Genomic DNA, 288,358 nt, shown 5'->3' with positions numbered 1-288,358 from the left:
GTGCAGTACTGGCTTGTGTTTCAGAAGCGATGGCACGATGTGTAGCGATGAGCTTCATTATCGCCTCATCGCAGTCATTCGTAATGTGCTGTTTGTGTCTACCTTCGTTTGAGCTGTTTTGCGGGCTGCGATGCGCATTGGTGACCGCGAACACGTACAGAACGTTCGAGCGCTAGGGTTCTTACTTTTACGAAGCGTAAGTGTACTGTGATATGTACGTGCAATGTGTCGCAGTGGTGCTAGGTGTATAAGTGTTCGTATTATGCAATATGCATATGTTCTCAAGTGAACAGTGCATAAGCTTTGCGGGCGAGTTTTGGTTCCGGCCCTTTCTGCCTCGTTCACGTATCTTGTGTGTTTTTCAGAAGTTATTTCTGTGCTACGAAGGTGTTTGTAATCGGTGAGGGCAATATCAGGAACAGCTTAAAAGTCACATGAGTACATGCGCGCTGTCGTGAAATGTGGACGCGCGTGTGCACTGTTCTCATGAACGCAAATTTCGGGCACTCTTCATTTTTGTCATGTGGACATTAGTGTAAACAGCGGAAATCCTGAGGCGTATTTCTAGATTAAGCAAAGTATACATTCTTATACTGAGAGATGTGAGCGCCTTGCATGTGCAAGAAATTCAGCTGCTTGTTTCTTGTTAGTGTCTGAGTACACACTGTTAGTGCCAACACCAGTGACACAGCATGATAAGCATATAATGTGTGAAAACTAGATACTTCATTTTGATTCTTGACAATTTGCATTTTTTGATAGCAAAGCATCAAGATTACAACACAACTGGTATGGTCAATATATAATTCGAGGATTGTAGCAGAAGAACTTAAAGAATGCGGACACAGAAGGAACGACTATAGTCGGATACAACTTTAGAAAAAATAGGAGGCCCCGCCCAGATGACCAAAGCGCGATGTCCGATTGCCTCCGTGACTAAAATAATTCCACTAAAAAAATTGTGCTCCTGAAACGCGCAGTTTTAGGTATAAATAAAGACTTCTGTATTTTGATAACTGGTTTAGTAGAGCTCTCATGTGCTACAGCACATGCCGGATCGCGACCGAAAAATAACCCCTTGCCATCCACAACGCTGCCCGTCGTCTGCTCTTTAGCTTCATTGCAAGTGACAAAAGTAGAAAGAGCAGCTTTGGCTTTTGCGCTTCTTTACATGTACACGGCACATTTACTACTCTTGTTCCGAGCTTGAAATGAATCAGTTGCTATTGAACAAGTACTTATATAAAGCAATGCATTTATCGCAACCATTACAAACTCAAGATGCTCCGTGTCAGCGAAAGCACAGTGTTCAAGGTGAGGAGGGAGGTCAAAGCTTCGCATATTTCGGGTGGCAAACTGTTGACGCCCTCGCGAAAGCACCCACAAAATGCGGAGAAAAGAAGACGCAGCACAAAGTATGACACGTTGTGCGCACCGAGGTCGTGTGCACAATTTATTTCGCCGCAACGAGATACCGACGGTCGAGAAGATCACTAACGAGTTCTCGAAGCGTATATGGTGTTATGTTTTTGCCCTGGGATTTGTCTGACGGAAGGCCAGTGCTATGGTGTGCAACATTCATCCCCGCATGGTCCCTGCTTCGGGTACACGACTACGTGCACGGCTCGGGTATCCCGCAACTGCACGGCGTCCACGACGGAAGCGGCCACCGGATCACGGACTGCTATTCGGCCCCTCCCCGTGCCGGCAGCAATGCAACCCCCTCCCGCCTTTGTTCGGTAGCGCCCGCACCACGAACAACTCCCACTGTGTTTGGGACGGTTTCCAAAGGAGGGCTGTGTTTCGACCCTGTGCCTTACAGTTGGTTCCCTTTGTCCTATGCGGGCCATAAAACTTCCCTGGCGCACCATTCTGATTGACCGCCAGATCGGCCTGACGCCACAGCGCGGTTTGAGAAAGTGCCGGCCACCGAGAGCGGCGTTAGGACCACGGAGGCTACCCAGACCCTCTCTCTCTCTTGACCTTGTTTCGTCCTTAGGGACTGTCTGGGGAATCTGTGGACTGAGGGGTGTTATTTAAGCAGCTTGCAGCTGCTCTGTTGGTCTCTCTCCTGATAACGACGACAACATGTAAACATTGTATAAAGAATTCTTCACCGAGAAAGCTCTCCTCATCTCTGACTCTGCGTGAAGTGGGGTCCAGACCTCCTGCCAGCCTCACACACCTCGACACACGCAACAATGGATCTCCCATCACTGAAGCGGTGTACTGTGCGTCGCCTGCTTGTCGAGATCTAATTCAAGCACGAGAAGAGGAGCCGCAATTCGCTGCTGATCGACCGGGATGACATTGCTGAATGGCGGAATCTCTACCTTCGTGACGTGGAGCGCTATGGGCAGAAGGCCGAAAGATCTTTTTCCTGGATGAGACACGGGTGACGGCGGTACACACTGGGTCGATCGTGTGGACAGACATCATGGTGCAGAAGCGCGGACACCTATACGCTCGAGCAAATGGCCTGTCGACGGGTCTACAAGAACCTTCTGGAAAAGGCCTGTGCCTGATTGTGACGCACATTGGCAGCGAGGATGGCTTCGTCGACGGCAGCTTAGATATATTCCGAGGCCATAAAAACAAGCGACTACCACGAAGAAATGGACAGCAATCACTTCGAGGGATGGTTTAATGACGTTTTGCAGAAGTTGCCTGCTGGTAGCGTCATTGTTTTGGGCAATGCACCTTACCATTCCCAGCGAGAAGAGAAATAGCCGACAACAGCTTGGAAGAAAGAAAAAATACAGGAGTGACTCAAAAGCAAGAACATCACCCACAGCGAAAGGGTGGTTAAAAAGCAGCTGCTTGAGTTGGTAGCATCTGTAAAGCCACGCTTCCTGAGCTACATCGTAGACAATGCAGCTGAAAGAGCCGGCTGCATTGTACTCAGGCTCCCACTGTACCACTGCGAATTAAATCCTATCGAGCTCGTGTGGGCAAAGGTAAAAAATGGCATAGCTGCGGACAACAGAGACGTCAAGCTATACACGGTCTTATACGTCTTGAGGGAAAAAATTAAGCACATAATGGTGGAAGACTGGAGGAAGAAACTTCACCATGTCATGGACCTGGAGGCAAATGCAGGCTTGATACGTCTGGAAGTGACCACATCCAACCCATCATCATCCAACTGGGTGAAGATGACAGTGAAGAAAGCGACTCCGACTGCGAGCTGTCCGGCATTGAGCCACTGGATGAAGCATAACAGCTTCTTATTAACGAAAGAACAGCCCTTATTAAGGCTACCAAAATATTGTCGGTGGGTTCGCAGCAGCTAAGCATTCTCCCGTGACCTCTCAAATAAATAAGCAGTTCATTTGATGACATATTCCTTTTAATGGAAGCCCAATTCTGAAAAAGCAACGGCCTGCACAGATCGTGCTCAATATAAGTATTGGCACGGAAACGTGCTGAAATGCTGGAAAATCAGAATGCAAATACACTTGTTAACCCTGAATAACTGTGCGGCCCAAAATGCTCATTCGGGCAGCCACTGTCCAGCTTCACACGAAAAAGCAGTAGTCAACGTGAAAGTGACAGCCACACCAATGCGCACACCAAAGTACATTTGCTTTGCGTGCAGTTTCGCTGGCCCTACTCTTATTTCCAGCCTGTTGAGATGAATAATGCCAATGTCAGAAGGCCCAAAATACTCTATTGGGCAGCCACCTACGAGCATTATGGGCCCTGTGATGAGATAACAGTCGTCAGGGCATGCTTGAAAGGCACCTTTAGCATCTGCACTTCAAAGCGCAGCCATGTCGTAGCCATTGTAGGTGAAACAGTAGCAATCAACGCGAAATTGTCCGCCACTTTTAGCCATTTGCATGCAAAAGCACACTCATGTGGTCGCATTCTTTATCTTGGTTATATGGCTCAGACAAGTAATGTGGACAAGAGAACAATTATCAAACATCATTAGCTTAGTTAGGCCCCTAATACTCATTATGGTAACTATTAATATTAGTAGTCGAGGGCACGCTTGAAAGGCACCATTAGCAGTTTGCACGTCAAAGCACAGTCAAGCTGTCGCCACTGTTAGTGAAACGGCAGCAATCAACGCGAAAATGACAGCCACTGTTGGCAGCTTGCATGCAAACACGCATTAATGTGGTGGTATTGTTTATTTTGGCTACCTGGCCCAGGCAAGTAATGCGAATAAGAGAACAATTATCAAACATTATTATCTTAGTTAGGCCCCTAATACTCATTATGGTAACTATTAATATTAGTAGTCGAGGGCACTCTTGAAAGGCACTATTAGCAGTTTGCACGTCAAAGCACAGTCAAGCTGTCGCCACTGTTGGTGCAACGGCAGCAATCAACGCGAAAATGACAGCCACTGTTGGCAGCTTGCATGCAAACACACGTTAATGTGGTGGCATTCCTTATTTTGGTTATCTGGCCCAGGCAAGTAATGCGAATAAGAGAACAATTATCAAACATCATTAGCTTAGTTAGGCCCAAAATACTCAGTCGTGTACCTATTAATAGCAGTAGTTGAGGGCACGCTTGAAAGGCACCATTTGCAGTCTGCACATCAAATCACAGTCATGCCGCAGCCATTGTTGTATTTGTTTATCTGACCGGGCAAGTAACACCAATGTTAGCACAATTATTCACCCTAAATAGCTCTGCTAGCATTGTTTGTACTAAAATATGCTGAGTGAAGTTGAATGTGTTTTATTGAGGTAATTATTTAATTCACAAGCCATCGGCACAGCGATGGACAGCCAGGTTCAGACAATGACATATATGAAGTAATAAATGGTGAAAGTTGCAAAAGCTCTCGGTGCACTGCTTTGCCGGGCTCCATTCACTGGAAGATGTCTTTGCAACGATGAAAGCATCAGACAGGAAATGATACCCCACTGCACAATGTTATTCATGTCGAATATTTTTACCATCATATGTGATGGGCAGCGAAACCGTCTGTTTACTAAGACTGAATGCATGAAAAATGCAACAGCATAGCAAGGTGTTGTTTTGCAATATGCAGCCTTTCATGTGCACTTCTGGCGAGCTGCCACATGCACTGATGCATAAACATGAACAGAAGTAAGAGGCAAAGTTACTGTGCAACCCACATGACGCTTTTAAGAAAATGTATCTCTAAACCTTTCTGTTTTCATAGGCGATCAAAATTTGTTTTGAGCAAATTGGTTAATCACATTGCAGCAACAACACAAGAAGCAACGACAGAAAACACAGCGAGTAGGCAGATTGAGAAGACGAGGTAGACCAGTGAGACAGGTTTTAATGAGATGGAAGAGGCCAGCCCTACAGTGTACAGGAGTTAGTGCTTTGAATGAGATTGGTTAATGAAAATGTGTAAAGACTTTGCGAAAAAAAACTAGCAAAAACAAATGCTAATATAAAATAAAAGGACAGAAATAAGATTAAGCGCAAACACGCATGGTAGCAGGCACTTATTCACGCACAAACGCGAAAGCTAAGAAAAACTCAAATTTAAAGAAATGTGGGAAATTTTAAAAAATTGACAAACGCAAGAAAACATGCACACATTTACGAACAGACGCGGGTAGAGGTATTATAGGAGTGGGTTCACAAGCTGCTGTGCCTACCTTCTCGTACCTTTTTTTTACCGCTATCTTAACACTGTCTTGGGAATTTTTAATCGCAACATATCACGAGAATCGAAAAGCAGCGCGAAGCTATTTTGTGGGAAACCATATCGAGCGCTGGCAACGCAACTTGTGCGTGACTGTGCCACAGCATGCATTCTACAGCTTGCGTGCACGGTGAGCACTGGTGGAAAGCAATCAATCGACGGTGCTACACAATGCTCGAACACCACCGTTAGACGCTCGGCTATCTCACTGCTGACAATGATCGTTCATGCTAAGTTGATGGCGAGAAATCTTTGCGTTGGAGGCTTCTTTTGCAAATATTTTCTGTTGAGACGCTCGTAAGTTTGTTTCATGCGTGCACATTTTTCTCATTTCTCCTGAGAATGGTTTTGCTCCATCGCTTCACCCCGTCCGACGAGAAACACAGACACTACATGAACACGCACGCTGCTGACAGTAGGCACCAGACTTTGGCAAACTTTTCTCGTCGTAACTCATAATTTCATGAAGTACAAGTCCTTAAAAGGAACGACGATAGGTTAACTCAGGAGATTCTTGAGGCATTCGAGATAAGTAAAACAGGAGCGTAATGTGTAAGCACACTGTCATTGGCCTTGACAAGAAAGGAAGTCACCTTTTTGAGACAGCCTCAGATGTATAAGAGAAGAGATATGGCGATGAAATCAATAATAGTGGGAATTTCAATCAAGAAATCAGTTGACAGTGCAGCTGCGTACTCGTCTAGTCGTTCCTTCTGTGTCCATGTTCCTTAAGTTCTACTGCTACAATCCTCGAAGAATAACCAAGTAGCCCAGTTAAACACCCTTTTGTCAATATATGATATTCTGTTGGCAGCTGGAACATCTAGTGTGTATGTAACTGTTGAAACCATTATTTTAAGCTGTTGATATTGCATAAGGATGTGTGAATATTTGCAACTTTGTAATTATGCATCAAATAGTGTCCTGTTCGATTCGGTGGTCACTTTTTGTAACAGTGAATATTTTTTTCATACGTATCGGGCATTTCAAAATGCCAACTGCACCCACATAAACACTAAATTGCAGAAAAGTACGGTAAATTTTCACCATGACAGGCATGCTATAGCCATAAAACATAACTTGCGTAGAGGAGCAGGCTAGGTCACTCAGGCAACCACACTTTACAGGCTCTACAGTGATCATTTGCATCCTCTGAAGAGCCCTGTGCATGCGAATAAAGTACTTGTTTGCTCGTAGGCTCAGTTTGTGTTTTTCAAATACAATACTTAGTAACGTACTATACTGTTACAGAAACTTGCTAGCTTCAAAAATACAGGGATATAAACATCAGTTTATGTTAATTGTGATAATGGCTATTCATTTTTAGAAAAGTATTCGATCCAATTTGCTTCTTGCACTGTACTATTCGGTCCTGAAAATCCTTATTTGCTCACCTCTAATATTGCATTATTTTTGTGCTGTCTTTCACATGTGCATTGCAAACAAGACTCACATAGATGTGCACTCAGAGCATATTACATATAATTAAAGAAAATTTCCCAGTGGGCTAGTTGGTTCGACATAACGCTGTTGCGCAAAGTGACGAAGGGACAGGACTTAAGAGAGAAAAACAATGCACGACACCCGAGTGCAAACTAACAACTGTTTTATTTTTCGGAAAATGAGACCTTCATATAGCCTAGTTGCATGTTCAGGGATGTTCTTCCCAGTCTAACCACGCCATCTATTATCATTCATTAAGCTAATCTCTTTGCTGAGTGATATAGATGGCACATGGGGTCATCTTGATGTTGTAGGCTTCCATGACTTCTTTTTCTTTGGTTACTACATTTCAGCAAGATCCCCATCCTGTGGGAGATACGGCATGAAGCGCAATGTATGGCCAGGTCTCTGGGTGCTCTTATGCCTCTCAATATAGGTATTGTATCAAAGCAGATTCCTTGCTTTGTACACGTTTGTTTCCAGAGCTGTCTCTGCACATTTTACACTTTATGAAGAGGGGATACTAGGAAACAGCTTATAAGTTATATCATTGCTCCACGCATTGCAATTATTCATTTTGTGCTAGGTGTCGTGCTGTAATGTAAGTTACGCAAATGCTCCTTATGCAATCTTTTGCACATGTGGCGACACAGCAAAACACCTTCTCTGCCACTGCCCAACTGTTGCATATCTGTACACGTGTACATGTGTGATAGTGTTTCCCTTTCTGTCATGCGGGCCATATTGCGATCACACCACCCTTGCTCACTATGTGTATATAATCGTTGGCCGCCATAACCAGAAGCTTTGTTTACATGCATGCGACAGCAGAGCTTTGCTTCACCTGTACACTTTCCCTCCATTTACCTCGCAGCCACCTTAATAAACAGCAAGTATGAACGCTCTCATAAATGTTCACTTGCGCCACAGCATCTGCTCGGCATCTACTTGCTGGAATGAAAGCAGTTTAGGAAATAATCTAAAGCTCTATTTTACTGACTGCAGCATTTATCATGGGTGCGAAGAGGGTGTTGCGACAGAAAGCCTGTGGTGCAAATTCAAGGAAATGTACTAGGATGCTGATCAGAAGTTTTATAGGTGTATAGTGCAAAACCACATTTACATACAGGAATGACATGACACTGGTCATAACTTAAAGCAACGGTTCATGGGGCCCACATATATGGGCACATAAACGTGATTCTCAATGCAAGTTTGACTTGATGTGATAGTCACTTTTCAGATAGAAGTGACATGATGACATACTGGTAATCAATGCCTGTTATTTCTTTGTTCCCACAATGATCAGTTGTATAATACTTGTTCTCAGATACAATAACGCATCTCTGAATCATAGATATCACATCCCATCTGCCCTATGCAACTTTGCCTCATGAAATAGGAAACTCGTTGATATAATCAGTTACGGATTATGCCAAAGTGTTATGCTGTTTCTTGCAGCTTTGTCTTTCATGAGTATTTGTGTAATGTGAAAAATAGTAGCCTGATGTTCTAAATGTTACGTATGCTATATGACAATACTATTCTTTTTCCCTGATCAGAGGAGGCTTTTGTGTCAATATATAAATTGGAAGCTTTTTAACAACGAATATGTGACAAGTACTTGCATGTGAACAAGCGTATGCAGCCTTCCAAAGACAAGCACGGTAACGAATGTATCTTTTAGCCGTATTGGCACAAAACTTTCCCATAGGCTTTTTTTTGCCTAAAGCCAACCACCCATCTCGATCTAGCAGATTTATCTTTTATGAGACAAGTCTGTGCTGTTTTCCTTGCAACAAGTTCTTTTACATGTGTCTGCAAAACATTGGCCCTTCATTATGTTTGTTTTTTCTACAACTTTCATGTTTTTTTTGAAACAATTTATTTTGCATTTTTGGAAGCTCTTCATACAGCAGCCATTATTTCTTGGAAAGCTTCTTTGCAACGAGGCTCTAAAGTTGTTGATACACCATTCAAGTATTTTTTTTTATATAACATTAGTAGCCTTGCATTTAAAACTTATCCTTTGTCCCCAATAGTTAGCTCTAGTTCGCACTAGTTGGTTAAGATGTAGTAACTAAATATATGGAAATAAATATTGCTACTACAAGTACTCACGTCGTCGTGTCACTATTCAATATTAGACATTTACTATTTTTGTTCAATTTCTGTTTGAAAAAAATTAACACTCGCCCACCTCACAATGCTCGAAGATGCGCCCAAGCCATATTTGTGATGTAAAAAGGAGGTGAGGCGTGCAGACAGGACACAAGAGTAGAGAAGTGGACTTCTCTACTCTTGTTTCCTGTCTGCACGCCTCACTTCTTTTTTGCATAATGAATCCTTACCGACTAGCTCAGCTTTGTCGTTCTAAGCCATATTTGTGCTTTCTGAAGTCTTACTTTGCTTTAATAATAGTGGCAAAAAGCAGCTTTTCAGAGAGAACTTGATTTTGTTGTTCTGTGTTTTCTGTTCTTCTGCCATAAGTATAGTGAACTGATAACTATATCGCATACACACAGCCTCTCAATGGAACAGACATTTATTTGATACACATGAATTTGCACCCTGTTCATCTAGATTTCCAAATTATGCTGATTGTGGCCAGACTCTAGTACGTACAGAAGCATGTCTATGAAGTGGTGTGAGGGTACATGTGCAGTGCTACTGTGAAGCTAGTTATAGTTTTCACAGCAATGCACCAAGTAAGGTTGTTGCTTAATTGTTATAAAGAAAGACAGCATCAGCTAGGCTGTAAGGGCGACAAAAATGATTTGTGCAATTCACCAAACATAGAAACAGATATTAATATGACTATAATGCCATGTGCTAGTTAGTATATCAAGTGAATAAGAGAGTGATGTAAGGGCTGTTTGGTTAATCTGGTTTATTTGTCGGGTTAAAACACAGGTTGTGAAGGTAACTTCAACATGTCGAGGTTGTCAACATGTCTAGTAATTATTTACGAAATTGGTGAGGTGGCAGTGAGACTCCCTGGGAAAGCAATACCTCAGTTGTACTAATGGTATGGCTTGATTATATAATTTCATCATTGCTTGTTTAGAAATATGACAGTGGGTTAGAACCTATGAAATGGCACAACAGCAAGGCTGAACATCCATCCTAACTTCTCAGAGGCTTAAAGAATGATAAACAGTTATGCTTTAGAGCATATTTTGGTAACAAATATATGCCATCTTCATTTCAGTGGAATGGAAAGAGGTGATTGAGCACAGCCATGCTATTGTAGCATGCATGAAGGAATACAGGAGAGCCTGGGGGCTAGTATATGTTAATAGAGTGAACAAGTAGCTGTGACTGGCAAGATTATTTTACTCCACAGAAGATGCTGCAGTAAGGTTCATGCAACTGTAAGCAATACGAGAATGAGTGAAAGATTACTTGTAATATATAGATTTGTATGGCAGATGAGAATGTGCACCCAATTTGCCACTACGCATTTTTTCTATTTTATGTTCAGCACAGAGTGAGTCACTATGGCTTCTTAACTGGAGATTTCTGCGTTCCATTTCACAGTGTTTATGGGGCTGCCTGCATTCATTTGACTACTTATGAAGTGATTGGATAATAGAACATGCCCACATTACAGATTTACATAGAACATAATATGAATTCATCATAAAGCTCCACCCAAAAAACTGTCTGTCGGTTATGAAAGCAAAACATGGCAACAAACATTCCCTTACTTTCTTGTGCTGCTGCACACATGCTGCAAATTAACTAATGTCTACAATGCAGACATTCTGTTCTTTCATTAGTTGTAGGTGCAAGTTGCTCTGACACAATCAACATGCATTCATTGCCTACAAGCTACAGCATATTATTATTGGTGTTACAGCAGGCATGGCAAATGTTCTCCCCTACTTGTGTCTTGTGCACCATATGAGCCAGCATTTCATTTCATTGTCATGTACCTGTTTAAGCTGTTACTGATTCAGAAAGGCAAATATAAAATGACTTACTACGTCAACCATTTCACATGCAAGATCACTGCACTCATTGCAAAGCTTATTGGAGCTTAGATCAGGGGGATGCAATCGTTGAGGCTCGAAGTACTAGGGGGCCTCAATGCTTGCGTCCCCTTAATCTAGATCTCTATATTCGCTTGATAATCTTGCTTTGCTTTGAGGTGAAGTACACATACTGTGCACCTGTTTGTTAGCCTACGCACTTCTCTTTCTTTTTAATGTGGCTGTGCATTAGCTAGCTAGGTTGTCACTACATGAATGAGATTAGGGCCATGCCCAACGCTATCAAATAACATTACTTTGCTATAGCTCACCGACTGTGCAAGCTTCTTTTTTATCTAGGGAAAAGAATAAAAAGAGAATGCATGCAAAAATGATGTTGACAGCAGCAAACGGTCTCAAGGCAGTCATCCTTGATTGTCGCCATTGCTGAGAGAGCAAGCATGCTTGTATTCACTTTGACCACAGGCTGTACATTGTTTAAATGCTGATAGAGGTATGGATAAATAGTGAACGGGCAGCAGGTTGGCCACTCAGGCCTTTATGCATGGGCATTGCTGCCTTGTGTGCCCTGTAAACCTCTGTCATCTCTTAAGGCATGAATGACATAACACTACTTCTATTGGCAGGGACATTTTTAGCACCAACAAGAAATGTAAACATTAGGTGAATTCACGCCTATATGGGGTGTCTTTTCAGCAATATGAATTAATATTTGTTTTCATGCAAGCATTCTTCTGTTGAAAACATATCTGACAAGCATCTCTGGCTGAAGAAGTAACTGTGATATGTACATATCACTTTTATGTATGTCATAATTGTAATCAATTGCTCAAGACGTACTGATGGCTAGTTGTTTAGTCATGACTTAACATGGCAGTGCAATTTGAAATAATGACGTAACATAGAATGAACAAATGCTAGCTCTGTGCGCTCCTGTACGTTCATTCGGTGTTACATCATTGTTCAGAAGTGCGATGCCATATTACATCATGTAAGCAATTGTAGGCTCACTATTAACTTGACAGCTACTAAAGAGACCTCAGCAGCAAAGTGAAACTAAATCAACAAGCCACTGTTGATGATTCACATGCGTGCTCGGTGACGAAGTGGCTTGTCAATCAACACAGCGGTATTCCGTGATAATAGAACCATCTGTATAGGAGTATGTTAATAGATAATGCTGCGGCGCTTCAGCGTGCTACGCTGTTGCTGTGACAGATCCCTTGCTCATTGGCTTAGATACACCTGTGTGTTCGTGTATGCGCGTTCTTCCAAGCTGTTACGTACAGGGTCTGGCCCCATCCGTGAAAGGAATGCACATTGGTTGGTGGCAGAAAACAGACCGAGTTTATTTTCTACAAGAGATGCAGATGAGAGCCGCATGTGTTTGACGGGGCAAACTCTCGGTCCCTGTCTAGTGGCCGAGACGCTGGGGGTGATGGAGAATCCTTGGAACTCGACTCGGGGCGGGGTCGCTTCCTGTTTCGTCTGCACTGGTGCCTTGTCCAGCCGAGGAGTGGTGGTGCATCGCTTGTACACATTTTCCTCCCTTCTCAGATGGAGTCGCCGTGGTGATCCTGAGGGTGTCGTTCCCACTGCAGGCATGGCTCTGCAGTTGTGTTTGGCACGGTCTCAGGGGCAGTGCCAATCTCTGGTTTGGTCACCGATGATTGCGAAGGCTTCAGCATTCCAGAGAGAGTGGCCTCTGATGACGTGGAGTTATCTGCTTTTATCCCAAGCATAAATGGGAGCGGGACACTGCTTGCGGTTAGTGTACAGCCCTTATCCTGTGTCACCAAATCTTCTGTTGGGTATCTCAAAACACCGGGCTTGATGTGGTCGCATTGTCGTCGCACTAACCTGTTGGGGCCTTTAATGAGCCACGATCTGTGGCCTAGCTTTTCCAAAACCGTTCCCTCTGTCCAGATTGGATTCCCTCCAAAGTTTCGAAAGAAAACTGCTTGTCCGACAGCGAGTACTCTCGACTTTGCATCCCTGTTGCAGTTGGTATGGATTTTGTTCGCTTTTGCTTGGGGCTGGATGCAAGTGAGAGCTGTATCCAGCTCACGCCCAAACCCAAGTGCAGCTGGCATTTCACCCTTTGATGTGCAGATGGTGGTGTGTTGCTCTAGAAAAAGTGGGCCAGCCTACACACGAATGTTCCGTCCTTGTTTTTGGCTAATGCTCATTTTGTTTCGAAAGCCATCCTTTCTGCTTGGCCATTTGTTGTAGGATGGTACGGTGTGCTTGTTACATGGGTCACCTCATTCTTCTTTAGGAAGCTCTCAACTTCTACTGAAACGAAGGATGGCCCGTTATCAGTCACAAGCTTTTTTGGGAGCCCAAAAGCTGCAAAAAGGTTCCAGAGTTCCTCAATCAATGTGGCAGACTGTGTAATTATGCATGGAGCACACTTCCAACAATTTACTGTATGTGTCCACAACAATTAGCGAGCATTCTGCCTTCTATGGGACCAACGAAGTCTGCATGAGCTGTGTCCCAAGGCGTTCTGGTGCGTTCCTATTTGGGCACTGGTGCACTGGCTGGTGCCCTTTGGTGTTGACAACAAGTTGCACAGTTTCTAGTGAGCCGTTCGATATCTGCGTCAAATGCATGCCTAACAAAAGTACCTTCGTGCACATGCCTTCATGACCACAATTATATGGTGGTTTGCAGGTGCGAGTTGAAGAAGGTAGTTTCTCGCCTTTGTTTTGGAGTTACCATCCAGGAGCCTCTAACAAGGCACCCTTCCTGCGCTGAAAGCTCAGTCTCCAGTTTCCGGCACGATGAAAACTGCTCTTTTGGCAGTTTATGAACTTCACCGTTTGAAACAGCCTCCAGCACTTGGGACAGGACTCATTCGAGTCATTCGTGCTTGTTGATGCGGTGAAAGCTCGAAGCTGAGCATGGTAGCCAACATGAGCACGTCTCTTGGGGGATAAGGTTCAACTTGTGCCGGTAGTGGAAGTCAGCTTAGAGTGTCCGCATTTTGGTGCAGTAGGCCAGGCCTGTACAGCAACTTGTAATCGTACTTTGCTAGTTTAAGGCACCATCGCGTAATCCTTGATGAAAAGACCCGGGGCGCTCGCTTTGTTTCACTCACGATTCCAATCAATGCCTGGCGATCTGTTATGGTCACATGCCGGCCAGCTATGTACTTATGAAAATGACTGATGCTGTAGATTACTGCTGCACTTTCTTTGTTGAGCTGGAAGTAGCTCTTTTTGGCACTTCCCAGTGTTCATGAACTGAATGCAATGGGCGCCTCTCGGCAAATAGCATCTTCCCGAGCGAGGACGGCATCAAAGCCGTACGGCGATGCGTCCACAGACAAAAGAAGGGGCTTCGTCCCGTCGTAGTGAGTGAGTACTGTAGATGCACGAATCATCTCCTTAAGTGCCTCGAAATTGACTTGATGCTTGCTCTTCCATTTCCAGGGCGTGTTTTTCTCTAGGAGCCTATACAATTCCACCACGATCATTGCTCTGTTCTCCAAAATGCAGTCGTCTGTAATTTCTAGTGCTGGCTCTCCAACGTGGTTGATCCCCTTCACCTGAATTTGAAGTGCCAAAAACCAATCTCTTCCTAGGAGGTTGCACCCAGTGCCCTTCATAACCAACAATGGCAGCAGATAGTCCTTTGATCTCAACATCACATGAACTTGTGCGGAGCCCAGGATGTGTAATTGTTTACCTGACCATGAGCACAAATCGAGCGGCTCGCATAAAAGCCACGGAGTGTTTTTCTTCCGCCTTCTGTAGGCCGTGTCCTCGCTTATCAGGGAGCATGCCGTACCTGTGTCCACCTCAAACTGGACTGGCTTTCCCTCCACTATCAAGTCCACGAGGAACTTGGGGCAGTGTGTACTATCTGTGTGCAGCTTGCAGCAGGATTTGCTGACAGGTGGTGGTTTGACACTGTGTGCCCGTAGCTGCTAGTTGTCGGAGCGTGGTTCCGTGTTTTTCTTTTTCTTTGAGATGCAGGCATGCTCGACATGACCTTCCTTGGAGCAGAAACGGCACTCGGCTGTCTTGAATTTGCATGTTTCAGGGTCGTGCAAGCCGTACGTCGCATCGATAACAATGTCGCGCTGATGTATGCTTGCCCCCTGGCTTGATTTGCGACGTCCTGTTAATTTCCCCCGAGTTTGCCACTCCTTTGATATCTCGCTGATGCCTTGACGCACTTTCCGCTGACAAGGTAAGTCCACAGTGCATTGAAATGTCAGGCTTTTTCTGCGAACAGTCTCGGCGAAAGATTTTCGTCCCAGACGCCAAGGACGAACCTGTCGCAGCATCACATCTTGGGACGGCATAGTTGGATTCGCCGCAGAAGCGGTCGTTTGGGTGTCAGGTGACGTCGTCGATACTGTAGCCGAAGGCAGCGCTCCGAAGTTGCAGTCGGCTGTCAAGGTTCCAAGGTGGCCGTTGGTCGGGTCTTTGAAACACGTACCGGCTCTAACGCGCGGATGTCCTGGTGTCGAAGTGCCGCCTAAGAAGTGTCACTAAATCATTTAAGTTGACTTCGGCGCTATCAGCGCGCACACGGTGTTCGAAAGTGTCGGCTCCACAAAGCGTGAGAAGTGCCCGCTTCTTCGCTGACGTCGCTCGCCACGAAGTAAAAGTCGAGGCGCTGGACCCACGATTCCCATGATTTGCCCGAGAAAGGCTCGACAGCGCCGTGCATTCGTCCTGTAGCCATGGCCTTAACTTCGAAAACTTATAGATCCGCTTCGCAACTCCTGCCTCATCGCCAGTGTTACGTACGGGGTCTGGCCCCATCCGTGAAAGGAGTGCGCATCGGTTGGTGGCAGAAAACAGACTGCGTTTATTTTCTTCAAAAGACGCAGGCGAGAGCTGCATTTGTTCGAGAGGGCAAACTCTCGGTCCCTGTCCAGTAGCCGAGACGCTGAGGGCGACGGAGGATTCTCAGAACTCCACTCGGGATGGGGTCACTTCCCGTTTCTCCGCGCTGGTGCTTCGTCCAGCCGAGGAGCGATGGTGCGTCGCTTGTCCACAACACAAGCTTTCGCTAGCACAGCTATAAAAAGTGCGCCAGTGCGCCGTACACAACCGAGCACATAGTGACGTATGTTGTCGCAACATTACGCGGTAGCAGTAAACAAATAACAAAAAGGCGGCACAGGTAAGACGACTGCACAGTGTTCCAAAGGTGGGTCACCACGTCAATGCCACACATGCAGCAATGAATGTGACAGTGCAGGAGTCGCGTTCTCACCATGATGCGGAAACTTCAACTTACATCGACAAAAATATGCTAGTGTCGTCTGCTGTTGGCGATAGGATGGATGGATGGATGGATGGATGGATGGATGGATGGATGGATGGATGGATGGATGGATGGCGGCTATACCCTTCGTAACGGGCGGCGGCTGGCGCCACCTAGCCTTTTGTCCCCCCCTCCTATTTTATTATTATTCTTTTTTTTCCCAACCTAGTTTTTACTCCCCTCCCCCCCCCCCAAGATAACTATCTAAAACAGTAGAGGAAACATTTTGTCCCCGATTTATGTTATTATCTATCCCTTGACTTCCTCCACCAATCCTCTAGCCTCCCCCTCGTTACTGCCACTCTTTTCTCATCTATTTGCCCTCGTTCCCCGGGAAAACCTAATGCCCCTTCCATATCTGCCTCTGTTCCCTCTGCCTGGGTCGGGCGAAGGGCTGTGCATCTCAGCACTATATGTTCAGTGGTCTCCATTTCTGCTCCGCAAGCTGCGCACCGAAGGTCCACGTCTTCAAATTTATCCCTGTATGTTTTCGTCCTCAAAACCCCCGTCCTAGCCTCGAATAATAGTGAGCTGCCCCGCGAGTTATCAAATAAGAGCTCTCTCTTAATCTCCTGTTTTTGTGACCTATACATTGATAGCGATGGCTTTCCGAGCATTCTTTCTTCCCACATTTTTCTTTCCGTCTCCTTCACCTCCTTTCCCACACTAGAACCACTTTGGATCCCCTCCCTCGGCTGTAGGTATCTATTCCTCAGCTTCCTCGTTCGGAGTGTCCACTTTGTGTTCAAACTTTTCATGTACAGATATTTGTACACTTTTCCTGCCCACCTTTTTTCCTCCAGTGCTGAGAGTCTCTGTTCAAATTTTATTTTACTTATTGCCTCTCTACCTTCAAATGACGTCCATCCCATGTCCCCCTGCACTCCCTCATTAGGGGTGTTCCCGTGTGCTCCTAAGGCCAACCTGCCTACACTTCTCTGTCTCGTTTCCATGCATGCCTGAACTTCCGATTTCATGCACAGTACTGAATTTCCGAATGTGAGGCCAGGTACCATAACCCCTTTCCATACGCCCCTAACCACCTCGTACCTATTATAGTTCCAAAGTGCCTTGTGTTTCATTACAGCCGAGTTCCTTTTCACTTTTTCAATCATGATTTTTTCCTGTTCTTCCAAGTACTTTTTGCCCTCGTTTAGCCATATGCCCAAATACTTGTATTTTTGAACATGATCAATCTTAGTGCTTTGTATTTCCAATGGCTCCCCCCTTTCTGCATTGTATACTATTACCCCAGACTTCTCTCTACTGAATTGGAGTCCCAATTTTTCTCCCTCCTCTCCACATATGCTCATTAGTTCCTGTAGTCCTTCTCGGGTGTCAGCAAGCAGTACTATATCATCTGCATACATCAGTCCGGCTAGTACTTGAACTACCTTCTGCCCTTCCAGCATATAGCTTATGTCGGTTCCTATTGTGCTCTGTTCTAGTCTCTTTTCCATTTGGCTCATGTAGATCATAAAAAGCAGAGGTGACAATGGACAGCCCTGTCTGAGACCACTTCTTATTTTAGCTGGCTTTGTAGTTTCCTCCTCCCATGTTATCTCTACCTCATTATCTGTATAAACTTGTTGTAGGAACTCTATCATCTTTCTCTCTAGACCATATTCCCTCAACTGGCTCCATAACTTTTCTCGGTTTACATTATCATAAGCTCCTCTAATGTCTAAAAAGGCTATCCATAGTGGTTTCTGCCTGGCTGTCGCTATCTCTATGCACTGTGTTATAACAAATAAATTATCATCTAGCCTTCTGTTCCTTCTAAATCCATTCTGCAGTTCTCCCAAGATCTCTTCTCGTTCTGCCCATTCCTCCATTCTCTCCTTCGCCATCTGCATTGCTACTCTGTATATGACTGATGTGATAGTTATTGGCCTGTAGGATTTAATGTTGTCCTTGCTTCCCTTACCTTTGTAAACTAATAACATTCTGCTTGTTTTCCAGTCCTGTGGAACATCTCCCCCTACTACTATTTGTTCAATAAGTTGTCGTAATTTTAGTTTACTTTTCTGGCCTAATATGCTTATCAATTTCATAGGTATGCCGTCAGGTCCTGTCGCTGTTCCCACTGGGACCTTGTGTTCAATTCTGTCCCATTCCTTACTTGTCATCCTTCTGTACTCCTCCTCTAATTCTGTCCTGCTGTTGTCATTATTCTCCATTTCGTTACCCACTGGCTCTGCAAATGCTGCCTCTATTGTTAACCTAATATATTCCTGAGCTTCCTCTCCCTCTACCTTTGTTCCATCTGGCGTGGTCAGTGAGTGCTGAACCACCTCTGTCTTCTTATTCTGTTGCCTAATGTGTTCCCAAAATTTCTTAGAGGCATTCCTGTCTTTTTTTCGTATCTCTAACATCCACTGTACCCCAACTTTTGCTATCTTGGCTTGAATTAATGCCATTGCTTCTCTTTTCATTGTAAGGTATTCCTCCCATTTAGTCTCCACCTCTTCTGGTGTGGCTCCCCTTTTCTTCGCTGCTCTGTGTTTTCTGCACGCTTCTTTGCGTTGCTCTACGGCTTCCTTAACTTCTCGGTCCCACCAGCTTTTCGGTTTATATTTACCCTGCTTACTTCCTAGTTTCCTAATCTGTCCCTTCTCTAGCTCTCGTTTAAAAATACCTATTAACTCGTCGTATGTCCATGCCCTTTGTGGTTGCTTGGATACCATGCTTTCAATGTTTTTCGCCACTTCTTGTAGCTGCCTGTCATTCAATTTGCTCATACCTTTCCTTTCTTTAGTTTCTACCAGTGGTACTGTCCTTCCAAAACTGATTTTGATTCGTTTGTGATCACTCCCCAGGCTTTTTGTACCTTCCTCATCAATTTCCATACATCCCAACCGTTCATACAGCTTGTGGGACATTAGGCAGTAGTCGATTGTCGAGTGGGTGTTATTTCTTTCCCATGTTATTTTCCCATCACATTTAATTTCAGTATTAACTATCACAAAATCATGAGCCTCACAAAAATCTACTAACATCTGCCCTGTTGCATCTGTCGCCCCGTCAAAGTATTCCAAATGTGCATTCATGTCCCCTAGGATGATTATCTCCCGTTTCATAGCTACCTCCCTGATGTCCTTGGCCATACATTTGAAATGTTCTGCATTCTCCTCTTTCGACCCATTCCCCGTTTTCAGATACACAACTCCCAGGATTGTCTCAACATTCCCTACGGTGCCCTTGAGCCACATGTGCTCACTGCAGCTCTCTCTTACCCTTTCCCAGTCCTGTCCCTTCACTAGCGCCCCAAGGCCTCCTCCTCTGCGTTCTTCCCTTTTTCTGTTGCAACCAACCCAGGTGTATCCCGCAATGAATGGTGGCTCTTCCTCATCTCTTAAATGGGTTTCGGCAACTCCATATACCTGAAAATTTTCCGTTTGTAACTGTTCTTCTATTTCGTCCCACTTAATCCGATTTCTTCCCCCTTGCATGTTGATGAACCCCACATTTACTGCCTTCTTCCTCTTCCTCCTCCTCCTCCGTGCTCCTGTCCTGCCCCCCCTCCCCTGTCCTTCATCTTTTAGGTTTTGGCTTGCAGGGTCGCCCTGCGCACCTGCAAAAAAGCCTGAGCCCTACGACCCACCCTCGTTCCTACCTGCCATCCCGCTGGTGTAGTGTAGTGGATGCCATCCGGGCCGAAAGGGGGGAAGTTTTTCCCTCCAATCATTCGGTTCACCTCCACCACATCACACTTCAGGGCTCGCCCCAACTCCCTAATCACTACATTCGCCGCCACTACCTGCTCTTCAATGAAAGGGCCCTGTCCCCTGATCTCTGGGACAGTACACAGGGCAATGTGCACCGCCTCAGAGGCCGCCCTTAATTTTGCGACTCCCTCTTGAATCTGCCTGCCCAGCATTCGCCCCCTATTCTGTAGGACGTCATTCACCCCAGCGTGCAAAATTACTAGGTTTCTTCCCTCACTGTTTTCCTTCAGTCTGCTTTTGGCTCTCTCCGCCACAGCTTCGAATCGAGCCCCCGGCATACGCTCAACCTTCACTCTTCTGTCATACTGTACTGTTCTGAGGAGTGCTGTTTGTATTCGCGATACGTTGGAGCTTCCAACGACCCAGACCTTTCGGTCTTCAAGCAAATCTTGCCTCCCTCCTGTCTCTGTCGGCTGGGTCTTCCCTGCCTCCTCGCCTTCTCTGCCTCCTGTCGTCTCATCCCTCTGCACCTGTGTCGCCCGTGGTCCCCACGTCAACGTGACCGCCCCCGATTCTGCTCCACTGGGCGATCCTCCTGCTACCTTTTCCTTCCGTTCCTGCTGTGTCTCCCTCTCCGCTTCTCTCGCTCTCATCTCTTTCAATTGTTTCTCCAATTGCTGCCTTTTCTCTCGCTCCTCACTCCATTTCCGTTCTGCAGCCTCCATTCTTGAGGCCCACTCCCTCTCGACCCTTTCCTCAAACTCTGCGCGTTTCGTTTTTTCTTTCTCCAGTTCCTCCTTTGTCCTCGCCATTTCACTCTTTAGCTGCTTCTCCAAATTCTCAATCATCTTACACAGCCTGCACACGAAGCCATTCCCTTCCGCCTCCGCCACGGTTTTGAATGTCGTTTCATCCAAATAACACCATCGTTCACACCTCTCACACTGGACGAGGTCCCCACCTTCCTCTTTGGCTTTTCTAGCCGGCCGTCCCATGGAATCTCTTGTCCTACTGTTATTTAACCGTGTAAAAACGAGGGAAAAAATTAACTATAATAAAGACCACTGGGAATCTCTAGAAGAATAAAGGGAGCTAGTAAAATAACCAAATCAATAACCAAAGGGAAAAAAAAAGGACAACACACACACACACACAAAAAGCACACTTTTAGCCCTAACTATTAACCCTTTAGTCCTAACTGTTATGTGTTGGCCACGACCTACTTTATCGCCCTGTTCTCCTGGCTTCGCAGTGCTCCAATTCTCTGCAACCTACGTTACTATGCTGGCCCTATCTTCATTTAGATTTGCCGCCGCTGCGATTAGAAATAAAAATAGAAATAGAACTTAGCTGTCGGCATCCGTCCGTCCGTCTGGATGCCGTATGGATGTCGTATGGCATCCGACTTTGCCGACTTTGAACAGTGTTGCTCTGCGCACTGCCGAATGTTTGCCAGCTTTCAACAGACGTCGCGTCCCCAAACCGAAGTGCGGATGCAGGCGCATTCGAACCGCTCGAGCTAAATAATATAAAAATAACTAATACTACAGCAAACGCAATAACAATATCTTGGCACGATGCGAAATATTGCTGGTCGCCAGCACTCGAGGCTGCCAACTCGCTGATGCATGTTGCCAGTTGCTGGTTACCTATTTCGACAACCAGAGGGCGCATGCGAACCGCAACGCATCATGCGGTTTCAGCGTAAATGCAATTTTGTGACCGATCGCGACGACCGCCCGTTTTTCACGATCCGCATGTATGCGGTGCGGCGTGCGGCGATGGGCGGTTTGAGCGTAAATCGGCCGGTTTAACATCCAAAAGCAACACCTAGGGCACCGCAATTGACGACTCCGCGTTATCTGTCACCTCCTAGCGTTCTATTACAGTCACGTGAACATAAGTATGCCGTCGCTCTTATATTGCGCTTCTATCAGAAGGCTGTGACCGCAAATGGAGCAGTAGTCGAATGGCAGGAGAACATGTGCATCAAAACGTCAAATAACTCTAACGCCGTCTCGACGGCATCATATGTGGTTCCTTAATTTCAGTGATTCTCATGCTCCACACGATAACCTGTAGAAAAGTCCCTGAAATCAGAGGAGACTTCACACTCATGCAGTAAGTGCGGCGGAAATATACCGTTTCTTTTTTGCTGTCTCCTATAATTCTTTCCAAGTTTATTTATGCACTGGCAAGCATTAGGATTTTTGAGCCGGTATGCAACGTTCAGGAGCTACTAGCTCACTCGGATATGCAATTAATGGACGCTGAAAAAATTACGACGCCAATGTAGACAGAGAGATTGGAGAGAAAAAAAGGGACAGGGAGGTTAACGACACCCACGTCCGGTTTGTTACCCTGCGCTTAGCAAAAGGCATTAGGGGCGAAATGAGAGAGAGAGAGAACCAGCTGCGCGCACACGTGAAGATACGAGAAGCAAGTGTGTAAACGGTCTCCCACCCGCGTACACGGTCACTGTAAAAAAGATCGCTTCCAGAAACGGTCTACATGTCCAGCCTGAGGCTCTCCGGAGAAGTTCAAGCTCAAAGTTCCACCAGAGATAACAAAGTCGCAGTTTCGCCCGGAAGGCGAAGTATCAATTCCGATAGCAAATTAATAGGCAAATTACTAGACAACGTAAGCATAGTCGTTTTATCGGCCGTATTGGAAACAATCGCTTACTAACTGAATTAACAAGCACGGTGTCAACGCGCACAGGCAAGCATGGACACATCACACTCGGATGAGCGCGCGGATAGTAGCTGTCAAAACGCTGGCGTCAGCAAGCGCGGCCGCAGCAGCGAGCCAAGTGACCCGCGGGCTGTCTATCGCTTTAACGCGAACAGCAGCGAGAACACAGCACGCAGCAAGTTACTTTTGCGTCCACTTTTGCCGCCGGTGGGATTCGAGCCCACAACATCCACATTGCGAGTGCGTTGCACTATCAAATGTGCTACCGCGAAGGCTGCCAATCGGTTCACTAACCTAGGCGTTCTTGATCACTAGATCCAGCTCTAGGAGTGTTATGCAGCGCCAGTCAGAGCCATGGTGGGGGGATGCCCAGGTTAGTGGACGGATTCGTGGCCTCCGAGATTGCTCGCTGGCAGGTTTTGCTCCGGCCGTTCCATTCAATGCGTTGCGCGCGCACCCTGCCGCCCCTGGATGACGCTGACGGAGTCGATGACGAAGTCGTCCACCCCCTTCAACAAGCAATGCGCTAGTCCTGTCCATTTCCTGCTTAGGACGTCATTTAGGCCACCTGCTACTATGACAAGGTTGCGCACGTGGGCATTTTCCGCGAGTTTTGCTTTTGCTCGCTCCATGACAGAACCCAGCGTCCGCCTCGGAGATGTCCCGACCGCCACTCTTTTATCGCCTTTCACTCTCTACACAATTGCTTTTGAGCACCTATCCAGGTTTGAGTCTCCGGCGATAATCACCATTTCACTCTCTCCTACCTCTCCCTGCTTCCCTGTGTCCTTTTCCGAGTGATTCGGCCTTGACAAGGCGCATTCATCCATGCGCTCCTGCTTTTTTCTGCTTAGCGGCCTCAAGGTAGGTGCCGCTCTTTCCAGCGAACTCCTCACCCCGTTGCCGGCATTCCACGTATTTTGCTGACACTCCCTCTCCTGTCACGTCAGGGGACTGCGTTCCATTGTCACGACCTTTTTTTTTCACAATGACGTCCCTGTTCAGCTTTTCCTCGGCTGCGTCAAGTCTTTTTTCCACTACCTTCCGTGCATCACGCCCCCTATTTAGCTCATTTTTGAGCTCTTCAACCTGTTTGACAAACTCTTCCTGGAAACCCTCCATTACCTTCAGCCTCGCATCGACATCACTGTGTGTGCCGATTGACTCGGTTCCCTCTCCCTTCTCATCCGTCCCCTCATCTGCCTTGAGGGACTGCCTGCTTTCCCGGCTTTCTTGCCATGTATTGCGCGGTCTTTTCTAATGAAAGTACTATAATACTATAATAATGCCGAACCCGTGCCTTCTAGCCAAAACCGATACGCACAGGATCTAAATCCTCAAAATGTCGCAAAGTAATTCAAAAGCAATCAATGCCGCACAGACTTAAGGTATGACACGCTTTCGCATGTGTTCAGCCACATGGCCACGCTCTCACTTTCCTACCAACACACACAGTAAAACCACTGATAGCTATTAGTCTTGCACTTCCAAGGTACTATTTAAAGGATATAACGACTTAACGTCCCACCCGGTTGCCCGTGTTGAAGCACGTGGCGCGAAAGGACGCTCTGAGTATCCTGCAATACCAAGTGTACAAGAAACTCACCCGCGCACAGAAAAAAGAGGGACAAAAAAACTACCCAATTTTTATTTAAAGGCTAAAAAAATCGGCAAATCATAAAGAGAAGCACGCTCTAAGCATGCACAAAAACTTATGATGTCGTCGCCGCCGCGGAGCCATAAAAGGCACGTCCATCCGCAACGAAAGCCCAAGCTGAAAAGAGGGCCAACTACCTTGAAGACACCACACTAAAAAATCAGGAGCGCAGGGGTCAATGCCCCATGTCAAATCCGAATCACGCTGAAAAGGACAAAGGCAAGCAGAGAGACGTAGGAGAGAGTGAAATGGTGATCATCGCCGGTCAACTCAAACCTGCCTAGCTGCTCAGAAGCAATTGTGGAGAGTTCGAAAGGCAATAAAAGGGTGGTAGTAGGGACATTATGAGGGCGGACACTGGGTTCTGTCATGGAGCGAGCAAAAACAAAGCTCGCGGAAAATGCCCACTTGCGCAATCTTGTCAGAGTAGCAGGTGGGTTAAATGACGTCCTAAACAAGAAAGGGACAGGACTAGCCCATCGCTTGGCGAGGGGGGTAGACGATTTGCGCGAGCTCTCCCCTCAAGTGGAGATCGTGGTGTGCACAGATCCTGAGGGGCCTGTACGAGGAAAGAGGGTGGAAAGAAAACTTGGCTCGACGTAACGTATTTGTGGGCCGGAAATGATTGCACAGAAAAGAATCAAGACGCAGTGGAATTCCTAAGTGCTGATATTAAGGGTTTCGGGAATGACACCGAAATTATGCTATTATGTTACATGAACGCCCACGTACTAGATCTAGATGACTATATCGACAACAGCAGGAGGTCAATGCTAAATCTTTGTGAGCACCATAACCTTGTTATCTTGAATGCAGGGCATAAGTATGAACGACAGATTACGTGGGAAGTGGGAAACCGGCAAACGACCATTGATTACTGTCTGATGACAGAAGGAATTCATGATAAGTTCAGAGAAATGGTCATTGATGAGGAAGGTTGTAGCAGCATAGGGAGGGACCATAAACGCCTCATTTTGAATATTGGATATGTAGTTGGGAAAGAAAGGAAGGAGTGCAAAATCGCCAGTCCAAATTTGAGCGCTGAACAAATAACAAATACAGTCACATTACTCGAGGAAGAACTTGGGAAATGGTCAAGTAAAAAGGGGGAATATCGTGAGCTTCTAAGTGTAATAAAAACAGAAATACTTAATGAGAAACAGCACGGTCGTTGGAAAGTAAAAAAGAAACCGAAAGGCTGGTGGAACAGGGAGATACGAGAAGCCATCTCCGAACGTTAGAAAGCATTCCGAGAGCACACGCAGGCAAAGAAGGCGCAGTTGCCGCAGGATGAAGTGGCCAGTAAATGGAAAATATAGAGGGAGAAAAGAATCTATGGTTCAAGTACTGGTGCATGGAAAGATAAAAGGTGAAAGGGAACGTTGGTTGTCAGAAATACGTGAGAAAAAGAAGCCCGCACCTAGAATATTTCGGAAACACATAAAACTATCAGGCAGGAAATCAATAAGCAAACAACATATTCTAGACGAAGATGGAAACAAATTGAAAGGGGAAGTGGCGTTAAAACAAATCCAAAAAATAACTGCTCAATCTTTCCAAGGCAATAACAAGGTTTTATTTGAAGAAAAAAATGAGCAAGAAACAGACCCAGGTGGAAAAGGAGCTGGTCCTGACAAATTCCAGCTGGAAGAAAGCCGAAAAGAAAACTCCTATGTGCAGAGCCACAGGGCTAGACGAAGTTCCCGTTAGGCTGATTAATGCACTAGCACCAAAAAGTGAGGGACCTGTGGTGAAGACAGTACAAACACTTGAAAAGATAGACGAATGCCAGACAGTTTGCGACAAAGTAGAATGAATTTCATTTATAAAGGTAACGGGGAGAAAGATAGAATTCACTCGTATAGACCGTTGACCATTACGTCGTAACATACAGGTTAGCAATGCAGGCAATGAAGATAAAGCTGCAGGATTGGGCAGAGAATAATTGCATTTTGGAAGAACATCAGAATGGCTTCAGAATAGGTAGGTGTTGAGATGATAACTTATTTGTTCTTAGTCAGTGTATTGAAGTATCAAGAGTAGAAAGCAGAACGTTATATGTGGCCTTTTTAGACATTAAAAGAGCCTATGTACAACGTAGACCGCAACACCTTGTAGGATATTCTGGAAGGGAAAGGCTTAGGTGACGATTGTCCGCGGCTTTTGAGAAAGATTCACTTAGGAAATAGTGTTTGCGTTGAATGGGAAGGGATGAGGTGAGAGTAGAAAGTTGATATTAACAAGCGACTGAGGCAGGGGTGACCTTTATCCCCACTGCTGTCTATGGTGTACATAGGGAGGATGGAAACTGCGCTAGAAGAAAGTAATATCGGGTTAAATCTCTTACAGAAACTGGCGGGTGCAGTAGTAGAGCAGCAGCTTGCAGTTTTGTTTTGTTCTAGTTAAGTTTGCGGCGAAGCTCGCCTCCTGAAATCATGAGTTCGCCGCACTGAAATATTGCTATCTCGGCTGTTAACGAGCCGATTTGCAAACAATTTGCGGTAGAACGCTCCCTCCAGGACGCGTAACAACTTCCAGCGTATAACCAAAATGTGCTTTAGGGCCTGGTGAGGCGCCCTTTAAGACAAGTTGATCCCCGGCATGGGCGACCCCGGCTTGAATAGAGGTTCAGTTCGAGCTGCCAGTTCTTCAGCCATCTATTGACAACGTTCGTCGATGCCAAGACGGTCGACGTGCGCACGCCGGGCGTCGGTAACTGTGTCGCTCGCACGGCACGCACCAATTGCTCACCGCGCGAGAGACCCAGCGTCAGGACCACAATCGAAAAAAATCGCCTCTTTTGCTCCTCTCACCACCGCCACGAGGGAAACCACTGGGAAAGAAGCGCTCGAAACCAAGCATATCGACCGCATCACGGCCTTTCTAAGAGCTTCTTCGACAATAAAAGAGAAAAAAACTGCCACTCTAACTGCCACCAGAATGTCCGCTTTGCCATTCAGAAAGCATACGTGTTAGTAAATGGGACGCCGAGCAACAGACGATACAACCACAGCGGTAGAAGTAGTTGTATATCCGGAGGCGATGAGTATAATGTTCGCAAGAATGCCAACGTTATATGAATTCATATGAAGGTAGACGTTAAAGAATATAAAATTCAACTGTTCCTTTCAGTATTTCATAAGATATTTGCCAAGGTAATTTGCAACATATTAACTAACCGCCACAACAGCTTGATTCGGGCGAGTTTTTTCATACTTATTCGCGTAGGTACAGCCCAACGATTTTTGGCAAGAAAAAAAAAAGCAGAGACAGGAAAAAACGCTAACTTTCAACTGAGTTTTTAGAAGAATTTCCGGACGCTTTTATGCAGGGGAGGAACCGGGCGCATGTGGAACAACACGTATGCGATTATACACGATAACAGTGTTGACCGAGGAATGAAAGCTTTCTATCAGATAGGGGAAGTCAAGGTGTACTAGTGCACCGATCCGCGGCAAAAAGCTTCTGAAATTTCTTTCTTGATCGTTTCACTTTTCTTTCAGAAACATTGCCTTGTGGAATAATGGCTCGCATGTGCACTCTTTGCAATGCACAGCCATATGGCGACCATACCCACTTTTTTACGTGGTAGGCATGCTGTCTGTCTCTGTTATTAAATCCCCCCATTGGCCTGCTTGACCTACATATATATCTTTCTACATCCATCGGTTTCTCGTAGACGACTTCTGATTGGCAATCAGTAAATCTGCTTCCATGACCAACGTCGCACTGTCGAATAGTTTTGTTGCTATTCTTATTTAGAACACACACTTTTGAAGGTTTACGAAGGGCGGTAAACAACAAATTGATTTCTTATCTGGTCACTATTTTCTTCAAATTATGAGAAAGCTTATTAACGCGCGGAATAACATGCAATGGTCTTTCACCCCTTTTTTTCCATTTATGACCAGTTTTTCTACATTTCACCTTCTTAAGAAGGGTTTCACAAACGGGAGCGATAGCACTGTTAAGGTAGTCAGCAGCTTTCAGTTTTTCCGTCTGGTTTCCTAAATTGATTTCTGCCTTGTGCTCACATGATTTGTTAAGGGCAACATGAATGCAGGTGGTGGCAATGCCTGTTTTTATTAACTCTGAATGGCCACTATCAAAATGGAGGACACTCTTATGCTCCTAGGCTGATAGCACCAACAAGTATGTTCATTAAAAGAAAAAGAAAGAATGATGCCTAATTACTAAATTCATTTGTCTCTAGGTAACTCAAATGGGAATTTGAATCCCCCGGAATGTTCTTTAAAGACGTGGAGCACGTCCGAAACCTTGTTTTTTTAAGACATTTTTTTAAGACATTAAAACATAGTTGCCCCCCTTCCTCGAGAATCGAAAGATTATTTATTTATTTATTTATTTATTTATTTATTTATTTATTTATTTATTTATTTATTTTCGCATGCTCCAGCCCAGTCTGGGCCTATAGCAGGAGTGGATAGTAAAAAAACTTACGAAAGGAATAAATACAACAAGCAACAAAGACATATAGCGACAAGATGATGAAGAAATGGTGGTCACTGACCAAGTCAAGGTGAAAATAACACAGAGACGTTTCGGGACCCGTAGTCACCCGTCAGTGACCGCAATTTCTTCACCATCTTTATACCTGACCAGACGAACTCTCGTCGAACTCTTGACGACTATATAGCAACAAGAGTTAAGCGCAGTGTTCAGGAAGCACAGACAAGAACTCGTTTCGTGGGAGAGAACTGTTGGCACCTGGTAGTGAATTCCAAGTTTCAAGTGTTCAAGGGATAAAGCTGTATTTGAAATTATTAGTTCGCGCATAAAGGGCTGTAATTTTAAGCGCACGATGCCTCCTACTAGAAAACAATTTACCAGAGGCGATATTACGGCAGAGGCGACGGGGAAGAATGAATAAGGCCGTGGAATTTTAAAAGAATTAACATGTCACTGTTCGAGGAGAGATGTTAGATTAAGTGAGGAGATGGCAGACGACGGTAAGAACTGGTGGCCATAACAATAGTAGATAAATCTAAGTGCTTTCCTTTGAATGGCCTCAAATCCGTCTAGTTCGTACTGCTTCAAAACAATACTACCATACTCAATTATATGGTGGACAATAGTTCCATATAATAGTAATTTAGTGCCGCACGGAAAATTAAGGAGCGTACGACCCAAACAGCCGAGTTCTTGTAGAGGTTTAGTCGTAATGGAATCAATATACGTATATGCTTTGACCAGGACACGTTAGTGGTGAAAGGGAGACCTAGTTACTTATATTCGGAAAAGCGTTCAATGGAATTATCACTATATTCGTGGCTGAAAAAGAACGGGCAAGCTTTAATAGAGAAGAACATAAGACAGTCTTACGCAAGTTAATATTCATTTGCCACACCATTAGGAAAATCTGACAAATGATTCGTCAAGGTGAATATCATCAAGGGGAGATGATATTGTGTCGTTTAATACGCAGTCGTCTGCATGAATTCGGATTTTGGATTATATCTCACGCGGTAAATCAGTGTAGTAATAAATAAAGGAACCGATCCTTGAGGGACGCCTGATGGCGCATGCACCACTAAGGAATTGATCGAGTTAAAGCTAATTGAGAGCGATGAGAGAGAGAGAGAGAAAATAATGCAGAGAAAGGCAGGGAGGTTAACCAGAGGTAGTTGCGGTTGGCCACCCTGTGCAGGGGGAAGGGTTAAGGGGGATAAAAAGAGAAACAGAGTGGAAGGGGGAGATAGAAAGAAAGGGAGACAAGCACGAACAAAGCGCGCACACTAAAGAGCGGTAGGGGGCGGCATTCTTAGAGTCTGTCGTGAAGCCCCGTGGGCCGCAAGAACCTTAATAGCGCGAGTAAGGCCTTCAACGCGGATGTTATTTCGGAGGATTGGCCTAAAGCTTTTAGTTCTGAAAGTGGACGATTGTCCAACTGGTCCAGTACTCTGCACATCACTTGTCTCTCAGCACTGTATCGCGGGCAGACACAGATAATGTGTGCGAGCGTCTCGTCGATGTTACATGTGTCGCACGTGGGGCTGTTGGCCATTCCTATGAGGAAAGCATATGAGTTCGTAAAGGCAACGCCTAGCCACAGACGGTAGAGCATGGTCTGTCCACGTCGTGGTAATCCAGGCTAGAGGTGCATCCGTATGTCCGGAGACAACGAACGCAACCGACACATGGTGAAAACATTTGAGTCCCACAGGGGCAAGGTACACTCACGGGACATCAATCGCAGCTCAGCCGCAGCGTCTGTTCGCGAAAGCGGAATGAAGACTCGTTGACCACTTTCATGTACAGGTCGGGCGGCTTCGTCGGCGTGGTCATTCGATGAGACAAAAAGCTCTCTATCTAGTTTACTAAATGAGGATAGTTAAGAATGGCATTTAGATTGTAAAGTAGTTTTGGATGAAGTACGACATCGAAAGGCTTTGGAAAAGTCTATGAAAGTAGCGTCAATTTGAAATCCCCTTAACCAGATTAGAAGCTACGTCATGCGTAAACTTGACAAGTTGTGTTATTGTGCTGAATCCACGTCTGAATCCATGCTGTACATTAGAGGGAATGTTATTTGATTCAAGAAATTCTATAATGTATTTGTAATTAGATGCTCTAGTATTTTGCATGAACATGGAGTTAGAGATATAGGCAGATAGTTAGAAATATGTTGCTAACTTCCTAACTTAGGTAACCGGAGCACCTTAGCCATCTTCCATGATGACGGCGCTATGCCATGACTTAGTGTGAAGTTAGTGTGAAGTTGAGTTGGATAGCGTGAAGTCCATACGGCACACCGAACCGATTCCAGTAATACCGAATTTTATCAATAAAGACATGATCATAGCACTAAAGAGAAGATCATAACCGAAGGCCTCCCAGAGCTTTTTTCGAACAGATAGCACATTTGAAGACAGCTCATCGGTGAAGTTCAAATCGGAATATTGTAATTTTGAGGCTTTTTTGAATATCTCAAGCTTATCCTGGAAATTTAAATCTTCATCATGACTGGGTGCCTATGGCCTTCCTGAGGCCGACCAAGCCTGTTACGCCACACAATTGACGGACATTGCCTCATCAGTGGCTCAGAAAACAGCCGTGAAATATTAGCTAATGATGTTTCGTGAGTTTCTCCAGTCCGTTCATCAAAACATTGTAGAAGTATATTGTTTCGACGGGAACCGTTTTGTAATTCATCACTCTTGGAAAGTAGCCATGTCACAGTAGTCGAAAGCGAAGCCACCTCAGCTGTGGTTTGGTGCATAGGTCAGTGGCCGCCACGGCGTTAGCCGCTGCGGTCATGCATTTGTCTTAGTCTTCGAGAAGTGAAGAACCAGATTTGTTTATTTAACGGAGGCAAGCTTTGATTTTACCATTTTACGTGAAAACCTGACTGCGGCTGTTAATTCCTGAATTTTATTTTGCACCTCACCGGACACAGGGCTAGAGACCGGGAATGATTATTCGAGAGTACCTATACGGCTTTCGAAACCGTCGAAACGGGAGTCAAAGGACGTCTTAAGATCAGCAATGCCTTGCGAAATTCGGTTTTGGCCAGCGTGAACCTGAGCAAGCATATCACCAACACTGTGCTGGGGGTGCTCAAAGTGTGAGTGCCAGCAACCGCTTGTGGCGACCTATGAAGGGTAGGGGTGGATGCGGGCCATGTGTTTAGCTCCGTGATGGTTTGAGGGCTCTTTCTAGGAGGCCCCGGGTTCGTCTCAACATCACCGCTCAACAAGGCGATGCTAGCACGATGCACAAGCTCCGCCGAAATATACGCAAAAAATAGCTGCAGAATTGTGGACAATGCAACAGCCACAAAAAGAGTCGTGAGATCGAATGCAGTAAGCATTATTAAAGTGACATACCTGCACAAAGAGCAGAATGCGTCTTAGCATGGTTGCGACGTTGCTGTCGCTTTGCCTACTGAAGAAAGCGGCCAGCGGTGCTGCTCTGATAGTCTCAGGCACTGACGTCATAGCCTTGGATACCAACAGCATTATTGAGATAACGATACAGTCGACAAACTTGCATACATTCAAAGCTTGCAGAAATGCTTTTGTCGATAACAGATATAAAAAGATGTCACAGAGCAGGAGGGCTAAAGATGAAGCCATACATATGCTGGTTCGTTAAATTAAATATTGCGCATCGTGTTTGATGGCAGTCTAATTGAGATAGAATTCTAAAAGCGTAATTATTGGCTTCAGTAAGTTGGCTTCAGGAAGTATTACTCTGCAGTGGATCTCATCAATATCAACGAGGTAATTGAGAAACCTATATAGCTTTCATAGATGATGAAAATCCATTTTATTCATTAGAGACACCAGAAATCATACAGACTTTCCATATTTGAAGAGTACAGGAAGCTTAGGAAGTTTAAGTGAAAATCATAGCAAATGTAAGCAAATATTCTATAGCTAGCTTATTGCTTCTCAATAAATTGGGGAAATACCTATCAAGAATGCGGTCAGGCAAGAAGAAACAAATTTCTCCAATGATATAGTCACTGCAAGCTTAGAAGTATCCAAGTTGTTACACTGGGAAGTACCTGGGCTGAGGGTCAGTGCACAATGTCTCATCATGATACGGTTTGCAGATGATACGGTTCTGTTGAGCAACGCTGAAGATAAATTGCAACAAACTGAAGAGTACATTAGCCAAGAAATTGCTAGATTGAGGTTCAAGATTGTTGTTCAGAAGACAATGGTAATATTCATAGCATGGCAAGAGAACAAGAATTCGCGATTGGTAACATGTCTCTATAATCGGCTCAAGAGTATACGTTTATCTAGCCATGTCACGCACAAGAAACCATGAATACTAGAAGTTTGAAATGAAAATAAAAATGCGTTGGATCATCGATAATAGGCATTACACAATTGTGACCGGTAGATTGGGGAAATCCTTGAATATAAAAGTGTACAAGTATTGAATTCTACTCTTTAGGGCATTAGCAAAGCAAGAAGAAATCAGTGCGCGTTTCACCAATTTGAAGCTGGCTCATCCAAAAAGAAGTACGGGTTTTGCCGCTCGACTCATACTTAAAATCTTGCAAGCACAAGGTGCAAGCCAGTCTACTAGAAAACGCTAAACGACTTGTCGAGGCCGGCCATCCTGCTCCGTTACTGACTTCAATGCCGGAAGTTTTGCTGAAACAGTACATGCTGGGAGTACGCAATGGAAGGGTACGTTTCGAAAAACAAAAATAAAATGTAGTAATTGTACCTATACTTGCCTCGCATTTCTCATCACCTTGGAAATTATTAGAACTGGTGTCCAGGAACTGTTCTCTGCTCTTGAGCGCCTGCAGTTTCTTTGCAGGTGCCTAAACAAAAAGAAAAGGCGGCGGTGGTCGCCTTTTCTGCGCAGCACCGCAGATGTTTTCTTGATTGCAGAGAAAATGTAGCTGATTCTGTTCCGCTCTCAGGTGGTAGAGAATATATAGGTCGAACTGGCAAGTGCCCATGTGAAAGATTAAAAGAGCACTATTATTACGTCAAGTCAGCCATTTACGGGCATTTTGGAGAACATTGCTTAAATCGTGGAACGGGACCGCACCTCAAGAGTATGAAAGTGTTTAGTCATTCCTGTGACAATATAACTAGGTCAATAGCCGAATTAGCAAATATACATGAACTCTATGGCGCACATGTAAGCGTGGCGTCCCTGACGATGACTAAAAAAAGAAGAAGTTTCTTGGTGTGTATTTCGAGGAATAAGCCGTGCCGATTAAGCAGCCTGCATCGACGCGTTGTATCTGTTTCTCTGTTTTCGGGTGTCGTGTGTTTGCTATATATTTTATACACTTCCGAAAAAAAAGTCGCAAGTCGGTACAGGGGTGTATCACCTTGTTTCGTCCTCGTCAGATCGGGCTGTTATTCGTTCACTTAAGATAAACATTTCATCTTCACAACTTCCTCTGTACGTTGCGCAACAGAATAATACAACAGTTCGCGAGTGTCCTTTTCCTAGCCAGAAACAATGATTTACATTTTGTAGCGCTCAAATTGGACTTGTGGCTGCCAAATGTTTCTATTCTTTTATAAAATTTACGAAATGCCTGCTGGCATTCCAGCGACGGACCCCGGCAGATTTCCAAAAAGACTGGGATTGAGTCCATAAAAGCATGTAGAAATATTAGAAGCTTATTGGCATAATTTGTGTTGTAATAAATTCCACCTCCTGCCAGAACGAAAACGGCGATTACGGCTGACAGCCAGACGAGAGCGTACGCGTCGACCATGAGTAGAATATAAGCATGCTGTTTATTGCATGTATTCCTGAGGAAAGATTCGAGAGTTTTTTTGGGGCAGGACGGATTTTGTCTTTTCGTGAAAAACACCTTTACTGCTTCCGGAAAAAGCTTGTGCATTCACTTTCGGAAGTGGTTGCAGTTTCACCCGCTATCGTGCGTTGATCACATATTGTTAGTGTTCGTCGAAAAACATTCAGCCATTGTTCGTCACTATTTTCGCTTGCAGCCGTGCCCACTGCAGGCGCGATTGCTCATGCAGCCCGACAGGCGTTTCTGTCCTTAAACATTACTGTGAGCAAAGATGACGCCTAACAAGAACTCCCCCCGCTGCTTTATTCACCGTGTAACCAGCCTAAAATGAGGGGACCCAGGAAGGTCCAGCTGAGTAACTTTGAAGACTATGTATATGTATTTTGTGTCCCCTTTAGAAACCAGCACCCTGCGTACAAATATATTAAAAATGCACTGGTAAAAACATTATTATGGTTGTGATGTACTGTACAATCAAGCAATACGTCATTGTAAGCAAAGACAGCAAGTGACGAGAAAGTAATGGCTTAGCATACCAAAGAAGCATTTTAAGAAAAAAATGTTTTATTCTCAAAATTAGGATGTCGCACTAAGTAAAACTAATAACATGTTAGTTAATAATATTGAAGCTCTGTCTATCCTGATGTTGGCTAAACTTATCAACTCCAGTGAAACCACCGATACCTTCTGCATAAAAAAATGTAGCAGACGTAAACGTCACTCAAAGATAGTGGCTACACGAAGAATTCCACCGGCTATAAAGCCAGGCGCTTCAATATAATTCCACGAATACTTTAGAGATCTGTCTCTATCAATAGAACGGCTGATGGCGAAGAGCTTGGTGAGTCACCCGATAATAGAGGCAGCTCAGGATTTTCACTCTAGTGAATCCTTCTCGAGCGGTAACTGAAGTGCACGACTTGAAATATTTTGTTTCTCTCGAAAGCCCACTGGCCCATATTGCATTCGCCTGCCCCCAAAGTTGGAAGGATATGAAAATTACATTTATATCTTTAGGGAAAAGGCTGGATGCCTGGAAAGCGCGTCCTGAAAGCGCAACTTTGTCGCCCAATATTGTGGACGAGTCCTGCCGCTCGAGAATCCTGTTCACACTAACTACGCCTACGAAGGAGGAAGTTGCAACGCTGCACCGTAGGACAAGCTGAGAACGACGTAGATGCTGTTTACTCACTGTCCATGTCCGCTGCCGATTGGGAAACACCAGCGTCCGCGTTTCGGCTTGAGGCACTTACTCGTGTGCAGATGTCTCCTTGCTTAACAGATTCTTTCTCTAAATCCCTTACATTTTCTTCAGAAATCAAAGGCACATCAGTAACTGTGGCTTCCCGTAGTGTGAGCGGTACCTGCGGTTCACTGACAGTGGCTAACGCTGAAAGGTAAGCTACTGCCTTGCTCCCAACTTCTGCACAGTACGTGTTACCGTCGACAACTGACGCACTGTCAACATTAGGTATGCCTGTTGGAAGACATATGCTCATGTCGTTGACAGCAGATGACGTTAGACTCGTGCCACTTGATTCTTCCGTCGCCGCAGCCATTGTGCCATGGGTACTGAGGCCTTCTACCTTAGGAGCCGACTTTTCGCCTCCGTATGCTTCAGAATGAAGCAAGGCAGTTGAGGAGAAGGGAGTGCCTGACGCCACACAAGTTGCTTTCGTGGATTTCTTGTGGAAATGCTCGGGGTGGTCTAGACAAATTGCTTCAAACTTGGGCCCGTCTCCTCCAATGTCAGTGCTTTCGCCTGCGGATTGGCACGAAAGAACTCTGCTCAGGCAATGTCCAACCGATTCGCTCTTGCAGGGAACATGAACGCATCTCGTTCTCTCCATTGTAAGCTTCTCTTCAGCTTTTCCCACTTTACCGACGTCACATTCCTCATTAGGAGTGGAGCCACGCCTGAAGGTCGCTGTAGGCAGTGTTCCGGGTTCAGGTGTCCGAGGTGCTTTTCGCTTGCTTCCACTTAGCTCAACGGCTGAAGTGCCGCCAGCTGTCTGTACTACGGTCCCATCTCCGCGCTTAGCTCTGCATTTTCCTCTGTCAGACGGGCTACGTGCGCTTTGCGCTGTGCTACATCTGTAATGTGCCTCTCCGTCTTTCTTCTGGTGCACAAGTTCTAGAGCTTCGATGGCAGCTGGTAGGGGGCCTGCTTTACACTCAGCTCGGTGTTCCACGACCTGCCATTGGGGCAACGTCCTTTCGCATCTGCAACACTTCGTCTCGCCGTTGAAGCAGCGTTCCAAGAAGTGATGCTTCAGAACTGAAAGGCGTCCCTCAAACTGGCATCCGAAATTGGCGTTCAAGCAGCGCACTGTATAATCAGCCAAGTCCAATTCGTTGAAGCACAATGAGGTGGCATCCTCGAAGCAGATCCGCTTGCTGTGGATGGGACAAGCGAGGCCCAAGCCTTCTATTCTAATTCTGCACATGGGGCAGATAACATGCGAGCAGAGGGTCAGCTTTACAGTGCTGGAGAGAACGCCGCAGACGCTGCACACGTTCCTGGCGGGGTAGCGACCGACAAAGTGCAAAGGTCTCCAGTCGAGAAACTCACCGAATCCATGGAGCCGAAAAACAAAAGTTTGCTTCAATTCACGGCGGGCCAGTTTGCGACCAGGGAGAAAGACGACCAACTGACAAAGTACGCAAAGCATGAATTTACTCAGGAAAAGCCTTCACCACATGCGCAGATATGGAGGTCACATGACAGACGCCAGCTCACTGTCGTCTTGTTTCTTGTTTATCTGATTTTTAAACCATAACTTTCTGTTTACAAACGAATGTGTCAGAGGTTCCTCCAGTTGTTGTACAGAAAGTTATCAACTTTGTCTACAGCCTGACAATCGCGACGAAATCAGTGCTCTCCATTTCTCTTTCGTCAATTTCAGAGCTTTGCCAGTTTGTCATCTATGGCAATGGTTGATGAAGTGAGAGCTAGATGGGCGCACTGTTTAAGCAAGCATTTCTTTGAGACAAATTTACAGAATTCTCATTGTGTGCAATTATGCAGAGCTCACTATTACAATATTCCTAAGCATCTGCAGCTTTTGCATCTGCGCGCACAGACAGAGATTGCTTCTCATAAATGGGGAGGTTGGTGTCATGAAATTGTGGTGGGAGGGCGCAATACTTCAAATAAAGGTGCAGTTTACTTCAAATGCGTAATAGGGCACTCATAAGCGATTCTAATACGTACTTTCAAAAAATGAAGCGCTAACAGTGAAAGCACACTAAGAAGGAACAAAGACAGGACAAGGCGCTACTTGCAACTGTTTATTAATGTCAAAGGCGGCTGGTTATATAGTCATAGTAGAGTGTTCTATTAAACGTGCAAACCGTTTTGTGAAGTGTTAAGAAGCTGTCGTATACCGCATACCGCTGAAGTGTGGGAAAGAGTATATCGGCCAAACCGGCCGTTGTATAAATGAGGCCTGCGGGAGCATAAGCTTTCATTGAAAAATGGATAAGGCTCAAACTTGCTGCTTCATTGCAAGGCCTGCGGAAATGAGAATAAGCAACAATAATGATACAACAATCATGGTTAGAAGCAAAGATTCTGCGGCGCGTGAATTGATGCAGGCCAAACAGAACAAGATAAGAAGGGATGCCTGTGTCAGCACCCTATCTACGAATACTTACACAAATGAAAGCATGTTTTAGATAAGTTTTAGATTTTCATTAATCTTAATTCTCTTCATATACATCTACAGTGGTTTCGCGCGTGCGCATTCACACAATCAGTGCTCCCTCTTTTTTTCTTCCCCCTCTTCCCATGGCTATATATTCAGGCGCCTTTGACTTCAACAAACAGTTGCAAATAGCGCCTTGTCCTGTCTTTGTTCCTTCTTAATGTGCTGTCACTGTTGTCGCTTCACCTTTTGAAAGCTACGTACCAACTAGCCTCAAAACGTGTTTTACTGCTCATATGAACAATAACAAGGTCATTAGTGAGTGAGTGAGTGAGTGAGTGAGTGAGTGAGTGAGTGAGTGAGTGAGTGAGTGAGTGAGTGAGTGAGTGAGTGAGTGAGTGAGTGAGTGAGTGAGTGAGTGAGTGAGTGAGTGAGTGAGTGAGTGAGTGAGTGAGTGAGTGAGTGAGTGAGTGAGTGAGTGAGTGAGTGAGTGAGTGAGTGAGTGAGTGAGTGAGTGAGTGAGTGAGTGAGTGAGTGAGTGAGTGAGTGAGTGAGTGAGTGAGTGAGTGAGTGAGTGAGTGAGTGAGTGAGTGAGTGAGTGAGTGAGTGAGTGAGTGAGTGAGTGAGTGAGTGAGTGAAGAAACTTAATTTCAGGTCCGTCGAGGACCACGTCGCGAACCCGGCTAGTCTCACGTCGGGACCGGCAGCTCTAGCCCACCGGCCCGGTCGCGGGCACGCCGGACAGCCAGGATTTGCTTTTCTAGAGCGGGGCTACACAGAAGCGAGCCCCACTCTTCTTTGATGAACTTGGGGTATGTCGAACCGCACTCCCAGAGCATGTGCGCTAGAGTGGAGGTCTGCTCGCAGGACGGGCAGGCGTAGTCGCGATACACGTCGGGGTAAGCCTCGTGGAGTACGGACAGACACGGAAATGTGCTGGTCTGTAGAAGTCTAAGCGAGACGGCTTGCGCCCTATTCAACTTGGGGTGAGGGGGTGGAAAGACCCTTCTAGACATGTAGAAGAATTTATTAACCTCGTTGTGAGTAGCGGGAGGGTCCCTGTGGCCGTAGGGAGGTGGGCAGTCGGCGTATCTTACAGAGGAAGCGCGGTCGGTAAGGTCACGCGCAGCCTCGTGAGCAGACTCATTGAGGTTCGGGGGAGCACCCTCAACCGACCCTACGTGAGCGGGAAACCAGTGGATTGAATGATGCGTGAGAGCATATGGACTCGAGCAGCTAAGAAGGCGAGAAGCTTGCTTGGTGATGCAACCCTTTTGAAAAACCGTAACTGCCGTTTTAAAATCGCTATAAATCTATAGATATAGGACAGGACCCACAACCGTCTAACAGGGCGAGGGCGATCGCGTTTTGCTCGGTCACTCCGGGATCTGAAGTGCGAATGGAGGCGCTACTGGAAATCTTGCCGCTGTAGTCGGCCACAACGACGGCAAAGGTCTTCCCGTCGCTGTACTCCGCGGCATCGACGAAGCTTGCTCTAATGTCTCTTTGCTTGATCTGTTTGAGGATGGCTGCTGCTCCGGCCTTGCGTCTGCCCTCGTTGTGGACAGACTAGACGTTTCGGGGTACAGGGGCCACTTCGGACTTGTCTCGAATGCACCTAGGGATCGGGGAACTGACCATCAAGAATCCCGCAGGGTGGTAACCCAGCTCTTCGAGGATGTGTTTACCTGCCGCTGTGGTGCTCAGGCGCCCGCGTTCTTGGGCTTCGGCAATCTTCGGCACAGCGGAGGCAGCACGGACAATCGACATAATCGCTGCACCTGCTATCTTTGCAGCTACCTTGGAATCTTCCCTGGCGAAGCGACTGTATCGTCAAGCGGCGGCTGCTACTGTTGCTGCAGGAAAGGAACGCCGGTGACAGCGCAAGCAAGTTACCGGCATCACATCCGCCAGGGGAAGGAAGCTTAAAAGCCGGTGGTGCTCCAGGACTACGGTCACTTGGCACAGCGGAGGCAGCACGGACAATCGACATAATCGCTGCACCTGCTATCTTTGCAGGTTGGCATTTTTCGTACAGTAATTCTTTCAACGCAAAATATTTCTGTTACGCTGCCTTGACTGCTGCCAAGTTCCTAGCATTTTTTTTCTCTTAACCATTTACCTGTGTTGTACCATGGCTGATGCTGCTCGGTTCCAGGAGGAGCTAAGAAAGGAAATGAATGACTTTAAGGCAAGGTTGGAGCGTGAATTACGCAAAGAAATCCGCGAACTTAAGTCAAGTTTCGAATTCTTCAACTTGGAATTTGAGAAAGTAAAGAAGGAACGTGACGAGCTTGTGCAAGAAAACAGATCTCTCAAAAAGACTAATGAAAAGCTTGTTTTGGACTGCGAGGCCCTTGAGGGGCGGGCGTTTCAGCTTGAGCAACGCATGACTGCCTCCGAGCAGTACTCCAGAAAATGTAACCTCGAGGTGAAGGGTTTGCCTTTCACTCAGGGTGAAAGCATTCCTGACACCCTGAGTCAGATTGGTAGACTTGTTGGTGAGCCCATTTCGGAGTCAGATATTGACGTCTGCCACCGTGTTCAAGCGAAAAACTCGAATGTTGCTCCTAACATTGTTGTCCAGTTTAAATGTCGATCTAAGCGTGACACTGTGCTCGAGAAGGCAAGAAAGCTGAAACTTTCGACGCGTGACTTTGGCCATAAGTCTAGCGAACCTGTGTTCATAAACGAGCACCTTTGCCCTGCTATGAAACAGTTGCTCGGAATGGCAATCGCGCAAAAAAAGGCGAAAAACTGGCGCTTTGCTTGGACACGTGGTGGCAAGGTCTATGCGCGAAAAGAGGAAAAATCTCCTGTCTTGCACATCCGTAGTGCGCATGACGTAGAAAAGATTGCGTAAACTGCTTCGGTTTTCGCGAGCCTAAGCAGTCTATCTTGAATGATGAACAAGTCACCGCGAGATGTCAACAACATAATTCAAATCAACTCAGATGTATGCTTTTCTTGCCTGCACCTTAACATTCGTTCAGCTAGACACAAAGAAGATGAGTTATCAGTATTTCTAGACGAATTTAGTTTCCAGTTCGACGCTATCATGTTGACTGAAACATGGTATACATGTGGCGAAGAAATTTACAAGCCGGACGGATATCAGAGCTTCTTTGTAAATCGATCCTGTAGGAGGGGGGGTGGGCTTGCTATCTTGGTTAAAAATAAGTTCGACTGTGAAGTTCTTTCGGAATTTTCATTTATATGCAACGAAGTTGAATGTTTAACTTTGTTATCACAAAATTATATTTATTCCGTAGCGTACCGACCCCCTAATGCTGACATAAGTACCTTTATTGAATTTCTAGACCGCCTCTTCAGCTACGTAAGCGACAACAAGTTCAATTTAATTCTTGGGGGCGATTTTAACATTGATCTCCTGAAACGATCTCCTGCGCAGGAAGCTCTTTTACTAACTGTAGAATCGAGTGGTAATTGCATACTGACTCAGACGGCTACACGCGTTACGATGCAGACAGCCACACTTATTGATGTATTTATCTCGAACCTAAATACTGGTAGCTTACTTTCAGGTGTATTACACAGTTCTATTAGCGACCATTATCCCATTTATGTGCTCCTGAAATGTGCCGCAAATAAACAACACAACCTATCAGCGCAGAATACTGTGCAAAATATTACTCCGTACACCCTCGCGTCCTTTTTTTCTATTCTTTCAAATCAAAACTGGGATGATGTCTTTTCTTCTGAGACTGTAGATGCGGCGTATGAGGCATTCATCACCTGTTTTAAACGCCTATACCATGATTATTTCCCTGAGAAAACTGTAAAAAAGTCCACTAGAAGTCGTAAGCCATGGATAAATCGAGATTGCCTTAGAATGATTAAAAAGAAAGACCAGTTATACAAGAAATTTATGAGGACCAAGTCTCTTGCTGATCTAGACAAGTTTAAACAATACCGCAATAAAGTAACGTCTTTTCTCAGAAACGAAAAAAGAAACTTTCTGTACAATGAGTTTGACAAGGAGTTCTGTGATGGTAGCGCACAAGTTTGGAAAAAAGTTAATAAATTATTAAACCGAGCACAGTCTACGTCAGTAGTTACAGAGCTTTGGTTTGAAGGTGAACGTATTGAGGGTGTTGCACTTGCAGATAAATTTAATACATTTTACAAAGATATTGTAAATACCGGTCTGAGTTCAGATTTCGCTTGCAACACTATACGACGGAATAGCAATAGTATATTTTTGGAACCTACGGATGACACTGAAGTGTGCAGTACTTTTACTTCCTTTAAGAACAACAGGTCTTGTGATATAGATGGCATTCAAATCTCACCTGTAAAATTTGTCCTCACTCTAATAGCACCAGTGTTAACTTATATTTATAACCTTGCCTTATCAAGCGGGTCCTTTCCAAAGCAGATGCAGAAATCTAAGGTAACAGTAATTTATAAAAGCGGTGATAAAAATAGCATGTCAAGTTACCGACCGATTTCCATTTTACCGCTTTTTTCGAAAGGGTTGGAGAAAATCATTGAAAAACGGTTAATGAAATTTTGCAATAGGTTTAAATTGTTATCAACAGCACAACATGGCTTTTTACGAGGTAAATCTACCGAATCAGCTTTATTGTCTCAAAAAGAAATGATTCTTAATGCTTTTGAAAATAAAGAATTGTGCATCGGCATCTTCATAGATTTCTCAAAGGCTTTCGATCGCCTTAATCATAATACCTTACTTCAAAAATTAGACCTTTATGGCATACGTGGCACTCCACTTGAACTACTGAAATCGTACTTGTGTCATCGTGTACAATGCGTTAAAATAGGGCCACATATATCTTCATTTCAAACTATTACAGCTGGTGTCCCACAGGGTAGTATTTTAGGACCTCTACTTTTTATTTTATATATAAATGACCTTGTTTTGACTATTAGCCAGCCGAAATTTGTAATTTATGCTGACGATGCAAGTTTATTTTTCACAGGTAGTTCCATACAATCTCTGATTTCTGTTACTAACAATGCTCTTGATAAACTTAAGGAATGGTCTGAAGCAAACTCTTTACTCATAAACACGAAAAAAACTAAAGCGGTTCTATTCAGTACAAGACAGTTTCCCACTCAACCTGATATACATATATACATAGGCGATTCACGTGTCCAGTTTGTAGACACTGTCAAGATTTTAGGGGTAATTTTTAGCAAGACCATGAGCTGGGACGCTGAAGTTCAGTTCATTATGAGTAAACTGGCAACGTGCACCGGAATTCTCGCAAAATTTCGGCATTTTCTGCCCGAACGCATAAAATTAATTATTTACAATGCGCTGTTTGTACCCCACCTAAATTATTGTTTTTTGGTTTGGGGTAATACCACTAAAACAAATATTAATAAAATATGTATGCTTCAAAAGAAAGCTGTACGCTACATTGCAAACGTAGACTACCTTGCTCACACTCGGGAACTGTTTGCTCGTTACCAAATTTTGCCGATTAATTCCGTGTACGAATATTACTTAGCATTAAAATATAAGCGTTGTATCCAAAATAATCAGCTTAGTTTTCTTGAATTACCCTGTCTCAGTCAAAATCTTTCAGAATACTCCTTTCGCAAAAAAGAAATTTGGCACATTCCCTTCTCCCGTACAATGTACGGGCAACAGATGCTCCGACATAGCCTGCCCACTGTTTTGAATAAATTACTGTCAAGGGGTATAATTCCTGAAACATGTTCACTTGTTGACATGAGAAGTGCATTAATTCACTAATATCTTCTTTTTGAAAGCCGCGTTCATGTATTCTTTTTTTTCGTATCTTGCTGCGATGTATCCTGTGTAATTTTATCTTGCTGCTATGCATTTCTGTGTGTGTGTGTTTTTTTTTTACTATTATGCTGTGATTTTTCTGTTGATGCTTTGTTCAAACTCACGCATATACGAGATATTTTTGCCCTTGTTAAATAGCCAGAGTGTTACTATGACTTTTACACTTTGCGTTTTCGCTGTGTGCCTTGTACAGGGGGGCTCGGGCGTCCCTCAAGTGATTGAGTTCACTTTTTGTCCGGGCCTACCCGCATCGTTGATTTTTTTGGCGATGTAAATAAACTTCAACTTCAACTTCAACTTCAACTCGTCGGTGGTGTTTTGCACCCCCAGCTTGAGGAGATCCTCGGTATTGATCCTGATGGGTAACCCGAGAGCCCTCTTTACTACTTTGCGGATGTGAGCGTTGAGCTTGTCTCGCTCCGCTCTGAGCTAGTTGTGCATAGAAATCGTGTACGTGAAGTGGCATAGTACGAAGGCATTGATCAACCTGAGGAGATTGTTTTCCTTCATGCCACGGTGCCGGTTCGCAATTCTGCGAACGAGGCGGAAAGCGTTGTTCATCTTTGCGATGATCTTGCGAAGAGCCGTTCCGTTCCTGCCGTTAAATTCGACAAACAAGCCGAGGACCCGAATAACGTCGACCTTGGGTATCACCCCCCCTCCCCCGTCACAAGTGCGAAGACGGTCGCTGCTTTCGGAGACTAGCTTTCAATTTTCGGGTCTGCCTACCTTCTCTTTTCCGTAAAGCAGAAGCTCCGACTTGGCGGGGAAGCATCCAAGTCCGTTGGGAGGAGATACTCCTCGATCACATTGATCGCCTCCTGCATGGCTTCTTCGGCTCTGCCCTCGCAGCCGCCGGAGCACCATAAGGTGATGTCATCGGCGTATATTGTGTGCTTGACGTCCTCGACGCGTGCCAACCTCTCGGAAGGACCAATCATACAGATGATAAACAGTGGGGGGGAGACGACGGCGTCCTGAGAAGCACCCCGCCCTCCGAGGAGCACATCGTCAGAGTGGAAGTCCCCAATGCGAAGCTTGGTCTTCCTGTCCATTAGAAAAGAAAAGACGTAGTTGTGGGATCTGGAACCGAGACACAGGTCTGAAATGGTATTTACGATGAAGGTGTGGAGCACGTTCTCGAAAGTCTTCTCGAGGTCCAGACAGAGCAGAGCCTTGACGTCTCTTGAACGGCCATCCACAATCTGATGCTTCATTAGCTCCATGCCATCCTGCGTCCAGAGTCCGGTGCGAAAGTCGATCATGTTGGACGTGTAAACCTCGTTGTCTTCGAGGTACCCGTTGAGCCTGTTGAGGATGACGCGCTCCATGACTTTGCCGACGCAGGTCGTTAGAGAAATCGGCCTTAGGTTCTCTATGTTCGGGGCCTTGCTGGGCTTGGGAATGAGCACCGTGCAGGATATCTTCTATTCTGCAGGAATAAAGCCGTTCTTCCAGGATTCGTTGATCTTGTTGGTCAGAAAGACGATCGACGTGTCGTCGAGGTTTCTCAACATTCTGTTGGTGACTCCGTCCGGACCCGGCACAGACTTGCGGTTGAGCGCGAAGATGGTCTGTCGGAATTCGGAAACGGAGAAGTCTTGTCCAGCTTGGAGCGTGGTAGTCCGGGAGTTGGGTCGCCAGATCTCCCTCGCGACGGACGGGCAGATACTTCTGTATGAGTTTTGAGACGAGTTCATCGACCATGTGAGACCTGTTGGCTTCGTGAAGGGCCCGGGCCAACCTATGCCTCTGGTTTGACTTCGAGCCACTTTCGTCGAGAAGGTGCTTCAGCATACTCCAGGATTTCCCGTAGCGCATCTGTCAGTCGATAGATTTGCAGTGCTCCCCCCACTGCTGCTCGTATAGCGCCTTGCAGAGGTCATCGATGACCTCATTTAGCTCCGAGATCTTCTTTGGGATTCTGCGAGTGAGCCTTTGGCCCTTCCATCGTCGGAGCAGGGCGTTTCTAGCCTCGATCAGGTGGGCGAGTCTGCTGTCTATCCGCTCGAAGTCGAGATCGGTGTTCACTTTCTTGGTGGCCGCGGAAGCGTCGTGCTGGACGCCTTCGCACCATCCTTCGAGAGTGGCGGGTGCCCTGGCTCTGCCGGGTTTTTCGCGAATCATGCTAAAATGGTCCAAATAGATGAACGTGAATTCCCTGACCCTACTCCGAGACACATTGAAGTTGGTCTCGAGAATTCCCAGCCCACGTCCTCAACGTTCGTGACGAAGGCGAGGTCGGGTGTCGAGTCCCGGGTGACGGGGTTGCTGATGCGCGTAGGAAAATCCTTGTCAGTGGCCAGAGCGAGGTCCATCTCGTTGGCGTCTTGCCACAGGTTGCGCCCCTTGGTAGTGTCGTAGACATAACCACAGAGGCCGTACGGTGCGTTGAAGTCGCGGACGACGACCAAGGGTCGAGGGCCGGCCAAGTCGGTCGTTTTCTTAAGGATGGTCTTGAACTGCTGGCGCGAGTCCATGGGGTTGCTGTAGATAATGAGGAACCAGACCAAATGTTTCTGTTCTTACAGTATGCTTTCACTGACTTCCGCAGCATGCCTAATATGTGTTTCTTTTTATTTTCCATTTAGGCTCCTATATAAATGGCCCATGCTTATTCTGAGATTCGCAAAATTGTCACACGCCCATTAGCATATACTCAATAGCCAAATCAAAGAAAATCAAGTAAATAAAAGAATGTCATGAATATGATGTTCTATTTCACTAAGGGGTCGGTGACCTTTACAGATACATATGAGCTGAAGATATATGTTCAAATTTTACGTTAGATTATGTTACGAATCAGAACGATAGGTTACCAAAGTAAGCGGAACTCACTCAGACTCACTAACAAATTATCTTTTTTGCTTAGGACTAACTCTACTTAGCCGGGCTCCCTCAGACTCAGACTGACAGATCGTTCTGAGTCTCACTGAGTCGACTCAGATTGATCGAATGAACGACTGATTGCCTTTTATTTAACCCGCCGTGGTTGCTCAGTTGCTATAGTGTTGGGCTGCTGAGCACGAGGTCGCGGAATCGAATCCCGGCCACGGCGGCCGCATTTCAATGGGGGCGAAATGCGAAAACACCCGTGTGCTTAGATTTAGGTGCACGTTAAAGAACCCCAGGTGGTCGAAATTTCCGAAGTCGCCCACTACAGCGTGCCTCATAATCAGAAAGTGGCTTTGGCACGTAAAACCCCATAATTAGCATTATTTTTATTGATCTATTTGTTTGTTTGTTACTAAATGTTTGTAAACACTAAGTGGATCCATAACCCTAGGCTAGTTAGAAGCCAAAATATTTTGCAATGGAAGTTCGGACAGGCTAAACATCATTGCACAATATCAAATATACGATCATCATCATCAGGCAATTTTTTATGTCCACTGCAGGACCAAAGCCTCTCCCTGCGATCTACAATTACACCTGTTCTGTGCCAACCTATTCCGAATTGCGCCTGCGAATTTCCTAATTTCATCACCCCACCTAGTTTTCTGCCGTCCTTGACTGCGCTTCCCTTCTCTTGGCACCCATTCTGTAACCTAAATGGTGCGCCGGTTATCCATCCTACGCATTACATCGCCTGCACAGCTCCATTTTTTGCTCTTAATGTCAATTAAAACATTGGCTATTCTCATGTACTCTCTGATCCACACCGCTCTCTTCCTGTCTCTTAAAGCTATATACGCCTAACATTTTTCGTTCCATCGCTCCTTGCGCGGTACTTAGCTTGTTCTCAAGCTGCTTTGTAACTCTCCAAGTTTCCGCCCCATATGTTAGCACCGGTAAAATGCAGTGATTGCACACCAATCTTTTGCGCCGAATGCACTCCAAGCCATTTTTATTCTTCTGTAAATTTTCTTCTCTTGTTCATAGTGCCTCTAAGTAATTCACCTAGGTAGACGTATTCCTTCGCAGTCTCTAGAGGTGACTGGCGATTCTTGACTGGTGAACTCTTGTTCCCTTGCCAGGCTATTGAACATTATTCTTGTCTTCTGCATATTAATCTTCACCCTCACTCTTACACGTACTTTATTAAAGTCCTCGTTCGTTTGTTCTGATTAGCCCCAGTGTTGCTGAACAGGACCACGTCCTCTGCAAACCGTACGTTGCTGAGATATTCACCGTTGATTCTCACTCCTAAGCCTTTCTAGTTTGATACTTGCTTGAGCACTTCTTCCAAGCATGCAGTGAATAGCATTGGAGAGATTCTGTCTGCTTGCCTGACCCCTTGCTTCATATGTATCTAGCTACTTTTCTAGTGGAAAATTAAGGTAGTTATGGAATCTCTGTAGATATTCCCCAAGATATTCACGTATGCCTCCTATACTCCTTGATTACGTAGTGCCTCTGTGACTGCTGGTATCTCTACTGAATCAAATGCATTCTTATAATTTATGAAAGCCCTATAGATCGGTTGATTGTACTGAGCAGATTTCTCGATTACCTGATTGATAACATGGATGTGATCCCTTGTAGAGTATCCCTTCCTGAAGCCGGCCTGTTCTCTTGGATGAGTGAAGTCAAGTGTTGCGCTTATATTATTCGAAATTGCATGGTGACTATTTCATACAATGCTGAAAATGAGTTAAGATGGCTATAATTTTTTTCAATTCTTAATGTCTCCCTTTTAGTGGATTAGTATAATTTGAGCATTCTTCCAGTTCTCTGGAATACTTGAAGTCGTGAGCCATGGCGTATAAAGGGCCGCAAGCTTTTCAAACATGATTTCTCCCTCGTCTTTGATTAAATCGACTGTTATTCCATCTTTTCCTGTTGCGTTTCTCCGGGTCATGTCTTGCAAGGCCATTCTAACTTCATCGCTAGATATAGAAGGAGCCTATGTGTGCTGTTCATTATTACTTCGAATGAAGGTGGCGTGGTTACTCTGGATAAGATACAGTATATACAGGGCGTCCCAGCTGACCTTAGCGAAAGTTCTAAAATATGCGAATGACACGTAGCTGGGCAGAACCAAAGCAATGTTGTTTGCTGCCGCTTGTAGATACTCTATTATCTTTTTAATTCCGCCTAATTAGATAATTAGCTTTAATTATTTCGTGAACTTCTCAAATATTATGCTTATATGATAAGTAACAATGAGAAAATTGTACAGCGACATGCAAAACTCCAGCTACAGCTTTCTGTTGCTCAGTGCGTGCTACATAAGTGTTTTTTCGAGCGTGAAAGAAGGCCGCAATTGCCACGAGAGTGGCACCTCGAGGCAGTTTGCGTGCCTTTTATGTAGCGCTTATGTAGCACGCTTATGTAGCACGTATTGAGGAACAGAAAGCTGTATCAGAAGTTTTTCATGTCGCTGTAAAATTTTCTCATTGATACTTTTCACCTAATTATAATATTTGAGAAGATTATTATTTAATTTAGAATAATTGCCTAATTAGGCGGAATGAAAAAAAAAAGGTATCGTATCTCCAGGCGACGGCGGACAACGTCCTCAGTCATCATTTTCACAGGAGCACGAGACACGTGCTGCACGTCACCCGACCACGCTAGCATCAGTCTTTTAAAACCTAGCGAAGGGCAGAGGCATGCTTTGTACTTCCCATTTAATGGGGATGGATAAAAGCAGACAAAAAGCCAGCTGAGTACCTGAAACGTGTCTCTTTAAAACCGCAATCACACACACGAAGTCTGTCGTCTCCACTGTATCCTGACCACGTAGCTGCAAGCAACACGTTGTTGTATAGCTTTTAGAGCAACCTGCAGTCATATTTGGTAAGTACAGTCGCTTCGCCTAAATATACTTACAGGCTGCTAAAATTGTATCAACACGTGGTAACAAAGTGATTTCGTACACGCGAATCTCGTGAAAGGTGACGTATGCATTGATAACCAATGCATCGGCACAGCGTGATGCTACGTAACTATAGATATTCATTTCGTCGTCAATTTCATACGTTCAATGATCCCCTCCTGACTACCATGTTTTCATTTGTTACCGCTGCGACAAAACGTAACAAGCTCACCTCAAGCAGCATGTTGCCGCGAAAGCTGATGCACGCTGTGGAGCCCGACTAGGAAAGAACGGAGCAAAGAACGTTCTCCCCTGCCGTACCTAGGTAAAGCCACATATTTAAGGAGCGAAATTCCCCAGATTTTCTCCCTCGCAACTGCTTGTCCTCGCGCGTGCGCACAAACACCGGGTAACTATGAAAAAGAACATCGTGTTGCACTGTCTTCCATTCCGACTCTTGCATCATCACCCTTTGATCGAGGTAGTTGTGGGGGGGGGGGGGGGGGGTGCATTGATTAGCACACTGGACTTGCTGGTTTGACCGCACCTGTTCATAGCTTGTTTGTGCCAGTTACGGTGCGGTGCCACGCCGTACGGGAAGGCAGGCCTCACGAGCATGCTCGTACAGATTTACACATGCCGCGTGCGCTACTTGTGCCTCGGTGTTTTCTGGTTTGATTGCTGCACTGGAAGTTAAGCTGTGTGACGCAAGAGTGTACCGTCGACGCAGGATATGGCGCTGGTGCGTGCCGAACCCTCGTAGCAACTACAACAGGATCGAACTAGGATATTTTTTTTCCTTTCGAAATGACCGCATAGCCAAGTGGCAAAGGCCAATCCTACTAGATGACACAGACATTCGTACGGTGCACCATCGCATGCTATGTCATCGCAGTTTTCTCGCTATTTATTGTCATCTTTCTCACAAGGTGCGCACCTATTGAGATTGCTCCAGTAGCGGGACCGTGCCGTGAACGATGTCGATATTTCTATTCTGCTGCGTCTTCAAATTATTATTTGGGTGCTACTCGTATCAGTGAACTTGAAAATGTGAGGTCACGAAATATAATGATTGAAATCGGGAAAAGCAGCCTGCAGAGTCATCAGCTGTTCGGTCTTTAAAAAAAATGACTATTTTTTCCACAGTAAGAAAAGAGTTCATGCGATCCATCCCCTCTGTTACATGCCACGGCTGGAAATGTCTTATTTCCGGCTTAGCTACTTCACAATTTCTTCGTACTGCACTTAGTTCAGAATATACAAAACACGTGGAGGTTGACAGCTTGGTACGTGTCAAATGACTTTCAACCAATCTTTAAGGACAGTTTGTCATGGCGCAATGAAAAGCTCCCCCTGGGTAGTATTTACATCTGCAGCGGTTACTTCCAAAAGAGCTTGAATATTTTGTCAGCAGAATTTCTCGATCTCAGCAGCCTAAAAGAAGAAACAGACCCTGCTTCAGCAATGCTCAGATGTGAGAACAATGCCCATAGCCCGCCTCGCAAATTGTTAACGCCACCCATCGTTCTGCTTTCATGAGAGTCAGTGCAAGTGTGGTTAACCACGCAGCTGGCAGTGCTTCCACGCCCGTGGTTGAATGATTATTTAATTCGTGACTTTCCGATGGCACGCTTAAAGAGCAAGGAAAAAATTGTTAAATTTTGCTGGACGAAGAACGGCAGGATTTTTCCAAAGAAATCCGAAGGGGCGTCGCTGGCCAGAGTAGTTACGAAATCTGATCTTGATAAAATTGTTTGAGTACGAACTGTTGCGGTTTTCTTGTCACTGCTAACTTTTCTGAAGCTCAGAAATCTTTATCTGAGCTGCGGGGAAATGCTTTGCGTATAAGTCATGTCGGTATACGCGGCGTTAAGAAACATTGCGACCAGTTCATCGCTTCAACTTCATGTGTCCGCTCTTTTTTTGTATTTTATTCTGCCAGATTATCAAATCATACACACGTTTTGTAGGAAAAGGGGGAGGCATCGCTGTTCTTAATAAAAATAAGTGGTCAGTTTCGGAACCAACTGTTGCCTTCTTTCACGCTGCGCTTCCCTTGAGCACTCCCGAGCTACCGCTTACCATTTTCGCAGTCTATCGCTCCCGCGCTTCTACACGCGGTTGTTTCTGTCCAACCTAGATTCTACTTTATTTTTTTATTTAAAGATACCTTACAGGCCCCTAGAGGCATTGTGTAAGCTTGAAGAATACACTCAAAGATTATACAATAATTAGAATACATATGTGAATATATATACAAAAAATACAGTGTAAGAGATGGACAAACCGAATGCTTTCCAACGGGAGAGGTCAGTGAACAAGTACCTTTCACAAAGTAAAATATAATCAGTAGAATTACAGAGCAAACAGGACATATTTGTCTCCAACAAAACAGTAGTTAACGAAAAGTAGCAAAATAGCACCATTGGTAGTTTAGCTCCGATACATCCGGCAGATCAGGCTGCCGGATGTACCGGAAATTTAATCCACGTTAACGTACTAAAAACGCAACTCGTCTGCTTTAAAAAAAATTGTGGGGTTTTACGTGCCAAAACCACCTTCTGATTATGAGGCACGCCGTAGTGGAGGACTCCGGAAATTTCGACCACCTGGGGTTCTTTAACGTGCACCTAAGTATAAGTACACGGGCGCTTCCGCATTTCACCCCCACCGAAATGCGGCCGCCGTGGCCGGGATTCGATCCCGCGACCTCGTGCTCAGCAGCCCAACACCATAGCCACTGAGCAACCACGGCGGGTATCGTCTGCTTTCGAAGCCATTTAAAGAGAGTACACCCGATTAAGGAAACAATATTGCTACACGCGTGTGGTATTTGATTGACTGAACGAGGCGCGTGGGCACCAGCAGTCGTGAAAACAGGAGGAAGAAGGAACTGGGCTCGCGCTGTGAATCTAACCGGTTAGCGCTGCAACCGCTGTTGTAAATATAACCTGTAAATAATTGCTCCTCTTACTGACTCGTCCTTCGCGCAGCATTGTGGTGGAGGTGAAACGTTCCCCGTCTCTGCCACGGAGCTCTGAAGCGGCCGCACGGTCGTCTTCTCAGCCATGGAACCACCCCGTCGCCACCTACACCTGCGGCGCCAACCACAACGTACGCTAGGGTTCCTAGTCTCCGTGATCCTTGGATATTCTCCCCCCAAAACGACGTATGTAAAAATACTGAAAGATATCTATAGCGGCTCCACAGTTACCGTACTCCTCCATAAAGAAAGCAACAAAATCCCAATAAAGAAAGGCGTCAGACAGGGAGATACGATCTCTCCAATGCTTTTCACCGCGTGTTTACAGGAGGTATTCAGAGACCTGGATTGGGAAGAATTGGGGATAAACGTTAATGGAGAATACCTTAGTAACTCGCGATTCGCTGATGGTATTGCCTTGCTTAGTAACTCGGAGGACCAATTGCAATGCATGCTCACTGACCTGGAGAGGCAAAGCAGAAGAGTGGGTCTAAAAATTAATCTGCAGAAAACTAAAGTAATGTTTGACAGTCTCGGAAGAGAACAGCAATTTAAAATAGGCAGCGAGGCACTGGAAGTAGTAAGGGAATACATCTACTCAGGGCAGGTAATGCCCGCGGATCCGGATCATGAGACTGATATATTCAGAAGAATAAGAATGGGCTTGGGTGCGTTTGGCAGGCATTCTCAGGTCATGAACAGCAGGTTGTCATTATCCCTCAAGAGAAAAGTGTATAACAGCTGTGTCTTACCAGTACTCACGTACTTACAAAAAGGGTTCTACTTAAATTGAGGACGACGCAACGACCTATGGAAGAAAGAATGATGGGTGTAACGTTAAGGTGGGCAGGTATAAGAAAAGAGCAGATTGGGTGAGGGAACAAACGCGAGTTAATGTCATCTTAGTTGAAATCGTGAAAAATAAATTGGCATGCATGGGCAGGTCATGTAATGAGGAGGGAAGATAACCGATGGTCATTAAGGCTTACGGACTGGATTCCAAGAGAAGGGAAGCGTAGCAGAGGGCGACAGAAAGTTAGGTGGGCGGATGAGATTAAGAAGTTTGCAGGGACAACATGACCACAATTAGCACATGAGCGGGGTAGTTGGAGAGGTATGGGAGAGGCCTTTGCCCTGCAGTTGGCGTGGCCAGGATGATGATGATAATGATGATGATGATGTAACTCCCCGTTGCGTTAGACCAAAACGGCGTTATCAACTACCTCGCTGTGCAAGAAAATACCGCAAAGGAATGCGCGAATACTATTTTCCGGCATTTTTTAATTCTTTACCTTGTAACGTGCTGCAGTCCACATCAAAATATAAGCTCAAGAAAGAACTAAAACGTGTGGATTTGAGCGGTTATTACACATAACGAAATAGATCTCACTTACATCCTTCTGTATTACGCCTATAGAGCGGCTTTGGTTAAAAATGCAATCAGAAAGTGTGTTTCTGCAAAGGTTTCATTACAGCATTTGTAGTTCTTTAACTGATTTTGTTGTTTAGAATCATGCGCTCATTTTTTGTTGTGCAACGCAAACTAATCGTGCGGCACGGTGATAATCGTACGCGCCAGATGTGCTTCTAAAACATAAATGTGCGCATATTTGTACATGTATTATAGATGCGTATAATGTGCGTATCGATGTATATATACACATTTATTCGCTTTTGATATTCTATTTTTAAGTTGTTTATTTCTTTTCCACTGGTGCTATTGTACTATCTTGTATGCTGCCTATCTGCGGTGCCAGTCAAACCCAATCTGGCTTTGGCAGGCCTGATGAATGTAGTATGTTTTTCAGCAATAATAATAATAATTATTATTATTATTATTATTATTATTATTATTATTATTATTATTATTATTATTATTATTATTATTATTATTATTATTATTATTATTATTATTATTATTATTATTATTATTTGAGCATAATAGTAGGAGGCGTCTTGCGCCCACATCGTGTTTTTTGCAGTCTTAAATTTGTGTTTGAATGTGTGCGCTTTATTCTATTAATATAGTATCTTCCAGTTTTCTGTATGCAGTTTATTTAGTAATGTGTTTAATAATGTAAAACATACCTGTAAAACTAATTTTATAGCTTGCACGATGTTTATAGTCTATGCCTTCTTGTTCTCAGATTTTTTTAGGTTGCGTTATGAAACTACTCAATTGTTGTTATTGTAAACGTCCACTGCTTTGCACCGAATGAATTGAGCCAAACGTCTGAGACACGAACAGTCTCACATCCATAAAAAAGTTTTCTGTTAATTCTCATACGGTATTATCGTGATTTTGATGTAATAAAGTTTGTTTCTATCACGTCCAGCACACTGCAGGCATGGCATTTTATATTTGTCTAGCTATATATGAATACTCTCAAGTACAGGTACAGTATATTTCCTCTGTAACTGTTGGTAAACGATAATTTACTCCTAATGAAAGTGTCAGTATTGCATACTCACAGGCCAAAGGCGCAGCTCCCGAATATCTGACGTGAGCGACCTTATTGTTTAATTTGTAAACAAGGCGCAAGTACGGAATTAGAAAAAACTCAACTGCCACTCAGTCCACGCGAAGCTTCCGCTCCTCGAAGTTGCGAACGACTGCATCCTTCTCCGTCGGGCAAGGTCTGCGACGTCACGCGGGGAGTGCACAGGCCTTAACTTGTTCTAAGCTGCTTTAGTGCAATCCATCGAGCTCAGAGACTTACATGGTATGAGTCGGACCTCGCGCAGGTAAGGCACCTTCATAATAATAGAAATCAATCTCGGAGGCCGTGTTCTCACGCATTGCGATGGCCCAAAAGCAACCGCTGACGTCATGGCCGCCAGGTTTTCGAAGCTGCATATTCTCGCACCGCAGCTTTGCGCGCCACCGGCGTAAAACGATGAAACGTAAGAGCTTCTCCTCCATTACTGGTTTTTTATTACGGTGGCAGCGCTGTAACGGGATGCTTACGTAACTGTCCTAATCCGCCTCTACACGGCGCCGCACTCCTAAGCTCTCAGAGCGCAGCTCGACGCCCGTTGCTGCGGCGAGCGCCGGACGCGGTGTCCCTCGTAACCGAGCAAGCGAACCCAGCCAAGGATGGCAGAGTGAACGCGGAAGGCAGCAGGAGATGAAAGACGGCGATAGCGAGCAAAGCGCGAAGAGGAAGACGGAGGAGCGCATGGCGGAAGCGTGAGAAGCGCGGTGCCATGCAGTGGCGTAGCAACAGGGGGGGCCGGGGGGTGCAAGGGGCCAGGGTGGGGGGGGGGGGGGGTCATATACGTCTGAAGACACCCCTTTCTCCACCGGATACACCCCCCGGGGGGGGGCGGGGGGTGACAGAAGACCTATGGGCTCCGGGTGCCGGACTAGAGTTACTGTATATGCTACCACAGGTAGCAGAGTTGCGCGTAGGTCCGCCATCTCTATGCCGGACGACCTAGCTACGCCACTGGTGTCATGCAAGACGGGCTCTGCGGCTACGATGGCTACGAGATGGCGCCATAGTAGCGCGCGTTGTCTGTTCACCCATGGCGCCGCCGATCCCATATGTGGAAACAAAGCGCTGCATAAGCGGAGGTCCACATTCGGCGGCCGCTGTAAATCGCCCCCACGTGTCACCCACGCGCTGCCTCTCGCGATCTGCCCATTAGCGAGGTAGTTGCGCCACACCTCGCTCCGTTTGCGAATTGCCGCACGACACAGATTGTCCGCGCAAGCCAATACATCACGAAATGAAAAGACGTACAGAGGTGCGCTTAAATTTCGCATTAAGGAGTATCGTAATCGTTGGCGAATTTTTTATTCCTTTCCGCCTCCCAGTTTTTTTTTTTTTGTCCGGTGTAGTCCGCAATACCAAGCACTCTCGAATAATCTGGAATGTTACAGCGCAAAAAATTTTTGTTTTAATGCGCCAGTTCTTGGCCTATCACCAACTCTGGGTACGTGCCATATCCAGCGAGTGGAACCATTCTTTCTTTTGGGGCCACTTCACTGAGATGCAGCCATAGAGCTGCTTTTCTTGCAGTTTACAATTTTATTAGACAGACAAAACGCTTACATTGCCGAATTTCAAAAATCACCAATTACTGCTAATATTTCATTTCTTTATTTAAGGGGCTATAGTCGGGCAAATCGACCAAAAAACAGATTTTTTGATTTCATCAATAAAAAATAATACGCACTGTGGGGAGCAAAACAGTGCAGCGGCGAGCGCGTAGGAGCGCTCTAAGCCATTTAAAAATGGCGCCAAAAAGCGCGTCGCCTGGTATTTAAACGGGACAGACGCGAGGGTTTGTTTACATGTTGTTTTCCGTCATTTATTCAATGTTTACTTAATTATGTTTACTTCATGTTTACGTTTACGTAAACATGAAGAAAGGCTTTGGGGAAGACACCAAAAAAGCCAGAAAATTTCTGTACTATGCTGGTGCATGTTGAACGGTTGTAGTGAAGGTGCAAACATAAAAATGCGTTTTTCTCAAAATCACTTTTTTCAAAATTTTCGGAACTTGATGTACCTTTTCTGGAAAACTACTCAGCCCATTACGCTGAAATTTTTCCAGAATACACTCACATCCCTTGCAAGTAATCCGAACCTAAATGTGTGAAAAAATCACTCAGTTATAACTAAAAAACAAAATATTATTAGAAAGACCCTCCACAGTACGAGACGTGTGACGGCAATAATTTTTTCTTGTGACGTAAATGTAGCAAAGCATTTTTTTAAAGGTTCCAGTTAAACCCACTATTATGCAGAATTAATGTGCGAAATTTCACGGTAATTCTGTTTTTTGTTTCTGAGAAAAGGTACATTTTATTTTCCATCATAGCTTAAAGTTTGGTTCTCCACTACACAAAAAATAAAACAGGCCTGCAGTAAAAAATTACACCAATTAAGGTCAACGCTATTGCTATTGAGCGTGCAGAATTTCACGCTAATATATAGAACAGTTGTTGAGATATAAAGCTGAAACCAAGATAGTTCATGCACCCTACCATACCCCCTTAACTTACGTTATCAAAATTCTTAACAATATTTTCATTGAACTCCTAAATTATAGTTCACTAGTCCTCCGGTGTTCCAATGCAGTTTTGCTTTAACTCCAACCGTACGGAAAACCGCCTGCTTCTCGGCCACTGCCCCACAGTGGGTATCTGCCAGTGTTTGCGGGACGAAAGAGGCTCGGGACATGGCAGGCGTGCTGCTGCTGCTGCTGCTGTTGACGTGCGGCTGTGGCGGCAGCGGGCCTTCCCCGCTTTCTGTGCGTCCGCTGCGCACGGACACGCAGCGGTGGGCGCCGGGCAGCGCCGTGCGGCTCCCGTACGTGGTGCGCACCTCCGCGGACGCCAACGTCACGTGCACTCGGGACGGCCGCACAGTGAGCCGGTTCGTGGTGCGCGCAGCCCGCGCCGTGCGCACCGTCCAGCACGCGCTGCTCATCCCGAACGCCGGCCCCGAGCACGCCGGCCGCTACGCCTGCTGGGCGAGGACGCACCGCCACGCTGGCTCGGTGGCCTGGCAGGTGAGTGGGCCGACCAGTGCGAAGGCGCTCGCGAGTAAAATCTTGGCCAACGTGCCTATCGAGCGCAACGCTGGAAAAGTGACTGGGAGCTGGTTTGAGCGTGGCGAGATAGGAACGAATCGAATCACATTCCTACTTTGCCAGCAGCCATGAGTTCCATGAGTCGTGAGGACGATGGTGACGTCTCATGGTTGGGCAAATGAACAGCGCTTTTGAACCGGACAGGGTGAAACGAGATACAGCCTGCTAATTTTGGCCCGACGGACCCAAATAAGCGTATGGTGATGTTTCTTTGTCACGGAAAGAATGTCGATAAGAGGTGGTTAGGGCACAGTGAAGTAGGCCATAGGCTTCTCAGCCCTTTCTGTCCACACTGTCACGTGCGTATCCTGTGGAATAGGTAAAAAATAGTCGAACACCCAGCGGCATAAAAATGGGTAGTCCGAGTGTAAGAAATATAATGAAAGCAAAGATGCTGTTATATATAATGCTGTAGTTTATACAGAGGTTTGTGTGCTTTAGATATGTCAATCAGCCCAAATCATACGTGCAAATTTTATGTCGTTCCCTATTGTCTCATTGCAGAGCAACAGAGGTGCGCTCGCTGTAACAACCATGCCAGTTATATATAGTTATATATAACTGGCAGTTATATATAGTTATATTAAATATAGTTCCTTTATATTTTAAAATTGTTGGCTACCAAAGCTAAGCTGTCCGGAGCCAGGGATTCTTAGCACCCTCTGCTGCGTAACAGCTCTAACCGCCGCCGTGGTCAGTTGCGGACAGGCCGTCATTGGGATCTGAACCTGGCAACATTTAATGTTAGAACGTTATCTAGTGAGGCGAGTCTAGCAGTGTTATTGGAGGAATTAGAGGGTAGTAAATGGGATATAGTAGGGCTCAGTGAGGTTAGGAGGACAAAATAAGCATATACAGTGCTTAAAAGCGGGCACGTGCTGTGCTACCGGGGATTAGCGGAGAGACGAGAACTAGGAGTCGGATTCCTGATTAATAAGAATATAGCTGGTAACATACAGGAATTCTATAGCATTAACGAGAGGGTGGCAGGTCTTGTTGTGAAACTTAATAAGAGGTACAAATTGAAGGTAGTACAGGTATAGGCCCCTACATCCAGTCATGATGACCAGGAAGTCGGAAGCTTTTATGAAGACGCGGAATCGGCGATGGGTAAAGTCAAAACAAACTACACTACTGATGGGCGACTTCAATGCCAGGTTAGTGAAGAAGCAGGCTGGAGACAAGTCAGCGGGGGAATATGACATAGGCTCTAGGAATAGCAGGGGAGAGTTATTAGTAGAATTTGCAGAACAGGATAATATGCGGATAATGAATACCATCTTCCGCAAGCGGGTCAGCCGAAAGTGGACGTGGAGGAGCCCAAATGGCGAGACTAGAAATGAAATAGACTTCATACTCTGCGCTAACCCTGGCATCATACACGATGTGGACGTGCTCGGCAAGGTGCGCTGCAGTGACCATAGGATGGTAAGAACTCGAATTAGCCTTGACATGAGGAGGGAACGGAAGAAACGGGTACATAAGAAGCCAATCAATGAGTTAGCGGTAAGAGGGAAACTAGGGGAACTCCGGATCAAGCTACAGAACAGGTATTTGGCCTTAACTCAGGGAGAGGACCTTAGTGTTGAAGCAATGAACGACAATCTTATGGGCATCATTAAGGAGTGGGCAATGGAAGTCGGTGGTAACTCCGTTAGACAGCATATCAGTAGCTATCGCAGGAGACGAAAGATCTGATAAAGAAACGCCAATGTATGAAAGCCTCTAACCCTACAGCTAGAATATAACTGGCAGAACTTTCGAAGTTAATCAACAAGCATAAGACAGCTGACAGAAGGAACTATAATATGGACAGAATTGAACATGCTCTCAGGAACGGAGGAAGCCTAAAAGCAGTGAAGAAACTAGGAATTGGCAAGAATCAGATGTATGCGTTAAGAGACAAAGCCGGCAATATCATTACTAATATGGATGAGATAGTTCAAGTGGCTGAGGAGTTCTATAGAGATTTATACAGTACCAGTAGCACCCACGACGATAAAGTGAGAGAGAATAGTCGAGAGGAATTTGAAATCCCACAAGTAACGCCGGAAGAAGTAAAGAACGCCTTGGGAGCTATGCAAAGGGGGAAGGCAGCTGGGGAGGATCAGGTAACAGCAGATTTGTTGAAGCAAGGTGGACAGATTGTTCTAGAAAAACTGGCCAGCCTGTATACGCAATGCTTCATGACCTCGAGCGTACCGGAATCTTGGAAGAACGCTAAGATAATCCTAATCCATAAGAAAGGGGACGCCAAAGACTTGAAGAATTATAGACCAATCAGCTTACTGTCCGTTGCCTAGAAAGTATTTACGAAGGTAATCGCAAATAGAATCAGGAACACCTTAGACTTCTGTCAACCAAAGGACCAGGCAGGATTCCGTAAAGGCTACTCAACAATAGACCATAATCACACTATCAATCAGGTGATAGAGAAATGTGCGGAATATAACCAACCTTTATATATAGCTTTCATTGATTACGAAAAAGCGTTTGATTCTGTCGGAACCTAAGCAGTCATGGATGCAATACGGAATCAGGGTGTAGATGAGCCATATGTAAATATACTGAAAGATATCTATAGCGGCTCCGCAGCCACCGTAGTCCTCCATAAAGAAAGCAACAAAATCCCAATAAAGAAAGGCGTCATACAGGGAGATGCGATCTCTCCAATGCTATTAACAGCGTGTTTACCAAGGGATTCAGTGACCGGCATTGGGAAGAATTGGGGATAAGAGTTAATGAATAATACCTTAGTAACTTTCGATTCACTGATGATATTGCCTTGCTTAGTAACTCAGGAGACCAATTTCAATGCATGCTCAATGACCTGGAGAGGCAAAGCAGAAGGGTGGGTCTGAAAAATAATCTGCAGAAAACTAAAGCAATGTTTAACAGTCTCGGAAGAGAACAGCAGTTTACGCTAGGTAGCGAGGCACTGGAAGTGGTAAGGGAATACATCTACTTAGGGCAGGTAGTGACGGCGGATCCGGATCATGAGATGGAAATAATCAGAAGAATAAGAATGGGCTGGGGTGCGTTTGGCAGGCATTCTCAAATCATGAACAGCAGGTTGCCACTATCCCTCAATAGAAAAGTGTTTAACAGCTGTATCTTAGCAGTACCAGAGTCCTTCCATGTCCTTCCATGTTTTTCTGGTCACGAAACTCCGCCGTCACGCTATGGGAGAGGTTCATATGCTGCCCAAAGGTGCCGCGACGCGGTGCCACTGTGCCACAGAGGGCATCGTTCGCGTACCGAAATGCCTGCGTAGTGCGAGGCGAGCTGACTGATCGGGTGGGTTCTGTGCATGTGCTGTGCTATTTTTCAAGTGTTGGGCTGTTTGGTTGAAGTGGTGGGGTGGGACAACGATGCCGAACACGTGTTGCGTGCCTGGGTGCCGTTCCGGCTACAAGGGCACGACCGAAAAGGTGTCGTTGTTCTGTTTACCTAATAACGAGGAGCAGCGCGAGAAATGGAAGCGGGCCATACCGCGGCAGGAAAGTGGCGGTTTTAATTTCGAATCGAAGTATACACGTGTGTGCGCGAAACACTTTGACGCCTCGGACATCGTCACTGCGTAAAATTTCAACATCAACGGCGACGACGTGTCCCTCGAGCGTGAGAAGCCGACGCTGAAGACTAACGCCGTTCCAAGGATTTTTGAAGGCCTTCCAGCGTACCTGACGAAGGCCAAACCTCGGTCCCGCTCATCGACAGTTCGACCCTCACGCAAACGACCTCGTGAGTTGTCGGGTGCGGTTGAAGAGCGCCGATCATCGCCGACGCCGTGTTCAGACTGGACCGATGCTGCATCCGGGAATGACGGTATGTTAGTCCTGTTTACGTCCGCGCCATCAGGTGTGGCTTACTCTTTTGCTTTATGATTGCACCCATAAATTGCTGACTTCTTGCCGTCAGTTTGAAGGGCATCAGAGCCTGCAAAATGTCAAACTACAGAACTTCGTTCTCTTTTTTGTACAGACTTGGCGCTCAGTGACCCGGTGGAAAACCGCCACACGGACTCGGCTTCTCAGACAGACCGCGTGATTGGCTGTGCCAGCTGTGCTGAAGTGCAGACGTTGAGGCGCCAGCTTCGAGCCGCGAAACAGCAGCTTCAACAATGCCAAGGAAAACTTGCCAAATTCCGATTGCAGTCTGCCAAGTACAAACGGCAACAGCAGAACCTTCAAAGCCTTTCAGATTGCGAGAAATTGATTATTGATCAGTGTGTGATGAAGGCGAGCGCAAAGTCTACTCGAGCTGTCCGGTAAGTTCGAAGCACTGCATCACATATATAGTATACGTGAATGTGGTGGAATCTTCGTGCGCTAATTTGAGGTACATAGAGGAATGTCCATGTCTATCATAGGACAGTGGAAGCTACGTATTTGATGTGTTTTGAACGAATGTTGGTCGCCTTCAAATGCAAATCAATGCACAAGACCACTCAGAAATGATACCAATTTTTGTGCTTGATTCCACCCATTCTGCATTGATTCCACAGTATCGAACCATGTAGCAACAATTTTTGTCTATGGTAAATGTAGAATTCTTGACTGCTGGGAGCGGCTTACTCACACCATCATAGCACTGTGATCTTGCTGTTTCCATCTTTCTCAGCACCTTAATGTTATTCTCTGGAGCATGTTTATTAGCAGATGCTGAATGATTGTTATTATGCACTGGGGACTATTACACATTTTAGTTAGAACTTGGGAATGCATGCACACATATTTGCTTGATTATTCGTTGTTCCATATTGACAATGCACCACAGCTCTGTGTTATTCATAGTGGTCTGCTCTCTTTTAGAGAATGTTTGCCTGCACGTTGACATGGTTTGCATGATATGCACAGTGCATTATGCATGTTCACATCACCTCTTGGCATACAGATAGCCTTGGTTCACAGCAGTGTGTTTATGCTTGGTAGCATCAGGAATGACTCTGATAGCATGCTTGAGCATGTGAATGAAATTTTCACCCTTTCCTCGCCAGGTATAAGAAAGACTGGCTGTATGACTGCCTTCTCTTGAAGATTAAATCGACCTCTGTATACACATATCTTCAAGAGAATAACTTCCTGCCCCTGCCGAACCCACGCACACTGTACGGCTACATGAAGAATTTGAAAGCTGATTTTGGGTTTGATGCACACATATTCACTATGCTGAAGGAAAAGCTGCTGACTTCCCCTGGAAGAGAAAGACGAGGTTGGAAAGCGCATCTCTTAAACTGCATGTTGTGCTTGCGCCTTTCTCAAATGATTCAAACGACAATTTTTTTTTTCAGGTGTGCTCATGTTCGACGAAATGAGTGTCAGGAAAAGCCTGCACGTCAGAGAGTCTGACATGAAAGTGCTTGGAAGAGTTGACTTTGGTGACCACACCAGGCCAGGAGACCATGAAAAAAATGGTGATCACATGTTGGTCTTCCTGTTTCGACCCTTCTTGCATGGATGGTCACAAACTGTGGGAACTTTCTGCGCATCGAGCTCCACCCCTGGATCAGTACTTGCGAAGCTTTTACTGCAGTGTATTGTACACTTGTCAAATTCTGAAGCGGTTATTGATGCAGTGACATGTGATAATTCGACAACCAATCGGTCAGCCTTGAGGTCCCTAGGTAAGTATTTAATAACATACGACTTGTGCTGCAGGCCAGCCAGGCAGACTTAATTTTATTAGTCGCACATTTCTTTGCAGGCATTCGTGGCGGCATCAGAGACAAACAGGTGTCATTTCAGCACCCATGTGAGCCCTCTAGGATGATTTATGCTGTCATTGACCCACCACACATATTTAAGTGTATTAGAAACAACCTGCTGAAAGTTGGGAAGTTTCTGGTAAGTAAAGAATTTTTGTTCCTGTTAGATACACGCTCGTATGGTTTTATCAGAAGTAATTTTTCCTTTTTCCTACAGCTGCCACGAGGTCAGGAAGTATTTCATCATCATTATGCAGAACTCCTACAATATGAAGAGCAGCAATCTGCACTGCGTGCTGTGCCAAAGCTCACAAAGGCACATATATACCCAAATGCTTTCCAGAAAATGAGCGTCAAACTTGCTGTTCAGGTAAGGTACCTTATGTTCAGGTGCTATTAGGACATACAAAAATTGCTTTTGCACATTACCCACAAAGAACTGTGACAAGAAAAATTTCTTATTTCCAGTTATTCAGTGAATCCACAGCTACACCGATGAAATTCTACAGTGAGCAGGAAGCATGCACAAAGCTCCATGGGTCTGCAGCAACATATGAATTCACCAGGAGGATGAACAAATTATTTGGCTGCTTGAACTCTCGGAGGCCTGAGCATGTGCAGTACAATGAAGGTGAACATGTTGCTGTAAGAATTACTCTTTTGGCCTCACACATATCTCTGACTTCTTGCTAAATACTTTATTACTTTACAGACACTGAAAGAGAGCGTTGCATGGCTCGACAGCTGCTGCAACTACATAGAAAGTCTGCCGAAGCAGAGGCAAATTTGCTTGTTGAGCAAGCCGACATGCGAGGCTCTAAGAGTAACCCTGCTCAGTACCATATCTCTTGTTGAGAACCTTCTTAAAGCAGGTTTTCGCTATGTACTAGTGGGAAAGTTTGGACAAGACCCATTAGATGTAAACAAGTTCATCTTCCCGCATGCAACTAGGTAAATAACAAAGCATTTTTCGTTTCAGAGATTTTTTGGCATTGTCAGACATGTTGCCGGTGATGGAGGACAGCCAACAGTCCAGCAATTTCTATTTATATATAGGATGCTTTCTGTGAAGAATCTTGTCCAGCCGCCCAAGCGATCCTCAGTAGCTGGAGATGGTCCACAACTGCTCCTCAAGCTGCAAGATTTATTCAACAAAGAAAAACCTACTGGGGCCTGTCATGTGAGCAACAATATATTTGGAGCAATGTTTCCTAAACAGAATGAAATCAAGCAGGCCTTTTTATTTCCTTAACTAAGTGTACATGTCAAAGTTCTTGTTTTGCATAGAATTATGTGCAAGTCCGTTCATTTCTGGCCACATTAAGCTGTATGGGCATCGCATGTATGGCAGGACACTGCAATGCATGCATATCAAGAATGGATGCTTTTGCAGCTGTTGATTTAGAAAAGCCATGCCGATTTTTGATAAAGGCTAGTTGTAATTGTCATGGTAAAGCTGTATAACACTACAAGGCATCCAGTAAATTTGTTGCATTGTGTGCGGGCTGTTGAGCACACCAACAATATGGTATTTGCATTTCAGGCTGATTGTTTGGCTATTCTTCTGGATGAAGTCCTCTTGGAACCTGCAGAAACGGCGGAGGAGGCTTCAGTTCTCTGCCATCAGCAGTCCCCAAAAGAATGCATAATGGATTACCTTGCTGGCTATGTCGCAAAACAGTTTTCTTCATTGAGCTGCTCGAGCTGTGTAAGAACAATGAGACGTTTTGAACAAGCGGCAACTGGCCTGATTCTTGCCAAATCCAAAGGTGGTCTACAAGTGCCTTCCAGCCAGCTAGTCGCTCTCCTCCAAATTGTGGAAGATCATATGGAAGTGTGCACAGCTGACAAAATTGCCTGTTCTGATGTGTACGTTAATATTGTGGAGAATGTTTTGACGGACAGTCGTACTGCTACAGCCGCTGTCGGCTGCAAATCACACTTTGTAAGCACCACTGCAGAAGTAGTTCAGTTTTTTCTTAAGACCCGCTTGCATTTTTTCACGAGAGAAAAAAACAAGCAAATGCAAGCAAAGGGGCGAGTTAAAGGGACGCAGTAGGTATCACGATTATCGTGTAAAGGTGACCACTTACAAAAAATTGCAATGCTGATGATGAAGGAGAATAAGGTTGTTGTGAGATCTGATCAGGGCATTGATGACAAAACACATTTGCTTTATGCTTTGTTGCAACCTCAATTTGTGTTATAACAGGATAGAGTAGTTCACAGCAATAGCGCCCTTACCCCGACCATCTTTGAAAGGTATAGCATTAGAATTCCTTTAAATGAAAGTGTTAAAACAGAATAATATGCATTGTTTTATTTTCCATTGTCCTTTAGTCTTGGCTATTGATGGGCTACAATCCTTCAATTGCACGTACTTTTAAGTCAATAAGCTGCTATGAATAAGAAGGTTATTAGCACACTGTTAGCTACATTTGTATTGTGATTTGCTGAGCAACTTTTGTGTGCATGTTTATCTAACAGGTGAAGAAGTAGAAAGGTGGTATCTCTAACAAGCCATTTAAAAAAAATTGCTGTATTTCTGATGTGGCTACTTGTGTTCGTTTGAGAGTTCTTTGGCCGTGTGTTATGAAATGCTTATGCTTTACACTTTCTTGTTTATAGAAACAATCGACTATGCATTCTGTACTTATTGCCATTCGTTTGCTGGTGTTTGTTTCCTGCCTCCCAATGCATACCTCTCACGTTTGATCTTATTTATTTATGCGTATCATATCAGTGTCATGCTTTTAACAAACTTCTTGCATTGTGAATGGTGGACCATTTATGACCGGACGCCTCTGTGCTATCTGTATTTCGCTCCGCTTATTTTACATGATAAATAAATGATCGTGCTTGTATTTTGTTTTTGCACCAACACGTTTTATTTCTTTTCTTAATCGAATTATAAAGTGTTTTTTTTTCATTTTTCGACCATGTTAAGAATATCAGGACCGGTGATTGCAACATTTTAACATATTGTAAATAGTTGCGAATTAAGAACCAAAATACCTAGTCTCGTTGTTTCTGCGTCGAAACCACGAGCAGCGTGAATAAGTGCTGGGCTTACCAACGCTTCTAAAAGACTGCTTGCTAAGGCAATTGCCTAATTACAGCTAGTTTCAACTGTGCAGGTCCTAACACTTCAGGTTCGCCTTAATCCGTTGTTAAAAGCCGCACCGAAGACATTTAGTAGCGAAGTTCGTCTTGCATTAATTCTACCTAAATCTTATTCAGAAATGGCATCGCTTTGCAAGAAATCTTAAGCGCATGGAGCAGCTCAATTTCTTTTTCTTTGTCATTAAGTATTCTACAGTAGCAGCCCTTTGCAATAACAATTTCATTCTTTGGATCTCCTTATAAGATACTGCCCACAGTCAGAGTCCTTCTCTGCCACAGTTTAACAGAAACTGAACACCTGTGCTCGGCGAACAATCTGGCGCTATGCACAACGGAGAATTGGCACTTACTCATCTGGTGATAAGTGGGCCCACTGGCGTTTTGTTGCGAATGCGCGGTGTTTAATTTGAGGCAAATATTAAAAAGCGGAGCCCACCGAAGCGTTGAGGCGAACGGCGATGACGAAGAAATCCGGACCGAGACCGCCCGGCCGTGTACAGCGGACGCACTTCGACGGGGGCGAAATGCAAAACACCCGTTTACTTAAATTTAGGTGAATTTTAAGGGATCCCAGGTGGTCAAAACTAATCCCGAGACCCCCAACTACGGCGTGCCTCATAATCGTATCGCGGTTCTGGCTCTTAAAATTCCAGATCTTTCTTTTTTTTTCGGTCTGAGACCGCCGCAAGCTCCATGTTATGAGCGGCTTTTTTTTTCGTCCCGTGCGCTCATATCATCGCAGAAGACACGCTCAGGCAGTAATTTAATTATATTCAATGTTAAAAATAGTTACGTGAAACTAAAGCGATCGTTGAGGAAGTTGAGAAAGCTAGAATACCGAGGCTGCCCCACACACAGCCACAGCGGTAGCGGCGTTCGCATGCCCGGATGGATGGATGTTATGAGCGTCCCCTTTGGAACGGGGCGGTGTGTTGCGCCACCAAGCCCTTCCTACTATACTGCCTAATATTCTACCTAGGTTAAACAATGAGAAAAGAAAAAAAACACTATGAACTACTCCGCCCAAATTTTCTGATCCCCTATTGCGAACTGTGCTTTTGTACGTCTCCGTCTTTTGTCGTTTCCCTACTTTTCTTCCACCAATCCTCCAGTCGCCTCTTACTAATGTCTATTGAGGACACGTTTGCTTTACCACTGCTCCCTCTGAACCCAAGGGCTTCAAGGAGGCCAGTGGTGCCTAAATCGACCGCTGGGTAGACGTCTTCACATTCTAATAAAACATGCTCCGTAGTTTCCCTAGCTTTACCACAGCAAGCACATGCTTCTTCTTCCTTCTTATATCTCGCTTTATAGGTGCGTGTTCTAAGGCATCCTGATGTCGCTTCGAAAAGTAATGAGCTTCCCTTTGAGTTATCATAAATGGTTTCTATCCTGATTTCGTTTTTTCCTCTTAAGTAGTTACTCATGGCAGGTTTCTTTTCTATTGCCGCCACCCATGAGATTAATTCAGCTTCTCTGACTTTCCGCTTGACCTTTGTTGTGTTGTCCACCCTACAGGCCGCATACTTGCTGGTAAGCTTCCTAGTTGTTTTCCTCCACTGTGAATCAATGTTTCTGCTGTACAGATACCTGAACACTCTCCCAGCCCATTTACTTTCCTCCATATTCCTCAGCCGTTCTTCATACTCAATTTTACTGCAAGCTTCCCTCACTTCAAAACTAGTCCAGCCCATATCCCCTTGCACCGCTTCATTTGTAGTCTTCCCGTGAGCGCCCAATGCGAGGCGACCCACTGACCTTTGGTTCCCGTCGAGTCCTGATTGTACCCCTGATTTATAGCAAACAACCGCATTTCCAAAAGTAAGTCCTGGAACCATTACACCTTTCCACATATTTCGGAGGACCTCGTACCTACTGTATCCCCATAGCGCTCTGGGCTTCATTATGGCTGCATTTCTCTTCCCCTTTACTGTTATGGTTTTTTCCTGTATTTCCATATATCCATTGCCTTCGTTTATCCATATACCAAGGTATGTATATTCTGTTACCCGAGGTATTTCTTGGCCCTGTATCTCCACTGTCTGTTCACTGTTTTCATTGAATACCATAACACCTGATTTTCTAACACTAAACATCAAGCCTAAATTGTTACCTTCCTATCCAAAGATATTAGCCAGACGTTGCAAATCACTTTGCTTGTTAGCTAGCAACACAATGTCGTCCGCATAAAATAAACCTGGGAGTTGCTGCTCTACTACTGTACCCGCATGTTTGTATGAGAGATTAAAACCGATATTACTTCCTTCTAGCGCCCTCTCCATCCTCACCATGTACATCATAAACAACAGCGGGGATAAAGGGCACCCCTGCATCAATACCTTGTTGATATGAACTTTCTCCTCGCTCTTCATCCCTTCCCATTCAACGCAAACGGTATTTTCTAGGTAAATCTCTCTCAAAAGCTGAATACAATTGTTACCTAAGCCTTCCCCTTCCAGGATATCCCACAATATGTTGCGGTCCACGTTGTCGTAGGCTCCTGTAATGTCTAAAAAGGCCACATACAACGGTCTGCTTTCTGCTTTTGATATTTCAATACACTGAGTAAGAACAAACAAGTTGTCATGCCCTCTCATGCACGGTTGCGCCTCTAGCGGCGGGCGCTGGCGCTATATGAAACTGAGGCGGCAGTTTCGTGACCAGAAAAAACATGGAAGGACTCTGGCAGTACTCACGTATGGGGCAGAAACCTGGAGGCTTACGAGAAAGATTCTACTTAAATTGTGGACGACGCAACAAGCTATGGAAAGAAGAATGATGGCCGTAACGTTAAGGGATAAGAAAAGAGCAGATTGGATGAGGGAACAAACGCGAGTTACTGATATCTTAGTTGAAATCAAGAAAAATGAATGGGCATGGGCAGGACATGTAATGAAGAGGGAAGATAACCGATGGTCATTAAGGGTTACGGACTGCATTCCAAGGGAAGGGAAGCGTAGCAGGGGGCGGCAGAAAGTTAGGTGGGCGGATGACATTAAGAAGTTTGCAGGGACAACATGGCCACAATTAGTACAAGACCGGGGTAGTTGGAGAAGTATGGGAGAGGTCTGTGCCCTGCAGTGGGCGTAACCAGGATGATGATGATGATGATGATGATGATGATGATGACGACGACGACGTGCCAGAACCACGACCTCATTGTGAGGCATGCCGTAGTGGTGGACTCAGGAGATTTGAGTCACCTGGGGAACTTTAAGGTGCATCTAAATGTAAGTACATGGGTGTTTTCGCATTTCGCCGCCATTGAAATGTGGCCGCCATGGCCGGGATTCACTCCCAAGACCTCGTACTCGGAAAAAAAAAGTAAATGGTAGTCTGGAAATATGTACAGTAGGAATATCAGGGAAACCTGTAAGTTTTATGCACTATTTCACCCTAAGAGGTGGAATTCCACCCTTTGTGTGCTTCATAAGTACCTCTGTGAGCTAATTTATTATGTGCAGGTTTTACGTGGTAACTTATCAATTATGAATCAAATCGGTACCGTCACTTACAGCACTGTGGTGGCCAACATTCAGTGAATTATTAGTCGTATAATCGGCGAGAAATTTACACGTTTAAGTCACACAGAAAATGTATGCAAGGGAACCTTCGCTTTATGTAAACGATCAGTCTGGAAGCGGAAAAAATAACGTTTCCTTATTGTCAGCAGAACTAATGTGCCACTCCAGGCTTATTTCGTCGAATTGGGCCTCTTTTCCTAAAACATACAGCCACCATATATTTGTAGTGTTGATGATAGATTGGGCCACACCTCTAAATATCCGGGAGTCTTATTCGTTGGTTACTTTGGCAGCACGGGAATCTTCGTCTTGTATCTAGCGCTACGTTTGATAGAGAAATCGCGAAAGCTGAGGCACTTTTCAAATATACTTTTTGGAGCAGAGCTGTATATGGCTAGGGTACCATAGAATTAGTGTCCATACAGAAGACTATCATTATCACTCATATCCCCGTAAGCAAGCAAAAGATGCAACAGCTCACAGCCCCTTAAGGCAGAGGCCACAAGCACTCGGCAAAGGGAAGCGAACAGCGCTGACATTATTTCTAATCAGGCATACAACATAAAGAACAGCATGTCTAAAACTGTCATCATCAATGGCTCATAACCAACTAGGCAGTGGCTCATATCCCCGTAAGCAGGCAAAAAATGCAATGGCTCACAGCCCCGTAAGGTCCATGGCTATTCACTTTGCGTGGCTTACTTTCGACGACACAACTCCTGGTGGTCGTTGTCAGTGCTTTCAATGCGGATGCGTCGGGACCAAAGAGGCTTACGCGTTTCGTGTTGGATAGATTCAGCTTGAGATTTCATACCGATCTGGCGCAAGCGACCAGGCCAGACGGAATGATCTTGATTTATTGTTAGATTTTTAAAGCGAAGCAGTTCGCCGGGATTTGGCATTCGTTTGTCACGCAATAAACGGAGCCAATGCAAAGTGTAATAGCACGTACTTGGCCTATCCTGGTGATGTAGTAAAAGGTGGGCCGATCTCTGACACATTTTACTCCTTGGGCCAACCTTCAGTTAACTATAACGTCAAACTCTTGCCTTTACTTCGAGTTGTTGATAAGTTGTGATAAGTCGTGATAAGTTGTTGATAAGTGATGTCATCTGCTAGCCGCGTGGCCGCGGAAAGGCGGTTATGGCGGGTTCGAGTTCCGGACCAGGACAAATTTTTTTTCAACTGCGAGGCCTTTCTTTCGAGGAACCCTTGTGAGTTTTCGTTATAGCAATGCTACGATTGGGTGGATGCCTCATTTTCCCTTCATTAATTACTTCTCTCCACCTTGCGGGTTTCCGCAGAAGTATTACGTCAAAATCCAGTGTATGATATGCATACCTTGCAAGAGTTTTAGGGTACATTGTCACGAGAGCCAATATCCCGAATGTACAATAATCAACGACGTGATCTCGAAAATGCAATCGCATTGGAATCGTTGGAGTGGTGCATGCAGGTATAGCTTTGTTGTATTTTGGCTTCTTGCTCAACATAGCCCCTTCTGCGTCAATAGTCAGTCCTCTGCGACACGCGTTTCGATTATTGATTCTATTCAATGTTCTTGTGGAAACACCTGCGTAGATCAAATTGACTGCGCAGTTAAGAAATTTCCGCTTTAAGGCTGCATCTTGTGTCAGTAACTGGCCCCTCCAGACCCATAGAACTTCTTGTTTTAGGGAATAGGCACACCCTAGTGAATTGTCCTGTTGAAATTAAACCTTTTTTACCCAACGGTTTGCGAGAACTGCACCCTACATTTCCCTTTTGCAGATATATTATGCTCATACTCCTTCAGTCATTTGGATGCATGCCACTGGAGGCAGCGTCCATCACAGGAATCGCAAGATGATTTGTGGGAGGTTTGTAAAAAAGAAAAAAAACTACAAAATTCACAGTGCGCCGCCTCGATGCCCACTCCGGTTTGACAGGTTGGCAGACGGAGGTTTTACGTCTCAGCCATTCAGCCGCAGAGAATACTGCGCACGGGAGGCACGGTCGCACCGAAGTAACTGCTATGATGCGTTAACTAAATAGCTAATCTTTATACCAGCATTAAGCTGAAAGAAGTTAAACGACGCCAGTAACAAAGTCTGAAAAGCAGGACACGAAAGAAAAGAAAATTGTCCTTTCCTCTCTCTTTTACGTCCATCCGCAGAATGATATGTTCTTATCAGCATAGATTGCTACACGTGCCTGGGAATGTTTACTCAAATCGATACCGTATGGAATTGTGCAACACATACAATGCATAATATTGCGCCGCTGATTATACACCGGAAAGAACAACGGCTCTAGAGCGTATGGACTGAATGACGCGCGATGGTTGTCTAACGCTTGGCAGTTGATCCATAAATTCGCAGAAAGATGACAGATTTTAAACGAAGCCCGTGGTAAAAAGTGAGTGGCAGAAAATGAAGAAGGTCCGCGCGTCACATACGTTAAATTGGATGGAGGCTTAAGCCCACGCACTCACGGGACATTCATTAGATTACCTGACATTTCCATTCCAATGCGTTGTTAGTTACCGTTACTTCTTTTCTCCCATTAAACGTCGTGGGTTCAAGCGCCTTCGCCTCAATTAACGCAGGAGGGAGTGGGTTCGACTCTCGAGCTTCACGATGTCAGTTGAAATCGAACTTGGCGATACGGCCGGTTTGCTCCAAGGGCGATCGATTGCCACCAAAGGTCGTGGGTTCCAGTACCTTAGTTAACTCTACCTCAATTAAGTGTGCGTTAATTCGTTTCACCTTAACACCAAAAATATTGGGTTCTACTCTCGACTTTCACGATGTCGCCATATCTCAAGTGCGTTCGACTTTCACCGAATTTCATGGGTATGAATGCCTTAATTGATTATATCCTAAATAATTGTTCGTTAATTATTCTTGCCTTAATTAGCATCACACCAAGTGGATTCAATTCCGCCAGAAGTCGAGAGTTCGACTCCCACCAATGGTCATGGGTCTTAATGAAATTCGCCTTAATTATCAAAGGTAGTGGGTTGGACTGCCGCCAATGGTCGAGGGTACGGCTGTGTAAGAATTTTGATGCCATAACGCCGGAAGGCGCGATGCCGGACATCGTATTTTTGGACCCGTGAGCCGTCCGAGATGCCGTGTCTTTCCACTTTACCAGCGGAGAGGTCATGCATAAGAAGCAGCAGGACCACATGCATAGCATACTGTAATCTATATTGGGCGCAAGAATATAGTGGGACACCGTCTTCCCGTAGTGACTCGCTGAAGCGGTATAAGGATAAATCTGCGTGCTCCTCATGGCCTGGTTACCGGCGCTTAAGTAAAGCTCCGTGTAAACAACCTTCTGGGCATTTCTGCGATTTCCTTAAACATAAGGGAGGTTGGTTGAATGGTTCCGCGTAAATAGCAAATAGCAAGCATTTTACACGTGCTCTCTTCACAAAATACAATGCACAGTCACTGTACATAGCCATCGCATTAGAGTTCTTCGAGTAGGTTCTTTTAACGCGATTAGCATTCATTGCCTACTCCAGCCATTTTGAGTCTGTCTATCTATCTATCTATCTATCTATCTATCTATCTATCTATCTATCTATCTATCTATCTATCTATCTATCTATCTATCTATCTATCTATCTATCTATCTATCTATCTATCTATCTATCTTCATACGCTGGCCCAGTGGCCCACGTTGTCTAATAGCTTTGGCCACTAAGTAGTTGTCATGCCATCGTGGTGGTGGCATCGTCGTGATTGCAGCTTCGTCATCCGACTCTCGTCAAGCCATCGTCCTCACCGTCATTGACGTCATACAGTCGTCACGCATTCATTGCCACACCAGCGTCGTGATGCCATCGTGGTCACTATGTCATCGTTCACTAGCTCAGTTATATCTGACCCTCGTCATGCAGTAGTCATCACGCCATCGTCGTGACGAAGTGGTCGACATGCCACTGTCACCATGCCGTCATTGTCACAAGGTTTCTTTGCCACCGCCATCGCTTCAATAACGGTATCCCATTGCCTTCATGCTGTTGTCGTCATTCCGCATTCGTCGTTCCATCGAAGTCAACCCCTTTATTATTTTATCGTGAGTATGATGCCGTGACTCAATCGTGATTACGCCCCCGTTGTCGTTGTCATTGCGCTATCGTGCATCTATTGTGATACCACCGTGGTTATCGTGTCGTGGCGGAGTAATGGTCGTCCCTCCAGCTTCGTCATCCGACTCTCCTCATGCTGTCGTCGTCATGCCATCCCCGTCATACAGGGTTCGTGAAACGTCGTCGTCACGCATGGAGGAAAGAAACAAAATGTCCTGACATTGCGTTTTCGAAGCCCAAAATGCAGCCATGTTGGTGTGGCACTTCCCTTTGCACCACCGATCGGCTCGCCAGAGCAGGTAGGCGCGAGCGTTGAACTTGCATTGCTACGAGCCGCCAGAAGTGTGTGCTGCCGTCGGAATAAAGCCTACAAAACTAGTGTGGCTGATGTAGTGAAGCAGGCACGCTCCTGTGCTTTTCCGTGGCACGTTGAAGACGACAAAGACGCGCGCCTCCATTTCATGAGTATCTCAGTTGCTTGCTGACACTCACACTCATGGATCCTAAACGCAACTTCCAAGCTTACGCAACACACTGCGAAGTCAACTTGTCTCACAAACAGTATGTGCTGCGAGAAAGACGTGGACGGAAAAAGCTTATGCCACTTTTCAGATGCCTAGTACAGCAGCGAGAGCTTCAGGAGTGCGGTTGTTATGGCAACGTTGAGCACCTTTGTATGGCAAAACACCTTTGTGTAAAACACGTTTTACAGCATGAACTCTCCAATTGATGCGGGCTGGCCGGGTCTCTCCTATGCTTTCCTGCCTCCACGTTGTCACGTCATTGTCCTCACATGGTTGTCCTACCATCTTCATCATAGCGTCGTCGTCACACAGTCGTCATAATATCTTTGTTGTCATACCGTCACTGTCATACCGTCGATCCGTTGACGTCATTCCTGTCACGTCATTCGAGCACGCTGTCGTCATTCAATTGTGATTGCACCGGCGTCGCTACGCCTTCCTCGTCATTGCGTTATCGTCAGAAAGTCGTTATTATGCATCCGTTTTCGTACCATCATCGTTATCTTGACTTCGTCAATGCGGTTGTGTGTCCATGTGTGTCCCAGGACTTATGCCTCTCGAAGTATAAGCGGTCTGTTTTGATGTATTCAACAATCTCTCAAGGCGTTCGACCAAACATAAAGCTTTCTGTGAGAATTACAAGCGATTGTTCAGGAGAAAAATTGATTGTTTAAGTTTTGCTGGTATTGATGTGCAGTGAATTCCGATCATTTCATGTTTTCAGCACTTGAAGGCATTCATTGCTGTCCACCTGGAGTCTTTGAATGTTGGAGTAGCAAAGTAGAAGCGGTATGTCATCCGCGTAGTCTGTATAATTTGCTCTATTGCTGAAGTAATGGGGGCGGCGTCAATGTATAAAATAGCACGAGAAGTTCCATGATACAGCTCTGTATAACAGTAACATTTATGGATTTACGAAAGGATAGGTTGCATCTCATAGAAACACGTTTCTGGTATTTAAACAGGAACTTACAAGTCGGAACGGGGATCCTCTTATCCTGTACAATGCTCGACTTTTAGCAATGAAGTCTAATAATTCAAACTGCCAAATACTTTTGGAACATCACAAGTGATCCAAAAAATTATCACCTGGGTTACAGCAACATGCATACCACCTTCATAACGTCAAAATGGCATCTAGAAATCTTAACATAGTTCTTTCATGAATGGAACATCGCATAACATCAGTACATGTAGCAATAATACAGCCATCTACACCAAAAAAAGTTCCGCGCCGGCCGATTTCTGCAGTGCGTGCGATTCGCGTAACATTAACGCAGCCTATACAAATTCTCTTTTTTTTTTAAATCGATAAGGTGTTTGTGTCTTTCACCGTGCGTTCTCGGTCACTCACTGGTATTATGTGATATCGCGAGCAGGTACACTTCAGGATAATTAGGGCAGCTTCAGCACCCCTCCCCCTTTAAGTTTTTCTTTCTGCTCTCCGTGAACGCTTTTCTTGTGAACCTCTATTTACTAATACAATTCAACGAACACCTTTGAACACATTTGTAGTAGTGTAAAATTATGCAGTAGCGCTTTTCAACATTCTGACTGCAGAGTAGAATATATCCTCAATCCTGATATCCTCATATTCAGAATCAATTTATTCATGACGCGAACGGGGACAATTGCATGATAAGTATATACAGAAGGAGGTCCTGTAGTTAGAAACTGAAATGGGACAAATTATATTGCAATAAAGTCGCAGTTTCGCCCGAAAGGCGAAGAAGCATTGATCGCGATAGCAAATTAGTAGATAGCTATACTAAGTAAGGGTAGTACTTTTATCGGCCGTATGAACTTGTAAACGTTCGCTTATTAACTAAATTAACAAGCACGGTGTCACGCGCGCACAGGAAAATATGAATACATCTCGCTCGATGACCGCGGAAACTCACACTACCAAAACGCTGGAGTGACGAATCGCTGCAGCAGCAGCGAGCCAATGGACCTCCATGCATGTCTCGCGTCAACGCCAACGAAACGTCGAAAGCGCAGTGCATACGAAGCTGAGGCACGCGCGCCGTAAGCAGCAGGCGCCGGAGAAGGAAGGGCCGCCCCACTTGCGTCGCTCGCGCACGCGGGCCGCGTCACACGCTTTCGCTCGCACATACGGCAGAGGACTTTTTGCGGAACCGATATGGAGTGCTCGTAGAATTGCTACCGCAATAAAAGAATCGAACAAATTATAAAAGGTGGTAAGCATTTTTTACACGAATTATACTATCGACGATTTGGTCTTTATATTAACAAAAATATTCTAGACCAAGAAGCACGGTGTCTTGCGTCGTATGTTGCTGCTCCGAAAGAAAAATTGGGCCGAAACTATCGACGAATTACGGTTGTCGGTGGCCAAGCACTTCTATAAACCTTTCCGTTTTATTAAAGGAATGATGCGCGTGAAGGCATGTGCTTGTGGCAGTAAGGTTATTCATAGGTAGCGTTCGTTCCACTGCGTAGTTTTGTAGAGGACAGAGCTGTTATGAAGCACATCTGTTGCGGCAGTAGAGGTGGCTGTACATGCCTCAACGGCATCAGCGCTGGTGTGGTCTCTCACTGCCCTCTCCTGCAGCCACCCGATGCCGCCTGGGGTAGAACCGGGCAAGCTGGTGGAGTACGAAGACTAGCGCGACGAGGAGATCACTGCTTGAACTGACACTACAGCCAAGCAATAACTGAGTTGAGACTGACAAAGTTATTTTAAAGCTCTAGATTCGGTAACTTCACTGGTAATAGATTCAATATTAGAAAAAAAATGAAGGCCAAAGCTTCAGTGCTTGAATTTGCGCCGCAACCCCAGCACCGACATTTTGCTGACCCCAGAGATTTCAAAGTATTTTCACGAAATGGGGCATTTACGGCTCAGTAAAATGTCTTGAAACTTCATAAGTCCAGGGGCCCTATAACGTAATACTATTCCAATCTGTTTATATTTGAATCTCGTGACGTCAAATTTACGTAACCAGCAACGCAAGCATGCAGGGGACGGTAAACCGCAGGGTTGTTTGAAAAGTCCGGTCAAAGGAGGCCCTCGTTTATAGGAAGACGCTTATTTTGCTTTCAAAGCGAATGGCATTGCCTACATTGAGCAATTTTTCTTATCTAAATGGCTCGCACGAGGCGAGGAGCAGGCTCAAGTGGAGAGGGTTCCGAAGGGGCCGAGCCAGCGCAGTGAAAGCAGATAACCGGATTTATTTATTTATTTGTACATAATGCAACCTCAATGAGGCTATTGCAGGAGTGGGATGAACAACAAACATACAGACATTTATAAATAAAGGGCCGTATAACGTTAAACTATTCCAATATGCTTTTATTCAAATCTCCTGACGTCAAATTTGCGTAACCGCCTACGCAAGCGTCGGGCGGTCACCCGCAGGGTTGTCGGAACAAACCACTCAAATGCTCCCCTCGTTCACAGGAGGTCACTTTTGTTTGCTTGAAAAACGAGTGACATTGCCACCACTGAGCTGGCTAACAAAAGGCGAGGAGCACGCTCAAATGGGGAGGGATTCGATGGGACCAAGCCACTGCAGTGAATATCGATAACCCGATGAAGAGGGTGGTGCCGGCGTCCGCGGTCGGTCCGCTTTCTCGCACTTAGCTTTCGGTGGCTCGTCGACTATCGCGGTGGCGTTCAACGGAAGGTTAAGAATGCCTCTAAAATGGACCCTCAGCAAAGAAGATTTGGCAGAACGAGGTCGTCAACGTGCCGAAAGTTCTCGAATACGTTACCCGGCCACGCAAAAAGTTTTATTACACGCAAATAAACCCATGCTCTCCGGCAGGGGCGAGTAGCTAGTGCCGTAGCGACCGACGGCAGCCATCTTTTATTCCTTTCGGAACGGGGCAGCCTGCGGCTATTAAGAAGAAAATTCAGTTTTGTTCGTCATATTAATGCATCTTTAACGCATGCACGTCACTTTGACGCGGTAAGTCCTTGCGGTTTTGTGACGTCGCATGACAGGCAGGTGAAGTAGGTGTAGCCCGAAATCTTTTGACCAATAGCCGAGTGCTAATGGCAAACAGGCGTCGAATCAGAAATAACTACTTTTGTTTTGTTCGGTCAAATTATGCATAATCAGTGAGTACACGTCATATCAGATGAGGAGCTATCACGGTTTTCGTGACGTTGCGTGGCAGACAGGTGAAGTGGGGGTGGTCCAAAAAAATGGCTGTGGCTTAGGTAAGGTTAAGCCCAGGATGCGAAGCATACTAGCCTTTATTTTAGTTGTTGAACCACTGTTTAGCCTGGTGAACTGCTGTTGCTTGGCTATATTTGGTTCGGCTAGACGAAGAAACAACTCATGCATTACTGCTTCGCCTTCAACAGTGGAACGCGATAGCGTTCCTGTCGACCCGCCAAGGGGTGTAAGACAATGGGCTACAGGGCAGCGACTACGCGCCCCGCATTGGACGCGTTGAGCGTCGAGCAAAGCAGCGTTCGGCGCGGCAACGAAATGTGCGCCTGAGCAAGAGACGCACGCCTTAGAAACAGCTCGTTTCTAAGGCAACACCGCATTCACTAGAGGCGCTTTTGTACCGCTTTGAAGCATCGTACTCGTGGCTCAGTGGTAGCGTCTCTGTCCCACACTCCGGAGACCCTGGTTCGATTCCCACCCAGCCCGTCTTGCAAGAGTTGAGCCAAAGCCACTTCTCCTCTGTCGTGACGTCACGGTGTCACGTGGTTTCAAGGCGACACCGCCGCGCCTGAGGAGCTGGGTTGAGCTCTCGTAATATGCTTCGCATAAAAGTTTTAGACCAGTCGCGGTTGGCTGATTACAGAATTGGAATGGAAAAGTTTGGAATAGGTTTACGTTAGAGCGCCCAAGCTTGCGTGAATTTTTTCAGTGGTAGTTCCCCGGTAATGAATTCGACTTCAGCGGTGGTCCGGCGTCGGCGATTGATCCGTTTTCTCTCGCTTGGCTTGCGGTCTGGTCGAAAATCGCGGCGGCGTGCAGCGGAAGGTTAAAAATGCCGCGGATCGTCGGCAAACAGAGTTGGCAGAGCATTTGCGCAAGTGTGCAGAAGGGCTCGATGACGTTACACTGCCACGCAAAGGTATACGCAATTAAACCCATGGTCCCTGGAAGCTCCGACTTGCCAGTGCCAGAGCGATCGACGGGCAGCCATGTTCTATTCCTTTTGGAACGGTGCGCTGCCCAGCTATTAAAAAAAAAAAGAGTTTTGTGCGGCATATTAATGAGTCTTTGACGCCGTGCGTTTTCGCGGTTTTACGACGCCGTGTGACCGACAGGCCCGCGACACGCGGAATGCACCCGCCGTGGTTGCTTAGTGGCTATGGCGTTGGACCGCTGAGCGCGAGGTTGCGGGATCGAATCCCGGCCACGGCAACCGAATTTCGATGGGGGCGAAAACACCCGTGCCCTTAGATTTTGGTGCACGTTAAAGAACCTCAGGTGGTCCAAATTTCCGGAGTCTTCCACTCGACGTGCTTCATAATCAGATAATTAAATAACCCGATAATAACCCGATAAACCCTATCACCAATAACCCGATAATTTAATTTTAATCACGCATAGTCAGTGTGCACAAATCATATAAAAAGGCGTTTTCGCCCCTTTTTGTGACTTCGCGTGGCAGACAGATGAAGTCGGCGTGGTCCGAAAATTTTTTGGCCAATCGTGGATGGATGATTGCAGAAGTGGAATAGAAAAGTTTAGAATAGCTTTACGTTATAGCGCACCAGCCTTTGGCTTTTTCAGAACATGATGTGGTCCACTTTTACCAATAAAACATCGAGTAGGCGCCAGCAGGCGCCGTTAATATCTGTGACGCCACAATGAGCGAGTGAGGAAACTTGAAGGCGGCATCGCTCCCTGTCTGTTGTTTCCGTATCTTTCCTGACTTACCAAGACCCTTCTCACTTAGGTAGGAGTGCCTTTTTCGGTATTAAAATGGGTAATTTACCAATAGAGCTGAAATGTGTTTCCCTTTAGTGTCTGTTCACAATTAGGGAGTAGGAAGGTGCAACGAATGCTCTGTCCCTTCCTGCTCCCTCCGACAAGCCCAGGAAGCGTCGACCCGGAGCATGGTAGAGGCCGGACTATAAGGGATGGCTTTCCTGAGGACTGAAGCATCCGAACCTTCAGGGGCGCCAAAGCTCTGGCCCGACCATAGCGCTTGGTTGTTTAGTTAACGATGCCATGATGAACTAAAGGCAAAGGAAGGTCGCACTGTAAGCGTCGGGCGCCTTAACGGCAGTCCGCAGTGGGTGGAGGAGTGCAATGGGAACAAGAGAGGGTAACAGAGAGGGCAGAGTGCAGATGCAGGCTGTTTACGTATACACAGCAGAAAGATCAGTGTAACCCATAATTCGCTCGTGGAGGGATTTCTTCGATAGGGCTTGCCACCCAGCCTCGCTCTCCGGCACCGGTAGGTCCCGTATGCACGGTAACGTTTAACAAAGGGGCACATTCTTACAAATTTGTGCACTTATAAATAGAAATGACATAGTAACTTTTACTCAAGTAAATAAAATTGTAACGTTACTCAACTAACGTTTAATACAGGGGCATATTCTCACAATTTCTTGCGCGTCAAAATTAAGAGTATACAAAAACCTTTAGTATAGGAACACGTTGTGTTTTGTATTGTAATCTTTCGTATAGGCATACAGTCTTGCAACTCTTCACCAGCTCGTCATTCTGCGCATATACATTAATATAGGACAGCTGACTCTTCAGCCACCCGTCAAACTTCACCGCAATGAACTAGCCTAACTCACTGAGCAGCACTTTATGAAAATTCTGTTTCAACAGGTAGGCGGAGTTTCAACAACGTTCAATTAGCAACGTCAGGAGGATACTCTCCTGAAAATATGGGCATTTAAGGCACGTATAGTCGTTACTACGACAAAGTGCCGCAAAAGCGTTTGTTATCAGAAAAAAGTATCCTTTCGACGTAGGTAACGGAACGTTCTTGTGGCTGACCTTCTGAAATACCATTTTCTGAAAGTGCTGCTTAATGGGTTACGTTAGTGCACTGCAGGGAAGTTCAATGGATGGCTGAAGAGCCATGTACAAAATTCATGGACATGCGCAGGCTGACGCGCTTGTGAAGACGTGCAAGACTCTATGCCTATACAAGAAATCACACAAAAAAGTTCATAAATAGCCGGAGGGGCTACGTGCAAGATTCTTGGACATGACCTTGCCTAACATTAGTAAATATGCAGGTCTTAAGACAAAATGACATTTTATTGCTTTAAAAGCTTCATAGCGGCAACAGAAATCAGAATTTGTGCGATAGACAATAGAATCGTTTCGGGACAAAATTTTACTAAATAGCTTTCTTTCATTTCTTTTTTTTTCAGTCCTGAAAGCATACCAATTTCCCATAAATTGTATCTGGCACGACTTCCCAGAAATTGGAAGCCGGCATCTGCAATGAAGTGCATTACTGTTTTAGTTATTGTTTGTGCACGCTCTGCAGCAACAGTCTGTACATAATCATTTCAACTGGAACAGCAATACATTTTATGGCATGTTTGCAGTATGTGTTCTTGAGGATATTCAGCGGCAGAATGCTTCCAGCAACCAGATATCGAGTGCTGATTGAAGGGCTCTGCCGTTAACCACAATTGATTATTTACACGATAATCAGTCCAGTATTGGTAATGTTCATACTAACCACTATGGCAGAAATTCTGTTGCGATTGCTAGAAACTTGTTCAGCAGAAATCAACATTTCAACTCAAATTCTTAAATTTTAGTATTGAAACACCGTCCGGACCGCAGCGCATAAATCACCTCTGCCGACTTGCTATTTTTTTCAGCACAAGTTATTTACACAAGGCAGCTTGCAGCAATTAGTATGCAGATTTCACGCTAATTTTAGCCAGATTTTAAAAGTATGCCGATGCATTCTAAGACGACGCAACCAAATGCATGTTGCTCACTTTTGTAAGCAATGTGTCAGGCTATTTTTCTATTTTGCTTAATTAAATAATTAGAAAAAATGGCTTAACCAACTTCTGAAGCAACTAATCTAGGGGAAGAATTCCAATTAGAAAGTCGCAGAGCGGTTTGCAAAACGTCCGAATAAACCGTTTCTCTCTTTCTATCTATTAAGTATTGGTGTTTTTGAGCTTACTGCGGATGCCCGCGAAATACAAAAAAAAAAAGCCCTACGTGACATGCCCGCTTGCGCGTCGTGATTGCACTGCTCCCAGGCGTTCCGCGCACAAGCGAACATAGGATTTAGCACGGTGTGTTGGCTCCGTCTGCTTATCGCTAGCATGAACCACGACCCACTGAACTGCAGACCTGCACAGATCTCCCTGCTCCTGCACGCGCCTAGTTCGCCACTTTTGTCGCTAGGGACAGAGAGCGTACGAGCAGAGTGGCGCTGGTTGTCCGCTTTCGTCCGCTTCTGGGATCTGTTCAGCGCTCGTGCTGCCATTTCGGCAGGCACAGAGCGCTTGTGTTGGTGTTGAAATAGCAAATTCACAAATGTAAAAAGAAAACAAATATTTGCTAATGATGATTTGCGTTTGAATAGTGAAGTTAGAGGAGGAGGAGCGGTGCAATAAAGGTAGGTGGCAGCTGCAATACAAAACAGCATCAATTTCCCTTTCCTAAGCTCCGTAACAGACTGGAGGAATTGTTTTAAAAGATTCATAGTATAAGCTAGCTTTTTGAGTTGATTACAGATAGCTTCATGTCGTGGATGACATTAGGATTTACTGCTGTACGTGGGCAATAGTGAAAGGTAGATGATTTGGTAAAAGTATTCACAAGTAGGTCCTGCGCCCGATATGTGCAATATATTGATCGAGTCTGTTTTAAGGAAAACTGAGCATAGCTTGTTTTTAATGTTCGATGTCTAGCTCAGTAGAAAGCTTGCAAAATCGATCCCAGTGCTTTAAAACGTGCTGACTGCAGGTCTTCTGTCACGCCACTCTCTTCAAGCTGCGAAGCTAGCTAGCCTTTACTGCGTGGTACAGCGGCAGCAAAACGGTGGCGCGAAAGATACGTACGCAGTGAAGCTGTATACGTAATTCGCTTTTTGAACTCACGACGAATTCACGGACAACTTTTAAGAGTTAAATGAGTGCTAATCGTTCTGTCGTCGAACTTTACGGTGGTTTCCAGTTTCTAAAGAGCGCAGAATCGAACTTTACAATGTATACAATGAAACTGATGTGTAATTTACGAACTCTACAAACAATGCGACTTAATGTGAAAGATCTGTGTGGTTTGCTACTTCGTGAAAAGAGGCAATGTGAACGGAACGCTATTTTACAGAGCAGCGCGCTGCACGCACCAACATTTTCCAGGTTCGGACAGTCAACTTTTGGAGCCAAGTGACCGATCAAAGCCTTGTCACATCACTGTCACTGTGTTAGCGAAAATCATCAACTAGGCATGCAGTTCGTCGCAACACAACAGCCGCCGTACTAATTCCAACGCCGCACCAGTGAACCGTAGAGTAGCAGACAAACAGGTTATAAAAGCGACACCAACGGTGGAACGAGAGTGGGCGCCAGTGGCTCCCATCGAAGCCGGACATCTGTGCAGTCCCCACACGAACCGCCGCGAGGGGAGCGCTTCGCTGGCGTCCTGCTAAGCGGCGGCACGCCCTGCCGCTTTGTACGCGGACAGCTTGAGAGTGCAGCGTTGCTCTCTTTGACTTCTTCACGGCCATAAAGCAATAATGAAAAAATCTTCTAGCACAGCGCTGCGTGGCAGCACAAATTTATTGCTACAGCAGCACCAAATAGACGTAAATGCTGAAGGTTCGTGTATAATATGTATAAATACGAATACACATAAGTTTTAGACTATCATAAGGAAGACGATCTCAGCCCTGTTGAGAGCACAGTCATGCCTGTTTCCGGCGAGTATGTTGCTTGCTAATTATACAATCTCCTTGCTGGGCAGTGGAGCCCACAAGAACAGAATAGTAATCTAATAATAATAAGTCGCACTGCAAACGGCTATAAACATGTAATGAAAGAGGCAGAAATAAACCACAAACAGATGAAATATTACCACAGAACATATAATTAAACCCGCAAGAGTTGAGTATGCTCTACAAGGAAATTTCGGTAAAAATAAAGATTTAGGTTTTTATTTAAACAATTTTAATCAATTCAAACTAATTAATGCAAAATAATTCCCAAGTCAGTTCGCACTCCACTCCAGTACAAGAGAAACACCGCAAGAATGTGACAGTGTAACAGCAAAAACGCGATATCAAGTGATTGCAAACTTGATTGCAGAAATTATTATTCTCTTAATTAGGAGAGTTAACAAATAATTTGTAAACATGTGACCATATCAGTGCAAAACACCAGTTCCGTGCACGAGGTCTAATGGTGTGCGTACGCACACGAGTGCAACATATACTCGAGCTTTAAGAATAACCAACACGGTGACAGATAGACATAAAAAATGGCTGTGGCTTAGCTAAGGTTAAGCCCAGGATGCGAAGCATACTAGCCTTTATTTTAGTTGTTGAACCACTGTTTAGCCTGGTGAGCTGCTGTTGCTTGGCTATATTTGGTTCGGCTAGACGAAGAAACTCATGCGTTACTCTGCTTCGCCTTCAAGAGTGGAACGCGACAGCGTTCCCGTCGACCCGCCAAGGGGTGTAAGACAATGGGCTACTGCGCAGCGACTACGCGCCCCGCATTGGACGCGGTGAGCGTCGAGCAACGCAGCGTTCGGCGCGGCAACGAAATGTGCGCCTGAGCAAGCGACGCACGCCTGAGCCTTAGAAACAGCTCGTTTCTAAGGCAACACCGCATTCACTAGAGGCGCTTTTGTACCGCTTTGAAGCATCGTACTCGTGGCTCAGTGGTAGCGTCTCCATCTCACACTCCGGAGACCCTGGTTCGATTCCCACCCAGCCCATCTTGCAAGAGTTGAGCCAAAGCCACCTAGAAAATCAGTCTCTGTAGCACGCCGCAACCTTCGCTTCTCATTCCAACGAGCAGCTCTGTCTCCAGGAGGCATCTCACCTCGTGAGTGTCCAGCAGAGGCAAGCGCAGCTGCTTATATACCGCCGCGACGCCGCGAGCGACGGCGCGAGTTGGAGCCCCGTCGGCCCCGTTTCTCCTCTGTCGTGACGTCACGGTGTCACGTGGTATTGAAGGCGACACCGCCGCGCCTGAGGAGCTGGGTTGAGGTCTCGTAATATGCTTCGCATAAAAAACTGTGTTTATGAAGCAAGCAAGTAGTTCGATTCAATAAAACTGAGTAGCGTTGCATGAGCTTTATTATACGACACGCAAATAAATAATTGAACAAGAAGCATTGCTTACCCAGGTGACATTTATCGCTGTCTTCGGTATTCGTTACAGCAGCCACAACACGAGCGATGCTCGTCACGTAAGCGAAGCACGCTGGCCATCCGCGCATGTCACACGTGTCGCTGCTCCACGGCGGCAGTGCTTCTTTTTAGCGCACCTCGAGGAGTCTTTTCTGCTTCTTTTTTTCCGAGTCGCTTGTGACAACGCATCGCAAGCGACTCAGACACACAACACGCTCGGGAGGCGCACGCCACGAAATCAGAGAGCGTAACAACGTGGTTAAGGCGACGAAACAAAGCGCAGCACGACAGTTACCACAAAGTCCGCACCCACAACGCTCTCCCCGGCATGCTTCTCGAGAGCTACACAACGTAGTGGAGATATGACTGCGCTCATATTTGGCTATTTGACGTTTGATTATGGCATCCATCTATAGAGCGCAACTAAAACGATAATGAAAGTATCGTTCCGTCAAAGTGTCACATAGCTGTAAATAAGGATTCTAATCAGGTTACAAATGGAGATTATACATACATAAAGAGGGAGGTGCCATAGTCAACAGACTGTACAGTAGACCTCCCATTACAAATGAGTAGGATATATAAATACAAAGCAGCCATATGCAAACCCAAAAGACACCATATTAAGTTAGTCACTAGCTTACGCTGTAGAATATTTAATGACACAAAGCACTTATTAATATAATGATAACGATCAAATTGTTATATTGAGTGCAAAAATTTACGAAGGTTTGATTTGAATGTGTAAAAATGAAAGAATATCTTAATATGACACGGTAATGAGTTCCAAACTAGTGTGGCTGAAAAATTAGTAGTAAATTTACCATAATTAGTTCTAGGTTTTGGTAGTAAACAGCTGTTGGTAGAAGCGAAACGGGTAAACGTAGAATATGGATACTGGCTGGTAGTAACTATAAGGAACGGGAGCTTTCCGTTAACAGATTTATAAACAAGTATTCCCAGTGAGTATTTATTTAGTTTCTGTAACGATAAAATGCCGTTCGATCTGAGCAATGGAGATGCTTCCGATGTGTAGCTGCTACGTGTAATGATGCGAATTGCTTGATTTTGGGTATGCTGTAGTGGAGATAAATGTGTGGGATACGTGTTTGCCCATGATGATATGCAATAGTTAATATGCATGTGAATAAAAGCGTAGTAGAGGGAGATGAGTGTCTTCATATTAAAGAAATTGCGAACTTTAATTAATATTCTACTTCCATATGCTGCCTTCTTTGTTAAGGATAAAACATACTCGTAAAATTTTAGGTGTTTATCTAATATGACGCCAAGAAACAGTGCACAATCAGTAGGATAAAGTACACTGGAGGCAAAGGTTAGCGATGGATTCACTGATATCCTATAGTTTACAGATGTTACTGTTCGTTTGTATTTGTATGTTTTCTCTCTGCTCATTTGGCCAGCCGCAATTGTGGCCTCAAACCGTGAGCGCTCGTTCATCTCTCTACGAGACCTTACCCGCTGTTATGTGAATGTAACGGCGTCTTTCTCACGTATTAGTGAGCGGGAAAAAGTGGTGCGTGTCTGGCGTTCTCTATAAGGAACCCGACATTTGCTGCAGTTTAGGAACCACCCCCTCTTATGCGTTATAAAGGCAAAAAAAAACGAAAAAAAAACAGCGGCATATTACATTTTGTTGCAGTGTACAACGCATTTTTCTCCCCTACAGAATTAGGTCTGCCCGACGCTTTTATTCTGTCCGTCGTACAGCTTTTACAGTAATCCAGCGTGCACCCTTCGGTGTGCGTCCTGCTGTGTAAGGGTGTCGTTGTCCAGGAGAGGATATAACAAACGCGACTAAAGGAAGCATTGTGACACAAGGAAATAAAGAATCGGTACAAATATATATTCAATTGCCATAATGCATCTGCGTTTAGTTTTTCTGGTGGTAGATTTTATACCACAGCCTAAAATGCCTGCATTTGTAGCGGGGGGCTTTCCACCACACCGAACCGTATGTATAATTTATGCAACAGCATCATTAATTCTCCACTATATTCTCCGATGTACGTTAAACGTTTCTGTGTCTTGCGTTTACATTATAACGGCACATATGGAGTATAAATCATTGACCACTGAATTGCTGCTGGTTGACTTGAGCATGCGCTCGTGTAAGATTTAAACTTTTCTTTTTTTATATTGCGAAAACAAACAATCCGACTGGTACCAATAACATCTTCATATAGTCCATCCAGCCTCCGTCCCGCAGCGGCACACCATATTTTACACGTTAGCCATCGCTGAAAACACCATATCAGGATCGCGATGCCACACAATAATCAGCAAACTTCCAATCCCTACAATAGGTACCCTGAGCCACTATTTAAAACTTTTTTTTTATAAGTTACAATCTAAAGGTTACAAAACATTTGGCATTGCAGTAACCTTCAAAATAGCTGGTTCGACACCCTCCAGCCGCGACGGAACAGCACAAACATCGAGTCGGCTCAGCAACCCGTATGCTGCAGGTTGCTCGCAACTAAACCACCTAAACGTCCCGGCGTGCCGTAATAGCCGGGCCGTGCGAGCCAGCGCACGGCGCGGCTCGCACTGTTCGTCGGCTGCCCATGTGTGGCGCCTCGAAGCAAACACTCCAGGGTCTCGACCTCACCGCAGTCGTATGCATGCAGTGGTGGCGTTGGTGTTGCGCTGCTAAGCCCGAGGGCTGCAAGGTGACAGGAGCCACGCCACGAAGGTGCCTCCACATAACTGCTATCGCAATAAAGCAATGAAACAAAATGCAACTAAGCAAAGCATCAACATGCGTAAGAAAGGCCCGTAGGTTTAATGATTGCAAAATTCGTTTCCGCTTCGCGCAGCCATACCTCCACAAAAACACTTTCTAACACGAGAAGCGTGAATTGTGCATAAATGTGCAGGTGCAGCCAGTGACTAGCAGCGCATGCCTCTGGAGCAGCTCGTGCGTGGAGAAGGCGGGTGCGCCATGTGAGGCTTGCGATTGCGCCGCGACGGGGCAGTTTTACGGCAAGAACCGCCTGTACGGCTGCCACACCAAGCGCAGCTTCGGCATCAGCCTCAGGCTCAAGGAGACGCCGCAGGCGACCTTCCTCGTCTTCAACACCCGGCGCCAGGCGTCGATCTTCTACGAGCTGACCACGTACGGCGACACACAGGTCACGTGGACGGTCGAGGGCCTACTGCTTCACTCGCACACGACGCTCTACGACAGCAGAGAGAGTTACGTCACATTTTGGGAGCGCATTGTGTTCCGCGTTCCCAATGACACCGACTACGACCGTTTCCTGAACGGCTTCCTGATGGCGCACGTGCGCGGCACCAAGGAGTCGGCGTCGCTTGCCCTTCGTGTCCGAATGACGCGCGTGCACCAGGGGATGGTGTGCGCCAACGACAGCGACTGCGCCCCGATCGGCGGCACGTGCAAGCTTGACACCGTGAAGCAGTTCACGGTGCCGCAAAAATGCAGGTGCGACCAGGGCGCGGGTCCCCGGTGGACTGGTTCGTCTATGCAGGGTCACTGCAGCAAACCGTGCTCTTCGGACCGGGACTGCAAAGAGCTCGGCAGCGCCACGTGCAGCCAAGCGATAGCGACGCGCGCTAGGTGCGTCTGCAAGCAGGGCTTCCACCTGCACCGCAACACGTGCGTGGCCTCCGAGTGCGCCAGCTGGGACGACTGCCAGGGTCTCTACGGGCCGTCGGAATGCGTGGGCGAGCATTGCGAGTGTTTCGCCGGCTACGTGTACCGCGATGGCGTGTGCGCACCCCTGGCCTGCCTGGACAACTCCGACTGCGAGGACGGAGGCCGCCGGCTACGCTGCCTGGGTGGCCGCTGCATCTGCCACCACGAGTTCGACGTGCACCACGCGAGCCAGTGCGCCAAGAGCAGCGTGGGCCAGTGCCACGGAGGCGCCTGCCGCATCGAGGGCGCCGAGTGCCGCCAGCGGGACCAGGTGTGCATATGCGAGAAGGGCTACCGCGCAGTCAACCTGCCGGCGGGCCGCGCCTGCCTCAGGGTGTCGTGCCACACGAGCGAAGACTGCCGCGACATCGCGCTCGCAGCGTGCAAGAACGGCATGTGCACGTGCCACGACAACGAGCCGCCCCGCAGCAAGACCTGCTCTGGCTCGTCGGCGCTCACGTCCGCCGAGCTGCTGCTTCCCTTGAAGCTCGTGGCCACTGCGGTCGGCATGGCCGCGTTCCTCGTGGCACTCATGTGCATCACGTTCACGTGCATGAAGTCCAAGGAGGACTACGTGTCGACGCTCGAGGACGACCAGCCCGTCGAGGACGAGGGCGCGCTCATGGCCGCCAAGCGCGCCCTGGACGCGGTCCAGGAGCAGGACCGCGCGGCGGCCGCCGCCCGACCGCCGGCCGAGGAGCCGTTCGGGCGCGTCTTCCTGCGCTCCTTCTTCCCGCACCTGTCGGACGCGCTGTTCGGCCTGCCGGGCGAGGAGGGACACATCTCCTTCGGCAACACCACCGTCTCGGAGAACACCATCGACATTTGACTGCGGTTACCGGACGGTGTTTAACACAACGCTTCCGGTTAATTGTCGCGTTCATACATCGTTATTTTAGTGACTTGGAATTATTTTAGCGACTCGATTTATTTGATCAATGTTTTCATCTCCATCCCATGTGCATGTGTTTTGTAAGGATTTCATTCTTACGGTGCAGAATTGTTTAGTTCTTGCATTCTTGTAATACAGTGAGCTAGCCGCTGACGAAGCTCTAAGTACGCGTTTAATCGTGTTTCACGTGTGCCCCGGATAAAACAGCTCTGCATTGAGCGATTGTATGCGAAAAAGCCGTCTTTGTTTAATTTTATTTTAATTTATTAAAGTACAGCAGCACAGACTTAGGCGCATTACGCATAGGTTCAAGCTATCACATATTCTCGTTTGGCTTCATGTTACGATTCGTCTATTTATTTTCAAGTTACTGCTACTCTCGACAGAAACCTTAGGCAGAAGGGCGAAATGCATTGCATGAGACAGGTACACGTATACAAAGCGAATTCGCATTGGATTGCAAAGGCGCATTTGCACAATGAAGACGCGGCAGATGCCCGTGACAGCCATAACGGTGGCTACCAAGAACAAAGTATGATAGTTGCATTCGCTTTTAGAACATGCGGTCGGAACCAATCGGTAGATACTGACGATACCTGGGATGCGGCGGCAGTCTGACACCACGCATGCGCGACACCAAGGGCGCGATAACGTAAAACTACTCCGTTCTGTATTCCAATCGCCTGACATCGAACACACGTAACCGCTGACGCAAGAATTGGGCGGTGATCCGCAACGTTGTTTGAACCGTCCAATCGAAAGCTCACCTCGATTATAGGATGTGGCCTTTCATTGGTTTCAAAGCGAATATTATTGTGTACCTTTACTAGTCTGTCGTATCTAATTTGCTCACAAGAGGCGAGAAACCACAGAAGAGTAGAGAGTATGGTGAGGCTGAGCTAGCGCAGTGAAAGTAAGGAAAACACGGGGAAAGCTGGAGATGGAAATTCCAGACCATGAGCGAAACGAGAACAAGGTATAAGGAGAAGCCCACGTTTCGACTAGTTGGCTTGTATTTTTATATGCTTTCCTCGACACAGTATACAGGGTGTTCAAAATTAAGCTTTACGGCTTTCTTAAAGTCAGGCATTGGGAGGCACACGATCGAAGACCACCTGTGCAAATACGTCAGCTATCGCAGGAGACGAAAGATCAGATTAAGAAACGCCAATGTATGAAAGCCTCTAACCCTACAGCTGGAATAGAACTGGCAGAACTTTCCAAGTTAATCGACAAGCGCAAGATAGCTGACATGAGGAGGTATAATATTCATAGAATTGAGCATGCTCTCAGGAACAGAGGAAGCCTAAAATCAGTGAAGAAGAAAATAGGAATAGGCAAGAATCAGATGTACGCGTTAACAAACAGACAAAGCCGGCAATATCATTACTAATATGGATAAGATAGTTCAAGTGGCTGAGGAGTTCTATAGAGATTTATACAGTACCAGTGGCACCCAGGGCAGTAATGGAAGAGGGAATAGTCTATAGGAGTTTGACATTCCACAAGTAACGCCGGAAGAAGTAAAGAAAGCCTTGGGAGCTATGCAAAGGGCGAAGGCAGCTAGGGAGGATCAGGTAATGGCAGATTCGTTGAAGGATGGTGGGCAGATTGTTCTAGAAAAACTGGCCACCCTGTATACGCAATGCCTCATGACCTGGAGCGTACCGGAATATTAGAACAACGCCAACATGATCTTAATCCATAAGAAAGGCGACGCCAAAGACTTGAAAAATTATAGACCGATCAGCTTACTGTCCGTTGCCTACAAAGTATTTACTAAGGTCATCGCAAATAGAATCAGGAACACCTTCGACTCCTGTCAACCAAAGGACGCATCAGAAATACAGCCTTGTATTTCCTAAAGGTTACTCAACAATAAACCATATTCACACTATCAATCAGGTGATAGAGAAATGTGCGGAATATAACCAACCCTTATATATAGCTTTCATTGATTACGAGAAAGCGTTTGATTCAGTCGAAACCTCAGCAGTCATGCACGCATTACGGCATCAGGGTGCAGACGAGCCGTATGTAAAACTATTGAAAGATATCCATAGCGGCTCCACAGCCACTGTAGTCCTCCATAAAGAAGGCAACACAATCCCAATGAAGAAAGGCGTCAGGCAGGGAGATACGATCTCTCCAGTGCTATTCACAGTGTGTTTACAGGAAGTATTCAGAGACCTGGATAGGGAAGGATTGGGGATAAGAATTAATGGAGAATACCTTAGTAACTTGCGATTCGCTGACGTTCCTCTAGCTGTTCCTCTAGCCCGGACGCGTTATCACCAGTTTCAACCCCCGTGCATCGCTTTAGTCGTCGACTGCTAGGCCTTGCCCCGGAGTTCTCCCCCCTTAAGCCACCCCTGTCCAGGAGCTCCACACATCTCGCGATGGCCGAAACCAGCCCAACGCAAGCACCCCAAAGCAGCCGGTTTTCCAGTCCACAGCAAGTAACCGTTCTGCATCCTCTGGTTCCCGATCGCTATCGCGGAGCACTCTTCGAAGACGTTGAAGACTGGCTTGACAAATATGAACGCGTCGCACAGATTAATCAGTGGACTGAGCAGCAAAAGCTCTCTCACGTCTATTTCGCCCTTGACGACAGCGGCCGTACTTGGTACGAAAACCGCGAAGCTAGCCTAACGACATGGAATGACTTTCGTCAGAAAATCACAGATACTTTTGCGAGTGCCGACCGACGCGATCGTGCCCAACATATGATGGAGCTACGCGTGCAACAACCTAATGAGTCGGTAACCATGTTCGCCGAGGACATGGCCCGCCTCTTTCGCAGAGCCGACCCGAACATGACTGACGAAAGAAAGTTGCGCTATCTCATGCGAGGTGTAAAAGAGCAGTTGTTCGCGGGACTTGCGCGGAATCCACCAGTCACCGTCGTTGACTTTATCAAAGAGGCTACGGCTATTGAGCGGGCCCTTCATCAGAGATTCAGACAGTACGATCGACTGGCCACCAGCACCACCACAATCAATGCCGCCACAGTGACTGGCGAGTATCAGAACCCCTTGCGGGAATCAATCAGAGAACTCGATCGTCAGAGAAGAAATTCAAAAGATTCTGACACCGACAGTGGATAGACCCGTAGCGTCAATCGCCCGAGTGGTGCGTGAAGAAATCAGGCAGGTGTTACCGGCAGCCGATCTGCAAATCACCAGCGTCCCATGACCTACGCAGCCGCTGTCCGATGTCCACCACCCGTTACAACCACACCGCCAGCCTCCGACAGTCGCTCCTTGGTCGCCGCCGCAGGAGGAGGCTTCGAGGCGCGCCCCCGTCACGCAGCTACAGTCATACCACCAGCCGCAGACGGGACGGCCGCAATTTCGGAGAACCGACGCATGGCGCACCGTCGATAGGCGCCCGCTCTGTTTTCACTGCGGAGGCGTCGGCCACATTTCGCGTCATTGCTGGCATCGCGACACATCATTTCGACCTTTTCGTCCGTGGTCCTATGGTCGACGTGCAACTGACGACTCCATGCTACGCCACGACGAAACTGCTTTTCAGGTACCTCCAATAGCGCACCCGAATGACGAAGCTAGCTGTGCCGCATGCTCAGTCCGATTTCGGCCGTCGGTCGCGATCTCCAACCCCTCTACGCCAGATGCCTTCCCCTGCTGGACGTACTTTTGCTGACCTCCAAGGACGAAGGTCGCCCAGCCCACGCCGGGGAAACTGAAGGCGGCGACCTCTGGGGGTAAGGCTGCAGGCCCACCGCAAGACAATAAAAAGCCCCCGACACCCTCGCCGCAGAACGACGTGAAGCCGATAAACCCCGACACCGAAGAAATTGTGAGCGTCGACATTGATGGTGGATGGACAGCCGGTGACAGCGTTAGTCGACACTGGTGCCGACTTCTCTATAATGAGTCAGGAACTCGTCCTCAGTCTGAAGAAAGTAAAGACGCCATGGACGGGACCCCACATAAGGACGGCAGGCGGGCAATTACTGATGCCTATTGGAAGATGTACTGCTAGAATTAGCATCCGGGATTCTTCCTTCGTGGCCACTTTCATCGTTCTTCCTGTGTGCTGTAAGGATTTGATTATTGGAATAGATTTCCTGAAAGAATACGGCGCCGTAATTAACATTCCCGACCGCATGGTGGCGTTGTATAAGAGCCCTGTTTAGTCCATTGCTTATCGCCGCAACGCAACTCTTTTCGTCTAGCGGAAGACGACGTCGTCATCCCACCTCGATCATGCACCCTTGTTACGGTAGCATGTGACACACCGTTTCATTGCGAGGGAGTTGCCGACCAAGTAACCACGTTGTTGCTTACTCACGGTATCTCGGTCGCACGAGGAATCGTAAATGTCACCGACGGGCGCACTAACTTGTTACTAACCAATTTTAGCACAGAGCGACGGTACCTTCCAAAGGGCACGGCTATGGCTTATTTTGATGGTGTTGCGGATGTTCGAGGCTGCTGTTCGCAACTCGAAGAAGCACCTACGTAAGGCCCAGCTTCTGCACTCGACGTCAGCACTGCTTTGTCGCAGCATGAACGAGAGCGGCTTCTGACGCTTTTGTCGAAGTTCAATGACTGCTTTGCGTCGACGTCCAGCGTCGGACGGACGCCTCTAACGAAGCATCGGATAATTACAGAAGATACGGCAAGACCAATTGACCAAAATCCTTATCATGTGGCTCCCAGAGAACGTGAAGCCATACAACAACAAGTGACAAAAATGCTGGAAGACAACGTGATTCAACCATCAACGAGTCCCTGGGCATCCCTTGTAGTTGTAGTTAAGAAAAAAGACGGCAGCTTGCGTTTCTGCGGGGACTACCAAAAACTAAATCAAGTTACAAAGAAAGACGTGTATCCGCTTCCCCGTATAGATGATTTACTCGACAGGCTTCGTCACGCGCGTTACTTCTGTTCAATGGGCTTTAAAAGAGGATATAGGCAAATCGAGGTAGATCCGAGAAACCGTGAAACTGCTTTTGTGACGCCAGACGGCCTATACGAATTTAAAGTCTTGCCTTTCGGCGTGTGCTCTGCCGCTGCTACATTCCAACGCCTCATGGATACTGTGCTTTCGGGTCTGAAGTGGAAAACCTGCTTAGTGTACCTGGACGACGTCATCGTGTTCTCCGCAACTTTTGAAGAAGACCTCCAACGGCTTGATGCGGTTCAGCAGTCCATCCGGTCCGCCGGCCTCACCCTGAAGCCGGAGAAGTGCCACTTTGGCTTTGAGGAACTACAGTTTCTCGGTCACGTCGTCAGCCACGCAGGTGTTCGCCCAGATCCTGAGAAAATTGCGGCCGTAGCACAGTTGCCAGTACCAACCGATAAAAAGGCTGTCAGGCGCTTTCTGGGCCTCTGTGCCTATTACCGGCGGTTTATTGCGGACTTTGCTCGCATTGCGTCACCGTTAACTCGCCTGACGAGAGACGACGTTGCTTTTGATGGGGCGACGAAGAGCAAGGTACATTCACTGACTTGCGGGAACGTCTCCAGACACCTCCAGTGGTTGCTCACTTTGATGAGACCGCTCCTACATTGCTCCACACTGACGCCAGCAATGTTGGCTTGCGAGCTGTTCTTGTGCAGTGGCAGGAGGGCACAGAAAGAGCACTTGCCTATGCAAGCAGAACACTCTCACGCACAGAGGCCAATTACTCCACAACTGAGAAGGAATGCCTCGCCGTAGTATGGCTGTTATGAAATTTCGCCCATATTTGTATGGCCGCCACTTCACAGTTATTAGCGACCACCTTTCACTGTATTGGTTGACAAACCTTAAAGACCCTTCGGGACGACTTTTGCGTTGGAGCCTACGGCTGCAAGAGTTCGACATGACTGTCAAGTACAAGTCGGGGAAACGACATACGGATGCTGACTGCCTGTCTCGATCGCCGATTGAGTCGTCCGCTCTACCCGAAGAAGACTCGTCATTTCTTTGTGTTCTGGACACATCCACCATCGCCCAACAACAACGGGACGACCCTGAGTTGCTTGAGCTCATCAGTTACTTAGAGGGCCGATCTGCGAAACCGCCTAGAGTTTTCGCAAGAGGCCTGTTGTCGTTTTGTTTGCGGGCCAAAGTCCTCTACAAAAGAAACTTTTCTTCGACCTGGTCCCCCTATCTGCTCGTCACTCCTGCAGCTCTTCATACGGAAGTACTTCAAGCCTGTCACAACGAGGTGACTTCTGGTCACTTAGGCTACACGAGAACGTGGGCCAGAGTGAAGCAGAGGTACTACTGGCCGAGACTTAACACCACCGTGAAACATCACGTCCGCACTTGCCTCGACTGCCAGAGGCGCAAGTCGCCTCCGTCGAAACCAGCCGGCTTCCTGCAACCCGTCCAGGTTCCTCGAAGACCATTTGACCAAATCGGAATGGATACATTGGGCCCACTTCCTACTTCTACTGCAGGGAATCGCTTTGTTATAGTAGCGACCGACTATCTCACTCGTTACGCTGAAACAAAGGCAATCCAGAGAAGCACAGTGGCAGAGGTGGCGCGCTTTTTTATTGAGCACATTGTCTTGTGACACGGCGCACCAACCGTCGTAGTAACAGACCGAGGAACCGCATTTACGGCTGCGCTTTTAGATCACGTCTTGCTGCTAAGTGGAACGGCGCATCGGAAATCAACCGCCTACCATCCACAAACCAACGGATTAACAGAACGCCAAAACAAAACAATTGAAGACATGCTCTCCGTGTACGTGGATGTTGAACATGAAAATTGGGACGACATCCTACCGTATAGTACCTTTGCATATAACACCGCGAAACAAGAGACGACGCGCATGACTTCGTTCACCCTTGTTCATGGGCGGGATGTACAAACGATATTGGATGCTATGCTTCCACATGACTTTGACGACACTGATACGGGCGCCGCTGAGTTTACGCAACGCGCAGAAGGGGCTCGGCAACTCGCGCGCTTGCGGATCTGCGAGCAGAAAGACTACGACGCAGGGCGCTATGACCTTCACCGTCGAATAGTAATCTATGACGTCGGCGACAGAGTGTGGGTTTGGACACCCATACGAAAACGAGGCCTCTCCGAGAAGCTGTTAAGGCGATACTTCGGACCATATCGAGTATTGCGCCGACTCAGTGACGTCACGTACGAGGTCGTCCCCGATAGCCCCTATTGTACGCGGGGCCGCACGCACCGTCCTGAACTTGTGCACGTTGTCCGCATGAAGCCGTATGTGAGCGAATAACTATGCGAGGTACCCTTAATTACGCAAGTGACACTTCTGGTCTAGCATCGGGACGATGCTCTCTTAGAGAGGGACAAATGACGCGTGCATCTATTCTTCTATGCAGACGACAACGAAGATAGGGACATTAACGGATTTCGTCTAGTGGGTGAGTGAGATTCGGAGAGATTGAAGAAGACGTGGCTCTGGCCTGTTTTGTATTTGAACAAGTTGTCCTGCGGCTCTTGAACGTCTCCCTGTCTACTGTCCGCGTTGTACTGCGACAATATTGCCTTGCTTAGTAACTCAGGGGACCAATTGCAATGCGTGCTCACTGACTTGGAAAGACAAAGCCGAAGGGTGGGCTGACCTGGAGAGACAAAGCAGAAGGGTGGGTCTAAAAATTAATGTGCAGAAAACGAAAGTATAATGTTTAACAGTCTCGGAAGAGAACAGCAATTTATGATAGGGAGCGAGGAACTGGAAGTGGTAAGGGAATACATCTACTTAGGACAGGTAGTGACCGCGGATCCGGATCATTAGACTGAAATAATCAGAAGAATAAGAATGGGCTGGGGTGCATTTGGCAGGCATTCTAAGATCATGAACAGCAGGTTGCCATTATCCCTCAGGAGAAAAGTGTATAACAGATGTGTCTTACCACTACTCACGTACGGGGCAGAAACCTGGAGGCTTACGAAAAGAGTTCTACTTAAATTGAGGATGACGCAACGAGCTACGGAAAGAAGAATGATGGGTGTAACGTTAAGGGATAAGAGCAGATTGGGTGAGGGAACAAACGCGAGTTGATGACATCTTAGTTGAAATCAAGAAAAAGAAATGGGCATGGGCAGGACATGTAATGAGAAGGGAAGATAAGCGATGGTCATTAAGGGTTACGGACTGGTTTCCAAGGGAAGGGTAGCATAGCAGGGGGCGGCAGAAAGTTAGGTGGGCGGATGAGATTAAGAAGTTTGCTGGGACAACGTGGCCACAATTAGTACATGACCGGGGTAGTTGGAAAAGTATGGGAGAAGGCTTTGCCCAGCAGTGGGCGTAACCAGGCTGATGATGATGATCTATCAGTCGGGAAAAATCTAGTACGCAATTAGTACATCGCTGAAAATACCGCAGTTAGATGTCCCTTCAAATGCCTCATTGATACTTTGATAATTAGGGTAGTACGTCTCAAGTTAGATAATTACAATTACCTAATTAAATATCAGTAACAAAAAAGTTACTGGCACCTACTTCGCCGTAAATAATATGCACTAGATTTACTCCGAGTAATGCATTGCTCTTTTTTAAATCTGAGCGCATGATAGTTAATTGTACACCCTGCATATATTTATGACCTTTGCATGCAATGACGATGCTTCCATGCCTAACGAAGGTTGTAAATTATTAGAAATGTTTTCTTTTCGTGAGTCGTTAGCATTGCTTACAGGAAAAAGAAGCAATATTGAGGTACACAACATTCCCGTGCATTTCACACGCCATTGATAATAGACTCTGCCCAAGGGGTCACTGAAGCCTATAAGTTTTTTTCACTGTCAAAACACGCAAAGCAATTTCAAGCGTGGTGAACATACAGCAACATATTCATTCTCCAGGCCTAGACTATCAATACCTTCGCAAATAATTGTCATTTGGCTACCTCCATCTCTTTCAAAAATATAACAAACTTCGTCCTGTGCATATATTTAGATATCTTGTGTATGTGCATGGTGTTTACAGTGGAAATTTAAGACAATGTTGAAGTGAGAAAATACGGATGAGGCAGCCGCCGCTACTGCTTGTGATGTGCGTGTCCTTCTATTGTAAGGATTTGCAGAAATAGAGCGAAAGTATGAAGTAAAAGCCGTGCATTTCCGCGCCAGCAATGATGCAGAAGCTATTAGCCCTAGTAAAATTTGAAGTGAAAAGGTCGAGTAAAGTAAAAGGAATACTAAAACGATGTGGGTGACAAAGCTCTGGTAAAGACACTTTAGGTGTGTGTGTGTGTTGGGGGGGAGGGGGCTTCGGTATCACCCGGGGGGGTCTTCCCGTAGTCGGCGCCTATGCGTTGAAGTATTGCGCATGCAACTTAGAGTTCGTAGGCTGTCAGATGAACTGATGCGAAGTCCAGGTATACTGACCCGAGCGGGTTAGGAGTGCAGCGAGTTCACGAAAAGAAGGAGCCATCTTTCTGCTACTCTACAATGAATTTGATTGAAGGCTCAACACGATTTAAGCAGTAAAGGAAACGTTGCACGTCATTCTTTTCTATTACGCAGCAGTAGTTGTCACCGACCTGAAAAAAGAAGGTCCTGGCTGAGGTGATGACTCCAGGTCCTCGGTTTCGATAGCCTCCATTGTCAAGGTTGCAGTCTGGGCTGAAATGGGCGCTTTCGTTGTACAGGAAACAGGGCATCCATACGGCTCTCAAGTCATTTTGCTTTCACCATGCTCAGTAACTTGTTCCTTTTCTAACAACCCTCCTTTCCTAGCACTCCTATCAATAAATAAATAATAAATAAATAAATAAATAAATAAATAAATAAATGAACATATAGTTTTAATACTGTACCAGGCGGTCTACCATCGAACTCTCGACTGCTCGAATTGCAGTATGACTACCATAATGTCAGTTTGCTGAAAGCTCCGGCTTTCCAGGAGGGCCTTCATGGCTTGCGGATTGTCGAAGGTCAAATTGCTTTCAATAAACTGCCTCTCCTGCGTCCAGGGGCGATCAAATGTAGTCAAGCCACTAGAAAAGTACACTCTGCCGTCTGACCTCTCGGCTTCCTTACACCCAGGTTTTACCCAACCATATTAAAGACAGAAGCGAAGGCAGTTCATGACTGAAAATCACTATGGTCACTTCTTTTCAGACTTGGACATGGTACTGACAAAAAGTAAAGAATTACAATTATTTAATTCAAAATGCAATTGATTACAGTAACCAATTACTACCTCTAGAAAGAAATTTAGCAATTACTAAAATACAACAGATTACTTTTAGGCTACACTTCCCCCTTAAACTTTATTAACATTGCACATGTAGAGTATATACAGAGCATGCTGGCTTGTCTATCCAGTGCATCCTCTTCAGTGCTTTACACTTCCGTTTGTCTTCGCTGATTTTATAAACTTTCGTCGGTAATCTTCCTTTGCTTTCTTGTGAAGACACTGTTAGCGATAGAGAAAACTCACTCTATGTGCAAGACAGAATCGAACACAAATCAAATACTGCTAAAAGCGAACGTAATGTCGAATAGTTGTAGCATAGTTTCCAAATGATGAAGCCTTTTTCACCATTAATCTAAACAAGTTGGCATTCTAGTATAATTAAACCTCGATATAACGAATTTGGTAATATCGGCCATTTGCTTCGTTACATCAAAATTTCGTTGCACTGGAATTCGACCTTTCATGCGAATAAGTGCATCACCGATCGATTTTTCTTACACGGAAAGGGGCCGCAGAATTTTCTAATTGTCGGGCAATCAAAAAACTCCAATTTGAATGAGAAAAGAATTCATTTTGATAAATTTGGGAGTCGGCGACGGATCATACGGTTTCATGCCACGTACATCGACGATGTCTTCTCGGCGGTACTAATTAAGCGAAGCCATCCACGCTTTCGCGTGCACTCCACCTCCGCGGCCGATGGCGTCGCCCGCACTGTGAAGACGCCATCGGGAAAAGCGCTGGCAGCAGGTAGAGAATGCTTCGTCCGCCTCTGGCTGCAACGGGTCACCGATACTCGAGATTACACAACCTCCAATACTAAACACGCGGTAAGACAGATTACATGGTGCCACGCTGTCTCGGCAAGCCCACTTTTTGCACACGCGGCAGGTTACCTCCGAAGCAGGGCGCGTGGCTGCGTGTATGCGCCCAGCCGCGCTTACCGCCATGCGCCGCCCCCTCGCGCGCGCTCGCTCCCCTGCCCCGCTTTGCTCGAGCGAAACTCGCGAAGCATGAACGAATGTTTGATGGCGCAAGGGCCAGGTGGAACGCGTGAAGCCACCATTCTTTCCTGTCTCACCTAAAGTGCGCGACCTTGCCGCCTTTACACGGAACGCCGGTTTCACTTCAGCTGTCGCTCTTGCCGCGCGGCGTGCGATTCGAGAGGCAAGCAGCCGCTCGTAATTCAATCATTTGACCATCTGCGTCTGTGGCATTTATTGTCTCGGCATTTTTTTGCAGCGACAGTGAAATATCCTTACATTGAACTCGCATAAACACACTTCGTTAAAATGAAGTTCTAAATACATGATGTGCTATGACAAGGGGCAATGAAAAAGTAAATGCTTCATTATATAAATAATTTCATTATGTTCGAGTTTGTTACATCAAGGTTTGCCTGTATTTACATTAGCAAGCTTCTGTCACTAGCGTGGTACATCGTGAAGTACTGTTTCTTAAAATCCCAAATTGAGCATTATGAACAAATAAGCACCTTGTTCCCACACACAGCACTTTACAGCGAGTGCGAATGATATTGGTTTAGCCGGAAAAGTATGAATGACTGTGTTTTATATCTGCTGTGGTCACCGCGATGAAATTTGCCACACTTTTGCACCAGTATGAGAATTGGCCACCCTCAGTCGATCTAAAATATTTGAGAACTATTTAAAAATATTTATTTATTGATAGAACCACTTAGTTTGAAAGATCAAATTGAGTTTCACAATATTTGGTTTGTTATTTGAAGTTTTGAACATTTTCACACCCCTAGAGGGAAGGACGGTGTTGTAACATACAAACACGTTTCACACAAGATTTTGGTTACTCAATGTCGAGATGCGTCAATGCTTGCATTGGCCCTCTACAATGCGCCATGCTTCATTGTTGCTGGAGCTCGGAGAAGTCGCTCCCGGAAGGGGTAATGAAAAGCTGAAATTGTCCATAGGAGATTTTTTTACGCACACTTTGCAGTCTCGATGCCATGAGCAGCAGCCTGAATTCTTTTTTGCGAACTAATGGGATGAGAAATAAAGAGTCCTAAAATGATGCATCTTGCGATCCACAGCAGTTGTTTTTGAAGTAGCACATACTACAGCCACAGAGATGCTATGGCTTCGAAGTGAAGCAAGTTAGGCCTAGCGGCATCTAGAGCACCTAATTGGGCAGCATTGAACTGCTTGCATGGTCAACCCGAAAACTCTTCATTAACTGGCATTACAGCGTTGCAGGAAGCTCGTCACTAGTGTGTTCGTTCCTTAAAGGGACAGACAACTGCTCAGAACATGAATCGAGATAACCCCGCTGATGGAATGATTCCCTATCATAGTGGCTAAAATGAGCCATGCTTTTCTCATTACACATGGATTTATGTTAATTCATTCCTAAAAGTCCCTAAAAATGACCTCTGGCGCCCCACACAGAAAAAACAAAGCTGCATAATAAGTCCACCATGTGACCTTGTACTAGTGTGCGTGGTTTCCTGGTCTTTTTATTAGCACTGAAATGCAGTATACTTTTTATTGTTTTTCCCGACTTGCAGTGTGCTTATACATGAGCCTTCGTTTCTAGTGAGCAGAAAAGTGGCACTGCCTTCCTCTTTGTTTTCGATGAGTTGGCTTGGCTCGTCTATCGACGGAACGACGACGGCCAGCAATGACGTAGGCATGTACCTGGGGAAAAACACCGTACTAATATAAGAAATGTCTGTACAACAACGCAAGCTCATTGCACCAGCTTCTTATTTTCAAAAGTGGTTGAAAAGGTCAAAATGTAAGTGGTTAACCACAGTTACACTGACTCCTGTGAACGCAGAACGATGGGCAGCTTTCACAATTTGCAAGGTGGGCTATCGTCATGGCTCACACTTCCCAGCGTTTACTTTTTCAGAGGTTGCTCAGATCGAAAAATTCTGCTTACTAAATATTCACACGCTTTTGGAAGCAACCACTGCAGGTGTAAACAATACCAAGGGCGAGCTTTGTGTAGTGCAATAAAAAACTAAGTCCTTGAAAATCAATTGTCAGTCCCTTTAAGAAAAGGTGTACCGTATTTACTCGCATAATGATCGCACTTGCGTAATGATCGCACCCCTGAATTTTGTCGTCAAAATTAGTTCTTTTTTATTTCCTGTGTAATGATCGCACCCCGAACTCGCCGTAGCAATATGTCGTGTGCCAAGTCTAGCTAATAATGATCGCGCTATCTGTCGAATGCTACGCGAATGACTCTTCAAGACAAACCAAGCGGTCTGCACGCACCAACCATTCTCAAGCAGATGCCCCATTTCATTCCTGTCATCACTTTCCGCACTTCCACGACAAAAAAAGAAAAAAAAGAAGGCTACAACCAAACTTTATTATGTGTAGGCTTTATAATGGCTGTGGTCAACAACAACAACAACAACAAAAAGGTGCCTTTCAATTCTTCTCATCTGCACTTGTGGGCATGCAACAAATCGTGAGCGGGCAGGATAGCAGCCACGTTTACACTGATACGTTAGAAGTGTACCCTATTCATACGCCGACACTTGTAACACGGCTAAGATATTCACCCACCCTTAGCAGAAATGTGCCGTATTAGGATAGTAGTGAAGACAAATGCCGCAATTTCCGCAGCAAGCCCCCCATGTGTTCCTGTCACTGGTAGCTAAGCGCGCCCATGTTTCTGTACCCTCAAAGTGGACATGGCTAGGTTATTGCCGCAAGCTTGCCGATATTAACGGTATTATTCATTACTGATATGGAAGAAACTGCTTCAATGCATGTACTGTACTCACGAGAAGAATAAAAATTGCGTTCGGTGCATTTGGCTTGCTCTGCCGGCCGCCATCTTTGTATTGGTGTCCCGCATTACATACAGGGGCAACCGCCTATTTGTTGACCTGGCCTCCTTGAAACCCTTGGGTTCAGAGAAGGCAGTGGTAAAGCAAACATGTCCGCCATTGACATTAGTAAGAGGCGATTGGAGGATTGGTGGAAGTAGGGAAACGACAAAAGACGGAGACGTATAAAAGCACAGTTCGCAATAGGGGATGGAAAATTTGGGCATGGTAGTTCATAGTGTTTTTTTTTCTTTTTTCATTGTTTAACCTAGGTAGGATATTAGGCAGTATAGTAGCCAGAGCTTGGTGGCGCAACCCACCGCCCCGTTCCAAAGGGGACGCTCATATAACATCCATCCATCCAACCTGTTGTCATCCCGCAGCAAATGCGAGATGAAAAAAAAAAAAAATTCTTTGGGAAATTTAACCCGCATTGTAATGATCGCACCCCTGGATTCGCGTCAATTTTTTTTTTTACAAGGAAGTGCAATCATTATGCAAGTAAATACGGTATTTTTGTACATTCCACAAGTAGCCAGAAATGGTTGCGTGCAGTGCACTGTCCGACTCGTGCATCGCAGCAGCAACGTACACTGTATTTACGTTGTCCAGACAAAATTTTCCAAGAATTTGTCCGGTGTAGCGGATAGTACGCTAGGGTCGGTCCATTAAAAGTGAATTTCATTGCATGAATAATACAGGCAGACCAAACAAAGCGAGATGGTGTGTCACATCCGAAAGTATGTTTTATACGGATCCGTTGTAACAGGCGTGGACTGTTCTTGATCTATTAGAAAACCAGCAAAAATGCAATTGATTACAAGTAGTTTTTTATGTAAGTCTGCTTTTTTTTAATGGAATAATAATTTGGTGATGATGACTGCAGTGACTCGAGGAAGATGCCTCTTCTTTTTCTGAACAAAATTTAACATGCAAGTCAGTGAACACAAAAAAAAAGGAAGAGATAGTGTGCAAAAAATGCAAGTGCACTTCTTTACTGGCAACCATGAAGCAGGCAAGGCATATTCTTGAACAGATTTCCAATGCTGAAAAGAGAAAGGAGGAGGATTGTAACTGAAATATCATCATCAAGAGCTACACCTACAGTCACATGCAATACGAGCTGCAACATGATGCATGTGTTCAACAAGGCCCCAAGACTGCATGACAGTGCGAACGCCAGAAAAAATGGTATAATAAATACCAGTAATTGTGATGGTGTTTAGTTCTCCAATTACTTTTATGTTGGAGCTGCCGTGCTGTTATGAACACGAGAGCACTGTTTTACAGCTCACACTACATATGACCGTACATGCCAAAAGATTACATGTCAATATCAAATTTCCTTTTAGAAATAATATTGTTTAAAAGATGTTGCACAGACATTGAGAGACTGATGATTATACACACAATGCATAATTCATTATGCACACAAGGTGTAACACTAGGGTCACCAAGGTGTTTTTAGGTAGCATCTGCACAGCACTTGACCGAGGACCACTAAAACGGAGAATTATCAGCCGAAAGACATTGAGCGTGAACTGTAGGTTAAGATCCACCTCTTCCACAATGCAAAGAGTGAAATCTGATAGACTGCAGTGTGTAACGATGATATTTAGAAGCCGACTTCTGGGTCTTGCAGTGCCAGTTCATGGCCAGGCAGCCCATTTTCATTTTTTGTTCTTTTAGACCATAATTTTTTATATTGAGCACATTTAATTTCCGAGAGCAGCGATGTGAAACAGTAGATTGTGCTTCTATACCTGAACTGCTTTACGAGTTGCAGCTTGGAGTCCACATTCGTGGGCAGAACAAAACTCTGAAAACTTCCAGATTCGTAGTATTATGTCCTGCTGCCATATATTTTTGATGATCCTGAAGATGCAAGACATGCACAAAGCAAAGCTTTCAACGTAACTACCCAACAACTGAAGCAGAAATGTAGCACAAGCTATATCGCTGGCACAAATGAATGAGCAGTCTTTACAAGCAGCCAGAAAAATCACGAAGCCTTCAGTTTTACTATACTGGCCCCACTGCGGTGGCTCTCTTGCATGAAACATGTGAAATTAGCAATAGCCTCTGCGTAATATTTTTTTTTTTTGCTTGTCAAAATGTCCAGGATGGGTGACCATGATCACTAAGCCCAGTGCGGGATAAGACATCAATAAGCCCTCTAAGAGTAAGCCAAACTGAACATAACGATTAGATATTTTGCTTGCCAAGGACATTGGTAGGCCACCATTCATGTTTACAAGTGTTTGCCAACCATTTTCAAACCTATTTTTATTCTTCGGCAGATTCAATTGCAATCACTCATGACTACTTGCTCAAATATAGAGTATTCACCACTGGGAGAAACGAAACAGTACATTGCACAACGTAGAAGCTGTTGCTAATCTCAAATTCACCCAGTAGAACTGAATAGTGATCGGTCGAATAATTCGATTCGTGAATCGAATATCTACAAACCGATTTTTTGTACATTTGTACCTTCCATATGGAGACCCACACAGTGCCACATGTCGCATGTGCTATGGAGTCCCTCGTGCTCGATGCTGCCCAAGCGAGCGTATCACTTCGTTTTTGGTGAAAAAGAAATGCCCCGGCTGACGCAATAGCGGACTATCACTGCGAGCACCCGAACGCGGCAATTCGCAAAGGCGTCGCACCTCCTCTGTCTGTACAAGATTCGTTCGGGTCATCAGGACTGATCGAAATGATAACAAGATGCGGTTACAAGGAACAACAACAATGGCAACGCGTATTTCGTAAAATGTGATAGCATGTGCGAAGATCGGGCCGATTAGCTGCCGATAGGTATGCGGATCGTGCTGAATATACGGTGACAAACTTCACGCTGCTTCAACAGCTGTCAATCTAGCCTGCACGCGTAATCTCAGGAGCTAACACAGGTGATGCGCCACCCGCACGAACATAGCAGCAAGGATTTCTCCATGGCTTGTGGCCCGTTACCATATTGGCCAGCTCTTAATTTGCGGTGAACACTGCCTATGCCATTAGGCCTAATTGGCAGTATCACCGGGCATCCGCAATTAAAATTATGGTTTGGTGCTGAATCGACTCAGCTGTATTTGCAGGAGCCGCACAACACTTGGTACGGCGACAAACCAACTCCCAAACAGAAGCGCTTAACAGAAGTTGTTCGCGGCTGCTACATTTGCAACACACAGTACAGCGGCCCCTTGTTCCCAACACCATTCGCAGATGGACATCGGTGTTTTGATGTGGCTTCACGCAACCTGTCTCAAGACTAGCTGTGGATTTAAAAGGCGGGCCGAAAGTGCCATGACCTGGTTGCTTGCATTTGCACGGACGGCGGATGAACAAGGAGTGTGAGGGGAGGAGGGGCTGTTGCACAGACTTGGCGAGACCCTCTAGATTTCGGAATCTTTGACAGGTGGCAGTTCTCGTACTGGCCCTGACAATAAAACTACGCGGTCGGTGATTGTTCTTAACCATTGGTACTACTACGCACGGAACGGTGATCGAGTCATGTGACGTGTGGTCATTTCGTTCGTTGCGCAGATTGCCCTTACAATCACCCAATTGCCAGAAAGTTGGGCCAGCTCTTCTGTATTTTAGAGAAAAACAGGAAAGCAATATTTTTCTGCAATAAATAAAAGATTGCTGCCAAATACAGGTCCACAATTAAACTGAGGACTTCACTGGTATTCAGTACAAATGAACGTCTCGAATTCATTCTTAAAAAAAAAAAAACGCAGTTGATTGTATTCAGCAGAAGTTCTATTGATAAAAAATTACACGCTGAACCTTCTGTGGGAGTTAGCTAAATGATGCGTAAGCATTTGCTACGCATCACCTACTGTTTTGTCGTCATATGCTGCTGTTTGGTATAATTGCGAGAAATACCGCGAAACAATCCTGAAACAAAGAAGCATGGTTGCAACACCAAAATAATAACTGAGATGAGCATAAGACGATGACGAACACTTGAGCAGTAGCAATGTTCACTAATGTTATTTAAGGGTGCATTTGGATGATGCCACTGCTTTGTGGAAGATGAGCACTGCGTGCCATAGTATGTGACATAATTGGACAGTGCCACATTTGCTAGACATCAAACGTAGGCGTGGTCAATGGCACTGCCTGCTCTCGATGCAAACCATTATCAGCTGTACTCGGGCAGCAGCTGCGTATGACGCGGAAGTACAGGGCCTATCTTGAAAGCGATCTGCGATGGGGACAGAGTGCGTCGAATGCTGTTAGCTTCGTCTGTGCTGTGTTCTCGCCGCTTGGTTCGCGTTGAAGTGAGGGGCAGCACGAAGGTCAATTCACTCACTGCTGTGGGCCCCGTCGTGAAAGCGATCGTCTTATGTGACGGACACATGGATGGGTGTCCTTATTCGGTAGGCACAGAAATGCTTACACATAAAAAAAAAAAGAAATTTTCCAGACCTTTAGATACTAGACGAACTATAATTGGTGCTGGCGTACTAATTTGATGTTCCTTTAAATAAAAGTAAACTGCACCGTATACCTTGATTTCTATGTACCTAAGCTACTGATAGCATGTTGTATTGTTCTTATACAATGCTAGGAGACTCCCAAACATACCGTATTTACACGATTGTAAGTCGACTCCAATGTAAGTCGACCCCCCCCCATATCACGTGACAGGAAGAAAAAAAAAAAGAGAAGGGAGAGCATACTCGAGGGCGCATTCGAAAATGAAAATTTATTAGTAGCTGACATGGTCACTGGACTACAGTTGAACACGGATCTATCGAACTCAAAGGGGATCGCGAATTAATTCAATATATCAAAAATTCGATGTAAAAAATACAGGCCCAGAGACTTTACCTGTGGCAGACGATGACCCACCAATCGGCGCATTCAAGAATGACAACTATTTCCGCACACACGACGCAATGTAATGCTTTATTTGCGTGAAAAAAAATCGCTTATGTTGGTCTGCTTCTTCGCCTTGCAAATGAAATTAACCCTTTAAGGCGCCTTGTACACAATTGTGTACATTGTATTTCTGGTGTTTTTTTTCACGTTTAGGGCGCGCAATTTTTTCTTAGGTTGGCTTTAGCGCATTCCCAAACTTTAAACTGACAACCATGTGCATTTTGGGCGCCGTTTGTCGCATTTCGGTGAAGACACGGAGGAAGGAAACTAAGGAGAGGCCCTGACATCACTCTTTGTGAAGCAAAAGTGAAGCCAGAAGTTGGCGTTGCTCATGGTGATGCTCCGCCTTTTGGGCCACCCTCCTCTCTTGTTTACATCTGTCACAAAACCACGCCGTGCTGCGCGTGGTATCGCGCGCGCTCGCGCAACATCCGGCAGAGCACGGTGCAGGTAACACAGCGCAACAAGACACGGTGACTAACGCAAACCCGCCCACACAGCGCCTTTGCGACGGCTCGAAACCTACCAGAGCAACACGTGTGAGCGCCGCTCAAAACCATAACAATGCCGCCATTGTGGCCCAAAAGGCGTGGCCATACAGCAAAAAAAATTAAAAAGCAGCAAAAAAATGAGAACCTACTACGTCATTTCCGCCACACTTTTCTCCTAGCGCACGGAGGGGGTAGGGCCTCTCCTTAGTTTCCTTCCTCCTTGGGTGAAGATGTTCATATCAAAACAAGAAATGGCGGACGCTGGAGCAGCGAAGAGCGGTGAGTCAAGTTCTTATTTTTTAGAGCCGCTTTTTTTTTATTGTGGCAAGCTAAAAAAATTAGACGTGCTTGTTCATCATATGAAGTACCAAGGAGTGATAATTTTATCCATTCTGAGGAGATGACCGAACGCTAACGCTCGCACGCGCATGTGTACACGATTGTGTACAAAGCGCCGTGGTCGCTGCAGAAATGAAGAACGCTGAGAGTTGCTTTGATTTTCTTTCCAGGTTTTTTGGCCATTCGTCGTTCTTCTTTCTACAGTGCAAACAAGCATAAGAAAACCCAAAAGACAGCTGAAAGGCTTTTGGAGCTCATTGCTGATAAATGTTTCAGACATCGGGGAAAGTGACGAAGAAGAAGCCACGTGAGAAGCGACCGACGCCTGCGTTGCAGCTGCGTTCACCAACCTCACAGAAGAGGAAGATGCTGCTGTAGGGGAAACGCAAGCTGAAGAAGTGGACACTGAGAGTGCTTTTTCCTTTTGTGAACCTGGGTGCCTGCAATTATTTGCTGGACTACCACCGCGACAATCAAACGCTGCCTAAAGCTAAACTCCTATATTTGATGAATTTTCGCTTGCAAGCTGCCGAAGCATTAGTTAAGTCAGTACTACCTGAGAAAAAGCGTGGAAGGCCTTCTCTTGCAGAGATCCAAGCACCACAACCAAAGATAGGGCAAAAAAGCAAGAATATCGCTTCCTTGCACCGACGCGCACTACGACTCCTTTGACCATTGGCCCGAATCCCGCGACCAGAAGGTGCGAATTAGGTGCAAGCTCGAGAAGTGCACACGAGGCGCCCGGATATTCTGCATGAAATGCGCCATGCCACTGTGCCTGACGAAAGAGAGACATTGCTTCCTCGCATTCCACAAGTCAATTTTGTGACCACCGAGGCGCTGTGTACACAATTGTGTACGATGTTGCAAATAATAAAGTTTCATGATAACTTTCAAGAATTCGATGGTTTTGTGTTTCTTAGGTCCCAAAAAGAATGTTTATATATAAAAAGATTTTTTTCTATGCATAATTGCAAGTGGCGCCTGAAAGGGTTAAAGACGCCAACCTCGATCTTATCGAGGCTGTTCAGGTGCGAAAGCCCGGTTCCTTCCATGTCGCCGCAACAACGGCGAATCAAGCTGAACGCTGCCGCCACTTCAGCGGTGGAGTACGAGCGTGTAGCCGCGCCCTCGTCCGGATGATCTTTGTCGCCACTCGAGCTGTCAGCCTGGGTCCCTCCGACTGCAGCTACAATATCCTCGTCGGCGAGGCTCGCAACAGCCTGAACATTGCTGTCAACGTTCACATAATCGTCAGCAGACACTTCGGCTGGAACGGCAGCCGGGAAAAGGGAGGACAACTCGCGAAACGCGTCGTCCATGCACTCGTTGTCGCCGTCGCCATCTTCGCAGATTTCAGGAAGTTTGGCTGTCACGAGGCCTGCCTTCCGGAAGCAGTTGGCCACAGTATCCTGCTTCACGTCTCTCCAGGCGCCCGTCATCATTTGAATGGCCCCCAGCAGGTCAACCTTAAGCTCGGTGCCCATGCGGAGGTTCACCAAAAGCCTATCAATGAGTTTCCTCCTGTAGCCGACTTTGAACGACTTAATGATGCCCTGGTCGAGCGGCTGCAACTTTGCTGTCGTGTTCGCCGGCAGAAACTTGAGCGCGATGTTTTCGACATCGCAGGTGGTGTGATGGGCCGAGCAGTTATCGACGAGGAGGCAAGCGTGACGCCCCGACTTGCCCAGTTCGGCGTCCCACGCTTGCAGCCATTCTGTGAACAGCTGACGTGTCATCCACGCCTTCGTATTGAAGGCGTAGCGAACGGGCAACTGCTTACAGTTTTTGAAGCAGCGCGGTGCCCTTGCTTTGTCAATCACAAAGGGCTGGAGCTTTTGAGAGCCATTCATGTAAGCAGCGAGCAGAACACTCACGCGGACTTTGCTTATCTTGTCCCCGTGACACATGCTGCCCCGGACGTCGAGCGTCTTGCTGGGCAGCATCTGCCAAAACAACCCGGTCTCGTCGGCGTTGAAGATTTCCGCGGATGAAAACTTCGCGCAAATTTCCGGCCATTCCATCAAAATCCACTGCTGGATATCCTGGTTGATGATGGCTCCACTTTCCCCAGAAATGGTTTTGCCAACTATCTTATGGCGGTTCTTGCGCCTTCTTGAGCTTTGTCGCAAAGTCCAGGTTCTTGCGCTTCTTGACGCTGCTTGTGCTTGCTGCGGCCATTGCTTCCGCGTCAGCTCACCACGATCCAGTCAGACGTGTCGTGAGACGCACGCAAAACAATAATGAACACGAAACACAAGAACGCCCACAAAACACACGAATTCACTTGCGCAGCCACCGCCAACAAAGCGCTCGCGACGGCCACCTCCGAGGGCGACAGCGACGTACGAAAGGCACGAGCTGTGGTTGGCTGAGCAAAACTCGTGAAAATGCAACAAGAAAAAAAAAAGGCAAAAGGAGGAGAGAGAACCGCCGCCTTCATTCCTGGCTACCTTTTCCGAGCCGATCACTATGGTTACGCGGGGGAAGGATGAGAGACATTGAGAGAGAGAAAAATAAAAGCAGTTCCGCAAGCAGGGTGTTGCCGCAAGTCGGAGAGCGTGCGCAGCGTGAATACCGTCCGAGCCTTCCTCCCTATCGCTCTCACATTTTCCGAGCCTTTCAGGGGAGGCGCGGAGCACGCGGGTGCAGCGAGTGCCGAGATCGCGCGGCGTTCTGTATATCCAATGGCGGGTAAAAATATCGTTTGATATAAACGTACGAATTTCTATACTTTTACACAGAATTTTCAAGGGGATAATTTACGAGTTCGATACAGACAATAATTCGATATATGTGGGTTCGATATATCTGTGTTCGACGTACTCGTTTTCACTAGTGCTGCCATCGTCATCACTGCTGCAGTCCCACAGCGCGTCGTCGTCCAGCGAAATTTCACATTTGGCTAACGACCGCACCACGACATCTTGTGGAACAGCAGCCCATGCCGAATGCACCCAACCACATGCAGCCGTCAGGGAGGCTCTTTTGACAGGTCCGGTTGGCGTAATTTTACGGTCTACTGCCATCAGCCACTCGTTGTACTCACGGCGGAGCAGGTCCTTAAAAGGCGAAGATCCGGGCTTGTTTCATGACCATGTCGCACTTCACTGGCAGGGACCGATCACGCATTTCAGCGACGTACGACACAAGCTTAGCCTACAACTCCGGAAAGCGTCCAGACTTTGGCACGTGGGAAATTCCTCACTTGCCGTCACAGGTGAAAATTTAGCTTCGCTGCAGTCACCACTCTCGCACCACCCGTTCAGAAACATAGAACTTGTGGCCCGCTGCTCAGTGATTTGTTTCTTCGGTGTAAAGGGTGGCAGCCCTCTTGAACGCAGCTGTGAATGAGTGCCAAATGATTAGCGGGCCTGGAGCACTCATGACAACTGAGGAAGCATAGAAGTAGCACGTAGCTGGCAGTCAAGTGGAATGCGTCAAAGCAATGCCTTTCATCAAACTATAGAGAAAGCTAAGTGCAACAGAGAAAGAGAAACCCGCGAGCGGTGTCTGCTCTTCCCCGAACTACCGATACTCCCCGTAAGCACCGCCATTCTGAGGGTGCCGCTGTGAATGGAACAGCGGCGCTTCCATCAACTATCGACACCCCCCCAAGAGTGTTGTGTGCACTGTAAAACTATCAAAAATGTTGAAAAACCCTTCCAAAAACGAACAAATACACGGGATATCGAAAAGCTACGGGTAGGGCCATAGAGCAAACATAAAATCGTAACTACATTGTAGTTCCCGTTGGTCTCGCTTTCTTGGCGGTGCCATGTTTTGGTTTCGATTGTAAGCCAACCTTCCCACTTCAGATTTTCAAATTTAGAAAAAGTGGTCGACTTACAATCATGTAAACACGGTATGCAGCACCGCGTTTTCTCGCTCAAAATTTGTAAGCATTAAATTTTGTAAAAAGAAAACTGATATTCCATATTTGGCTTTCTTGATGTGATTCAATGTTCTATTTGAAATCTATCATTCATTATTCTGAAACCGCTATTGAAAAAGGCAGTGGGCCTAGCCTGCTGCCTGTTTGGGAGTCACCTAGCATTGTACAACAACAATACAACATGCTATCAGTAGCTTAGGTAGATAGAAATCAAGGTATACGTTTGTGTAAATTGAGTAGTGTGGGGGGGCAACGAGTGCACACGTGTGTATGACAACAGCAGCACAACGACATATGCCTACCAGATATAAATTAGGCTGCACTGGCCAGCGGCAACTCGAGGCCATGGTGGAAGATGTGGAACAACGTCTTTACCAGTGGCGTCGCGTACAGTGTGAACTTTCAGGCAGGTTTTCTCTGCCACCAGCAAGCTGAATTCCTTATGTAGGAGGGCGACCAATTAGGATGACCTCCCGCCAAACCAAGGATGCTCAAAGAAGCATCAGGCGCCATTAACTAACTGCCTCATGAGGGTTGTCTGTGACATCCCCTTAGCTGTAGCTAATCCTACGAGGGGCAGACCATGTGTTGCCTCAATAATAGCCTCGAGGAGCATGCAAACAATGTAAGAGCGAAGTATGGCAGCAGCCTGGCTTTGCATTGCTGGTCATGTGGGTGCACCCCGAAATTCAAGGAAGTCACCATCATTCAGAGGCACGTAGATCAATGCACACACGAGAATAGTGAGGCCTCTGTCAAGTGCGGCCCTCTTTACATCAGCATGGCAGCCATGCAATTACCAGACAAGGAAATTGCGTATCTGCAAGAATAACAACCTCTAACCCCATGTAATCAGAATCCCCCAGTCATTCTTGTGATTATTTTGTGATATGCACGTGTGTGTCTTGATTTGTTTTGTTTTTCTCTGGCTAATCTTTTGCCTTCGTGCAGTAAACTTTAGCTAGAAGTCAGCACCTGTGTCTTGCGTTACCTTAATCTTAGCCCCGTTTTTTCGTTGTTTTTAAAATAATACGTCATCATACCAACTAGCCTGGCTAACCACCACAGTGAAATACCCAGTGTCCCAGCATGCCTGTTCGGGCATGTACCAAGCAGCACGTACTCAGTGTCCCTAGTTGTCTGCACGACAAGACCACTAAGGCCAGTGCCTGCTAAGTGGAAGGGGGGGGGGAGGCAAATTGCTTTAAACATATCGCTCTTTCTGTTCGACACAGTGGCCTATAAGTAGCACTTGGTTGTGTAGGCAGAGTCTGAATTATGAACCGTAAGATGTCTAATGTCTATGCTATCTTTACATATTAAATCTGTGGGGACAGTGGAAGAGCCGCAAGGCTGTTCGAATTATCAGCCGGCAATTGTAAATGCAAGCTTCAAGGCCACCTCATGTAGTACAGCGTACAAGCACAGAAGCTGCTCATAGACAATACCTACACAAACATACCAAATGTGCAGAGATCCAGCGGTGCCACTTCAGATGATGTCGGCTGGCACGTGAATGCATGTGTGGCCCACGGGCCACTCTGAGGCACCTCGTTGCAGATGGCTGTTGGCAACCAACTACGTCAAAGGCAAAAGGCAAGTCATTCTTCTGCACTATACTACACATGAGTAATTGGCTAAAACTGACTCAATTAACGAGATGAAGGGGAAACCAAGGGGCCCTATTTTTGTCAGTCACAACCATATTTAAAAAAAAATTATTGGGTTTTACGTGCCAAAACCACTTTCTGATTACGAGGCACGCCCTAGTGGAGGACTCCGGAAATTTTGACCACCTGGGGTTCTTTAACGTGCACCTAAATCTAAGTACACGGGTGTTTTCGCATTTCGCCCCCATCGAAATGCGGCCGCCGTGGCCGGGATTCGATCCCGCGACCTTGTGCTCAGCAGCCCAACACCATAGCCACTGAGCAACTACGGCGTGTACAACCATATAAGGCAAACAGATAATGAAGCCAGGGAAAGCACAGGGGAAATTGTCTGTAGTTTTAAACTTAAGTGTAGAAATGGTAAGTAAAAGGGACACTAAAGGCAAATAATAAGTCAAGCTAAAGTGATAGATTAGTGCTTGGGAATCTGAAAGGCGTCAATATTATCGCAAACAGGGCCTTAGTAATCGAGAAGCTGAGGTAAATGCAGGACATGATGTCTAGAATACAAAGAAAGTTGATTACGGCATTCAGTTACTGATCAGAGCCTGTCAATTCTTTAACCATGCTATACTTGTCTCGCTATATTATGCTTTTATACATTCTCACATTAACTACTCATTAATATGTTGGGTAAATACATATTATACTCAACTCAGTTCACTTCACTTCAAACTTTACACAACCAAACAATCAGAATAGTCACCTCTAGTCCATATAATACTAACGCTCTCCTATAGCTACACTGTAATAACATTCTCTCTGTCAAAGAAACTGTGTTGTATAATTTGGGTACACTTATTTTCAAGTTCTGAATAATCAAGCTTCTGCATGTATAATTCCTTAAACATGCCTGATAAACGCTAATGTTACTGGATTTGCTTTAAACCATAATTTCATTTTACCTCAGGTGCGCACCAACTATGGCAAAAAATCAGTTAATTTTTCAGCTTTTTCATTTTGGAATTCCATACCCCTTTGCGTCAAGACTTCGCATTCAACATCCATATTTAAAAGACATCTGAAGAATTTTCTTCTAACAGAAACTATTTAACATTACCTTTTTTTCACCCCTATTATTTCAATTATTCCGCTGCTCCAGAAGCTTTCTTTTTTATTAATGGTCATGTATATTTTGATGTCTTTCTTTTTGTTGCTTGTATTGTTGCATGTTTAAGTGAACTCTATCGTTCATTACTGTCAATTTCATTTAGTTCATTTAGTTTTACTGCATATTTTACTCGCGATTGTATAATTTCTTTCGTTAGATTTTTTGTAACGCCTAACTGCACAAGGATATCTAGTTTTGTATTCTCCTTTACTTACTTTCTTCCATGTTTCATTATATACGATTTTAATGTGGTGCTCCTCGTTGCTTTAGAAAAAGCATACTTATAAAAACAGGAGGTCCCGATACAGTCATTGACTTTGGGACCTCCTTCTGTATATTACTCTTTATTTATAACCCGTAATCGCTAAAGAATAAAAAGAAAGAGACTACACAGGGATATTGAAGCACTTGGCAGATGACGAAAGCACCCCTCAGTTAAATTCTGTCACTAGTACTCAACCACTCGTTGCAAAAAACATAATTGTATTGTATTAGAAGATGAAATAAAATGCTAGTTGTCCAGTTCTATTTCATTTTTAGAAAAAGAACTAATTGAAATTACTTTTGACAACAACAAGGGCAGTGGAAAGCTTCGCCTTCACTGGCTCTGCGTCATGATGGCACGTCATGTCGTCGACTTCCAGTTCTCTAGGAGCAAGCGCGCGAAGCCTCTCCAAACTCTCCGCCAGCTGCTTGGCAGTCAACCCAAGCGAGAGCTATCGAAGCAGCGTACGTTGCGAGCATTCTGTCGCAGCACTGAACGTGTCTGGTATTCCTGTAACCACAGGCAAGCTGGGCGTTTCGACAGAACGGTGCAAGCATAAACTCAAGCTGATGAAGGAACCTTAGTGTAGACATACGTGAGCTGCCTGATCCGTCTCCACGGTCCAGCCACCCATTGGCGCAGAGCTGAACCAGCCAAACAAAGAGCTAATATTGCTCTAACCAAGTGTAAAACATTTTAAACATTTACAAAAACAATGTGTTAATGATCACACTGCAAAAATTTCATACCGTCAGCAAAGAATACATTTCATTACTGCTACTGTGTGGTTGTGCTCTGTGCCACCAGGTGGCTGCACCGTGCAGACCATTCACATTTGCACTTCTGCTCATCCCGTGAAACGACATGGTCAAACGGCCAGGCCCTGTCCACTTGCGCTTGCGTTTACCCTAATACCGGATTCGCGACACGCTACTGTGTTAGTATTCTTCCGGTGTGAAGCTACGGCCGCAAACGCGCCGATCAGATAGCGCAAGTACGATGCACTGCAGCCAGTCCACTCGTCTGCTGCCTTGCAGAGGGACACGATATCGCAGCTTGTTGCAGCGACTGTCGCAGCCAGTCACTAAGTTTGCAGCCCACTACGCAACAAAATCGAATTGTAGTGCTCGCGAAAAGACCGACACCGACTCTAACCACAGAGCTCTCGTCAAAATGGAGCATGTTGTAACACAAGCAGACGACGCTTGCTGTGTGCCGGAAGCGCTTAAGTGTAGTGAGAAATTGTTCTTCTGCACTCTCTTTCTGTTACTTTTTTTTATAGAAACAAATTAACTAACACTACAACTACATATTACAAACATCTTTTGTCCACCATAAAGGTGGAAAAATTATTGATGATGCGCCCTGGGCAACCAATCGGATAGCTCGCCCTACTGACGTCAATTGGCTGATTTACGCCATATGGGTAAGGTCGGCTGAAAATTCCTCGGAGCAGTGCGCTGCAATCTGCAGCGATGTACATTTTTAAAGCCTTTTATTAAATTACGCACTTCACGCGGAGCACTTAGATGCATCAATTAATGATCAGAAGGACCTACCCTAGCAAATGAGTACATTTGTACAAAATCGTCAAAATCGCTTCGGCGGCGGCGGCGGCGGCGGCGGCGGCGGCAGCGGCAGCAGCAGCAGCAGCAGCAGCAGCAGCAGCAGCAGCAGCAGCAGCAGCAGCAGCAGCAGCAGCAGCAGCAGCAGCAGCAGCAGCAGCCTGGTTACGCCCACTGCAGGGCAAAGGCCTCTTCCATACTTCTCCAACAACCCCGGTCATGTACTAATTGTGGCCATTCCGTCCCTGCAAACTTCTTAATCTCATCCGCCCACCTAACTTTCTGTCGCCCCCTGCTACGCTTCCCTTCCCTTGGGATCCAGTCCGTAACTCTTCATTACATGTCCTGACCATGCCCATTTCTTTTTCTTGATTTCAACTAAGGTGTCATTAACTCGCGTTTGTTCCCTTACCCAATCTGCTCTTTTCTTATCCCTTAACGTTACACCTATCATTCTTCTTTCCATAGCTCGTTGCGTCGTCCTCAATTTGAGTAAAACCCTTTTCGTAAGCCTCCAGGTTTCTGCCCCGTAGGTGAGTACTGGTAAGACACAGCTATTATACACTTTTCTCTTGAGGGATAATGGCAACCTGCTGTTCATGATCTGAGAATGCCTACCAAACGCACCCCAGGCCATTCTTATTCTTCTCATTATTTCTTTCTCATGATCCGGATCCGCCGTCAATACCTGCCCTAAGTAGATGCATTCCCTTGCGACTTCCAGCGCCTTGCTGCCTATTGTAAATTGCTGTTCTCTTCCGAGACTGTTAAACATCACTTTAGTTTTTCTGCAGATTAATTTTTAGACCCACTCTTCTGCTTTGCCTCTCCAGGTCAGTTAGCATGCATTGCAATTGGTCCCCTCAGTTACTAAGCAAGGCAATATCATCAGCGAATCGCAAGTTACTAAGGTATTCTCCATTAACGTTTATCCCCAATTCTTCCCAATCCAGGTCTCTGAATACCTCCTGTAAACACGCTGTGAATGGCATTGGAGAGATCGTATCTCCCTGCCTGACGCCTTTCTTTATTGGGATTTTGTTGCTTTCTTTATGGAGGACTACGGTGGCTGTGGAGCCGCTATAGATATCTTTCAGTATTTTTACATACGGCTCGTCTACACCCCGATTCCGTAATGCCTCCATGACTGCTGAGGTTTCGACAGAATCAAACTCTTTCTCATAATCAATGAAAGCTATATATAAGGGTTGGTTATATTCCGCACATTTCTCTATCACCTGACTGATAGTGTGAATATGATCTATTGTTGAGTAGCCTTTACAGAATCCTGCCTGGTTCTTTGCTTGACAGAAGTCTAATGTGTTCCTGATTCTTTTTGCGATTACCTTAGTAAATAGTTTGTAGGCAACGGACAGTAAGCTGATCGGTCTATAATTTTTCAAGTCTTTGGCATTCCCTTTCTTATGGATTAGGATAATGTTAGCGTTCTTCCAAGATTCCGGTACGCTCGAGGTCATGAGGCATTGCGTATACAGGGTGGCCAGTTTCTTCTAGAACAATCTGCCCACCATCCTTCAACAAAGCTGCTGTTACCTGATCCTCCCCAGCTGCCTTCCCCCTTTGTATATCTCCCAAGGCTTTCTTTACTTCTTCCGGCGTTACTTGTGGGATGTCCAATTCTTCTAGACTATTCCTTCTTGGATTATCACCGTGGGTGCCACTGGTACTGTATAAATCTCTATAGAACTCCTCAGCCACTTGAACTATTTCATCCATATTAGCAATGATATTGCCGGCTTTGTCTCTTAACGCATACATCTGACTCTTGCCCATTCCTAGTTTCTTCTTTACTGCTTTTAGGCTTCCTCCGTTCCTGAGAGCATGTTCAATTCTATCCACATTATACTTCCTTACGTCAGCTGTCTTGCGACTGTTGTTTAACTTGGAAAGTTCTGCCAGTTCTATTCTAGCTGCAGGGTTAGAGGCTTTCATACATTGGCGTTTCTTGATCAGATCTTGCGTCTCCTGCGATAGCTTAATGGCATCCTGTCTAACAGAGTTACCACCGACTTCTATTGATGCTCATAATGATGCCCAAAGATTGTCGTTCATTGCTTCAGCACTAAGGTCCTCTTCCTGTGTTAAAGCCGAATACCTGTTCTGTAGCTTGATCGTGAATTCCTCTAGTTTCCCTCTTACCGCTAACTCATTGGTTGGCTTCTTATGTATCAGTTTCTTCCGTTCCCTGCCTAAGTCTAGGCTAATTCGAGTTCATACCATCCTATCGTCACAGTAGCGCACCTTGCCGAGCACGTCCACATCTTGTATGATGCCAGGGTTAGCGCAGAGTATAAGGTCTATTTCCTTTCTAGTCTCGCCATTCGGGCTCCTCCACGTCCACTTTCAGCTATCCCGCTTGCGGAACAAGGTATTCATTATCTGCATATTATTCTGTTCTGCAAACTCTACTAATAACTCTCCCCTGCTATTCCTACAGCCCATGTTATATTCCCCCACTGCCTTGTCTCCAGCCTGCTTCTTGCCTGCCCTGGCATTGAAGTCGCCCATCAGTATAGGGTATTTTGTTTTGATTTTAGCCATTGCCGATTCCATGTCTTCATAGAAGCTTTCGGCTTCCTGGTCATCATGACTAGATGTAGGGGCGTAGACCTCTACGACCTTCATCTTGTACCTCTTATTAAGTTTCACAACAAGACCTGCCACCCTCTCGTTAATGCTACAGAATTCCTGTATGTTACCAACTATATTCTTATTAATCAGGAATCCGACTCGTAGTTCTCGTCTCTCCGCTAAGCCCCGGGAGCACAGTACGTGCCCGCTTTTTAGCACTGTATATGCTTCTTTTGTCCTCCTAACTTCACTGAGCCCTATTATATCTCATTTACTGCCCTCTAATTCCTCCAATAGCACTGCTAGACTTGCCTCACTAGATAACGTTCTAGCATTAAACGTTGCCAGGTTGAGAGTCCAATGGCGGCCTGTTCGGAACCAAGGATTCTTAGCACCCTCTGCTGCGTCGCAGGTCTGACTGCCGCCATGGTCAGTTGCTTCACAGCTGCGGGGGCTGAGGGCCGAGGTTTTATTGTTGTATTCAGATAGGAGGTCGTGACCAAGTACTAATTATAACCGATGGGAATAATCTGACTGCCAATGAAGTGTTGCAACCACAACTGACATTGTTCGCACAACATATTACCTGGCATGTGTTACTGCACTTTGTTATCTTATTATTCTATTGTATATTTTATTTCTACTGTTTGACATCTTGTTCAAATGTTGTATTCTTAATGCTGGCTGCAGAGCTTCAACCTGCACCCTTATTTCTTCTTGCGTATGTTATGCCTGTTTTGTGAAACTGCTTAGTTCTTTCTCCTGCGATAATTCCGGTATTGCGATTGGAGTACTATCAATAAATAAATAAACAATGGGCCACCAAAGCGATGCCCTGGCAGAGCTTGTCTGTCACTTGCCGCCCGTGACCTTTCTTTGCAGTTATAGCAGTGCCATTCTTGAACGCTGACGGCCGTGGCTTGTTAACAGCATGCGATCGGAGCACGCAGGAAGCAGAGTTAAACAGTTAAACGAGTCTACATAATCAGAAGCCGGATGGAGGAAGGTGACGGGGAGGAGAACTGGCCTCCCTGCCATTATAGTTATCTCAGAACAGCTATGCCACCCCGCCATTTCAATATTTTTTTCATGCAACCCAGTTACGACAATTATCAGTTATAACAATGGAATTTTTGTGGCTCTTGAATGTTGTTATTAGTGGGTTCGACTGTATTACAATGATAAGCTCTGTAAATGTATGAAAAACGATGTTCATCCCCAGTGAAGATGGCAAGGCAATTGCTCACCAAAGGTCGGTGAATGATTGCCTTGCCAACGTCAGGGTGATAACTCGTCCGTTTTCATACCGCACCCCTGCGACAATTGTTTTTCCCTTTAAACTATATGCGTACGAATAATTGCGATTTAGCTTACTTTTTATGTGCACACACTTTATGATCATTGTAATTCCTCTTTGTTCGTCTTACTAATCATTACGTTGTATTTGCTCCTGCACATTTTCAGCTGTCATGAGAAAAATGAACTGCGTTCGATATAGATAATAGGTGCTTGTGGCATTGTTAACATGTCTATATTTTATTAATTTTGAGCACATTGCAGAGGTGGTTGCGCAAAGAGTTTTTGTCAGTTTGTAAAGTTATGTATAGTGTTCTACTGACTTCCTAGTCTTATGTATAGTGCTTGAATTTGTTAGACAAAGGGGTTCATATTGTACTTCATGACAGCCATGTGCAACCCATAAAATCGATTTTTTGCGTTTCCTAGTCGAATTATACATTTCGCATTATACGCATTCATGATGCATTCGTGCCTTTATTCACAGAAACTTAGGTACACATTTTCATATTGCACGAATCTTGCCATCGAATCCCTGTTTAAATATTGTGCAGTTCAACTTTTTTCAATACTGATACCCCCTGGATTAGTGCCAGCACCGTACTCCAGGTCACAACTGAAACTATGAATTTTAATTCAGAATTTAAATTGTCAGAATTTAAAACTCTATTGCTTTCACCTTTTTAGAGCGTGTTTGTTATGTTCTTTCTTTTTTTCTATGTTACCAAGCGTATATCATTTAATTATTTCAATCCGCAGTGTGTTTTGTATTGTTATTACTTGTGGAAATATTTCATTACTTTTCATATACTGTATAACTGCAATGTTTTATGACCACTATATAAATATAATTTATATAGCCCTTGATGTGTCACCCTATGCAGACATATTGTACCTAAGGGGGTGACGTTACCTCAAGTCGTGTCTGTGCGACTTTTTCCCCTCATACACCTCCATTAACCACTCATCTGTACGTGTGTGTATGTGTAAATAGAAATCAATAAATTAAATCAAATTCAGCTCTTTTGTTATGGGCCAGCAGATTGTTCTGTTTGTTCCTACTCAAACGCGAATTGTAGTCACAACTGCCGCTTCATCGCACGAGGAAAATGCGAGGTTTCAAATTTTCTCCCAAGTCCAGTGTGCCTCCAAATGGTAGCATTTCATAACTCAGTGTCGAGCTGCTTTCAAGTAAACAATACAAAACAGAGAGAAAGAGACAGCGGGAGAAAAATAACAAGTTTGAAGAATCAAGCTTTGGGAAGAACTCCCTATTCCAAAATGCCTTGAGCTCAGGCCGTCTCTTGGGCACTCGATCATGACCAGCCGAAGCTGATCCTCGAGGTTCAAACTGGCAATATTTTACCCAACCCTTATAGAAAGATGCCTTGGGTAAACCAAGGCATGAACTAAAGTTAGCTCAGAAAGCGGCTCAGTAAATACCGATAACGACATGAGTAAACCAGAAAAGCAACCTTTCAGCTCACTGTAACAATAAGTGGTGTCCAAATTCACGTCTGAGTGGCAGCTCTCACTAGCATTCTTTACGAAGATCTTGAGGCCAGTGTTACGCTGGTTGCATGCGCCGAAAGTAATTTTGGAGCCGAAAATACGCCGTGGGATTTGGACACCACCTAAAAGACACCTGCAGAACCTCATCAAACATTTTGGCTGTGATTTTGGCTACTTTTTGCAAATGAAAAATTTGGGTCTGGATATTTTTTGGCTACGTCTTGAGGTAATCTGGCTATTCTTTGTTGGGGCCATCTGGCAACCCTGACAGTCAGCTACTGAACACTGTTGCACGTCAGGCATAGCGACAGCAGTACACTTCATGTTTTTCCGTGCGCAATGTTTCTTTCAATATGCCACAAAGACATCCGTGCGCCTCCTTAAATGCGGCGCAAGAGGCGTCGTAATTCCAGTTGGCACATTCAGAATAGCATGGCATTTGAGAGACTGCTGACAAGCGTGGCAGGACCTTTACAAAAAAGTTCCATTTCAGATTGGCACCCATGGATACACTAGCCATGTCACCTGACTGATAGAAGCAACTGATGCACACTGAAGTTCAAGCGTGGAGTGCAATCAGTGTATTGCACCAACACTGCAGCCAAACAATGAAATAGGAGCCTTCACTACCTTGACGAACGTGCGCACGCAAGATGGCTACAGCAATGCTCTGTATGTGGCTCAGGTTGTCATGGGTCCACATGCAGTCGTGATGTAGACCTGGTGTCAATGGCACTGCGACTTGCCTAATGAAACTAAAACCTCTGGTTGCACACAGTTTAGATAGTTATTCACCTCGAATACTTGCAAATAACGGAAATATTAAATTTGCGTCAAAGCGAATTCAAATAGTGTAATGTTTGTTCAAATATTCGAAGCACTAGAATATTTGCACAAGCCTACTTTCTTTCTTTCCTTTTTGCAAAGACTAAATAGGTGTTATGAAATGTCAAGTGTTGTCTGTTATTTAATTAAGCTTCATGAACCAAATTATCACGCATCACTTTTCATAAAAACACTAAAAAGATAACACTGGTACACCTGTGGTACACCTGTCGCCGTCCGACTTTTGGGGACTTTTTGCCACGACCGCAGGTCCAAAACGGCACAAATCGAAGCCACCACCATTGCCATTTTGATTATCGCACCGCCTCGAGTCGGCGCTCTCGCAAGCAGATCCACTGGCAGCCGCAACCACACCACGGCAACGCTTGGCCTAGCTACTTCGACGTTTGCCGTCAAGCTGTTTGCTGTTCGGTGCCATGTCTTTCACTGAACAGTAAGCCACTGTTAGCAATGGCGCTGTTCCGCCTGTGTAATCCTGGCCAATGTCTTCAGAGCATGGAAAGCATGGCGAATTGCATAATGCATGTTCCCGAAAGTCAACTTCGCCCCAATACAGTAGTCCTTAGCGGTGAAGCATACAAAAAGTTCGAAGGGGCAATTGTCACTGGACACGTTTCCTTTTATTATGCACGCGTGCACCCGCCGCCTCATATCGCAGTACGAGCACCGATACGCCTAATGACTGACTGTAATTTGTAAATACGTGTGAATAAATCTTGTGGAACTTCCCACTCATGTGTTAGCTCAGTGCATACGTGCCACTGCAGGTAAGTCCTCCATTAAATTAGGTTCCTTTAAATCTAACTTCATTTAATAGGAAAAAATTTTCCGGCCCCTTCGAGTTCGAATTATCGAGATTCGACTGTACCATATGGTAATGTTTCTTACAGTACAGATCTACATGCATCTTGCTCTATAGAAGATTATGGTATGATAATGCACGACAGTGAAACGTCATTACTACAAACACCACATTAACAAACTTATCAGATTAAAGAACTATTCAGAAATCTTCTGCCGACTTCTTATGGTGTGTCCCTCCCCCCCACCAATGTAAGAATATTTCAGTACTATGAACTTCAGAATACGGAACTATTCAGAATAATGATCGTTGTTCAGTTCCCCTGTCCCGTTAACATCGCGTCAGTACTACGAACTAATATTACGAAATTTGGAGACTCTTAGATTTCCACGTATCCTTCACGACAGCCAAAACAGTAGGCTAGCAGACGACAAGGTGCAGAAAAGGTTTATTCGATTCAGCCAAATTTCTTTGCACCCAGATTCCCTCTACATGCAGCGGTGCACCCTCGTGCTCGACTGAACGGGGGTGCAAGGCAAGGTGCCGCCGGGCTGCAGTGCACCACTGAACCCTGCAGCGAGTGGGTGCAGCCTGGCACACCGTAACTGGCTCTACCATCACGTTTTCATTTGTGGTGCCGCGCACCTCTGCTGAATCAAACAAACTTAACACCGCAGCGCACGGGTTTGGAAAAGCTGAGACAGCGCTCAATGAAAAAATGCGGAAGATAATTTATTAAAATGTATTGCAGAAGTGACGACGCATTGGGTCTTTTTTTCTTTATTTCGCGTGATTTCCTGCAATTTTCTTTCAAGTGACCCAGTTGTAACAATGAAATATTTTTAACCCTTGTCATTTATGAGCAGGTTTGACTGCACCAGGGAAGTGGAGGTGGCCTGATAATCGAGGCGTTTGCAAAACTGCAATGAGTCACCAATACCAACTGTTCTCATGCTTCCAAAATTCCCGATAACCTGTGGCGCTCTGCCAGCTGAAGCGACGCTTAACACAACTGATGCACAGGCCACTCACATCATTGATGAAGAGCGAGAGGCTCTGGTAGTAACCACGGCACTCCCACGTCTCGTTGTGCGTGCCAGACTCAAACGTCACCAGCCGCTTCATTGGACTAGAGCAGCTCTGCAAAATAAAAACCACACATACTCAAGTGTCTCGGGAACCTTCGGCGGCAACGCTGCAATGCACTCGCAACAGCCACTGGCGGCGGTCGGTCGCCAGTCGCAGCTAGTGACCAAGGAGCGATTCATGGCAACTTTTGAAGCCATCTTTCTTCATTCTTGAATCAAATCTGCTAAAAGTTGGCATGCTTGTTTGGTTTCAGTTCTCAAATCTAAAAATGCAATTACATTTTCTGTAGGCACACTACTTCATTAGACAAGTTTTTTAAAATTCCCCTTTGTTTTTAAAACAATGGACAGAAAAGGCAAGGGACCATGGAAAAAAAAAATACAAATTGCACATGGATCAATACTAGAAAGCATTATACACGCAATAATAGAATAACCTTTATGACTGGTTTATTATATCCGATCTTACATCCGATCTTACAGTTGAAACTAGCCGCAACGAAATCCCGAGGCAAGGAAATATTTTCAAATCCCCAGCAAATGTCCATGTGATGCTCATATGCCCATTAATGCCCATGCCCATACCTTGCAACAACAAACCTTTTTCTTGACAGCAAGCTTATATCACCAGCATTATCTGAAAAGGCAGTGTATCTAGTATCTAGTACTCACATAAGGCTAACAGTGTCCTAAAACTGCTCAAATGCATTGATTGTGCCTTTAAATTGCGTAAGCTACCACCACAGCACGCTTGCATGGCAGCCAACATTTTTCTTTACAAAAAAAAAGAAAGCAGCAGTGGAGCAGTTGGACTTGGTAACAGGTGACAGCGATGATGACAGCGTGGTTTAACCTTTCAAACTGGTGAGTACTGCGTAGTGTCCTGACCCAAAATATAATAAAAAAAAGAAAAAAAGAAAAAGAAAGCATAATAAGGTGGAGGCAACCTCGCAGCAGGCATGTTTACATCCTGTGTGCCATCACCGCGTGGGCTAATACGGAGTGGAACTACTTGCGTGCCTTGCTGATCCATAATCGCTGATTGGCCAAATCCATGTACACACGTAAAGGCGCCAATTACACTTTATCGGGCTTTGGGTTTTGTGTATTGCGCACATGATCGCGTGTGCGCAGTGTGGTCGGTGTGTGGTTGGTGCTAGTGTGCGTCAGCTGTGTATGTGTGGTGGTGGGACCGTCGTCAACCTGCCAAGACACCGCCTCCAGCAACCAAAAAGCGGAAATTTTTGATGCTACAACAAAGGTCGCCGTTATTGCACAGGTTGAAAAGGGCAGGATGATGATGGAGATCGCTGATGAATTTGAAATTCTGTGCAGCGCCCTGTCTACAATTTTGAAAAACAAGGCTTCCATTCTCGGACATCATGCAAACGCAAAGAACAAAACGGTGATGACTGTGGCATTCCCGGACTTCGACAAGGCGGTGCTTGGTTGGTTTTGTGAACACCGTGCCAATGAAGTGCCACTGTCCAGCCGAGCAATTCAACAGAAGGCGCTATACTTTGCGTGCGTGCTCAGGCATAACAATTTTAAGGCAAGGCCTGGCTGGTTGAGCCATCTTAAAGCCCGCCAAGACATAGTGGCCAAAGTTATTTTTGGGGAGGCAGCAATCATTGACCCAGTGACATCGTCATGGCTGCTGACCAACAAAGAAGTGCCAGACCAGTAAACGCTCTCCAACATCTAAATGATAATGAGAAAGGCTTATTGTTCAAGATGCTTCCGCCTAGCTTGTTCGCACGGATGAAAACGTTATGCACGAGGAGATGACCGATGAGCCCATCACAGGTAACGCGTATGGAAGTGAGGACCACCAAGGATCAAAACATCAAGAGAATGTTTGCTCTTACTTTTGTACTATTGGATTTCCCCTAGCTTTTATGTTAATACTTATTGCTCACGTATCCCTTTTATAGCATGCTGCAATCCATGCTTGATATGCATAGTATAAGGTGGCTCCCCTGACAGCTTTATAACTATGGGACCACCGAATGTAATAACATCACTAATGCTGTTATCATGTATGCAAGGAAATGTGAATAAACTTGAACTTGAACTAGAAGATGACGAACTTGCGGATGTGTTAAGACACCTTCAACGCTTTTTGATGGACATGACGACAATGGACTACTTTCTGCAGTGTGAAGGCAGAGCTGTGAAGCTGCTGCAAGATAAGGCTCAGTGAAGTAAGCTTACATACTTTTGGCAATAAATTTTGTTTTGCAAGCCATTTCCCTCACTTTTCGGTCTCAATCTTGCGCCAATGAAATTTCTGCGAAAGAGCAATTTTTCGCATTCCCTGGCGATATCGCATAGCACGTTTCGACTGTATAGCGCACCGGACTCCAGTGTTTTGAACATGACCATGCAGTGGTTGCCCATAAGACAAATTTTAAAAAACTGTAAAACAAAGATTTTTTAACATCTGCTCCCTGTACTGTGTCACCCAAACATTCATTTGCAACATTCACTTCATTCTGCAAAAATAATTATTCTTCTATCTCCGATAGGTACTGATGTATCACAGTAAAAGGTTTGCTCAGTAAGCAAAATTAGTACAGTACACTTCTGTTCGACTCCAGTTAATTCAATTTTTCGGTTAATTCCATCGTGACCCGAGGTCTCAGCCGGTGCCGATGCACTTCTGCAGGCCCAAATCTTCATTATTTCCATTCTAAAATTAGCTTTTGCTGGATAATTTGAACATGACCAGGCAGCATGCAGGCGCCTAACACCTATGGCGACTCCTTAAGCAGCAAAGTCTGTTTCGGCGGAACTTGGGGACAGCAAACGCGTTGAACGCACGTCATCTTCTGTTGAAGACACCTATTTTCAGCCTATCGTAGAAAAATTTTCAAGCAATAACCGTAGCTCACAATGTCCGGTTACAATATTTACCCACATTTAATGCGCACCTCCATCTTTTCTTTTTTAAAGAAAATCAGCCCATAAATTGCCTGTACAGTGCAATCGGACACGAAACTGAAACCGCATTCACGAGATTCGTACGCTTACCACATAACACAAATGTACTGCGACAAAGCTGACTTTAGGAAATCCGCCACCATGTTGCAACACATATTAGACTCTTGCCTATTTTTCTTGCTAAAATATTGGGTATGCATTAGATTTCTACAATGTTTAGGAGCTTTAATGTCCTTTCTATGTTAGCTTTCTACTTTGTACACATAGGAAGTGAGCGCTGGATAATTCGTTGGTTGTTGGGTCAGTAATTTGAGGTCGAATAACTGGAATGCGACTCTATATTGAGAACTACAGTTACACTACAGCTACCTTCCATTTTATTGTTTAATAACTTCCTAGGCAATCTTTCAGGGCCAATGTTCAGTATATCGCCAAACTGCAATCGTATCACACCCTTTCCAGCCGCTACATACCATGTGAACAAGAAAAGGCGTGAGGCATGCGTGATCAACAGCAGTAGGTGCCCACCATGGCAGCTTGCTCATTGTACTCACCCGCCTGTGTCCCGTCAAAACACCAGCATACACTCAGTTTCCTTTCGCGCTACCAGCAAATCTCCTGGCGGGGCGTTGCACGTTATATTGAACATTCACAGCTATTGCCACCAATCTTACTGCGATAAATACAGTCAAACCTCAATATATCGAACCCGGATATATCGAATTATTGCAATGGTCAAACACTTTCTGTATCACCTGCCTGGAAAATCTCATGCATTTCGCATTTTTGATTTCGAACGGGGTCGGACGTAAAATGGCTTCGTCGATCTCCCCTCCCCAGGCCACATGCACTCTGTTGACAGGCGGCGAGCTTTCCTGCGATACCCTCGAAGATGGCTATGGCGTGGTGGGCGTTCCCGACTGCTGTGCACCATAGCTGCACACATCGAAAGCACCGAGGGCGCCATTTGCTTGTGCTGCTAATATTGTACAATTTTATTCTTTTGGTTTATTCTTTTGATATATGTGTGCCGCTAACATTGTATAAATTTTATTCTCTTGGTTATGTAACAATGTAAATTCACTCCTGCTTGGGCCAAGCAATGGCCTGTAGTATTCTGAAATAAATAAATAAATAAATAAATAAATAAATAAATAAATAAATAAATAAATTTGAACGTAGCGGCGCACACAAGCGGTGGCTTGGCTAGTTCGACGACATCAACGAAGTATTGCATTTGGAGCCCTGACTCCTCCTCGGTGCTGCGCTGTGCGCTTACCGCGCGTCGCGAGGAATGGCGGTTTGCATCCACGAAGAAGTGTGACAGCGCGTGCTCACTGGGCACGCTCAGACGCCTTGGTAGGCGCCACTTCATACTGTGTTATCAACAGTGTTTCAAAATGCTTCGATTGACGGACGTGGAGATCGCAGCGGAAGTAGCGACAAATTTGAAGGCGTTGCCGAAGTTGATCCTGCAAGCGTTGATGATGTCCAGCTCCCAACTTGTACTAAGGCTGTAGCTGCTTTGGCCCTTCTTCGCCACTACTACAGCAGAATAGAAGGCACTGGCCTATCACTTGTGAATCGTTTAGACTATGTTAAGGATGCCACGGTTAAGCACATGGCTGCTAATAAAAAGCAGGCTACACCGCTGCAGTACTTTCAGCTAAAGAAATAAATACCTTGTGTGAAGCTTCAAATGAGCATTCACTGCACCACAATTGGGGCGCGATCGGGGATCTTTGTTTCGAGTGCGCGTTCGATAGCGCCGTTCGCAATTGCCTTAGATTGTACAAGTTTTTGACGCATTTTTTACATTATTTTATATATCGAATTCTGGCTATATTGAACTATTTCACGATCTCCGCGCTGTTCGATATATTGAGGTTCGAATCTTCACTTATCTGTTTCACAGCATGCGTGACATAGTGCTGTTGGAAGCATACTGCATGCTTTTAATAGGCGATGAACCAAACATGCCCAACAGCTCGATTTCCTTTCCCATCGCACTCTTGAAACACCACAAAATAGGAAAATGACAAAGTGCCTCTCGGGCTGCTTGAATCTCACCAGTCTTGTACAGGTCGGCGTCTTGTGCCGCAACAATTCTCGCCACGTTACCATGTCTAAACTTGCCACCAATAATAATAATAATATTTGGGGTTTTACGTGCCAAAACCACTTTCTGATTATGAGGCACGCCGTAGTGGAGGACTCCGGAAATTTTGACTACCTGGGGTTCTTTAACGTGCACCTAAATCTAAGCACACAGGTGTTTTCGCATTTCGCCCCCATCGAAATGCGGCCGCCGTGGCCGGGATTCGATCCCGTGACCTCGTGCTCAGCAGCCCAACACCATAGCCACTGAGCAACCACGGCGGGTGTCTTGCCACCAAGTTACCCCCCACCTGAAGGAGCTGCTGATCCAGGTCGAATTTGAAGTGCCTGAATGTAAGCTTGCCAAAGCCGCAAGGACGACAAAGCATGTCTCGGGCCGCTTGTGCCCAACTAGCTTGAGGCGTGTCAGTGTTTGGTGCTGCTACGATTTGTGCAGATGTGAACTACAGTTGAGTCTGCAAAATTTTTTAGCGGCTTCGCGTTATAAATTTTTGGTTAATACATTTATGATAAATTATTTTCCGAAATGTATGAATTAGGTTCTACTTTACACCATGAATTTGCGAGAGATTTTTGCAAAACCCTCGTAATGGTTAAAAAATTTGACACAATCTCTGAAGTAAAATCACACATTTGTCCACTTCATAGCCTATAACAAAAGCAGGTTACGAAACTGCAATATCAGTTTTTAGCAGACTTATCAATTTATAAGCTTTGCACTTAAAGCATTTTGTACGTTACAACTGTCCTGGTCATCTTTCAGGACCTTTGAGACCCTAAATTGACATTACGCTTACTAAAGCTGGTGGAATGGAGCCTTCTCTCTTAATTGCAACAAACTCAGCAGTTCATTGAGCAGTTGCCTAATGGAAGTTTCTAGTCTCACACATATTTTAATGAGTAGCAAGTTGAAGTTGTTTCCTCGCAAAGCAGTACCGTGTTGAAAGCAAGCAGGGACAGGCGGAGCCAGTGCGACTGCAGTTACCTGGTAAAGCCGCTGTGTCATTGAAGGTGGGATCAGGGCATCTGACAGGCCACACACAAACAGTATGGGCACCGTCACCTTAGGCACCTTGTCAATGGACCGAAACTGCAATGCAAAAGTAAAACATCCATTCTGTACAGGCCATATCAATGCCACCCACATGCTAATATCACGTGAAAAATGTGCATCGATGTAAAAAAGAGACTAGCACTCTACTGTGTGCATGTTTCGTGCCCTGTAAACATTACGGCGATTCTTCTTATAACTTGCCAGACATGATGGCACATGATATTTTGAGTCCGTTGTGATGACATACCCTGCCATCATGACATCATGCTGTCAAACTCCCTTGTACCCTGCTAAGTCGCTATAATTTTCTGACTGGCCATCCCTTGCCTTGATGCTGCATGTCAAGATACATGTTTTGAAAAACAGCACACTCCAAACCTCACCGGCGACACTTTGTAAATTTCAATATGTGCCGTAATGTAATTGACGAAGAATATAATTAGTGAGTCTTTATTAATTAGTGGCATATGTGTTTCAAATTTTCGTGCATGCCTGCCACTCTCAACCATCCAGCTTGGGGTTGCCTGCAACCTGCAATCTTTGGTATAAAATTGTAGAAAACTTAAAAGTGGTCACCCCGTATGGAACAACGTGCCACACCCCTGCAAGAGTGCTTCTCCAAGTGTGTACGCAATCACATCTCGGGTCGTCTGAAATATTTAATGCTGACGAATTTGAAATGGCACTGTTTTGGCAGATGCTGTAAAACAATAAAACAGGGAATCTGAAGGGCAGTACGTGCCAGGGCAGAAAAATGAGCAGGGTGTGTGTCTCAGTTTTGCTCACTGTGCGTGGACGGCTTGCACATACTGTGGCCGTTCATTACAGGCATGAGGAGATCTCCGGGCTGCTGCAAGAACTTCACAGGCCTCCCAGTCCAATACGCATCCCACAAGAAAGAAGCGTAGATTGCAGTAAATTTTTCGAGTGAGTGGCACCGACACGAGATACTGAATTGAAGATGGACTACTGGGTTCATCTTGCACACAGGGAATTTCTGTGAATGGCACTTTATGGTTTTGTGAGAGGCCAAAACAAATGCGAACCAAACCCTACCAAGAACGAAATTTAGCACTACGTTTTTGGTGCAACAAAACTAACGTCTGCGTAGTGTTGGCAGTCACCGACGCAGTGGCCAGAGGGCAAGGGCCGAAAACAAAGGAACCGCGAGGCGTCGGAGCACGTAACAGCACGTAAGAAGAGACGGACGGACTTAGCATGGATGAGAGCTAAGGACGACTGGTTCAAACAAGTTGGTTGCAAAACCAAAATCCAACACAACAGTCTGCCTCGTTGGCTTGTTGTTGAGGTATGACGATTGGTTGTTTAAACGCTGTATTGTAACAGGCATGTGGCTTGGCACGTTCCCGCTCAATTCGCAGCATGAGAGGTACAAGTGTGCTGATGGGGGCCATGGCGCATATCCGTACAGGCTGGTTTGCTTCTGCCCTGCATTGAATTCTGCCTTACTCTGAATAAAAACGAGCAAACAGCTCTTCTGTCAGTCTGATGCACCATGGTCTCGTGTCTGGGCAATGCTGGCTTTTAGGGTTAGCTTTGCGACTCCACAGCGCGAGCGACTTTTCGCATGCAAAAAGTAAGTAATCTTTTGTGAGTACAACACAGTTTTAGAGAAGCAAATTTGTGAATTCCCACGTTTCACAATCCCAGGAAACTGTCCAGGACGTGCGGATGTTCCAGATAAGCTTCAGACAGGCCTATTTTATATTCTAAATTATCAGTATATGAAACTATTTCCCAATGCACTTCGAGTTTGATATATCTGGGATCAACTGCACTTTCATTCATTTTGTGCAGACCCGACTGCAATATTTTTTTTCCTAATGCCAATGTGCATGCTTAAGATGAATAATGGTAAAATATTTGGCTGTAACACCTGGAACTGGGTACCTTTTTCCACCCACCTGGTTCTTGTAGCAGAAGTCGGGCAGCCATCGCAGCAGACGCCACCCAAAGAGCACGCGTGCCATATCGGGGATGGAGGAGAATGTGTTCTCCACAATGACACCCAGCAGGTGCTGGGCCTGGTCGGGGCGTGAGGCTAGGTCCAGTGCCACGGCTCCCCCCAGCGAGCGACCAAACACCAGCAGCCGCGTCTGGTCCAGCCCTGGGTGTGAGAGCAGGAACTCCAGGCCTGCCTGCGCATCCAGGTACAGCCCTGCATGCACCAAGCCCATGAACCAGTTCTTGAAGGGACACTAATAGAAAAATGATTTCCCCTGTATGTAATAAAGTACTCTTCCGTTATGCCAGAAACGCCACACTCACTGCAACAGCCAGAAAAGGTGGAATAAAGAAAGGCAGAATTTTCCACACCTGCTCACTGTGACGTTATAGATTTTGATGATACGACCTCATTAATAGCTTATTGGTAAAGATGGAATATACATTGCATTCTAAAAGACCCAAAGATTGAACTTGACAAGTAGTTCTGAGAAACTTTTATTGAGCCAATGCAACTCTAAGGGTATCGTTAGTAGTGTCGACAGAGTAACAGCCTCGACCAGTTCTCGGCAAACGAAGTCACAAACAAGTGGCGAGCATGTGCCGAAGATGCTACACGCAGGCACACATCAGTTCGGCTTATCTACCCGATACATCTTCGTTTCTTGGAATAAAACTAAACAACTTGAATGTTTTAACTAAGAACAAAACCTCTCAAAAGAATACACAGCACCGATCACCGATAAAAGTTTGTGTACGCAGTTCAGAAGGTTTAGAGCTCACAGAACTTTCACGAAATTGTCGTCATATCTCAAACGCTGTGGTTGCCTTCTTCGCGCTGGTATCTTCTTGGCTCTCGTGTCGGTGGTGTAGTGGCGGGAGAGCTTTCATTGTTTGGTTGGACTTGGCAAGGGGACTCGTTCTCGTGGCTGTCGTCTGGTATGTAGTCATCACTAGGCGCAGTGCTGAAAGGCTCAGCCGTAGCCATGAGATGTTGTCGGTTGCGTCGCAAAACGCTGCAGTCTTCGGTGGCGACCTGGTATGACCTTGGTTGGGTAGTTGCGTTAAGAATCTTTCCTTTCGGTGACCACGAGTCTCCTCATACTCTGACAACCTGGCTGTTTTGTAGTGGTGCAAGACTGCATCTTGCGGGTAGGTACCGTCCATGTTTCTTTACGGACTGTCTGTGAGCTTCGTTGAAGTCTGGGAGAGTTGTCCAAAGTCATCTGCCCTGAAGTAACCGTCTTCTAGCGGACTGCTCCTGTAAGCGAGCAATCCAAGCCACAAATTATCGTTCATCTCTGACATCTTCTTTAAAATTCTCTTTACTATTTGAACACCTTTTTCCACGAGGCCATTCAAGCGAGGAAACCGTGGGCTGGACGTAATGTGTTTAAAATCGTACTTCTTGGCAAACAGTGCAAACTGATGACTCGCAAACTGCGGACCATACCGTGCAAACACTGCACTGAGCCTTCTCACAGCTGTGGCCGTCGTTGTGTCACTTAGAAGTTCCACCTCCGGAAAGTTGGATAACGTGTCACAAACACACAGGTACGATTTTCTAGCTCACTGAAAAATGTTGACACCCACTCGGTACCATGCATATTCAGGCACAGGGCGGTCCATGAGCGGTACACTTTGCTGCCGGTATGCATACTTCTGACAGACTGCGTACCTCTTGATCTGTGCTTCAATGTCAGCATCAAGACCAGGCCAAAACAGCAAATTACGCGCTCGAGATTTGCATTTATTTATTCCCAAGTGGCCTTCGTGAATTCTTCAAAGTAGCTCAGGGCACATGCTTGATGGAATCACCACTTTGCATCCCTTAAGGAACACACCACTCAAGACAACCAATTCACTTTCGAAGGATTTTAGTGTCCCAGGGACTGGGACCGCTTTACAAGCAATGAATGACTTGACTCAAGTAGTCGTCCTTGCTAGTTTCTTCTGCCAACCGCCTCAGAGTTTCCTCGCTGACAAGTGATGACAAAACACTTACCGCGTGAACTTCCATGTCATCGTCGATGTCTTCTTCTGGGTTTTCGACCGACGCTCGAGACAGCATGTCAGTGACCACCAAATGTTTTCCTGGAACAAATTGGAGTTTGTAGTGGTATTTAAGCAAACGAAGAAAAAATCACTGCAGTCTGGATGGCATTTCTCCAATTGGCTTCTCCGAGATTGCTATTATGGGTAGGTGGTCTCTCTCGAGGACAACGTTACGTCAGCACACAAAATGGTGAAACTTTTCGCGCCCGAAGACAACAGCCATAACCTCTTTTTCTGTCTGTGAATATCTACGTTGCCCTTCGGTTAAGACGTGTGAGGCATAAGCGATGGGCTTCCAAGAACCCTCATAAAGCTGCCAGAGAGCCGAGCCTATTCCATTTTGCGAAGCATCAGATGTTATCTTTGTAATCCCTTGAGGATCGAAAATCGCCAGCACAGGATCTTTGCTCAGACTGTCACAAATCATTTTCCATTCTTTAGCGTGGTTTTCCGTCCACTCAAAGGTACGGTCTTTCTTTGTCAAGTCGCGAAGCAGTTTCATTTGGTCTGCAATTGGTGGCAGGAACTTCGACAAATACAGTTTACGACACAGAGCATGCGCTGCACTGCTTGCTTGTCAGTCGGCGGGGGCACACTTAGCAGACAGCTGACCAGGGTAGGATTTGGGCGTATGCCGCCTGCCGCAATAACACCGCCAAGAAAAAAAACCTTGCGCACGGCAATGCTGCACTTGTCTGCATTAAACGTTAGGCCAGCTTTCTGTGCTGCTTCTAGTACCGCTCGTAACCTCTCATCGTGCTCTTGTCTTATTATTTATTTATTTATTTATTTATTTGTTTGTTTATTTATTTAATACATACTGCTAGCCTTATATATAAGGCTGTAGCAGGGTCGGCACACAAATACAACTGTGAAAGTGGTATCAAGCATGGTTAACAGTTTCTGTTAATAACAATTTCAAATACTGCTGACAAAGAATAAAGGCAGTACAGACACTTTCCTGCAAGTCCTGTCAATGTATGCAATTCGTATATACAAAGGTATTAATAGCACTATAAACATATTTAAAAAAAAAGAAAATTTACCACGAACAATTACTGACATGAAAAACACCAATACATATATTTAATTTTTCAAGCTAGGGCACTAGAGAAATATAATTGGTTAGTCTTGAGACAAACATATCAGTTTAACTACTACCAACGATGGGTTCAGGTACTGCATTCCATTCTGTTATTGTCCGTGGGAAAAATGAGAACTTAAATGTATCATTGTGGAATCCATACCCTTTCAAGTGTGTACTATGTTTTGTTCTAGTGGGCCTGCTGTCTGAGAATGATAGGAGTTGTCGGCTATTGTGGCACCCCACTCGATGACGCCATCAATGTACACTTGCACTCTTGGCAGTGTCTCGGATATTTCGCTAAGAGCCTTTTGAAAAACTTCTGGGGCGGAGGCTACACCGAAGGGCAGCCTTAAAAAGCGGTAACGACCAAAGGGAGTCGTGAACGTACAAACTGTTGACGTTTCATCATGCAGCGGTATCTGGTGAAACCCCGAGCTGGCATCAAGCCACGTAAAAAAATGTGCTCCAGCTAGTTCCGATTCGATAGCTTCTCGACGCGGCATCTCATAGTGCTCGTGCTTGAGGCTGTCATTAATTTTCCTCGGGTCCATGCATGATCGTGGTTCTCTGTCCTTTTTTCTGAAAATAACTAGAGGACTCACCCAGTCTGTCGGCTGGTCTTGCTGGGCTATAATGCCGGCTTTGACCATACGGGCAAGTTCTTCGCGCAGAGGCTTTTTCAAGGAAAGGGGCACACTGTGGGCTGTCTGAACAACTGGCACCGCACCTTCTCGAAGAACTATGTGGTATGGTCGCTTGATACATCCAGTCCCAGAAAAAAAGGTGTCGAAACTGTTGGACAACTGTCTCGCTGCTGCTTATTCCGATATCGTTTACGGTGCGCAAGAACAGTCCAAGCAATTTGCTGGCTCGCAGTCTAAGTATGGCATGTCGGTTCTTCTTCACGACGAAGAAATTAATCGTTGCCGTCTTGCTTCCGATGGCGACCGTGGTAGTCATGAATCCGATATGCTTGATGATTCCTCCATGGTGAGATTGTAGGATACAGTTGCTTCTAGCCAAGGATACCCTCGGCTGCAGCTTTTGTAGGCAGAGAATGGCATGAGGTTGGCTGGCGATCCTATGTCAACTTTGAAGTCTTGTGCCATGTCTGCAACTTGCACTCTGACCACCCAGTCACGGTCACAAAATCTTCCAACGCTGTTGACAGATACATCAAGGATGTCAAATTCTGCTTCGCTATCTTCGGTGCTCCTCACTTCCCGAACTTCTCTATTCACCTTGCAACGGACAACGAAATGATTCTGACCTTGTAATTTTCTGCACACTTTGCCAAATGCAGGGCAGCTTCGCAGACCGTATGCACGTCCACACCTGCGGCACTTGAACATTGCAGGCTGCTCATCGCACTGCTGCTGCTTCGTATGGAGCCATAGTTTGACAGTGTCAATCTGTCCCTGTTCTCAAGACCAGATTTTGCTTTGCACAGCAGTAATTTCCACAGCCTTGCGGACTTCTTCCGCTTTAGCCAAGGTCAGTTTCTTATCCTGCAGCAGCTTTTGCCTTACTTTGTCATCATTTGTACCAAAGACTATTTGGACACGTATGAACGACTCTGCCATGGTGCCAAAATTGCAGGAACGAGACATCTTCCTGAGCTCTCTGACAAACTGTTCGACCGGCTCAAATTGAGCTTGGATGCGTTGCCTAAACAGGTAGCACTCGTGCGCTTCATTCAGCTATTCTTCACAGTAGGTGTCGAACTTGGCGATGACAGTTGCGTAACTTTCCCGGCTCTCATCATCCCCGAAGGTAAAGTTGTAAATTTCCGGTGTGTCGCCGCCTGCCACGGTTAGCAGTAAAGTAATCTTTGGGGCATCTGGTTGAGGCTTCTTGTCAGGCTCGGAGGCAACCAAAAAAAATTCAAACTTCTGTTTGAAAAGCTTCCATTGCTTACTGATTTCGCCGGTGCAGTGTTGCGGTTCCGGTGGCTTCACAATTCCATGCTTCTTTACTGTGCCCGAGCACTATGGTCGTGACTTCTGACACCATGCATCGTTAGTAGTGTCGACAGAGTAACAGCCTGGACCAATTCTCAGCAAACAAAGACACCCAAGTGTTTATTCATGCTTGTTTTATACCCAGTACTGGAAAGGGCACAAAAGTGGCGAGCATGCGCCGAAGATGCTACACACAGGCACGTATCACTTCAGCTTATGTACCTGATACACTAAGATGGAAAAATGCTTAAAAATTTGTGACATCACACTTGACATACCAGCACAGAAAAAGAAAGGAAACAAAAAAAAATAAGGACTGTACTTGGACCTTCAATTTCTCTTCTAATCATCAAAGCAGCAAAAGTACTGATTATAGAGCTTTCAAAGAATACCTTATCTGTCTAAACTGATTTAGTGTTTTTTTCTAGTGTCCCTTTAATGCCCCAAGGGCCCTTGTTAATGCGACAACACTAAGGGCCCCGTGTTGCAGAAAATCCGGTGTCGTCGTAGATGTCGGCGCCAGTGTCTGCAGCCGAGAAATTAATCCCGAGCCCTGCATATTCTATATGATCGTATAATATCACTAAAGTTGCTTATACCTAGTCTTACATTCTTTACAAGCTTATTCTTTGGAATTTTGAGAATGGCAGCCCACAAACAAATGTCATGAAACAAAACACCGACAGCGCCTGCCTTTTATGTTAAAGGGGCACTAAAGGTTAATATTAAGTCAATGTGGACTGTTGAAATATCATCCCAGAAACCTCGAAACGCTTGTTTCATACAAAGAAGAGACTTATATAAAAAGAAAATGCGTTCTGAAGCGTCCGCGTACCTCTAGCGCAGTTCAAATTGCCCGCCCTCCAATGAAGGAGTGGTGACGTCATGGTCTCATAGTGACATTGCGCCGTCGGTGAGTAAAACGGCGTCCGCAGACGACGCTACGGCTTTTGTGCACAAAATGCAAACGCGCGGCCAGAAACAGAGCCAAGACAGAGCCGACAGCAGCGCAAAAGCGGAACTGTGGTGGCTAGTGGAAGGGAAAGTGCGCGATAAGCTGGTTCTTTATTTTATGACGCCAACTTTGACGCTCATTGCAATGGACGACCCTGACAATGACACACTGGCTCGCGATGCTGGGCACGGCTTCAGCCATGTAAGCACTGATGAATGTGACCTGCTGCTGAGGACTCATGCTGCCGGCATGGTTGCGTACTACTACGACGGCAACTTTATGTCATGGCCGTACATATTCGCACATATTTAGCTTTTCCTTTGTGAAAATCAAATGCCGCACTCACCGCCCCGCCTTACAGCTGCAGTTGTTCTTGCACTTCGGAGAATGCAGGCAAGACCGACGGAACAGCGCTACGAGAAAGCATTGCTTTGAAACGCATTCCACACAACTTCAGTAAGTCGGCGTTGAACTCGTAATCCTCTGGACGAAAGTGCAGCGAGCACACTATGCAATTTTTCGGCTCTTTGCCAACACGCTGTAGCACAGGTATGACACTTAAACACTTCGAACGGAGAGGTTTGATCGTTGGCACACAGTGATAAGTAACGTTGGATTTGCCGCTGCAACTGCGCTTGGCCAAGTTCTGAGGACCGTTCGCGCATCCCATGGCATCACACCGACGTGGCATTCTCGCTGCTTCTTCCAAATGCAAGTTTCAAGAGCAAGCAGAACCAGTACAGCATGACGCGATAATGAAACAACTGAAACTCCAAAGGGCGCGCGGCGCAGAGTTGAGCGCGCAGAGTCGAGCGAAAACGAAACTTTTCGACCACTCATACTACTGAGGGCTCACGTCAAAATGTTATTTTTTCTAAGAATCTAATAGAAGTAGACAAGTAGCATTTTCTTCCGTCTTATAACCTAATGAAATGATCTTTTTAATATGAGTACAGTGGAATCTCGATGATACGATCACGGCTAATACGAATTTCTGGGTGATACGAATTCTTCTGTGGTCCCGGTCGAGCCCCATTACTTTCCAACGTGCTAGAGAACGGTTGTTACGAATCCATTTTCGATCCGCATCGGTTGATACGAATATTACCGAAGACACTTTGGAAATTTGAAAGTGTGTTTGGCGAAGGCCAGACGCTGCTGCCGTCTGCGCTCCGCTTCCCTGGCTTTACTGTTCGGTGAAATGGCCAGTCGCTGCTGCCGTCTGCGCTCCAATTCATTCGCTTTGGTGTTCGGCGATATCGCCTGTCGCTGCTGCCGCTTGCGTTCTGCTTCCCTGCCTTTAGTACCCGGCGATGAGTCGCTGTTGGCGTTTCCGTTCTGCCTACCTTGCTTTTGCATCTGGTGACATGTTCATTCGTCGCACGCGCATTCGCTCCTTGTTCTTCTGGCGTTTGATGTTGGGGGAATCCGGCGTCCGCTGCCGCTTCTAGAACCGCTTGGCGCGCAATCACTGCGTCGCTTCGCAGCTACGGGTCGCACTCGACTGCAACGAGACGTCTGACGAAGAAGCGGCGGTGCAGCTGCCACCGCCGACGCCCGCGTGCTCATTCTACCGCTACTGTGTGACGTCACAGTTGCTATGCGCAGCTGCGTCCCCGACCGGCGCGCTGGTTGCTAAGGAGGGGAGGAGGTTGCGCCGCTGCGCGGAGAAGAGGCCACAGTTGGCACCATTCCAGCGCACGGACGGACGTGACCGCGAGCCCCACCGACGGCAGTGAAAGAGAACAGCGCACAGTTACGTGATTTCTCCCTCTCTCTTTTGGTGCGGAGGCGCGGTCGTGGTGCCGGACAGCGCGGAGGCCTCGACAGGGCGCGAAAAGTTTGAAGCGGTGGCACTTTTGTTGCTTTTCCTCCTTTTCCGTGTGCCATCGGACGGAGTGGATGCTGTGCTTCTAGCCGCGTTCTTGTCTTTGACGTGGGCGATGGCGAAGGACCACCACCGGCGGCTGAAACGCTGCATGCGCTCGAAGTTCTGAGGCGTGCTATGGCCGCGAATGAAATCAGCGACGACACGTGGATGCGTTTTTATGGATTTGAACAAAGTCTGCTAATTGACCTGACAAAGAAAAAGAAGCAGAAGGACATCGGAGACTCTTCCTTCAAGAAATAAATGCTTTTTACATACGTGTGCCTGAGTGAATTCACCTCTCACTCTTTAATTTAGCTAGATTTAACTGTTTGGATGATACGAATTTCGGCTAATACGAATATTTTTCGTGACCCCGTGAGATTCGTATCATCGAGATTCCACTGTAGTTGAGTACTAGTGACATAAATTATGAAGAGGAGTGCCTTCGTCATCGGGCTAGTACCGGAATGTCGCTAGGGGGTCTCAAATCGTGTCATGCATTTACCTCAATTTCTCGGTTACTAAAGCTCTGTTCGCAATTATATTGACGCCTTAGACGTTCTAGAGCCTTGCTTTATCACTTTAACTTGACTTCATAGTAAACTTTAGCGTCCCTTTAAGTCTTCTCAGATTGAAATATCAGAAATGCAAAACAACAACAAAATAGTAAGTTTGTCTTGAGAGGACCTGGGCTGGCGTGGCCCTGACACCTGTGGCCAAGAGTGACAAACCTACTTGACAGTCGTAGAAATTTCTTATAAACGGCAAATATACTTACGTTTCCTTGGCCTTTCAACATAGAGTATCTGCTACTGTAAACTCTAGAGAACAAGCACAGACATGCCAGCTCAAATGTCTTCCTTGCTGCTCCAAGCTGACACAATGTGGCATGGGAATTTCTCGGTATAAAGCAACTGTTTGACAGCACTGACCTTCCTCACTGGGAGTGCCCTCGCTGCGACCGTAGCCCCGGTACTCGAGCAGCAGAATATTGCATCCACAGCGGTGGAAGAGGCCACCTACATTCGGCAGCCTGCAGCAATGTCACATCACCAATTGGCTTCTCAAAACACAAACAGCAGTACAGAGGTCAAAAGAATTGGGCAAAACTGGTGCTGTATTTGCAGTTAAATGCTTTATTCCATTAAAGAGCCAGCATGTGCAAATATATTCTATATTTTCCCATATCTCGTCAAACACTACACTATTCAGCATTTGCTTTGTTTCAAATTTCTGTATGGGTGGTGTCGAAATCCATGCTCCGAGTAACAAAGGCTAATTTCGAAGGCTATGGCTTTGCTGACTGCACTCAACAAGACGCCATTCACAGCATGTTTTAAATATTACCCATTCAAAACTTTTAAACTATTCAATATAAACAAATTCAAAAACATAAGTGATCAAAAGTTGCAGTTTTGGTGAGCAAGTCGCATTGCTATTGACACGGCTGAAAGAAATGAAGGCAACGATGAGTCTGTGGGTTGACCCTAGCAAGGCTGGGCTCGGTCGCTCGGGTCACAAATGTGTGGGAGGTGGCGTGAAGTGGTAGCCGGCGTGGCCACGATTTATTTAGGCCGGCCAGCCACGGTGCAGCAGGATCTCAGAAGCAGCTGACAGAGCGGCCGCTCAGGTCGAGCACGCTAGCATTTTCTATTCTCGTGCTCTCTGCACGCGAGCCCACCTTCTTCTTCGTCCACCTTGGAGGCGTTAGTCACACTGCTACAAGTTCCTCTACAATCACGAGGCAATTTTTCGGTGCAGGAGAACAGCACGCAATGACAAGTCGAACTAGAAATGCTGCTAGATTTTTCTGACATGCCCAATAATTAGGAGATCTCCCCAGCTATGAAAGCAGTCTTTTCCTACATGCCCATGTAGAGAGAGTGGCAGGGCGCCACTCTCTCTACTGAACCAATATAAAATAGGGCTGTGCTAATGCTCGAATACTCGATTTTTCAAATATTGGTACCGTCGGCGAATGACACGGCTGTGCTTGCTGCCTTGACATGTGCATCGTTCTTACGAAGCGCAATCTCTATCGGTACAAAGGTTCATCTAGGTTGAGGATACCGATTGAAACATGCGAGCAGACAGACAAACTAGGCATGCATGCTTGCAGTAGTTGCAGGCTGGTTGACTGCAAACCCGAACACCACTTCGACGGCGATCAATCTAACCCACGCACGTGCTTTTGCGACCGACCACCAATGGGCCACCTACAGGAACAAATTAGCGACGAGCTTTCCGTGACAGTTTGCAGTCCATTATCATTATGTCCAGTGGCAAACTTTCATCAAGGCCGCACCATTGGCCACACTGCCTAGCCTGTTAGGCCTAATTGGAGCTGCGCTGTTGGGTGTCGGCAACTGAGGTTATGGTTACCAGATCAACGCAGATCTATTCACAGTGGGTAGTTACATGGCCCTCCGAAAGCTGATAAACAGCTTCACCAACAAAAGCGAGTGCATGGGATGACCGCTACATGTTCACAGCTGCCATTTTTGCAACATACCATGCAGTGGCTCCTCGTTCCGAACGCTGTTCGTAGGTGCACAATGGTCTCTTTTCATAGCTTTAAGTGACCCGCCACAAGACTAGCTTAGGATTTACTTACTGGCTCTAAAATATCCTGCAAAAGGGCGGTGATTCTCGGCTACAGATGCATTATACAGACTGCAGACAAAAAAGGTGGGGCATGTTGTGCCAACTTGCTGAGGGTCTGCCAATTTCAGAACTTTTTACCGTCGGCACCAACCATGGTCGACACGTGTGGTGTCAATGACTGCGCGGAACAGTGCCAAGTGACGTGATGCACATTCCCTGCTTTTGTCTGTAATGCAGATTGGTCTTGTAACGAGCTGACAAATGACCCACAAAAACCACCTGCCATAAAGATGGTAAAACCCTCCTGTTTTGAGGAAAAAACTGGAAAGCAGCACTTTGTAAACAATAGAAGATTGCCTTGAAACACAGCATGGTCCACTATTAAACTGAAAATCCCATTGGAATTTAGGACAACTTCACTGTTTTTTCAGCTTCAGAAGCAAAAAAGCACTTGGTCCTGTTTCCCAGACATTCCGTCAATAAAATATATTTTCCAGACCTTCACATGCGAACTGAGTTATCAGTGCTGGCATACTAATTTGGTGAGCCCTTTATTAAGAGTAGAGCAAACTATGCATCTTGATTCATAGATACCCAAGTTAATGATAGATAGCAGGATTGTTAAGTAATATGATTAGCCTCCTCAGCATGCACAAAATCTGGAAGCAATTTAAATGTTTTCATTAAATTTTCTGATATTATATATTCAATTGGATATTTGACTTTTTCCTTAATTTGATGTGGTATTCAATTCGAAATCTACTATTCGGTACTTCTACAACCCTAATATAAAATGACAACTGAAGTTTTGGACGTCAGCCACTTGCATAACGTTGAAGATGTTTGGGAGCGTTCAGGTTGGCCCGCACTCAATGATGTTGGTGGCAAAGTACCACTCTCAAACAGCCACTGGGAAATGACCTTTGCCAACTTCCGAAAAAACTGTAACTTTGGTTGCCGCAACCCATAAAGCAGTGCTGGTTAGGCATAACAAGTTCGAATATTCAAAACTTTCAAATAACGAATCAAAAAGTATCCTATTTGAGTCTGTCTTAAAATTGAATAGACGCTATACGTAAGTGCCAATATTTTTCTTATACTTTTTTAATATTTTCAAACGAGACTGCACTCAACTAAATATAAAGTGGGAGAAGAAGTATAGTAAACTTTCAACAATGCTGGCATAGTACAGTAAAACCTCATTAAACTGTAACTGCTTAAACAGTAGTTTCCTTTTAAAAGTAGTAAAGTCAAATACCCGACTCAATGGCCATTGAACACAATGCATTTTGTATGCGCATAAACTGTGCCAACTTATTGCGTATGTATCGGTTAACACGTAGTGTATGCACTTTTCGTAGTGCAATCGCAGCGGTAGGTTCGTGAGGCAGAAGAACGGGCCTCAGAGATCAGAATGGCCTCCAAGTGCAAACGCAGAAGGTACTCGGAAGCGTGGAGCAACATTAATACCAACCTCATTTCAGCGTTGACCAAGAGTGTTGTGGCTGGCTAGTGGTGGCCTGTGTTGTCGTGTCATGCAAGCTGGGACTCACGTCATGGCGAAGCTCAGACAAAAACTGGGTGCTCAGCATAAAAGACAAATTGGACATCATTTGTGCAATCGAACGTGTCCCGAAGTCGGTGCTGGCACACGAGAGGGATCTACCGCTGACTATGGTTTGGGGCATTTGGAATGCGAAGGAGAAGACGATCGGCAGTGCTGCTAGGACCACGAAAAGATGTCGGCTATGAGGTTCAACTTTTTGCCATTGTTGCCTCTGTTATGGCCGAAGTGTCGCCTCATGACAGTGATGAGGACGACACACAAAGTGACAGCATGGGTGATTCAGGCCCGTCAATGGCAGAAGCTGTGTGTTACATAAGCCTAATGCGGGTGTTTGCTGAGAAGAGGGGCTAGCAGAAAAGCCGGCTTGCAGCTTAAGGAAGCTTGAGGCTGCTGTCGTTGCTGCTAGGCCGTGGTGGCATCAAACGGAAATAACAGGCTTTTGTCACGCGAAATGAATAAATACTGCATGTTTTCTACACTTTCATTGCACTCTCTCAAGAGTTCCAGTTTTGACAGGTAAGTGGGCGATCTCACGCTACTTTGGTTAAGTACTACAGCTGTTTAGTACATACATTTTCAGAGCTCTGGCCAACTACAATTTAACGAGGTTGCACTGTATAGACATAATATACAAGAGCTTGCATAGTGGAGCAGGCTGCGTCACTCACGTGGCCATACTTTAAAGGCACTACAGCGATCATTCGCACTCTCTGAAGGGCCCCGTGCATGTGAAGAAACTGCTCGTTTGCTCCTAATGCTCCATTTGTGCTTTAATAAACAATGCTTCATAACATACTATGTAATCAAAGAAACTTGCTAACCTTAAGAATACTGGAATGTGAGCATCGTTTTATATTAATTGTGATAATGGCTATTCAATATTCGAAATGTATTCAATGTTCTATTCGATTTGCCTCTGGGACTACTTGATTCGTATTCAATTCAGTCTCATAAGTCCCTATTCAATGCACACTAATAATAACAACCAACACCATGCAGCTGTGACAACAAATCTGTAACCGACTGGCACTGTGGCAGGTGGCAAACCATTGCGAGAATTTGTCACTATGCCGATATGTTTGTACGAGTGGCTTATCGACGATGGAGCCCAAGGCCATGTGCACGGGCTAGACCAGGGTTCTCCAAACTATGGCCTTCGGCGCCCTTTTGGCCAGCCCACTGGCAGCAGCAGCCAAACCGATAATGGTGGGACTATGTTCCGCTGCAATGCCACCCCTCTGCCTGGATGCACGGTTCTCCACAAAACCGTGTGCTATCGCACTTCTTTCTTGGAGCCGGCTACACTGCAGCTATGGATCTCGCCACGACAGCACCTCATCTGAGGTAGCGCTGATGAATCAGGAGCCTCAAGCGACCATCACATGTGGAGCATGCGACTCTGATTAGCCAGAAGATGTGACAAAGCTTTGTTGACTTCACCCAGGCACGGCATGCTCAGAGAGCTTTCGCCAGCTTATCACCCGTGTCTTTAGTATAAGTTCCTTTCTTCAATCCATAGAGTGCATGGCACAATAACAGGCAAATACATCCTTAAAGAATTTAAAAAGATGGTACGCATACAGTTTGTAGTAGGGCAAACTAAAATCTGTTACAATTGATGGGGGGAAAAGATGCCCGGATTTAAAAAATCACTCTTGGCATGTGCTGTGTCCTGAAACCTGTTGTTTCAGCTTCTAATGTTATGAGGTCGCATGGGCTCAATCATTGCCAGTTCCGTAAATTTCTAAAGGCAACGGAATCCAAGCTCATAGACATAACACATCACACGGTAATTCGGTGGCCGAGCTGCAGAAAATTTTTCTTTAAGCTTAAGGAGGAAAAAGAATTTCTTGCACAGCAGGATCATCCCGAGTCACTACTGTCCAGTCGCGGGTGTGTCTGGAAATTGGCCTTTCACGTCGACCTAATGGACCACAGAATAAGCTCACTGACGAGCTGCAAGGAGACGCACACCTCAATCGTGACCTGTACAAGGACTAAGAAGGCTTCAGGCCAAAACTGCGGTTCTTCAAGTTTGTTGCAAGTGCAAAATCAAAAGTGTGTGATCTGCTGCTTCTGTTCAAGGATTAGTGCAGACACAGCCTTTTCCCTTCATATGCACAAAGTATCCTGGACTACGACGCTCCGCCTACTGAATGTCACCGTTCATTTTGGAAGTTCACGTAGATGCCACCACTACCAATTTTGTTGGCTATGATACGCCAAACTCGGAGGTTACCCCTCAACTTAACATTAAGTCCACGGAGTCCCATCCATTTGCTGTGCTACAGTGTACGAGACAGCTAAGCGTGGCTCGGTATTCTTGCACCAAGTGGCAAGTAGCACATTTCTTTTCACAGTTATCTCTACAGCAACCACTCAATTTCCGAGGGTCAAAAGAAACAATCTTTATTTTGCTCGTGTGAGTATGCCAGCAGTACCCACATTGGCTAAGTGATGGATGCCACACTGTGGACTTGCGTTGAGAGGATTCCTAACATATTGAGCTTCAGCCACGGTGGCAACACACCTCGAAGGTGTGCAATTTGAGAAGCAGACGACCTGTTCCAGTTGGATGTTGGCGCTCGGGCTGGCTCGCCACGTGCCTGGAGCCACGTCGCCAGGCGCACACAGTTGTCCTCAGCGAGCCGCAGTAAGTGGGCTTGTCGCAGCCCACCACAGCAGCCGTGGTGCACTTCGTAGCAGATGCAGCTACATGCAACTGTGCGCAACGCTTGCTATGTGCACATCAGGGCTGGAGTGCGTGCTCGTGCTAATGTGCTTCAGTCTGGCCATGACAGATGGTGTCTTTCTCCTGCACCAGCTTGGCCGACGGATGGTAGCCACATGCACACTGCACATTTTGAAGCGCTGTCAATAGCTCAATATGAAGTGATATCTGCCAGGGCATCTAGCCAGGAGTCTCCCTGAGTTGGCACATACTAGCAAGTGTACATGTGGTGTGACCTTATGTTTCTCGTGGTTCACGGCTAGCTTTAGCGTTAAAAATTTAAACGAGTGAAACCCAACAGCTGTCATACCGATAAGCAGGGTGGAAAAAGTTTAGTTTCTATGCAGGTGGCTGCAGCCGTGCGTGAGCAGACAGTAGTCGGCTTCAGGGACTCGTCATATCGAAATTCGAAACACACATTCTGGCTTGCTTTAGCCTGCTTATTAAACTACGTCTATAAATAGACACAGTACAAGTAAAAAAAAGTGCACTGATCAAAACACGATATTTGATTGACATTAGCTATGAGAGAATATCAGTTGTCTACAGGAATCTTGCATTTGAAGATGTATGCAAGCCACCGGTAGCTTCAAAGCGGGTGAGGAGGCAGCCTCATTCAAAAAGAGTGTGTTTGAGAAAAAGGTGACTTCACGCTTTACTTGGGAGCGCCATGTGCCGTGCACGACTTGCAATTTGGCCGAGATGTTCACAACAGCGTGTGCTATCCGAAGACTATGCCTTTTCACCAAGCTCAAGGGGTGATTCCAGGCCCCTTTGGGTAAGGTATACAGTACGGCATCGATTACGGTTCATACACAGTATACTGCAACATATAGCAAGTAAGGTTGCATGGCTGCAATAACAGCGAACAGAGAGAAATTTTTAAAAATATGAGGTGGTTCGCATAAGATTTACAAGTCTGATTTTACTAAAAGTTCTTATTCCAACCTACATGAGTCCCCTTTTCTGCCAACTATTAAAATGCGCACTATGCCCGGATAAAAAGTTATGTAGATCCCACGCACCGTTCAAATCAATGTAAGCGAAGCTCTCTGTGCTATTTGTGTTGATTGATGATAAATGGCGGTGATGTTTACAGTGAATGTATCAGTTCATCAGCATTGAGTGCAATACGAGTGGTGAGTTGATCTCAAATGTTACTTGTGTACGCACCTTCTGTTGTCTACATAGTACACAGAACACACAGCGAAACATGTTTGCTTCAGGCATTATTGTACGCCATTGCCTATAGCCTACGAGAAGATCAGTACTGTCATTGCCTTACAAAGCATATCGCACCTTGACAGAAGTGTTAAACTATAATTAAATTATGGCGCTTTATGTCCCAAATCCACAATCTGATTATGAGGCACACGGCAGTGGGGGAGTCCAGATTAATTTCGACCGCCTGTGATTTTTTAACGTGCACCTAATTAGAAGTGTACGAGCATTTTTGCATTTTGCCCCTGTCAAAATGTGGCCACTGCCGCCAGGATCAATCCCATGACCTCTAGCAACACGATAACTAGAAAGCTACTGCGACAGGTACAGAAGTGCTGATATGATGGACAGCCACTTGCTTCTGTTGTGTTGTCTAGATGGCGCAATGCTTAAAAGCAGCTTTGCATCTGCTTGCCCTACTTCAGCTAACCCACTTTACAAGTCTGTGCAGTGTTCATTTTTTAGGAATAGCAGAAACGTACCCTATCATACCTTAAATCGAAATTTATCCAGTTAGTCTGCAACCGCTGCTGTGTCTAGCAGTAGCATTTCCTTGCCTTCTTACGTCACCTTTTCTCTCTCCCACGCTTGCTAAAGAAGTGAAAAGTGGCAAGGCCGTTGTTCCCTCCCATCTTGCGACTGCGTCGGTTCTACTCACTTTCTGCCTCCTCTACCACACCTTCACTCCCCTTTGGACTGTTGTAGGTGAGTACAAAAGCAAGTGCTACAACTCCAGCAATGTAATTGGAAAAAGAGGGGTGGGATCTCACGGATATTTACAGTACATTGAATTGAATTCTGGAGTCTTACATGCAAAAAGCACGATTTGATAATGAGATACACCTAGTAGGGGACTCTATATTAAGTTTGACCATCAGGGGATCTTATCTTTAACATGCTTGGGACCCATGGATGTTTTTGCATTTCGCCCCTATCGAAATGCAGCTGCTGTGGCCGCCGGGATTTAATACCGCAACCTTGTACTTAGCAGCGAAATACCATGGCCGCTAAGTCACTGTGGCAAGTAATTGCAGCACTCTAGAGGGCATTGGGGCAACATTATGGAAAGGTCCAAACATGTTTCTAGCATCGCCTGTCCTCTCTGCCGTTCTCCTGCCATGTACAAGGGTTGTCCAACTCAATCTGGGACTTTTTTTTTTTCTTTCCAGGTTTAAATGGAAACCTAGGCTGGAGGTTTTGTACGCAGTAGAAACTGGCACCTCTGTCCTGTTACTGGTAGACGGCGCTCATTTCACGCCCTTCTGGCTAGACTGTTTTCAAGATGGCGGACAAGAGTGTGAACGTCTACGTGGAACAGCGTGTTGCGATGAAGTTTTTAGTGAACGAGGGCAAAAAACCTGCTGAAATTTAGAAGCGCAGACTGCTGAGCCAGTTGGTGCTTCATGTAGTGTCATTGAGCAGAAATATGGGCGGGAAGAAACTGAGTGGACAGGACAGACACTCACTCACAACTGAAGTTTAACGAAAGGTTTTCCAGGGAGCGAAGGGCAGTGCATATGCAATCAAAAGGCTGATACAAAGCTCAAGCACACATCAAAGATTGTGGTTGCACTCCGCTATTTAGAAATGCATCCATTTTAAACATGTCCAATGACAGACTGGCGAGAGAAATTATTGAGGGTGGCCAGATGTACGCACAATCTGCCACGTGTGTCAGTGTCCCGTCAGTTGCCTTGACGGATAAAGAAATTAGATATCTCCTTGGGCATTAGAATTTTTGCATGTGATTAAGCTTGAGCTTTGTATTAGCCTTTCGACTGCGCATGTGCTGCCCTCCGCTCCCTGGAAAACCTTTCATTAAACTTCAGTTGTAAGTGAGCGTCTGTCCTGGCCACTCCGTTTCTTCCTGCCCGTATTTCCGCTCAACGACAATGCTGAAATTTACAGAGGACTTCAGGCTCAGTACAGTGATGAGACACTCAGTCGCAGTAAGACATTTGAATGGTGTAAGGGTTTCAAAGATGGCCGTATCTCTATTACTGACGACCCTGGCCATGGTGGATCACAGCCCACAGTAATCATTCCGGATAACATTCAGAGCTTGAAGCAGCTGATCGTGGACAATTGTGGCATAACCTGTTGCGAAATTGTAAGGGTGTGTAATCTGTTGTTGGGAACAGTGAACACACTCATTCAGGATCATTTGTTGTTCCGAAAAGTGAGTGCACACTGGGTCCCAAAGGTTGCAATGTGGGCTTGTATGTAGTGCATCTTGAAGGGGTGTACGGTAGCATGACAAAAGAAGACACACAGGGACACACAGGGTATGGTTGTCCCTGTGCGTCTTCTTTTGTGCCGTCTTTTAATCGCGTTACCGCACACCCATTCTAGATGGGTCCCAAAGCAGCTGTCTGCTTTTGACAGCCAATGAAGACTTGAAGTCTGTAGAGAACTGAAGGAACGCTATGAAAGGGAAGGCCAGGATTCTCTGAATCGCATCATGACATGTGCCGAAACGTGGGTTCACCATTTCACCCCAGAATCCAAAAGACCATCAATGCAGTGGAAGCATACGGAATCACCACCTCCCAAGAAATTTCGAACAGTTGCGTCTGCAGGTAAAGTGATGGCAAGTGTATTTCGGTATAAACAGAGAATTATTCACATTGATTTTTTACCTCACAATGTCACTATCAACAGGGAGTACTATTGCCATGTTCTGCGTGATGTGCACAAGAGTTTACGGAAGGAACATCTGGGTTTGTTAACAAAGGGTGTGGTCTTTTTGCAAGACAATGCACGACCGTATACCGCTCAACGTGCATTCCAAACAATCCAGGAACTTGACTGGGAGATATTACAACACCACCCCCTATAGTCCAGACTTAGCACCAAGTGATTTCCACCTGTTTGTGCCCCTGAAGGAATTCTTTGGAAGAAAACATTTCAACACTGATGATGAAGCAAAGAATGGTGTCCTACAATAGTTCCGTCGTAATAACAAATCTTTCTATGCCAAAGCATTCCAGGCTTTAGTTAAATGCTTAGATAAGTGTATAACTGTAGCTGGAGGTTATGTGGAAAAATAAATCCACTTTTCACACTTTGAAATTTGTTTTTCTATTTGTTTTTAAAAAAAAGACCCGGATTGACTTGAATGACCCTCGTACATAAATGTTGATGTGCTATGATAGACAGCAGCAGCAGCAGTGGAAAAGTCAAAGAAAGATAAAAAAAAGATTTACATTAAGATGTGCCATACACAGGACACAGAGCAAGATGAAACAACATGAGCCTCTTATGTGCTGTGTATTGCGTGATTTTATTCATGAAAATGCAAGGCCAACCGCCCTACACTTTCACACTACTCAAACGTGAACACTATGCACAAAAGTCACCAAGGTACTGTATAACATAAAACTTACTTCATTGTGATTTTATTCCTATCTTCTGACATCAGATTTACCTAACAGCTTACGCAAGCATCAGGCAGTGAGCTGCAGCATTGTTTCAACAAGCCAATCAAACGATCTCCTTTATTATAGGAGGTGTGGAGGAAGATTTATAGTGCGTTGTCCTCTCCAGCGGTTTCTAGTCGGTCGTCCTCTTCAGCACTTTTCCTCGTGAATTCCACTCATCCTGGGAGTCCGTGCCCTGCTCTAACGGTCGGTCCCAAACGTCAGTGTCTAATAAAGGCCTTTACAAGTGGTGGAGGGTGCTTTGGCCTACAACGTCCATCTTGGACCCAGCAAATGCCTCCTCCGTCCATCATGTGCACTGGTGTGCTTCACCACAGGAACGCCGCTTTGAGCAGAGTGGACGACACTGACGCCGAGGACTGGCTGACAACATATGAGAGGGTAAGTGTTCACAACAACTGGGAGGACCCCGTGAAACTGAGCAACATGCTCTTCTATCTTGCGGGTGTGGACAGTTTCTGGTACGACAACCATGAGTCTGGCTTTCCGACTTGGCCCTCATTCAAGACCTCTTTAGTGGCTGCGTCTAGTTGCCCGGCTGTGCGCAAGCTGTGTGTGGAATTGCGTTTGTGCGAACTTGCACAGGAACCAGGCGAATCATTTACCAGCTACACTGAGGATGTTCTGAACTTGTGTAAGAGAGTCAATGCGATTATGTCAAAGTCCAACAAAATCCGACATATCACAAAAGCGAAAGAGGTTGATGCTTTCAGCATGATTCTTGCAAAGAATCCTCAGTCTGTGACCGACAATGTCACTCTATGCCAAAGCTATAAGGAGCTACGCAGGCAGCACTCGTTGACACGTTGCCCTTCACCGCGCAACGAACACATTACTGGTCTGGCTACCATCTCCGACCAGTCAGTGCTGCTTGCAGAAATGAAAGTGTTTGTCCGGGAGTCAGTTGCACATGCCAGCTCTCAAATACCTTTGCTCAGCCACAACGTATACAACAGCCTGCCTCAAATTTTATGCCTCCGCTCCACCATGCGATCGCGCAGGAAATCGCCGGGGTCTTACCAGATCAGCATCATTTTCCTGCAGTTGCTCCACTAAGCCACGCTGAAGTCATTGTGCGGACCCAATTACTCTCTCCAAGTATGCCTCTCCATTACGCCAACGTCATGCCTAGGCCCCAACTGCAGCCCCCACTGCAGTTATATCACCAGCCGCCCTGTACTACATGTCCTGTGACATGGAAGGGACATGCCCCAGTGAACCAGTGGTGTACTCCTTACAACCAGCCCATCTGCATTGCGTGCGGCTACGCTGGTCACGTCGCACATTTTTGTAATCGTGTGCAGCCACCTAGCGCCGCGCCACCCGTGACCAGCCACCCAAGCCATTCATATAACGACCCCTCGTCGGCTACGTCACCGACTTTGCGGCCGACGCTAACTACCCGCCATTCGCAGTCTCCTTGCCATTGCTCTCTGTCATCGATGTGACCTCGCCCCGTCACTCGGGATGAGGAAAACTAATTGTCGCAGTCCAACAGGCAAGGGCTGTGACCCCGTCAAAATGTGAAAGTCCTCAATGCAGTCCCTCGAACGTAATCGACGTGTTTGTTGATGGTGCTCGTGCACCTGCACTCGTAGACACAGAAGCCGCCGTAAGCTAATCTTTGCCATATACTTTGGAAAGTCATGACACCCCTTTTTGGGCTGTCCCTCTGCACAGCCAAAGCTCAGAATATTCATACAGGCTGGGATTTTCTCTCCCACCACAATGCCGTGATTTATTGCGCCCACACTGAAATAGAACTCGGTGCTGTTGTCAGACTTGATGCTGGCTGACAGTGCTTCGAATTCGAACAAGCTACTTGTCCAAGACAACACCACAGTCTCCCTGAACTCGTCAGTGGTTGTGTCTGTCTATTGCAGCAGCCCCTCTGACACCACTGCACTACTTTCTCCATCCGACCGCTTTTGCACCAGATAAGGTATCCTGCTACCTTTTGCGACTGTAGAAGTCACTGAGGGATCCAGCGCTATCTTTGTTAGCAACCCATCCCCATGCACTGTGATGCTGCTGCGAGGAAAATGTCTAGGTAGCACCGAAGCCATTGAAGCCACGCAAGTTATTGCCATGCCCAAAGACATGCACTGCGCCGCTTACACTATGCTCAGTGCTATTTCTACATTTGCTCTGTCACCCTGCGATGTATCTGGCTTCTCCATTGCTGATAACCTTACGCCGGCACAACGTTCCCAGCTTCTGTACCTGTTAGAAGAATTCCGTTGATCTTTTGAAGTCGGGCAACCTTCCCCGAGCCAGATGTACGCTGTTTCGCATCGTATTGATACTGGCTCCCAACCGCCACTGCGGCAATTCCCACATCGCGTGTCTCCCGCAGAACATTGTGTCATTAATGAGCAATACGACGGCATGCTTCAAAGCGAAGTGATTCGACCTTCAAACAGTCTATGTGCATCACCTGTTGTCCTTGTTCGGAAAAAAGACAGTTCTGTATGATTTTGTGTGGACCTTCGGTGCCTCGACAACATTACTCGCACGGATATTTACCTGTTACCATGAATTGACGCCATTGACAGCCTACAAGGAGCAGAACTCTTTTCTTGTCTCGGTCTGCACTCGGGGTATTGGCAGGTACCCATGGCAGACGACAATCGACCGAAGACAGCTTTTCCCACGTCCGACGGCTTGTGTGAATTTTACGTCATGCCATTTGGATATTGTAATGTGCCCACAACTTTTGAGCTAATGATGGATACTGTTCTGCACAACAACTTGAAATGGCATACATGCTTGTGCTACCTTGACGACGTTGTTTTCACTCCGGACTTCCCCATGCACCTTCAACACCTCCGGTGTGTTCTGACATGCTCGTGAAAAGCTGGCCTACAACTAAATTTAAAAAAGTGCCGATCTGCAGCGCAGCAGCCGATGATACTTGGTTATATCGTCTCCAATGATGGAATTCTGCCCAATTCAGCCAAACTTCGGGACGCTTCATCCGAATTTTCGCCACCAACACATCGCCCCTGATGAAGCTCCTTGGAAGCAGCGGGCCCCTCACTTCGTGGTCGTCAGAATCCGACGAAGCGTTTGCAAATCTGTGCTGTTTGCCGACGTCGCCTCCAATTTTGCTTCACTGTGACCCGACGGCCCCTACGGAAGTGCAAACTGATGCCAGCGGTGTTGGCCTCGGCACAGCCCTTGCACAGCGCAAATGGTTTTCTGAATACGCTGTGGTTTATGCAAGTTGCACCCTTACAAAAGCCGAGAGTAACTACACCGTGACGGAAAAAGAATGTTTTACAATCATTTGGGCTCTTACCAAGTTCTGGCCATATTTGTATGGCCGCCCATTTGACTTTGTCATGGACCACCATGCATTTTGTTGGCTGTCGTCACTAAAGGACCCCTCAGGCCACCTTTCCTATTGGGCACTTCACCTGCAGGACAACATTCGCATGCTCTAACGCAGCGGCCGCCAGCACTCCTATGCCGTTGCGATCTCGCTTACTGACGACAATGCCCGGTGCTCCGTATCCCAGCTTGCTGTTTCTTCCATCAACCTTTGCACCATCACTTCTGAACAGCGCAAGGACCACTGGATCGCCTCGCTTATAGGCTTGTTCTCTTATCCATTCACACAACCAACTACTCGCGAGTTACGTAGTCAACCTGACCACTGCGTCATTCGTGACGACCTACACCACCGACGCATTACACCACCGATGCCTGCTAGTGGTCGCTAGTAGTACACCACAGTCTGTGTTCTGAAATACAGTCAAACCTCGATATATTGAACACAGATATATGGAATTCCTGCATATATCGAACATTTTCTATATCACCTAGAAAATCTCACGTATTTAAAATTTTTATTTCGAACGAGGTCGGACATAAAATGGATATATCAAACTCTGCCACCCTACACCACGTGCACTCTGTTGACAGGCGGTGAGCTTTCACGCGAAACTCTCGAAAATAGCAGTGGCGTGATGGGCGTTCTAGACTGCGATCATGCCAATCATGCATTTGAACGTAGCGGCGTACACACGAGGCGGTTTGGCTAGTTCAACCATGTCAACGACGCATTGCATTTGCCGCACTGATTCCTCTTCGATGCCACACTCTGTGCCTTCTGCGCCTCGCGAGGACTGGCAGTTGGCATCCGCAAGGACGTGCGACAGCATGCGCTCACTGGCTCACTCCTAGACATCTTGGCAGACGCCACTTCATACTTTGTTATTTACAGTGTTTCAAAATGCTTCGATTGACGGACGTGGCGACTGCAGCAGAAATAGCTGCCAAACGAAGATGCTGCCAAGCTTGGTCACACAAGCGTTGATGTTGTGCCGCCCAAGACTTCAACTGGGGCTGTAGCTGTTTTGGCCCTTCTATGCCGCTGCCGCCTCGTCTGCCCTTGTCCTTTTGGACAAGAGCAGGCTTTGACTATTCTGAAAAAAATTTACTTTTGTTCAGCATATTAATGCATCCTTAGTGAGTACAAGTCACTGTGACATGTACACAGGTGGTTTGATGTGGTTATATTTTTTTACCTCGCGTGACGGACAGATGAAGTAGAGGTAGGCTGAAAAAGGTGTAAAATTACAAAGAATGAATTTGCTTTAGTTTGGCCTAATCATGCATAATCAGCATGCACACATCATATCAGATAGGGCACTTTCTCAGTTTTTGTGACACTGCAAGACAGACAGGCAAAGTTGGGTAAGCCAGAAAAGTTTTTCACCAATCGTGGAAGGCAAGTGGCAGAAATGGAATAAAAACAGATAGAGATAGATTTAAGTTACAGCACCCAAGGATTTGCAGGAATACTGGTATTGCAGTAACGATACACCTGCAAAACAAAGGGCCAGACCACTTCAACGTCCTGTAAAATCTACCTGGTAAAGATAGATTGACTGAGCAAACAAGAAAACTGCATGCTACCAAAAAATCTGCACAGGTTTCCTTGCTACCAAGCGTGTTTATTATCATTTCAAATCGTGTACCACCACAAACTTGGCAGTACAAGCAAAATTAAAGTGCTAGAACAGTTATTTCGCTCTTTTTCAGGATGTTCTGCAAGAATGTCAATGCATTTAATTAAAATAAATCCCTTGAAGAAAGCATTGCAATTGATTGGAATAATGTTTTTATTTGTGCTGTTACTTATGTTTATGAATTTATTTTCAGTAATATTTATTTAATTCTTTAATATTCGGCCCTCACCTAACTACTGGTCGTCAAACCAGCCCTCTGGCCAAAAAAGTTTGAAGACCCCTGGGCTAGGCTATAGACTGCTTGTGGAATAATGAAGAAATATGAAATATTAAACACAAAGGACTTCATGGAGGATGACGTATTTTTGGCTGTAGTAATAAATTGTCCATCGTCATCTTAAAGTGAAGACAATGGACACTAAGTGTGATAAATTTCCATTCTGCCACGGTAAGCACTGCATATTTCATCTTTTTTTTCAGTGCCACAATTAGAGGAATGCTACATTTTGCATGTTATAAAATCTGGTGTTCATCAGACTTGGATGAACATTGCTTTCTTCTCTGAAGCCATAAAGACTAGGTTCCAAATGAAGAGCAACAGTTAGAACTGATTCAATATGAAACAGCAAACGAGCAAAAGGGGGGAGGGAGGCAAAGTAGCTCATTTGCCGCCCCTCTTTGAAAGCAGGCACTGGTACTTTTGGCTGCACAATGGAAAGTCCATTAAAACTACAGCTGAAACTAAATTTTCTTTCTTGGTATAGTGACCACACAAGTAATGCTTCTTTTTTACTATGCATGTCCCTGCTTGGACAACGACAATTGTCCATTGTGCCTTCTTGGGATGCCCTATAACAGATGACGCACTCGAGATCCAGCCCTATGGCGAACACCGGACAACAAGCCCATGGGCTTCCATTGTAGCAGGGTGCGGCACATACCTCGCTATTGCTGTTATCGTCAGCCCTCGTTTTCATGCTACACGTTCTACTACTGCTACAATGGTTCACCATGCGCGATTGACAGGTAGGTCCCTGTCCGTTAAATATAAATATAACTGACAGAAGCATTTCCAGGCTATTTCACTTATTGTAATAGTAATTCGCAACATATATAGACGCACACACAAACACACATAGAGCAAGAGGTCAGATCGACTGCGGTTTGCCCCTCCACTCTACAGAAATAGTTGGTATGCCACTGCACACAGGTATGCATGTGCTTTTTTTTTACACCACTGTCCAGTTTGCGCTATCGTAGCCCTTATGGAATACAGTTGCCTTCCGTTAATTCGACCATGACAGAACAGGTGAAATTGATTGAATTAAACAAGATCCAGAATGTTAAAACCTCCCTGAAATCACTTGGCAGCATTTGCCCGATTCTAACATGACCCTGAATCAAACCTGTGCCCACTTTCTATGTGTCGAAAGCAGTAAAAGAACATTACTTCTAAACAAAATAGACATCTAATGTGCACCAAATTTTTCAGCAAAGAAAAACATGTGCATTGCACAGCAAATTTCTTAAAATCAGCGTTGATGCGCTGTTCTTAGCTTCGTCGCAACACATTCATGTTGTGTGGCAAAGCATACGAACACAGACGGTTTTGATTTCGTGTCCGACTGCAGCGTACAGGCAATTTTAGGGCCAATGTTATTTTTTTTCAAAGCTGCACGTTAGAATCTGATAAATAGCAAATCAGGCATTGTGAGCTATGGTTATTGCTCGAAAATCTTTCTAAGGCAGCCTTAAAAAAGGCATTTCCAACTTCAGATCACGTGTGTTCCACACAATGACTGTCCCCTAGCTCTACCGAGAGAGTTGCTGCCACTAAAGGGGTCACTATTCAGGTTAGGGGTTAGGTTCGTGCATGCTGATTGGTGAAGTTTGAATTATTTGGCGAAAGCCAATTTTAGGATTTAAAGAACAAATGTTTGGGCCCACAGGAATGCATAACCGCAGTGACTTTCAGTCAAGATCGAAACCGAAAAATATAGTTAAATGGAGTCTCATTAAATGAAGTTGACTGCACCAACATGACCAAACTGCCACTCTGGTGAACTGCCAGTATCTACAAACACGCACAATCCAGCTGTAACAGCAATGGAGGTGTTGCAACCTTTTTCAGGGCAAAGTTGCAAGATCACAGCCAAAAACACTCCAATTTTAACAAAACGTCACTATGTGATAATTGTAAGTTCTCAGAATTTTGTCTTTCTTATGTTTCTATGGTTCCTAGATGTCTCCCTTACTATGTTTTTTAACTATAGCTTTAAATTACCTACCTTCTGTAACAAGTCAATTGTCAGAATGTGAAAATAAAAAACAACCCTGCATTTCCCAACATGGCATCACACTTCATGTTTCTGCTTCACTTGGGAAAGAAGCCCTGATACACCCAGATGGCTGACTCATAAGCGCTGCAATATGTCTTTAGAAGGAGTGACAAACTGATGCACAGAGTTAAGGCTGACGCATTGAACTTTGGCTCAACAAGTATCTCGAGAAGCTTTACAAGGGCGAATTTATTTCTTTTTTACGTTGCTGAAAAAAGTCACAAGGACTCAAAAATTACATATTTGCTGTTAACTCCTCCTGTACTGATGATAAATATATTACCAAAATTTTCACCAATATAGCCAATAATGAGTTATCAGAAGAAAAATACATACCTCGTAGTGATAGCCAATAATAAGTACATCAGTTAGCTTGCTTTTAGTTGCACTTTGAAGCACTAGACACTAGCACTTGTCAGTATTATTATTAGTATACGGCAGCACAAAGCACGATGAGGACAAAGAAGTAAATGGGGCAGGCACTACTTCCTTGCGTTTTGTGCTACCCTACTCGTAACGAATCATTATCGACTAGCCCAGCTGTCTATTCTATTGTCATTACTAGTTGCATTGTGTACAGCTTTTGTCTTAAACGTGAACTGCTTAAATGCATGCATCTGAAACATAGATGCCTGTGTGTCAAATGTCCAGAAAATTTCATAGAATATTCATCATTTACTGTGGCACAGAGCTAAGGTGAATACAACTGGGGCAAAATCTAGCGCCTTTTTCACCCAGTTACGAACACCGAGGAGCAGAGCAGAGTGGACCACTAACCTGTGCCCAATGTTCCCTGCATTGCCGTGCAGATACAAAAGGGTGGGTGCCTGGCTGAACAGCTCGGGTGGCTGCTTGATGAGCCAGGCGTGCAGCGTGACCCCGTCGTGTGTCTTGAGTTGCAGGCTCTCAGCCGGCAGGCCCAGCATGCTTGGCGAGGGTACGTACAGGCGCGAATGGGCTGGCTGCTCCGGGTGGTACAGCAGCCAATCGCCCACCTGGTACACCAGCCCTGTCAATCATTGAAGCAGTAGCCATGATGCAGAAACTTTTTCCATAGTTGCAGAAACACACGCTTCTCGCAGATTAAAGGGGTCCTGAGCCACCCCTCGGGCTTGGTGAAGAAACAGTCCATGGACAGCACATGTGAACATCTCAGCCAAATTTTGCAGTTGTGCGGGGCGCATGAAGCTCACAAGCGGAGTACAAAGTCACCTTTTTCTTAGATGCTCCCTGTTGAACAGAAGCTTGCTCCTTAGTCATTTCTGCACAATTTATTTTGTAATACATGTATAGCAGATTTCCATACATGGATACTATTGGCCAATAGCTGACGTCAATCAAGAAGGATGTTTGCATTAGTGCACTTGATCTTCCTACTGATATTGTGTACATTTACTGACGCAGCTTAACAAACAGATTGCAGAAAACGAAAATCTGTTTTTGAATTTCTATAATTACGTACTTCCTATGAAGCCTACCATCGTCTGCTCATGCTCGGTCGCCTGAGTGGTAATTTAACTTTGGCAAGCCTGCTTATCGGTGTCATAGCTGTCAGGTCTCGCTAACTTTAACTAGTGCTAAACACTCAATTAGCCTGAAACATGTGAAACTTAAGGTCAAACCATATACACACTTGTCAGTGTGCGCTCGCTCCTGGCCACTCCTGGTTAGATGCCTTGGCAGACTCTGCTTTGTCCAACTTGACACATCCAACTTGAGCGAGTTGGATGTGTCTACCATCCGTTGGTCAAGCTGGCGGAGGACAGAGCCAGTCTGCAACTCGCAGCACAGCTAAATTGGAGCACATGAGCGCAAGCGTGCACTCAGGCCAGGTCGTGCACTAACCAAATGCTGCACATATGCACTACAGTTGCATGTAGCTGCAGTTTGCTAGGTAGTGTAGATGCTGCGGCAGGGTGCTGCGACGAGTCTGCTGACTGAGTGCATTGCGGCTCGCTGAGGAAAACTGCGTTGGGCACATCGTAAGTGGCAAATTCGGAAGTAGTGATGTCTATGTGAACGTACAAAACCAAATCTGAACTGTGCGCCATGGTGACGTTCAGTAGGCGGAGCGATGTGGGCATGTCCTAGCCTATGCCCTAACCTTCACAGTGTGAGACACTGAAGAAGGAGCGGAACCACTGCATAGGGGACCATTTGATTGCCAATAACTCCACATCTGCTGATTGCCTCGAAGTACTTCTTGTGGCAAAGTATTTCTGAAATAGTCCATTTTAATTTCAAATTTATTTCTAGACTTCCATAAAAAGCGGATGAGGACCCCTTTAAGGAATGAAATCTTGAGAAATAGACCTCTTGTATGTTAGTTTAATACTGAGATTGGTCTTGAAATTCTCGACCTGATGCCATCAACATTACTGCAATGTCCTGAGAGTTGTGAATTTTATGATCCAATGAATAAGCTATTTTAATGGTTTCTGAAAACAATGGAAGATGCTCATGAGTGCATCTGATTTGATAATTGGGTTGGACTATAGTATCAAGTGCAACTTAATTTTCCCCACACCAGCATCAGAGCATACAGTTAATTTCAGATCGACCTTCGACTGAAAGTTGACTAGTTGCCTAATCTCTAATATTTTCAACACCACCTGTGCAATGCCCTTATTCATTACTGTACAACATAACACCACACTGTACCAGAACTGTACAAAGAACGTGGAGGCTCCAGCACCAGTTGAACACGCACTAGTCCACCTTGCTTGCACAGCAAAGCTGGCTGAGTGCAATAATCAAGTATGAGGAGGCTTCTGTATGCTCTCTGGCATGGCATATTGCTTCGCAAGCACAAAGAATGCAGTAAAAAACAAAACCAGTAGGCTGCTACATTGAGTAAAAACAAATGCCCCCTGTAAAATAAAAACTCACCAATTTTCACTTTCTAAACTAATGCTTTCCCACATAGCATGGGTGCCACTGTTACTAGTATTGACAACAACAAATCGTAATTTTAACGCGATAGCGTTAAGAGCCCCGCGTAACAGAAAATCAGGTGTCGGTGGTGTCTGTCCGTCAGGAAAAATCATCCTGAACCACAACCACACAGGCCCTTTGCGCGGTGCATAGGCGTTACTAAGTGAATTGCTCAAAGTGTATTTGAAAATTGATAAAGTCTGACTTGCACACAACCTATGGAAATGATAGCATCAGATTGTACTTTCAATATATGAGAAAATAACCCGAGTACAAAAGAAAACATAATTGTGTTACGCAGAAACGCAAACCCCTTGTTCCTTGCTCACACTGCTCATCACTGCCACCGGGATCGGCGCACCATTGTTTTCTATCGAGCCCCGCACCGCAGAATGTCAGGTGCAGGTGTCGATGGGGCCCGATAACGCGATCACGCTTCACACTTAAAAGTGAAGCTTAAGCGACCTCCAAGTTTTTTTTTTCTTCTCGATCTGACTTACAAAAGTTGGGATCAAAGAACCAGGTGCATATTTTGTATATTACAAGTTTTTTTTACTCACAGTACCTATACTAAAAATAGCAAGTTGTTACTTTTCATTCGTTTTTCTTGGGGTGTTTGTAACTTTCACATAGGAACTCAAAAATTCTCTGAGCAATTATTATTGCTATTCACCTATTCAAAACACCAGTGATCAGGCTGCGACTACCACGTCTTTTAAAAAAACGTCGCATGAAAGCACTGAACCTGAGCACATTTTTACTGCTAATGAAGAGTCGGGGCAGTCTACAGATGAAGACTTGCCAACAGTTTCTACTATGATGTGAAACAGTGTCAACGTTCAGCTGTTTCTTGTCAGTTTTCTTGATTTCCATTCTTGCATTTATCAAGCAAGATCACTGACTCGAACGACTCATTAATATATTGCTTTCTTACATCTTTGCATAGTTTCAGTACCACCTTTACAACAATCCGTCACATGATGGAATTTTGGCCAACAATATAACACGACAGCACAAAAGAAGCCTGTAGTACTGGACGTGAAATACACACAGTGCATTTAATTTATTATAACCAGAGGCAAATTTCAAAAACTAGGAGACTGCATTTTGAGACCCACATATCTACAGTGCACAGTGAACAGATCAGCTCTCTAGTTTAGACTGTTGAATCCAATTGGTTCCTCAGTCTGAGAATACATCCTGTTGACGCCTCGAATGCCCCGATAAATTTCGAAAAAGTTGTAAGAGTGCGCGCCTCTTTTTACGACTTGCACATTTTGTACAATTTTTTCAAAACATTTGTTGGAAACATTTTGGCAATTTTTAAAAGAATTTGCAAAAAATCACGATGAGTGAACTTGTCATGGGCACCAGGGGACAGTCGTTGCAATGAATTCTCTCATCATCGGCAGCTAAGGGGTTAAAATATTCTGGTGTGCTGTAGCAGCTCATAGTAGCTTGCACAGAGAACAAGATATTCTTTCATGTAACAGAAATGATGCACAACGGCAACGAATGCAAACATGCAGAACTGAATTCTGCTACACAGAAAAGGGAACACATTGAACGAGACATGCACCACAAAAAAAGTCCTACAAAACAATATTCCAGCCAGATTACATATGCCTGGAGAAGTGACAAAGCTAATGCAGCAGCAGCTAATAATGGGGCATGGTGTTCTGGTTGAAGTTAATTCAAACTTGACACTGAGTAAATCAAAACGTGGAGCACATTAACATGCAACTACAGAAGAGATACAGCTGGGTATATCAAATTTTACCAACTAATTTTTGTTATAGTGACTCAAAGGTGAAGAATGCAGTGGCAAGGGTCACACAAAAGGAACATATATGGGGGCGTTATCTTTACAAAAATCATACAGCATTTCTGAAAACCATCTGCGGCAGATAGCACAATTGTAATCCTTGAACTGGATTACTTAACGAGGCCGACATTAGTTCTATGCAAAATCAAAATGCGTGATCTACAAAAAATTTTACTAATTAAATGTTCTTTTCATTATTTATGGCACATATTGCAATTTGAATTATAGCCGGAGAGTTTGCAAGAACAAATTATGAAAATGGTTAATGGTAATCCCTTGGCAATGCCACTCAGCTTACGTCACAACCTTAGAGTCTGAAATTTCGCATAGCTTTTTAATTTGACTTCAGCCTATGGACAAGACGTATTACTTTTTCAATAATATGTAGTGACAATGACAATGCCAAATGATTACCTCTTAGATACTGCTGTACCATGCATATAAAAGGTAATTCAAACAATTGGCTGCTACAATGTCAGTGGCCATGAAGACCTGCTGCACTTATTGAAGTAATTTGACCGAGTGCTACCGAGATGAAAATTGCCACATAAAGGCGAAATGCCTTTGCATTACTTCCTGGTACAATACAGTTGCAAACCAGACTGCAGCCACTCCGACACCTGCTGCCATTCTTTTCATTGTACACAAATCAAGATCCGTAGTAGCCACTTATTGTGTCACCACTAGGTGATTGCAAGAAGCTCCACAGATGCTAGCTGCAACTACAGGTGGCACAGTGACCTTTCTTTGCTCGACCGTAGCCCTGGCTTGGCATTCAGTTTCTTCAGTTGCTGATTGCTGGCACCAGTAGCTGTTGAGCCTCTCCTAGTCGCCTGCTGGTGGCGTCGTCAGCAGTCACAGAGAGCAGGTCATGTGCTTGTGCATTCTTCCATAAATGTGATGCGACTACATGTCATGGGTTTTTATTACACAAGGAAAACCTTAAGTGTGGTTCAGACGCCGCCTAATATCTGCAGCCTCAACGTTTCTTCTATCATTTCAGCTTAATTCTTCTCCTACATAGCAAGCATAGTTGCAGAGAAAAGCCACACTACCACGGCTGACCATGGAGAGATAGAGGGTTTCTGCTTGCGTAAGCGAGAAGCAAGGCAAGCATACCGACATCTACCTTTGTTCAGTTTTATTGTTTTACGCTTAATGCTCTAGGGGAAATGCCAAGACAACTTCTACAGTAAAAAAAAAATTTGAAGACATACTTGTCACTAGAATCAAACTGAATTATATTCTGTGGTCAAAGCCAGAAGCTGGAATCTAGCAAATGCCATAATGGAAGCTAATCTTCAGCAATGAAACTGGCAAAAACATTATTGCACCATAAGGTAGCTAGGAAGATCAAAATATCACTGAATTGATGAAGAGCGAAGTCAGACACTGTCCATGTGCTATATTACCATGCACAACCTTACTCTCATTTACCACCCTTCTGGAGACACGTAAATGAACATTAAGGAAAGAAAAATGCAGTTTGCTGTGTGTCTTGCTTTCTCGTCCTCATTAGTTGTGCTGTTATTCGTTCACCATGAATCAGAACCAATCAGCCTACAAACAAGCCTTAACAAAATGCAGTTGTAACCTTCACAGCGTTACCAAGATGTTATTAATAGACATTCAAGGGCATCACACATGTAGTAGCTTTAATGGTATTTGTGTAAACTCATGTCGTGTTATTATGCATAATGTTGGGTGCAATGTAACGCCATTGATCAAGTGGTGCTTTGGCTGTAACGCTGAACATGAGTGAAGCAAGGAATTGGAATGCTTGATGTTCATTCATCTTAGAATATCTTGAGTGAAGGTCAAAAGGGTGCAAGTTTGGGTGAGTTGGTATGTCACGACTTCTTTAGGCTTGTAGCGCAGCTCAGAACGAGCAAAAAAGGAAAGATAGCATCTAGACAGTGTCTAGCGCTCACCCTGTTCTCCATTCCTTGTCATTACCCCTTCCACGTTCTTTTTTTGCTCATTCTGAGCTGCACTACAAGCCTAAAAAATGTGGAGTGAAACTTACTAGTGCTGCTAACGCTCAAGGACTCTCCACACAGGATGAGACGGTGTAAACTTTCTACTGGTTCTGTATCTGCATATGCTCGATTGACTGCAGCCGAAATAAGGACAACATTTTATTGAAAATAAACCGCTTGGTTGTTAGCACCTTTCCGTACAGTCAATTGAGCATGTGTGGATGCAGAACCAGTTGGTAGTTTACACCTTCTCATACCGTCTGGTGTGCCCTCGTGTGTTAGCAGATGTACTCAGAGCATATACTGATGTTTCGGCGCCTGTATGGATGCCTTGACCACTCAGTTTCACCCAGCGCAATATGAACCAAAAAAAAAGAAGGCAATATGTTAATACTGCTTTCTTGAAAGCGATGCACAGAGTGCTGGGTATATACCTCACACCGGCGCGCTATCGCCACAACAGCAAGGCGCAGCGGCCAGAAATATCGGCACTCCAGCTTCGACCGTCGATAACATTGTCTACGGCGTGAGGCACGAACTCAACGGGAGGCGCACTTTGCGCTCCCGTTGTCTGGTGCAACATCTTCTTGGTGCAGCGCGATCGCGGTTCAGATTTTGGCTAAGATCAAAGATGCACATCGCAGGTGGTCCACTGCTGTAATAGCAGCAGCAGGACGCGAGGTCCGTCGGCGCCCAAGGAAAGTGCGCCTATCGGAGGCGGCGGGGAAGGCGTGCGCATTTCCCGCAGCGAAGACAGGTTGCAGCCAGCCTTCGCCCTCTCCACCGCGACGCAAGGACACGCTGATCAGCGGACGCTCCCGCCTCGCGTGGTGGCCGGCAGCACGTTCGGTTCCTCCGCATTGGGCCAACGCGACTTCACACGGTGAGTACGAGTCTCCTCTGTTTGGGCGTGCATACCTCAAACTTCGATATAACGCCATGTGACCTGAAAGTTGTACGAGGAAAATGACACGACGCGAGGTAGACAACCGCCAAGGCAATGCTTTTGCACACCCCCACAATCAACGACCGGCGCTCAGGCGCCCGAGCACCGCCTGCGGGCCCATGTCGAGGTCGAGAACGGTAAAATAAAGCCATCGCTGTCAACGCATGCCCAACGACGGGGCGGCGTACCTGTAATTGCGAAGACTAGCAGGAGCAGCGCTAGGATGCTGCTGCAATACCAGTAGATGACGAATATTGTGACGAACGAGACTCCACACACCATCCAGCACTTCCTAAGCACGAAAAGCACAACCCGGCTGACGATACGGATGGTCGCAAAGTCCGGGTTGCTCTCGGGGCTCTTGGCCGCGTTCTTTTGGGGCCGTACGGAGTCCGGCGGTCGCATGGTGTCGGCCGCCAAGTAGGCACTGTCCGATGGCGATCCATTGCCCTGCGGAGGGTGTATCTTAACCATCGGCGGGCTGGGCGCTCATGACAGCCTCTGGATCAGTCCCATCGAATTTAATTTCCCGATACAATGAATCGCTGCGTCAGAAACCGAAAGGAAAATCTAGGGACCCCGCTCTGCTTCCAGCCGCGTCACTGTGCAAATAATATTGCTCCGCCAGGGATGGCGGCGCTGGCATCGCACTATTTCCATGACGCATTTTTTTTTTTGTGTGTGTGTGTGTGTGTGTGTCCTTGGTGCGTCATGCCGTTTATTGCCGTTGATACGACATGTGCTCTCTCTGGTTTGGCGTTGGTTCATGTAATACCATAATACAGACATACAATGCCTCAATATAGAAGTCAACAATCCGCGCCTTAGCACAAGGTGGACAAGGCTAGAGTGAACTATGGTCGAGTGGGAGTACACTTTAGTGGACCGAACGGCGCTCTCTTGCTGAGGCGCCGCGTGTGTAAAAATTTTGCGAGGGCGCTGCGAGTGGACTGGATTGGGGCGGAGACGCGCTTCGCCGCATATTCAACGTAATTTCGCTGCGGGCGCTGAGATCGAATTCGCGTACGCCCTTATAATGGTGCTTTATTTCATCAGCAAAATTTTTATTGACACATTTTCCTACGTATACATATTTGAGCCATGGGATATACAACATCACGTCTTCAACTTTGCTGTCGTTGTCGAGTTCGTCGTCTGCTAGCGAGCGCGCGGACGCTGGCGGACTGCCCAGTTTTTTTCGCAGATAGTCAATTTTCTATGGTTTGACTTGCTTTGCTGTGCCCGCGACTCTTATCGGCCGTTGCCAATGGTAGTTTTAGCTAGGTGAACTGCTCTTTTTATTACTGTTTTGTAAAAGTAACACGTAATTTTCCTACAGAAGCCGCCTATCAACAACATTTAGCTACGAAGGAAAGTTTTATTCATATCGTGTTCTTCTTGTAGGTGCAATATTGATCAGGGACAATGATCAACTAAAACAGTATTGTAGTGAAATAACCCAGGTTTATCGACGGCGTGGCGCGAAGGGATGCAGATGACCAATGCACTTCTAAGTAAATCTAGGGGTACATAGACATATCCAAGAGAAGGCATACATCCAAGAGAACCCCATTGACGACCTCAGAAGTCTCATAATGAATCTACAGAGCCAGATGCAAAGTCAAATGCAACAGATGCAAAGCGAGATACAGCAAACACAACAAAAATTTGCCCTGCAAGAGCAGAGTTTCCGAAATTACGTAAAGAATCAGAATACGCAAAGAACCACCAACGACGCCAGAGACAGACTATACAACGAACGTAGGGTTCTGCGCAGAAACCCCCAACGCAACCAACAATAATCGGACATGGCAGAACGGAAACAACAACACTTAGAAATCTGGCAATGGAACTGCAGGGGGCACAAGCGCAAGCAGGGCCTCCTACAGCAATTCATATACACCAGAGGAACCCCACCAGATGTAATCATGTGGCAAGAAACAAACAGCACCCCAACGCTCAGGGGCTACACATGTCAAGAGAGCGGCCGCACCGCGACCCTCATAAGCAAACAAATAGTAGCCATAGCACACAAAGAGATAGAGGATACCCAAATAGAGCACGTAATCACGGAGATAATTCCCAAAAAGAAAAGAAAAGCCAAGAGCACCTACATCGTAAATCTATATAGCCCACCCAGACAAACAAAGGGGAACTTTATTAGGCTCTTTGCGGAGGCGAAAAAGTTAGCGGGGCAGAATACTCTAATCATTGCGGGCGACTTTAACGCCAAGAGTCCGAGATGGGGCTATACTGACGAGGCCAAAAAGGGGCGCGGCATCTGCACGGCGGCAGAGAACGTAGGGTGCGAGCTGCTAACCGACGAGAACCAACCGATGAGGCAGGGGAATAGCGTCAGTCCAGACACGAGTCTCGACCTAACCTGTATCAGGGGCGCCAAACAAGCGGAGTGGGAAAACCTGCTCGAGAACCTTGGGAGCGACCATCACATAATAAGGATCAGCACGGTGGCGGACAACGTCCGGAGGAAGATTGGCACGGCTCGGCTGACGGACTGGGACGCCTTTAGAGCGCACTGGAAGCAGATCGAAGGCAGCATCGTTTCGGCGGAAGAGTGGAGCCAACAACTCAGGCGAATCCAAGACCACGAAGGAAGTAGACAGGACGGAACAGACGCCGGAGGTGGACAAGCGGCTCCTCAGGCTATGGGAGGCGAGACGCGGGCTCACCAAGAGGTGGAAGAGACAGAAACTCAACAGAAAGCTAAAAAAGAAAATTGCGGACATCACCAAGAAAACGGAGGAGTACGCGACGCAGCTGGCCAGACAGGGGTGGCAGCAATTTAGCAATTCGCTAAATGGCACCCTCAGTACGGCCAGAACGCGGCAGATCCTCAAGGCCCTCATGGACCGGAGCAAAAACAAATCCGAAGGCAGCAAGTCGATACAGAGGCTAGTCCACCAGTACGAAGGCACGGACGAACAACTCCTTGAGGAAGTCCGGGTCAAATGCTACGGCAAAGAACAGGTCTAGAGCTACAAGGAAGAATACCGCGGCGAAGAAAACCCTACCATGGACCGACCCATCATGAGAGAAGAGGTCGTCGAGGCGATAAGATCGGCCACCAAGAACACGGCGGCGGGGGCGGACAAAATCCGGAACTCGCTAATCAGAAATGTCGGCGACGAGGCCATCGGCCAACCGACGGCCTACCTCAACAAGCTCTGGCAAGAAGGAAGAGTTCCGGCGGAGTGGAAACACGCCGTCGTCGTAATGATTCAGAAGCCAGGGAAGAAACTCCAAATAGAAAATCTCAGGCCGATATCCCTAACGTCGTGCCTGGGCAAGCTGTACGAGAAAGTGATCACGAAGAGAATCCAGTCGCACTTGGAAAACGAGCGATGGTACCTGGACAGCATGTACGGTTTCAGAGCCAACCTCTCAACGCAAGACGTGCTGCTCCAACTGAAGGAGGAAGTGCTCGAGACGATGCCGAAAACGGGCGAAAACGTCGTCATGGCCCTGGACATAAAGGGGGCCTTCGACAACGTGAGCCACGCGGCCATCATGGAGGGCATCAACAACACCAACTGCGGGAAGAGAGTGCACGATTACGTCAGGGACTTCCTGAGCAACAGAACGGCGACGGTGGGGCTGGGCGAGCTGAGAAGCAACGTCTTCCCCCACGCCGCGCAAGGGCACACCCCAAGGATCCGTCATATCGCCCGTCCTCTTCAACGTGGCAATGATTGGCCTGGCAAGGAAACTTAAGGAGATCCGAGGCATCCAGCACGCGATATACGCCGACGACGTCACAATCTGGGTCACCCAAGGATCCCTCGGAGAGAAGCAAGAAAAACTGCAGGAAGCGGCGATCTGCGTGGAAAACTACACCAGAGAAAGGGGACTGCGATGCTCCACGGAGAAGTCGGAGCTCCTCAGGGTCGGCAAGCACCCAATGCAAGCGACACTGGAGGTGACCGTCGAGGGACACAACATCCCGGAGAAGAACATGATTAGGATCCTGGGCATGTGGCTACAAGGCAGCCGGAAGTGCAGCCACACCATTAGCCTGCTGAGCAAGGCGGCGGAACAGGTGGGCCGCATGGTCAATAGGGTATCCCAAAAGAGATACGGAATGAAAGAAGACGACACTCTCAAGCTAGTCAACAACCTAATTGTCAGCCGAGTCACGTACTCCCTGCCGTACCACGTGACGACCAAGGCAGAAAGAGAGCAAGCAGACACCATCCTCAGGAAGGCGTACAAGACGGCTCTGCGTCTACCGAGAAACGCGTCGAACAAGAAGTTGTTCCAGCTGGGCGTCAGCAACACCTTCAGCGAGCTCGCCGAGGCTCTGCTGGGTACGCAAACCGCGAGACTCAGAGGCAACCCTACGGGACGAGCGCTCCTGAGGAGGTTGGGTCGGGATACGAGCGGGCTGACAGACAGATACGCGGACGTACCGGACCACCTCAGAAAAACCATTAATGTGGGACCACTGCCAAAAAATATGGATCCCAACTTACACGAAAACAGGCGAAAAGCTAGGGCCGAATATGTTGAGAGAACGCTAGCCCAGCTAGACAATACAGTATACATGGACGCCGCCGTATATCCACACGGAAGAGAACGCGTGGCCGTGACGGTAGTGGTTAATAGGGAAGGAAACCCGATCACGTATGCCACGGCAAAGGTCGCTGGCACAGCGGAGGCCGAGGAGATTGCCGTAGCGCTGGCGGCAGCGGAAGGTTATAGAACAGGCCGATCTCTCAACATACTGACGGACTCAAAAGAGGTGTGCAGGAACTACACGAGAGGCAGAATCAGCAAAACTGCCCTCAGAATACTCAGCGGAGCCACCTCCGCCGAGAAGGAAAAGCCCCGGCACAAACTAATCTGGATCCCGGGTCACGTAGGCATAGTGGGGACGAAAGGGCAGACAGCCTAGCTCGAGGTGAAGCGTTCCGAGCTGGGTGGTCGAATGCCCCGGAGACCCACCTACAGGCTTGCGAGGGGGGATACGCAGAGACCCTGAACTTACATAGAGGAACTAGAATTAGATATCCGCCACCACACAAAGACCTCTCAAAGGAGGAAGCGACCAGCTGGCGCAGACTACAGACAAACTCCTTCCCCAACTTACACGTGGTCAATAAGATATTTCCGACACAATACAGGGCCACCTGCCCTTGGTGCGGTGCCAAACCTACACTCTACCACATCACCTGAGAGTGCGAACGCAACAAAGCATTCCACAAACACGAACACCCGAGTGCGGAGCAATGGGAGAGTCGGCTCACCAGCAGCGAGCTCACGGCCCAAAGGGCCCTAGTGCAGCACGCGAGCGATGCAGCGCGACTCAGTGGAGCCTTGGAATAGGGGCCCACCCTTGCTGACGAGAAGTCTCAAGTCGCCAGCGCCAAGAAGATGAAGACGACGGAGACCTTGTAACCGCGAAACTCTTGAAAGACTCAAAAGTTTTCGCTCACTCACTCACTCGCAGATAGTCTGTGCAGTACAATTTTCTATGGTTTGACTTGCTTTGCTATGCCCGCGACTCTTATCGGCCGGTGTCAATGGTAGTTTTAGCTAGGTGAACTGCTCTTTTTATTACTGTTTTGTAAAAGTAACACGTAATTTTTGCTACAGAAGCCGCCTATCAACAACATTTAGCTACGAAGGAAAGTTTTATTCATATCGTGTTCTTCTTGTAGGTGCAATATTGATCAGGGACAATGATCAAATAAAACAATATTGTAGTGAAATAACCCAGGTTTATCGACGGCTTGCCGCGAAGGGATGCAGATGAGCAATGCACTTCTAAGTAAATCTAGGGGTACATAGACATATCCAAGAGAAGACATACATCCAAGAGAAAAATTGTCAAATATTCTAAATGCACTGATTGAAAAAGTGAAAACTCCCGACCGCAATAAGCGTGTTTCTTTTAAAAGCTGCACCAGCCACGGGTGAACCAATCGACTTTCCGAGAAAAGGAAACTACTCGGGGTATCTACTCGAGAAAAGGAGAAAAGGTAACTACTCGGGGTAGGACAAGCATCATCCCTTATATTCACACAGTCTCACACAATCTTAAGAAAATCGCCCAGCTAGCGAATGTTGGTGTAGTGTTTTCTGCCTCTAACTAGCCGATGAGGATTTGCAAGCTCACTAATCCGAATAAAGTAGCTCCTCTTTCCTGTGATAAGAACCACAAAAATAAGTTCGTTAATTGCGCACATTGTGCTGTTTATTGTTTTCCACTCAAGTGTGGAAAACGTTACGTTGGTGAAACTGGCCGATGTCTGAATGACAGGCTGCGCGAACATGGTTACCATGCCAAGAATTGTATTACAGCTGGGGTGTCTTAAAGGAATGGGTCATTCTAGGTTGCAGTCGTAATCAGCTCACAAGAGAAATCATCGAAGCAAACGTTATCATTGGTCTGGGCCATGCATGTGTAGGCTCACCTTCATTATCATTATCAAGCAATGAATTGGCGTATCTCCGACTGCAGCCACAGGCTGTCTGAATATGTTGCCACTTTGTTACTATCGCTTTTGTTGCTTGGTTTCTTTGTAATCTCTTGATGTCACATGGTTTGCCGTGTGTATAAGTAGTCTTGTGCCACGAAATAAACCATCAGTTGGAAGTTAGCGCTCATTCTGTTTTCCGTTCCCTTTGATTACCCTTACCTCCTTCCTTTTTTGCTCTCTTTGATCTGCGCTACAAGCCTAAAACAATCAAGGCAATTATTGTATTTAACGACATTAAATTATTTATGAAATATAACATAAGCGCAACTTGTTTTTCTCAGAAATCAGACTCGAGAATAACTTCTTTCGTTTACACCCGTGAAAAAAGTCGATGGAAGCAGCTGTCTCCTTTTTTTTTGTATTTCTTTAAGGTAAAGAAATTTCTGGCGTTTTACGTCAGGCGATATGAGTATGAAGCACCCTGTTCAGTTCGCACCACATGGCGTTTTTAACGCGCGTCTAAACAGATGTACACACGTGTTTTATTTTTTATCTTTTCCTTAGTTCCCGTCGAATTCCGCGACCTGGTTTGAACCCGCGAGCTCGAGTTTAGCAGCGCAATGCCACATCTACTATGTAGGCACTAAATAGGCTACCGCGCCGCTTTTTTTTTTTTGTTAAGCATAGATTGGACAAAAAAATTCACACGGCTTACGGGCCAAAGCTTAGATATATAATGGCTATCTAAAACTGTGTTCGGCGCCCGAGGTCCGACCGCATTAATGGAACCCGTACCAATTACTCCGCATCCTGTTAGGCGAGGAAGACCGGAACATGAATGGAATGTTGCACTGGGGGCAAGCTTCATTTTCTATGAGAATGCTTCCCATAAATCTGCGTACAGGGCGCCGGATGGTGCAGGTATGTTTTATTTGTTTCAAGCGGCAAGCAGGAAGCTTACACATGTGTTTTTCCTTCTGCGTTTCGCAAGACCTACTGATGGAAAACTACATGCGCAAAAATACACACGAGAAATGCATGCTGCTTGAGGAACAAGAAAAAAGAAAAAAAAAAGGCAACCATTCCACTCTGTGAAGATGGAATGGCAGCGAAAGCTGTCGACAGTCAAAGCTCTCAAACGAAAAGCAAAGTGTTTTCGCTGCCGTTCCGTCTTCACAGAGTGGAATGGTCGTCATTTTTTGTGTGGGTGTGTGTTGCGAGCCTGGCGTCGTTGCTAGTTCGGAGGTGCCCGGGCTCGTGATTGTCGTTCAGCATTGCGGGAACGTTGTTCGTCGGTGGTCGTTTCGCGCCGGCGCCGTTTTAATTCTCGTTCCTCTTCCCTCCGGCGCCCCTCGTACGCATGTTGTTCTTCGGGTGTACGAATTATGCGTGTCCGCCCCATTGACAACGCAGCTGTGTTTAGCGCCGACACCTCTCCTGCTCGTATACTGCGATAGCCTTGACGTCACGCGTTCGCGGCGAGCGTTCTAATCCGTTCCGCATTTTGACATCTGCGCCGCCGCACATGCACATGCACATGCACATGGGTTTGTTAGAAATCGCCAAGTCCATTTTTGTTGCCGGACGCCGAAGAAAAACTATGCTCTTGTATACCCTTGGGCCTGGGAACTCTTTGGGTCCCACGTGTGACAAGGGTAGTTCAAGGGCGCACTAAAGGTCCCTGAGCCCAGAGGGGTATGTGCCATTCAGCTTGGACCCTTTCTGTACGTCACCAGGGCCGCTATTTTGTAGCGATGCCTTATGCCTTATTCTATGCTATTCTTATCATCCACCACACACGGCCGCCTGATCCCGTTGATAATGTGGGCAGACCGTCGCTCTGACCACTGGCCAAGCGCGAAAATCCTGAAAAAGCATAGAATCGGAAAAGGCATCGCTACAAAATACCGGCCCAGGATCGGCGCACATGATGACGTAGTTCTGTTGACGGACGCCAAAAAACTACGGAACGTTAGTCATATGCAGGTTTCACTGTATATTTGTTCTTCAAAGGGAACCGAGTCGCAGTAACATAGTAGAGTGGAGGCCGACACTGCAGCCGCAATGCACGTACGATCACCGAGCGGCATTAAAAACAATAGAGAGTTTTAGAAGAGGGGCCCCAAACGTTTTGGGGCCCCAAAGAAATAGCGTCGAAACCACTGCGCATGCGCGAGACGCAAACTGTGTTTGGGTTTTGCGTTGGGAATGCTATTTCAGCGATTTAGCGAGAGCCCAAATAGCGGCCCCAAACGCTTTTCGTCAGCAAACATGGCGGCACCCATCGAAGCGACGGCTCTAACCTAGCACCAAACTGGGTTCGATTCGTGGTAACGCGTCAAGTTCGCAAGCTAGGAGTGACTGCGGTTATCGTTTTCTCTCAACCAGCGTGTGTTATGAAGATTGGTTCATTAGACGTCGCTGATTCCGAATTCGATTGTGGATTTTATGGCTCGTAGGCCTAACACGGCTAAGCTTGGCTGGTGAAAGCACGTACACTCTAAAAACAGTTGCACCCTTTGGTGTGTATATCTGCCACACAACAACAATCGTCATCTGTCTTGTCCGCATTTCCTTTTTTTTAACGCGGCGAGCCCGGTACTTTCCAGTAACGAACGGCATGCGCGTTATCAGCATGACATGGCATTCCCAACATGAAAGTAGCGGGTGCGACGTTTTCAAGAAAGGAAATGCGGGCAATTAAGACAGATGACGATTATCGTTGTGTGGAAAATATACACTCCAAAAGGTGTAAACTTTTCTTGGAGTGTAAAGTTGGTTTACTCAAAACTAAGCGCAACTAATTGTTTCCTGCTTACAGAATAACCTCTAAATTATAATTAAACGCCAATACACGCACATCGAAATTACTATTCCTATCATGAAATGGTATATTTTATTTTATTACTTCTAGTAGCTTTTCTTTGACGCCGTAGTGGCGCTGTCAGTGCAAGACGCTATCCGCAGACGCAAAGCCCTACTCTAAAACTCTTCACTCCTGCGTGCCCCAACGCTAAAACCCGCAAACCTCCTTGGGGCCCCAAACTGTTCGGGCCCCTATTCTAAAGCTCTCTAGTAAAATGAAATAAAGAGGAGAAAGAAAGGAATCTATTCCTAAGGCATAAATGCATGTCGTATCCAATTATAAACACCTTTTGAGCGGTCTAAACGCATATCCCAGCGCGCAGTGTAGCACGAATGGCCCTTCCGAGGAGTGTCGCACGCAGTCCCCGACGGCGCGACCTTGATGCGGCCCAGTCCACTTATACACTTCGATCGCAGTGCCGCCACAGTATTTTTCGTTGTCGCGCGCCTTACTGCAAAGTATGATGTAAGATTATATTCTTGCACCGTGCTGCAACGCATGCACCGCCCCAGCCACTCGTCCCACTTAACCGTATTCTCATCATCATCATCATCATCAGACTGTTTTATGTCCACTGCAGGACGAAGGCCTCTCCCTGCGATCTCCAATTACCCCTGTCTTGCGCCAACCGATTCCAACTAGCGCGCGCGAATTTCCCAATTTCATCGCTCCACCTAGTCTTCTGCCGTCCTCGACTGCGTTTCCCTTCTCTTGGTACCCATTCTGTAACCCTAATGGTCCAATGGTTATATAACCGGCGCATTACATGACCTGCCCAGCAAATTTTTTTTCTCTTGATGTCAATTAGAATATCGTCTATATCCGTTTGCTCTCTGATCCAAACCTTTCTCTTTCTGTTTCTTAACGTTATGCCCATCGAGCTTTGTTCCATCGCTCTTTGCGCTGTCCTTAACTTGTTCTCAGCCTTCTTTGTCAGTCTCCGAGTCTCTGCCCCATAAGTAATCACTGGTAAAATGCACTGATTGTTAACCTTTATTTTCAATGATAATATGGTAAGCTCTCAGTAAGGCATAAGGCAGACAAAGTCTGCCGTATGCGATCTAACCCATTTCTATTCTTTTATGAATTTCCTTCTCATGATCAGGGTTCCCTGTGATTAATTAACCTCGGTAAACGTACTCCTCCACAGACTCATGAGGCTAACTCGCGATCCGGAAATCTTGTTCCTTTGCCCGGTTATTTATCATATTAATCTTCAACCCCACTCTTACACTCTCTCTGTTAAGGTCCTCAATCATTTATTGTAACTCGTCAACATTGTTGCTGAATAGAACAATGTCATCAGCAAACCGAAGTTTCCCGAGATATTTTCCGTCAATCCTTCCTAACCTAAGCCTTTCTAGTTTAATAGCTTGAATACTTCTTATAAGCACGCAGTGAATAGCATTGGAGAGATTGTGTCTCCCTGTCTGACCCCTTTATAGGTATATTCCTGCTTTTCTTGTGTAGAATTAAGGTAGCTGTAGAAACTCTGTAGATATTTTCCAAGGTATTTACGTAAGCGTTCTGTACGCCTTGATTACGTAATGCCTCTATGACTGCTGGTATCTCTACTGAATCAAATGCCTTTTCGATCTATGAAAGCCATATAGAGAGGCTTATTGTACTGTGCGGATTTCCTGATAACCGGATTAATGACATGCATGTGATCCATTGTCGAGTATCCCTTCCCGAAGCCAGCCCGTTCCCTTGGTTGACTAAAGTCCAGTGTTACCCTTATTGTATTAGACATTATTTTGGTAAATATTTTATATAATTCTGGTAGTAAGCTAATGGGCCTGTAATTTTTCAGTTCTTTAACGTCTCCCTTTTTGTGGATTAGTATAACGTTGGCATTCTTCTAGTTTTCTGGGACCCTTGCAGTCCACAGACACTTCGTATAGAGAGCCGACAGTTTTCCTAGCATTATGTCTCCTCCATCTTTGATTAAATCGACTGTTATTCCATCTTCTTGTAGTGGGGCCACAACAAGAAGATGGAATAACAGTCAATTTAATCAAAGATGGAGGAGACATAATGCTAGGAAAACAAGTAGTGAGACGTGTCCGCGTCGGCTCCCGCTTTATGGGCAGTTTTGACCAGATTTTTCTCTCTTTGGTGCCTAATTCTGTGCTCAGCGGATCCGCGAAGTTACACGGTATACCGGGATATAGGACCTTCTTCAGTGAGTGGACTGTACTCGATTTTACGGCCTTTCTAGTCTAGACTACGCCGCCGGAGGTGTTAACCCTTATCGCCGAGCCCGCCGTGCTCGTGGGCCGCGCCGGTTCCCCGGCCGCTTGACGCTTTTGTCATGATGGAATACGCTGTGGAAGGCAAAGATATTGCTCCGGAAAACGTCTCGGAGGATGCTGGCTGGAAAATTTACGCCCAGAGGAATTCTACGACCAAGCCAAGGCCATCATACGGCGGCAACGCTGTTAGCCCTAACGGCGGGTCGGGACCCAAGAACGGCAAAGTGATTCCAAACTCGCCTGCTAGCGTCAAGAAGGGTATCATCCTTCGTGGTAAAATGCCTCCGCTGCTGAAAAATTATATCAAGATTATCGTCAGGATTAGGGGAGGTCTGAATATTGCTAAAATTGGTGCGGCCACGGTGGCTGATGCAATCGCGGCTGCTGCTTGCATAGACGAGGTACAGCGAGAAGCGGACACAATCTGCCCCAATTATCAGCAGAATATTGTGGTGGTTAGCACGCCGGAAGAAGAAAATGCTGTGAAGTACGTGAGGATAAAGGATTTATGCGTTGCAGGGCACATGCATGAAGCTGCGGCATATCGTGCGGCGCCGCATGAAACGTGCAAGGGAATCATAAGAAATGTTCCTCTCAGCGAGGGACCCGAAGCGCTCAGTCGCAAGATTGTCAACCCGCGTAATCCCCTGGCCCTGGCGGCAAAACGCATCAAGGAGTCGGGTACGGTCATCATCGCCTTCGATGGATACAAGGTGCCCAACTACGTTCGTTATGGTAACGCGCTGGTTAGGTGCACGCTTTACCGCAAGCAGATTGATGTTTGTTATGCTTGTGGAAAGCTGGGGCATCGCGCTGACGTCTGCCCCTCGCCGGAAGAAGTGGTTTGCAGGGGCTGCGGTTCAACCAATCCCAGTGAGGCCCACCGGTGTACGCCCAAGTGTGAACTGTGTGGGGGAGAGCATATAACGGCTGCCAAGGAGTGCCAGCAGCGGTTCCGTACCCCATATGTGGTCCGGCGCCGTCGTTTTGAGCGGGATATGGCGGACATCAAGGCGGAGGATGAAGAGAAGGGAGGCTTCAGGTACGACGACAGCCAGTTCCCGACGTTGGGGAAGACGCTAGGGAGCGGGCAAGGAGAAGATCGTGGGCTTCGACGTTCAAGATCAAGATCAAGGAGACCAGGTAGAGCATCTCGCAGCCGCTCCGGTGGCCGGTCTGGGAGCAGATCGGCGTCTAAGGTGCGCTTCGGACTGGACGGACAGTTGAGACTGAGACTGCGCGTGGCCCCAATGGGACGTCGGGACAGGGTGTGCGCAAGAGTGGTGTGCTGCAGGGTCTACAAGGCAAGGGACCCAATGGAGCGGCAAGTGGCACTACCTGGACGGAGCGCACAAGTGCTCGAACGGAGATGCCTAGTTTGGTAAAGCCAGAGCAAAGCAAGAATGAGGCGAGATTCAGGAGGCTAGAAGAGGAAAACGCAGAATTGAGAGAAATGGTGAAGCTGCTTAGGGCAGAAATCTCGGCCCTTAAGGGTTTGGCAGGACCTGCACCGGCAGAGAGGGCAATGCCTGAGCCCATAGAGAGCATGGATTTCGCTGATGTAGGTGAGGCTAGTGGGTCGCACCCCTCAAAGAGGAAGGCGATGACTCATGAGGCGGAGCCCGCGTCGAGGAAGTTGAGATCTGAGGTGAAGGAGATGCTGTCGAGTGTTGTAGATAGTGTTAAGCAGGTCAATGATGGTCTGGCGCAGCCGAATACGCGACTCACAGAGTCGCTCGGCTCGATTGATGGGAGGTTCAAGGAGCTGCAATGTAGAATAGAGGCGTTCGAAAACAAATCCAGTCTGAGTGCCTCTCCCCTTCTTAGGTGCGGATCTCAGTCGGCTGGTTCCTCGACAGGGAAGTCTCAGGTTCAGCAAGATGGCTCGCAGCAAATGCTTCAACATGGCGCGACAAAATGAGGCTTTTTGTGTGTGGCAATGGAACTGTAGGGGGTATGCTCGTAAACGGGCGCCTCTACAGCAGTATATTCGCGCGTGTAAGGGTAGGCCGCAGGCTATTCTACTGCAGGAGACAATGACGGAAGAAGTTTCTCTGACGGGCTACCGAACCGTCTTCGGCGGATCCAAAGCTCGGGGGACCTGCATTCTGTTGGATAGCAAACGGGCGCATGCGATCCATGATCTTATGGTACCTTTAAGATCCCTGGAATATGTCATGATTGAGGTGATTCCTAACCGGGTGAACAAGAAAAGCGTGTTTATTCTGAACGTGTATAGTGCCCCGAGGGACAGGATGCAGAGATTCAAGCTGCTTCTGCAGAAGGCTTCTCAGCTTGCCGGGGACCATCCGCTGATCGTGGCTGGGGATTTTAATGCTCCGTATCACGTGTGAGGTTACAAGCATGACACAGTAAAAGGGAGAGACCTTTGGCAGAACGCTGCGGAGTATGACCTTACGCTGGTCACTGACCCTGCTTTTCCGACACGTATAGGGACGTCGACGTGTAGGGATACTACCCCAGACCTCTGCTTTGTAAAGAACGCAGCCAAGCCTAGTTGGTGCAATCTTGCCGAATCACCTAGGTAGTGATCATTTTATTAACCAAGTCGTTTTTGAGGTTGAGGGCAGGCGCCATAGGGCGTTAACGTTTATAGACTGGGATAAGTTTCGGATGATCCGGGAGGACAGAGGAGAAAGGGGGAAGGAATTCGAAGGCCTGTACCGGCCGTCTCTAGAGGATTGGGTCACCCAGGTGAGGGAGGATGTAAAGGAGGCTACGAAGGAGATCACTACGGATTTGGAGGTGGATAGTGTTGATAGCAGGCTGCCCATCTGATTGAAGCCAAGCGGTCTATGGGGCTCTTGCATTGCCCAGGGGGCGCTGCGAAAAAGGTGCTAAAAAGCGCCTTCTGTGCTAAAATGGGTCGTACCAAGCTCGGTCGTCTGCTTCGGAAAGCACGTTTACAATATATGGACCCGCCACTTTCGGTTGTGTTGTTTCACGGCCTGCAGCGAATATCGGGCGCCGAAGATTTTTTCAGGGGTGGCACGCTGCGTAAAGGCAAGAAATTATGCAGTGCCGAATACGTGTACGCCGTTCAAGAATTAGGCGGCGAAGTTTTAGCAGCGTGTCAATCGAAAGTGAAGCGAGTCGCGTACGAAGTGGAACTTCAGGTAAGGTTTGCACGCTAGCTGCTAGATTCAGGCGCACAAACGCGAGGAAATTCTTGCTATAAATGAATCCACAGCAGCGATAAGCAGGCATCATGTGTACGGAACTGCTCGAGCACACGACGGTACGGGCCGCGATGTACGAACTGCTCGAGCGCACGATCGTACGCGCCGCGACGGCAGCGGTCTTTCGACATGCCGCGAAACGGCGGGCCTCCTGCAATCTTTGTTGACTGCATGCCGCTAAACAAGTAGTTATGCCTGCGTTGTAGTAGCGGCCATCTGTCTCTTTTAGTAACTGGTAATAACTGATGCAATGCATATGAGCTCGCACGTACGTGCGAATCGCGCTGCAGCGCGAGCTCGTGCGCTGCTCGCTTGATGTAGGTTTTAATGACAGCGCTCGAACATCGATGTGCTGCAATCAATACTGCCTTGCTGCGCTGCCTCAACGTGCTGGCTTGAGATCAAGGATGAGCGCATTTAACTCTCTTAACCTGTGCTGCTCGTAGTGGAGTAGTGAATTGTGATCGAATGAGCCCGACCATTTGTGCTCATTTGCACACACCTGGTCACTTCACCACTTCGCATCGGTTGAATTGTTAATTGTCGCTGTGGCCGGGTCTCGAATCGTGAATTACCAGCCATGCCTGCTGCTATGTCGGTCTGCTGTCGGGACTGTAGGTGCAAAAGACCGAACATTAGGGGTGCGATCTTGTACGCGTTCCAATATAGAACGGAGGCGGTCCGTTCCACCGAGCCGCACACGGTTGGTCAGTTTGAACGGTGAAGAACGCCATGACGTCAATTGTGAAGCGATATCTGCTGTCAATCATTCCGTGTTGTCTGCTATCGGACGAACGCAACGGAACGGACCGCCGATTTCGCGACGGAAAGAACGGACCGCCTCCGTTCGAGTTTGGAACGCGTACAAGATCGCACCCTAGAACGCAGATAATCCAGCAAGCTTCAAGACAGGCGAAGCAGTAGGCATGGCGCGAAGTTTCGCTTACTCAGCGCGACGAACTGCAGCTATGCAGTGCACCCGACGCTCCACTTCGTGAGGCCTTGAAGGAAAACGGCAGAATCTGATGTTGGGATTCAGGCATTCTTGTTCATGGCAGCCCACGACGCAGAAGTAATGACGGTGACGCCTTTTCGAGGCTGCGCTAGGTCTCTCCGGATCGGCGTCACCGATTCCTTCTGCTCCTAGCATTACGTCCCACGGCATACGGAGAGTCCGTTTTCGTTGAACTATAGGCTGCGGCGAGCTCGCAGCGTGGTCGGCGTAGTCTGTGAGAAGTGACGAGCCTTTTCGCATTCGCAACAGGGCATAAAAAAGTGCGAATCGACGCAAAACTCGGCCTAGAAACGTGCTTCGCCACAGCCAGGGTTCAATACGACCCAAGCTGGTACGACCCAGATGTCGTTTCCCGCGCCGCCACCAGGCGCCGCTACTATACCTCAAACTCCAGCGCAAGACGCCCATGCTGGCTGGGTGGAAGAAGCAGAGGCTTAATCGCAGGCTGCGTAAAAAGATTTCCGAGCTGAATAAGCTGATTGAGGAACACTGTAAGCTTTTGTCTAGGCAACAGTGGGATGAGGTATGCAACTCGGTGGACGAGCAGGTGCGCAACGGCAGGTCATGGGGCTTGCTTAAGCATTTGCTGAACGACTCCAATGCGAGGGTTAGTCAGGGGCACGTCCTTGCTAGAGCTGTACACGAAGCAGTGGGGTCTGCCTCGGAGGAAGAGCTGGTTGAAAAGCTGGCCAACAAATACCTTCCTGTTGCGGACCCAGATGCTTTTCTGACGGAGCAGGCCTACACGGGAGAGGACAACTTTTCCCTAGATGAGGACTGTTCTGTGGAAGAGGTACGCACGGTTTTGCATAACCTTAAGGGCACATTCACACCGGCGACTTGAGGAGGTCGCGCGACCAAGTTGGTCGCTTTGCGACCAGTCGCAAATGGTCGCAAACGGTCGCCTTTCTTGAAAAGCGACCATTTTGGGCGAGTCACTCTCTGCGCGATTTTTCAGTCGCGCGACCGTGGTCGCAAAACTGATAAACCAATCAGCGGCGCACCGGAAGTGGTCTTTCGTGTGTCTACATCCGGCCTCCTCCGGCGTCGCATTCAAATTCCGCGTAGATTCCGAGAGTTCTCGCTGAGAACGATAATCTCCGGGATTGCGACTTGCGGGTCGCGCTCAGCCGGACTTGCCGGTGTGAACATCAGTCGCCTTCGGTCGCTTTTTGATTGCGAGTCGCGAATGGTCGCGCGGCCTCCTCAAGTCGCCGGTGTGAATGAGCCCTAAGAGCAAGTCGGCTCCCGGAGCGGACGGGATTTCGAACAAGCTTTTGAAAAATCTGGACGATAGGTCAATCAAGTACCTTACCGGGGAGGTTAACGCTATGTGGAGAGACGGGGTGGTTCCGGAGCAGTGGAAGACAGCTCTCACGGTGCTGATTCCCAAGGCTGGCAAAGTCCCGAGCATCGATAACTTAAAGGGCCCCTGAAACGGTTCGGACAAATTTTGTAGGCGCGTAGGGTACAGCTTAAGTAGAACATTCGCACCACAATTTAAGTGAAGCGTTACGTATTAATGGAGCCGCAAGCGATTAGAAGTTACCCCATAGAATAAAGAACAACTTTAGAGAAGGGAAACTGTACCTTTGGCAGTGGTTCGAAAATAAGCAGCGGCAGCGCATGGAACTAACTTTCGGGGACGCCAGATGACGTTGCTCAATCCGGAAGCGGAAGTGCAAACTTTTTTTTTTTAGCGCAAAATTCAATATGGCCGTTTTTTGCCGGTCGCGTACGCTGGTACGTGCCGTGCTTGCCCTGCAGGCTATGCGGCATGCCTCAATGCCTTCGCTGCCGCTTAGCTGGTGCGTTCTAATTGCCAAGAGCCTCTACTGACGCCCATACAAACAAGCCACAAGTGAGTGAACAGAACGCGCGACTTTATTGGCAGAAGACAAGCAGTGTACATCCTCGTGCAATAGCAGAAATAAATTTTGCATGTCGAGATACGCTGGAATCATTGACGCGAGCTCGTAAACGGCTCACCGTCGTCGTCGCACGTGGTGGTCAGGTTAACGAGCAAGAACCAGCAGCGGAAACATATTGGACAGAGTGTGCCACTTATTTGCAGCGACAGTCGCCGTTAAAAATGCCCAAAATGCATTGCGAAGCAATCGGGAGACGCAGGCATCTGCTGCCGCAGCCTACACAGCGACATGGGCTACCCCAGATTTTAGCCGTTCACTCCTTTCCAACCTGCACGTTTCTTTTCTTTCGGGGGCCGCTAATGTGTGGCTCACACTTGGTGTCTCACATTGTCTCGCTATGGACAAGTCGCTTTCGTGGGCATCGCCTCCATCAGCTACTTTTGCGGGCCTTTCCACCCATGTAGCTATCAACTTCATACGCATCGGACTATGTAAGCACGTATGCTGGTCTCCGTTCATGCCTAATCGCGGCCGAGAAAGGCCAGAGGCACAATATGCCCATTGCTGCAGCAGGAAAGCGCGAACGGGGAGCACGAATCACGGTGCATGAAAATTTGGAGTCTATGCCGCTGTGCAGGCTGCAGGAGCGAATGCTTACTTCGAGAGACTGCTTCCCAGTGCAACCGACCAGGCCGCAATATTCTAAAAACATAACACTGCGACCATAATCAAGTGACATAACAGCAAAATTAAACAGCAATCAGTCACCGCATGAGGTTCAGACAATACATCATACATTGGCGACGAACCATATGGCAACAGTGAGCATTCACATACACGGGTCTCTTAGGGTACATTGAGCTGCCTACCTACAGGCGTAGTGCCCGACTTCGTCGCACGTGGTGGTCTACTAACGAGCAACAACCAGCAGCAGAAACAGATTGGACAGAGTGTCCCACCTGTTTGCGGCGACAGTCGCTGTTAAAGATGAGCAACTTGCAGTGCAAAGCAGTCGGGTGACGCAGGCATCTGCTGCCGCAGCCTACACAGCGACATGGACTACCCATCATTTTAGCATTGACTCCTTTCCAGCCTGCATGTTTCTTTTCTTTTGGAGGCCGCTAATGTGTGGCTCACACTTGGTGTCCCACATTGTCTCAATATGGACAAGTCGCTTTCGTGGGCATCACCTTCATCAGCCACTTTTGCGGGCCTTTCCACCCAACTTCATACAGGTCCGACCATGTAAGCACTTATGCTGGTCTCCGTTCATGCCTAATCGCGGCCGAGAAAGGCCAGAGGCACAATTTGCCCATGGCTGCAGCAGGAAAGGGTGAACGGGGAGCACGAATCACGGTGTGCGTAAATTGGGAGTCTATGTCGCTGTGCAGACTGCAGGATCAAATTCTTACTTCGAGAGGCTGCTTCCCAGTGCAACCGACCAGGCCGCAATATTCGAAAAACATAACACTGCGACCATAATCAAGTGACATAACAGCAAAATTAAACAGCAATCAGTCACCGCATGAGGTTCAGACAATACATCATACATTGGCGACGAACCATATGGCAACAGTGAGCATTCACATACACGGGTCTCTTAGGGTACATTGAGCTGCCTACCTACAGGCGTAGTGCCCGACTTCGTCGCACGTGGTGGTCTACTAACGAGCAACAACCAGCAGCAGAAACAGATTGGACAGAGTGTCCCACCTGTTTGCGGCGACAGTCGCTGTTAAAGATGAGCAATTTGCAGTGCAAAGCAGTCGGGTGACGCAGGCATCTGCTGCCGCAGCCTACACAGTGACATGGACTACCCATCATTTTAGCATTGACACCTTTCCAGCCTGCATGTTTCTTTCTTTTGGAGGCCGCTAATGTGTGGCTCACACTTGGTGTCCCACATTGTCTCAATATGGACAAGTCGCTTTCGTGGGCATCACCTTCATCAGCCACTTTTGCGGGCCTTTCCACCCAACTTCATACAGGTCCGACCATGTAAGCACTTATGCTGGTCTCCGTTCATGCCTAATCGCGGCCGAGAAAGGCCAGAGGCACAGTTTGCCCATGGCTGCAGCAGGAAAGGGTGAACGGAGAGCACGAATCACGGTGTGCGTAAATTGGGAGCCTATGTCGCTGTGCAGACTGCAGGATCAAATTCTTACTTCGAGAGGCTGCTTCCCAGTGCAACCGACCAGGCAGCAATATTCGAAAAACATAAAACTGCGACCGTAACCAAGTGACATAACAGCAAAATTAAACAGCAATCAGTCACCACATGAGGTTCAGACAATACATCATACATTGGCGACGAACCATATGGCAACAGTGAGCATTCACATACACGGGTCTCTTAGGGTACATTGAGCTGCCTACCTACAGGCGTAGTGCCCGACTTCGTCGCACGTGGTGGTCTACTAACGAGCAACAACCAGCAGCAGAAACAGATTGGACAGAGTGTCCCACCTGTTTGCGGCGACAGTCGCTGTTAAAGATGAGCAACTTGCAGTGCAAAGCAGTCGGGTGACGCAGGCATCTGCTGCCGCAGCCTACACAGCGACATGGACTACCCATCATTTTAGCATTGACTCCTTTCCAGCCTGCATGTTTCTTTTCTTTTGGAGGCCGCTAATGTGTGGCTCACACTTGGTGTCCCACATTGTCTCAATATGGACAAGTCGCTTTCGTGGGCATCACCTTCATCGGCCACTTTTGCGGGCCTTTCCACCCAACTTCATACACGTCCGACCATGTAAGCACTTATGCTGGTCTCCGTTCATGCCTAATCGCGGCCGAGAAAGGCCAGAGGCACAGTTTGCCCATGGCTGCAGCAGGAAAGGGTGAACGGAGAGCACGAATCACGGTGTGCGTAAATTGGGAGCCTATGTCGCTGTGCAGACTGCAGGATCAAATTCTTACTTCGAGAGGCTGCTTCCCAGTGCAACCGACCAGGCAGCAATATTCGAAAAACATAAAACTGCGACCGTAACCAAGTGACATAACAGCAAAATTAAACGGCAATCAGTCACCGCTTGAGGTTGACAATACATTATACATTGGCTACGAACCATCTTACAGGCATAATGCTTGCCTTTGTCACATGTGGTGGTCTGGTAACGAGCGACAACCTGCGGTACAAACAGATTGGACAGAGCCTTGCACCTGTTTGAACCAACAGTTGCCGTTGAAGATGAGCAACTTCCATTGCGAAGCAATCAGGTGACGCAGGCATCTGCTGCCGCAACCAACACAGCGACATGGACTACCCGGCATTTTAGCGTTAACTCCTTTCCAACCTGCACATTTATTTTCTTTCGGGGGCCGCTATGTGTGGCTCACACTTTGTGTCCCACTTTGTCGCAATGTGGACAAGTCGCTTTTGTGGGCATCACCTTCGGCAGCCATTCTTGCGGGCCTTTCCACCCATACGGCTATCAACTTCATACACTTGGAACCATGTAAGCACACATGCTGGTCTCCGTTTTGAGCAAATCATGGCCGAGGTAGGCCACAAGCACAATTTGCCCATGGCTGCAGCAGGCCAGAACGAACGGGGCGCACCAGTTACGGTGTGTGTATACTGGGAGTCTATGTCGCTTTGCGGACTGCAGGAGCAAATGCTTACCTCGAGGGACTGCTTACCAATGCAACTGACCAGGCCCCCACATCTGTAACACAGTTACCACAACCAAGTGTGGCAGCAAAACCAGATTCTGCAATCAATCACTTCACTGTAGCTTGCACAAAGACCCAGGCTATCAAGGAAGAGGAGCAATCATCAACGAGACTAGGAATATGGAAAATGAGAAAGCTTGCATTCAAGAGAGAAGCCACTCTGCTCTGCAAGCATTGAAGGCTAAAAACACCAAGAAAAGTAAAATGGTGCATAGCACATGTGCATAGGTTAATGCAAGACGCATGCCGATGCTGCATCAGCTATTTCAGGAGAGTAATTGCGCATGACAACATACACTAGAAGATACTGCTACAGATATGTTAGGCTGCTAGACAGTGACTGGTATTAAGTATCAGCGAAATATCCAAATATAAAGGTTGACCTTTATATTTGGATGAGGATGAATAACCTCTAACAAAAATGGGCAATGAGAAAGCTTGCATTTATAGAAGAAAAATTACACTTCGCACAAACGGAATTAACATGGCTTGGAAGCTGATTAAGGACGAACTGATGAAACTCAATCTTTTGGCCAGCGTCGTCCGTGCTTGGTCAGATGTTGCAGGTGCATCTGAAGACGAAGAATTTCTAGAAAGTCCTTTTTGAGTTACTTGGATGACTCAGCCAAATGTCCGTGCTGGTGGAATGGTGGCTGAAGCTCTTTGCAGTCTTAACACAGTCCTTTGCAGACTTGATATCTCATCCATATTCTTGTGCATGTGCTTCTTTGTTCTTGGTGTAAAAGCCTTGCAAATTCGGCTCCAGCCCCTTCCTGTTGGTGCAGATAGGAGCTCCTGTGATGACCAAGATGTGCTTGGCATAGACTCTGTTGGGGCAAAACGGTGACACGTGAGATATAGCACAGATTAGCCAAATTTATGTGGGTTTTATATGTTCGAACCAATTATACTGAACCATATATATGAACAAACATTCATATCTGCTGCAAACGGCAAGCCAATACAGCATAGATCAAACATATTTATTTCTGAACCATATGTTGTTTACCTTGTAGTAGTAGCCAATGTCCACACAATGACCTTGTCGTAGCAGGCAGCAGCTTCTGTTTAGTGCGTGGAGTGTGCTGCTTTATACTGGTGCCGTCCTCATTACTGCATGTCTGGAACAGAAATTTTGACTGAATCAGAAATTGAAAAAGCAAAGTTTTGCAATATGAAATGCAAAAAGGTGTGACATATATGTTGTAATGATTTGCGACTACAGAACACATGCAAATGTACACTGTCTATTCTAGGGTGCTTAAGCAGCATGTTAAATAAATATTGCTATTGCCCATAAAATTGATGTCTGCCTAACTACAATGCATGTCAACAGCGCAAGTACTATTAAGATCACAAATGAGAACATTTGTGGGTTCATTTATGCTCTAGAAGTGATCACACTGCTAGTTACTCAAGCAAATGCATGAAAGTCATGAAGCTATTAGAACTGATGCATTATTTTTCTCCACGAACGTGATGCACCGCTTCACTACTGCAAAAATAAATGCCCTACGGTAAACCAATCTGAACAGCAAGAACATTTGGAACCAACAAGTACGAAATATGGGTATCATGCTTGCAACTGTTTAATACATTAAATTCTGTACTTTCACTTCATTTTACCAAAGGATTATTCGGTTTTGTGGACGAAAGACGTTGCCGGCCGACTCGAAAAAAAGTTTAATCTGTATATTGATAAGGCTACTCAGTCACCTACAACCACGGCTACAATAACATGAAAAATGAGACGCGCGTTCCGATATCGCTCTTTCTTTCCTGGTTGTGTGTGTAAACCAAACGACAGCCTCGCAAGTAAAGGTTTATTTAGGAAACAGCAACTGAGATCCTCACTGCCCATATGTAATGCAGGATCTAGTTCGTTAACTTGTGCCCGCCTGGAAGGTAATGAGACAGATATTATATAACGATTGAAGCAGCGGTGTTAAACGACTCACCGTTATTGCCGTTGTCAGCCGCAGCAAAATCCAGCTCCCGTTTCGATGCAGACCTGTTCCGAATGGCTCACGACCGAAACCCAACTGCCGGGCTTACATGTCCGCTTGCAAACACGTAACTTCACCCCAAGTTACATAGAAGCGCAAGAAACTAGTTTTAGAAACAAAGAAGCAACCAGTCTTGAGTGTACGAACGAATGAATCCGTGCCGCCGTGCACTCGGAAATACCGGTAAAAATTTTAAATCCAGGCCAGAGGTCACGTGAAAGATCGATGATGCTGAGCGCTATTTGCGTTCATAATGGCGAAGAAACAATAAACTTACTAACAAAGAGTACAATATCTAATTAGCAATGATAATTTTGCCCTGTTTTTATGTAAAAGAAAATGCTTCGGTAATTGTAAGAGAAAGTTTGTAAGATAAAATTGCGCTTATTACGACGCCTCTACCGGGAAATGTTGGAACTAACGAACGAATCCCGAGGTGATGCTACTAGGTCGGCTTTGTTAGCAGCGGCGCGCGGTCGATTTTTTCGCCCTCTGTGGCCATTAGTTGAACTTGAGAGTGTACGGGGCCTGGTTACCCTCCTCCCTAGCTATGCTTTTCCTCCTCAACTCGCTCGCCGAGCGAGCGTCGCTAAGCTCCGCCTTCACTGGTTCAGCGTCACGATGCGACGTCACATCGCTCACTTCCGGTTGTTTAGGAGCACGCCCCCTCCCTCGCGAGACCTCTCCGCTAGCCGCTTTTCCGTCGACCGAGAGCTATCGAAGCAGCGTGCGTTGCGAGCATTCTGTCGTAGCGCCGAACGTGTCCGGTGCTCCGCTAAAAACAGACAAGCTGGCCATTTCGGCAAATGACTGGAGGCATAAACTCAAGCTGATGAAGGAACTTTAGCGTAGACGTACGTGAGCAGCCTGATCGGTCTGCTCGGTCCAGACACTTGCTGGCGCAGCGCTTAACTAGTCAAACAAAGCGCTAATATTGCTCTAACCAAGTGTAAAGCATTTTAAACATTTATAAATCAACGTGTTGATGATTACACTCCTGCGAAAAATACACACCAGCAGCAAAGAATACACTTCGTTGCTGCTACTGTGTATGGTTGAGCTCTGTGCCACCAGGTGGCTGCACCGTGCAGACCATTCACATTTGCTCTTCTGCTCATCTCGTGGCTCATCCCGGCACAGTCAAGCGGCCAGACCCTGTCCCCTTGCGCTTGCGTTTGCCCTAATACTGGACTCGCGGTTTGCAGGTCGCTAGGTTTGCAGTCCACAAGGCCACAAAGTCGAGTCATAGTGCTCGCGAAAAGACTGAGACCGACTCTGACCGCGGAGCTCTCGTCGAAATGGAGTACGTTGTAACACAAGCAGACGACACTTGCTGTGTGCCGGAAGTGCTGCAGTGTACTAAAAGACTATTCTTGTGTATTCTCTTTAAGTTATTTTCTTTCTACAAAAACAAAGTAACTAACATTCCAGCTATTACGAGCATCATTTGTTCACCATAAAGTTGGAAAAATTATCGACCACGCGCCCTGGTCAGTTAATCAGATAGCTCGCCCATGTGACGTAATATGGGTTATTTTCATCATATGGGTAGGGGCGGCTTAAAATTCCGCCGAGCAGTGCGCTGCGATCGGCAGCGATGTGTATTTTTAAAACCTTATAATAAATTACACGCTTTACGCAGAGCACTTAGATGCATCAATTAATGATCAGAAGAACCTACTCTAACGACTCAGTACGTTTGTAGAAAATCGCCAAAATCGTGTCAGGGTCCCTTTAAGGCCTATTTCGCTCACATCGTGTGTGGGCAAGGTAGCCGAGCATGCGGTGCTTAATCGGCTTACAAGGTACCTTGAGGAGAACCAGGTCTACCCCCACACTGATTGGTTTTAGGGCCGGGCTGTCGACTCAAGACGCAATGAATCTCATCAAGCATCAGGTCATTGATGGAGATGGAAGGGGCGTTAAGGCCATCCTAGGGCTGGACCTGGAGAAGGCTTTTGACAACGTTCGGCACTCTTATATTCTTAAGTCCATTTCGGATCTTGGCCTCGGCGCGCGCTTTCACGGCTATGTCAGGTCCTTCCTGTCAGGCAGGAAGGCTACCTTGAAGGTTGCGGAGCTGGAGTCAAAGATGTTCAATCTTGGAGACAGGGGCACTCCTCAAGGGGCCGTCATCTCGCCCACATTGTTCAATCTGGCCATGGTCGGATTGAACAAGAAGCTCTTGGAGATTGAGGGGATTAGGCACACCATGTATGCAGATGATGTGACCATATGGTGTCCCGGTGGTAGTGAGGGCTATACCGAAAGTGTTCTGCAGGAGGCAGTAGATGTAATTGAGAATTATTTGGACCCGACGGGGTTAAGGTGCTCCCCTTCCAAGTCGGAGCTGCTGCTGTACAGTCCCACTAGAAGGGGACGCAAGCCAAGGGGATCGATCCCCGTGGACCAGCTGAGCATTCAGCTTCGTACAAGAAATGGCGATCTCATACCTAGGGTTGATAAGATTAGGGTTCTGGGGATGATTATTGAGTCGAACGGCGCCAACACGCTGACGATCCAGAAGATCATTGCCAAGACAGAAAATGCGGTACGCCTAGTGAGGAGGGTGGCCAACAGGCAGACGGGGTTCAAGGAGGACAGTCTCATTAGACTCGGATCCCCTATCCCCATCACTCCCACCCTGCGCATCCTTGGTCTCTACCTGCAGGATTCCGGACGCAATGACCATACCCTTAAAACACTCAAGGCCTCCACGCAATCAGTGTTGCAGCTTCTACGCCGCGTATCTTCCCTGCACAAGGGTTTAGACGAAGCAGACAACATGAAAGTTGTTCATGCTTTTACGCTTAGCCGCATTCTGTACGCCACTCCATATCTCAAGCTGAACTGCACGGAAACCGAGCGCGTGAACGCCATGATCCGCCTTGCAACTAAGGCAGCCCTCAACCCGCCTCGCAGTACTAGCACAGCCAAACTCCTTGCACTAGGCATGCATAACACGCTTCCTGAACTAGTTGAGGCACACCTTCAGATGCAGTATTTAAGACTTGCCGCGAGCGCCACTGGCCGCCATATCCTCGCCTCCCTTCGCATCAACATACCCGCTAATCAGTCAACCCTTATGGCCATTCCTCGACACATTCATACACCCCTTGTAGTGAAACTCCTTCCTCGAAACGTCCATCCCCAATATCACATCTCTCGCCGCATAGCTCGCGCAAATGCCCTCCACAAGTATTACGGACAGGTCGAGAAAGCCATCTGGGTGGACGCCGCATGTACAACGCATGAAGCTGTAGCAGTTGCTTACAACCCAACCTTACCCCGACCCCTAACTCACCATCTTCCCTCGGGCTCTACACCTGAGGAACCAGAGGAGACCGCCATCGCCTTAGCCCTTGCCTTTTCGGATGCTGAATACATCTTTAGCGATTCAAAGACTGCTTTGTCCAACTTTGCCAGAGGCAGAATTCACAACCCTGCCTGGAACTTGTTGAACATCCCCACCCAGAATTTACCACGTAGGGTTGAGCTCCGGTGGGTGCCGGCTCACTCTGGGAACCCCGGAAACGAGGCTGCCGATAAATTGGCCCGAGGTTTAATTTGCCGGGCTCAGGACAGCCTCGATCCGGGTTTCTCGAGGGAGCGGGTACACAGCTTTGCGGAGCTCACGCAAATACCCCGTTTGGACCGTCGGTCTTACCCTCCTCCCCACTCCTCCCTGACGCACTCCCAACAGATCCTCTGGAGACGCCTCCAGACCCGCTCTCTCCCATCCCCTCAGCTGCTATCCCACTACTGTGGCACCTCCCCTACATGCTCCCTATGCGGAGACCCTCACGCCACACTCTGCCACATCCTTTTTGGCTGCCCTGCCGATCCTCCCCCGCAGGGACAGCCCGCCATCTCAAGCTGGGAGGACTGGGAGGTCCTGCTCTCGTCTACGGACCCGACATCGCAGGTTACTGCGGTGGCTCGGGCTGCCGACGTCATGAGCAAAAGGAGCATGAACGTTTCGACGTAGTGCGGGACCGTGCGGTGGTCCAGGGACCCAGAAGAGTCCAAACTCACATGCTATGAATAAAGTTTTTCTGTCTGTCTGTCATTAGACTTATGCACGCATTTGTATTGTGTCACTTTACTTATGTGGCGGCCATGCACAAGTGGAAACCATCGGAGAAGGAGAAGCTTGACACGCAGATTAGGAAGATCACGAAGAAAGTGTTGGGAGTGCCAATGTGCACCAGCACCGACCGACTTCTCCAGCTGGGAATTCATAATACCTTGGATGAGATAGCTGAGGCTCAGGAGAGGACGCAGATGGTGCGTCTCTCTACGACTAGCACGGGTCGGCAGATTCTGAGAGAGTTAGGTGTTCCCCAGGAGAAGATTTTGCAGCTTCATGTCAGTATTCCCGTGAAGGTCCGTAATCGGTATCACGTCAAGCCTGTTCCCAGGAACATGCATCCGGAGCGAAATGTTGGCAGAAGAAAGGCAAGGGGAGCTTGCCTACTGAGACTCATTCGTGATGAGAATCAGAAGGTTGGCTTCGTCGATGCTTCTTTTAACGAGGAGAGAAAGGTGTTTACCATAGTTGTCGTGGACAATGAGGGCAGTCTCTTTAACGCTGCTACCGTTTGGACTGATAGGCCAGAGGTCGCGGAGCAAGCGGCTATTGCGCTCGCCCTGGTTGACAGGCGCAGGCCTTTTGTATATAGCGATTCAAAGTCGGCCGTTAGGGCCTTTGAGAAGGGCTCGGTGGCTAAGGTTGCTTTTAAAATTATGCAGAGATGTGAGATCTCTCAACACTACTTATGTTGGTTCCCTGCTCACCTTGGGATGATCGAGGGAGCCCCTCCGAATCTCAATGAGTCCGCTCATGAGGCAGCGCGAGATCTTACCCTCCGCTCTGCCCCGCGCAACGGCGTGGCGGTACTCCCCGAGAATAGAGACTCCCCTTCCACAGACAACGAAATCACGAAGTATTACCTTCTTAATCGCAGGGTTTACAGTTTTCCGCATCCTAAACTAAACAGGGCTCAGGCACTTACATTACACTTACTACAGACTGGTACTTATCCCTGCCCACGGAGACTGAACATGTTTTATCCAGAGACGTATACAGAGCCTTATTGCCAAGATTGTGGTGCTTTAGCCACGCTCGAACACATGCTCTGGTCTTGCGAAAGAATTGAAGACTCGGCGATCAAGGATGCGTCCAGGTGGGAGGCTGCACTTCGCAGCCCGGACCTGGATGAACAATTCTGGGCTGTCCAGCAGGCTCACGATGTGGCCATGAGGCTTGGCCTTCCGGTCCCGACGTGGGAGCGGCCCGCTTAGTGATTAATTATCACTACTTGCAGGACCAAATAAAGTTTTCCTTCCTTCCTTCCTTCCTTCCTTCCTTCCTTCCTTCCTTCCTTCCTTCCTTCCTTCCTTCCTTCCTTCCTTCCTTCCTTCCTTCCTTCCTTCCTTCCTTCCTTCCTTCCTTCCTTCCATCTTCTTCTGCCGCTCTTCCTCGTTTCATATCTTGCAAGGCCCTTCTGACCTCATCGCTAGTAATAGAAGGAGTTTCTGTATCCTGTTCATTATTGTTTCTAATTGAGGAATCCTGACTCCTCTGGGTTTTGTACAGGTCAGTACAGAACTCTTCCGCGTTTTTTTGCTATATCTTCGAAATTGCTGATATTACCCTGCTTATCTTTCAGTGCATATATCTTGGTTTTTCCTATGCAAAGTTTCTTTCTCACTGATTTCCGATTGCGTACATTTTTTGCGGCTTCTTCAACCTTTTTCACGTTAAAGTTTCGAATATCACTTATTTTCGCCTTATTGATCAGTTTCGACAGTTCCACGCATTCTATCTTATCTCTTGAGTTGAGCACTTTCATTCTTTGTCGTTTCTTTATTAGCTCCATTGTTACTTGGGAGAGCTTGCCTACTGATTGCCTTGGTGCCTTGCCTCCCACTTCAATTGCTGTTTCTGAGGCCAGTCTAGTTACGGTTTCAGAGCAATTACGTCAAATATGGCCGGCGCCTCCTCAGTGAAAACAAAGTGGTCGCCTATCGATGGTGCGCCATACGTCGGTTCTCCGAAATTGCGGCGGTCCCGTAGCGTCGTTTTGCGGCGTTCACCAAGGGGCGGCGAACGACGGCTGCTGGTGTGATTGCAGTGGCATAACGGGTGCGCGGCTCGAAGCATCCTCTTGCGGCGGCGACCAAGGAGCGGCTGTCGGAGGCTGGTGGTATGGCGGTGTGGTTTGGACGGGTGGTGGACATGGGACAGCGGCGGCGTAGATCATGGGACGCTGGTGATCTTGAAGATCGGCTGCCGGTAGCGCCTGCCTGATTTCGTCGCGCACCACTTCGGCGATTGACGCTACGGGTCTATCCAATGTCAGTGTCAGAATCTTTTGCACTTCCTCTCTGACAAGTTCTCTGATCAATTCACGCAAGGATTTCTGATACTCGGCAGTCCCTGCGGCGGCATTGATTACAGTGCTGGTGGACAGTCGATCTGCACCTTTGATGAAGGGCCCGCTCAATAGTCTAGCCTCTTTGATAAAGTCAGCGATAGTGACTGGTGGATTCCGCACAAGCCCCGCGAAAAACGTCTCTTTTACACCTCGCATAAGGTAGCGCAACTTCCTATCGTCGGTCATGTTCGGGTCGGCTCTACGAAAGAGGCGGGCCATGTCCTCGGCGAACATTGTGACCGACTCATTAGGTTGTTTCACCCGTAGCTCCATCATTTGCTGGGCGCGGTCACGTCGGTCGGCACTTGCAAAAGTATCAGTGATCTTCTGCCGAAAGTTATTCCATGTCGTCAGGCTAGCTCCACGGTTGTCGTACCAAGTACGGCCGCTGTCGTCAAGGGCGAAATAGACGTGGGAAAGCTTTTGCTGCTCAGTACACTGGTTAATCTGTGCGACGCGTTCATACTTGTCAAGCCAGTCTTCAATGTCTTCGAAGATTGCACCGCGATAGCGATCGGGAACCATTGGATGCAGAATGATTACCTATTGTGCACTGGGAAACCGGCAGCTTTGGGGTGCTTGCGGTGAGCTGGCTTCGGCCATTGCGAGATGTGTGCAGATCCCGGAGAGAGGTGGCTAATTGAAGAGGGGAAAACTCCGGGGCAAGACCTAGCAGTGGACGACTAAAGCGATGCACGGGTGTCGTAAGTGGTGACAATGCTCCCGGGCTAGGTGAAGGACTCCCTGAAGGACTCCGGAGCATCAGGTGAACTAAGTACCCAGTGCCTCCACAAGTGTCGCCGTACAACGCGGTGTTAGGAATGGCCGGACGGGGTGGCAACGCGCCAGCTTTCAGCCCGCTGCACGTGTTCCTACCCAACCGGACGGGGCGCCCTTCAGAGAAGTGCGAATAAACCGGCAGCCACGTGGCGCGGGCTCAGCTCAGGAATGTGGTACTCGGCCGCGCCACCCGGGACAAAGCAGAGTTCTACGAAGCCCTCTGACGTCGGCTCCGGACCTCTACACCTGTGTGTGTGTGCAACACGAATATGTGAGCCCGCCTCCTCCAAAAGGGCGGGTCATCTTCGGCGACGTCGAACGGTGACGTCAAACGATGACTGGACGAACGTTTCCGTTCGCTTGGAATCAAGGGGGGACCAAGTGCTTATAAGCAGCGGTTGCCGGCTGCTAGTGAGTGCTCGTCGTCGGGAGCTGAGGGCTTGTTGTCATGCTCGAAATGTACTAGTGAGCTGTGAGCTCGTAAGCTGTTTGCTGTATGTCAGTCTTGCGGGCTCCACATGGGAGTCACGCTAGACTGTCGATGTACCTCATGTTTCAAATGTAAATCCTGCAAATAAACCCTGCTCTCCTAAGTCCCGACGAAGAGTCAAGCTCCTTCCTACAGCTACGACTGCCAACTCCTACAACTGAATGGCAGCGGTGAGATCGGCCTATGGCTCCTAGATCGGCCAACGGCTCGTAAATCGGCCTACGACTCGGAGACAGCAACGGCAGCTGACGGACGTTGGCACATGGTGACCGACCGGCATCCTGATCAAGTTGGAGGCGACTTGGGATTGACCACCTCTTGCAACTGACTGGATACGGCGGGGAAGGACTGGTGATATGGTGCTGCTTCAGTGGGTAAGCGTTTGGTTTTGGTTGTAAGATTTACCAGGCTTCAATTTCTCTGTGTTTTTGGATTTGATTCGCTGGCGATCTTTTACTTGTATTTTGATTTGCGTGGGTATCACAACAAGTATTGTGTAACAGCAGAGCCAAAGCTTAAAGTAGCGACCATGGTCCTAACGTGTTTGACGAGAGCTGACCCGCTGTGGTTATGTGAAGAGATCGAGGTGGACGTAGAGGAGGACTTGACGGAAACAGCAATTTGTAAGACAACTCTCAAAAGTGAGAATGATTTGAAATTCATCGAACAACTGGGTAAACGAATTCTAAACAAAAGACAGGAACGGGAATCAATTAGGCAAGAACGCCAAGAGCGTGAGCAGAGACGGCAAAAGGTTGAAAAAGAAATGACAGCAGTAAAGAAACAGATAGAGGATTTACAGCAGTTAGGCGCACGAAGTCCACAGCGGCTTGAGAAATCTGTAGGCTGGACGCAGCGAAAGTGTGAGGAAGTAGATAGCAGATTTTGCTAGAAAGCCGAGGAAAGTAGTAGTACCTGTGAGAGTAGCAGCACGTTCATAGGTGAACTCGAAGTGCTAGCAGCTAACGAAGCCTTAGTGACAAAAAATGCCTTTAAAGGCCAGAGTGAGCGATGAGCTGCTGTGCCAACAGAGGACTGTAGAGACAGCTAGGGCAGCTGCGAACAAATTGGCACAGTTACCGCGCGTGTGCGTCGCATCTCATGGTAGCGAGGTCGTTAGCGAGGTACAGAATACTGCGGACTTGACAGACGCGAGCACCCTTGTCAAGTCAGATCTGCGTGTCGAAGTAAAGTTCGAACTGGACGATGCAGTTGAGAGTAGCTTTCAGGATGGTGAGCCCCGTAGCTCAAGGGAAGACCACTGCATGGTTCAGGGATCGGCGCGGCTGTCCGCCAGTCTAGGTCGCCACGAGAGCAATGATTTAGTGAATAATCACTCAGACTGTGCAGGTAAGAGACCGATCCGGGCTCACGAGATGTGTAACGGCCAGCGCGAGGCGCGAGATGACGGCATGAAAGAGAGTTCGAGGAGAGAGCGCCGCAGAAAGAAGCGCCGAAAAAATCGGAATGCGGTGGCTAATGTAGTGAAGCCAAAGACAGCGACAGGCGCGAAAATGCAGGGCACGGAGAAAAGAAAGGTGCGGTCGTCACGAACGATGTTGACGCATCAAACACGTTCGAGCCACCGATCCAAGGGGGACCGAGAAGCATGTTCTGCAGGGACGTGGACAAAGGGCACGGGGCAGTTAAATTCCTCGTCGTTCCGTAGTTCTTTTCGAAGCTCAGCGTGCAGTACGAAGAAGCGCAAGGTGGCAAGACGAGACCAGGTGGGGAGTAGCTACGCGGTCAATCGAGGTCATGATGAAAGCGGGGCGCCAGGACGCAAATTGGCAGGGGACTGTAACGTCTTGCGGGAGCTGATAGTGAGTCAGCCCTTTTGTTGTTCCTCGGTAGCCGGAGTAGCTTTCGGACCGCGACCCCCTCGAGTACGGCTCAAAGTATGAGTCAGCCGTAAACATTTGAAACGGGAGGCGAAGGCAGCTTCCGTAGAAGTGAAACATGTTGTTTTGTTTTACTTTGAGCATCGGATAATTTTCGCGATTTAAGTTTCTTTCAATATGTAAAAGTATGAGCTTTGTTTGTGTTTTGTTAGAGAAGCTCGAGATTTGAAAGACGCGTTTTTGTTAACATGTAGTATCGCGAGTTGTTAGTTAATGAGTTGATAGGCTTTCCTTCTTTTGTGTGAGTAACCTGAGTGTCAAGGTTATCGATGAGAGGCGTATCTAGCGCGCGTGTGTTTTAGTTAAGCTTCTTTTTTTATAAGCGTTTTTTATTTTCTATGTTTAACCGCGTAGGTTTGCATTAAGTGCATCATTTGCACTGAGAAGCGTTCTTAGTTCCATTAGCGCGTGTCCTGTGCGGACGGAAGGAAACAGAAGGTTTATGACTGGGTTGCTCGTGTGTGTTGAGGGCAGCTGTATTCTGACTTCTTTTAGTGAACGTGCGTAGAACTAGTTGTTAGAAGACACATTTGTTCGAAGGTTCCACTGTGTTGCGTAAGGTATGCAAGTTTGGTTGATCGGTTAAGGAACGTGTCCGGTGTGGACTAAAGGAACAAATGTGAGTCAGCGTGATGAAAACTTTGTATGACGCAAGTACGCGTTCTGAATAGAGGCCACAAAGCTACTGCGTGTGTAATTACGTACCTGTGGAGTTGGCCAGACTGTTCAGTGGCAACAGTACATGAGAAAAGTACGCCACTGTGATAGGATAAGAACAGGCTGTTCGCGAAGTTAGGCTGCTTAAGTTATGTTTGGGTATGGTGTTTGAGAGCCTTCGGTTTAATTCTGCGTAAACCTTTACTCTTGTTCAGCGCGACAGTCGGGTTTGGTCGAACTCAAGAGGAACGTGAATGCTCGCTTTGGCGGCACAAAATTTGGGGGCAAAATTTGGGGTTGAGTGACTTGCATTGAAATTTTGATAGGAAGCCTGGCAGGTTAACAGCTAATTCCGGGCGTTTGAACGCTGAGCGGTATTGTGTTGCCGGGTCGACTCTTCTCTGCCAGTTGTTGTGAGATGGTTGAAGGCATTCCAAGTACGCAGGGGTTGCAGAGAGCAGAGCCATCGTCTTGCTCGCCAGCCATTCTCTTCGTTCCCAGCGGTTGCCAGCACTGGCCAGGCGAGATTTTCCGGGTCATGGAGAAGCTGTTAGGAATGGCCGGACGGGGTGGCAACGTGCCAGCTTTCAGCCCGCTGCACGTGTTCCTATCCAACCGGACGGGGCGCCCTTCAGAGAACTGCGAATAAACCGGCAGCCACGTGGCGCGGGGTCAGCTCAGGAATGTGGTACTCGGCCGCGCCACTCGGGACAAAGCAGAGTTCTACGAAGCCCTCTGACGTCGGCTCCGGACCTTTACACCTGTGTGTGTGTGCGCAACGCGAGTATGTGAGCCCGCCTCCTACAAAAGGGCGGGTCATCTTCGATGACATCGAACGGTGACGTCGAACGATGACTGGACGAACGTTTCCGTTCGCTTGGAATCAAGGGGGGACCAAGTGCTTATAAGCAGCGGTTGCCGGCTGCTAGTGAGTGCTCGTCGTCGGGAGCCGAGTGCTCGTTGTCATGCTCGAAATGTACTAGTGAGCTGTGTGCTCGTAAGCTGTTTGCTGTATGCGTCGTCTTGCGTACTCCATATGGGAGTCACGCTAGACTGTTGGTGTATGTCTTGTTCATAATGTTAATATGTAAATAAATCCTGTTCACCGAGTTCGTCTCTACGACCTTCAACTCCTTCAAATGGTGGCAGCGGCGAGATCGTCCGACGACTCCTACATCTGGTTGACAAAGGTGGGATCGTCCGACAACTCTTACAGCGGACAGAAGACAGGGAGACGTTCTTCAAGAACAAGACAACCTGTTCAAAAACAAACGGAATAGAGGCCCGTCTTCTTCGTCCTCACCCAATCTCAGCCACGAACTAGACGGAGTCTGTTAATGCCACCATCGTCGTTGTCTTCTGCGTAGAATACACTCGTCAGTATATATATATATATATATATATATATATATATATATATATATATATATATATATATATATATATATATATATATATATATATATATATATATATATATATATATATATATATATATATATATATATATATATATATATATATATACATATATATATCATCAGCCTGGTTGCGCCCACTGCAGGGTAAAGGCCTCTCCCATCCTTCCCCAACGACCCCAGCCTTTATTTTCCCTTTAATAATTACCCCCGTAATGTACTAATTGTGGCCACGTTGTCCCTGCAAACGTCTTAATCTCATCCGCCCGCCTAACTTTCGGCCGCCCCCTACTACGCTTCCCTTCCCTTGGAATCCAGTCCGTAACCCATAACCCTTAGTCCGTAAGCCTTGAGAGCTATGCAAAGGGGGAAGGCAGCTGGTGAGGATCAGGTAACAGCAGATTTGTTGAATAATGGTGGGCAGATTGTTCTAGAAAAACTGGCCACCCTGTATACATGATACCTCATGAATGCGAGAGTACCGGAATCTTGGAAAAACGCTAACATAATCATAATCCATAAGAAAGGGGATGTCAAAGACTTGAAAAATTATAGACCGATCAGGTTACTGTCCGTTGCCTACAAAGTATTTACTAAGGTAATCGCAAATAGAATCTGGAACACTTTAGACTTCTGTCAAGCAAAGGACCAGGCAGGATTCCGTAAAGGCTACTCAACAATAGATCATATTCACACTATCAATCAGGTGATGGCGAAATGTGCGGAATATAACCAACCCTTATACAGAGCTTTTATCAATTGATTACCAGAAAGCGTTACTAAAGAAAGCGGCGTTGATAGTGTATGATCACGGAGGCTTCGAATTTATCTGTTTTGGCAAACAGAATGTCCATATATAGTTGGACCCCCCACGACTCCTAGAAAAAAAAATGGCTGGGGCTTAGCTAAGGTTAAGCCTGGATACCTCGAAGGGAAAAGGTTCGGTGATGCTTATGATTTAGCTTATGGTCATGGTTTTTGATTTAGCCTATGCTGATACGCTTACGCTTTAGCTTATGGTTATGCGTTATGATTTAGCCTATGGATATGCTTACGGTTCAACTAATGGATCCGCTTATTGTTTAAGTTAGGGATATGCTTACGGTTTCGCTTCTGGTTGTGCTTTATGATTTAGCCTATGGTTATGCTTACGGTTTCACTTATGGATATGCTTTGGTTAGTTTATGGTTATGCTATACGTGGTGCCTTGTGTAGTTCTGCAAATTGTTTATCAATGATATATACCATAAGTTGTACAGGATTATTAAACTTCTTTATTCATCATTGTTGGGCACATTGTCTTGCGATTTCTGTACAGCCGTAAACACAGCTCTCTGTATCGGTAGTATCACTCTCTTCTCCTTCCATGTAGAATGCGCACGCCTATTCTCTGGCAAGCGGTTATATAGTCGGCCTCCGCGATAAACACGCGCTTGCGGCGAACGTCAAACGATGACGCATAGTGCGCGGCAGTGGCCACCTGCGCCGACTCCGAACACGCTTACAGAGCCAATTCCGACACACGCCGGCTTGCGCGAAGCGCGGTGTTGACTAGCGTAGTGAAGCTTTTCGCTTCAAAAGGCTCATAACTTATTCAGGAGCCACCGCCCGCAGTTCGAGAAACATTGGTCTAGGCTCTGGATGGTTCACTGTAACACATGGCATAGTTACTTGCGTGGTTTTGCAGGGAGAAAATGCGGCAACGCACTAGAACCCTGCCGACCTTGCCTGAATGGCTGCTTTTTGCAACTGCCTACAGGTTACGACACAAGTTTATGCTAGTGCAGTCTTGAAAGCAGCTTGCACCCCAGAACGAAGATAGCGTCGCATCTCTGCCCTTAATAACCAGAGTGCCAAGTGTTAAATTGAACAATCTAGTCCACAAAATGAAATCGTTGTGCGAAATTCGAGCAAGAACAGATCAGCGGTAAGGACAAAATATTACTTATTTTCAATTTTTTAAAACATTGTATGCGAAATTAGCACATTGCTGTACAACGTGGCGAGAGCGCAAAACACACAATATATATTGACCTGGGCGCCGCCATATTGCGTAGCCAGTGGCGCCATCTGTGGACAGTCGCATACTGGCTTGGGCGAGCGCTGCGTGTTGTATGCCATGGTATACGTTCGGCGGCAATTGTGATTGTTCTCGCGCGGCATGCTTAGTATGACGTGGTAAATCGCGGAAACCGTTCTATGACGCGTACGAAGGGATTTCAGTTGGCATGGCCGGGGTTTCCGCTGGCGTAGTGACGGACGGAATACCCAGAGTGATGTCGGCGCACCTCAATAGGTGCTCAATAGGTCCAACCACACCGACGTTGGAGATCTGTTATGTACTTCTGAAAACTCGTTTCACGAATGTGGGCTTACTACAGCATTATGACTGTAATTATAAGCTGTCACTTAGCAGCAATGACTAGTTACGAAACATAAGACTATCCTAACAGCGCGGGTACTGTTCTGCTGCGGAATAAGTTGTGTTGTTTACTTTGACAAGAGCTGAATTGGTTATCCATAGATACATTGCGCGATTACCTCGTTGCTTGGCCACAGGCCGACCTCTCCACCTTTCTGCCATGAAATATTATCTCTCTCTCGTTGGTTGGACGAGCTTTCCGGCCACGAATAAAATACTTTCGGCTGCTAATACCACCATACCGTACAGTGCGAATCAGAATTCTCGAGTGGTCGCGCGACTGCCTACAGACAGCGCGAGAGCCCGAAGCAGTGGTAAATGTTGTGTTTTCGATCTGTTTGTGCTTTATACGCCTCGTGCACCGCCTATAGAGGCGCCACTGATGGCCTCCTAGCGGGCGCTTCCAACAGTACGTGCGGGAGCAGTAGCAGACCACAGCCCTTTGCAGCAAGGATGGCTGAAGTTCGCGGCTGCAATTTCTTCTTTGTTCGGGTGCCAGACTGCTTCTTTGTGGTGACAGCTGTAGGAAGACGCTGGCCTCTGTGGAAGCGGGTATGAACAGGATATTGCCGGTGTTTGGGACAACATGCGTGCCAGGTGCGACCCGCAGACAAACGCCATGAACCCCATTCACATGAAGTGGATTTCGCGTTAACGAGCCGATAAATTCTATTGAGTAATGCGATGTCTCGATCGTTCTTTTTAAATTCTACCCTTGCCGTAATGCTGCGTCTGCACCTCAATAATAAGCACCCGTAGTTAGTGCAGATTATATCAAACAAATCCGCACGGTGCGATCTCTGCATATGCCGTTGTGATTTTTCTGCCGATGAATACATGTGACATCGCCGAATAAGTGCAGTCAGTCGCCTCAAAAAGAGTAATTGCGAATTTATTATTGGAAACGCGTACAGTAGTGAACGAAGTTACCAAACGCATGGGTTATTAAAAGCGCGTGTTAGCGCTGTACCGAAGATGCAATTCTGCTGCATACGCCAATGAACTGCCGTTGCCGCTGCTGCTTTTGCAATTTTAAATTCCCCAAGGGAGCTGCTTGGAAACGTACAAAGATAAAGTCTGACTAACTTTTCAGTACTTTATTTTTAATGTTGCGAGAGAGAGATGCCACATGATATATTTAAAGGCAGAGCAGCGCCAGTCAAAGTAGATGAGCGCTGGCGGCAAGGGCGGGTTTAATCCCGTGCGGCGTAAGCATAATAAGGAAGAATTCAGTTGAGAACAAAATTCACATGCAAGATGGGACTATATACGTTGTGAAACAAACAAATCACTCGGCATGTTAAGTCTGCTCGGACATCATGGAGGTGTGATGACTTCCCAAACGTGACGCGAACTTTTCAGTGAAAAATGGAACAAAAATACCATATGCAGCAACTATTAGCAATTCTTGTCTTCAACTACATATATTTTCTAAACACATTTCCCCAAAAAACCACAGTATCTAAGATGCGCCCTCGGGCGAAAAGAATAAAGCTCTTAAAGACGCCATTACTTGGTACCATTCCGGTAAGACGCAGCGTGATTTATACCCTTTCCAAACGAGGCAGGGTGAAAACCTCGTCGCTCAAAAGAATCGACAAGAGTTATGCATGGAGCAACTAGCAACAGTTAAACATGTGCGAAGCCATGCATAAAATAGATGAAAAACATGAAGTGCGTGACAGCTGGTGCGAGGATTTACTGAGCCACATAAAACCAACAATTTCAGTTCTTGCAAAGTTGAGTAGCTTTAAGATACAACACAATGCGCTCGTGCAGTCGTGCTGCCTAACTAGCGCAATGCGGTAAAGAAGCAGAAAACAAGATAAGCGGCAAACGGCATTCCGAACTTTAGCGGGATGCCTTTAAACAGCCTGCTGCACTGCAGACGAGCCTCATCGCTTACGCGTCTAACTATGATCGAGTGGAAAAAAGACACCGGCGCGAAAAAGGAAAGGATGAGAGCGAGAAATTTCCCGCAGAAGCGACGATCCATTGCTACCGTTGCTCCCGCTGATGAGGCTTTGCGGGGAAGGTTTAGAACCGTATTTCCGGCACGTTTTCGCCTGTATTTGAGCCTCCCACCTCGCAACAATTCTTCTTCTACATTCGTTGAAGCTTTGGCCACCCCACACATGCGAAGGGTGTCGCCTATTTTGCTCTGAAAACGTGAATAAGACAGAGAAGCACTATCAACGACACAACAAACTGCGTCGCGCGGCTGGCTCATCTCCCGTGTGTTCTGCGCAATGCCGCCACCAGTGGCGCGTCCATCGGTGCGCACTACGCCTTTAGCGCATAGTCCAAGCATGTGGCGTGGCCATGCAAAGTCTTACTGCGGCGTCAATTAGCCAGCGTGGTTGTTTTCGAAAGAACTGGATTAAAACAGATCTTTTGTTTTTCGGTCTCGCTCGTGCCGTTGTCTACGGCACACTCATCCGTTTTCCGAAAATTCCGTCCTCATAGACCGAAACTTTTCATTCTTCTGGGGGTGAGGGCTGCTGGGGTCCGACCATCTTTCCGAGCCCCATATATATGTATATATATGGAACGAGAAGAGAGGGGGTTAACCGAGGCGCCAGATTATTATTAATCATATTATCAGAGGCCAACAAACAAAGACATCAATGACAAAGCATGGGAAATTGCTTGTACATAGTAATTGAATTAAAGAAGTGTTAAAGTAATGGAAATGAAAGCGGATAAAAAAAACTTGCCACAGGTCGGGAACGATCCCCCGTCTTCGCATTACGCGTGCGATTTAGCTACCGATTTAGCTACCGCGGCGCCGTTTTCTCACCACTTTCTGGGATATTTATATGTTAACACTAGAACTAGACCACTAGAAATTTATATTTATATTTAACACTAGAATATTTATTCAACATATTTATATAACATATTTAACAACATATTTATTATAACATATTTATATGTTAACACTAGAAAAGGGGATGCCAAAGACTTGAAAAATTATAGACCGATCAGCTTACTGTCCGTTGCCTACAAACTATTTACTAAGGTAATTGCAAATAGAATCAGGAACACCTTAGACTTCTGTCAAGCAAAGGACCAGGCAGGATTTCGTAAAGGCTACTCAACAATAGATCATATTCACACCATCAGTCAGGTGATAGAGAAATGTGCGGAATATAACCAACCCTTATAGATAGCTTTCATTGATTACGAAAAAGCATTTGATTCTGTCGAAACCTCAGCAGTCATGGAGGCATTACGGAATCAGGGTGTAGACGAGCCATATGGAAAAATACTGAAAAATATCTATAGCGGCTGCACAGCCACCGTAGTCCTCCATAAAGAAAGCAACAAAATCCCAATAAAGAAAGGCGTCAGGCAGGGAGATACGATCTCTCCAATGCTATTCACAGCGTGTTTACAGGAGGTATTCAGAGACCTGGATTGGGAAGAAATGGGGATAAAAGTTAATGGAGAATACCTTAGTAACTTGCGATTCGCTGATGATATTGCCTTGCTTAGTAACTCAGGGCACCAACTGCAATGCATGCTCACTGACCTGGACAGTCAAAGCAGAAGAGTGGGTCTAAAAATGAATCTGCAGAAAACTAAAGTAATGTTTAATAGTCTTGGAAGAGAACAGCAGTTTACAATAGGCAGCGAGGCACTGGAAGTCGTAAGGGAATACATCTACTTAGGGCAGGTAGTGACTGCGGATCCGGATCATGAGACGGAAATAACCAGAAGAATAAGAATGGGCTGGGGTGCGTTTGGCAGGCATTCTCAGATCATGAACAGCAGGTTGCTATTATCCCTCAAGAGAAAAGTGTACAATAGCTGTGTCTTACCAGTACTCACCTACGGGACACAAACCTGGAGGCTTACGAAAAGGGTTCTACTCAATTATTGAGGACGACGCAACGAGCTATGGGAAGAAGAATGATAGGTGTAACGTTAAGGGATAAGGAAAGAGCAGATTGGTTGAGGGAACAAACACGAGTTAATGACACCTTAGTTGAAATCAAGAAAAAGAAATTGGCATGGGAGGACATGTAATGAGGAGGGAATATAACCGATGGTCATTAAGGGTTACGGACTGGATCCCAAGGGAAGGGAAGCGTAGCAGGGCGCGGCAGAAAGTTAGGTGGGCGGATGAGATTAAGAAGTTTGCAGGGACGGCATGGCCACAATTAGTACATGAGCGGGGTTGTTTGAGAAATATGGGAGAGGCCTTTGCCCTGCAGTGGGCGTAACCAGGCTGATGATGATGATGATGATGACTAGAACTAACCTCTTTTTTTTTCTATCAATAACGAGGGTCTCGAATCGGGTAACACTGTTGCCTTCAGGTAGCACGTGTGGGTTTATTGACCGGTTGCCTTCACCCAAAAGGACCACGTACTCGTGGCGCCTTCGGCAGAAAGGATGTTCCACATCCGCCGCCAAGGTATGTGAGTGGTGGCGCTGGCTAACACTCCCAGGATTCTACCATGGCTCCCCACTAGTGCTGCAGCTGATATATCGGTCCAAATGCGACTGCATGTGTCTCGCGTCGGCGGGCTTCTACGCGCAGTCGTCATTTCGACCCGCCGCGGTATAACTTAGTGACTATGGCCTGGTGCTGCTGCTAAGCTCGAGGTCCCGGGTTTGATGCCGATGGCCGTATTTCGATGGGGGTGCCACACGCTCGTGCGCTTAGATTTAGCGGCACGTTTAAGAACCCTAGTGTGGTTAATCCGGGGTGTCTCGTTCATGTGTGTTCTTATAGTCATACCGTGGTTTCGGCACGTGAAACGCCTGAATTTAATTTTAAATGTTTAAGCTAGTCATTTGCAACCAGTGTCTTATCTCTTGCTTGGCTTTCCAATTTCCCCATCGTACACAACTAAACTATGGCTTGGTGTTCCAGCGAACACTTTCAAAAAATTTTCAAATTGCCTTGACAGATGCCACCATTCTAGTCCATGCATGAGCGTGGTCTACTCGAAGAGGAGGACATTACTTGCACAAAAAAATAAGATGCTTAGTCGAATAATTAACAAAAATTAACTAATTACGTTTTAATTAATCATCAATGGCGCATATTGCAACTTATAGATTCTTGCTGGGGAGATTGCAAGGCGGATCAACGTGGAACAAATTCTCAGGATGATACTGGTTTCGAGATATTAACTACGGAACTTTGCGGAGAAATGCATTGGCGTTTCATTTACTTTCGCATTTGAATGCATAAAACGACCCTTTGTTAAGAAAGTAAGTGGAACGACAATGCATTTTTACTGCAAGTTTGATCGCGTATATCTCGTAAATGGTGTCATCCACACAATTCTTTTCAAATGAATATGCCTTGCCGTCTCACCCGCTAAGAGGAGGAGGAGGAAATAAAGAGGCGAAGGCAGGGATGTCAACCAGAAAAGTGTTTGGTTGGCTACCCTACGCTGGGGGACGGAAAAGAGGAAATAACCTATCGTCCTCACTCATCTACCATGACTCCAGTTTAGAGCTATCATGGGTTTGTGTACATAATTCCTCGGTTAAATCAGTATATGGCATCTGCTACAGACCACCAGACAGTCATCCGCTTTTTTGTGACCACCTTCGCAGTTCCCTTACAAACATAAAAGATGAATTCCCCGATGCGCCTATTTTTTCATTTCGGTGATTTCAACTACCCTCACATCAATTGGGGCCTCCCTTAGGTAACTAATCAATCGCGATTGAATGAATCCAAACATACAAAGCATACAGATGGACAGCACGCGTGCTGCGCATCCGCTTCCGGACCGCGACACCACCGAGCCAGTGGCGTTGCACAGCCCGCACTGTCGACATACTTCTTCGACTACTCCGAGCGCCAGTTCAGAGTTCAACTCGACGTTGGTGGCGCATCAATCGCTTCGCGCTATAAGAAAGGGCGACACATTTCCGCGGGCCACAGGGCACGGCAGCTGGTCGCAGGGGCACATGGATAACCCTTTTGTATTCATCGTGCAGGTAAGAAAGCACTTTAAAGATTGCATGCATTCGAACGAGCTTTGTTTAGTTTTGCTGCCGTGCCCCGGGCTGCCGTGTGGTGCCCTGGGCCCTGCCCTGGGCTGTCGTGACATAGTGGATCTCGTCAAATCCGGGTCCTGATACACAAGAAATTTCGCGGCAACTACAACAAATCCTGAAGGACTTAAAAAAAATTAAGGAACAGCGTTTAACCGCAATAGACAAGAAACTAGAGCTACCCTAGACAAAAAGGTTTCGTCTTGCGCGGAAAAGGTCACTAAACTAGAGAAAGTCGTTTCAACGCTGGAACTAAGACTAGACGACCTTGAAAACCGCTCCAGATGATCCAATCTAATTGTGTATGGTGTGCTAGAAGAGGACAAGGAAAATGAAGACGCATTACAACTTACAGTAAATGAAAATATTGTCAAAAATGTCCTGAAACTCGAAGCTGTAAGTATCGAACGTATTCATAGATTAGGCAGGCCGGATACCACTAAAACAAGACCAATAATTTTTAAACTTCTCGACTTTAGAGACAAAACTAAAATCTGGAAAATTGTTTCAAGCTAAAGGGGTCAAGTTTTTTGATCTCCAAAGATTTTTCGCCTCGCGTACGAGACTTAAGAAGGAAGTTATAGAATTCTGCCAAACCAAGGAAAGAATCCGGTGATAAAATTAATGTAATTTATGACAAACTACGAATAAATGGCGATATGTTCTACTGGGACGAAGAAAAAAGTAATATAGCTCCTTTGAAACCAGGTTCCGTCAATCCTGATCCAAAAAACCAGCAACACGGCCCTCAAAGCCTCCGTTCACGCCGAACTTGATATCCAACTTATCCTTCTTGCACATAAGTGCCTGTAGCATATTAAAAAAAAAACGGATTCCCTTGAAGCCTTGATTCTTGCATATGAACCTGACTTTCTAACACTAACAGAAACCTGGCTAACAGCTGATATTAACGATGTTGAGATAGCCCCTGCCAACTACGCTATCATCCGGAAAAACCGGACAACACGAGGCGGTGGCGTGGCCATTCCGGTGAAGAAAGAAATCCCGTTTTCAGTGTTACAGGATGTCGCGGGCGTTGAGGCTATCTTTTGTAAACTGCGCTTCGCTGTTGTCGTAGGCAGCGTCTATCGCAGTCCTTCTTCCGGCCTCGACAATATACGCCGATTGCATGAATATGCTGAGCAATATGCATCAGGGTCCATATTAATAATCGCAGGTGCTTTTAACGTTCCTGAAGTGAACTGGCAAACAATGTAGCATCATTCACCCTGTGCGGATGTGTTACTTGCCTTTATGTTATCGTTCAACCTTACACAAATTGTAACTGAACTTACTCGTGTACAGGGATCCAGCTGTTCCATACTAGATCTAATATTCCTCAGCAATCACTTCATAAATGATGAAAGGAGATCAAGCTTACTAGATGGTATTTCGCATCACAAGCTTACCTATTGCACTATACCCCTTCATGACAGCGTAACCCCTCAGAAAGTCATCGCTGACCCCGACTATAGCGGACGGACGGAAAAAACTTTAATGGAAAAAGGACCTGCGAGGTTGCCAGCCCGGACTATAGTAAAGCTAACGACACTAGTATACTTGATTACCTGATACATGAATACCACTCATTTTTGCAACTTTCCCATAACAGCAACACAGTCATCGATACATTGTGGCTCGCATTTAACGTCATTATATCTCATTGTTTAACCAATTACATACCAACTAGAAAAAAGAAACTTACTAGGCGTAATCCATGGATAACGCGTCACGTTATACATGCGAAACGTAATGTAAACCGAATGCGAAAATTGCTGAAGACTAAGCCATTAAAATTTACGCATGAAAATCTCAGCGCAGCTATCCAACTTATGAAATCAAAAATTAAGAAAGCCAACAGTTCTACTTTACTAATACACTCACAAACTTTTTGAAAACTGCTCCCATAAAGTTCTGGAGCTACATTATTCAAAAGAATCGTAAGGACAACGAAGCCTCAAATGAAGGTAACAGGAACTCTGCTGACCTGCTTAACAACTAATTCTGCTCCGTTTTCACTGAGGACAATGGCACACTACCACAAGCAGGCTCCTCTAGAAATAAGCCACTAGAGCCACTCACACTAACCGAAACAGGCGTACTTAACCTACTGCTTAACTTAGACCGAAAGAAATCACCAGGACCTTATAATATTCCAAATGCATTCCTTCGCAGATACGCTGAGTGGATGGTCAAGTACTTATTAATAATTTTTAACAAATCAATCTCCTCAGGTACCCTCCCTAAGGATTAGAAAACAGCTAAAGTGAAATCAATTCATAAATCGGGAAGTAAAACAGAACCCGCTAACTACAGACCAATCTCACTAACATGCACTGTTTGTAAACTACTAGAACACATTATCTTAAAGCGCATAACCAAACACATTGAACAGGAAGAAATACTAACAGACTGTCAGCATGGTTTTCGCAAAGGAGTTTCCACAGTCACACAACTAATTGAGCTTGTCCACGATGTATCGTTAAGTATTGACAAACAGAAACAAATCGATCTAATCTTTCCAGATTTTTCAAAAGCTTTCGATCGTGTAACACATAAGAAATTAATTTGTGAACTCGAACTTACTTTGGGAAAGGGCCCTATTCTGAACTGGATCAAAGACTACCTTACTAACCGCACTCAGTTTGTAGAAGTTAACCAGCAATATTCCATGAAATCTAGCGTAAGATCCGGAGTTTCACAAGGAAGTGTTCTGGCTCCAGTTTTATTTCTCATATACATTAATGATCTGCCTTGTAATATTCCAGTCAATGTTAGACTTTTTGCTGACGACTGTGTTCTGCGTCAGGTCATCAATTCTTATAATCACCATGCCCATGCAGCGACAGCAAAACATTTCGCGAAAAACTAAGCGATTTTGATAATGCCAACGTTAGCACCTAAATACCACACTTGTCTTATTAATATTTATTTATCGCCTGTTGATACGTTCCGTTTTCTATCTTTGCACGCCCCCCCCCCCCCTTAGGGTTGAATAAACGAAACAAGAGAGACGGAAGGAGAAGGAAGCCGCGGCTGAGCTCGCGCACGCACGAGAAGGGCTTGAGCTAAGCCAAAGGCGTTCGCATAGGCTACCGCTAGAATTTGTAAATATGCCATACTGTAAATAACTAAAACTCAATTAGTGAATTATGGTTAATTAGTCGATCGTGCATTTCATTTTTTTTTCCGCAAGTAAGGCCCGCCTCTTTGAGTGGAGCAGCTCATGTTCTAGAATTGTGCTACCTGCCACAGACAATCGTTTCAAACTGGTCGCTGAACCATCCTGTTATGTCCGTGAGGCGCATGTGCCAATAATGCATTCCATTAGAAGCATTAAGAAGTCAATGGAAACACAGCGTTATCAGCATTCGCAGGGGAGCGTTTTGTGTTCCCTCTCCGTGTTGCAGATGTGCTCGTGCAGCCGGCTGTTCTGCTGCTCGCTGGTGTGCGGCGTGGTGGCTGCAGTGCTGGTGGGCTTCCTGAACCAGCCGCCCGACCCGTTTAAGGTCAACTCGACGGGCTACTGGGGACCTGCCAGCATCAAGAACGGTGAGGGCGACGCCGCTGACCGAGCATGCAGCAATCGGCTGCGTGCGCTTCCGCACCGCGCATATCGAACGCACACAAAGGGTAACACGCGCTTTCTACGCTAAAACAGTGATCGCAGGTACGGTGGATGCGTGAGTGAATTGTTTCACTATCTTCTATGCTATTATGTAGGCAGTCTTTGTTAGAAATATAATATGTTGTGAAATTTTGAGGGGCGTGAAAAAAAGCTAGTTTCCTTTAATGTTCCAGAAAAATACAAAAAATTTGAACGAGATGGTTGCGCACAGAGTTATGAAAAAACCGACACTTTATTTCTCCAACGCTGAAAAGAATGTAAGTTACATTATTGGGGCGTCACAAAAGTCCCAGCAGAGCTTCCGAGTCCAAATCTATAGGCACGATTTCACGTTAAGGCATCGATTTCACATCAAACCGTCACGACCAACATGTGCACCAATCTGTATTTCCGCTTGACGCGTAGATGCTTCGCTGTGGAGTGGACGAAGCCTTCCAGACATTGAAGTTTGAGTGCACGTACACAAGTTTTTGCACGCGATCCCGTGCGAGCCTGTTGCGTACCTTGCTTTGCACATTTCCAAACTCAGATCAGTTTCTTTCGCATGCCGCGGAAGAAGGGGGAATCTGCAGTACGCGACACACGGGGGGGCTCGAGCGTTGGTTGAAGCAAAGTCCTTGCTACCCTGTTGCCGGATTCAGGTGCTTTGCAGACTCCCAAACTCCTTCTTTTGACCAGGCATTTAGATACGTCGAAAGGAGTCGCATCATAAGAGAGAAACTCTGCGGGGAAGCTGCTTTTTTTTTTCAATTTCATCCTGAATGAAATAAACGAAACAGAAATTTTCAATGTTTTTTTTTCGACGGCTTACATCTCTAGTCGTTGTAATAGCGAGCCTGCCAAAGCCACTCAGAGTCGCGTGCAATGTGGCCAGGGGCGTCTAACAGAAGCGTCAGCTCGAGCGGCACTTGCTTGACACGTACACAGTACGACATGGTGCATGCCCTGCACAGTCATATAGAAGTATTCGTTCGGTGAATAAAATCAGCTCGCCGTCAGCGCTGGCCGTATTGTTTCTTGACTCAGTCTACATTTAGCCTCGCGCTGTAAGCATACTTAGTATAACCCACCAACAAGCCCGAACTTTTGTCTTGTGCGAGGTGTTTCGTCGCTCTCATTGCCCTGATGTGTCGTGTGTTGCACTCGAGAGGGCGTTACGTGTTCTAGTACAAATCGCGTTGTAAAGTTTCGCTTTTCAATCGTGTTGAATAATTCCTTCAGGGGGCGCCCAAGCGAGCCCTAACAGTGCAAGTACACTGACGTGTTAAAATATTTCATCACACACGTCGGGTGGCCGAGGTTTCGCATTGCCACAATGCGCGCTATGGGCATAATTTTGGAGCGAAAGTTATGTTTCGGTCATTGTTGACCGTGGCTACTGCCGTAACACCAGCACGCACGCCAATCTTTTACACGTACCGGTTACTGGCTCTGTTCTCTGCGCAATTACGCAACGAAACAACAAACGGTAGTTACATAACAAATCGACGACTTCAAGCGCGTAATTTCTTTAACAAAAGCTTTCTTCTGCGTTTCGCTCGTTTTCACGGTCGCTTTCTCTCAGAGTATAGTGGGTCCGCTGCGGAGATGGTGTAATGAAAGCTGGGCCGATTCCGCAAGCGGTTACACGGGTCGTTTAGAGGCGGGCCTTGCCGCGTTGCCAGGTGGGCACGTAACTCTACTCTGAAAAACGTGGTGCAGAAGACGAGCAAGTTAGTAAAGCGCTTCATTGAAGCTTCACATAGGATCCAGCATGTGCGCTAGATCAGCATTTCCTTTTGATCGAGTTATTGTGAGCCCACATGCTGCTTTGGCTCACCACATTTCCCAGCCTCATCGCGAGCACTGTAAATGTCGACCCGGTGCAGTGCGCGCTGCCCCGCAGGACGAGCCAGCCATTTCCAAGTTCTCGGTGCACGCTCCCGAAGAAGCGCTGGTGGACCTCAAGCGTCGGCTCGCGTCGACGAAGCTGGCGGAGCCCCTTCAAGACAGCCGCTTCGAGTACGGCTTCAACGCACACGAGCTTCGCCGAGTGGTGGACCACTGGAAGGACCGTTTCGACTGGCGCCTTCAGGAGCGCCTCCTCAACGCCTACGAGCACTACCACACAACTATCGAAGGCATCCGCGTGCATTTTATGTACGCTAGGGCCAAGGCTGAGCCAAGGGTACGTGCACGTATCTTACTCTCTAATTGGTCCACAGCCCGCGGCGGACAGTTAGCTCTGGCCGCCAACCTGACAGTGCTAATTTGCTTACATCTCTCGCGATATTCTCGACGGTTTGTTGTACACATTTGGGACAGAGAAGTACACGGTGGTCCTTTATGAGAGGGAACACGCGAGCGTGTGGTCTGTGCTTTCCGAAGGCTGCTTAGAGCGCCAGCAACTTGTTGCAAGGGGTAGCACGTCCGCTTGTGGCGTGCTACCTGAGATTAGCAGCGCCCAGCATCCCGTGGGAACTGTCCTCCGAGTATCTTTCCAGCGTAGCTCTCGCATTCTACTCTTGCGCGTGACAAACAATATGTTATCTGCTGCAGCCATAACAGCTCCCTCCCGCGCCAAAATAGCCATGGAAGGTACCAGTAACTGCTGCTGTATGGAGAGACGACTCAATTTTCTGCAGATGAATGACAAGAACTCGCCGTCAATTGCCACACTGTGCGCAAACAAGCGCTCAGCCCCCTAGAACAAACCCGGTCAAAACAGGGATGGTAATCAATCATTCTTTAGTAGCTGTTTGCGAAATGTACACGCTCAAAACTATCTGGACTAGCTTATGCTGATAAACCAGACGTGCTACGTTGCGCATCTACAGACACAATCGCACAACAAACAAACAAACAAACTCAAATAGCAGTTTAGAGTAATGACGAAGAGGAACCCTGGATCGCTTAGGAAGAACAACTAATTACATCCGCGTTTCCATTCAATTTGGCCTTTTTGTACTTTATGGCAAAATGACATTGCTGTAGAATGAAGCTCCGCCTCAGGAGGTGACTGTTCTTTGACGTCGCGATTTGCAGCCAGGCCAGAGGACAATGGTTCGTCTACGGTCGCTTTGGCGCCCCAGAGTTAGCATTGAAATTTCTGAATGGCCCACACAATACATGTACATTCTTCTTCCGGTGTGCAGTATGTCATCTCATGAGAGCTCAATTTTTGGCTCAGACAGAGCGCGCAATGTTCATTACTGTCGTCATCCTTCTGGCAGTGAACGGCACCTATCTCTTGATCAGTCGCATCACACCAGGTCGTGAATTCTCAGTCAAAATCGGGAGCTCGCAATACCGGCTAATCAATGCCTCATTCCTTACTTTCATCCTAGACTACGTTTGTCGGTTTTGTCCCGCAGAGAGCATCAGTCAGTTGAATAATCCGGGATGTAATGATCATAATACGGAGAGAGCCCCGAAAATGTTTGAATGTCCGCCTTAGTTCTCGGCTGAGGATAGCCTGCCACCGCCGATATTTTAACCTCACTAGGCTTCCTAAAACCTTGACCTATGTGGTGACCTACGTAGTCCATGGTCGCCCTTGCAAGACAACATTTCTCTGCCTTTACGGTGAGCCCAGCCGGACGCAAACGGCTGAGCACCGCTCCAAGATGCACCGAAAGGTTTGCCCTTTAATCAGAAAAGGCTGCAATGTCAATTAAGTAGGGCACGGCAAGCGCTTTACAATCCTTTCGAACCCTATCCCTGAGGCGTGAAACAAAAAAAGGGAGCATTTGAGTCCGGTTCTCATCATTGTCGGTTGATAGTTGCCTGTCGGCGTGACGAATGACGCGTATCTGCTGGCTCGCTCAGTTAGCGGTACCTGCCAGCACCCTCGAGTAAGGTGCAGCTTGAAGTAGGTAAAGGCAAGGCGCAGAAGACCAGGACTTAGGAAGAACACAAACGAGAAGACGGGCGCCACTGGCAAGCTGAGACGGCGATCAAGTTGACGCACAAAATGGCAGGATCGGTGCGAAAGCTTTGATGAAAGAAAGGGCCCAATGTAGAAGAAATATGTTCAAGTAAAACTCTTGCTTGGGCTAGTTGGTTCATGCTTGAAGTAGGTAAAGGCAAGGCGCAGAAGACCAGGACTTAGGAAGAACACAAACGACAAGACGGGCGCCACTGGCAAGCTGAGACGGCGATCAAGTTGACGCACAAAATGGCAGGATCGGTGCGAAAGCATCAAAGCTTTCGCGCCGATCCTGCCATTTTGTGCGCCAACTTGATCGCCGTCTCAGCTTGCCAGTGGCGCCCGTCTTGTCGTTTGTGTTCTTCCTAAGTCCTGGTCTTCTGCGCCTTGCCTTTACCTACTTCAAGCATGAACCAACTAGCCCAAGCAACAGTTTTACTTAAGGTGCAGCGTAGTCACGCAGGCTGCTCGATTCACCTGTTTCACCCTCTCCTCAATATTGGTAATTGGATACACTTGATCCTTTGCGAGAACATTTAATTTCCGATAGTCTACCAGAGGCCTTGCGTCTTTACCGGGTGTTCCACTAAGATCATAGGTGAAGCGTATTCGCTCGCGGAGGGCTTGATTACTCCTAATTCGATCATGCGCTTCAGTTCCCTGTCAAGGGTTTCTCGCTGCCTAGGACAGAATTGATAACACTTTGATTGCACCGACTCCTCGGACGTCAGCTCAATATCGCGCTCAGTCAGATCAGCTCTACCTTGCCTGTCGACGAAGCATTCATCAAACAATTAAATAATTTCGCCGAGATCAGACAACTTGGATTTTTGTAGTTCCTGTCTTTGCTCAGTCCTTTTCAAGAGTTGCTCAGTGCTACTTCCCCCTCCACTTAGACAAACCAGGTTGTCCTCCATCTCTTCAAGAAGGTTTAGGGTCATATTCACCACTGCCTTTCTTTGCACGTTATGTTTAATTACGTTACAATGACAAATGCGCACCTTTTTACGTTTTCCTGGGGTTTTCACCACGTAGTCAGCGTCAGAGAGTTTTGCAACCATTTCTTCGGGCCCTTCCTACTGCACTTCGAGCCTGTTTTGCCTTGAGGCGCTATGTAAACTTGCCTTGTTACCAATACGGAACGTCCTCAGACGGGTGGTCCTATCATAGTTAAGAGTTTGGATCGAGCCTGAGCTGACTTCATGCTGGCCTGCACAAATTCTTTAGCATTATGCAGATGCTCCAGCAGATTCAAAACAAACTCCACCACGATAGGGTCGTCTGTGTGCCCTTCCCACGTTTTCAGCATTATTCGTAAAGGTGAATCCAGTGACCTACCGTAAACCAAGTCGGCGGGGCTGAAAGCAGTGGCTTCATGTGGCACCAACCGCAAAGCGAAAATTGCTGCTGGTAGGCATGCGTCACAGTGAAGCTTTGTTTCATAACACAGTCTTCTAAGAGCGCGCTTGAGAAGTGAATACCACCTTCCTACAATGTTGCTCTGTGGATGATCAGTTGAACTGTGCACTATTTTTGAAGTGACGTGGTGAGGACACTTGTCAACACGCTGTTTTGCTCAATTTGGATCTCGGAAGGGAATCCAATTCGAGAAAAGATCAACAACAGCGAATCTACATCACTCGCCGATGTCGCCCTACACAGCGCAAGCACCTCTGGAAACTTCGTGGCTGGGCATAACATAATTTGAACGTATCGGTACCCTGTCTCCGTCACAGCAAGTGGCCCAACTGCATCACTAACCGCTGAAACGGCTCGGTAATAATCGGTACTAACACCATCGATGAAGAATGGGCGAATTGGTATGGAAGCATGGCTGAATTCAGAGTGCAAACTACTTGTGGCCCTATAACGTAAAACTATTCCAATATGCTTTTATTCCAATCTCCTGACGTCAAATTTGCGTAACCGCACACGCAAGCATCGGGCAGTGACCCGCAGGGTTGTCTGAGTAGTCCAAGAAAACGCTTTCCTCGTTTGTAGGAGGTCGCTTTTGTTTGCTTTAAAAACAAATAACATTGCCTACACTGAGCGGCTTGTCTTATATAATTGGCTGACAATAGGCGGGGAGCACGCTCAAGTGGAGATGGATTCGATGGGGCCGAGCCAGTACACTGAAAATCGATAACCTGATGAAGAGGCTGGTGCCGGTGTCTGTGATTAGTTCGCTTTCCCTTACTTATCTTGCGATGGCAGGTCGAAAATCGCGACGGCATGCAGCGGAAGGTTAGGAATGTCGCTAATATGGATCATCACCAAAGAAGAGTTGGCAGAACGAGGTTGTAAACATGCCGAAAGTGCTCGAAAACGTTACACGACCACGTAAAAAGCTTTATTGTATGCAAAAGAACCCATCCTCTCCAGCTGGTGCGAGTAGACAGTGTCTGAGCCATCGGCGGCAGCCATCTTTTATTCCTTTAGGAATGGGGCAGCCTGTGCCTATTCAGAAGAAGATTCAGTTTTGTTCGGTGTAATAATGCATCTTTAACGCGTACACGTCACTTTGATGTGCCGAGTTCTCGCGGTTTTGTGACGTCGCGTGACAGGCAGGTGAAGTGGGTATCGCCCGAAAACTTTTGACCAATAGCCGAGTGCTAATGGCTAAAAGGCGTCGAATCATAAACAGCCATATTTCTTTTGTTCTTTCCAGTCATGCATAATCAGTGTGTTCACGTCATATCAAGTGGGGAGCTATCGCGGTTTTCGTGACGTCGCGTGACCGACAAGCAAACAAGGGTTGTTCAAAAAAGTTTTTGACCAAAGACGGAGGGCTGGTTACGGAATTGGAATAGAAAAGTTTGGAATAGCTTTACGTTATAGCGCCCTTGGACAGAAGCTAAAGCACAAGACGGAACACGGCGCTACTTGCAACATAAACTTTCATTTGCAAGTAGTGCAGTGTCCTGTCTTTTCTTGTGTCCCAGTAGTTCGCGCTCTGAATTTAGCCATTGGTGCTTTCCACTTATCCTGCGCCTTTGCGACCCGCTTGCATGTGTCACATGACCGCACAAATTTATGCACGTCTTTAAAACACCAAGGCAGAAAATTCGGCACACACTTAAGACTGCTTACGTGTGGGAATGCGAAATCATTTTTTTCAACAGCTTTTTTCTTTTATGCTCGTTCCTCGCCTGTGTTTTGACTGCGCTTCGGTAAGGCCAAATGAAAAATGCGCCAAGCGTCCCAACGCGCTCGCTTGCCCGCGAGGAGTTGATAACTCGAAGGACCGCTCAGAGGCATGGGAGAGTATGGCTTTTGACTCCACCCGCTCGCTTGGTACACTCATAGCGTGGCGCCGTCGTGTGGCCAACGATGTCACACGTTCAGTCAGTGACGTGTGCAGTGACGCACCTCGAACCGTGGAAGCCGCCGTGGCGTCGGCCAAGCGTGCTCGTCCAGCATGGCCCGGGCTCGATTTCCACCCGAAATTTATTTAATAATATTTTCAAAGGCATTAATTTACTTGGTTTACAGCAACCTCCCTGAGAAATTTGACGTCGAGTATTATTTTATGTGTTCTTACTTCTCGCCGTTCGCCATTTTTGGTACCATCATTCGGTCATGCCGCCGACTACAGCGCCCAATTTTCACGTGACGGGGCATTTATTGCTTTCGCATTCTTAATACTCTTGTAACAACCTCTACTTTGTTTTCGTGGTTCCAAGGTGACACGACCGCGAACTGCCACATGAAAGTCGCAACAAGTCTGCGCGATACTTCTGGGGAACGACGGGTTGATGTCGCTCCTCGCTAATCCGTACACGGCTTCTCAGCTGGAAAGAAATATTCTTCTTTGCTGGAGTACTCATTATCTGGCGTTCTCTGATCTCCGAAATGGTGGGGTCCTCCGCCTGCTCAGTAGGCAACTCTTCTCTATTCCCACTTACGAGTGTAGTGAAACTATAGTTGACACTGGTGGCAATAACGCATTCTCAAGGACATCGTCGTTCTGTGGTTCGCGAGGCTGATTCTCCGGCTCACAGGTCCCGGGTGTCGCGCTGGTCTGCACTGCGTACGTTCGTTTCCGCCACAGTCTTATCTGGCGTTCCCTCCATGGGCAGGTTGCAAGTGCTAGGCGGCGCCCCGTCTTTCCGACCCCTAGCGCCATCTGACGATCAGTTGCGCGAATGTGGTAGGATTACTCACGGCGTCAGCAGCCCGCACTGCGTGTTTGGCGTCCTGTCAAACGATAGCGATGGCGCGAAACAGCGTGCCGATATTAATTTTAACCGGGTTTCTGCGAATTACAAGATCTTCATAGCTTTTTTCGTGAAAAGAATTTAGGGAAAGGAAGTCGTCTATTTGAAGTGGGGCACGTCTACGACGTGAGGGAAGTGTTGAACTCGCACTGATCGGAAGTGACTGCCAGGTTTATTCCGCAAACGAAAAATAATGCACCAGCGATATGCGTGAAGCTCAGCGTAATTTACTTCGTTATCTACGGTGTGGACGCATGAAATTGTAGGCGAAATTGATTCTTGAAGATCGGTGACAGCAGACAAATCCTAGCGGGGAGCTGCGATTGCCGTGCTGGCATCGCAGGGAAGTGCAAGGACGCCGCGGTAGTTTCCCTGTACAACTTACCAGTTGCTGCCATCGTTGCTGTAAAAGCAAAGAATTCAGAGTTATAACGCACTTGGCATACCGCCGGAACATAAAACAGCTTATGCCGTCGGACGAGCGCTATCCAGTGTTGACGCCGTTCTGCTTCATACGGTCGGCTTGGAAACCTGTAAAACTTCGTTCCTCGTGAGCACGGCAAATACGAATCCAAAACATCTCATCCAAGAACGTGGGGCGTATGAACGACTCGTAAGACCTACCAGAGGTATTCTAACGTTGTTCTCTCCAAACACAATAAAAGGGGATGAACTTACCAGTTGTGTTAGACTACGCTGGGAAAATATTTTCGCCCAAGTTACTGGAAGTGCGATACTTTTATGTTGCGATTTTTCAGTGCGTGCAAAGGAGGTTCCAATAAACCACGTTGTCAAAAATTTTGGTGATCTCATCTGCACCTTCGTTGATATGCTGCCATGGGCGCAGAAGAGTGTATGCCAGCTCAGCCGGCTGCAACCCCTCCTCAAATCTCTCAGCAAGCCCTAGCGCTGTTCGAATGGGTAGGGATTGGGAAAGAGTTCCACGGCTTTACTGCGGTACAGTGTAGGAATAAACTACTTTGTTTGATGCATATCCTGGTACGCACTGCAGGCAGTGGCGTAGCAAGGGGGAGGGGGGGGGCGTGGGCTCCATGTGCAAGGGGCCAGTGGGGGGGGGGGGGTCATATACGTCTGGAGACACACAGAAATTGTTGATATCCTCGCCTTCCTCCAATAAACCCGGTGGAGGGGGAGGGGGACAGCTAGAAGACCTATGGGCCCCGGGTGCCAGACGACCTAGCTACGCTACTGACTGTAGGTGTCCCGTTGCTGCCATCATTGCTGTAAAAGCAAAGAATTCAGCGTTATAACGCACTTGACATAACGCCGGAACATAAAACAGCTTATGCCGTCGGACGAGTGCCATCCAGTGTTGACGCCGTTCTGCTTCATACGGTCGGCTTGGAAACCTGTAAAACTTCGTTCCTCGTGAGTTGGTGTACGTGCTGTTGCAGCCCACTACTCAACAGCTCGGGTTGCACTTCGGCATTGCTCAGAAAAGGCAACAGCTACGCGCGAAACAGTGCACATACAGGCTTTCCGAACGCAAACGGGCCGGTCGTATCCTGCCGGTTCTGCGCTCGCCGCCGCGAGGGGCGCCCTAGTAGGCTCGGGAACTACGTTCGCAACCTGCCTATAGTGTGACTCTCGGGAGTGAGTTTCTAATTCTCGCGCCTTTCTGCGGGTTAATGCTTGTGCGAACCGGCCACGGAAAATAAAGCCCTTCTCTTGCAACAACATACGTGATCTGTCTGAGAACAAGTACGGACAGCATTTAGATATTCGTCCTGAAACTGCAGCTTTGGTTGTTAGCTCACCGAAAGGACCCTCGATGACCACTGTCGCGATTGGAAAGCACACGCTCTGTTATAGTGTGTTTCCACCACATGACGATTTTTTTTTTGCATAGACATTCCACTTATGTGCACTCACTTGAATATGGGGAGTGTCTGCAGAAAAAAATTAAACGCATTTGAGAAATATGCTCCACCACGCACTTTAGCCCTCGTGAACCTTGAGTCGTGATTTAAATCAGTAAAATATCATAAAGAAGCGCAAAAACATTCCTTTTCTCGCCTCATTCATGTCATGGCAACAGTATCAGAGCACCTTAAGGTTCCTGAATAAAACTAAACGGTAGCGACATTCCTCCTCGCGCGGTCGTTCGCCCGGAAGCCACCCATAGAGTTACACGAGGTGAGACATTAACAATTGTTGCTGGGTGTATGCGCATGAATATTCACAGTATTTAAAGCTTGATTATTGTGTGCTGTGCTAGGAGCGATGATGGAACGCTATGAAATTGGCAGAAGCAGATGCTTTTTGTGCTTTTTCGGCGCGTAACTGCGTACTTGTTTTGTGGCTTCAGGTTGGCTGCCTGCTTCCAGTTAGAAGAAGGCTTGTGAGGCTAGTTTAGTGGACGAATTCTTTTTAGTGTCGAGTACTAGCACAAAAATAAGAATTCTCGGGCCGTATAACGTAAAACTATTCCAGTTTGTTTTTATTCCAATCTCCTGACGCCAAATTTGCGTAAGCGCCGGCGCAAGCATCGGCGGTCCCCCGCAGGTTTTCCGAACAAACCAATCAAATGCTCCCCTCGTTCATAGGAGGTCACTTCTGTTTCCTTGAAAAACGAGTAACATTGCCTACACTGAGCGGCTTGTCTTATCTAATTGGCTCACAAGAGGCGAGGGGCATGCTCAAGTGGAGAGGTATTCGATGGGGCCGAGCCACTGCAGTGAATATCGATAACCAGATGAAGAGGGTGGTGCGGGCGTGTGCAATTGGTCCGCTTTCTCTTACTTAGTTGCGGTGGCTCGTCGACAATCGCGGTGGCATGCAGCGGAAGCTTAGCAGTGACGCTAAAATGGATCCTCAGAAAAGAAGAGTTTGCAGAACTAGGTGGTAAACGTGCCGAAGATTCTGGAAAATTCTATACGGCCACGCAAAAATGTTTATTACACGCAAATAAACCCATCCTCTCCGGCAGGGGTGATTAGCCAGTGCTGGAAGCGATCGGCAGTAGCCATCTTTTATTCCTTTCGGAACGAGCCAGCCTGCGGCTATTCAGAAGAAAATTCAGTTTTGTTCGGCATAATAATGCATCTTTAACGCGTACGCGTCACCATGACGCGGTAAGTTTTTGCGGTTTTGTGACGTCGCGTGAGAGGCAGGTGAAGTGGGTGCAGCCCGAAAACTTTTCACCAATAGCCGAGGGCTAATGGCAAAAAGGCGTTGAATCAGAAATAACTATTTTTGTTTTGTTCGGTCAAATCATGCATAATCCGTGTGTACACGTGGTATCAGATGGGGAGCTTTCGCGGTTTTCGTGACGTCGCATTACAGACAGGTTAAGTGGCGGGGGGTCCAAAAAAGTTTTTGACGAATTGCGGTGGGCTGATTGCAGAATTGGACTAGAAAAGTTTGGAATAGTTTTACGTTATAGTGCCCCTCGTCTCGACAATAATGTATACGTAATGTACGCGATGTTTACATATATGCGAGAGCTTTGTTTGAGTGTTATGTCGTCCACGGCCATGAATGTTGCTCGTAGGCAAGAACACTGTGGCGGCTGGCACAGATCGACTCGCTTCGCGAGGTATTTCGATTGCATTGACCAGATTCTTTGTTTGACTTTCTCAAGACACTTGCCTGACTTGAAAGCGCTGCGATGAACGTTTCGCCGGTAGACGCCAAAGGCTCGCGTGTGTGCAGCACTATGTAGCTGCCGATTCAACAACTCGGATGTGTTTGCGCTGCTCAAAGTGCGTACGTGTGTACTTGCGTGTACCCAATCCACTGCCGTGTGTCCAGCCTGTGCATCTCCATAATTTAATCATCTTATGACGATGATGACCGAACGCAAGGCGCCTGACATATTCGCCTGAATAACGCGAGCTCGCCTATCGGCCATGGACGAGCGCCTGCGGGAATCAGCTGGACTCCGCATCGCTGTTGCAGCGAGGCCTGCAGCGCAGCGTCTGCTGTTAGCGAACCCCGCTGGCTACGCAGGCGCACTGGAAACGTGCCAACATGCGCCCAGTGGTTATTAGGCTCTCCTAGCGTATATGAGAGCTTTAGCTTGTCCGGTATTCGGGTAAACGCAGGCGGATTCGATGTTGGAGCGCAGGTGCCGAGGCGTAAACGTGAGTGGCCTGAAGGGTGCAGCCACCTGGTGGCGCAGATCTCCACTAGACAAACACAGCTAATATTTCTGTAACCAAAACCAAGGGCATTTTGCATTGCTGCGGGTACAAATGTTCGGCAGCAACACGATTACGCCGCTGCCGAAAATTTACACCAGCAGCGGCACCAATCTCGAGATATTTCCCCAAGTGTGGTAGGAAATACATGGACGTCCTAGTTGCTTTTATGCTTCAATGCATAAAGGAGCATTTTGTTAAAAAAGTCAATTGAACAAAAGGGCATCCTTACGGCGAGTTTGATGGCGCACATCTCCAATCTGGTGTCATTCTGGAAACTCTTTCTAAGTGGATATATGCCTTGCGATCTCACCAGGTACAATTCGTAAATTACAATATGTGGTGGGAAATAATTAATTAGGGAGTTAACTAATGACTTTGATTAATTAGTTGAATATGTGTTTTGATTTCTCCTGCAAGTAATATCCGCCTATCTGAGTTAACCATATCGATGACCAGTGTTATGTATGCTATCTGCAACAGGCGATTTTTGAAGATTGCAGAAAACGTAAAAACGATCACCCCCTATTTTATGGCGATAAATATTCCCTCTCTTTTAGCGAGATGCGTCACTATGTTTCTCTTTTTTTCAAATTCCTGTGCTCATCACGGGTCGTTGTATAACAGAACTAAGGCAAATGTGTTTTTCAGCAAGATATTTAGACACTATATTTATAGTGCTTCTGTTTTCACTTGTTAAACAGAATAATGTCTTTGGTTTTACGCGCCAAAACCCCGATCTGAATATTATGCGATGTGAGGAACATGCAAATAATTTTGACCACCTGAGGTTCCATAGCGTATACCTAAGTACACAAGCGTCTCTGCATTTTGCCCCGTTTGAAATTCGGCAAGCACGACCGCGATCGCAACCGCGATCTCGAGCTTGCTTTTCGACACCCAGATAGTGTGTCTGTGCTAATGCAAGAGAGTTTCCGACCACGTGCTCTCCGTCACTCTTACCTTTCACGTGCGCGATTTATGTCTTGAAGAACGCATTACATTCAGCTATAGGTAACACTACCGTATCTATTGTTAGCTTGTTATTGCTACCTCGTTTTCTCCTAAATCTTTTCACGGCACGACGCAGCTAAACTTCAAGGGTGAAAAGCTGCGTCAGTCTTTATGAAGGACAACTTCTAAAACATCTAGGGCACACCATATACGTGAACTTTGTGCTTGACAAAAATTTGTTAGCGTAAGAAAAAGCGCGAAAAAAACGATTATATAGTTATGGACTGGGCTCGAAACTCATTGTAGCATTCCTTTACTGAAAGCGTTCAACCTCCGTTTATAGGGTGAGATGTAAATATTGCGATGCACGTAATTGTACAAGCTGCGAAAATTAGAATTACTCTCAGCGAAACCTAAATTCCCGCTGTCCGTCACAGCGCGCCTTTACGTGTTCCGACATACTGTGGCGACGCAACCAGACATGTGACCAACCTCTGTGTAGAAACGTGGCATCGAGGCACCCTGTGATGATGATTTAACGACACCCGCCTTGAGATGGGGCGGTGACAAATGGTCACCTAGCCTGCTTGGTTTTATCAGGTATGCATACATGTTCTTTATCTAGCCTGTTTATGCACATCACCACAATATTTGGCCCCGGCAGAACCTACCTTAATTCTATCGCTGCCTATGACTGTAACAGAGATCCGGTTGTATCAATCTCTTCTGTGCTTTTTTCCATCTATAGTCTAAACGTCGCTTGCTTATCTCGGCGGCTGACCTCTTGTTTGTTCTGTCCGTATCAGAAATAATATGCAAGTTCAGTGAACTGAATAACAGCAGCGTTTGTGATGTCAATGATATTCAGATTAAGCCTGTGAAATACGTCTTAGATTTTATTGCGCCTGTATTAAGGCACGTCTACAATGTCTGCCTTTCTTGCGGTGTATTTCCACGTCAGATGCAAACTGCAAAAGTTTTCGCTTTGTTCAAGAAAGGAGATAAGAAATTGTTGACAAATTAGACCAATTTCTATTCTCCCCGTATTTTCAAAAGGTTTAGAAAAAATTATTTTTCAACGCATTTCTGATTTCCTCGAAAGCAAAAAGTTTTAACCGATTGTCAGTTTGCCTTTCGTAAAAATAGGTCTACTCAACTTGCCCTACTTCAGCAAAAAGAATTCATTTTGGATAATTTTGATAAAGGCCTTCTTACTCTAGGCATTTTTATAGACTTTAGCAAGGCCTTTGACAGTATTAGCCACAAGCTTCTGTTACATAAAACGAATCGCTATGGTATTCGTGGCATCGCTTTAGACCTGATTAGATCATATCTGTGTCATAGATGCCAATTTGTGCAAATTAATAACATTTTATATTGGCGATCCGCAGGGTAGCATTTTAGGCCCTCTTCTCTTTAATACCTTTATTAATGATATTGTTAATCTAGATTTCCCCACCAAGTTTATTTTATATGCTGATGATGCAACCGCGTTGTTTTCCTCAAGTACTGCTATAACACTGCTCACAGTTGCGAATTGTGTGCTTAAGAAATTATATACTTGGTCGGTCGAAAGTGGGTTCAAAATGAACACAGAAAAAACTAAAGCAATTTTGTTTCAAGCCAAGAATAAGAATGCTCTCCTGAAGGATGACAATCAACTTTTCTCTTCAAAAATCATGCTCGTGAATTCCATTAAAGCCTCAGGTGTTTTCTTGGATCATGACATGTCTTGGAACTGTCACACTATTTTTTTATCGAACAAGCTTTCTCAAGTTTCAGGTCTTCTCATCATCGTCATCAGCCTGGTTACGCCCACTGCAGAGCAAAGGCCTCTCCCATACTTCTCCAACAACCCCGGTCATGTACTTATTGTAGCCATGCCGTCCCTGCAAACTTCTTAATCTCATCCGCCCACCTAACTTTCTGTCGCCCCCTGCTACGCTTCCCTTCCCTTGGGATCCAGTCCGTAACCCTTAATGACCATCGGTTATCCTCCCTCCTCATTACATGTCCTGCCCATGCTCATTTCTTTTTCTTGTTTTCAACTAAGATGTCATTAACTCGCGTTTGTTTCCTCACCCAATCTGCTCTTTTCTAATCCCTTAACGTTACACCTATCATTCTTCTTTCCATAGCTCGTTGCGTCGTCCTCAATTTGAGTGGAACCCTTTTCGTAAGCCTCCAGGTTTCTGCCCCGTAGGTGATTACTGGTAAGACACAGCTATTATACACTTTCCTCTTGAGGGATAATGGCAACCTGCTGTTCATAATCTGAGAATGCCTGCTAAACGCACCCCAGCCCGTTCTTATTCTTCTGATTATTTCCGTCTCATGATCGGGATCTGCCATCACTACCTGCCCTAAGTAGATGTATTCCCTTACTACTTCCAGTGGCTCGCTGCCTATTGTAAATTGCTGTTCTCTTCCGAGACTGTTAAACATTATTTTGGTTTTCTGCAGATTAATCTTTAGACCCACTCTTCTGCTTTGCCTCTCCAGGTCAGTGAGCATGCATTGCAATTGGTCCCCTGTGTTACTAAGCAAGGCAATATCATCAGCGAATCGCAAGTTACTAAGGTATTCTCCATTAACATTTATCCCCAATTCTTCCCAATCCAGGTCTCTGAATACCTCCTGTACACACGCTGTGAGTAGCATTGGAGAGATCGTATCTCCCTGTCTGACGCCTTTCTTTATTGGGATTTTGTTGCTTTCTTTATGGAGGACTACGGTGGCTGTGGAGCCGCTATAGATATCTTTCAGTATTTTTACATACGGCTCGTCTACACCCTGATTCCGTAATGCCTGCATGACTGCTGAGGTTCTGAGAGAATCAAACGCTTTCACGTAATCAATGAAAGCTATATATAAGGGTTCGTTATATTCCGCACATTTCTCTATCACCTGATTGATAGTGTGAATATGATCTATTGTTGAGTAGCCTTTACGAAATCCTGCCTGGTCCTTTGCTTGTCAGAAGTCTAAGGTGTTCTTTATCCTATTTGCGATTACCTTAGTAAATAGTTTGTAGGCACCTGACAGTAAGCTGATCGGCTCATAGTTTTTCAAGTCTTTGGCGTCCCCTTTCTTATGGATTAGGATTATGTTAGCGTTCTTCCAAGATTCCGGTACGCTCGAGGTCATGAGGCATTGCGTATAGAGGGTGGCCAGTTTCTCTAGAACAATCTGCCCACCATCCTTCAACAAGTCTGCTGTTACCTTATCCTCCCCAGCTGCCTTCCCCCTTTGCATATCTCCTAAGGCTTTCTTTACTTCTTCCGGCGTTACCTTTGGGATTTCTAATTCCTCTAGACTATTTTCTCTTCCATTATCGTCGTGGGTACCACTGGTACTGTATAAATCTCTATAGAACTCCTCAGCCACTTGAACTATCTTATGCATATTAGTAATGATATTGCCGGCTTTGTCTCTTAACGCATACATCTGATTCTTGCCAATTCCTAGTTTCTTCTTCACTGTTTTTAGGCTTCCTCCGTTCCTGAGAGTATGTTCAATTCTATCCATTTTATACTTCCTTATGTCAACTGTCTTACGCTTGTTGATTAACTTCGAAAGTTCTGCCAGTTCAATTCTAGCTGTAGGGTTAGAGGCTTTCATGCATTGGCGTTTCTTAATCAGATCTTTCGTCTCCTGCGATAGTTTACTGGCATCCTGCCTAATGGAGTTACCACCGACTTCCATTGCACACTCCTTAATGAGGTCTTCTGTTTACTAATAAATAGATTCTACAGAAGGTGAAACTTCTGCTCTATAACTCTTTATTTTTTTGCCACCTAAATTACGGCTGCCTGGTTTGGGGCACAACATCTGCCACTAATATTAATCGTATCTTTCGTCTGCAAATGAGAGCCATTCGTGTTGTGCGCAAAGTGCCATTTGACTTTCCGTGTAATTCATTATTTAAAGACTTAAACATACTTAAAGCTCTTGATCTCTTGAATTTTCGCTTAGCGTTAACATAAGGAATGCCAGAAAAACATTAACCACGTCAGGGGTATAGCCAACTTGACACGAAATAGAAGCCATTATGCTACAAGATTTCCGGAAGATTGGTTTGTGCCATACCCACGTACCAACTATGCCAAACAAAAGCTTTCATACACTTTACCGTACTTATTAAATAAGTTAATGAAGGATGGTATTGATGTCTTTTCTTGCAGTAAAAACATGTTAATAAATTACTTTGGTGCCTATTAGCATTTGATCTCTGTATAAGTAGGCTTCTTTTTATTGAGTTATGTATTTTTTCTATTGCTATATGCTGTATGTACACTTGTATGAGAACGTTTATTGTGTTTGTTTTGCTCTTTCTCTCTTACCCTCCCTTTTTTGCCATGTGTTTGTTTCCTGTTGCTGCTGTCAGGAGAAGGATTAAGGAGTACTCAAGTTGCTCTTTTGTAACTTTTTTCCTTATATCCTCCATAAACTTGCATATTTATGGAAATAAATTAATTAATTCATTCATTCACTTAAAAACCAAGCGCTTGTGGATGGCGCACGTTACCTACGGTTCTCGCCGGGTGAATCCTTTCGCATTCCATTCCAACGTCGCGGTTTTCAGCGCCGCCTGCAGCGCCGAGCAAAGCAAATGCGTCACTCAACACGTGCATCTGCGGACGTGCGCGCTCGATTTCGGACGCGTCGTAAGGGCACTCCAAGGCCACGTGGCGTGCGACCTGCTTTGCTAAGCAAACGTTACTCGATGTAACATGTTTGTTCCAAAGCAATAACTGAACTGTCACATTGAAAGCGTGCATAGTCGTATCTGACAGGTACCGGACGGTATGGTTTTGCAGAAGACAAGCCTCTATTTTTCGCTCGTGAGTTTAAAGGAAATAAAGAAGGGAGGGCAGAAATCAGGAAACAAACAAAACGTCGAGAATGCTCACTCTACGCTCGCATTCATTACTGGGATCACGTGCGTTGCATTAACCCTCAAAGAGGTACTACGGGCAAATATTAACTGAATATAGAGACAGATGAATGCCTCGAGATATCTAACGCGTTGGTATTATCATGCGCAAAGGTTTAGTAAGGGAGAAAATGAGGTGCGTAAGCAATTTGTGACTCTTCATGGATATGCCAGCACTCGTCCAATGACGGCACACGGCCTCGTTATATTTGGTCACAAGCATTCAACCGGTGACAATAAAAGAATAGTGCTATTTGTTGTGCTCTAGTTGCTTCGTACTTCTTGCGGTGGAAAAGACTCGTAAACAATTAAACAGACGACCGCACAGGAAAGAACGCCACGCGTAAAGAGTCGTGCACAAAACGACGGCAAATGGCGCCAGAGAACACGAGGGACGAGAAAAGGAGACAGGGACGATCGCAAGGCTCACTATGCAACTGCAGGTTAATTCCTTGAACGCGCACAATAAATGCTGGTTGTATAAGAATGAACAGAAGATACGCGCAGGTACAACCAGAAAGAAAAACATGCAGACACGCCACTGGAGTTGTCCAAGTATGTGTAAGCATTGTGCCAAGTGCTCGTATCCACGCAGGCCGGTGTGATTATCAATCTTCTGAAACCTGATCCGACCAGTATAAACCGTTGTCGACCCTAATCGGTCGATATCGACTTCATGGCACCCTTATCCCATCCTTGTATAACCTTATCAACCCTTAGCGTCTGGTATCAACTTTGTCAGACTTGATCTCACCCTTGTAAACCCTTATTGGTCGTTATTATTTCCTTTATAACATACTGCAGACCACATATCGGTCCTTGCAGGACCGATGTATTGCAATGTATCGCAATGTATCCGATCCTTCTCAACTTTATCGGGCATGATCCTAGCCTTAGCAACCCTTATGTGTCCTTATTAACTTTATCGAACTTGATCCTACTTTTATCAATTCTTATCGCTCTTTATCAACATTATCAAAATCGTTCTCACCATTATAAGCGCCTATCGTTCTTTAGCACCTTATATCCGCGTCGAGCCATCATCGGCCCTGATTTATTTATTTATTTACTTACTCAATACTACAGGCACCATTGCTGCCCAAGCAGGAGAGAGTCTACCAAAGATGCCTTTTCAACATATTTTAAAATTAAATGCAAGATGTGCATTGAACAACACATTTCGGTAAGTTATTCCATTCTTCGCTCGTAAGTGGAAAAAATGATTTCTGAAATATGTTATTGCGGGCAAAGTATGACTGGACTACTTTAGAATGAAAAATACGCGACCACCTTTGTGGAGCATGGGTAATATATGTGGCAGTTGCTAAACCTGTTTGATTATGAAACAACGAGTAAAAAAAAAATTCAGCCTGGTGATTTTACGGCGCACGGGGAGCGGATCCAGTCCAAGTTGGCCTACCATGCCAGAAAATGATGATGATGTTTTGTAATCGGTGCAAATAAATTGCGCAGCCAGGCGCTGAATTCGTTCAAGTTTATCAATTTCTTTATTAGTGAATGGGTCCCACACTATGGAAGCATACTCTAGAACTGGGCGCACGAGGGAACGATAAGCTTGCAGCTTGACAGATGAAGGTGACTTCTTTAGCTTTCTGCGTAGAAAGCAATGTTTTTTGAAGGTTTTGTTTCATATGATGTTATTATAGGTGTCCCATTTGAGGTAATTGTTAATTGTTATGCCTAAGTATTTCACAGAGGTAATAGGTTCAATGTTCCGATTACCAATGTGGTAAGTATAAAGTAGTGGTTTTCGTTTCAGTGTTATTGTCAATGACACTGTTTTGGAAAAGTTTGTTTGCATTCCTCTGTCGTGGCACCTGTCCACGAGTTTACAAAGGCTATTGTTAAGTGTATCCTGGCACGAAGAACTCCTGACAGCAGAATAAATGACACAATCATCAGCAAACAATTTCAGCTTGACATTAGGATCCAAATTTTTAGCAATATCATTTACATAGATAAGAAGCAGCAGGGGTTCCAACATTTACCCCTGTGGTACACCGGATAAGACAGGCATGCTATTAGATTTCAGACCATCGATTTCCACAAACTGAACACGATTCGCTAAATAAGCTTGAATCCAATGCACTATATTTTCTGGTAGTCCAAATGATTTAGGAATGTCAATTAGATTTGCATGTGGCACATGGTCAAATGCCTTTGACAAGTCTAGAAATATTGCGTCAATCTGCAGGCGGTCATCTATGTCACTGGCAAAGTCGTGTACAATGGATTACAATTGAGTTGAGGTTGAAAACTTCCTACGAAAGCCATGCTGAAAATGAACAAAGAATTATTCGCTTCCAAGTGGTTAGATATGTGCTTAGCGATAATATGCTCCGAGAACTTACAACATGTGCTTATGAGGGAAATAGGTCTGTAATTGTTAGGAATAAGCTTATCATCATCATCATCATCATCACAATCATCATCATCATCATCATCAGCCTGGTTACGCCCACTGCAGGGCAAAGGCCTCTCCCATACTTAACCAACAACCCCGGTCATGTACTAATTGTGGCCATGCCGTCCCTGCAAACTTCTTAATCTCATCCGCCCACCTAACTTTCTGCCGCCCCCTGCTACGCTTCCCTTCCCTTGGGATCCAGTCCGTAACCCTTAATGACCATCGGTTATCCTCCCTCCTGATTACATGTCCTGCCCATGCCCATTACTTTTTCTTGATTTCAACAAAATGTCATAACTCGTGTTTGTTCCCTCACCCAATCTGCTCTTTTCTTATCTCTTAACGTTACACCTATCATTCTTCTTTCCATAGCTCGTTGCGTCGTCCTCAATTTCAGTAAAACTTTTTTCGTAAGCCTCCAGGTTTCTGCCCCGTAGGTGAGTACTGGTAAGACACAGCTATTATACACTTTTCTCTTGAGGGATAATGGCAACCTGCTGTTCATGATCTGAGAATGCTTGCCAAACGCACCCCAGCCCATTCATATTCTTCTGATTATTTCCGTCTCATGATCGGGATCTGCCGTCACTACCTGCCCTAAGTAGATGTATTCCCTTACTACTTCCAGTGCCTCGCTGCCTATTGTAAATTGCTGTTTTCTTCCGAGACTGTTAAACATTATTTTAGTTTTCTGCAGATTATTCTTTAGACCCACTCTTCTGCTTTGCCTCTCCAGGTCAGTGAGCATGCATTGCAATTGGTCCCCTGAGTTACTAAGCAAGGCAATATCATCAGCGAATCGCAAGTTACTATGGTATTCTCCATCAACTTTTATCCCCAATTCTTCCCAATCCAGGTCTCTGAATACCTCCTGTAAACACGCTGTGAATAACATTAGAGAGATCGTATCTCCCTGTCTGACGCCTTTCTTTATTGGGATTTTGTTGCTTTCTTTATGGAGGACTACGGTGGCTCTGGAGCCGCTATAGATATCATTCGGTATTTTTAGATACGGCTCGTCTACACCCTGATTCCGTAATGCCTCCATGACTGCTGAGGTTCTGAGAGAATCAAACGCTTTCACGTAATCAATGAAAGCTATATATAAGGGTTCGTTATATTCCGCACATTTCTCTATCACCTGATTGATAGTGTGAATATGATCTATTGTTGAGTAGCCTTTACGAAATCCTGCCTGGTCCTTTGCTTGTCAGAAGTCTAAGGTGTTCTTTATCCTATTTGCGATTACCTTAGTAAATGGTTTGTAGGCATTGGACAGTAAGCTGATCGGTCTATAATTTTTCAAGTCTTTGGCGTCCCCTTTTTTATGGATTAGGATTATGTTAGCGTTCTTCCAAGATTCCGGTACGCTCGAGGTCATGAGGCATTGCGTATAGAGGGTGGCCAGTTTCTCTAGAACAATCTGCCCACCATCCTTCAACAAATCTGCTGTTACCTGATCCTCCCCAGCTGCCTTCCACCTTTGCATATCTCCCAAGGCTTTCTTTACTTCTCCCGGCGTTACCTTTGGGATTTCGAATTCCTCTAGACTATTTTCTCTTCCATTATCGTCATGGGTGCCACTGGTACTGTATAAATCTCTATAGATCTCCTCAGCCACTTGAACTATCTCATCCATATTAGTAATGATATTGCCGGCTTTGTCTCTTAACGCATACATCTGATTCTTGCCAATTCCTAGTTTCTTCTTCACTGTTTTTAGGCTTCCTCCGTTCCTGAGAGCATGTTCAATTCTATCCATATTATACTTCCTTATGTCAGCTGTCTTACGCTTGTTGATTAACTTCGAAAGTTCTGCCAGTTCTATTCTAGCTGTAGGGTTAGAGGTTTTCATACATTGGCGTTTCTTGGCCAGATTTTTCGTCTCCTGCGATAGTTTACTGGTATCCTGCCTAACGGAGTTACCACCGACTTCCATTGCACACTCCTTAATGATGCCCACAAGATTGTCGTTCATTGCTTCAACACTAAGGTTCTCTTCCTGAGTTAAAGCCGAATACCTGTTCTGTAGCTTGATCTGGAATTCCTTTATTTTCCCTCTTACCGCTAACTCATTGATCGGCTTCTTATGTACCAGTTTCTTCCGTTCCCTCCTCAGGTCTAGACTAATTCGAGTTCTTACCATCCTGTGGTCACTGCAGCGCACCTTGCCGAGCACGTCCACATCTTGTATGATGCCAGGGTTAGCGCAGAGTATGAAGTCTATTTCATGTCTAGTCTCGCCGTTCGGGCTCCTCCACGTCCACTTTCGGCTATCCCGCTTGCGGAAGAAGGTATTCATTATCCTCATATTATTCTGTTCCGCAAGCTCTACTAATAACTGTGCCCTGCTATTCCTAGTGCCTATGCCATATTCCCCCACTGCCTTGTCTCCAGCCTGCTTCTTGCCTACCTCGGCATTAAAGTCGCCCATTAGTATAGTGTAATTAGTTTTCACTCTACCCATCGCTGATTCTACGTCTTCATAGAAGCATTCGACTTCCTGGTCATCATGACTGGATGTTGGGGCGTAGACCTGTACAAACTTCATTTTGTACCTCTTATTAAGTTTCACAACAAGACCTGCCACCCTCTCGTTAATGCTATAGAATTCCTGTATGTTACCAGCTATATTCTTATTAATCAGGAATTCGACTCCTAGTTCTCTTTTCTCCGCTAAGCCCCGGTAGCACAGGACGTTCCCGCTTTTTAGCACTGTATATGCTTCTTTTGGCTTCCTAGCTTCACTGAGCCCTATTATATCCCATTTACTGCCCTTAATAGCACTGCTAGACTCGCCTCACTAGATAACGTTCAAGCGTTAAACGTTGCCAGGTCCATATTCCAATGGCGGCCTGTCAGGAGCCAGTGATTCTTAGCACGCTCTGCTGCGTCGCAGGTCTGACCGCCGCCGTGGTCAGTTGCTGCGCAGCTGCTGGGGACTGAGGGCCGGGGTGTGATTATTGTGTTCATATAGGAGGTTGTGGCCAAGTACTGCACCAGGGTGGCCAATCCTGCTCTGGTGAGGGAGTGTGTTACCGGTTCTGGTCACCGGGATCAGGCCACACTCCAGGCCTGTGTGTGCAATTTTATCAACACGCGGATTTTTTTTTAATCTGGTGGAAAATTGCCAACACCGGGATTCGAACCACGGACGTCTTGCACGCGAGGCGCGTGTTCTACCTCTACGCCACCGCTTGACTGCTGTTACGTTTCGCCTACGACGCGCGGGGTAGCCGGCGCGGATGCAACGGACGCCGGGGCTTCGTTCAAAGCGGCGGACATTTTGGCCCGTTCGGAGCGGCCGCAACGCATCCCCGCGAAGCGCGTCCCGGCATGTTCAGTGCCACGTGTCTTTGTGTGTGCGTGTGTGTGTGTGTGCCCACGCTTGTCAAAGCGCGGCAGCCGGGGAGAGGAGCTCCCCAAGTGTGAAGCGAGGAGGTCTGACCGGCGCCGGCCCGGCTGATGCGTCACTGCACTGGTCTCTACATGTCTCTCAGTCCGTCCGTGCCTCGCTGTCACGTGGAGTCATCCCGTGACCTTCCTTCTTGCCCGCGACGCCAAGAGAGGGGCTCCGATTTCTTCTGTTGAGTAGCGTGCTCTCCCGTCTCTCCACTTCGGTCGACCTGACCGGCCGCTCTTTTGCGATGCTAGAATAAACAAGTTGTTCTGTTAGCAGTCGGCTCATGCTTTGCCGGGACCTTCGGATGCTTCCAGTGTGCCCCAGGCCGCCAGGCCAACGCTACCCTTGGGGCTTGCGACCCATTTGCAACAACGGGCGCCAGCGGTCCGATTGCAATAACGGGTGTCAGCACTGAGGTTCCAACAGCTGGTGGCAGCGCTGGGATTCCAACAGCCGGTGCCATCAGTGGGATCACAACACAGCCTAAGCTTATCACCCGGATTTAAACACCGATGTTACCGTGGCCGTAGGCCAGTTTTTTTGGTACTGTGCTCTGTTTAAGGGATGCATTAAAAATAATGTATAGGAATTTAGAAGTTAGTCCGGAGCAGCGTCGTAGAAAGTTAGGCAAGCCGTCGGGTGCAGGCGATTTTTTACGTCGATATCAAGCAACATAGAAAAAATTGCTTCGCGACTAATTGAAACGTCAGGAATTGATTGAGATGCACATGGCGTATATGATTTATCATGGGCGCTGAGTACTGAAAGTCGAGTGAATGCTTCTTAAAATGTGTCATTTAATTCATTGACGATATCATTAAGATTATAATTTACGCTCTTGTTTATTCTTAGCTGCTGAACACTTCGATTAGAGTCAGACAGCAAAAGCCAGAACTTGTCTGGGAAGTTTTTTTTGAGAATGTAATCATAGTCTGAATATGAAATTTGTCACGGGCGTTACGTAGTTTGATCAGTAAAGCATCCCTTAAAGAGCGGAATTCGGTAGTCTGAGCTAGCTTATACTTGCGTTTGCGCTTTATTCTGCGTTTGAGATTAATAATTTCACTAGTGATCCGTGAATTACGACGTTTAGTTTTCTTTCTACGCGTCAGTACGAATTTATCAATACAATACTTAACAACACAGTTTTATACTTGTACCAAAGAAGCGTGACGTCATCATCGCGTTTAAATTCATCAAGAGAAAAGTTTAAGCAATAAAAGATGGATTCGTCATCAGCCGATGAAAAATCTAGAAAGGACTGCGTGATGGGTTTAACTTGGATGCCTTTTTGTATATCTAAGTCCACATGTACAAGTTTGTGGTCAGCTTTACCTTCAGTTAAGACAACAGTAGGATTTTCCGACAAGCATTTGATTAATACAAGATGAAGAATTGATTGGGTAAGGTCTGTGACACGTGTGGGATGTAGTACAACCCGTTTAACATCATAGAATCAAGGAGGACGTGTGCATTGTCAGCATCATGAGAGACAGAGATCGATAGCTGTTCCCAATCGACGCTAGGTAGATTGAAGTCACCGGCCATCAAAAATTTATGACTATAGATCGGAGCATGCGCTTTAGGTAGACGGCAAGAGATTCCACGAATGACATTGGGCTTTGGGAGGCTTGTACACGACACCGGCTAAAATAGAAAAATCTCGATATTTAACGTCAAACCAAATGCTTTCGTGCTGTCGTATGTTTGGAAGCTGGACACAATTTATCGCCCTTTTCGCGATCAAGGCAACGCCCCCTCCTCTCCCAGTGCGGTCGTGTCTAATTATTTTGTGGGATGGGGCATTTATTTCTGAGTCATTTATCTGCGGTGTCAACCAAGTTTCTGTGACTGCAAAAATGTGTGGGCCATAGAGGATGAAGATATCTTCTAATTGGTTTGACTTGTTGGCAAGACTGCTTCCAACAGGCAAGATAAAACGGAGCGTCTCTGTTTGCAATCAAGGACCAGCTCTAGGCAGATTAGTCGGAAGTAGCATAACAGGCTGCGAGGTCGCCGCATCCCAAACGTAAATAGTGTGGTCTACCCGAAGTCGCTCATAGTCAAGAGAAACTTTACGGCCTTTAGCTTTAAACTGTTTGTCATGTTGCCATAGTTTAGAACGTTTTTTTTAAAGTAGCCACACAAAAGTCGTGGCTAACAGAAATAGCTGAGCCTTTCAGTTTGAATGAATTATGTACGACGCGCAAATTCTCATTGTAATCAAAGAAGTTCATTATGAGTGGTCTAGGTTTATCAGGCCGTTATTTCCCTATTCTATGCACCCTTTCTATGGTACTGACCGATAATCCCAGCTTTATGCGGATGAGGTCTTCAGTAATTTTGTGCTTTAAGGTGCCCGGACTCTCGCAGTCAGATTCAGGAAGGCCCAAAACAACTAAATTGCTGCGCCGACTTCTGTCTTCGAACTCGTCCAATTTCTTTTGTTGCGCGTTGATAACTTTCTTTAGATAAGTAACTTCAGTTTTTAATTGGCTGATTGCTTCGGTATGCCGTGCGAGCACATTTAGCGTATCATTTAATTAATTGAAATGGGCGCTCATTGATTTTTCGAGATCAGAATGTGACGAGGGCATATAACCCTTCATCACTCAACTTTATCAACTAATTATATCAACATATAACTTTTATCAACTAATTAGCTGCTTATCTGTCTGTGCTGCGCGACGCGCAGTACAGACAGATAAGAGGGCGGTGGAATTTCGGTCGGTGAAGGAATGCCCCAACGGAAAGTGCATCCTGCGACCACCAACGCTTCGGGCAGGTGACGTGTTTGGAAATAAATTTTCGCAAAACAGGAATTTTTCTGACGTCTAGAAGGCTCTAAGAAAGCCGTACATGTGGTCCTAAAGAGGGCTTTTAGTCCACTATCACCAAATATTTCAACAAAGCCGTCATAGAAACTGTTCTCCTTGACATTTGTTTTGCACCGCCGGAGCAGCCGGTACAACACATTCATACGGTTCAGATATATTCACGTTCTGCAAGCGCAGGTGTTTAGCCAAATGGGTAAGACACACGGCTTCTGGGCGCGGGGTCGCAGGTTCAAAACTCATCACTGCTAACGTTTTACAGCGAAGCTGTTTGTGGCTATGGTTCCATGCATCTTTCGTGTCCGCCAGCAAAACTGTGTGAGCAAGAACTATCATCATCAGCAATGGCTCGTTGCCGTGGCTCACGCGTTCGTCGTCGTCTTCTTCCGCGGCTGGCTCCGGTGGCGCCCATCGCGTTCTGTCCCTCTCCCTCTGCGAAGGCGCTGGCGACACTGGCCCACTGCCCTCGCTGCGTTTATTTCGTTCTCAAATTATTTGCCTAGCGGGGATGTAGAACATGTCGAGATGGAAGCCTCCCCGGAAAATCTGCGGGCGCGGCGGTCGGCCGCGCTGCTCTGCTCGGAACTCCACGGCGAACTATTGTGCCGTCCAGCGGGCAACAGCTCCTCGCGGCCCCTCCCAGTCGCCGGGTTCCCAATAAAGTTATCTCACTCTATCGCGAAATGAAAATACAAATGTATATAATGAATGTACAACACGAATGAACGCGGATGTATAAAAATAAATGTGTGTGCGTCACGATGACCACCGATCAAGACAATGTGTTCGTAACTTTGTTCAGAATTCTGTCTCACGTCTCTGCCGTGTACTACACAGCTTCGCTGGTCATCCACCTTCACGTGGAATGGCTCATGATTTTTTTCTTTTGAAAATTTCCCTTCGATTTTATTGTTTTTTTCTTTATAGCGCGAATCGTGTTACGCGTTACACACAGACAGACAAGACTGATGGACAAATTTTCTGGGTGAGTGGCCTATAATGCTCACGCATTAAAAAGAGCAACAGAAGCAAGCCTATGCTGCGGGTGCATGACACAAGACATGTTGGCAAAAAATGCACCCAGCCTTTTAATTTCAAGTGAGTGACTCTGGGAAGGGGCGACATGTGTCCGCATCTTACTCCGTGATCTACTGATGTCCGAGCGTCATTAAAACTTCTTTCTGGGCGAGTCCCCTTCACTTTTGCCTTTCCTCTCATGTAAGGTATCCGTCGTCCGTCAATAAAATTTAGTTGACAGTCAGCGCTTGTGTCTCGTTTTTGTTACTTTGTGGTTTGCGCTTTTACGATTTTTATGTCCGAGCGTCAATTGTGCAGACCACATTAAAGCGCCGCCGCCCGCCATCTTTCTCATTGACGTATGACGCGCCTTACATCCTCTATCCTCGAGCCGCGCTGCATCTACCTCTCCTACATAGCAGGACTTTACTGCACTTCTGTGCTCCATTTCCCTTGGCGCTCTCTCGTGACGCTATGTGCCTCCTCCCCTTCCACCTGTGTCGGCCTCCTCTCCATTCCTGTCCCTTTTTTGCCGCACAAAAGCCGACAGACGGGTTTTCGCTCGCATCAGCGCTCTAAGCGAACTCATTGAAAAAGACTGGTTTGACGACTCGTAGAAGAATACTTCCCATTGAAGGAAAAAAAATGCTCACTGATGTTGCTCTTGACAACGCAGCACGTGTCGAAAACTTTTGTTTTTCTCGGCCACAGATCCGCGCGCTCGTTCACGTTTTGGTTGTTTCGGTATTGCATAGCGCTGGTGGTGCTGACTGCAAGCAGCAGAAGAATGCCTGTTCTATGCGATGCCATGAGCTTAAATCGCTGAACTATAACCCAGCATCACCAGCCAAAGTATCGTCAAGAGGTTAATCAACAACGTCCATGGTGGGAGTCTTTTAAGACCATTAGGTCTGGAGGGAGAGGAATCCATGAGATGCCACCCACATTCATTGTTTTGTTAGTGGGCCTCCTTAAGCTGTAATTTATGCGTCTGCGGGTGTGACCGATATAGTTCTTTGCACAAGTGAGGGGAATTATACGGCTGATGTAGTGCTTTCAGTGAACCTGTTTGCATGCTTTTTTTCCGCAGGCCCTTTCTTCGGGCTCTGTCTTCCTGCTCAGGCTTACTAAATTTAATGCGCTGAAAAACAAAAAACGTAACAAAACAGGGTAGTGTTACTGCTTCAAGCAGCCTCTTTTAGTCGGTGAGAAAAACCACTGTAGGAGATGGTGGCAACATTCATTTTGACAGTGGCAGCGTGCTTGTACCATTCACATACTTGGATCCTTTTTCTTGTGCTTTCTTAAGCAACCTTTCGGTGACTATCACGGCCACGTGTCTAGGGTATCCAGCATCGTTTAAATATGTGACTTGTGGTTCCAAGTTATTGTGCATAAAATGCTGACATGACCTCCTCAATGCTTCACTGAAGTAGATCTTGGCTATTTTCCTCTTTGCAAATTATGTTTGCGTAACGCTAGCACGTTTTGTTACCGGTGAGTTATTGTCAAGGAGTATAGTCTTCCCGTTCGAGTCTGTTCACCAGGCGAGCTATCGGAGCTGGCTTCGCCGGTGGCAACACGAGCGAGCTAGGACTGCGATTACGCACGCGATAACCTTTGTCCAAATTCGATCTCCCATGTTGGACTTGGGAAGCTCTAGTGAACGCTACATGTTGGTGCTGCTGTATGTTGAAGTCATTTGCACCTGAGTGGTGGGTGGCGTGCGGAAGGAGCAGAGCTTCTCTACAGTGCGAGTTCTTCTGTTTTGATGCAGACCAAGGTGTACACCTTGCTGATGATTCATGGCTGGCCGGGATCGGTGGTCGAGTTCTTGAAGATCGCCAGACAGCTGGCGACTCCCAAGCAGGGGGTCGCGTTCGAGGTCATTTGCCCCTCCATCCCAGGATACGGGTTCTCCGAGGCACCGCACAGAAAAGGTACAGCGTTCTGTGTCAATACAACAACGCTGCCGGGGCTTCCCTGCGTTTGCTCCTGCGCGAAGTGGTGCAGTTAACTCCGTGTCCTTTTTGCGGAGCAGATACTCAATAAGCGTTACTTGCTGCAAACGACAATTTCGCATATGCCAAAACGCTTAATAGCAACAAAATAAAGTAAATTTAGCACTGAATGGTGTATTTTATATCTTATTTTGTTTTAAATGCTGTATTTATAGAGAAGTTTCTTGTTCCTCTAGCTTAAACGCAAATAAAGCTGTTTTATTGACTTCAGGAACGGCTGTTAGGCGCACATTTCGTCTTCTTAGCGCTGCCTTCATTGACACAGTCTGCAAGTACACTGCGCCAGTGGACGTATATCGTGGCGTAAACACAAATCCCGGAGAGGTTCCACAGAAGAAAACTGCTTTGAACAACGAATATTTGGCGTTTTTGCGGCCGCTTCGCCTAATATGAACAAACCGCTCCCTCGGTTTCACACAAAGCAGCCAACTCTGCGGAAACACGCTAGTGCGGCCATAGAACTCTTGCTCCGCGTGTTTTGCAGTGCAGTTGTTTTCCATCTGCAATGTTATCTACAGAATAACTACTGCAGATGAGGACGACTTACCGCCGAGATAACCGCCGGAACTTTGCTGCCAATGTAGTTCCCTTCCCGTGAAGGGGGCAAACGGGTTCGAAACGGCGACCCGTGTGGTATGGTGGCTAGATACGTGCGGCCTGCAGCGGGCAGGCCGGATGCCGCCTAGTCGTCCGAGGACGTACAATTCATGTGAAGCGGAAGTCTGCGGGAAACCTCGATGAAAACCGCTTCCGCGGTAAAATGTTTCAAGTATAAATCAACTTGTAGTCCATTCGCCGCGACATTGGGAGCTGTCGCCGTCTGGTGAACACTGGCAGAACCACGCTCAGTGTGGATTGCCCATCGCGTTGTCCGCTAGCCTTCCTACTTGTTGTGCACTATGGCGTGCATCTTCTGTGAAGACTGTTCGGTAGTTTCAGCAAGATTAGCCCAAGTACATGGCTTGCGCCGTCATCTTTGCATTGCAATGTGATTAGTGAATGCTTATATCTATGTCGCGTTGTGTGGTCATCATCTGTAGCTGAATGAGGCGCTGCGTTAGTCATACGCTGGTTTCGACCTTGGAGTTGTGTAATGTATCTCAAGAATTGCAGCTACGTGTAGGGTGGCCCCTTGGGCGCTGACCGGGCACGCATCCGCTGTTAAATATGAGAGAAATACGAAATTCTGCAATAAACCCCAGGCATCCGTCGCACCCAAGACGAACCACCGTCCGCGCATGGACGGAGCAGTTTTTGAGTATCGCTTTTGGAAAGATGCTTTAGCGGCAGCTGCTGAAATAATGCAAAAGTAAGGCTCGCTTACTTGTAAGGAAGCAGGGCATTCCAGCTGGCATAACTTCAAGTCGAGCAGACGCGCTGGGTGCGACGGTGCAGATTTTCGAAGGCAGACGATGCTTTGTCGGCCACTTGCTTCCACATGCACAGGGACAGTCTTGGACTTTCACCGATTTGTGATAAGAACCCGCGAAGATAAGAATCTTGCGCTGCCCGCAAATCGGCGATGCCGGTCATGCGCCTTTGAACTATCACATGCCGCGGAACACGACAGTTGAGGAGGACGGTATACGCGGCGCGTCCATATAGCAATGACGGCGGACGCGAGAGGGTTGCACTTGTGGTGACAGTGGTCGGACGGGACCTGCCAGGGTTCGTGATCTTTAAATGGGAGACTTCGTCGACGTTTACCTGGTGACACGTCGAACTGGCATGTGCTCCGGGATGAGTTATTGCTAGCAGGCGTTATTCGCCTCATTGAAAGCTTATAAAGATAGGTGTAACTGTGTCGAGTGGTCAGTCAGCTGTCACAGACACGCAGCCAATGTCTCAGTGATTATGTGCGCTGCGCTGCTCGGCTCAAGGTCGCGGGTTCGACGCCGGCTGCTGCATTTAAATGGGGGCCAGATTAAAAACGCTTGTGAACCGTGCATTTGAGTGCGCGTTAAAGAAGCCGACGCTTCAAAATGAATCCGGAGTCCTCCACTACGGCGTGGCCTCATAGTGAGGTCGTGGTTTCGGCAAGTAAAATGCCAAACTTTCATTTAATATTGATATTTTAGTAAACTTTAGAACGGTGCAGCTTTTGTCGCTTTTATTATTAATTTTCTTACAAGTTGTGGCTAGCACAGCGTAGCCTAGTCGCTTTTTGTCATTACACCTGATTTAGTTGACGAAGTTTTCATATCCATAGTACGTTCTAATTATAAAGACGTGAGTAAACATAAAATTTGCAGGTAAAATAAGTTTTAGTAAGTAAAATAAGACACTGGGCGGATAAGTAAAGGTAAATAAGTAAAACAAGACACTGGGCAGATTTGTTTATTCTACATTAGGGGTATGTGTTTTTTTAACATACGCTATACTTCCATTTATCTATCGAACGAAGGTACAGATGCTGGTCTTGCCGAATGCGCATTAATAAAAGATACACAGAGACTACATGAATATTAGTATAGCTAAGGTAGATGCATCTTCGATACCTTGACTTAGGAACCAGTGCTATCATGCCATCTTCATTTTAGCAAAGCGGAGCGGCAACAACCACTTGGGAGGCAGCGTTTTGCGGATGCCACCGAGTGTCCCGCGACGAGGGCCGCCACTCCCATAGTGGAACCTAATCGTGAGAGACTCTGTGCAGGTTTCAATGGTCTCGAGGCAGCCCGTGTGTTCGTAAAGCTTATGGACCGTCTGGGACGGAAGAAGTTCTACGTGCAGGGAGGAGATTGGGGAGCGATGATTGCGAAGCTCATGGCCACCTACTATCCTGACAGGTAAGCCACTTGGCCGGCTTGTTACGGCGGCCTTCGCATCTTGCAATTCACGAGTCGGTCGTGACAACACGGGACACTTGGCCGAAAATGACACGAAACGATAACGGGACACAAAGGAAAATGACACGAAAAAGATTGTTCACATTGGCTGTCTTAAACCAGCACATACAGTAGGCATGGTCATGCTACGCGTAACAGGAACGACAATGAGTTGGGGCCGCAGCTGGAGGAAGAAGGCGCAGCCACACGGGTGTCAAAAACATATTAAACTATTAAAACTTGTTCCTGCAAATAACTTATCCGCACGCAAGAAACCCACGCCACAAGTTGTCTGCAGCTGTCAATAAATATTTGTGACCGCTGTACACCGAGCCACAAACGGCGCAGGAAAGTCGCGAGCAAATATCTCGAGACCACGTCATGAGCGAGAAATTAGAAATAGCACAGATGTGGCAACCTAATATTGTCTCAGTCCACTTCCTTGGTCGAACGGTCGGGCGCACGCAGGCTGTAATACTTTATTTCAGCCTGCATGCCTAGCCCATACTAAACACACAAATAATAATTAAAGAAAATAATGTTGGCATCCACGGCTTTCAGACCTTTTCGCTTACGAATGTGCGCTTGTATCGAATGAATGTAAATGTGAATTCCCGAAGTTACTGAAACTGCACTGCGTTAATTTATAAGCTTACTCCGTCGCAGACACAGCTGCGAAAGCGCTGCTTGTCCGCCATGTTGCGGAATCGAAGCGATAAAAAAAGGCGATTTTTTTTTGTGGAATATTGCATCAAGAGATGGAGTTTTAAGAATTGCGGAAATAATTGATCGATACTCCTGTGACGCCCCGCCGCAATAATGCCATTGCAAGCACCAATAATTTGAAAGTTATCGAACGAAATTTAGTTGAGGAACGGACGCACGTGACCGCCCGCATCGCTTAAATGTTACTTAAAGATATTTCCATCAAAAGCATGTTACCCGATATGAGTTTCTGTTGGATTTTCAAAAATGCAATTCCTCGGCTACTGTATTCGACTTGGTAGTGCTTCTTCAAATCTTTATATATATAGCTCTTTTCATACCACCGCTACAATGATACCGGTTAGACATAGTTCCTATAAAGACATCGATGCAACAAAGAAAATGGCGTGCTTCTGCTCCATAGGGTATCCTTGAGCGGAGAAGTTGTCCATCACGCGCGCGCGCAGACGCAAGAGCCATGCACACGCTAGCGCATGTTTGCACATTTCCAGCGGTGCTTCTCAGTCCACAAGATGCTTTACACACGCGAGCCTCGAAGGTGCAGCATGCCTTTTCGAGCCACACACTCAGCGGGGAGGAATGCGTGGGAACTGACGGCGTGCCGCTCCGTGCAGAGTGCTGGGCGCGCACATGAACATGATGGACGTGGAGTGGAGCCCGCTGGTGATGCTCAAGCTGCTCGTCGGCTCCTTCTTCCCGTCGCTGGTGCTGGGTGGCGGTGAGCAGCAGCTGGGGGCCGCCTCGGCGCTGCCCGTCTGGCCCAAGGTGATGCAACTGCTGCGGGAGAGCGGCTACATGCACCTGCACGCCACGAAGCCCGACACCATCGGTACGTACTGTTTAGCCGAGGCCCGAAAGTGGAGGTGAACGCTCTCAGACAGCGTTTCTGCCATCTTTAAACCCAAACCAAACTGGAGAGAGGAGCCAGTTCTACCACAGGTTCGGCCGAGGGTCATTTTTCCTCAAATTCTGCGAGCGTGCAAGTCGCTGCGCTGACGACATCTCTTGTGTCAATTCATCGCAGCGCGCAGTGGAGTGTTACCTCAGTCGGGTAGCGCGCCACTGTGATCTCATCATATCCAGCTTTTCTGCACACGTACCGACTAGCGCCCCAAGCGGCCCCGGCACGAAGCCACCGCGGTTTCAATAGAAGGCGTGGGTTTTTCCCGAATAACAAAAGCTGCAGGTCGATTATTGAAAAAGGCAGTTGACAGACATTCCAATACTTTCGTGTAGTTTGCTCGGTCGAAATCTGGAATGACGTAACAATGGGCGAAAGTTGTATCTCCTACAGTCAAGGCCTTTTCCAGTCACCGCTTTCGCTTTGTAGCAGCTTCAATGATGGCTTCGGGGGGCAAACGCGAGATATTCCGCCTATCCCATTACGGAGGACCAAACTTGCATTCACGTATCCATGCAATGCAGTGGACACGGTGTATGTATGTGAGCACGCCATGTGCAGGTCAGAACAACATAGCGAACTCAATGAGGGATGCAACAGTGCGCTTGCGGCCCACTATGTACGGGTGTCGTGTGCTCGAACACATGTATATCCTTCACTATGGTGGCGGGAGCTCGATGTGTGCACAGGATGGCTGGTATTATGGAAAATATCTATTGAAGAGATCGACCGTCCATCACATGATGTGTTGACTGCTCTTAAAAGCGCGTTAACTAATTTTAGAAATTCGCGGCACGCCGCCCTGGAATGGCAACCCTAATAGGGCGAGCACCGAGCTAAGAACTATAAAACCAGAACAAAGAAGTCAACGCCCCGTGTTCTGGCGTATGGAACAACTGTCTGTAATTCCACAGCTTCATTTCTTGAGGATGTCTAGTGTTCGTTGACGTGAGAGCCAGGCATGGCCAAAGAGTGCAAGATTCACTTCCTGACAAAAAAAGAGGTATGCGTGGAAGCTTGCAAATGAGGGCTGCTACTGGCCATACAACCTGGCCCGTTTAACTCCGCCTGTGTGTATTCAGTTTACAGTCTGTAGCCTACGTAGTGTCGCTGTTAGCGCCTATGTATCAATTATTCAATTGATGGGCTGCGCTTTGTGCAGTAAAGACTCTTGGTGTTCCTAATTTGTGTGGAAGTGGCGTAGCATATAGAAATGGCACATAGCCAAAGTAATGTTCCTTGGATGCCTTGTGGGAAGCTACTCCAATCGAGTTTTGTCGGGGTACAAGCCTCCCATTCTGTATGGCGGCGTAGGTCTGGCCCTGCTCAACTCCCCGGCCGGTCTGGCGGCCTATATCCTGGAGAAGTTCTCTACGTGGACGCTCGGCAAGAACGTGGACCGCGAGGATGGTGGACTCACCAACAAGTACACGTACGACGAACTGCTGTCCAACGTGATGTTGTACTGGCTCACGGACAGCATTGGGTCCAGCGCGCGCTTCTACAAGGAGAACTTCGCCAGTGGTATGACCCGGCCCACCAGGTGAGTGGGCCTTTCGATTATCCGTTCGGGCGACCAGCCGGCAGGCAGCGGACTTCCCGAATGCTGAAGGGCGTTCGTTTTTCTCGGGCAGCGCCTGAAGCTCCGCCCGCCGATCCGAGCGTTGCCGGAATCGGGTTCGTTTCTTCTCCTCCGGGAGCTGCAAGAACGCTTTTGCTCCGGCAGATGACTAGCTTCTTTCAAGCGCAAGAGTAGGTCGTGAAATCGGCGGTGCCTTTTTGAAGCCGCGAAGCAAGCGAACGAGGCCAAGGCTCCTGTGTGGTGGCTCCGGTGTGTCTGCAAATTTCGTCTACGCATTAACTAGCGCTAAGGGCAACCAGAACGCAGAAAGTTTAGGATTAATATTGTTAAGCATCCTTCATACTCTTTAATAACATTTCGAACAGAAAGTCTAACATGCCTATGCCTCAAATTGCGCTGTTGAAATGTTTGCTATTCATGGATAATGACAAAAGTTAGGATGAACCAACCGTGCATGCCATTCAAGAATACGTTCAGAATGCATTGGGATGTGCTTATTTGCGGCACCATATTGCACGGCGTTATAGGGAGCGCTCCCCCTTACCGCCGTGGCTCGTACGCGGAAGCCAGCCAGTACTTCGAGCGCCACTACCTGAAGCAACGTGTTCGGAGCCCCGGGCAGCGCCTGCCATCGCCTCTCGTCGCAGACGCTGCGACGTCAACGACGGCGTCTGCAAGCGCTAGCTGTCACGAAGGAAGAACGCTCTCCTTACCATTGTGCCACCATGCGGCACTGACCGCCAGCGGTAGGCTTTATCTTGAAAGCGATCTGCTTTGGGGACACAGTCTAGACGGGCCGACGGCTTTGCGTGTGCTGTGCTCTCGCCGCTCAGTTTGCGTTCAAGTGATAGCCCGAAGGTAACTTCGCGGGTGCTGGTGAAAACATTTACTAAATATGGAGCCCTAAATTACACATTAACTTTGGGAAAACACGGGGAATGCGGGAGATGGAAATTCAAGACGATGAGCAAAACGAGAAGAAGGTGAAAGCCGGTGCCAACGTTTCGACACGGCGACTTGTCTTCTTCAAGGCGACGTATAGGTGGGGTTCTTCTAAAGGGGAGAGGGTGTAAGGCGGGTCGGTGCGGCAACGAGGGAAGGTGTGTTAGCATGTCGAATTGCGAATAAAGGAATGCGGTGCACAAGGCCAAGGCCAGCCCCCCCCCCCCCCCCCGCCGTCTGTCTACGAAGAAAGATGAACGAACAAGGTGAGCGTGGCCTCTGCTTTCCTTGTCACACGCAGCACTAATTGGAGAGAACCCCACCTATATATACTGTGGCGAGGGACGCATACGTGGCCTTGAAGAAGACACGTCCACTTGTCGAAGCGTTGGCTCCGGCTTTCACCTTGTTCTCGTTTTGCTCATCACATTACCTTCGGAGTGGCCGGCAGCCTGTTGCGTTCGGCGCCTTTGGGCAGACCTGCTGCGATTCCTCACGCCAGCGTTTTGACAGCGAGTGACCGCGGTAATCCACTGTGAAGCGTTCACGTTTGCCTGGGTGGCGGACACTACGGTTCTAGTTGGCAAGCGTGTGTTTACAAGGGGGCCTTCTACTTCGGCGGCTGCTGCATGTGGCGCGGTTGCGCGAGCCCTGTCATGATTGCGATCTGTGATGCGGACGGCGCACCGAGGGCCGACAGCGTCGTGTGCGCCTTGCGCGTCGCCTGCGTTCAAGAAGCTCACTGTAACTTTTCCTTCTTTCGCACCGTGTGCTCGTCAGTTCGTGCTAGCTTCCGCTACTTTTGCGGTCTCATTGGCTTGCATTTTTCGTGGCTGTTGCACGGTTCCAGTCTCGTTGTTTCTGTCCTGCTCTGTCGTACTTGGCGCCACAGAATGTTCTTGTAAATGGGGTGGAAACAGAAGTTCGTCCGCTTATAAGAAACGGCTGCCTAGTGGTTCACGATGGTAACCTCGTCTGTGTTACCGAAGGTAAGATATTTCGGTGTCGTGCGAGTGACATTTGTTCGTGGTTAACGTGTCGTTTGTGATTTCGTGCAGGAGGGAAACGCCTCTCTTCTGTCGAATGAGGTTGCGGTGGAAGTACTTCGGTCACCACAGATGTTGACAAAAGTAATGACAGGCAATTGGCACCATCACAGGAAATGACCAAAGTGGCTGATAGGCAGCTGTGGCCGCGCCAAAGAGTTCTTTTTTTAAAGTTGAAGTAAAGAAACGTTTCGAGCAGGGCAAGAAAAACAAACTTAAGTTAGAGAGTGAAGAGTGAAAGGAACTTTTCAATAAACGCGGAGTTTGGGTTATATCTGACAGCAAACCAGGTGAGTGAGTGAGTGAAACAACTTTATTTGGTCCACTATAGACGTAAGCAAACTCCACGTCACCTGGCTAGGTCCACTCGGGGGCCATCAGGTGAAACCTGACGGCCGTCTCGCGAGCCCTCTGGACTGCCAGGACTTGAGAGGTCTGATCCTGGGCCCTAATTAGCTTCATAATTTCCTCTTGAGTGAGAGGGGGACCGGCAGAGGCGCAGCCCCACAGGACATGTTCGAAGTCCGCATAATCACCACACAGAGGGCAGTCCGGGCTTGGGAACCGTTCGGGGTACATTGTGTGCAGCGCCGCGGGGCTCGGGTAAGTGCTTGTTTGCAGAAGTCTGAGAGTGACTGCCTGGAACCTGCACAGTGAGGAGTGCGGCAAAGGCAGGAGTCTTCTTGACAGATAATTATATTTGCAGATTTCATTGTACGAGCAGAGAATCTCGGGTCGTCCAGGAGAGGACGCGTTGCCCAGCGCACGGTCAGTCAAACCTCGTGCAGCCGAGTGCGCCTCCTCGTTGGGGTTGATCGAGGCACCCTCAATGGTTCCAAGGTGCGCAGGGAACCAGGCCAAAGAGTGATGCTTCGTGTCGTTGGCACTTGGGATGATACGTAGGGCCTGGGGAGCCACCACTCCCATCTGAAAGGCCCTGACAGCGCCCTTGGAATCCGAATAAATCGTGTCATGTACACTGTCCGTCAATGCAAGAGCAATAGCAACCTGCTCTGCAACGCTGGAATTAGAAGTGCGGATGGTAGCGCAGCTAAGGATTTTAGAATCACAGTCGATGACCACTGAGGAGAAGGCATCTTCTTGAACGTACGAAGCAGCGTCTCCGAAGCATGTTCGGTCCTTGTTCAAGTGGGCACTGGCGAGTAGAGCTTTACCCCTGGTTCGTCTTCGTCCTTCGTTGTAGGTGGGATGCTTATTTCGTGGCATCCAGTGTATGTAAATCTTGGACCTTACGTCGCTGAGCAGCTTCACAGCGTCGAGACTGACGACCGTGGGGTTATGTCCCGGCTTGCCAAGTATGGCTCGGCCCGCTGGGGTACCGGATAGTCTGACAAACTGGGAAAATTCTTGGGCTTGAACGATTTCTTCGAACGTGTTGTGAATTCCCAAATTGAGGAGGTATTTTGCGTGCGTTGGGATGGGAAGGCCGATGGCAAGCTTGAAGGCTCTTGTGATTAGGGCATTGATCTTGTTGCGCTCCGATACGAGCCAGTTGTGCATAGCCCCTGAATAAGCGAGCTGGCATAGCACGAAGGCGTGGATAATCCGGATCAGATTGCCTTCCCTGATTCCGCGGTACCTGTTGGCGATTCTTCGTATCAGGCCGAGGGCGCTTTCGGTCTTGGAACAAATGCGTTTTAGGGCGGCCCCATTGGCCCCGTTCGACTCAATAAACATTCCTAGGACCCTGATAGTGTCTACCTGCGGTACTGGGGAGCCCTTACAGGTGAATAATGTAATGTGGCTCTCTGTTGCTGGCTTCCAGGACCAGTGTGAGCCGCCTGTGGGCCTCTTCTTGCAGAGCAAGAGCTCGGATTTAGCGGGTGAGCACCTTAGCCCGGTGGGAATAAGATACCGCTCCGTCATATCGATGGCCTCTTGCAAAGCACCCTCGACCTGACCTTCACATCCACTGGAGCACCAGATGGTGATGTCATCCGCGTAGATCGTGTGGTGAATGTTCGGGATATTGTTCAAGGCCCTCGACAGGCTCATCAGAGAGATGTTGAACAGCGTCGGGGAGATCACCGCCCCCTGAGGTGTTCCCTTTGCCCCAAGCTGGACTTCGTGGGTCAAAAACTCGTGAATCTTGAGTATAGTGGACCTTGAGAAAAGGAAGAAGCGCACGAACTTGTACGCCCGTTTGCCGACGTTACTCTGTCAGGCTCTTGAGAATAAAGGCGTGCGATATGTTGTCAAAAGCCTTTTCCAGATCCAAGCCGAGCATTGCCTTAGTGTCGGCGGAGGTAGAGTCAATGATCTGGTGCTTGATCAGTCTTATGGTGTCCTGAGTCGAAAGCCCTGACCGAAAGCCAATCATGTTGTGTGTATAGCATTCGTTAGGCTCGTGATGGTCAGTGAGGCGGTTAAGCATGACGTGCTCGGCCATCTTCCCAACACACGATGTCAGGGAGATGGGCCTTAGATGGTTGATGCTCGGCGCCTTACCTGGCTTCGGTATGAGTACTGTGTAGGCTGCTTTCGAGCTCTTGGGAATGAGGCCGCTGCACCAGATATCATTCATCTTGTGCGTAAGAAACTCGATTGAGTCGTCGAGATGCTTGAGCATTTTGTTGGTGATCCCGTCCTGCCCAGGGGCAGATCTGCCGTTGAGGGATGCGAGAACCCGCTTGACCTCAGCCACGGTAAAATCCTCGTCCGTAGATGGTACGTCACGCCCTTCGTACTCGGGAAACGGGGGGTGAGGGGGGGGGGGCACCGGATCGTCCGTGACTGCCTCATCTGGAGTCGAGTCGGTGGCCAAATGGGCAGCTTTCGCGAAAGCTCTTTTCTGATTGGACTTTGTGTTGCCATCGTGCAGTAGGTGCCTAAGGAGGACCCAGCTTTTACCGTTCTTGAGCTGGCCCTCCACCGAATCGCACAACTCGTCCCGTTGCTGCTTGCATAGCACCTTGCAATGAGCCTCTATCATCTTGTTTATATCGGACATTTTCTTGCGTAGTCTTTTGTTATGGCGCTGAGTCTTCCATCTCGCGAGCAGTGCCTGCTTGGCTTCCAATAGATGTGCCAGCCTACTGTCCATCCTGTCCACCTCCAGATCGGTTGTCACCTCCTTGGTGGCTCAAGCCGCATTCTTTTTGATCTCGTCGCACCAAGAGTCTAGGTCCATATCATTGTTTAGGACGTGCTCGGAGCGGTTGGCTCGGAACAAGTCCCAGTCAGTGAACCTAAATGCCCTCGTTTTGTTACGGGCAGCCTTGATCACCGCTTCATGATGCAATGATCGCTACCGAGGTCCATGGCTGTGTTGGTCCACTTGACGTTTTCCAGGTTCTTGACAAAGGTAAGATCCGGAGTCGTATCTCGGCACACCAAGTTTCCTCTCCTGGTTGGATAGCCTTTATCGGTTATCAGCGTAAGATCTTCCTCCGTTGCCGCGTCCCATATGTCTCTACCCTTCTTCGTATTGGTACAATAGCCCCACGCCTGATGCTGGCCATTAAAATCCCCCATGACGACTAGAGGCTGACAGCCAGCCAAATGCACGGCCTTCTTGAGAATACCACTAGGCCTGGCTCTGTGAACGCTGGGTCTGCAGTAAACATTCAGTATGAAGATACTGTTTCTTCTTAAGCGCTGCTTAGGGGGTCGACAAGGAGTTCGGTCATGACGTACCCGATCCCATTGTCTGCGGGACCAAGGTCTCGCTGAAGGCACGGGAACTTTTGCTGACCAGGGTAGCGACCCCCCTTCCTCCTTCAGTGGAAGCCACCGTAAGGAAACCGGGGAGCTTGATAGGTGATGATGTGATCGTTTCTTGCAAGGCGATTACTTGGGGTTTGTCCTTTACGCTTTTTAGGTATTGTCGCAAGGTCGCCCGTTTGCTGACGAACCCTGCGCAATTCCACTGCCACATTGTTACGACGTTAGTTCCGTTATCCATGTTTGGGCTCTGGAATGGATTGCGAAAGTGCCGCATTCATAATGGCACCCTCCGTCGGTGAGGCAATGACGCTGTGGAACTTCGGGACTTGTGCTGTAGATGTGCTTGGCAAATATCCGTGGCTGGTCCCCTCCAGCCTAAGTATTCTAGCACTGAGGGCGACCAGGCCCAGCTGAGCGTGCGCGATCATTTCTTGTGCGTGAGAGAGACCTGTCTGTATGTTGGAGATGGCGTTCTTGAGATCAGACAGGAGTTCTACCGTATCGTCTCCCCTTGAGTCATCCATGGCACGACGCTTCACTGCAACCGTCTTGGGAGGGGCCTCCACTGTGTCCATGGCCGAAGAGCGTGCGGCAGGCTGAGAAGCTGCCTATGTGAGCGCCAATCTTCGTATTTCCGCCATCTCGGCGGCTAGCCGACTGATTTCCTGCTTGAACAGAGCGTTTTCCTTCCTAAGACTATCATTGGCACGCCTAAGCTCTTCGAGCTCATTTGTGAGACGCAGGTCATGCGAGTCTTGAGAGTCGGACGCCTGCGTTTGGTTGCCACGGGCCCTATCGCCCCACGTTAGAGAGGACTTGCCTTTACCGCCGTTGGGGGTCTTCGAACGTGAACTGTTGGAAGAGTCGCTCCCAGTATGGGACTTGGAGCAGCTTCTGCAGCTGGAGCGCGCTGGAGAAGGCGATGTGAGTCGCGATCTCGAGGTAGAGCGGCTTCTGGAGCCCCGTCGGCTTGTAGAGCGGCTTCTCGAGCGCAAGCGTCTTCTGCCCCTAAGGTTGGTGCTGGATGAGGCTTGCGGATCGGAGGATCGAACGATCGACGGTGTGGGGAGCTGCTCTTGCTGCCTGGCATGCTCGAAGCGTCGTCGGCGAACAATGTGCGGTGTCTTGAATGTATGCGCACACTCTTTGCCTGCTGTAAGATGCGGACCGCCGCAGATCATGCATTTTGGGGTGCATTGATGCTGCTCATCAGGATTTTGCAGGCTGCATCCCCGACAGAGGACGTCACTCGGTGTTAGACAGACATCGGCGCGATGCCCGAGTCTTCAGCAGGCGTGGCATACGTCCACTTGTTTTCGATATAGGGAGCATTTCATCAGGAGCGTTCCGTACCTGACAAAATTCGGTACCCGGTGCCCGTCAAAGGCGATGATGATGGTCTCAGTCTGAGCGATTCTCTTGGCTGCTAGTGCAAGAGGGTTGTTCTGGTTAACAATCTTGCCATCCACCGTCGCTGGGTCGTCTTGTAACGGTATGCCACGTATGACCCCCTTGCACGTGAAGTGCGGGGCTGTCTCGTACGCGCAGAGTTCGTGGATCTTGCCTGAGATTCGGATTTGCTAGATGCGGGCATATCGATCGTCATTCTCCCGTCTGGGAGTGCTGGCCACCATGATGTTTTGCTGTAAGTTCGGGCACAGAGTGTCTTGTGTGAGCTCGTGCTGGCTGATGCCGGAAGTATAGCGTCAGCAACCGTGGCCGCTCCAATTTTGAAAATATTCAGCCCACCTCTTGGTCTAATAACGATCTTCGTGTATTCTTTGGGAAGAACCGGCATTCGGCTTGCCCTAATAATCTTGGTCTTCAGCACTGCGCCGCTAGACTTGTCGCTATGGGGAGCCAAAGGTGTAGCCATGGCGTTCGGGTTAGCTTCCCGCGATTTGGCGCCAGCTCTTCTAGCACGTGCGGTTTGTGATCCCTGCTCTTGAGTGACGTCCTCCGGGAGAATATTTTCTCCCTCTACTTGATATTCCATGATGCTAGCGGACGAGTGGCACTGAGCCGCCCCGGAGCCCAAAGCGTGGTCTCCGAAGTGCTCGTTAGACGCCGCCAACGGATGCACAGGAATGTCTGTAAAATGGTGAAAAGTCACTCACTGTGGCAAAAAGGATATCCACGTGGTCCTTACAACTTCACGGAAATGATGTGCACAAATAAACATTGGCTCGCGACGATTAAATACAAGAAAAGCTGGGAAAATGCGGGAACCGAAGAACGCGTCTTGACTCGCCGCCTTCTTCTTCTTCTGCCTCCACAGCAAACCAGTTGATGAACAAGTTGTGCACACCGAATAGTGCGAATTGAAAGGTGAAAACTCACAATAATCGTTCAGGAAATGAACGCGAAGTAATTGATTTTGAGGAGTACGTTCTAAATCGCCGTTTAACTCTGAATTCCTTTTTTTTGTTATTCTTTATCAGTTTGTCGGCATTCACCATCGATTTGATTTATTCACTATAACGCATATACTGTTTGTGTTACTGGGTAGGGTGTTTGCAAACACTGGCGCAGTATTTTTTAAGACTTCCGCGCGCTACATCACTGTCAACCAGCTCGAAAAATCTAGCTGAGCCGGTTATACGAGGTTATTTTACGATGTGTGTGAATTTAAGGTGCTTGTATACACTTGTATAAAGTTATTTTTCATACGCATGCAGTCGTGCTTAGGAATGTAGATGTAATTTTGACGTTCGATGGAGAATTAGCATGGTGTGGTGAACGGTGTATTCTGTAGCGTGCAGTCCACATGCGATATAATAGTGTGATAAAATATGTCATGCATGAGATATTGTCGTTCACTTTTCATGTTTTTAATCGTCAGGGAGCTCAGCGATTTGGAAGAAAAAAAGAAACATTGTGTGAACCCATCGTACGTGCTCGAGTCTGGCGTTGCAAAACGAAGCAATCTTAAGAAGCAATCTTCTTAACAGTCCGAATGGTTAGACGAGCATACCGAGGGCTTGCATGCTCAACTGATCAATGTAGTAGTGTTCAATGCAGTATTTTTTTACACATATGGTATTCGAAGAATCAGTTGCAAAATGTCAGTGAATAGAGGCACATAGACAGATCTGGCTGCATACCCAAAAATGAAAGAAAATGTCAGCTCATAACATCTATTTCTTTTTATCTGCACAAGGATAGGTCGAAATTGCTTCCATATATTTATATTTAGAGGCGTATTTCCTTATTAAATGCATTCCAGCATCATACATTCCACAATCATTGCTCATTCCAGCATGAGCACCGATTGTTGGAATTAATAAACGTTTAGGCATGCCACTTTTAGCACTAGTAAACCAGTAAAAAAAATTCTCATCGATGTTTCACGCTTCCTGCCTGCAATATTTGTAAGTATGGAGACACGTGCTATATCTATGGGTAATAAATTATGAATTATGGGCCAGGAAAAGATTCACGACACGCTCGGTCACTTCGTCGCGTTTCTCTTCAATAGCCTCGCATGCGTGTAACATTTCGATTACTGATTGAACCAGCACGACATTCTCGCCCTCCGAAGCCGCCATCTTATAGGAGCAGACGACGGAGCAGGCGACAAGCGAACGGCGCCGTCGGCACCACGGAGGAAGGAAACATAAGGAGGGAGCAATACGTCACGCAGCCAGACTTGGCAAGCGAACACTCCGTGAAGACACAGTGGTGTCCCAACACGTGACTTCTTGCGTCGAGATCGCGGAGCAACAATCGAGATTTGTGGAGACGTTTGGCTCGCAATAGCTATGCCAGAAGTTGTTATTCGGTGCGCGCTTGTTCAGCTACCTTGCCGTGCTTGTGCCTGCACAGTGGGAACACTAAACCAGGGCCTGGAGGCGCTGACTAAAACCAACCGCGCACTTTTACGTGTGATGACGTGTTGGGCCACCAGATTGGCTTCAATCGCGTTGCGGTAGGCTCCCTCCTATCATTTTCCTTCCTCCATAGTCGGCACGGTAGCGCCAGCTGCCGAATGTTCGGTTTTGCGAGGCTCGGGGCTGGCCGAGACTTACCGCAGACTTTTGCTCCACGTCACCACAATGCCAGCGTGACGACATTTCTTGTCAGAGAGCTGTCGTCTGGCTGCCAGAACAGCGAAAATCGAAGAGGCCCAATGATCGTGACACTCCGGGGCTTCGAGTTGGGGTAGAAAGCGCTCGAATGTTGCGCGATATCTCGTCTGAAAGCAGATTAATGCCTCATTTTAAATAATTCTGGTTTCCGTGCACACTGACCAGATTAACCTGCTTTTGTTAACAAGCTTTGCTTTCATCATCATCATCGTCATCATCATCATCAGCCTGGTTAGGCCCACTGCAGGGCAAAGGCCTCTCCCGTACTTCTCCAACTACCCCGGTCATGTACTAATTGTGGCCATGTTGTTGCTGCAAACTTCTTAATCTCATCCGCCCACCTTACTTTCTGCCGCCCTCTGCTACGCTTCCCTTCCCTTGGAATCCATTCCGTAACTCTTAATGACCATTAGTTATCTTCCCTCCTCATTACGTGCCCTGCCCATGCCCATTTCTTTTTCTGGATTTCAACTAAGATATCATTAACTCACGTTTGTTCCCTCACCCAATCTGCTCTTTTCTTATCCCTTAACGTTAAGCCTATCATTCTTCTTTCCATAGCTCGTTGCGTCGTGCTCAATTTAAGTAGAACCCTTTTCGTAAGCCTCCAGGTTTCTGCCCCGAACGTGAGTACTGGTAAGACACAGCTGTTATAAACTTTTCACTTGAGGGATAATGACAACCGGCTGTTCATGATCTGAGAATGCCTGCCAAACGCACCCCAGCCCATTCTTATTCTTCTGATTATTTCAGTCTCGTGATCCGGATCCGCAGTCACTACCTGTCCTAAGTAGATGTATTCTCTTACCACTTCGCTATATATCGTAAACTGCTGTTCTCTTCCGAGATTGTTAAACATTACTTTAGTTTTCTGCAGATTATTCTTTAGACCCACCCTTCGCTTTGCCTCTCCAGGCCAGTGAGCATGTATTACACTTGGTCCCCTGAGTTACTAAGCAAGGCAATATCATCAGCGAATCGCAAGTTACTAAGGTATTCTCCATTAACTCTTATCCCCAATTCTTCCTAATCCAGGTCTCTGAATACCTCCTGTAAACACGCTGTGAATAGCATTGGAGAGATCGTATCTCCCTGCCTGACGCCTTTCTTTATTGGGATTTTGTTGCTTGCTTTATGGAGGACTGCGGTGGCTGTGGAGCCGCTATAGATATCTTTCAGTATTTTTACATACGGCTCGTCTACACCCTGATTCCGTAATGCCTCCATGACTGCTGAGGTTTCGACTGAATCAAACGCTTTCTCGTAATCAATGAAAGCTATATATAAAGGTGGGTTATATTCCGCACATTTTTCTGTCATCTAATTGATAGTGTGAATATAGTCTATTGTTGAGTAGCCTTTACGGAATCCTGCCTGGTCCTTTGGTTGACGGAAGTCTAAGGTGTTCCTGATTCTATTTGCAATTACCTTAGTACATACTTTGTAGGCAACGGACAGTAAGCTGATCGGTCTATAATTTTTCAAGTCTTTGGAGTCCCCTTTCTTATAGATTAAGATTATGCTAGCGTTTTTCCATGATTCCGCTTTGCTCGAAGTCATTAGGCATTGCGTATACAGGGTGGCCAGTTTCTCTAGAACAATCTGCCCACCATCTTTCAACAAGTCTGCTGTTACCTGATCCTCCCCAGCTGCCTTCCCCCTTTGCATAGCTCCCAAGGCTTTCTTTACTTCTTCCGGCGTTACTTGTGGGATGTCCAATTCCTCTAGACTATTCCTTCTTGGATTATCACCGTGGGTGCCACTGGTACTGTATAAATCTCTATAGAACTCCTCAGCCACTTGAACTATCTCATCCATATTAGCAATGATATTGCCGGCTTTGTCTCTGAACGCATACATCTGACTCTTGCCCATTCCTAGTTTCTTCTTTACTGCTTTTAGGCTTCCTCCGTTCCTGAGAGCATGTTCAATTCTATCCACATTATACTTCCTTACGTCAGCTGTCTTACGACTGTTGATGAACTTCGAAAGTTCTGCCAGTTCTATTCTAGCTGTAGGGTTAGAGGCTTTAATACATTGGCGTTTCTTGATCAGATCTTTCGTCTCCTGCGATACCTTACTGGTATCCTGTCAAACGGAGTTACTACCGACTTCCATTCCACGCTCCTTAGTGATGGCCACAGGATTGTAGTTCATTTATTCAACACTAAGGTCCTCTTCCTGAGTTAAAGCCGAATACCTGTTCTGTCGCTTAATCTGGAATTGCTCTATTTTCCCTCTTACCGCTAACTCATTGATCGGCTTCTTATGGACCAGTTTCTTCCCTTCCCTCCTTAGGTCTAGGCTAACTAGAGTTCTTACCACCATATGGTCACTGCAGCGCACCTTGCTGAGCACCTGCACATCTTGTACGATGCCAGGGTTAGCGCAGAGTATGAAGTCTATTTCATTTCTAGTCTCGCCGTTCGCGCTCCTCCACGTCCACATTTGGCAGTGCCGCTTGCGGAAGAAGGTATTCATTATCCGCATATTATTCTGTTCCGCAAACTCTACTAATAACTCTCCCTCTGCTATTCCTTGTGTCTATGCTATAATCCCCCACTGCCTTGTCTCCAGCCTGCTTCTGGCCTACCTCGGCATTGAAGTCGCCCATCATATAGTGTATTTTGTTTTGACTTCACCCTTCGCCGATTCCACGTGTTCATAGAAGCTTTCGACTTCCTGGTCATCATGACTGGATGTAGGGGCATAGACCTGTACAACCTTCATTTTGTACCTCTTATTAAGTTTCGCAAGACCTGCCACCCTCTCGTTAATGCTGTAGATTCCTCTATGTTACCAGCTATATTCTTATTAATCAGGAATCCGACTCCTAGTTCTCGTCTCTCCGCTAAGCCCCGGTAGCAAAGGACGTGCCCGCTTTTCAGCACTGTATATGCTTCTTTTGGCCTCCTAACTTCACTGAGCCCTAGTATATCCTATTTACTGCCCTCTAATTCCTCCTATAGCACTGCTAGACTCGCCTCACTAGATAACGTTCTAGCGTTAAACGTTGCCAGGTTCTAATCCCAATGGCGGCCTGTCCGCAACTGACCACGGCGGCGGTTAGACCTGTTACGCAGCAAAGGGTGCTAAGAATCCCTGGCTCCGGACAGCTTAGCTTTGGTAGCCAACAATTTTAAAATATGAATTCTGCGGCTTTACGTGCCAAAAGCATGGTCTTATCATTGGGCACGCAGTAGCGGGGGACTCCCGATTACTTTTGACCACCTGCAGTTCTTTGTCGTGCCCCCAGTGCACGGGACGACACGGGCGTTTCTGCATTTCGCTCGCATCCAAATGCGGTCGCCGCGGCCGGCATTTGACCTCGCGACCTCGTGCTTAGTAGCGCAATACCACTGCCGGGAAGCCAGCGGTGGGTACTTCGGGAGCTGATTTCTAAAGATACAGGAGATGACAAATTGTTTTTTTTTTTCGACTTCCACGGGAGCGCTTTCATGCGGCTTGCTGTTCTTTAGGCAATCTGTCTTTCCTTCGCCAAGTATTACTAATTCCTAGTGCAGGTGATATGATGAAGGCAGAGGATAGTCTTTGAGGCTTTTCTTTGCGTAGACAGCGCCGGAGTGATTGACGAAGACATTAACGGTCTTAGAGACAACACCGTTATTGTTGTCCTGACTACCTATATTCTGCCGAATATTTATGCCGAATCGGGAACGCACGTGACCTGAAAATGTTTTCCTGTTACGAGTAGAAGTACACTCGCTTTGAACCATATATATGCTGTTGCTCGTAAGGATTTTTCTTTTTATTTACAAAGCGGCCTGTTGAACACGACTCGCCACCCATGCCTTGCGAGCTCTGCTATGAGCACGCTTCCTGTGCTCTAACGTGGCAAGGAACGCCGCGGCCGCGCAGCGAACGTGTGGCGCACGTGCCAACCGCACGTCAATCCTCGTCCAGGGTGCCCGTGACTGTGCCTACGGGATTCTCGGTGTTCCCCGAGGACTTGCTGGCCATTCCCAAGTCGTTCATCGGCCACGCGTACCACGACGTTGTCACCTTTGTGCAGCACTCGACCGGCGGCCACTTCGCCGCCTTCGAGGTGCCCGAGCTGCTCGAGAAAGACGTGCGCCAGTTCGTGGCTGCGGTGGAGGCGCGCAATGCCTCGGCTCCCGGCCCGTTCCCCGCCTTCGCTTTCGTCGACATCGGGCCGCAGCTGTACCGCGCCGCGGTGACCTTCGGCCCGAGCAGCCCCGCCGGAGGACAGCGTTTCGAGCCGACAGCCGCGCCGCCTGTCCGCCGTGAGCCGGAGCTGAAGCCTGTCTCCAAGCCCGTCGAGACCAGAGTTTGTATTCGCGAATGTTGCTCACGAATCGCCCGTTCATTCGAAGTCGCGTCAAGTGCGACTGCTTGCACTTGCGACAGATTTCCCATAATGCTGCTTTGGGCATTAGAGTTATGCGCAAGGAGCTCGAGTGTATTTCAGATAGTGAGGTTGTTGAGCAGGTCGATACGGTAACGCTGGCTTCAATCAGTTGGCAGCGCACTGAAGCAGACACTAAATGCGCATTCACTCACAATGCCCCCCGACAAAGATGCCGGGCAGTACAATAAGTCGCAGTGTGCGAATACCTTTGCGGTAAAGCAGAATTGTTGACGCACTGCAAGGCTGCGTCGTAACTCGCCGTCTACGAGAGACGCTGGTGGTGAGAGAGAATGTATAGTTATAACCGCAGAGCCTGGCGACAGGCTTATTTACATGCTGTTCCTGGTGCAACGTAAGGAAAATTAGGTGAGAGGTATTGCCAACCAAACCCGTGACATCATTACGAAACATGCTGTAGAGTGGCACTCCGCGATAAATTCGGACAACCTGGAGTTCTAAAACACGAGCCGAAATCCAAGTGCACAGGCGTCCATGCATTTCACCTCAATCGAAGTGCGGCCGGGATTCGGACCCGTGACCTCAGCAGCGGAACGCCATGATGGATCAGGTACGTGATGAGTAATGAAAGAAAAAAAACGTCTAGGCTCTTCGTGCTGCACTTAAGCCAGAGATCATGGGAGATGTGAAATAATCTTTTTTGTGTCTGTACTAACCGTCCCGAATTTAACAGGACTGTTTTCAGTAAGTGCCCCAAGTGCAGATTTGACACAGTTGGGAACGCATAAATCTCGCGATTTTAGTTTTTTTCCAGTGATTAACAATGAATAAACCACACTTTATCTTAATAACGCCTGAGAGCTCGGTCGCACATTTTTCTCTTTCATCTTCTGTTGCAGTGTTATAAATGAGAAGGCGGTTTCGCTTTTCGTCGTGGTTCTAGTTGTGCTGAAAACCCTTAGCGTTCTTATGTATTGGTAGTGGCGATAGCCGGTGAACAACGGCAGCTTTCTCGCTCTAAATCGCGAAAGGTTGGCGTAAAAAAACATTGAAGACATTGTCGCGCCTAGAGACTGGCAGCGCTTGGCGCTTCCAGAGTTGGCAGTAGCCAGCGGCGGTTGCCAGCCGGCTAAACTCGTTGTTAGTTCGTACGCAGCATGCTCGAGAGCATTGCAACGCGGCGCGCAAGCGGCCATGTCACGCAACGTTTTTAAAAAATATTTTTCGGGCTTTCATAGGGCGCAGAAAAAACATTACGTAACAAGCAGTTCAGAAGCTGCAGAATTAGGTGTTTGCTAGAGCATTCTACAACTTTCTCATTGAGGTTTTCCCATAAAGTTAATAGTGGCTAATTTGATCAATTGATTTGGACTAATTATTGAATTGAGCAGAATATCAAAATAGTATAACTTCATCAGAACGGCAAATTGGGCCAGTTGGTTCGGATTCATGGTAAGGGTTGTAAGAGTGCACCCAAGGCAAGGACAACAGAAGGAATAAAACGACAGCGCTGTGTCGTCGTTTTATTCCTTCTGTTGTCCCTGTCTTGGGTGCGCTGTTACAACCCTTACCATGAATAGTATAACTTGCGCCATACAACAGCGAAGCATACCCACTTGGTCGTGCCCCCTTGGGCGTTTCGGAATATTTTTAAACCTTATCCAAAGTTAGGGGGGTCATTCTGTTTACTGTCCTTGTGGATCGCTGTGGCGGAGTCGATCCCCGTGGGCGACACCACACAACCACCACCGGCAAAAAGAATGCAGTGCCGTCAGAGCGATGCCTGGCGCCGCTAAAACATTTGCGCAGCCCGCTCGGAACGAAGGCAGCGGAATCCGAGATTGGTGCGCGTCATCGTGTATTCGGGGATTAGTACATATTTAGATTAGTGGAACGTACGTACGTGTATGCATTGCGCTTGCGGTGTGAGAGCAGGAAAAAAAAGCACAGATAAAGCGGTGAGGCCGTTGTGTTTGAAGGTGTTTCAGTGATACATGGGCGGTTTTGTAGAAGAAAAAAAACAAATGAAAGGCGCAAATTGTGTTGCAGCAGGAACCGCCACCTCAAGTCAAGCAAACGACCGCTGCCAAGTCTTCGCAGCAGGCGAAGGAAGCAAGCGCAACTCCTGCCAAGCCTCCGCCTCCTGCAGTGCAGAAACCCAAGACGTCGAGTGGACCGAAGGCTGCCCAGTCCAACGCAAGGCCGGCTCAACAGAGGCGCGACCCAACGCCCTCCACTGTCACCGGAGGCACAAAAACTCCTCACTGAGTCGCCGCGCGCCGGACCAAGGCGAAGAGCATAACCAAGCTGATTGAGTTAGGGATTAACGTTTATTTTTTCATTTGCCGTCTACTTGTGGCTATGATCCACAATGTTGCCCGACGCTTAATGACTGCGCATTAAAGGGACGCTAAAGACTTGAGTTGTTTAGCTGAATTATCGAGGTAGGCTTGTTTGGTAAATGATGTTTTCGAACTACCGAAAAGGTCACTCTTACCGCCAGGAGAGGATCGTAAGACAGAAGAGATGGTAACAGCGGCTGATCGCAGCACCTTGCGCTTCCACTCGTGGCGTCATGGATTTTCACACAATACCCTCGGGGCCGGTTGCATCGCGTTAAGGTCACGTCGCATTGCAACGGAACCGATCAGTCAACATGTTTTGGCAACTTTTTACGGGCGCGAATCGCAGCGTTAGGTTGACGTGCGGCATTGTGATTTGTATACGCAATAATAAAAAATCAAGAAACGGAAGCTTGTGCTTTTTTCTGGCGTATCTAATCAACACTTTCCAGCGAGTTACTTATGAAAAGTAAGAACAATATATACATTACCCTTCTAAACTGATTTAACTTATTTCTACAGCTCCCCCTTTATTCGCATTCCAGCGTTAAATGAGAGACGGTGAAGAGCCCTTTGTGAGTCCGTCATTTCATCGTTTGATTCCCGATGCTCACGCCAGCGCGTTATTCTTGCAGATATTCTTAGAAGCATATAACACAGCTCAGCTCAATCCTACATTATTGTCAGGGTAAAGATAAAAGAAACTCTTGCTTAGAATTATTGGGTAATACTGAGTAATACTTGCTGGGGGGTTAGTTGGTGCATGTTTCCAGAAGGGGGTTGTAGTTATAATAATAAATGAGATGCTAAGATGTCTTTTAACATGTTTAATGCATGCGCTGAAACAATTTTTTAGCTGTAAGTGCAAAATTTTGAGCGTAGTTTATTTTTATTTTTCGGCGCTACAACCCTCTTCTGGAAATAGAGAATTACGGCTTGTATCACGTAAGTATTCCTGCGGTCGATTGTATTCCTTTGTCATCCAGCCTTAAAGGCCGGCCTTTCACGTGATCTTAGCGCCACTCGGACCACTGACGAAGCGCGAAAAGAAATAGTAGCGGAATGATATCGTTACAGGAATAGAACCTTATCTAGACTCTGCTTCTGGCGATTGCCTAATTTTGCAGTGGTACGTACTCGAGAGCGAAATCGGCAAGCATGGCAGTGGAACTTCAAATTCTTGATGTATCCATGAAAACACAATAAAAGTGTGTCCAGTGCAATTTGGACCCGTAGCCGTAGGTTAGTTATGGGTCCAAGAAATGATGATGCTGATGATGAAAACTTTATTTATCCCTCTTTAAAGGGAAGGGGGCATTGGAATAGAGGGTGGGGGGAGGAACTACTTGAACTAGGCCTCCTTTATCCTCTCAGCCTACTCCAGGATGGACTCCTGAAGATCGGGCCTGGAGCTGCGCAAGGCAGCCTCCCACTGCTCCTCACTAGATACTAATTGCTTGAGGAAAGGGGCAAGGGGGTGCTTAGGGAACCGCCACCTGATGTGATTTAAGTCTGCTTTGGGAGAGACACAGAATTTACACAAGAGGGAGAAAGGTAAATGGCGGGATAAATGCGGTGGAGGAGGTAAGGGGACGGAAAGGTTCGAGTCTGCAGCTGACGCCACAGAACTTCACAACTACGCGGGGATTGCCCTACGAGTGGTGGAAAGGTCGAGTGGTCTAGTCGGTAGTGTGTGCAGATGTCGTGGTAAGTAATAAGTCGATCCCGCGCTGTAAACGGCGCCTCCTCCGTGGCGAGGTCCGACACATCTGATGATGCCTGAGCCTGGACTGTAAATCCTCGGGCACTGGCATGAGCCGCCTCGTTTCCGGCAAGGCCCGCATGCGTGGGAGTCCAGATTAACGCCACAGTTTCATGGAGAGGATGGGCCATCATCATCATCATCAGCCTGGTTACGCCCACTGCAGGCCAAAGGCCTCTCCCATATTTCTCCAATGGGCCAAGGAGAGAAAGGGCTGGCTTAGAGACCTTACCCGCTCCGAAGTTATGTATGGCTGCTTTGGAGTCGCTAACGATAACTGATGAATTTGGGATTGTGAGGGCCAGGGCTATGGCCGCTTCATCCGAGGAAGAGCCAGGAATGGAGGCGGCCACAGTGACCTGGCCGCGAGAGTTAATGACTGTTATTGCTTAATGATTTCTGTTCCCATATTCGGCGGCATCAACATAGAGCACGTCTTTAGAGGTGGAGAATTGTTTTTGAAGAGCGTTTGCTCGCTGCCTCCTGCGCTGTTTGTGATGCACAGGGTGCATGTTTTTAGGAAGTGGGGGGATGCAGAGGTTCTCGTGTATGTGATGTGGAATGGTGTATTTAGTCTTGATGATGGGTGCCGGAGTGATAGAAAAAGTTTGTAGAATGTGTCGACCTGTTGCGGTGTTAGAAAGTCTGCTATATTGGCATGTGAGGTGGGCTGCTGCGAGTTCAGTAAGTGTGTTGAAAGTTTCAGTAAACATTAGCCTTTCAGTGGAGGTACGTATAGGGACCCCCAGAGCAAATCTATATATTTTGCGTAAAAGTGTGTCAATCTTATCTGATTCTGAATTAAGGAAATGTAGGTATGGCGTTGCGAATGTAATCTTACTGATAACGAAGGCCTGAATCAAGCGGAGAAGTTCGGCCTCCTTTAGTCCGCCATGTTTATTGGAGACTCGCCCTAGAAGGCACAGAGTGTGATCGACTGTGGTGTGGAGTGTACGTAGGGTATATGTGTTGAGCCGGTTGCTCTGAAAGTGTAAACTGAGCACCAGGAGCCTGTGCACTCTATTAACGGGGATGTGGTTTAGGATGACCTGTATACTAGACATCTGGGGTGCGATCTTGTACGCGTTCCAAAATAGAACGGAGGCGGCCCGTTCTTTACGTCACGAAATAGGTGGTATGTTCCGCTCCGTTCGTCCGATAGCAGACGACACGGAATGATTGACAGCAGATATCACGTCACAATTGACGTCGTGGTGGTTCAAATTGACGAATCGTATTTGGCTCGGGGGAACGAACCGCCTTCGTTCTATTTTGGAACGCGTACAAGACCGCACCTCTGTTTTCCGGCTCCCCGTGGCATGGCAGAAGAAGTAGCTCGGATTTTTGAGGGGAGCATGTGAGATTCATAGCCCCGGCATGAGCCACGACGGCATCTGCTGCGGCCTGTAGAGTGTCTTGAATCTCTCCATCGGAGCCGCCACTCGTCCAAAGAGAGATGTCATCGGCGTAGAGTGAAAACTTGAGATCGGCAATAGACCGCAATGCTTGCGCCATTGGCATCATAGAAAGATTAAAAAGAAAAGGGGACAGCACTGAGCCTTGGGGCGTGCCGTAGCTACCTAAAGCGTATGAAAGGGATTGCTCTGTGCCTATGTGTATCGTTGTGGTACGGTTGGATAAGAAGGTACATATGTAGTCATATGTCTTTCCGCCAACCCCAATGAGATTAAGCTCTCGGAGGATGTCGAAATGTGAAACGTTACTGAAGGCTCCGTGGAGCTCCAGACTGAGAATTGCTTGCGTATCTAGACTGCTATTGGGTGTAATGATGTCATGCTTCATTCGAAGCATGATATCTTGGCATGAGAGAGATTTTCGAAAACCTACCATTTCTGATGGATAAAGATTGTTGTCCTCCATGTATTTACTGAGTCGGTTGAGGATGACGTGTTCGAGTGTTTTACCTAGACAAGAGGTTAGTGATATAGGCCTGAGATTAGAAGTGTTGAGTGATTTGTTTGGCTTTGGGATAAAAATTACCCTGGCATCTTTCCCCGAACTAGGAAGGGTGCCAGTGTCAAAGCAGTGATTGAAGTACGCCGTGATGGCTGTGACAGAGTTGTCTAGATTGCGGAGTATTTTATTGTTAATAAGGTCGGGGCCTGGTGCTGACATTGTGCGCAGGGTGGCGAGGGCATGGCGAACCTCTGCTTCCGTGACAGCGGCGCTAAGTAGCTCGTTGGGTTCGCCAGTATATTTTGGCATGTCATACTTCTGAGCGGGTGGCAGATGTCTATGGCGGAGGTCGTCGAAGAATCCGTTGAGATTGTTTTTGTGTGCATGTAGCAGTTTATTTATACTATGGGTGTGGTGTGTGCGCGATGTGGTAGGGTCTAATAAGTGTCGCAAGAGTTGCCATGTGCACTTCTTATCGAGATTGTCATGCATGCTTTCACATACCTGGCCTTACTGCTGGCAGGCCAGTTTTCTGGCGTACTCCTGGATCTGGAGGTCTAATTTGGCAATTCGGAGTCTTAGTTTTCGGTTGAACCGTTGCCTCTTCCACCGTTTGAGAAGAGACTGTTTGGCTTCCCACATGTGTAGAAGCTTGGAATGAACCGTAATGAGAGCGGTTTCGGGGGGCAGAGTGGTAGTGTGCGTCTGGGCGTCTGAGTGTAGTTGCTGAACCCATTCTGAAATGTCGTGGATGTTTGTGGGAGCTGATATCTGGCGGGCCTCTCGAAAATTGTCCCAATTGGTAAGGCTGAGGCGTTTGGGTGCAAAGGGCTTGTGTTTGAATTGTAGTGTGGTGGTAATGATGTAATAGTCGCTACCGAGGTTAACTTGTGAGTTGTGCCATGTGACGTGTTGGATTCTGTGTGTAAGCGTAAGATCGGGGGAGGTGTCCTTTAGCTACGCTATTGCGTAGCCTGGTTGGTGCATTGATGTCGTTATGTAATGTGAGTCTGTGGTCTTGTATGTGGATTCATAGGGCTCTGTCCTTAGGAGTAGAAATGGAGTGACCCCACAAATGGTTGGGTGCGTTGAAATCTCCAAGAATTAGGAGGGGGTGGTGGGTGGCAGCGGCAACAGCTTGAGCGAAAAGGGAGTCAAAGCGGTGATGTTTGTCTTGTGGACGACTATAGATATTGAGAATGTAAAGGCCAGATGCATTATTTTTGCGAGAAATAATTTCTAGAAAATCGTGCTTTATATCGACGCTGTTGAATCGTGAGTGATTGGCAGCGAGGTGCTTTTGCATAAGAATTGCCGTATCAGGCCGGGTGACCTTATTGTTCTGATAGACATTATAACCTGGGAAGCTGATTAGTCCGTGAGTTTCCTGAACCGCAATGACAGCTGGGAGATTAGAAGAGGAGGCTAGAAACTGCTGGAGGTGTGCTTTCTTTTTTTCAAAACCCCCTATAGTTCCACTCCCACACTTCAAATTCGGAGCGTTTCGGGTTATTGGCCATTGTTAAGCGGAGCTGGTGGGGAGGCGGATCGAGCAGGTGCAACTATGTTAGGATGATTTGCGGTGACTCCAGCTATCCAACTTGTAGTTTGTTGGATGTGTGCTTGTACGAAGTCAATAAATTTGTCGAGCTTTTCATTCCTGGCTGTGTAATCTGTATTGATGTTTTCAATTGCAGTGAGTATATTGTGGAATTAAGTCTCCAAAGCGGTTAGTCTGTCGTTGTAATTTAAGCTTGTCTAGTCCAGGGTGTCCTCTGATCGCGGAGTGCTCGCAGTTTTACGTTTGCTGGGGGGAGGGTGAAGCGGTTCCCGTTCAGTGGAGGGGCTAGTGCCCATGGGGCGGTGGGAAGAGGTTTCAGGTAGGGTTGATGGATGATGAGTCGAAAGGGTCGTGTTAAAGAGAGGGGCTTCAAAGGTTGAAGTAGAGGGGTGATGAGATTGGAGTTCTAGTTTAAGTCTTTGAATTTCGGCATTTAGAATTGTATTTTCTTTACGAGGGATTCATTATTAGCAGTCTGGTTTGAGGAGCAGCTGGAAGAGGCTACCTTAGCCCAGCTTACCTGGGGTGGGTTGCGCGAGGAGTTGGCGAGAGTAGGGCTTGATGACAGAGTTGGCCAGGCGACGTCTTGGGTTGCATAGCCAGGCCCGCGGTCCTTGCTTTTGCTGCGACTTCTTCGCCGGCTTGAGTAGCGAGTGCGGTCGAGACTGGGAGTTCGGTTGGTGGATGAAGTGTCTTGTTTATGCCTGGGACGTGTAGGGTGTGGTTTGAACCTTTGTTTGCACAGTGAGGAGCCGGTTTGATGGTCTCCGTTGCACACAACACATATTGGGTCACATTCGTGGTCCATGGGTGCGTATTTCATTCCACACTTGGGGCAGAGTGTGTCGGTGGCATTAGTGCAGACGTCCTGGCGATGACCAATCCCGCGGCATCGGGTGCTGGCTTCTGCCTTCTGCCTGAAGGGGCGGCATCGAAGTGAACAGCCGTCGTAGTTGACGTAGAAAGGGATGATTCTGCCTCGGAATATGACCATGATGGTTTCAGTATTGCCCAGGCGTCGTGCACCCCAATAACCAATGCTGGGTTGCATCTGCGGACGGTGGAGGCGATGTCATCTTCGGAGTAATCTGGGGGCAAGTGAATGCATCCTCTGCAGGTATCGATGGGATCGGCCACATGGGTGGCGACTTCGTATGGGCTCATTTCATTTCATTTATTTTACCCTCAAGGTACATAGTACGCTATAGAGGGGAGGGGCTAAGAGAATACAAAGTAAAAATGGGTAAAAGTAACTCAAACAAAAAAATATAATAATAACAGCAGTAATAATTCCAAATTTTGAGTTGACATCCGATGATAATAAACATAGGTACAAAAGATAAAAATACAAATGTGATGTACACAATGGTAAAGAGATTAAAAAAAAACATAATATGTACAGTAGATTTACAAAATGCATTGTTAACTTTTTATCATGATGCTGATGAAAACTAATGAAAACGCTGCAATAGAGAAAGGTACATACACATAGGCAAGACAAATGGCAAGTAAATTACAAAAGTTTGTTTTCAAGTGCGTTTCTAAACATAAGTGGATTAATTATACCTGTTAATGAAGGGGATAAGCTGTTCCAGTGTTTGCTAGTCATTGGTAAGATTGAATTTGCGCCCATGATAGTATTGAAATGAGATATGCTAACTTTCTGATTATGATCACGGCGAGAAGAAATGAAAGGTGCTGGCCTGATCCAAAGAGTGTGTAAAAAGGTGTTATGATAATAGATTTTGTGAAAAAGAGAAATGCGTGAGTGTTTTCGGCGGTCGGATAAGAGGGGCAGGTTTAATAAACATTTCATGTGTGTTACGCTTGCTGTCCGATTGAGGTTATTTAAAATGAAACGGGCTGAACGGTTTTGTATAGCTTGCAGCGTATGTATTAGTGTTGAATGCCAGGGATCCCATATTGATGAAGCATACTCAAGTTGCGAGCGAACGTAAGTGGTATATAGTAATTGTTTTAATGATGATGGTGCACGAGAAAAATTTCGGCGCAGGTACCCTAAAGTGCGGTTAGCTTTGGACACTGTGATATCAATATGCGATTTCCAAGACAAATCGTTAGTTATGGTCACTCCTAAATAACGATACGAGGTGACACATTCAAGTGATATATTAGTGAGAGAATAACTTGGAGAACTAGAGTTAGTACGAGAAACCTCATAGTTTTGCACTTCTTAATGTTAAGTTGCATTTTCCATGTGCTGCACCAATCAGTTATTTAAGTCGGTTTGTAGGGCTGTTACATCGCAGTTATTGGAAATTTTGCGGTATATCACACAATCGTCTGCAAATAAACATATCTTTGATGCAATATTAATAGGTAAGTCATTAATATATATAAGAAACAGAAGTGGGCCCAGGACAGATCCTTGAGGGACGCCTGAGCCGACAGGGGCTAGAGAGGAAGTACATTCATTAGCAGAAACAAACTGAACGTGCGATGTAAGAAAGCTACAGATCCACTTAAGTAGTGTAGGGTCCATGTTTAAAAGGCTTAGTTTGTGTAAGAGTAGAGCATGACACACCTTGTCAAATGCCTTAGCGAAGTCCAAGAAAATACAGTCCGTCGTGAAGCCTGCGTCAAGGTTAGAGTGTAAATCGTTTGTAAATGTGAGAAGCTGTGTTTCGCAAGAGAAGTTTTTTCTAAACCCGTGCTGGTGAGGAGTAAAGAAATTATTGTCGTCAAGGAAGTTAATGAGATGCGTGTAGATTACATGTTCCATTATTTTACAAGGTACTGATGTAAGAGAAATTGGTCTATAATTAAAGGGATTATGAGTGTCACCTGATTTTTGTATGGGAATGATTTTTCCTATTTTACAATCTAGCGGAAGCATGATAGAGTTATATGATTGCGAGAATAGATATTGCAATATGATAGATGAATACTCAACTGTGCTAATTAAGAATTTGGTGGTGATTTCATCGACACCACAGGAGGAAGTAATTTTCAAATTTTCGATTATTTTTTTAATTCCTGTTGCATCAAATATAATAGGGTCCATAGGAGGAAAGTTACAGCCCTGTAGGACTGGACATTCGTTGTTAGGTGCGGGAGAGGAAAATGATTGCACAAACGCGCTGTTCAAGACGTCTGCGCAAAGATAGCTGGAAACCTGACTGCCAGACTGTGTTAATGCAATCTTATTTCCACGTTTGCATTTTACTACGCTCCAAGAGCGCTTTGGATTGGTTTTTAGTAATAATGGCAGGGTTTTGCTAAAAAATGTGTGCTTAGTCTTTTTAGCAGTAATTGAGTAGTTGGAGGCGGCGTTTTTATATGCAAGCCAATTGCAGGCTTTTTCGTCCGTTTAGCGGTGCGAAAAAGGCCTCTTCCTATTTGAGAGTATATTAAGAAACCTGTTATACCAGGGGGCTTGATTATGAGAATAAACGCGCTGGAGTGGAACATGCTGACGGATTAATTCTAAAATTTTAGTCTTGAACATACACCAATTTATTTCAACTGATCGTTCAAAAAACTGCGGTAAGAAGTCGTCAAGAAATGAACATAGGCTTGAGTTCATGGCAGAAAAATTGGCTCTTTTGAAGTTTCTAATTGTCTTTAGTTGTTTGCATTGATACTGCTGGGGAAATGTAAGCGTGAAGTGCAAAATGCCGTGATCACTCAGACCAGGTAAGTGAGTTATCAATGAGACGTCGTCGGGTGAAGTTGTGAGCACCAGATCAAGTAGTGAGGTTGAGTGCCGAGTTATTCGCGTTGGTGAGGTGACTATTTGTGAAAAACAGAAGTCAGAACAATGTGTAATGAACTCATTACATTCAATAGATGAGGGCTCAGAAAGCGGACTGATGAGTGACCATACGATGTTTGGAAAATTAAAATCGTCCATTAGATATATTGGCACTCCAGGACAGCGTATTGTTATCTGGTTCAAGTTGTCATACAGGTCACTGCAAAAGGACAAAGGACTTGAGGGTGATCGATAACAAACCCCTATTAGTATTTTTTGAAATTTCATTGTAAGGCAGCACCAGATTATTTCTAAATCTGAAACAACTGGCACACAAAAGCCCTCAAATCGGTCACTGATTGCAAGAAGCACACCACCGCGTACTTTACCGGTGCGATCGCTCCGAAAAACTGCCTATTTATTTCTGCAAAAAAACAACTCAGAGTTGGCTACCCTAGATGACAGCCAGGTTTCAGTTAACGCAATGATGTCAGCGTCACACTCATCAATAATGGCACACAGTTCGTCCCTCTTTGGCAGAAGACTACGCATGTTCGAGAAAAGCACTGAGCAAGAACACACCTGAGAACCGCCTCCCCGTTCGTTCCCCTATACTTCTTTTAATGGCAATTCGCGTCCAGAGCGAAGAGTACGAGGGCTGAGGTCGTTCTGTGTGCTATCGAAAGCTTCTATTTCAGTAACAGTATTATAAGCTTCATTGTAAACATACGTTTTTCCACCGATAATCAATTTATTGTAATGCAACTTGAATGACTATTTTGTGTTTTTTTCCAAATTCGATCGACTTTTCGCGGCAGTGTCTTGTTGCTCGGCAGTAATCTTCGCTTACGGATATTTTTTCATCATTTAGAACTTGGCGCTTGGAAAGGACTAAGTCCTTACATTTGTATGTTTCAAATTTTACTATTAGTGGTCGTGCTTTCCCTGTGGCAAATCGCCCGATTCTTTGCGCTCTGGGTATGTTGTTACTTGAAATATCCACTTTTAAAGTGTCGATGAAAATTTTCAGAATTTTTTTCTTCCGACTTGGAATAGGTTTCATCAGCGGAGTCAGGCACATCGTAGAACAACAAGTTATTCCGGCGAGCGTGGTCTTCGGCGTCGTTTAGTCTTGAGTGGAGTGTGCGCGTGTGCTTTTCGACGCGGACTACGGAATCCCGCACGTCGTCGAGATCTGTCTGCTTTTGCTCAATTGCAAAAGTTTGCTGTTAAACTTTTTCTAATCTGGCTTTTATATCTGATATCACCTGACAAACCGATTCCTGCGTTTCCTTTAGGTCTGATATTGACGTAGCCATAGATTTCTGTAGGGTTTCCATTCTTATAGATCGCTCGTCTAGATCCTTAAGCGTTTTAAAAATTTCTCCCACAGCATTCGAAGATTGCGCTTTTTGCGAACCAGTACTGGGACCGGGATTGCTCTCAACGTCACCAAATAACAACAAAAGCAAAGAATAAAAAGGATCAACCAAGGCTTTTGGGCATGGAAGCACGACAAGGAACAGGTCATCAGATTTAAAAGAAGCGTGAGATAGTTCTGGGAACCTACTAACCTCCACAATGAAGAAAATCGAGCGTAAGCCCATCGTTGTTTTCCTTGTCGTACCAACATGCCCACTGAAAAGCGATGCAGCCGGGCCTGGTTTTATATCCTTCGCCACCAATGCTGTACACGATGTTGCAGCTGCGCAGTCGTGAACATTGTGCACTTGCACGTATGTGCGCACGTGCTGTCTGGCTGTCGGTAGAATGACGGGCGAAAGGCAGGCGAAGTCGTTCTCGCTTTCCAGAAGAGTCGATGCGTTGCCGATGGGCGGACCCTGGTGCTGGAAAGCCGTAGTCGAGCCGCACTGCCGTGCAGGTACCCAAGAACCATTGAATTACAGACTCTGGATGTTGTGGTAGAGATCTGCACGTCCCATGCCTGGTGTGCTGATTATAACGCTATTCTTGATGGTGTTGACACGAATTTGGTCAGAAGTGGTGCGGTCGGTGATGGGGAGCCCCGCAGCCTTGAGGATGACTTGTCTGAGGATGCATGCATGGATTCCAGCGGAGTTGAGGCCCCCACGAACTCTTAGGATGATATTATATTCGCTGCATGGCAGCGGCGGGGGCTTCGGTTCTGCTCTTGATTGAGTCCTATGAGCCACTGTGAGGTATGCTGGTGGCAAAGGATGCTGACGCTGTTTCGAGAGGTTATCGTGGATGTCGCGCCAGGTGCGCGCGCCATCGCGCTCCGTTTCTGCGCCCATGTTAGGCGGAGCTAGGCCCAGCAGCGAGACAGTCAGCCGAGAGCCCTAAAAAGGGCTGCAGCTTGCGTAAGGGGCGTCGGAGTTGCTAAAGGAACTGTCAAGAAGTGCCGATAACACACACATAGGTCCAGGCAGGAAATCAGGCTCTTGAAGTGATCGGGTAGGCACAAAAAGAAATAATGCAGGAGCCGTGGCAACATGCGACCGCTCGCACCGTCGTCGCCGTAGAAATGAAGTTCAATAATTCAGACACTTCGTCACATGCATAATAAAAACTTGGAAAAGTGAAGAGGGGGATATATACATAATACAAATGATAAAAAGAAAGCATAACAAGAAACAGTTGTTTCAGTTCAAAAACATCGTGCATGTTATATTTTAGTAATAAATGAGATGCTAACAGCAGATAGATGTCTTTTAACATGTTTAATGTATGCGCTGAAAGAATTTTTTGCTGTAAGTGCTAAATTTTGAGCGTATTTTATTTCTTGTGGAAGAGTGTTCCATATCTGAACGCCAATGAGAGAGAGCCGTCGTTCTCCATAAACGTTGTGCGTGGGAGGTAGATTAAAGTTGCCTAATAATGCATTTCTGGTAGTACGCGATGATGTATAGAAGAAAGAGGGACAAATTGAATGGGTGGTTGTTTCCTACGATACTGCTTACGACAGTTGCTGTTTTTAGGAGGCGTATTGAATCGAAGGGTAATATCCGTAGATCGTGGAATAATGGTTTGCTGGGGTGATTCTGCTTAGATTGCGTTATGATTCGTAATGATCGTTTCTGCAATTTTCTGATTGGCTGTAGATAACTATTGTAGGTCCATCCCCATGATTCCAGACAGTATGAGAGATGACTGTGGATAAAGGAGAAATACAAAATACGTAATGTACTTGTGTAAAAAAAGTCGCGTGCTTGAAGCAGTTTATAGCACACCGATGCCACCTTCGCCCAGCTGCTAATAAATGGTCTTGCCAGTGCAGGTTTCTATCAAAGATTACGCCAAGATATCTAAAAGCCGGAGTATATTCTAGTAGAGAGTTGTCAATACTAATGTTTACAGAGTTGGCATCCACTTGTTTTCTGTGGGAGTGAAATATAGTATATTTTGTTTTCTTGACATTTACAGTAAACTTCTTGGCTGAAAACCATTTAGAGACGTTTGCCAAATCTATGTTTGCTTTTTACTGTATTTCCTCGATGCTATTGCCTGTAATTATTATAGCAGTGTCGTCTGCATACATCAGCATTTCTCCGAATTTTAAGACACGTGGAAGGTCGGAAACGTATATAGAAGAAAGCATAGGTCCCACAACAGACCCTTGGGGCACGCTTGCCTGAATACGTTGTGGTGACAATGAGACTATATTTATGACAACTATCTGATGACGTTCATTGAAGTAACTAGAAAATAAATGAAAAATCCGTTCACGAAAACCGTAGTGGTTTAGCTTGTACAAAAGGATGGAATGGACGACCGTATCGAAAGCCTTCTTTAAATCGAGAAAGACTACAGCTACAAGTTTGTTGTCATGTAAAGCACAGTTTATAATGTGGGCTAAAGACTGCACCGCTTATGAGGTTGAATGGTTTGGCCGAAAACCATGTTGCTGTGGGCAAACAATGTTGTGTTTCGTGTAAAGCTATTGATTCGATTCGCAAGGATTTTCTCGAAAAGTACCTTACTGGCGCTGAGCACGGATATTGGCCAGTAACTAGAAGGGCATGAGCTATCGCCGTCCTTGTATATTGGGACAGCTCGGGCTGTTTTTAGTGACGTTGGGTACGTGGCGGTTTCAAGTGAGTGATTGAAGACATGGCATAATATTGGACCCAAAATATCAATATTTTCTTTTAACATAGATACTATAATTTCATCTATACCTGCAGCTTTATTACTATCCATAGTTGCTAATGTTGAGTGTATATCGTTAAGTTCAATGTCATCCATACGAAAGGAGTTTGGGAGTGGGCTTAGTAACAAAGAGTTTATATCTGTATTATTTACATTGGTACCTGAAGAAATTCCAACAGTAGTAAAATATGAATTAAAGCTGTTTGCAACTCTCTGATTAACCACGTTCGGAAAAGTTCGTTTGTGTGGCTTGCCTATAACACTATCTACAATTTCCCGAAGTTTTTAGAGTTACCGGAGCTCCGTTCGATTATTAAACGCGTATAGTATTCTTTTTTTCGTGTACGCATAACTGCCACAAATTTATTGCGTACCTTTTTGTACTGACCCAAGTAATAGCTGTTATCCTTATGCTGTTTTAATTTATCATACCAAAAGTCCTTCTGCTGTAATACTGCTAAAATCTGCTCCGTCATCCATGGTGAGACGGGCAACTTATATGAGCGAACAGATGCTTTAATACTGCTGCTAGTTTTAACGCAAGTGAGGATGTCGATTAGATTGGAGAATCCTATGTCGACGTCATCGTGGTATATGAAACTATTGTCGAATAACTGGATATTAGATCTCAGCAAAACGTTGTGAACCCTCGTACTTACTTTGGCGTGCGTTAATTTCGGTTTTATGACGTTTTTGACCGTTGCATAGGCGGGGAGATGGTCTGAGATGGGTTGGTTGCATACCCCGGCATTAATATTCGAGGTTATATTAGTTAAAACATGATCAATGACAGTTGCGGATGTACTTGTTATTCTAGTGGGGACGGTGATCAGATTTTGAAAATTAAAGGACTCTAGTAGATACGTGTAGTCAGTATGGTTTGTATGACTGGTGTCTATGTTAACGTCACCACTAATTATAACCAGACCTTAGTGTCGTGACACTAGAGTGAAAAATATAGATTCAAGCTTTTGAAGAAATAAAGCTACAGGTGAATTAGGTGGTCGATGCACGACACCTATGATAGCAGAGTTGTCTAGTTTGATAAATAAGGCTTCGATATCAGATGTCCTGCAGGAGACATTGGGCAATGGTGAGTAGGTGTGACTGCTATGAATAAAAAGGGGCTACACCACTGCCGCGCGAAAGTGAAGCACGTGAATGAGAAATTGTAAAATAATCAGGAATAACAACATCTTCACCTTTTCTTGAGCCACGTTTGAGATATTGCAATGACACCATAATGTTTTTCGTACTGAAAAAGATAAGCAAAACGCAAGTTCAAGTTCCTTCTTAAACTGCGCATATTGCTACGGAATATGTGCAAGCTGCTATTGTCCATCTTGGTGTACGCCATGTCTCTGCCATGAGGTAGTTGCGGCTAGGAATCAGTTACTAGACAATTTTTGAAAGATCATCTTCACATGTCACGTGGACGACTTTCGAATTGTCTGCTTTCCTCGCCAAGGTTTTACCATTGGAAACCCAGGCGAATTTCAGCCTTTTTTTTTTCAATTGGATGGTCTTGCCTAGCAAGAATATGTTTTCAGGGCAGAGGTGGTCATTCACAAAGATTGGGTCGTTATCCTCAAAGCCAAGCATCTTTGTGTTCAATCGGTTTTTCTTGGCTGCTTTAAAGAATTTGTCCCGCGCACACCTTCACTTGAACTTTACAGTTATATTTGGAAGCCCAGATCCTTTAACCGGAACTCTATGCGCGACATCTATATCGCAAGCAGAGAGATTGAATTTCAGGCACTTGGCCACCTGCTGGACTGTGTCGTTTAAGTTCTCGTTCTCTGTCTCTGGCACTCCTTTTAGCTCAATGTTGTGGCGCCAACTGTATTGCTTCAATTCAACAAGATCTTTTTTTAAGTCCCCCAGACTTTTCCGTAGCCTCTGACAGTCTCCTTCACTGTATTCACTCCGCTTCTTCACCTCAGTGAGCTTCTGGCGTATATTCCGGATTTCGCTTCTGAACTCATCGAAGCTCACACTGTTGAACTCAAGGGATAGTTTCATGGTCATTACGTCAGTCCTAAGTTAGGCTACGGCCTCGATAAGCTTCGCTGTCAATGCAATGAACAGCTTTGCTAGTTCCTAAATAGAATTTGGTGCTTTTTCAGACATGCACCTGGCAAAATCCTTCAACACATCCATAGTCTGCAGAATCTCGGAATCCGGCTCGAAAAGCGACAAAAAGATGCAAGCAAGTAACAAATGGCATAAACTTCAAACCACGTTCAGAGCAGGCTGGCAGTTATGCCAGTAGATATTGCATAACAAGGTGTCTAAAGGCCCACCTGCGATGCGTCAGAGCGATGGGTTAGCAAGCGTCGCAGAACGGCCACCAGCCTGCTCTGAAGTGGCTCCCGTCGGTGTCGGTGCAGTTTTATAGGCGTCGGAAACGCCCCCCGTTGCGTAGATATCGCGTGATCAATCCCGTGGTAGATATGCTGTAGTCGATGATGACAGGTGCTGGGAAGCAAGTGGTAGTGCGCGTGCGTGCAGTCGGTGAGCTTTTTACTCCGCCACTGTTTCGGGCTCTTGCCGGTATAGCTATGTCTTGTCAGGAAGGCCTGCGATGCGTCAGAGCGATGGGTTAGCAAGCGTCGCAGAACGGCCACCAGCCTGCTCTGAAGTGGCTCCCGTCGGTGTCGGTGCAGTTTTATAGGCGTCGGAAACGCCCCCCGTTGCGTAGATATCGCGTGATCAATCCCGTGGTAGATATGCTGTAGTCGATGATGACAGGTGCTGGGAAGCAAGTGGTAGTGCGCGTGCGTGCAGTCGGTGAGCTTTTTACTCCGCCACTGTTTCGGGCTCTTGCCGGTATAGCTATGTCTTGTCAGGAAGGCCTGCGATGCGTCAGAGCGATGGGTTAGCAAGCGTTGCAGAACGGCCACCAGCCTGCTCTGAAGTGGCTCCCGTCGGTGTCGGTGCAGTTTTATAGGCGTCGGAAACGCCCCCCTTTGCGTAGATATCGCGTGATCAATCCCGTGGTAGATATGCTGTAGTCGATGATGACAGGTGCTGGGAAGCAAGTGGTAGTGCGCGTGCGTGCAGTCGGTGAGCTTTTTACTCCGCCACTGTTTCGGGCTCTTGCCGGTATAGCTATGTCTTGTCAGGAAGGCCTGCGATGCGTCAGAGCGATGGGTTAGCAAGCGTTGCAGAACGGCCACCAGCCTGCTCTGAAGTGGCTCCCGTCGGTGTCGGTGCAGTTTTATAGGCGTCGGAAACGCCCCCCGTTGCGTAGATATCGCGTGATCAATCCCGTGGTAGATATGCTGTAGTCGATGATGACAGGTGCTGGGCAGCAAGTGGTAGTGCGCGTGCGTGCAGTCGGTGAGCTTTTTACTCCGCCACTGTTTCGGGCTCTTGCCGGTATAGCTATGTCTTGTCAGGAAGGCCTGCGATGCGTCAGAGCGATGGGTTAGCAAGCGTTGCAGAACGGCCACCAGCCTGCTCTGAAGTGGCTCCCGTCGGTGTCGGTGCAGTTTTATAGGCGTCGGAAACGCCCCCCTTTGCGTAGATATCGCGTGATCAATCCCGTGGTAGATGTGCTGTAGTCGATGATGACAGGTGCTGGGAAGCAAGTGGTAGTGCGCGTGCGTGCAGTCGGTGAGCTTTTTACTCCGCCACTGTTTCGGGCTCTTGCCGGTATAGCTATGTCTTGTCAGGAAGGCCTGCGATGCGTCAGAGCGATGGGTTAGCAAGCGTTGCAGAACGGCCACCAGCCTGCTCTGAAGTGGCTCCCGTCGGTGTCGGTGCAGTTTTATAGGCGTCGGAAACGCCCCCCCGTTGCGTAGATATCGCGTGATCAATCCCGTGGTAGATATGCTGTAGTCGATGATGACAGGTGCTGGGAAGCAAGTGGTAGTGCGCGTGCGTGCAGTCGGTGAGCTTTTTACTCCGCCACTGTTTCGGGCTCTTGCCGGTATAGCTATGTCTTGTCAGGAAGGCCTGCGATGCGTCAGAGCGATGGGTTAGCAAGCGTTGCAGAACGGCCACCAGCCTGCTCTGAAGTGGCTCCCGTCGGTGTCGGTGCAGTTTTATAGGCGTCGGAAACGCCCCCCTTTGCGTAGATATCGCGTGATCAATCCCGTGGTAGATATGCTGTAGTCGATGATGACAGGTGCTGGGAAGCAAGTGGTAGTGCGCGTGCGTGCAGTCGGTGAGCTTTTTACTCCGCCACTGTTTCGGGCTCTTGCCGGTATAGCTATGTCTTGTCAGGAAGGCCTGCGATGCGTCAGAGCGATGGGTTAGCAAGCGTTGCAGAACGGCCACAAGCCTGCTCTGAAGTGGCTCCCGTCGGTGTCGGTGCAGTTTTATAGGCGTCGGAAACGCCCCCCGTTGCGTAGATATCGCGTGATCAATCCCGTGGTAGATATGCTATAGTCGATGATGACAGGTGCTGGGAAGCAAGTGGTAGTGCGCGTGCGTGCAGTCGGTGAGCTTTTTACTCCGCCACTGTTTCGGGCTCTTGCCGGTATAGCTATGTCTTGTCAGGAAGGCCTGCGATGCGTCAGAGCGATGGGTTAGCAAGCGTTGCAGAACGGCCACCAGCCTGCTCTGAAGTGGCTCCCGTCGGTGTCGGTGCAGTTTTATAGGCGTCGGAAACGCCCCCCGTTGCGTAGATATCGCGTGATCAATCCCGTGGTAGATATGCTGTAGTCGATGATGACAGGTGCTGGGAAGCAAGTGGTAGTGCGCGTGCGTGCAGTCGGTGAGCTTTTTACTCCGCCACTGTTTCGGGCTCTTGCCGGTATAGCTATGTCTTGTCAGGAAGGCCTGCGATGCGTCAGAGCGATGGGTTAGCAAGCGTTGCAGAACGGCCACCAGCCTGCTCTGAAGTGGCTCCCCGTCGGTGTCGGTGCAGTTTTATAGGCGTCGGAAACGCCCCGCCCGTTGCGTAGATATCGCGTGATCAATCCCGTGGTAGATATGCTGTAGTCGATGATGACAGGTGCTGGGAAGCAAGTGGTAGTGCGCGTGCGTGCAGTCGGTGAGCTTTTTACTCCGCCACTGTTTCGGGCTCTTGCCGGTATAGCTATGTCTTGTCAGGAAGGCCTGCGATGCGTCAGAGCGATGGGTTAGCAAGCGTTGCAGAACGGCCACCAGCCTGCTCTGAAGTGGCTCCCGTCGGTGTCGGTGCAGTTTTATAGGCGTCGGAAACGCCCCCCTTTGCGTAGATATCGCGTGATCAATCCCGTGGTAGATATGCTGTAGTCGATGATGACAGGTGCTGGGAAGCAAGTGGTAGTGCGCGTGCGTGCAGTCGGTGAGCTTTTTACTCCGCCACTGTTTCGGGCTCTTGCCGGTATAGCTATGTCTTGTCAGGAAGGCCTGCGATGCGTCAGAGCGATGGGTTAGCAAGCGTTGCAGAACGGCCACCAGCCTGCTCTGAAGTGGCTCCCGTCGGTGTCGGTGCAGTTTTATAGGCGTCGGAAACGCCCCCCTTTGCGTAGATATCGCGTGATCAATCCCGTGGTAGATATGCTGTAGTCGATGATGACAGGTGCTGGGAAGCAAGTGGTAGTGCGCGTGCGTGCAGTCGGTGAGCTTTTTACTCCGCCACTGTTTCGGGCTCTTGCCGGTATAGCTATGTCTT

General features: G+C 46.6%; 3 protein-coding genes and 1 long non-coding RNA gene across 7 annotated transcripts; 2 read left to right on the top strand and 2 right to left on the bottom strand.

Moving 5' to 3' along the window:
* The first annotated feature begins 57,931 nt into the window (after nt 1-57,931).
* Nucleotides 57,932-91,525, top strand: LOC135906590 (uncharacterized). The gene is made up of 2 exons (XM_065438047.1): nt 57,932-58,377; nt 89,619-91,525. Exons 1-2 carry the CDS (start codon nt 58,045-58,047, stop codon nt 91,224-91,226), a joined length of 1,941 nt encoding a protein of 646 aa, XP_065294119.1. The 5' UTR covers nt 57,932-58,044; the 3' UTR covers nt 91,227-91,525.
* A 12,423-nt stretch (nt 91,526-103,948) lies between these two features.
* Nucleotides 103,949-170,826, bottom strand: Bem46 (abhydrolase domain containing 13-like protein Bem46). Of its 3 annotated transcripts, none has more exons than XM_065438027.1 (8): nt 170,392-170,826; nt 163,297-163,528; nt 144,574-144,674; nt 135,674-135,927; nt 133,680-133,784; nt 127,578-127,685; nt 116,339-116,464; nt 103,949-104,114 (listed from the first exon to the last, which is right to left on the bottom strand). In XM_065438027.1, exons 1-7 carry the CDS (start codon nt 170,675-170,677, stop codon nt 116,378-116,380), a joined length of 1,173 nt encoding a protein of 390 aa, XP_065294099.1. In that variant the 5' UTR covers nt 170,678-170,826; the 3' UTR covers nt 103,949-104,114; nt 116,339-116,377. The 3 variants fall into 3 exon arrangements, with proteins under 3 accessions (XP_065294099.1, XP_065294097.1, XP_065294096.1); XM_065438025.1 differs by lacking the exon at nt 103,949-104,114 and adding an exon at nt 106,231-106,311; XM_065438024.1 differs by lacking the exon at nt 103,949-104,114 and adding an exon at nt 106,231-106,311 and having other exon boundaries at nt 116,349-116,464.
* On the top strand, nt 169,773-270,075 carry LOC135906573 (epoxide hydrolase 1-like). 2 transcript variants are annotated; one of them, XM_065438022.2, is made up of 9 exons: nt 169,773-170,140; nt 217,077-217,218; nt 219,163-219,461; nt 246,931-247,093; nt 249,831-249,963; nt 251,343-251,557; nt 252,944-253,172; nt 266,899-267,283; nt 269,375-270,075. In XM_065438022.2, exons 2-9 carry the CDS (start codon nt 217,077-217,079, stop codon nt 269,588-269,590), a joined length of 1,782 nt encoding a protein of 593 aa, XP_065294094.1. In that variant the 5' UTR covers nt 169,773-170,140; the 3' UTR covers nt 269,591-270,075. The 2 variants fall into 2 exon arrangements, with proteins under 2 accessions (XP_065294094.1, XP_065294093.1); XM_065438021.2 differs by having other exon boundaries at nt 169,774-170,140; nt 269,372-270,075.
* LOC139060402 (uncharacterized) lies at nt 192,253-193,683 on the bottom strand. The gene is made up of 3 exons (XR_011514783.1): nt 193,484-193,683; nt 192,535-192,646; nt 192,253-192,352 (listed from the first exon to the last, which is right to left on the bottom strand). It is a non-coding gene; the product is annotated as an uncharacterized lncRNA (long non-coding RNA).
* Nucleotides 270,076-288,358: the final 18,283 nt, after the last annotated feature.

The sequence above is a fragment of the Dermacentor albipictus genome, chromosome 5 (assembly GCF_038994185.2).
Source record: "Dermacentor albipictus isolate Rhodes 1998 colony chromosome 5, USDA_Dalb.pri_finalv2, whole genome shotgun sequence".
NCBI classification, from domain to species: Eukaryota; Metazoa; Arthropoda; class Arachnida; order Ixodida; family Ixodidae; genus Dermacentor; species Dermacentor albipictus.
The sequence above is the reverse complement of the archived record's forward strand: the minus strand, read 5'-3'. Positions and strand labels throughout refer to the sequence as shown.

What these genes read in the sequence shown, in the direction of transcription:
- LOC135906590 (XM_065438047.1), top strand. Translation starts at nt 58,045, where the DNA reads ATGGCAGGCGTGCTGCTGCTGCTGCTGCTGTTGACGTGCGGCTGTGGC. An exon ending in CTGGCTCGGTGGCCTGGCAG is followed by an intron (nt 58,378 to 89,618) that starts GTGAGTGGGCCG and finishes ATAAATGTGCAG; the next exon opens with GTGCAGCCAGTGACTAGCAG.
- Bem46 (XM_065438027.1), bottom strand. Translation starts at nt 170,677, where the DNA reads ATGGTTAAGATACACCCTCCGCAGGGCAATGGATCGCCATCGGACAGT. An exon ending in GGGCACTCCCAGTGAGGAAG is followed by an intron (nt 135,928 to 144,573) that starts GTCAGTGCTGTC and finishes TGGTGCATGCAG; the next exon opens with GGCTGTACCTGGATGCGCAG. An exon ending in ACTTCTGCTACAAGAACCAG is followed by an intron (nt 133,785 to 135,673) that starts GTGGGTGGAAAA and finishes TTTGCATTGCAG; the next exon opens with TTTCGGTCCATTGACAAGGT.
- LOC135906573 (XM_065438021.2), top strand. Translation starts at nt 217,077, where the DNA reads ATGTGCTCGTGCAGCCGGCTGTTCTGCTGCTCGCTGGTGTGCGGCGTG. An exon ending in GGGCCAAGGCTGAGCCAAGG is followed by an intron (nt 219,462 to 246,930) that starts GTACGTGCACGT and finishes GTTTTGATGCAG; the next exon opens with ACCAAGGTGTACACCTTGCT. An exon ending in CCAAGCCCGTCGAGACCAGA is followed by an intron (nt 267,284 to 269,371) that starts GTTTGTATTCGC and finishes ATTGTGTTGCAG; the next exon opens with CAGGAACCGCCACCTCAAGT.